This window comes from Platichthys flesus, chromosome 8, assembly GCF_949316205.1.
Source record: "Platichthys flesus chromosome 8, fPlaFle2.1, whole genome shotgun sequence".
NCBI classification, from domain to species: Eukaryota; Metazoa; Chordata; class Actinopteri; order Pleuronectiformes; family Pleuronectidae; genus Platichthys; species Platichthys flesus.
In genome coordinates this window covers 9,813,559-10,101,916 of record NC_084952.1, presented here as the reverse complement: position 1 = coordinate 10,101,916, position 288,358 = coordinate 9,813,559, and the positions used below count along the sequence as shown (strand labels likewise).

At 43.8% G+C, this 288,358-nt stretch overlaps 12 protein-coding genes and 1 long non-coding RNA gene across 24 annotated transcripts in view; 9 read left to right on the top strand and 4 right to left on the bottom strand.

Moving 5' to 3' along the window:
* The window catches only part of mapk9 (mitogen-activated protein kinase 9), a 14,600-nt gene extending 867 nt beyond the window's left edge, over nt 1–13,733 (top strand). The window contains exons 2-13 of one of the 2 annotated variants that reach the window (XM_062393684.1): nt 763–863; nt 4,182–4,328; nt 5,436–5,565; nt 6,034–6,092; nt 6,328–6,466; nt 7,511–7,676; nt 9,177–9,248; nt 9,894–10,076; nt 10,419–10,543; nt 10,656–10,719; nt 11,361–11,432; nt 11,639–13,733. In XM_062393684.1, the coding sequence (XP_062249668.1) occupies nt 4,213–4,328; nt 5,436–5,565; nt 6,034–6,092; nt 6,328–6,466; nt 7,511–7,676; nt 9,177–9,248; nt 9,894–10,076; nt 10,419–10,543; nt 10,656–10,719; nt 11,361–11,432; nt 11,639–11,775 (1,263 nt within the window). In that variant the 5' untranslated portion in view covers nt 763–863; nt 4,182–4,212 and the 3' untranslated portion in view covers nt 11,776–13,733. The remainder of the gene's footprint in view (nt 1–762; nt 864–4,181; nt 4,329–5,435; nt 5,566–6,033; nt 6,093–6,327; nt 6,467–7,510; nt 7,677–9,176; nt 9,249–9,893; nt 10,077–10,418; nt 10,544–10,655; nt 10,720–11,360; nt 11,433–11,638) is intronic. The other variant, XM_062393683.1, reaches the window with a different exon arrangement.
* LOC133958737 (uncharacterized) lies at nt 13,613–16,219 on the bottom strand. Its single transcript, XM_062393685.1, has 2 exons — nt 15,069–16,219; nt 13,613–14,120 (listed from the first exon to the last, which is right to left on the bottom strand). Exons 1-2 carry the CDS (start codon nt 16,025–16,027, stop codon nt 13,883–13,885), a joined length of 1,197 nt encoding a protein of 398 aa, XP_062249669.1. The 5' UTR covers nt 16,028–16,219; the 3' UTR covers nt 13,613–13,882.
* Nucleotides 16,220–51,400: 35,181 nt separating this feature from the next.
* On the top strand, nt 51,401–72,393 carry LOC133958448 (ras-GEF domain-containing family member 1C-like). 2 transcript variants are annotated; one of them, XM_062393239.1, is made up of 14 exons: nt 51,401–51,736; nt 63,754–63,969; nt 64,168–64,290; nt 64,520–64,657; nt 66,330–66,551; nt 67,776–67,850; nt 68,552–68,650; nt 69,217–69,319; nt 69,414–69,493; nt 69,589–69,684; nt 69,797–69,892; nt 69,974–70,097; nt 70,609–70,681; nt 70,762–72,393. In XM_062393239.1, exons 2-14 carry the CDS (start codon nt 63,760–63,762, stop codon nt 70,784–70,786), a joined length of 1,464 nt encoding a protein of 487 aa, XP_062249223.1. In that variant the 5' UTR covers nt 51,401–51,736; nt 63,754–63,759; the 3' UTR covers nt 70,787–72,393. The 2 variants fall into 2 exon arrangements, with proteins under 2 accessions (XP_062249223.1, XP_062249221.1); XM_062393237.1 differs by having other exon boundaries at nt 68,549–68,650.
* Nucleotides 72,394–72,938: 545 nt separating this feature from the next.
* tmem126a (transmembrane protein 126A) lies at nt 72,939–73,847 on the bottom strand. The gene has a single exon (XM_062393240.1). The coding sequence runs from the start codon at nt 73,697–73,699 to the stop codon at nt 73,082–73,084; it is 618 nt and encodes a 205-aa protein (XP_062249224.1). The 5' UTR covers nt 73,700–73,847; the 3' UTR covers nt 72,939–73,081.
* Nucleotides 73,848–74,106: 259 nt separating this feature from the next.
* On the top strand, nt 74,107–81,519 carry clk4b (CDC-like kinase 4b). 2 transcript variants are annotated; one of them, XM_062393236.1, is made up of 13 exons: nt 74,107–74,266; nt 75,333–75,493; nt 77,293–77,563; nt 78,120–78,216; nt 78,537–78,603; nt 78,707–78,823; nt 78,940–79,106; nt 79,198–79,292; nt 79,400–79,529; nt 79,617–79,699; nt 79,796–79,875; nt 79,978–80,068; nt 80,599–81,519. In XM_062393236.1, exons 2-13 carry the CDS (start codon nt 75,333–75,335, stop codon nt 80,782–80,784), a joined length of 1,545 nt encoding a protein of 514 aa, XP_062249220.1. In that variant the 5' UTR covers nt 74,107–74,266; the 3' UTR covers nt 80,785–81,519. The 2 variants fall into 2 exon arrangements, with proteins under 2 accessions (XP_062249220.1, XP_062249219.1); XM_062393235.1 differs by having other exon boundaries at nt 79,617–79,705.
* Nucleotides 81,520–82,150: 631 nt separating this feature from the next.
* Nucleotides 82,151–204,306, top strand: LOC133958774 (collagen alpha-1(XXIII) chain). The gene is given in 31 exon segments (XM_062393745.1): nt 82,151–82,731; nt 83,319–83,388; nt 172,653–172,717; nt 177,138–177,164; nt 182,683–182,709; nt 182,797–182,823; nt 185,214–185,240; nt 186,146–186,172; nt 191,684–191,758; nt 192,915–193,031; nt 195,460–195,486; nt 195,592–195,618; nt 195,728–195,781; nt 195,890–195,949; nt 196,044–196,088; nt 196,203–196,280; nt 196,392–196,415; nt 199,030–199,074; nt 199,334–199,378; nt 199,491–199,562; nt 199,654–199,707; nt 199,880–199,945; nt 200,040–200,066; nt 200,155–200,214; nt 200,305–200,376; nt 200,463–200,489; nt 200,606–200,659; nt 200,990–201,076; nt 201,266–201,364; nt 202,187–202,225; nt 203,018–204,306. Coding segments are annotated over 31 exon segments (1,869 nt in total). The 5' UTR covers nt 82,151–82,437; the 3' UTR covers nt 203,069–204,306.
* On the bottom strand, nt 201,385–207,684 carry LOC133958775 (uncharacterized). The gene is made up of 3 exons (XR_009921723.1): nt 207,280–207,684; nt 201,678–201,804; nt 201,385–201,495 (listed from the first exon to the last, which is right to left on the bottom strand). It is a non-coding gene; the product is annotated as an uncharacterized LOC133958775 (long non-coding RNA).
* On the top strand, nt 207,678–235,840 carry mbnl3 (muscleblind-like splicing regulator 3). 9 transcript variants are annotated; one of them, XM_062393741.1, is made up of 9 exons: nt 207,678–207,772; nt 215,327–216,322; nt 221,832–221,996; nt 222,568–222,771; nt 222,866–223,075; nt 224,378–224,531; nt 226,806–226,916; nt 228,360–228,454; nt 229,472–235,840. In XM_062393741.1, the coding sequence occupies exons 2-9, from the start codon at nt 216,149–216,151 to the stop codon at nt 229,487–229,489; spliced, it is 1,131 nt and encodes a 376-aa protein (XP_062249725.1). In that variant the 5' UTR covers nt 207,678–207,772; nt 215,327–216,148; the 3' UTR covers nt 229,490–235,840. The 9 variants fall into 9 exon arrangements, with proteins under 9 accessions (XP_062249725.1, XP_062249719.1, XP_062249722.1 ...); XM_062393735.1 differs by having other exon boundaries at nt 222,866–223,108; XM_062393738.1 differs by having other exon boundaries at nt 222,866–223,108; nt 229,469–229,603.
* Nucleotides 235,841–238,464: 2,624 nt separating this feature from the next.
* Nucleotides 238,465–242,581, top strand: rap2c (RAP2C, member of RAS oncogene family). Its single transcript, XM_062393672.1, has 3 exons — nt 238,465–239,344; nt 240,135–240,420; nt 241,266–242,581. Exons 1-2 carry the CDS (start codon nt 239,072–239,074, stop codon nt 240,411–240,413), a joined length of 552 nt encoding a protein of 183 aa, XP_062249656.1. The 5' UTR covers nt 238,465–239,071; the 3' UTR covers nt 240,414–240,420; nt 241,266–242,581.
* Nucleotides 242,582–244,566: 1,985 nt separating this feature from the next.
* zgc:92907 (uncharacterized protein LOC436733 homolog) lies at nt 244,567–246,686 on the top strand. The gene is made up of 4 exons (XM_062393673.1): nt 244,567–244,771; nt 245,263–245,425; nt 246,179–246,317; nt 246,424–246,686. Exons 1-4 carry the CDS (start codon nt 244,691–244,693, stop codon nt 246,533–246,535), a joined length of 495 nt encoding a protein of 164 aa, XP_062249657.1. The 5' UTR covers nt 244,567–244,690; the 3' UTR covers nt 246,536–246,686.
* A 5,199-nt stretch (nt 246,687–251,885) lies between these two features.
* sesn4 (sestrin 4) lies at nt 251,886–264,242 on the top strand. The gene is made up of 9 exons (XM_062393896.1): nt 251,886–252,085; nt 258,628–258,825; nt 258,997–259,179; nt 259,327–259,572; nt 260,390–260,504; nt 260,695–260,819; nt 261,679–261,845; nt 261,964–262,108; nt 262,300–264,242. The coding sequence occupies exons 1-9, from the start codon at nt 252,011–252,013 to the stop codon at nt 262,387–262,389; spliced, it is 1,344 nt and encodes a 447-aa protein (XP_062249880.1). The 5' UTR covers nt 251,886–252,010; the 3' UTR covers nt 262,390–264,242.
* A 3,101-nt stretch (nt 264,243–267,343) lies between these two features.
* On the bottom strand, nt 267,344–273,955 carry foxo4 (forkhead box O4). Its single transcript, XM_062393554.1, has 3 exons — nt 272,009–273,955; nt 269,141–270,708; nt 267,344–268,688 (listed from the first exon to the last, which is right to left on the bottom strand). Exons 1-2 carry the CDS (start codon nt 272,450–272,452, stop codon nt 269,167–269,169), a joined length of 1,986 nt encoding a protein of 661 aa, XP_062249538.1. The 5' UTR covers nt 272,453–273,955; the 3' UTR covers nt 267,344–268,688; nt 269,141–269,166.
* Nucleotides 273,956–277,202: 3,247 nt separating this feature from the next.
* Nucleotides 277,203–286,195, top strand: ubl3b (ubiquitin-like 3b). The gene is made up of 6 exons (XM_062393748.1): nt 277,203–277,362; nt 277,911–278,016; nt 281,718–281,826; nt 282,795–282,881; nt 283,976–284,053; nt 284,644–286,195. Exons 2-6 carry the CDS (start codon nt 277,990–277,992, stop codon nt 284,694–284,696), a joined length of 354 nt encoding a protein of 117 aa, XP_062249732.1. The 5' UTR covers nt 277,203–277,362; nt 277,911–277,989; the 3' UTR covers nt 284,697–286,195.
* The last annotated feature ends 2,163 nt before the right edge of the window (nt 286,196–288,358 follow it).

The window sequence follows — 288,358 nt, the reverse complement described above, 5'->3', positions numbered from 1 at the left end:
ATACATTCATAACAAGGATAGCAGGAGGGTTCACAGGGCTACTCGCATTGTTTCCCTTTAAAGGGGTAGTTCACCCAAAGGTTAACTCATTATCCATTCACCACTATGCCGGTGGAAGGATGGGAGAAGTGGTTTGAGTCTACTAAACAGCGTTGCAGCCATATCCAATATTATTGAAGTAAATGGTGACCAATTTTTCAAATGTAAAAAACACAACATGCCTCCAAACTGCTCCTGTGGTGTCATACAAGTGTCCGAGCCCTCAACATTCAAATTCAACTTGAAACAAGGTCATTTATACCATGTCATGAAGCTTCAATGTCCGCTGTGATCCAAGTGGACATTTAGTCTTAAAAACATGGAGTAAACACGGACACTTGGATGACACCACAGGAGCAGTATGGAGGCATTGTATGTTTATTTCTGCTGTCAGCTAAATGATATGTAATGTAATTGGTCACCATTTACTTCAATCACATTGGATTGGCTGCAACCCCAGAGACTCCAACCCTTCACCCATCCCCTCCATCGGCCTAGTGGTGAGTGGACCGTCCCTTTAACACCTCCATCCTCTCGAAAACAGTTGTCATCTTTCAGCTGTTGCTCAGGTCTCTAGTGCAGCAGCCACACACGGTAGAAGTAGTTTTGCCTTTTCCAGCTGTGTGTGCTTTGTAACTCATCGTGCTGAGATGCAGGGTCTTCGGGCCATGCTAATCTGATATCGTAGTCAGCTCACTGACTTCCGTCCTGCTTCCTACTCAGAGCCACGGCCGCGTTGTGACCCCAAGGCTGCGCTGGACTGTACTGGACCGGACAGTCACCATGATGTGCTGGGAGTTGAGGATGGTGAAGTTTGTGCCAAGGTCACTAGTTTTATCAACTCGCCTAAAGAAATAAAATCCTATAAGAACAAAATGATGATGTTCTGGATCCAATTTACGTATAAACTTTCAAATCTAGTTGATATACTGATCTTTATTTGGATCTCAAGTTGCACACTCTCATAAACATCAGTTCCCCAAATATGCCAGATTTCCCCACATTACTTATTCTCTCAGAAGTCGATTAAATGCTGAAAGTCTCACAATGATTGTCACCAAACGTATAAATAAGGGTTCGTCCACGACCCACTCTTCTTCCATCCACCTAGTTTCATGATAATCCATTCGGTGGATTTTGTGTCATGTTGCCTACAAACAAACCAACCAACTAACAATGGACAGGGGTGAAAACATAACCTCCTTGGGGGAGATAATAAAAACTAAATCAAATTATGAAAAACTTCCTGTTCTAATCAAATCTGCAGTGAATCTCTGTAGCTATATATAAATGAGACTGGATCAATAATGTTCCTGAAGAGGAGGCAACTATAGCTCCACATAGAAGACACTGGCAGGTTTGTCTGTGCAGGGGAAATGCTAGCATGAGGCCTTAATGGTGTTTGGGAAGCAGAGACGAGTTAACCACAGCGTACTGAGGAAATGAACAATCAGAGGCTACTGTACCTAATATGGTGGCAGATTACTGGGCAGTTTTCCTGTAAGTTTACTGGGATGTATCAGGTTTAAGTAATTGTTAACGCACACCTCATGATTACACAAATAAAGATTTCTGGGTTTCCTCTTTTCCTGCCGACCTGAGCAATAACACGCGTCAGCTCTTGTGTCTGTTACTCTGAACTCACACACAGTTTGTTCAATCTTTTCCTGTCAGTGTCTGTATAAATGTGCTGAGTCAACTACACATTTAGTCTATATGTTAAGCCCCAATCTTAACAGAAAGTGAAAGATTGTATTACTGCCTGTCAGTTGTTGATGATTAATGAAGCCTCCACAGTGTTTTTTAGATTGATGTGTGTGTTTTGAATCAATGCACTAGACGTTAAGATAAAGATGCAACTGTTATTGTTGGATATTTGTTGGATGAGGTTATTACGAGCTGTGTTGAATCCACGATGCATGTTAAAGGAAACGTTTATCTAATCCACCATGTTTCCTCTGTACCTGCACTTAAATATTTATGTAATGGTATGACGAAACTCTACCTACTAAATATTCATCAAAAATATGGCTGACAGGACATTCAGTCCCTCAGGAAGACAAGAAAAAACTAAAGATAGCAAAGGGCAGAAGAGTGAGGGAATGTCAGGAGCATAAAAGAAAGGAAGACAAAGTCAAGGAAATCGGAAAGAGTGAGATAAGCATGGAGTGAAGGTCTTTGCAGCCCCCCCCCCCCTTTGGGTGTAACCAGTGAGAGTCAGTTGGATGTACATGTGAGAAGGAGAAGAAACCAGGGAGGCACAGGATGAAAGTAGCGAGTGACGAGAAGGATTCATTTTTTCATCTCAGTGATGGTTGAGCTGCAAACACACACCTCCTACATCTGAAGGCATATTTCTCTCCCAGTGTTTGTACATTTACAAAGCCACACAGAAAATATGACACATTCAAAAAAAAAAAAAACCTTGTTATAAAGAAACCAAAAAAAAACTGAAAAACCAACTGAGGAGATACACAAACACCTAAGATGTTGGGCAGAGACTGTGTTGGTTTAGGAAATATTGCATGCAGGAATAAACTGATGGATGATAATAAGATGAAACGCATACAAACATCAAATCTGATTGCACATGCTGAAGGTTTTTGTTTGAATTATATTTTGGGGCCAGTAAAGACAGTGACAGTCCAATCATGTTTATCATGTGGTCAAGTCTGTTATTATTTTCAGTCTACTACTTCATTAATCCCATCTTCATCTTTCACTTTTATAATCACTGTTATATTAACATTTTATTAAAAAGAATGGGAATGAGAAGATTGAAATCTCCAATACAATAAAATGAAGAATTAGATATTGAAGGATCTTTTCACTTTAAAATGTTCAGAGTTTATTGTTTTCCTGTCTGATAACCTGCCATCAAGGAATATAACAAATTATTGAGGTGTTGACAACTGTACTTCTACATTTACAAAAATATTAAACTATTTATATTTTCTTATCAGTGATTTATTAATGACAAGATAATTCATTATCAAATTATGAAAATATTTAACTAAAATTTCAAAATAAAAGTGTTTAATGAGAAATACTTCAATTATTTTCAACAATAATCTTTTCATTTGAAATACATCCCAGAATATGTTACATTAATAAAATACAGGCCATTACAAAGAATGGAATAATAAATTCTAAAACCAATGTTAAAATAAATAAAAGATCTAAGTATCGACCCGACTAGACTTAAGGTTGATATCACTGGAGTCTGTCATCTGACAGCTGCTCACACAGTGCAGGTCTTTTCATCATGTTGTGAAAACCGAGCCTTTTTAACTCTACTCCATCTCAACATATCCCTTGCTGCTTTTTTTTTTTTTTGGCACATTGTCTCCTTGACCATGAAAACCAGTGAGCACTTATCAAACAGAATAAAATATCGGACTCCAGCGTGTGGCTGTTTACTGAGGGAATGACAAACAGCAGTGACTTCTCGCTCTGTTGCTACTTGCATGGCTATACAATTGTGTGTCCTCGCCCACACACTCAAACCCTGGCAAAGGCTCATCCTCCTCCTGCTCCTGAGGAATAATTTCTAACACTGCCATATTTTGTAATAAACACTATTAGCAGAACACATCTAATAACATGTTTCAATTAGCACATGTTCATCCTCTGCAGATGGTAGCTGGTTGCAGATGAAAGAATAAGAACCATGCTCTAGCTAAACGTTGTCTAAATAAGCGTGTATGTGTGCGTTATGTATGAGCGTGTCAGCGGGAGTTTGAAGATGGCGGTGAGAGCCTCAGGAACTCCAAGCTGTCAGCTGCCTCTGTTCTCCACTACACACTCGCCAAGGCATTTACAGCCTCGACTTCAGCTGCAGCGCCGGTACCTCTGTCAGATGAGCAAACTGGGCAGCGGACAAAGGCGGCGGCGGATTGGTCGGCTTTAGACGGTGCTGAAAATGAAGGGAGAGATGCCAGGGACTGACTCACTGAGGCTCATCCGAGTGATTCAGTGGACTGAGAGAGAGGCTCGGGTTTCTTAACAGAGTAATAATGGTGTTATGATGCGGTGTAACTTGTTTACTACTCTGCCGCACATTTTGGGGATATGTTATTTATCTGTGTCTTTTTATTCTTCTTCTCTTTATTAATGTTGTGTGTGTTGCTGACCCCCTGCAGACAGTGCTGGTGGTCGTGAGTGCTCAGCAGGATGAGTGAGGCAGAGGACCAGTTCTACAGCGTTCAGGTGGGGGACTCCACCTTCACCGTACTCAAACGCTTCCAGCAGCTCCGCGCAATCGGTTCTGGGGCCCAGGGCATCGTCTGGTGAGAGGCTGTTCTCCCGTTTGTTGTGTTAATAGCCTGGGGGGTTTTGTTAAATCCGACTTCTCCTAATTACATAAATCAAACAGTTTTTGCCTTAGTAAAGTAAGTAAACACTAAGAAGTACAAAGATCTGACCTCTTTTGGAGCAGTGTGTACTCTTCTCCAATTAGGCAGATTTAGGATGTATGGTTATGCAATTGCCTTTCAGCATATCATTTATCGCAGGCCATGTATTCTGTATTTTAGTATATAGCTCCCCTGCAATTCCCACCCATACTTACCTTAAAGTAACTAGCCTGTTAGTAGATTCATGGTTTTGAAATATCACTGTGTTCTAATCTCCACCCTTTTTCAATAAATGTTATAGATATCACATATGCAGTGTATTCTATAACTGTTTTTTTTATAGAAAAAGTCTTCCAATTGAATTTTAATAAAATCATTAAAGAGCTTCTAAGGTGACCATGAGAAGTATTTTCCCAACATTTTCTCAATCCAATTTAAAAGAAAGTTTGTACCAACAGTGGGAGTTTAAAATGGATAATCATAGTCACCAGAGGATTTGTTTGCAATGGTGTGTGGCAAATCGCCAAGCTTTTGAAATGCCCCGCTCTCCTTTCTCCCCAAACACATTAGCTTGATGTTTGTTTTCGATATAATTGCACCAACAATGTTTTGTGTTCCCCACTGATCTCTTCTCTGGCACCAGCATGAAGGCAAGATTTCTGCTTGCTCACAATATCTAATTTTATCTGTAGCACATTCACAATGAGCTCTTTCCATTTTGATCAGCTTTTCCTGAGCTCCACCCTAAGACTAAAATAACAGCATCGGATTAGAAAGCTGGAAAAATTGGGAAATTGCTGCAGAGAAATTTGCTTGTTTGACTTGTATTGCTTTGAAAATTACCCACGCTTTTGTTAGTATTGTCTATTGCAGTGCAATTGAGTGAGGTCTCTTGGCTGTTTCTATTCTTTTAATTAGTATTTTTCTGCATCTGCCCTTATTGTTTAAAGTGATAAGAGAATATCCATCTCTGTAAGATGTATTAACATTCTTCCTTTGTCTTTTCTTCCTCCCTCCTTTGTACATATGATGTGTGTGCAGCTCTGCTCTGGACACGGTCCTTAGTATACCTGTTGCTGTGAAAAAGCTGTGTCGACCCTTCCAGAACCAGACCCATGCCAAGCGGGCCTACAGGGAGTTGGTGCTGCTCAAATGTGTCAACCACAAAAATGTAAGGTTGATTAATTTATAAATTGAATTTATGAGCCTTTTTTCTATGTGCTGGTATGTGTGCTTTATATTTGACATGGATGTTAATAGCTGTAATAAGTCATTAAAGGTGGTTTTTATAAAATAAATTACACAGCATGGTTAAAAGATGGAAAGTTTCATGGTCACATCTACTCCAAAGCCAAAAATAGGATCCTTTTTATGTGATTTGAAGTTGGGCAGGGGGGAATGACTGGCAGCCCACGCCTACAGCTTTGTGTGTTAAATTAAGAAAAACAAAAACCAAATTCAGTCAACAGAACAAAGAGAGTTAGCTCTCTGCAGTGGCGATAAAGTTTCCTGCTCTGAGTGAGGGGATCCAGGCAAACCCTCTTAGTGCTCTGCCCTCTGTTGTCGAGCTCTCCACAGTGAAGTGGATGAAGCTGGGAGAGTAACAGAGTGGACTAATGGCCTGTCTTCCTGCTCGCAGATCATCCGTCTGATCAATGTGTTCACGCCTCAGAAGTCCCTGGAGGAATTCCAGGATCTGTGAGTGGCACTGGAGTTTTTCACATTCTGAGATTTTAACAAGTGAATCCTTTTATTTACCCTTCAGTGTCAGTATTGGCTCTCTATAGTAGCTGTTTATATTATCTGTCACTGTTCTGTTAAGTGCTTCTTTACTGCTTGTTCATTCTCCTGTTGTTAGTGTCTACTTCTCCTGTTGTCTACCTTATATTATAATAAATACGTGACTGTTTTTCATTCCTTCCTCCACTGTCAGGTATCTGGTGATGGAGCTGATGGATGCCAGCCTGTGCCAGGTGATCCACATGGACCTGGACCATGAGAGGATGTCCTACCTGCTCTACCAGATCCTCTGTGGCATCAGACACTTGCACTCTGCTGGCATCATCCATAGGGTAAGGACAAGGAATAATTGTTCTGGGTGGGAAATAGTTAATAACAATAATTTTTTTCTGTTTTTTGTTGAACACTGCTGAAATACAGCTACTTAATATCAGGCTCACAATCTGAGTTTGGTCAGAAGCATGTTCTGTTTGCACCTGTAACCACAACAAACAATGAATTAGTTTCCTCATTAGTTACAGGAATTAAAGTTTTCCATCGTTGTGATACATTTCCATCCTTTGGATTCCAGAGAGGCCGTCAATGTGATCAGTCTGAAAGCGGGAAGGAAATTGAGGGGTGTCACACTGAGCGAGTCAAGTGCTGGCTGACGAACAGCAGATTACTCATTTAGGAAAATGAATAGTTTTAATGAGTAGTTAATTAAAATCCATTTTTAGCTTTCCATAACAATTTGCAATTGGCTCTGCGTGTACATTCACTGTCCTAGGGCGATGCTTTGAAAACAACAGGGGAATAATGATAGAGAAACTTTTCTTTGTGCCCGTAACCATCATGTCCCCACATGCTCTTCATGAATGGGTTTTGGCTTTTACAGCTAAATGTTTTCACCTTTTCTTCCATCATGCATCACAGCCACTGAGCTGGTAAAAGTTCCAGGACATTTCTCACATACAGCCCCTCTGGAAAAGACCTTGTTCCATATCTGAAAGCAGCTAGAGCTAGTTTATTTGCTTCAACACACTCTGAACTACTGCAAAAGTTAAATGTAGCAGTGTGATGCATGTAATCCACCGAAGATTCAACATTCTATACTTAATTGCAAAATCAATAAGGTTGATTGGGATTTTTCTAATATCCAGGGACTGAAAAATAATACGTAGTTTTCAAATTTTTTCGCTGCAAAACAGAACATACGATGTCAGTCCTCCTCCATGTTTGTTCATTCTTCTGGAGTCATGTTTAATCACACAAGTGCTCAACACAGTTCAGGAGATGGTCGTATCATCTCCCGTCTGTGTACAAATACACACGTCAGCGACAATGTCTTTGTTTGTGTGTGTTTCTATAGATTAATAGAGTTTCTCTCCTCTCAGGATCTGAAGCCCAGCAACATTGTGGTGAAATCAGATTGCACTCTGAAGATCTTGGACTTTGGCCTGGCACGGACGGCTTGCACTAACTTCATGATGACCCCGTATGTGGTGACCAGATACTACCGCGCCCCAGAGGTCATTCTAGGCATGAAGTACAAGGAGAATGGTGAGCAGTCTCAGAACAGCAGGATTATTTATTTTTCTCAAAGATGCTCTCTGAGATTTTATATAGTGTGATGTATGTTCATATTTTCCTGGTTTGGTTATTTGATGCTATAAATCAGGGTGAAGAGTTATGATTGACACCCCAGATCGCTACTGCACAGACGTGGGCTCTTAAAGCACAAGATGGCAGCATTCATATCCGTGGTGTTTTGGCTTCATTTCTGGATCTTGAGAGGAATTGGAGACGTCTCCATATTTGTATACAGTCAATAGTTGGTACTGGATCCTTATACATGAATTTAATTCTTAAATATTTATCAGATTGTTTACAAAAATATATCGCAGAGCATAGAGCAGAGGAAACATGATGTGCTTTAGAAACAGATTTATGACAACATGTTTGTCCAGTAGATTCGATTGTTTGCTTGTCACAACAGCCTTTGAGTAAGAAGCTTATCAGAGTATAACAGATGGAACAGGCTGTCAAGGAGGATGAGTTGGTTTATTGTTCTCTTATAATTCACAGTGTGAAATCTTTGATCCAGTTGTGCTCTAGTTGGTCGTCCAATGTTTTTTTTATGAGTGATGCCTGCATTATGCTACTACTCTGCATACAGTGGACCTAGGTCTGTCGACTGCATAATGGCCGAAATGATCTCTCCTCCCCTGAAAGGACCACATCCTGTCTGGTTTGTCAAGTAGAGACAGAAGACACTCAACACATAGTTGCAGGGTTTTTAAATCAGGAATAATTTAGTTCTTCAATCAGCCAATTTCTGCACATAACGAAAGAGAAGCCTAAATCTCTTGAACTGTTTTTGGTCAGACTTGTCATTTGTCTTTTTCTTTGTGTGGGATTTCAAACATGAACCACTAATCAGGCTTCATCGTGACCTAATCTGAGAGGGCAGTATTTTGCCTACAATACAAACATACTGCAATGATCAGTGTAACCTGTCCAAAGTTTCCAGTTAAGACTTGTGCATCAAAGACTGAATCGTAAGTCCTCTGTAATGATGCAGATCACAGAGAGCTTTCTGCCTCAGTGGTAAAATGGAGGGAAGAGAGGAGTGGATGGCGATTCGCCACATATTAATGCTCTGAAGCAAACAGTCGACTCGGGCTACGCCGCTGAGTGCACACACTCACACACAGGGAAGTGTGAGGCAGGGAGCAACAGCTGTGTAAACTGATAAGCAGAGAGCCGAGGAGAAAGGCCTGGAAGCCTGTGTCTCTCTCTGCAGCCAGAGAGAGAACAGAAATTCAGCCGGAAGAGGAATATGATCAAAATGTCCAGCCGTGGAGAAGCCAGAGGATAGAACCAAATATCAAGAGCTGCCTTTCTGCATTTCAATGTTTGTTTGTCGTTCAAATTTAAACCACAGGGCAGGTTGCTTCTGTGATGTTTTACTGTGCCCTTAATGAGAATTAACTGTGTGGTTTTTATGTGATCAGTTTTTTTAATACCTTCTGTGCGTGTGTGTTTGTTCTCTGTTTCCAGTGGACATCTGGTCAGTGGGGTGTATCATGGGAGAAATGGTAAAGGGCGGCGTGATCTTCCAGGGCACTGACCGTATCCTTCACAGCTCGATGTCCCACATCGTTCACCCTCCATCAAACCCCCCTTTGGCATAAAGATCTCTTTCATCTTGATCATTTTCTTTTATTATAGTTACCCCTGCACACTTTGTCTGTCGAGACTTTTCCCTCATCATGTCCTCTGAGCTTTATCTGTCGAATGGGATGACGCAAGTTTTCCAGCAGACCCCATTTTATACAGAGAGCTCTCTTTGTTTCTTGTTTATTCTTCTGTCCAGATATCTGCAATCACCTTTAATTGAAACACGGAATCAATCTTAAGCTCTTGAGATGATTTGCATTTATATTAGCGCTGTCTAATGAGTTTGATCACATCTTCGCTAACCATCTCTTTTTCAGTGTTACTGTCCATTCGCACCTGAGTGGCAGAGAAGGGATGCTTAGCACAATCTGGTTCTGGGGCAGATTGGTTTTCATCTGTGGAAGTAATAACATTTTTACTGCAGTGGTAAATCCGCAGGCTTCCTGACTGTTGGTACATCTGTATTTTTATTGCTTTTTTTTTCTCACTGACACAAGACTCTCTCCCTTTTCACATGTTCTTCACATAAACTCAAATGTGTATATATCCATAATGCAGTACTGCAGCAGGGTATTTCCATAACAACACACTGTCCAGACATCGACCAGTGGAATAAGGTGATAGAGGTTCTGGGCACGCCCAGTCTGGAGTTTATGAACCGGCTGATGGAGACTGTGAGGAACTATGTCCTGAACAAGCCACAGTATCCTGGCGTGAGCTTTGCAGATCTTTTCCCCGACTGGGCCTTCCCTTCTGACTCAGAGCACGACAAGCTGAAGAGTAAGAATTTTGGATATTAAGACTCTCGCTGTATGTGTAGATGTTTGTTTTTAGTAATTTTTTATATAACAATTATAAAACGTAAAGTGATAGAGGCTGAAAACTGGACCTTTTTCAATAGTTCAGAGAATGATGACTCAGGTCAGACGTTTTTCTGCCGTAATCTGTGACATTAAGATCAAGAAATCACGTCACTGAAACAAGATGAAATCTCGACATTCCCAGAAATGTTTCCCAACACCACCAGGGGAAGTAATCAGTTCTCATGAAGGCCGCTCAAATGAAGTGATGTCATGGTTCTGTTCCCATAGTAACACTGCCCTCCCTCTGTTGCCATAACAGCAGGTCAAGCACGGGACCTGCTGTCCAAAATGCTGGTTATTGATCCCGAGTCCCGCATCGACGTGGAAGAAGCTCTGAACCACCCCTACATCCACGTGTGGTACGACCCTGGGGAAGCGGACGCGGTGAGGCGATCTTTCGATTCGAGACACTTCCGAGGTTTAACCCTCTATGAGTGTCAGTGGGTGTGTGTGTGTGACCTTGGTGTGACACATTTGTTTTCTCTCTGTTTCACAGCCTCCACCCCAGATTTCAGACAAGCAGCTGGAAGAGCGAGAGCACTCCATTGAGCATTGGAAAGGTAGGATGCACTGCCCTCTAGGGAAGCATATCAGCAGTGCAGTTTAACTTCCTTTACATTTTAACTAAATGGACAGGAATCTTTAGAATCATGTTTCTATTTTTTCTGTAGGTAGATTTTCATTTTCCCATTGCATGAGAAGTTTCAGCTAAAGGTCAGCTTGGTTGTTTATGACTTTTCTCATGAAAACCCATATGCCAGAAAGACATTGGCTTTTCAGTTCAGCTGTTCAGACATTCATGTAAGATCACAAATGTCAGAGTCAGTGGCTCTGGACATTTTCCTTAACTTCCCACGCTAGTCCCTTAGTGGAATATCTGTAAAATATATGAATGAGCCCATATGAGAATACAGCATGTAAGTGATGAAGTTTCTAACAGAACCAAGAAAAACAAACAAAAAAGACTAAAGACTATCTCATTATGAAAGAGAGGTGCCATGTGCATAGACGATGCTGATGACGATGTCAACTTGGAAAGGCAAGCTTGATTCGAGAGCTTTTGGTGATAAGGGACGATGCCGGTGTCTTTAGCTGCTTCCTGCCCGCTCTATCCAGACTCCACCTTTTTCCTGTTGTTGTGAAAGTGTCTTTCAACTCCAATCCAATGCATGATGTCACAACATGACGTCTTTCTCCACAGAACTTATTTATGAAGAGGTGATCGACTGGGAAGAGAGGAACAAGAACGGTCTAATGAAAGAAGATTGCTCTGGTGAGTACATGCAGCTTCTTCACGTGTCATCAGCTACCCTCCATATAAAGGAATGTAGCTTCAGCTCAAGACACAAGTTTCCTAAAATAGGTCATGATGGACCGAGAATCCACTTAATTAACTTTTGTTATTATTTGTAATTTCACCACATTGTACTTGTCCTCTCCATTATGTGTGTGTGTGTGTGTGTGTGTGTCATGTCTTAGATGTTGTGTCAGGTTCCGCCTCCCAGTCCTCCTCAGCCAACGACATCTCGTCCATGTCCACGGAGCACACCTTGGCCTCGGACACAGACAGCAGCAGCATCGACACACTGACGGGACCGCTGGACGAGAGTCAGTGATCACTGTCTGCCACCTCTGTCTGCCTGCCTCAGGCCCCCACCTCCCATATACGATATCTAAATATCAATCGGTCATCACCTTCCTTTCCTCTGTTTTCTTTTCCCCTCTAACCTCAATGAAAGGTTTATTTTTCTATTTTCTTTTCCCCGTACGATCTGGTGTCTCATCCTCTTCGTCTTCACACTCTGTTTTGGACTGCTAGCCGGAGGTCAAAGCAATCTATGCTGTTTTTTGGGACGGAAAAGGTTGCTCTTTCTCTTCTTCGTGGATATTGTTTAACTCGATCAAGTATATTGATGTATGCACCTGTAATGGTTTTCAGGTGACCAGGAGGAGGCAGTGGTGGATTTGTTTTGTATGCCTGTATTTTTAATAGTTTTATTTTTTTAGCAAATGTTAAGTTGAGACCAGAGGTCATTGTCATCTAATCAGTGCAGACAAGTGCTGACCCCAGCTGCTCTCATGCATGTTACGCCAATAAGAACAAGAGCTTGCCATAAGTCGATCGCACTAACCGTCCGACGTCCATCAGATGATCAAACACTAATCCGAACTTTGATCGACCCTTTCGCTAGCTCGCAGGATTGCATATCTCCACAGTGGTGTGTTCTTTCTTCTATGAATTGGTCTGAGTGATGTGGATTTTGAGCTTTTACTCCTGTCAGCTAGGGGAAGTTGTGGTTGCAGTGTTACTGTTTTATTTCCTGATATAATGTACTGTCTGTAAAGATGTCAAGATCTGACACGCATAGTGACTGTAGACCCTTTCGTTACCAGTACAGTAGATACGGCGTGCTTGTTTTGTTAAGAAATTCAACATATCTTTAGAGGGTTATATTGCAATCATCCCGATTTGAACATAAGGTACTTATTATCAATGTGTATATCAAAAGACTGTCGTAGTCCTATTCGTTTGGGGAAGGCTCAAAGCCACACGTAGTATTTATTTTTGTGTTCTAGCAAAATGTTACACATGATCACATCGAGGCCCATGGGAATCAAGCCTCTTGTCAAAAAATGTCATTGATGGATAAATGCATGGGCCGCACCTTTTTCTAAACCATTCCATTAGTGCCGAGATAATAACCCATGAGTCAGACGTCATGTATGACACACGCCACGGCAGTGAAACACAAACAATAAGGGTGTTTAAATTGCATGAAGGCAGTCGCGATGCCTCTAAGATACTGTAGTTCTTGTTTTAAAAAGACAAATAAGTTCAGATCACTTTTACTTTACTTACAGTACCTTGATGTTCGTGGTTCTGAAATACTATTCAAACGATTTTTTATTTTTTGCCTTGTAAGCCTATATATATATGTGTGTGTGTGTGTGTGTGTGTGTGTTAAAGTGCGTTACCAAATGTACAGTGCAACACTCTCCCTCTTTATCTCCCTGGAGTCGTCCCTGAAGGCAGCAGTCGCCCCGTCTGTAAAGGCAGTGTCTGTGGGGGAGGTTGGCCCAGCAACAGAGAAATGAGGATGTGAGTCCTGAATCCAAATCTGGACCTGGCAACTCGAGATTGACACTTTAAAGACTATCGTTGGAAATGGACTGCAGAGCTGCTCCTCTTTTTTCGTTTCAAACTGATTGCACAGTGTGATGGACATGCAGAAATATGACACTGCAGAGCCACTGAGGACTTGGGCACCATGTTTTCCTTTCAAAGACCATGACCTTATTCTTTCAGTCATGCCTTAAATGACCTGAGGAGTGGCCAACTCGCTCACTCGCATCATGTTCTCCAACATGGACTGAGCTTCACAGCGATCAGAGAGTCTCCTGTGTTTACCAGGATTTCAAAAGAAAGCGCCATTGAGCAATGCACATTTCACATTTTCGTTCAGTTTGTTTCTCCTTTTATTTTCAGAGATGTCCTGTGCGATTGCATCGACCACAACGTTATTATCACTTGGCCCTTACGCAACTAATAAAGTGGACATCAGTGATTCATTTTCTTCCAGTGAACAAATAGCTGTACATCACTTAAATCCCTCCCAACGAGAGAGCAACATGTTCTGCCTAGAGACAAACCTCAGCACCAGGTCTTTCTTGCCTTTCCCCCTGCACCTTGCACACACCATTCATGTCAACACACATTCCTCCTCAGAAGCTCTTGACGATATACTCTGTCTTCTTGGCCTCGTTGTTGAGTTCTCCGAAGGTGTCGAAGAACTGATCCATCTCTCTCTGCAGCGTTGCGTTGCGATCTTCTGCGGCGTCCCGGGCTCTCTCCGACTCCACGATCTTCGTCTGGATGACCTGGTACCAGTGGCGCTGCTGCACCAGGTTGGTTTTCAGCCGCACAACCTCGTCCTGCAGCTCCTCATTTCTCTGCTCTAGGCTGATGAGGGGAGACAAGACAGGAAAGGTTACTGGTTCTTATGTCGGTGGGTTACTTGGCATTTAAATCGGCTGAACGGGTGACTCTAAAGTTTGGGTTCGAATGTACAACTACATTTATTTGACCAGAGTGACTCAGGAGTGCATAGTTCCATTATCGAGATTTCACAAACAAATCCACAAGTTGTTCCCTGGAAAAAGGTGAAAGAGTTTCTTCATATCGCTTTTTTAAAAGAAACTGATCACCCCCTAAATTAATATTTAATGGACTCTTCCCTGACCCAAACAACTTCCTTAGGCCGAGTGTCATGGTGATCCAGACAAATAAACAGACGGGTGAAAACATAACCTCCTTGATGGAGGTAGGTGTAAGGTAAAAATATCCTGAGTGAGTTGCGTGTGTGGTCCAGGGAAACAACCTTAAATTAGCTCTCTTTCCGAGGCCTTGACCTGTTTCTATTTGTTCGGTTAGATTGTTAAAACCAATCATCTCCAGCTATTTACCAACGCACTTTGTTTATCTTGGAAAATACACAGAAATACATGCATACATACACGAGTAGCAAATACAGCACATCTGAGTGCTTGATAAAAAAAAGCTCGGTGTAAATATGGGAGATTTTAGGAGACGTAAAGAAAGCAGCTGTTGGCGCCGTGGGAACCGAACAGGACACGGGGTGAAGCTCGGGGTCGAGTCAGTGACCGGAGCAGCACAGCTGAGTGGACACTCGCTCTCTGGGCCTGGGAACATTGTGTTGCCCTTCACTGGAAACACACCACAAGCAAGACTCTCTGTCAACTCAGTGAACTGAAAGTGTCAAACTGAAGCCAGCAGCAACAGCCTGTTAAATTCTGTCTTTTACAGGGTTTTATCTAAACCCTGTAAAATGATTATAATAATCTGTGAATGTCGAAAGGGAAATGTGAAACCAATAGAATTGAGCATTACCTGATTATTCTCTCCTCATACTGCTCCCTCTGTCGGCCGATCTGCTGTTGGAGGCTGGTGAGGAGGCTGCGGAGGGCGCTGGCACACGGGTCAGCCTGCGGTATGGGAGGGGGCACCCTGGGAGACCAGGCCGGCTGCTCGGGGGGCCACAGGCCCTGGCACTCAGTGGGACACAGCTGAGGGGAGCTGCCTGTCAGGACGTGAGGTGACGATGGGAGCTGGAGGTCGGCCTGCTGATATCCACAGGATCCTGAGTCCAGCTCTGGCTCCTGCTCACGCTCCTTGTCCTGGTCTGGATTCTGGTCCTGGTTGATTGAGCCGCTCTCGGGGAGGCTGATCTCACAGGAGGACCAGGGGCTCTTGTCTTGACTCACTCCCTCAGCCTCCATCAGGCCCTGCATGTGCTCAGGGGCCCATGCCTGATACATCTGCTCCTGGAAACTTGTCTCTGTCTCAAAGACCTCCTGGAGGCTTTCAGGGGTGACAGCGTCAGGCAGGTTATCATACAGAGACAGAGCACTCCTGTGCTGCTCACTCTGGGATGGATTGGGGCTCTGGTGGAGATGGGCTCTGTCCTCCCCACAGCCTCCCTGTTCTCCCCTTCTCTCTCCCCCTCCTCTTCCTCTGTTTATGCCCTGATCCAGCTCTGCTTCCCAGCCCCGTCTCCCCCGGCCCCCTCCCCAGCTGCAGTAGCTATGATCTGGCCAGCCGCCAGGCGCTCTTCCCCCACAGTCCAGTGTGGGAACCAAAGCCACAGCTGGGGTCAGTCCGGCCAGAGGGCTGCAAGAGCTGCAAGGGCCTGGGAGTCTGGTTACACCCGGGCACACAACCCTACTCTCCATTTCCCTCACCCTGGCCCTCCCTCGCTGGGCGAAAGGTGGGCAGTTGTCGTACAGGGGATCCATGGAGCAGGAGCTGGCTGCTGTGGGGGACTCTGTAGGAAGACAGGGCAGCTCCATGATCTAGCAAAGCCTATGGGTGTGCGGAGTGCCCCAGATAACTGCCCTCCCCTCCTCGGGCTGCTGGGACTGGGACTGAAGGCGTGGTGTGGAGCCTCCTTGGGTCAAGTGCTGATGTGTCGTGGTAAGAGGAAGGTGTAGGAGCCCCCTCCCCCTTTGGCTGGCTCCCTACTGTGCCCTCGACCTTACTGTCTAATGGAAGACAGGTTGTAGTGTGGGCGTAGCCAACAGGAACTCTGTATGTCAGTGTGTGTGTGTCAGTGTGTGTGTCTTTAAGCAGCACTGACCTCAGCTGTTACTTTAGCACAGTGTCTGAGGGAGGGACCAGGGTGTAATATGGTCTGGCACATTCCTAAAGACAGTCACACATAACTGCAACCACAGAAATAGACAGTGACCATAACCACAAAGTGTGAAACACTCACAAGGAACCACATCATCCTCCCAATAAACAATCTTGCAGTAAATTGCATTGAGGCCACACACCTGAATATATGATACTAAGTAACCCACGTCTGATGAGGGTGACTCTACCCGGTTTGAACCAAGGTGAACTGGTTTCTGGGTTGGTTCAACTGGCAATCCTCTGAGAACCAGTTTGTTTTTCCACGTGGTCGAGTCACATCATTACGTCAGTGTTCACGTCACTCTGTAAGTCCTTCACCTCCCATGAGCTCCAACACAGTCTTTGTCAGTGAGCCTCCCTCTGAAGTGTTACAGCTGACCACCATAGAACAAGGAGATGGTTTGTCTCCTCCACGGACCACTGCTGCTTCACATTGGCATCGAGAGTTCCAAATATTCTTTGCAGACCTCACATGACACAACAGGTTTATTTTTTTTGTTGTGGTCAAAAAAAGAATTGTGGTCACAATGTTTAGATTGCTCTTATTGGTCTTGATCAGTTGAGAGATCACACACCGGTCTTTTAACAACTTCGACTGAAAAGAAGACGTTGATGTTAACGCACAGTACAAGAAGCCCGTATTCAGCATCACACTTGATGGCATTGGGCCTAACAAGGTGTGACATCCTCCTCTAACCTTCAACAAAAGTGAGGAAAACCTTCCCCGGAAAGACAGAAGTGCCACGAAGCCGCCTGCAGCAGCAAGTCAACAAGATTTTAATATTTACAACAATCATGAGAAATTCATTCCTAACATAAATGGAAAGGTGGATCAATGTTTAAAGGATTTATACAAAAGAAAGAGTCCGGCCCTCCCCTCTGTAGGTTATGTCAGTAAGAATATTGTTTATCGATCTAATTATAATAATAATTCACTATCAGCTGCCACCACATAACAACAAACAAGGCTCCAGACACTCCAGGCAGTTCCACGAACACAATTTTCATGTCCATTGTGTGTTTGTACCACAAGGTGGCGCTGCAGACAACGTTATGAAACGCCTCTTAAAGTGGGTGGGTTGAAATGAAGGGAATTTGAAGACAAGGATGCTGCTTCAGAGCTTTGATGCTCAGATTATCATAATTATATTTGGAAGTTCACTTAATTCAATAGAGACATTTGCCTCTCTTGCTTTTTTTCCTCCAATGTTTTTCCTCCCTTCAGGTTTGAGGTTTAGTGTCACATTGACCGGATGAGGCCTGTTGATCAGCTGATGATCTAACAGCTCAGTGAAGAGCTCATTAGAGAGCTCTCATGGAGGAATCACCTCCTCTTCAACTCAATCCATTTCTCCATCTCGTCCTCATCACCTCCAGTCAAACGGCGACAGGAAGTGACGTCTTTATTAACCACGAGCCACCTTTTGGTTTGAGAACGACGGGTTCCAGGAGCCATGCCTGACGATCCAAGGACGCCCCGCGGAACTTCATCTCTGCACGGGCACGTCTAACGGCCAACACTGATAAAAACTCCTCTCTTATCCACCTCGTGTGAATCACTGCTTCCTTTCAAGGCCGCACAGACAGAGAAGCAGGATTCAAATGCGGTTTTCCCTGACGCACTCGTCTGCTCCCTGAACCTCTGAAATTCTCCCGATGGTTTCCTGAAGGGGCCGACGCCGGTTGGATGTACCGAATGTGTTTCAGCTCTCAAGGTGAGACCAGGAAATGCTTTGAAATCTGCAAACGACTGAGGCACCGGAGAGAAAACCACCATCTGCAATGCCACACATCTGCTGTAATCTCCCTGACATCCCTCTGAGGGGTTTGCTCCTGACCTTCATCTGTCTTCCACTGAATCATGAACAACCTCGCCGTCTACAAATCCCCCCCCCCCCACACACACACACACACACAGACACACACACCCTGAGAGCTATCACAGCTGGATCTCCACAAGAGGTCAAGCCCTTCCCTCCGAGACTCCTTATCACCGCCGCCCCCCCCCCCCCCCCTTCTCCTCCGTGCGTCTACGTTCACTTCCCGCACATTAGCGTAGTTGTTTGTAGCCATAACGACAGGATCCATGGTAACGCAGATCCCAGCGGTTCTAAATAATAAAGGTGGAAGGATGAAGAGGAGGAGGAGGAGGAGGGGAAGTGTGGCTATTTTAGCAAGCATCTTGATGGGGAGTAATTGATGAGGACCCTTATTAACTAGAATCAAATCTTCCAAGGGCAACGGGGAGCCGGCTTCTCTCTGAATCACTGTGCAGCTGCATAGAGAGACATCACACGTATAGAAAATTACATTTATATATATAGTCCAGGATACACATTGAAATTTCTCACTGGCTCTGAAACTAAAGAAACCCGAGAAGGTGTAGCTGTGGGGGCAGCGGTTTGGACTGTGAAAGAGCGAGAGGAGAGAGAGAGAGAGAAAACGAATCAGCTAAGGTCTGTCTGTCCTGTGAAGTTGTTGTTCCAGCTCGCAGGTGTGTTTCTGAGAGATTAACATCCCTGCCTCTGTTCTCTCTGATCCCCGACCTCTCCCCGTGTGTGCGCTTCAAAGCTGCAGACATTACACCGTCCCTCTGCTGTTTAGTCATGTTTTATTAAGACAACTCTGCTTCCACTCTCAGCCGTCGCCTCAGCAGAGGAACAGCGGCTGCTAACAGACCTGTTCCTGCTTCTGTCGTGAGTTACTGAGATTTAGCATATAGACTATTTTTAGGCTTATTTGTTTTTCTACCTCAGCGCTCATGCACATCCGCGATATAATAGAAAATACAATATTATATTGAGTAAAAATATGCACTGTTTTGTTCCTCCTACACTCAGTTATTTTGGTGAGACTGTTTAGTAATTTTGGGGTCTTTTTATATTCATACCTTAAATACAGTGAGAACGCTGTGAGACTGAAACTCACATAATCCGTCCCTCAGCATGTCTATGATGTGTGAACCAAATTGTTGGTTGAAGCACCAGAAATGATGGAGTTATGGCATCAGAGGTAATAGTGCTGCAGATTTCTGAAGAACATTACAAAGCCTGGAAAAAAGAAAATGGCCCATAATGTGTTCTCCGCACATTGTAAAATAACTAAAATGTGATGATGCCCATGAAAGCTTTTAGAATAACTGATACTATTTTGCAAGTTGGTGTCATCATCATATTATCATTCAATCATGTCGCCTTTATCAGCGTAGTGGGTTCTGTAATGCAGCTGACTACCTCTGATAACAGCAGCTGTTCACTACACAGGCTTGAATCCAGTTTCAAATCCAACATGGACCAAGTGTAATGATGCATTTGTGCACTAAATCACGGGTGAAATGGAGACGCCGATTGGTTTATTTTGCTCCTCGGTTCCAGAGCCAACCAAAGATTAGATCATAGACGGCATAAAAAGATGGACGATGCTTCTCCTCTTTCTGCCTTTATCCATGAATGAAGCCTAAATATCGAACACGGAGCCAGAAAGGATACATGTGCTCTGTTCAAAAACAAACAGATCCGGTTAGTCCTGATGAAAACAACAGAGTAATGTTGTTACCGATTGGAAATCTACTCAATAGTCAGTGATTCACATAATGCAACAAATTCAATATATATGATTAATGAGTCTCTGATGTATTTTTCTCACATGAAATTAGTTGATTATCAGATATTTGGTCCAGTCATAAAATGGTGCTGGGCCTCCATGAGCTGCCAGAACACCAGAGTATTAAACTGTCTTAAAGTTTCTAATGTAGAAATGTTTTCACCTGATTTATAGGCCTTTTAAAACTTTTAAATTGATTGTACTGGGTCTTTAATGCTTGTCCTTCATTTAACACACCTTCCATCATGTGACAAATGTTGTGATGACACACATAGATTGTAAAACTCCTATATCTCTTCATGTCTGTCATTCTGGACTTCATCAATGTCTTAAATGTCAATACTTGTAATTTTAAAAGTGTTAAATTTAAACCTGCAGAATCTCTGGATCCGCCTCAGAGCTCCTCGGGGAAGCTTCTCCAAACTCCTTGACGTCATTGGGAGAGAACAGCGCTGATGTTATATTATTTGATTTTCCCTCAGTTGTGGTTTGATGACCGTTGCAGTGAGCAACACGTCGCTGCAAAATCTCACACGGGTGCTCGACTGGTTTGTGATTCACCTCATCATCACTCTCATCCTTCACTGAGCCTGGATGCCCTGATGAATGCACCCATCACTCTGGCTGATCAGGTTTTCTTATCTCCTTATCTCTGTTATTGTTCAGGGTTCAACTTTATTTCCTCTCTAATTATGAATTGAATCCGCGTCCCTTTGAGCCGAGGCATTTCGTCTTCGTGTTGTTTGGCGTCTCTGCCTCGCTCTCATCCATTTTAAACATGTGGCTGTCTCCTGCAAGGCCTCATTCAACACAGCGGATTATTCGAGAGGCGCGAACAAGGTGTCCTCGAGCAACACTCACACACTGCACTGGAGATGTGCGTCACTGGTATCCATGTGTGGGTAGGTTATGTTGCTGCCATGATGAATTGGCTTATATAGCTTCTTCAGCACCATCCCTCCTCTGTGTGCATTCTCAATTAAAAACCCCTCCGACACATTTCCACTTCTGACGCCTGCGTGTGTGCGTCCACAGGCTCTATAGTTTGATTATAGCTCATTTCATTAACATTACTTCCTACACATCCTACAGGCAGCTCTGCAATGCGATTATCCGCCCTGAAATATGACGAGAGACATTTCAGGATTTATTTTTTCTCATCGTGAAGCATCACACATTTTGACAATTAGCAGCCTCGGTACAGTAACCATGGGAACGACTTCTTTAGTATGACGGGACCGGCAACACCTTCAACAACCGACCTGTCTTCATAGCTCACTGCAGCTCCGTGCAACTGATGCACGAGTTGTACTGTATGTACAGTCACGGAGTGAAGTGAGACAGATGTTGGTTTTAGGCAGAGGGAGCATTTCAGCGTCAATCTCTCCTCTGAGGCAGGAAGTGTGATTCGAGTCCTGCTGTCAGCTTCACGGGCCGCGGGAGAAAATCTGCGAGAGAAGAAACTGAATAAAACTGTTATTTAAGATAGCTCAGAATGATGGATGAGAGAGGGAGAGGAGGAAAGCAAGAGACGAAAAATAAAGTAAAGAGAATAAAAGATAAACGTGGATAAACTCGGGGCAAAGAGGCCTGGCAGACGTATAAGAGGGATGAACATGTGTTTGCGAGTGGAGAGAAAACCAGAGCAGCAGCCGGGCCAAGGTGAAAAAAGAAGACCGCCACTGATTTGATTCAAGGGTTCTCTGGAGCGCTCTACCAAGGCTCTCTTTGAGAGGGAGCGTTTTTTGTAGAGTCTGCATATGTGATAGTGCATCTGTCAGTGGGGGGGCGGATCAGGGGGCGGCAGAACAGAGCGAAAGACGGATATGGAGTGTGAGGAGGAGGAGAGACAGCGAGGGAGGAAGAAGGAGGACTGCTGGAAATAGAGTGAGGAAGGCAGCGTATCCACTCTCCTCTGCTCCGTGGACGCCACAGCAGGTGTTGGTGAGGTTAGAGACCAGACATGAGTCAATAAAGGAGCTGATACACAACCCTGGTGCTTGACCAGTGCAGAAAGGAAATACTAAACCATGGTGGGATAGAGAAAATTCCTAAATGGGAACCAAAATGTTGAGGGAAGCACTGGAACGAGGAGAAAAATGGCAAAAGATGCATCAGTGGATTATATAGGAAATAAATAATGAGCAAATCAATATAGGATAAACAGTGAGAAGGATAAAGCAGCATGAAAAATGGTGATCCATAAATGCCAGGAACTGATGTGATTGCGCCTCAGGAGCTGCAGGGCCGCTTGCTTCTCCGTGTCCTTGTGAGGAGTAAGGACATGGCCGACCTTCCAGCCGGCTGCTAATGGGCAAACAGGGGATCGGCCGTTTCTCAGTTTCAACAGGACAATGTGGGCTCACAGTGTTGGCTCCCAGGCCCAATGTGTGTGGGTGGGTTGGTGGGTGTGGCTGAGCACACATTTGAAACTCATCCAGTTTGCACAGAGCAAAGAAAGCTCAGCTCATTGGCCAGGCCCGCGGTAGCTGTGGGAGACGTTCCCAGGTTGGCTGATTGGGTCTGGGAGAGTAAACATAGGATGGGAATGACCAGAATGAGGGTCAGAGGTCAGCAGGGGGGGGGTTACGTGTAAAAGATGTCACCTACTGAAGTATCCCTGAACATTTATATCCAGACACACACACACACACACATCATATTCTTTACTGTAAATGCATGCATTAGTCTTTTATGAGCACATTGTTCCATTGTTCTGTGTGTGTGTGTGTTTGTGTGTATGTGTCTGTGTGTATGTGTGTGTCCAGGTTAGCTGGACTTAATGCAGCATGTGTTACACACCAGCTTTATCGTGCTGCACCAGCTCATATTTATTAATACAACAGATGCACGTGATAGACTGAACTGAGGCCTGTTGTTCTGCAGATAAACAGCCGATGTGTGTATTTATCGGTGTGTGTTTATCTCGGTGTTATTAAGAGACTGCAGCGTCTGATCGCTCCGCTTTTGCATTCAACCAGGCAAGTGGGAAACGATCACAATGCCTCCGCAGGTGATGGTTTTGTTTGTAGTGATATTGTGTGGCATTGTGTGTGTGTGTGTGTGTGTACTGTAGATGTGTGTCTGTTGCCAGAGCTGCCAGGCTCCCATCCCCCTCTGAGAACAGTGGAAGACGGCCGTTCCTCTGCTGTTTACACTGTAAACGGACCGGAGCTGTGCCCAGCTTTTGTTATTGCAGCAGACACACAGAACCACCGCAGCTCCGTCTCACGCATTAACATCAACGAGCTGTGTCTCAAAGCTTTAAAGTTTGCAGACACTTGTGGTTTCTTTTGTCATCCTGGTTTGCAGTGATCTGGGAACAAGCCAACAGTTTGTCTTGATTACCTGAACCGGTGTATTTCAAAGTAAAAGCTTAGACGGACGTTCCCTGGTTGTTGGTTATAATAGTCCTCTAAGACTCCATGCAAGCAGGTGCCCCTGTTTGATTCTGGCTTAGCTTTCAGTCTGTTGGGCTTCTGGTAGTGTTTATCGGTCGTATGGTTGTGTGACTTTCACATGTGCTGATTGTCCAGGTCAGACAACTGGAAACAACTGGAAACGTGCAGAACGTCAAGCGGTGGTGCCGTACAGCATCCAAAGGGCCGGACAAGACGTGTACTGCGGAAATCACTTGTTTTCATTTACCGCACATCAACACCGGTAATGGTCCTGATTTGAGAAAGATAGATAGATAGATAGATAGATAGATAGATGAAATACAGGCAAGTACAATGTAAGTAAAAATTCACCTTCATTTTCTCTTTCCATATCTCAGCACTTTACCTAATATAAATATTTGGAATAAAAAAAGAAATATTATGTGAAACTGGAATTTCCATTCAACATTACCAAGAGAAAATGCCAAAACAACATTTAGAAAAAGGAAGTTGCTAAAAGGAGGAAGCTGTGCTGCGTAATGTAGAAAAGATAGATGATGCTATTTATGGACAATTTACTTAACTTTAATCTGATATATTTGTTTATGATCATTTGTGGTTTCTATGGTTGTTTATACCAGCCATAGAGATGGCGTCTTTAGAAACCACCAAAGACGCCATCTCTGTTTAGTTTAATCTGTGTTCGCAGCCGAGTCCTTTAGTGAAGCTGAGCTGAATATTAATGATTTAACAGGAAACCTAGCAGGGAAGTTCCCGGCTGGTAACTATGAAATCACTTCCCTTCGTTGAAAAAAAAAATGATCTGTGTCCTGTTCAAAAGCTGCTGTGGCGATAGAGATGGCGGCAGTAGCAGGTGTCACTGAAGCTCCAGGAAAGCAGAGGGCTGGTTGTGGTTTTTCTAGGTTTCTGTCGGTTTCTGCCGCGCTGCTGCTGAACAGTGTAGTTGATGTGTGTGGGTGGGTGTGGGGGGGGGGGGGGCTGAAAAGTGAATGTGAAGCTCGGTGAGAAGAAACACTAAGAAGAGCCAGAGGCAGGGGCTGAGTGTGTCTATTGCACAACGCTGTCTCCAAAGCAGTGGGGGGGGGGGGGATGATCACACACTCAACTGTCTACTTCTGTGTGTGAGTCTGCACGCCGACCTCTTCAGGCCCCGCGGGCACAGACGATCTCTATCTATAGCAAGCGACTGCTCTCTCTTCACGTCAGGTTCACTGGATGCTTAAAAATGACTAATAAAGGACTCACAGAGCAGTTGTTTTGCCTCCTCCTCTGGGTAGTCACTTACAGTCCCGGGGAGGAAGTAGCACGAGGGTCTTTACTGTGCACAGCGTGAAAAAGCAACACTCCTCATCTGTCACATGGGATTCTCAAACTTTTATCAACCCTTCCCTCGACTGACTTACAGGTACAAATAGAAAGGATCTTCAGCAGGATGTGGTGATGAGGGAGAGGGGAGGCCATAAAGGAGAGATTTAATAGACATGGCACAATGTGCTTTTAATGTACCTGCTGCCGCCGAGGCCCTCATTCATCAGGCGCTCTTTAAATTCTCTCGCACAATGACGGGGAATGGGCTCATCCAAGCTTAGAGGATCCACAGCAGATCAAATTATGGGATGTAATGTTCTCATTCTCCTCACGCTCCGTCCTTATCGCTCCGTCGTTCTCACTGCCGGCTCGCTCCTCCCTAACTCCGCTCTCTCTCTCTCTTCTTCATCTCTTTTTTCTTGGAAGACTTTCCAATTTGGCTCCAGTCGGGAAATGTGTCACGCTGAACAATTGAAATATTCCTTCCACTGTAATTGCAAACGCGATTTAAAAGGGAATATATAGGAGGGCCTGTTCTTTGCACCTGCATATGAAGGGGAGGATGGTTCAAGCATCTTTTTGATTGAGTCGCACATTTGGAGAATGAGACGGGATGACAAAAGAGAGCCAGACGTCTTTCATCTATTTTTAGAAAGCAGAGGATTGTTCGGGGGAAAGCGCACAACGGCATGAGGCCACTCACGTTTTAATGTCCGCTCCCATCCGATCCACGACACTCAGCCGCTCCGTGCTGAGGGTTATTGGACTAGTGTTAGCACAAGCTCTACGGATACAAAGCCCCATCACTCACTGCCTCACCTGTGAATTATCCTTATCACAGCCGTTACAGCCTCGTTACGCGGCAGTCGAGAGGCTCCGGTGTTACAATTACAATCGTCTCGTATGTTCTCCCTACGCTCCTCTATCCAGAACTGCCCCGTGTAGGAAAATCCCAGGTGTTACTTACAATATTAACAATGGGTCCATTTAATCCAAGTGACCCAGCGAGCCCTGCACGCACAACACCAGAGCCACTGAGCGAGAGCAACTAAATGGACTCAAGCCAACGTTCATTTATTATTTACACCTACAGTCTTATCAAGGTGTGAAAATAGAATTACGATATAGACGCGCCCCCCGCTATTAATACAGGACATCGTTTTATATTCTGCCATTAGTGCAGTTTACATGAAAGAGGAAGAAGAGAGTTTCCTGGTTTCTGTACGAGTTTAAATGTCCTTCCTGTGTCTGCAGGGTCTCCCCCACAGTTGGGATTCGGTTAACTGGAAACTCTAAATGGGTGAATGGTGGTTTGTCCCTGAGATACACTGGCGAGCAATGACCCTTATGGAAACTAGATGAAGAAGAAAAAGTACAACGCTTCTTTTAATTTCTAAGGGAAACTAGATTGACACAGAGGGCCCACACTTCCTCAAAGGGCCGACAGTTGCATATAATTCAATCTAGCTCATAAATATCAGTTCCCTTAAAGGTCCAGGGGAAAGGGATCTATTAGCAAAGAATTTGAATATACAAATAATACTAGTGAAGTTTTCACTAGTGGGTTTCAACTAAATTCTACGAATTACAGTTTTCTTTACCCTTGTATGGGTCTTTTATATTTAGTAGCCCAGACTGGACAAACTAAAAACCTTTTGATTGGTTTTTATGACGAGTGAAGGTTACCTCAGGTTCTTTGTCATGTTTGGAAGGAAGGGTGAGGTGAGGGGTGTTCAGCTGCAACATGCAACTTCGCCACTAGATGTCACTAGATTTTCTACACACTGAACCTTTAAACTGTCTGTTTTCCATTATTTACTCTCTGAGAAATCAGTGAAAATGTTGGAGAAACTCGTCGTGGAATGTGAAAGAAAGAGAAACAACAGCAATTTGCAGGAATGTCTTTTTTACTGTGGAAATAAAGAATCAGAATTGTCATTAGTAAATCAAAAACCTTTTGTGGAATTGTATTTCAAAGCTGAAACATAAAGTCTGTCCGCAAAATCTAGGGCATAATCAAATTTTTATAAACAACAAGCTTCTTTATTTTAACATTTTAACATTTTAACATACAGTCTTGCAAATTAGGAATGTCAGAAGGAGTATTTGTGGTTTGTTGATCTGTGTCCTCTCATTTTTTCTTACACTCTGCACTAATGACGGATTTCAGTTTGAGCTTCCTGCTCCATGCCACACATATTGTTTTGGAGGATTCAATACAAAACTAATTTTGTAGGTCTTGTTTGTTTATTTTGTTTTGTTTAGTTTAATCTCAATTTGCTCCGTTGGTGCACTGACGACACAGCAAGTCTACATTTAATTTACACTTAGCTGACACATCATTGGTCACATTAACATAAAACCTGAAGTATTTAGACATTTCCTGTATTACGGATACATAAATTATGCTATAATAACAATGTTTATCATATTGGTCCCCATCATTTAGTACCAAGATATCTTTATTTGCAAAATGTTTTTAAAAAATGCAGCTGGAGGTATTATTTATCCTTGTATTCCACATTCTTTCATTCCGCTATAGCTCGGCTTGTTTCATCCAACTCGCATTGACGTACCCTCTTACCTTGGTTTGCGTAATTGCTGTGTGTGTGTTTCTTAAGAGGCCTCATTACAGCGGAGGCAACACCCAGTCTCACACAACCGTAATGACTATTCCCCTGGATCTTATTAGGCCTCGCATTCAGGAATTCAATTAGGACCCAGAGAAAGATTACAGAGACGTCTTACCCTGATCAGACAGCAGTTTAAGATGAGTTGTGTAGTCATTATTTAACCATTAGATCCACAATGAGACAGGCAAGGAGCCGTGGAGGCAAGGAGCCAGCTCCAAGAGCCGCGGAGAGAGTGGGAGTGATGGTGGCAGAGAGGAAGAGGAGGAAGAGGAGAGGGAGGAGCGGGGCACTGGTTGCTGTCAGGAGGAGAGAACTCTGCATTGGCCTCGTTGTGGAGATCTGGAGGGAGGAGGCGGAAGAAGGGATGAGGAAGGGCAGAGAGAGAAAAGCAGCGAGTATGTGGGCCAGCTCCTTTTAAAGGTTCCTGTCACATTAAAGGCTCCGCTGCCGTCCACAGGGCCTCCTCTCCGAAGGTAAACCTCATCGGAGTGAGCTATACCGCTTCAGACAGTTTGACTTCTTAGACCAAGATTCATAGCTTCCATCTCCCACAAACAGAATCCAATAGAGCGCCGCATGTGCATTATGAGAATGTGTGCAGAGCTTATTTTTTTTATAAAGGGCTGTGATGTGATTTGGCCTGTCTCCTATCCATTGCATTATGCCCCCCTCCTCCTCCTCCTACTCCTCCAGTGCCGGTAGTCATTTCTCAACTATCCATTAACTGCACCATAGAGAAGCCTGGAGGAGCGGAGGGAAAGGTCCTTGCACTGTTAAGAGGGGGGGGCTTTCCAGGAGATGGAGAGAGGCAGAGTGAGGTAACAATGAAAGGGTGAGGGAGAGAAAGAGAGAGGGTGGCAGGAGGAGGGGAGGGCTTTTAAAACGATAGATTGGATGGAGAATCGGGAGGAGGAGGAGGAAAACACGATGCAGAAAATATCCTGTGACCTACTTTTGCCCCATCAGTCATCGTGTTCCTCTCGTGGCCATTTCCCTGTCGCTGGTCACTCATTAACTCACTGTACAGGCTCTCACTCACTATGCATGAGATGGATCCATCAGTCGGGGCGCTGAGCGTTCGAGGGGGGGGGAATAAGCTCCTTCTATTCCTCAACAGGAGAACACAGAAGTTTATTATAATGGAGATGAGGTCCTGCCCTCTGTTCCAGTGGCCTCAGTCAGACAGGGACTTTTTTCAGACTTGACCTGCGGAGGAGAGTTTGGTCCGGGCTCCCTAACGTATAAATTCCATGGCAGAAATCACGTGCTGTTGTTTTTTTAAAGCACATTGCCAGCGTTGTCTCTTATCACCAAAAACTGTCTCGACATCTTCTGTGTCTTCTACATGTATGGCTCCGGGGTTTTAATGTTGAAATATTGATTTAGTTTTTTTGGTTTGTTATTTGCCAAAAAAAGTACTTTTTACCAAAATAAAGCAACAGTTGTCATTAAGCACGACACTATTTTGCAAATAAAGCATGAGAAACATTGCTCTCAGCAAAACGAGATATAGAGTCAACCTGAAGCAATGTCGATCTTGTGCCCCACCCATTTAATAAATGAAGTATTGCTGAAGAGAGGAGAACCTGGTGAGTTTCATTGCTTGGTTCAGAAGCTCAAACTTTACCACAGCTGCTTTCACTTTGAGTTTATTATTCCTGATTTATTTTGTCTTCTCAGTTGTCTCTTGTGTCAGAGCCCCTCACTTCCGTCCTCCCACCCTTTTTTAATCACCTGCCCCGCCTTCAATTAGTTACACCCATGTTCGATCTCTGTTGTTCTCTGCCAGCTCGTCTCCTGTATTCTGTATCAGTATTTCTCCCAGTGTCCTTATGAGTGTATGTCTGAGTCCTCCCTCTCACCTCTGTTTCCCCTGCCTGATCTCCGGAGTCTTAAGGCATGAACAAACTACTGGGCGAGGAATTTGAAGGGAGGCCTTTGTGCTGGTGGGCAGCCCGAGCCAGACGGCTGGAAATGGCCTGGTCCTAGATGTGGATCTGGGTCCAGACACGGTCAGTCTGTCTGCCTCCGTGGCCTCCAGGGCTTTCAGCCTCCTCTGACCTCCCAGACTGTGGTTAATGCTTTTAGCCTTTTCTTACTTTTTGTCTCTTTCCCCTTCAGTGAGCTTAAAAACATGTCCTAGAGTTACCGTTGTCTTACCATCGTTCCACACACACACACACACACACTGATTATGCAGAAGTTCAAAGCCTTCAAATGGCCAATTAAGTCTGTGCATGTGTAATGAGTATAGCAGCAGCGTCTATTAACCCCAAACTATCGCTTCAAGCTTGGTCTCCAAGCAGACAAGGTTGCTATGACGACATGTTAAATGCTGAGGACCCGTTAAGGCAAAAAAGTCATCGTCCCTAAATGAAGGATGACACACAATCAAAAAGATTAAGACCTTAGAGCAGTTAAATGAGCTGATGCAGAGAAGATGAGCTCAAAGTCATGTGTTGATCGAAAAAACACATCTTGTTTTCCTGTCCAGGTCGGACGAGGATTTACGGGATATGACAGCACAGGTGGTGGTGGGGGGGGGTAAAACGAGAGATACGGGCTTTGTAAACCACCATGGGATGAGGAAAGAAGATTTCACATTAAGCGGTAATGCTGGGGCATGGGGGGGGGGGGTATACAGAAAACAAATGATGTACCTTGTACCTTGAAATGAATTGGCCTTTGGTTATTCTCAGTGGGACAACTGGCAAACAGCCATGATTGTATTTCGTTCCCTCGTGTGTGTATGTGTGGTATGTCTGCAGCTCACAGTGTGTTTGAAGGGAACATGTATCCCCACACAATCAAAATTTTATATAAATATATATATATGTATGGAGGATAAGCTGAGGGATATCGACCTGCTCTGTAGAACCTCGTTGAGACAGGAAAAGATCTTCTGTGTGCCTCACATGCCTTCCCCCCCGACTCTCACTCTCACACATCCAGCCTCGTCTTCGTCTACAAACATATCTGCTTTTCCACGAACACATGTCCGTCCTGCACACCCACATTTCATCATTCTTCCTCCTCTTTCCTCCCCAGAGAACTTCAACCCCCACGTTGCATCTCTGCCAGAGCAACATTCATTTCAGCTATAACTTTCCAGATGAACACAGATCTGCAGCACTGAGCCTTTGACTTCTTATCCCTGGTCCTGCTTCGGTTTGCAATTATAATGAAATTCATGTTCAGCAGAATGGAAGGCAATGAGGAGAGGTGTTGAGAACAGGTGTTAGAGGGCAGGGTGGTGTGTTGTTTGACAAATCTGGCTTTTGACTTCAACACCTTCGGTCTGGCCTGGTGTCCTCCACCAGCAGGTTATGTCCCCTGTCCGTTTCTTTGTTGGTTTGTTTTAATGTGAAACATGGTGGTTGGATGCAGTTTGGTTCAGGGAAGAATACCTTAAATTTCGCTGTGGGGGTAGAGCCAAGGTTCTTTTAGTATCTTTTCATTGTGAGCTATCAGTCTTGTGTCGCCCATGGAATAATTTATGGATGTTGTTGAAAATAGCCAGGCACGTTTAGAGGACTAGTTCATTCGAGTTCGAAGGGGATTTCCCACCTACCTTGTTTGGTTTGGACTTTCTGACTCTTCAGTCCAAACCAAAACAAGGTGTGACAGGTGCCCGTCACCCGGACCTCGTCCCAGATTGAGTCATGAGACAGTGTGTGGACCTTCGGACCAATTGCAGGAAGCTGAGTATGTTTATTTAGCTGGTAGTAAAACCATTATGATGTTACAATGGTAACAAGATTAAGGAAGTGAGCCAGTTCGTTCATTCTCTCTATTCAGAGACGAATTTTTTCTTACTCAAAAATGTAACCAATACAATAGACATGTTGATAACACACCTGACACGATGTCGGACACACGGCCGTCTACAAACCGATCAATTTATCAAGTATAGATCATAGATACCTCTGATGATGTTGGGAAAACAGAAAAGCATTTCATGGATATAAAGTCTTGGCAGCGTTTCCTCTCCTTCAGAATGAATTAACATGAAACAGCTTGAAGGTCAGTTTGTATTCACTTCCCTGGATTTTAGTTGGATGCTGCTTTCCACAGTCGCTTTGCACTAAGCAGCCTCACTGATAAATGTTTGTTGCCTTTCAGTAAATTGGATTTCTTTCATTGGATCCACCTGACTGGAGGATAATAGAATATCTTCATGAGTTGATGTCTTTTGGGCGTCGTTGAGGTAGTCACACTTCACACTGCTCCTCTCTAGTCCTCCACCCTTCACTTCACGCCACACCAGCCGTTTTCACTGTCGGAAAATCGAACAAGTATTTAGTCTGTTTGTAAATTGTCCTGCGACACAGTGCGTAATGACTTGGGGCTATTTACACGTACATGTCAGCTTTAGCATGTGGGCTAATTCATCAGCTGTCACACTGGCATTCCCGTGGACTGCCACCCCCCTGCAGTTAGCCATTATAATGCTAATGTGACTGAGATTGGATTTCTGTTTTATTTTGGTCAGCTCAAACATTCTTGTATTAATGCCATGCCAGACATGAACAGTGTAATGCAGTAGCAGCTCAACTTCAAATCCAAAACACCACGGAATGAAGATAAATGATCCAAGCTGCCTTTCAAGTGTGCGACAAGACTAAAGACACTAATCCCCTCAGACAAAGCAGTTTCAGCATCTGCAGGCTAAGTGGTTAATTGACCTTTAGTCACCTCCGATGTCTCTTTCCCATCAAGTGTGACTCCATCAAACTACGTCAAGCTGATGTTGAGAGATACTCCAGCGATTCATTTTATACCTATCGTGGCTTAAAGACACAACTTTATTCACTGTGACATTTTATTTTGGTCGCTTTTTAATTCTCTCCTATCTGCTTTACCCATGGGGCTTTGCTCTGCCTAACTTCAGGTGCAAAGGACGTATGGTGAAGAAGAATCCCACAGTTAGCAGGTCGGCTGTTTCTTCTTCCTTCCACTGTTTGTATTGGTCACTTGTAACGGATCACGATTATTCGTTCTAAATCTTTACTTTACCCTAAAAGGGAACATGATTTGTGCCTGAGTCATGATCAGATAGATTCCCATAATCCCATGCTGCTTAACTACGTCACCAAACTAGGTAATTTGTTATTATTTATTAGGAGAGAACCCTTGTGGCTGTTAGAATTAAACGTTAAAGCTCAAGTAACAACTGTTGATGCTATCACCAGTTATTATTTTATTAAATATAGCTCCTCCAATTCCATTAGACACCTTATAGTGCAAATCAAACTGGCTGAGCAGTTCTCCACGTAACGGATAACCTGACCTCCGTGTTGAAAACAATTGGAGTTTCCCTAAAAGTGACATTTGTTAGGTCATACTGTTTGAACTACAATTCATATATAAAATATTTTATAGAAATGATATAAAGAGAATAGATATAAAAGTTGAGAGTGATCAGTTTTATTTATCATTGCTCAAGGCCCCTCTAATGAAGGCTGCCATCTTCTGAGCTACTTTCTGTGGATGTTATCTTTAAAGAATGTTCTTTATTAAGCTGTGTGAAATGAAAGAAGAGTAAAATGTGGAAGAACAGCGTTAGAACCTCGATGATGCAAACAACGGGATGGTCTGAAATTAATAATTATGAGTAAAAATAGAACAAAGGACTTGTAAGACCCTTAGAAGCCACAGTTGATTAAATAAAAGTGTATATAATTTGATTCATTTCATTTCACTACAGTGGTCACGTTCTCATGATTACGTCATTTACAGTAGAGCTTCTTGGGCCTTAAGGTCTGGGAAGAGGAATCGCATTATGCCAGTGAGGGTCCTCACGAGCACAGTTAGTGAGAGCACACACCGGAAATATCAACATAATGAACTGAGGTCTGATGATGATGGATTATAGAGAGCAGAAATACACTCCACTGCAAAATTAGATTAGTGAGGCATTAGAGGTGATGTCATATTTAAAGGGTCAGTGCAGGTATTGAGGAAGTCGTTGTGGTAATTCAGAGATGATAATATCCACTTAACATTATAAATATATATATATTCCTAGAGGCTATATATTATATATACAAAAACTGGCATATTGTCACTTGAAATAATGTAACATGTACTTGTAAGAAACTCTTTTATTTCATTACTGCTAATCTTTACTCCCTGGATCCCGGCAGAACAGATACTGTATCCTAATGGGACCTTACTGGTTAAGTAAAAGTTAAATAAAATAGAAGTAACCCTAAACCTAATTGCGACCCTATAAAAAACATGCTTAATTTTCATGCAAGACACATGGACATTATCTTTAGCAGTTATTAGTGGTTTCGTGATTAAATTGGCCTCATTGGATAATTTAAGCAACGTTCTTGAGTAATGTTCAACGCTACTAACAATGATTATTATGTATTATTATATATATTGTGTGTATGTTTCAAACACATTAATCCTCTTTGTAAATGCAAAGTAATTTGGTTGAGGAATTATGAGTCTGATTGTGTCGGTGCTCTTTTACAAGCACGAGGCCCCAGCAAAGATTCCCAAAGGCCGTCTGTGTACATGTGAGGTGCAGCTGATGCCGAAAGAAAAAAGCAAAACTCATTTACTTTTTATGGCTGGTTCACAACAGCAAAGGTTAAATAACAGAAAACGGAAAATGATTGCTTTTGTTTGCAGAGTAACCCAGGAACTGTTTTTCCCCCTGTTCTCCTTGTGTATCAATGAGGCAGTGACAGATTAGCCGCCTCCCCCTCGTCACTGGGGTGTACTTCCCCTCAGGAGGACATGGATGACACGGAACAGGAGGTCAGACCGTTATGCAATAAATGGAACGTTGAACGAGGATCTGCCCGTTTCAAGTGCTCCCTGCTCTCTTTGCACCCGAGGGACATGTCAGAGGCCTGGATTTGCTGACTCATTAATGCAAAAACGAGAATACTGCTCCGGTCAAACTCTGCGGGATTCTGCGGTCATGCGTGCACACACTCTCACTCACGCACTCACGCACACGCACATTTTCTGCTCGTAATCCCTGAGCTCTGTCGCTCCTCAGCCTCAAATCAAATCTGAGCAGCCCCCACAGGGAACTCCTAAAAAACCATTTTGCTCCCAGTTAGCTTTGGAAGTGGTGGACAATCATCAGACGACTAAGAGATGTAGTGAAGACAAAAGCATGAGACAGGAATGGACAGAGGTGCACAAACAAGCGCATGCTCACGTCCACACAATCACTCACACACATTCGTGCATGCACACATATTCTGTAGCAACTTATGATTGCATTCAGAGACACACAAGCAGGGATTCGGTGAAGACGCAGCCCCACACACACAGAAGATGAACCTCGCTCTTATCATCCCATCCACTGATAACACAGCTCCCACATGCCAGCTTGAGTGGGTCTGAAGAGTGGGTTGGATAAGCTGCCCTGACTGATTGCTGTGGGTGTGTGTGGGTAAAGGGGGCACAACATCTTCAAAGAGCCATTGTTTGGTGACGGAGTCGGCACGACGGCAAATCCCCGTGACCAGGAGTCCCTTTGTGCCTCGTGCACGTACATGTATATTCTTTCTATAGATCCCTGACAGCTATGTGCTGTTATGTAATCAGCCGTCTATTGAATGTGTCAGAGTCTTCAGCTGGATGCAAAGAGACACGCTCTGTAGATCCGCTTTCTGTTCCTCCGGCACCAGCCTCACACATTCTGACTCACTGACACGCCGAAAGCCCCCCCCCCCCCCCCCACCCCACGCACAGTCTCCAAAACTCAAGATACAATAGTGTGTTGGCCTTGAGGAAGGCTGCATCCTCTAATTCATGACTTTTGAAATATTTGAATATTAAAGGCAGCCAGCTGGTCCCAGCACAATGGGAGAGTAGATGGAAACGTCTGAGAACATTGGAAGGTTTGGGTCCTGCAGCCCGTCAGCACAGAGAGCGCTCCGGTCCCAGCAGGAAGGTTGGCCGTCGCTGGAGGCTGGAGAGGAAATGACAAACAAATCGTGGATGTTTAGTGGAATTTTCTTTTCTTGCCTTGTGCACATTTACGTTTCAAACTATGCCCTTGGGAATTTGAGTCGTAAGCATGTGTGTTACATAAGAAATTATGGTTGGAGTACAGAGTGTATCCAGGGTTGGATTTACAGTACTATGTGCATGTACCACAGCCCTGTGCACGAGCACGGTCCAGCAACACTCAGCACATGATCCAGCTTATTAAATGACAAGATTATTTAAAAAAAAAGAATTACAGTTATTATATTGAGGGAATAGTTGAAGCACTTGTTCCAGTGTGTGTAACATCTTCACCCACACAATGTCCAAGCCCACATCACAAATTTAAAAATATAGTTTTTCCATTGGGATGTCTTAGTATCGGGCAAAATACCTTTTTTTTCCTCCTCCTCAGCTCCTCCTCATCGTCGTCCATCTCGATCGACTCAACATCTTCCTCCGTCTTTCCCACTCAGCTCGTTTTTCTCTTCTCTTTGTTTGCCTCCATTCTTTAGCTTTTAACCCCATGCCGTCACATCCTGACCCAATCGATAACATTAATAATAACAATCGATAGCGAACTCCACGTGTGGTGAACGACTTGATGTAGGTAATACAGTTAGGCAAATTGTTTGAAATATGATGGAAAACTCACTTTAGATCCTCCAGGATAATTAGTAAAATATTATGTACTTAATGTTACTGTCGACCACTAGAGCCTCAGGTATTTTACTGTTTAACGGTATTTGACAAAGAAAGAAAAGAAAAAGGCACTGTAAGTGGCTCCTGCAGCTCTGAGTCAGAGGTGGATAAAGAGAGAAGATGGCTAATGGGAGATTTCTCAGCTGCCGATGTAAAGCTGTCCAGGTAAAGACTTTGTGTTGTTGGGAGGTGAATACCCAGAGAGCCCAGCATCCATTAAAGTAATAAGAGGGTAATCAGGATGGGGACACAGCTACCCCCCCCCCCCCCCCCCCCCCCCCCCCCTCCTCATGCTTGCCCTCACGCAGACCTGTTGCTAGGAAACCCAACAGAGGGTCTGTGGAAGGACCATCAGAAACAAACCAGCCTCGTGCCGGAGAACAGATTCCCCCCCCCCCCCCCCCCCCCTCCACCGGTACCAAATAGGTTCTGTCGACTGTAACATGACAAAAAACTAATCTTACATATAGTTTTTCTTGAGGAAAATCCGAGAGGCAGAGGCAGCTATGAATAGGCTCTGACGCACGCTGTGCTTTGTGTGTGTCTCCACAGGAGTGTTCTATACGATGCCCAGTGTGTATCTGCCCCGGTAACGATGGAGCAGTGTGTTAGTTATTATGGAGAAGAGCAGAGGACATGGGTTAATTATCACACATAATGAGATGAGAGGTTTCTCCCCCATACATCTTTTTAAAATCTCCACCGTGCTCCCTCCCTCCCTCCCACCCGCTCTCCTTTCACAAGCACATGGTCTCACTACCTTTCTCTCTCTATTTATCCTTGCCTCCCTCTTGATCTGCTCTCTCGCTCCATCTATCTATCTATCTATCTATCTATCTATCTATCTATCTATCTATCTATCTATCTATCTATCTATCTATCTATCTATCTATCTATCTATCTATCTATCTATCTCTCTCTCTCTCTCTCTCTCTCTCTCTCTCTCTCTCTCTCTGTCTCTCGCGCTCTCAGACTCACACTAATTGTTTAACCTTTGCTTTCCTAATTGCTCTTTGTGAATTCATCCGCGGATGTGGAGTGAAAATTCCTGCAGGCCTGGACAGCAACACGCTGCATCTGGGTAAAGGCTGTGTGCAGAGCAAGAACAGGAAAGATTACACCTCTAAACACAGAACCATTAGTGGGTGTACATGGGCTTTTCGAACATGGGTGACCATGCTTTAAAAAAACGATTGAGTCCTTTCCCATTTCCAGGAGAGGAGTTTGCCGTTCTGTGTTTTTTTCTCCCAGTGCTTCATGTCCTCTTCAAGAACTCACCGAAAGCTGAGGCCGTCTTCCCCGTCTTGCCAAATTAGCATGTTCACTCAGGTGCCAGAGCCGATTAAACCCTTGTCTACTGCAGAGTCATTTGATCCAGGACCAGGAGTAAATCCAATCTGTATCCATTGCCATTGCAGACAAAAGCCAGATTTTACTGGGTGTTAGTGGGTTTTCTGACCAGCGGAAAAGAGGCAGTAGAGAGTGGGAGGTGAGACAGAACAGAGAATACGATGAAGAAGGGAAAGGAATGGTCTCCTGGGGGGAAATGGAAAGTGATGTTTTTGTCGGCGTTTGATTTATCTACTAACGAAAGCTCTCAAGTGAGAACCTGAGGTCGTTTTTTAAAAGGTTGTTTGGTCGTCTTGTTAAAAAGTCTTTCTTAGAAAATCCTTATCGAGGATAACTAGCCACCTGACAGTGGCTAAAACAATAACAGGGTTATCAGCACGTGTTGGGGCACGATGAAGGTGACACACACACACACACAGACACACGCTACAGACATTCACTAAGTAATCCTTAGACAGACAGACACCATGAGTCACACTGTCGCAGGACTCTTATAGCTCCCACAGCACAACTTGTTTCTACAGAGCTGGAGCCGTGGCCTTATCGAGAGAACCACTGTGCTCTCCACTGTGTAATCAAGAATGTGTAATAGTCCAGCTCAACTTTTTATTAACTCGAGTCTCAGGCCAATCCATGCTATCTGTTTTTAAAAACGTGGCTGCATTGTAGTCTAGACTTCAAATGTCATTTGGAGAGAATTGTGCTACGTTTACCTCCTGGTTGGTTCTCATCAGTCACAGATCAAGTAGCAGTGTACAAGGCAAAACGTTGTTTGAGTTGATTCAGTTGATTTTTTGTGTTACTTTCTAGGTTTTTCCTGAAACTCATTGGATGAGTAAATTCTTACCAAGCATCACCGAACACTCAACCATTGCTTTCTTCATCCTCTTTTTCCAGCCGGTAGAATATGACATGCCCACTGATGGTGTCAAGGTTTTACGCTTCAGGTCAAACAAAACCTTCTATCTTTTGTTCCCAGCTGGGAACCAACTTTCTAAAATGTATGTTTGGTCAAAATGCTCCAAACGGTCCAAAGTTATGAGCACCAGCTGGAACGGAACCCATTCCATGTTGGAGGAGGAGGGACATTAGTGGCCCTGAAGAGTTCTCTGCAGCGGCTCATGACTTGCAGCTCTGCTTCAGCGCTCTTCACGCTCCAGAAGGCAGCTTTATTTAATAAACTGTGGACCATGGATCCTCTGGAAATGTAAAGACACAGATGCCATGGATGACAAACTATATCCAACAGAAGTGAGCCTCTATAGCTTTCGCTGATGTAATTGCTGTAATGGAATTTTTTCTTTCTAGTGTGGACATGCACATTGCCTGTATATCATGAGTCTATAGATGCTTTTGAATTTCTGCTGACAGTACACGTGTCCTTTCCCCTTTCCTGTGTGTGTGTGTCTGTGTCTGTGTGCAGGAAGGATCAGTATGAATGTCTCTGTAAAGTGACACTAACACTGAGGTACTTTCACTGCAGAGAGCACAGTTTCTCTTATTTTTCCTCTCCTACTGATAGTGGGCTGTCAGAATTTAATATACTGCTGACTAACAGCTCCCAGGAGAGTCACCAGGATATGTGCTTAGTTTGGTAAATTCTATGATCAAAATATTACCCACAATCCCTCATCTTTGACAACATGTTTTATTCTTGTGTGCTTCAAACTTGACGACAATCCACAGTGTGCTGCTGGAATGTTCCTGGAGTGTTGGTTCCTTTTATTTAATCTCATATTGTCTTGTCTTCTTTTTTACTGTCACATATGATCAAAGCAAACTGTTATAAATTTGCACAAATCATTTCAACTCTCAGTAATTCAGATTGAGATATTTTAATTTTAGATAACAACAGATGTTTGACTCAACTGGGTCACATTATGATCATGTTTCATTTGATCTTCTCTGTATCTGTGTTCATGTTCTCCACCTGTTTGTATTTTTTTTTTTGCGGCCACCCGAGCCTCTTCCCACAGTTCCTAAAACACGCAGATTGACGTTAGGTTAATTGGAGACTCTAAATGGCCTGTAGATGTCAATGTGAAAGTGAACGGTTGTTAGACTCATAATGTTGGCTCTGTGACAGACTGGCAACCTGACCAGGGTAAACTCCATCCCAATGCCAGCTGGGATGGGCTCCAATTCCCCCAGGGACCAGATGAGCCGTACAGATAGTGGATGGATGAATCAGTATATTTAATGATTCATATTCAACACTCATAAAGTCTACAATGGTGTTTTTGTGCATGTGTTTCAACTGATATAGACACTTGAGCAAATTGAAATAGAAAAGTTCCTTTTTAAGTCTCATAATCATTTCCAATTAATAACTGGCCCCTGATAGTGTGTGTGAGCGCGCATGTGTGTATTCATGTCCAGCTCAAGCTCCATCAAAATGTTGATTGATCATCTGACTGCAGCTATAACCAGTGAATCATCCACCTCCCGCTGTAACACACCATTCACACTGTCTGTGCATATGATGGTTCATTATCCAGCCCTAATTAAACATGTCACAAACCTGCTGAACAAAACGGGTGTTGAATCTGACAAGGTGCAGCTTTGCATGCATATTAATGTATGTGCATGTGCATACCATACACGTGTGTGTGTGTGCGTGTGTGTGTATCGAAGGGAGTCTGTGTGCGTGTATCGAGTTCCTCATGACGAATACAACAGTCACACTTCTCCACCTGGTTCTTCCTTCGTTATCGCTGCACAGCTCAGCGTCTCACATGTCTGACTCCTACCTGGGTGATAAACTCACCTCAAAATACTGACAGAGAAAATAGAGCTTGTACATTCTGTGCAAATATGTTCCAGGAATGTTTATGCGTAAAATATAATCCTTAGTCTTTCGGCTGCCTGTCGGGACTCGCCTCGTTCTGTAGGGAAACCTTCCTCCGAGTCTGTTTCAAAGGCAGAGATAAATAATCTACAGTAAACGTGTCATAGGGCTCCACCACTGCTGCTGCTGCACAGATCTAACAGAAGACCAGGCTTAAAAGGAGGATGCATTATTAATCCTCTGCTTAGTTAGACTCAGCAGGGAAGACGGTGTACACACACATATATACACATAACTGAATACACTGTGACTTAATGTGTGTATTTAATGAATACTGGAATTTGCCCAAAACCAAATAGTACAGGTTTGTGTGTGTGTATTTGTTTCTGAGCTCCTGATGGGTAGAGGTAAGATGTGAATTGTGGTTAGTTTAAGGATTGGCAATGAGTTGGTCGTGGTAGAGGAGTGTGTACATGTGTATGTGTGTGTGTGGAGATGTCAGGATGGACTGCAGGCCGGTGTTAACAGAGCATGGGAGACTCAGCGTTGTTTAGGAGATGACTGAAATAGAGGGAGGAGCGAAGGCAGGGAGGAAGTATAAGTTGAGCCTGAGGTCATGTCTTTTTCTAAAGGTCTCTGTCATATTGAGAAACATCCTCCTGCAGAGCTGGAGAGCCCCTGATCCGGCCCCTGACCCGGCCCCTATTCCGGCTCCTGACCCCCACTGTCTTAGATCTCTGCGAGCCGTGCGAGCCACCGTTTCAGAGTTCGAGACCCACTAAGAGAAGGAAACTGTGTTTTCGTATTAACATCATCTAGGCTGAAAAACACATAAATACACTGGTTGCATAATAGTAAAACAGCAACCTTGATAGAGCAGATTCTTTTTCCTCAAAAGTGTGTGTTAAACTGGTGTCGTCTGCTTTGGTCTCAAACCGTGGTTCAATGACTCATGTGTGCGTATGTAACGGTGGCTGGGGGGGGGGGGGGGGGGGCAGGGACAGGGGCTCTGCAGGTCAATGATCATATTAGAGAGGCTCCACTGTCTTCTTTCCCTGTGCAGTCAATTATTGTCTTTGGATCTTAAAAACCAAGACTCCTACCTAACAACAGTGAGATCATTGTCTACTCTGCAGGTGAATTAACTAGAAATATGACTTTTTCAAAACCAGTGTCTGATACTAATTGTCATGTCTGTGTAAGATATGTACTCACATGATACTGAGTCAGATAGTGAACGTGTTACTCAAACCGAGGAAACGCCACAAATAGCTTACGACAGCGACAGCGTTCACATGTTCATACGTGCATGTATGACTGATTGAATGCATCATGGTTGTTGTTTTCTTTGGAGCCGCACACAGACACAGTCTAAATATGAGTCATTCTTCACAGCTGGTTCAGTATGAGAAATACCCAGACTGCACCTGTAATCATTACAATTTAAGACGCTAAAGCAGATTATTGAACACCAGAGATTCTCATAAGAGACTCACGCTGGATGATGTCACTGCCTCTGTAGTGAAACTGGCTGTAGGATGATGTCATGGGCTCGATGCTAATCATGTCCAAGGCTCCACAACAGAGTCTGGGAGCCTGAGTGGATTGGCGACAACCACAAAGTATGATGTCATCCATCTCATTTGGCACTGGCCCAATTGTGCCATGGGCACCGCTTGTATGAATGATTAAGTGCTGCTAATAGCGACACTGTTGGAGCTGATCCCCGTTGACAAAGAGACGGCAGAGCCGAAGGGAGAGAGGAACCAAATGAGAGTTGCTTCAGCTGGAGGAGCTGCTGCCTCCACACGGTTTTCAACCTTTTCTTTTTGCCAAGGAGGTTATGGTTTCATCTCTGTTTATTTGTTTGTGACGTATTACCAAAACAAGAATATGGTTTGGGTCGGGAAAGAACCTATTACGTTAAGATGCAGCTCTGGATCAGGGGCAGATCCAGTAATTTCTATTTCTATTTTCACCGTCTTAAAAATGTTGACACATTGTTTTTCCACATTTTCCTTGATTTCTCTGAGAATAATTCATGATTCTTAAAAAATCCAAATAAAAGCTCCAAATAAAAACCTGAATATATGGTCAATTTAAATGTTCTTTAAAAGTTTACTGTTTGATGTTGTTGAGGATATGTGCTTATTACCGGCACTGAGTTTGTTTGTCTGTTGGAGGGGGGGGGGGGGGGGGGGGGTAGGATTACTCAAAAACTACTGGATGACTTATCACAAAACATGATTGAAGGATGTGATATGGGTCAAGTTTAAATTTAAGTGTGAATTTGGATCAGGGAGCGGACCTGGAATTTGTAAAGAAAGTATTGAGAGATCAGTTTGATTGAATTTAAGGGGACTGTTGGGCCTTGGTGGAGGCATGCCCTCTATACTGAGTACCATTCTAGTTTGTTTTGAGTCTCCTGAAGCAGGTATCCAGAACTCTATGCTTGACCTTCCTCTAAGATCGAGCGGAGGGATATTACGATTGTGAATCACAGACCGGCCTTCACATGCTTTTTATGTCATCTAAAGCTCCAGCCGGAGAATAGTGTGTGAGATTGGTGTTGAGCAGAGTGTGATCGACTACGAGAGGCTGCCACAGTTAGCTTGGAAACATAAACCAACACTCACTGTACACTGTTGCTCTGCGGCAGTGTCATTTGTCAGGGGATGTGTTGGATTGACTGAGTCTCACTTACCCCTCCTCCCCGCCGCTCACTCACCAATCTGAGGTGACGGAGACGGAGACGGAGTGTTTCGGCAGAGAAAGCTCATCTGTCACCCTGGCAACGGGAGATGTGTGTGTATGTGTGTGTGTGGGTTGGGGGGGGGGGGGGTATCATCCAGCTGAGAGAGAATGCAAGCCTGTCAATCATGCCGCCTCCTGGAGCCTCAGGTTGTGAAAGAATGGAGGATCAATAAGAACATAAGGCCAGAAAGGAGGTAGGAATATGAAGATAACATGTGAAGACAGGAAAGATTAAATAGTAAAAAAACAAACAATGGGGTTAAATATGGTCTTTATTTAATGGTGATGCACTGGGAGTGTTGATGAAGACTTATTAAGGTTAATTACTCTGTGCTGCCTATGAGATCTCATTCAGTTGACCTGTTTTGAGCACTTGGACAGTAGTAGTAATACATTCTCTTGGGTTTTGAGAAAGAATGTATAAGTAAAATCGAATGCTTCATAGCAGTAGACCCGAGAAACAGAAAATGAAAGAGAGGAAGATGAATAGATGTGAACAAGCCAAGATGTTTTATGAGGTAATTCAGTGTGCTCAAGAAATAAGAAGAGAGCCAGAGGCGATCAATTATAGCCATTTAAAATGAATATACTGAGTTAAGCACTTGAAATGCACTGTGTAGCCTCCTGGCCATCCTTTAAGCCCTCACCCTCACAATATTTATTTGCAGAATGAGTTCAAGATGAAAAATGGAAGAAAGAATGAAATCCTCATTGATATACTGCTGAGATCTCTGATGGCATTTAGAATGCAGTCTGTGTGTTATAGACTTTTATTAAAATACCTCCAAGATCTCAGCATCTATAAGAGATTAATCAACAACACAATGAATCATTACCAATGAAAACACTACACTAAACCCTATGATCCACTTGTACAATATGTAGATTTTTTTTTCAATTGCTATATCCTGCAGTGATAAATTATACATTGAATATTGACATACATGTTCTGTACTAGCATTTAGGTAATGTTCAAATACAGTTTTACTAGATAAATAGTATCATAAATCTAAATACTTACTAATACACTAGCACTATTACAACTTGCAGTGGTACTTTGGTGTATTTTGTACTTCAGTCTGAAATATGTCATCGATTGGATGGATTGCCATGAACCTTGGTAAGGACTTTTTGTCATGACCCCTGGTGGATAAGTCATATTGACTGTGACGCTCTCCCGATGTTTCCTCTTCATGCCGCTGTGAAGGGATTAGTGGTTTTGAGTCAAAAGTCTGAACCGCTGTTGAACTGCTGAATAATTGGACACAGACTCAAACTGTAAGTTGGATTTTTAGATACTAACTTGTCCTCTTTTGCCACCATCGGGTCAGACTCTCAATTTGTCTAATGACTTTGGTGCATGGCACGATAACCATCAAGCTAACGACGTCCCCATCAGCCTCAGCTGATTAGCATGGGTCATTTAGCTTGCATCTTCACACTTAATGAAGATGTTGAACATGGTATAAATGATAGGCTACATGCTTAACATTGGTGTGCTAGCGCTGTCTTTCTGAGCATGTTTCGATGCTAGAGGTAGCATTTAGCTCAAAGCACTTCTATGTTTAAGAACAACCTCATACAGCCACTAGCTGTAGATTCTTAACCTGGTTTGTTTTAGGCATAATCAGCAAAGTAAATGTTTGGTGTCAGGGTACCACCACCACGCTTTATGTTCCCGTGTCTTCGATCTGTTCAAACTGTAGAGGTGACATTGAGACACGCAGCCTGTACAGTGCGTGCTCTGAAGCCGTGGGAGATACATGATGTCGGGACTAAAGCTGTCAACATGAATTCCTGGAGCTTCCCAGTGACCTTGCGTGAACCAATCAGTCCCATATCCTCTCTCTCCATCTCAGTGTCAACATAAGACACGGCACATGTCAGAAACTGTCAGTCCCCGCCATGTCAGGGCGGCTCAGATGAAACACACTCAGGCCCTGGATTGAATGCACCAGCAAACAATGGAAAAGAATCATGCAGCTATTTGTCTCCCCTTAGTCTCGCTAAACCTTGCAGCTGACACGGATCTGGATCGGTGCTGTTTGCGTGTCAGCGTCTTTGATGAGAAGCACAGATGTCAACTGAAATACTACTTGTCTGAAGACTGAGGAATATTTAGAAGATTCCTCAACCAATTGACTTAATGGACCAGAATGCCTGCAATTTTCTTTGCATTTTAATAATATTTTATCATACAAATTACCACGATCTTAAACCTAATGTCGGGCAGCCCATGTGGCGATGTAATCCTCTGGACCCTGCTGATCCCAGCACTGCGGGTCGAGTAGCAAAGGCCTGTGTCCGCTTTGAGGAGCTTTCTCCTGGGCAGGTAGACAGACTCTTGCACGGCGGGAGCAAACAAGAAGGATTCCCATCTCTGCTGGAAAACTCGCATGCGATTGACATTCGGGCGAGCACTATACATGACAATAGCGTCAGTGATTACATCTTCCACTTTGATGTAATAGCGGGGGGTAAGTGCTGTGTGGGAGGACGAGGCTGTGAATAGACGCTTGTCATCGCAGTTTCCTCTGGTTGTTAGTGGCAGGTGGCAGCGAGCGCAGGTGAGGAGAGAAAAAATCAAGATGCTGAGCTCTCTCACTCGCCCCCTCAGAGACACATTCTGTGGAAGGTTAAGGACGCCGCACTGAATCTCCAGGCTCCTCCGACACGGACGTTTCAAAAACTAGCTTCAGTCGCTTTTTCTCTCCTCGTTGTGATTCTGCTTTCTGTGCATTCCTCAGTGCGAGCAACACACATCTTTAGTGACTGGGTTATTGTGCATCACTTATACAATGTCTGCTTAATTACTGTCAATCCATCAACCTGTGTACATAAGCTGATGGAAGGAAGGAGAAAGGCTAAAAATACCAGAGTTTGCCCTAAAGGCCTGGAACTAAGTTTGACAGATTTGTGATGTTCTATTTGAACAACAAACATGGGACAGTTCTCTTTGAGCTTTCACACATATAAAGGTACCGGCAGCTTGTATCTCAGAAGTCCTCACTGACATTCAGAGCGTCAGCCTGACTTGGGATGGGTTCTAAGACCCACACAAAAAAAACGAAGAAGTGATGACCCAGAAACCAAATATAACCTTGGTTTAGAAGATATCACTTGATGGGGGGGGGGGGGGGGGGGGTAAAAGTTTGTCAAGATATTACAAGTTAGAAACTTTCTTTGCTCAAACTATTAACTTTACTTTTAATATATTTACACCAATCGGATTGATCTGATTTGCATATAGACACAGTGCCTGGTTCTAAGATTTCTGCTTGAGCGTTCCGTTCATTTCAAAAACAAGTTTCCAAATGAGGATGTATGAAACTTGTTTTCGGTTATCCTTCTTGTCTGAAGTTCCCCTTGTATATCAGTATGATACAGCAAACAGTGAGGAAACAGCTCATGGTGCACTGAATACTGAATTATCTGTTTGCCAAACCTCTCATCCAAAGAGCGTCTGTCTAGTCATAGCTGAATAAATGTAATTCTAGTGGGTCAGGCAAGCTTGGGATGCCCACCCACACAACAGGCTTAATTTCTGATATAAGTTGAACTGATATGTCTCTGTAATACTACACCTAACTAGAACAAATAGTCCTCCTTTATTTTCAAATTCAATGACTGGATAATCAGCTGGTAGGAATCATCATTTTCTGCCTAGGATTTACAGTTTTTGGTCTTTTGGATGTGTTGTATCAAGTGCATATTTAAGTGCCTTATTTTCCAATTCCAATATCAAAACAAGTCAGCATGACAGAGACAAAGACAAAGACATTTAAACCAACTTCTAGTTGTCATTATTATTATGTAGCATGACGATACATTAATGAACTTACAACAGTGAATATCATGCATTTTTCTACCATCAGGTGAAATTGAAAAATTACTAAAGTAAAACTTTCCACTTTTATATGAAGTAGCTTTACAGTTGCACTGATAGTATGTAAGGCAGGCGGGCACAGCAAATGATCTGTTGTAATTAGCAAACTGGATTGCTTGTTTCATTCAGAATAGGTGCTGATGCTATCAGAATCTAAAAAGACTGCTCCAGGTGTTTGGAGTTGGTTTAAGCAGTAAACACTAGCAGCTCATAGTACACCTGTGTCATCAACTTTGAACACAGTAGTCTCATTCTTGTTGTGGGTCTCTCGGGTCTCAGTCCCAAATACTTTCCAGATTTTTCTGCTGGGGGGACAACAGACAGCCCTCCTCCCGTCCTCTTCAACCACCCCAAAAGAGCACTCGTTTTTGTCACCTCATTCTGTTTATCCCCTCTTCTGAAAGGGGGACATGGGATGGGTGGTGTACAGACCGAGCCACTCGTCCAAGGAGACAGAGAGGCGCCTTAGCAAATGAGGGCTGATTGGCGGAGACGGCAGATTAGACTGGGATCTGGCACTAACAGCACTTTGGCCAGCTTGCGCTCTTCACAAGTTGAATTGGACCAACAAATGACAGACAGCTAAGGTCGCTCAGCTCTAATGCAAAGCCTCCAGGAGTCTGTCCTGTGAAGTCTCTGAGCTGCCTATTCATGCTTTTCAATAGCTATCTGCCTCCTGGATGCCTCTTCTCTTTTCTTTCTTTCATCCCACTAATACTATGGCAACTAGTGGTCTTTCCGACCTATCATCCAAGAAGGCCAGCATTGCTAAAGAGTGTTGTCCAGAACGTCTTCCTTGAGTGTTAATTGCAAATTTTTCCATATACAGCAGGATTAACAGGGTCGAACTAAAAAACCAACCCTACTTTAAGTAGAACATGGTCGTAGACCCATTTAGAGGTGATTTGCATGTATAACAAATGCAAAAGTAATATCAAGTTGTTTCAGTGGCATTTATAATGAAACTGCTCCTGCCAAAGCATGTTTGCCCCTGAAGGAGAGTTAAGGAAACATGGTTGAGAGGGAGAAAGGGAAAGAGGTGGAAAGAGACAGAATGAGAAAAGCTAAATATGGCAAGAGAGAAAGCAGAGGAAAACTGGGAATAGGTCATAAAATATAGACTTTGCTCTGTCAAGGAAGATTTTGTGGATTTAAGTCACTATATATATATATATATATATATATGGAAGAATCCACCTGTGGTAGCCTTCATTTCTTGGGCCCCTATAAATATATATATATATATATATATATAGGGGCTCAAACTATCCAAGGATTCATTGCGCTTCAGCAACGAGCCATTTTTATAAAGGTCATGGTGCTTGCAAGCAATGATATGTCCCTTGGTTGAGTATCACGCTTCAACTCAATCGAACAGTTGAGCGTACAAATATAAAAAAACAAAACAAGGGGCATTAAAACTTTATCGGTGTGATCAATGTTAGTTCTGTTGCTTGGCAATAAGGGCGGAACAAGATGATGACCCGATGACGGTAATCCTCTGTAGACCGGCCCTGCTCATTTCAGTTTGGCCTTCGTGGTCTTTGCATCGCAGGAAGAAAGTGGTCTTCCCCAGCGGGAAGGACCATATCTCACCACTGTTCATCACTTTTTAGTGTCCCCTGGAAACATTACGTTGAGTTGCAAGTATTTAGTTGTGTACCGTAAGTACAACGTCAGTACTACAGAGCAACTTACCTTTTTTGCAAGGTCATCCCTATTTCTAACAACAGCCTCACACTATATACTATATGTGGCCTAATGCAGAACCATGTTTCTAAAATCCTGCAGCTACTGTGAAGACTGTATTCACGAAAGCAGCCTTCTCACTGCTGCTGGCTGTTAGTGCTTAAATGATCTGTGACTGTCGAGTTTATTAACAACACCTCTCTGGGATGTTGCTTCCTCCTGCCAGCACCAAACAACAGCTTTTGATAAAGGCGCAATGCGGGTGTTACATACTGAATGCAAATGATTTTGAGAAAAAAATTAAAGAGGTGGGTGGGGGGGGGGGGAAGCAAACAAACTTCGAGACATTGTGAGCGTGACAGCTGAAATCAGCCTCCATCACTAATACTGCAGCAACAGCCTCAGTGTATAATGTGAGCCTGCGAGGGGAGAGTGAGGAGCAGAGGCAATGGGAAACATTTCAATGTGCCTCCGTCTACTTCCTCTGCTGTTCCAGAAAAGCTGCGCGGAAACTGTAACGTGTGTCTTTCTCACATGTGCAGCGCAACACAACACAGCTCTGTTGTGTAATCAGTAGCTGAGGCCTCTGTTCCAGTGACTACAAACATGCACACAGTCAAACAAGAGGAAATAACCTATAGAAAGAGCTACGGTTACTGAGGAGGAGTGAGCGAGGGAAAATCTGAGACACTGCCAAACATCCTCATAAACAAAATAACCACATGTGATTCCTTTTGAGCGAAATGACTCATTTCTTTGTGTCACGCTGTATGTGTGCGTGTCTGTGTGTTTATTTATGTCAACAACGTACGTTAAGGCAGTCACACTGAGGGGAATCACCTGTTCATGTGGGGAAAAAACACTTGATCTGTACACACATTCAATTTAGCATCAACGCACACATATTTAGATGTTGCGTGGCAGAAGATACCAGGCTGGTTTCTGGCCCCATCTGACGTTGTGTGTTAGTGATGAGGCTGTTTTCTGAATCCCAGCACATACTTTATGATAGCCAATAGTAATACAGTAATGGTCAAAACCAATTTCCTAAGTTGTAATAAATTCAAATTATTATATTAGAGAGACTCTGGGGAACTAATGTAGGTCGATATTATCCGTGTGTAAGTGACTAATTCTTAATTGTACACAGTTAATGCCATTTTATATTAGTGAAACAGCTACATGTTGCTCGATTCTTATCTTTCTGCTTCTGTGCCTGTGTGTGTTTGTTTGTGTGTTTGAGTGTGTGTGTGTGTGTGTGTACAAGGAACAGCTGTTTTCAGACATGACATTGGAAGATGTCTGGACCCAGTTGTCACATAGAACGCAGCAGGAGATTATCCGAGTCAGACGCGTTCATCAGATCAGGAACATTTCTGAAGCACTCGGGCTGGGGGGGGGGGGGGGGGGGGGGGGGCGTCAGGTTAAAAAATACAGGGGTGAAGACATAACATATGAATTCCGCTGCAGAGAGCACATGTTTTTGTTTACATTACATGTCATTTAGCTGACGCTTTTATCCAAAGCGACTTACATTTTTAGAATACTCATCATTTTTTATGAGGGGCCATCTAGGGGTTCAGTATCTTGCCAAGGACACTTAGGCATGCAGATGGGATAGAGTGGGATTCGAACCGGCAACCTTCTTGTTGCAGAGCACCCGCTCTACCCCCTAGGCCACGCTCTCCCCCTAGGCCACGCTCTCCACTGCACAACGACACCCACGGTGAACCTTATTGCCAAAAGCTCTCGAATCTCATTGTCTTTCCAAGGTGACATCTTCATCCTTGTCCTCTATGTGTATGGCAGTCTTTATCATCCTGAAATATCTTTATTCTTTTTATCGGTTTGTCTGTTCTTTTAGAGTTTTACTGGGGCTGAGTGGAAAAACTCCGGAGAATGTCCAGTGCAACTCACTGGGATATTTGCCCTCTCACGTTCAGCCCCTCTGGATAATTTCAGGAGATTATGCAGAGTTCGCTGCATGTCTGAAAGCAGCTGTATTTTTTATAGTTTTATCTCGGTCCTCTGCTGCAGTGTGTGTCTGCAGCTCATCCTTTCCCTCATCTACGGCCTCACTGTTGTTTTTAAATTGGGTTGATGGATTTAATTAACTCTGGTTTTAATGAAGGTACAGCTCTGATGTCAGACTCTCATTTCCATATGTAGGGATGGCTCTTTTACATTCAGGGTCAGGTTGGCGAGTGTTCATTGCAGAAGGGTTGCCTGGGGATTACAAATTAAAAGAGTGCTCACTGCTAATTGTAACCTCCTATGAAATGGGATGGCCTCATTAACCACCGACAAACGATTTGAATATTAAATAAACAAATATCGTTCTTATATTTGTTTATAATACAAATGGCACAATCCCCATAGCACAGCTGCCTCTGTTTTCACAACGATTGACATCCAGGTAAGTGTTAGAAGTATAGAACACAGAACGATAGACCAGTGGGGTCCACATGTCCCACACCACTTTACTGTAGTTCTGTCATGTTAAACATGAATAAAACGTGTTGTGTATGTATGTTAATAAACCACTTACAACAAAAACAATAAATTAAATGGATTCTCTGCCCCTGTTGAATAAGTATTAGACATTTGGCACAGGATCAGTAAACTGGATGGGATGTATTGGTATTCAAGCTTTTCCTCTATTGTGTGTTTACGTGTATGTGTGTGTTGGTTCGTGTTTTGAGTGTGTGTTTGTGAGTGTGTTAGTTACTCTGCCTACTTAAGCGTAAAATTTACTACCGGAAATCAATCAATTTCCCCTTCAAAATAACGCAAAAGTTAGAACACAACCCATGGCACAGTATCGCGTTTATTCTGGGGGTGTTTTATTTTGAAAAGCGCGAACAGAAGCCTGGTCGTGTGCGCTCGCGCGACAGGAGTGTGAGTAGCTCCCTGTCTCCTCTCCTCCTCCTCCGGCTCACTCGGTCCGTGGCGCTGTGTGGATGTGCTGCGCGCTCCGCCGTGTCTCCGTGGCGCAGGACAGGACGCTCGCCACGCCTTCAGGGACGCACTCTGTATCGGCGTCAGCTCCGTGCGTGTGTCCGCTGCTCACCGCTGGAAGAACCGGGGGAACCTGTCCGGAGCGAGGACCACTCAACAACCGGGACACTGCGCCTGTGGAGCCCGGCTGGTTCCAGCTGAACGGGCTCGTGCGTGAACGGTCATTTGAATTCTTTTTTTGGGGGGGAAATATCAGGAGCGGCTTTTTATTGATTCGTCACCGGATACAGGTCGGAGGATCGGAGATGGGGATTAAAGTGTAGTGTCTGGTAAGTAGCGCGTGAAAAGCATCTGTACTATATTAGAATATTGAGATTGCGCTCACGCCCACAGTCACTAGCTGCGTGCCCGTGTCTGTGTGATTGCTTGCGTGCGTGTGCGTGTGTGTGCGTGTGTGTGGGTTACCCCTCACACGTTATACATACTATGCCTAGAACCCCGAGTCGTCATAGTAGTAACTTTTACCAGCACCAGTGACGACATGATAATGTGTGTGTTAAGCCTGAAACATGCTTCTGCGACTGCGTCTGCGTCTTTTCACGCCGCTGTGGCGCAAGACTCGTTTTCATTCATGCTTCCCCAACCGTTGCGCGTCTTACAAAGCAATTCCGCGCCAGAACACTAGGCGGTGTAATGCTTTTTGTCGAGACGACCTTAGAGACGCCTTCTTTCTTCTTCGTCGATTGTTTATTTACATAGCCACTGCGGCTCCTCGTAGCCTTTTTCTGGCGGACAAATCCGCCAGTCAGTGACAGGTTATACAAGTGATCATACTATCGGATATCTTCTGCCAAGTGCTCTTCTATTTGGTCCATATTCGTTCTTCTAAATCTTCCGTGATTTCTGCCGGTATTATGGGGCATGAAACCGGAAATTCAGCTCCAGAAGGGATGTAGAGCAGACCAATCACAGCCTTGCGGGCTGAGTGAGCTTGCGGAGCTTTGCCGTAAATTTTAGAAAAGGGGGTCGACACCCGTCAGCACGTAAGGAGGGATACATAAGCACGTAAGGGACCCGGAAGGGCTCTTGCGCTTACGGGCCCGTGAAAACGCAGAAGCATGTTTCAGGCTTTAGGTGTAACATATGGTGCAGCTCCACAGAGAGAGAGAGAGAGAGAGAGAGAGAGAGAGAGAGAGAGAGAGGGGGAGAGAGAGAGCATCCCAGTGTGTGTCCGTGAGTCAGCGGCGTGCAGGTCGCTTTAAAGGGCGCGTGAGAGGAGCCTGGACTCACTGCGTCTTCTGCCCCCGACACGTTCAGAGCCCAGGGGGACCCGCACGAAGACAAGCAGCGCGTCTCACGTTCTGCTGTCGCTGACCCGGTTCTGGCTCGGAGCTTCGTCCCGGTCTGTGTGATCACTGACGCGGGGAGCAGAGCCTCAGACGCCGCCTGGCTCTTTATCACGCTCCCATCTCTCTGCAGCATGTTGCCTCACACGCCGGGCGGAACGAACAGGTGTGGCACTGTTGACAATGTGCTCCTCGTTTGAGCTTGGAATGAGAAAAATCTGCATCATCCACTGCAAGCAGCCAAGAGGCGGTGAGTGCAGCCCCCCCCCCCCCCCCTCCAAGGGCGCTGTAGCAATACAAACCAGAAAGGGTTTGTTATCTGTCTCTTGCAGCAGGTGCACAGAAGTATCAGGAACCAGTTGTGTGTGTGTGTGGGGGGGGGGGGAATATTCTTGCTGCAGGTTGTTGTAATGACCAGTTAAAGGCATCTTATCTCCAGCCCTCACTGCCCATCAACCAGCCTCCCCCTCCAGTGGTGAAGCACCACAGTGGGAGGGGGGGCATCACGTTTCATGACTGTGCTCCCTCAGCGTGGAGCCCAGATTCGATTTTCCTTTACTCCCCCCCTCCCTCCCCCTGTTTGGGAGGCAGCCCTGGGAAATGTGTGTTTGCTCACTCTCACCTTCACTGGCAGTGTGTGCTGCTGTGTGCCCAGAGGGGTGAAACACAAACATCATTTGTTCTGTGTCATGCCTGCTGTGTTTGAGGTTCCCCTGTAAAGGGACAAAAACTGCTGTAAATCAATTCTTTGATTCAGTTGAGTCTTGCCAATCGCTCAATCTGACTTGTTGTGAACCTGTGTCATCATTAGCACCTTTTGACCTCGGCCTCCAGTGGTCGAGACCCTGTGCATCCTCCGGGTTCCCCTCTGAAGTGGAGCTTGTCGGTGCAGAGCCCTGGAAACCCGGCTGTCCGTTGGTGGTATAATGGTTTTGAATTGAAATGACAGCTTGGTGGAGCAGCGCAGTCGGTACAGGTTGAACTGACATGAGTCACAGGGACCTGTCAGAAGTGTCTGGTAACAAGTCTGCAGGTACAGACTGAGGCCGCGGCACACGTTCCCTCCAATTCAGGCCGAGTCTGCAGAGAATAACAGGTGTGCTGTTAATGAGGGCATCGTTCGGCTTGATGTGAGGCTGAGAGGCATGTGTGTGTGTGTGCAGTGTGTGTATGTGTGTATGTGTTTGTGGAGAGATAGACAGTGAGAGAGAGGGCAGGGTCGGTATGGTGCAGGTCAACACTGAGGTAAACACTAACTTTATGGCTGTGTGCATTCGCAAAGGGGTGTGTGTCTGATTGTGTGTGTGTTCTTAAGTGTTTGTGTGTGCATGTGCGTTCGCAGGAATCATAGATCACATGCTACTCTACTCTACAGATACAAATCCACTATTGCCTTGTGGCGCAGCAGTCACGACTGCAATCCACAACATCCCACTGGTAAACACAACGAGCACAATGAATTCCAGTTTAAACAGATTAGCTTTTATTGAATGATCCATTCCTGTCCGTACTGGAATAGACTTGAGACTCATCCCCCGGCTTCCTTTGTTGGTTTGATGAATGAACGATCAGTTGGCGGAGAATGAAATTGTTTTGTTTCCTCTTTTTTGCAGAAGCTGTTACATTTGTCAATTCAGAGAAAGCCTCTTAAGGAAATTACATAGCAATAAAATTAGTCTTTTTTCAAATTTTCTTTTTTAGCCAGACTTTTATTTGTGTGGAATTTCCCCATTACCATTGCCACAAAAAAATCTCCACCTATATCACTAGATAGTGAATTTGATTTTTGATCCTATCATGGCTCCTCAGCTCAGTAGGGCTTTGATTTTGAAAAGGACAGAACATTGTGATGGCATGACTTGTCTTTTAGCTGAAGTGATGATGAGAGTGATCTCTCTGCCGGGCAGGGGCGGACGTGGTTCACGAGTGGAAGTGCTCGGTCACAGCCGGCTGCTCTGTCTATGGAGCACAAGTCAGAGAAAGAAAGAGAGAGTGAGGGGGGGGGGGGGGGGGGGGGTGTGACAAGGAATTCTGATGGAAGACAGGAGCTGCTTGAGCTGCTCCCCCCGCGACCCGACCCCGGATAAGCGGATGAAAATGAGATGAGAGACAGGAGCGAAAAGGGGGAGTCACAGTGGGGAATCAACAGGCATCTAATTACCTCCCAACAGGAGCTTTGACTCCATGGAAACCTTGTGCGCTCTCCAGTCGGACTGAGCTGCCTCCACATGGCCTGCATGCTGTCACACGGGCAGCTATTGACAGCCTGTGAGTATGGATTGGCTACCTGCAAAAAATTATGGAATATGATTAGATCCCTGGTGTGTTCAATAAACCACTGGAGTAAACATATAGATTATATATATCCTCAGGCTCCATGTAATTAAATTAACCTTATGAGGTGAACAGCATGTTGAATGAGAAACATATTTGTTTTTCAGGATGCAGAGCTTCAGCAGACCTGAGTAATGATGTGACAGATGTGTCTCCAGCTCCAAACAATCCATATAGAGCTGAGTTATTGAAGGAATTTCATTAGGAACAGCCTTGTGGTATTTGGTCCTGATATTAAACCTCAAGCTGTTGTTTGGTATTGAACTACCTGCGTCTGAACAGGGGAAAGGATTGAGTTCCTGCTCCGATCACAATCGTCCGTCATTGATAGTTTCTGATTTAAATCTGAATTCAAATTAGCTGCGCGAGTTCAGACAAGATTTGGCATTTCAGAAGTTTGTCAAAAACACTGTTTTTATAGGTCATGAATCCCGCCTCCTCCATGTTAGTCGCTTGGACATGGACCAAGCGTAGAAAATACACGTAGAGGGTTCCCGTCATTAACGGTAGTTTTAATGAAAGTGAGTACACGCCCTCAGTCTGTTTCATAGTATCTGAAATTACCATGTAACATCGTGTTATGAAATGTTAATCCTGAAAAAAATGATTTATAGATTTGAAAATACTTGGGGACCACTAGCTGCAACCCTTAACACAAAGGTTTTCTGACCCGTGTCTGTCTCTGATCATATCAAACTACATAAGACATTAGTGGTGAGCGGAGCAGATCATGCAATCCCCCTCGACTCATTAGTACTTTGACATCATACATCAGCAGGGACACGGTGTGTGGCCTTTGACCGCGCTGGTTGTAATGAGCAGATAGATGTACTTCAGCAGTAAAGGAGACAGCCCTGATGAAATTAGCAACATCTGGTTATTAGATTTGCATCTTTAACCGTCTTGCTCATTAGTTAGTGTTGGGTATTGTGCAGGTTTAACTGAGAGGAAGACAATGCATTCTTTTTTCATTCAGCCCTCTCGTATCAATCACTCCGCTCTGTCGTTCTTTTCCATATTCGTCCATTCCCTTGCTTGAGCATGGTAATTCCTCATAAGTGACACTTGAGATAAAATGATGCGTGCTTAGGACGAGACAGAAACCTCTCGAGTCCGATTCTCTTCCACCGAGTGTTGCATCAAGATTCGGTTATAAACTGGAAGCTGATAAATAAAACGTGACTTGTTTTTAAAGCATTATAACCATTGTGAATGACAGATTTAGGGCGCTCAAGGCTCAGACGCGCTACATGCTCACTCAGAGCCAATCCCTGCTCAGCTTCAATCATCTCCAAGCAACATGTTAGATTGCCCAGACCCATCGCATGTCGGAGACCCTCAGATCATTTTAGTGCAACATCTTCCTCCCGGGGGGGGGGGGGGGGGGGTAGATTCAGTAGTGTATTCTTCACACACACGTGGAGAGTTTTGAAAGTGGACTCGGTGGGTTAGGCCAGTCAACCTTCAGAGTTGGCCTCTACAGCAGAGACGTTCACTCAGGCTGACGGTTTTGTGTAACACTGATCTTTCTTCCATCTAAATGTAAATTTTCTGCAAGGTAATACTGTTATGTGAGGGATTAAATGCGTGCACACTCTCTCCTGTAACATTACAACATTTCGTTGAGATGCATGGAACTGGCTGAGAGGCTAAAGACCAGCCGCACCTCTTGAAGAACAGTAGGACAGATGGTTGTTTTCATTGTGAAGGAATGACTTCATTTGGACTCACTTACAACCTGACTTCCTCAGCCCCCTTTATTTTTTCAAGCACGTTCACAAACCCATGCTTGCGCACAGCTGTTTCCAAACTTGCTCAGGAATGGGTCCATCTACACACATGCACAGGGGTGTGTTCATGGAGGAGGACTCCCTATGAGCGTTACGTTGGGACTGATGGAGCTGGTGCGTGCCGAACAGGTGCCAGGATGTTGGCGTGACCCTGCTCAGACAGTATAAAAGGGATTAACGGAGTGTGTCCCTGTTGAGGCCAGCGTGTGACTCCCAGCCTCCGGCGGGCTCGTCCCACAGAGCGAGGCTGGGGAATGGGTGGGGGGGGGCCGGAATGCCTCGACTGTAACTCAATCCTGTGTTTGGCTGTTGTGTGGGTGCAAGTGTGTGTGCATGTGTTTTTTTCAGGACACAATGAACCCATTTGTCTTCATCCCCACTGCTCTCCAAAAACACACACACCATTAACCAACAATAGTACGCCGGTTTGAATTTGTCGCGACGTCTGTGTGTGGTGACATATGTGTGGTATTTTGCGCTCTCTCTGTTGTCAGCGGTGCCAAGCAGTCACCGTGCAGCTAAGCAGGCAGTTCGGCTTGGCCCCCCCTGTATCTCGGCATTCAGTCTGGGCGCCAGTACACTTTTGGGCTCCTGTAGAGACTGGGGATGATGGTAGGGGCAGAGGGCCAAATTGCTCCCATGCCAGCAGCTCCCGTTGGGACAGCAGCCTGCTGCAGGGCCATCTGTGCCGGCGTCCTGACTGGGCTCATTGGGAAAGTAGGGCGTCGATGGCACATAAAGGAGGAGGGAGGAATTGAGGGGACATGTGGAAGGGGAAGGGCAGTGTGAGGCTGGATGACAAAGAGGCGTTTACTTTCTCTTAAGCCCATGGCATCCTGAGAATACTTCATTGTTTCTGTGGTTGCATCATTTCAGCTTTCAAAGAATGCTGTGGAAAAATTCAGGCCATAGCTGCAATACTCTGAGGCGCGCAAAACAGTGTCAGGACCAAAAATACACAAGGATCCGCTTTTTTAGAGCACAGCCCCAAAATAGATGAAGAGCTGGAATTGTGAGGCGTTGAAGGAGCGAACATGTGGGTCCTAAATTAGACAGGAAGTGTTAGAGTATGTAAATTAGTAAGCAAGGTTGGGAGCTTGTGAGTGTGCACAGGAAAAGAGGAGTTTAGTGAGTGTGGCGTTCAGAGAGCTTCAACTGCCTTCACGCTGCCGGGGGGTGAGTATCACCTGCTCCTCCTCCTCCACAGCTCCACCTTTCCTTCTTTATATCTTTGCCATCTTATTCTTATATTCATCACACCCCCAAAGAAGTCAAGGGATGTAGCTCTTTACCTCTTTGTCTTTGTATCTCCTTTTAACTGATCTTTTAAAGCAGGAAGCAACTAAAACAACAAATCAAAATGTTGCCGCAATACCCACGCCAGATATTTGTTGTGGTCACTTGCAATGATGTGCGTCTCCTCGAAGAACAGCTTCGCACCACATCTTGAAGTTGTTCTGCACCGATATATATCATTTCTGTAAAAACAAGTGTATTAAACCAATAAAAAAAAATATACAGATTTAAATTCCCTAGATCCAGATTTTTGCTTGGAACTGCTCCATATTGCACGCATGCATAAATAACAGTCCCTTAAAGTCAAGAGCCACGAATTATTCTTAGAGAAATCAATGAAAATGTTGAAAAAAGCCCTGAGGACAATGAAAGATTAGAACAAATAGATCACAATAAATCAAATTGTTTTATATTGTGACATTTCCTGGGGAGCAATAGGGCAGCAGGTTACAAGCCTCCACTCTATTTATTTGATCACCCAACAGCACACCTGATTAAGCTTGATATAAGAATAACAATCCCCTTCTCCGCTGGATAAGGTTTGCCGGTGCAGGAATGGATTGAATTGGCCTTTGTGTGTCAGCTCTGTGCTGAAGGACACGAAAACAACTTTGAAAACGACTGTGTGGGACTTTCTTTCAAGCTGGAGGGAGAATACTGCTGTGCAAAGATGCAAAAAAATACTGATTATATACCATCAGTATTTCAAACTTAGCATCAGTATTTCAAACTGAGAAACCATATCCTATATTGTCCCCTTGAAAGGATCCAGGCTATTAGTGCCATGAAGTGTGTGTAGACCTGCGATATAAAGAGGGAGGCAGCTATGTTGTCCTCAACGTTTATTTGTGGAAATGCTGAATAGACTTGGCCAGCGGTGTACGTGAATCTAACTGATACGGTTTTAATGGTTTGTTAAAGTCTTTTTCTTGAGGACCTTCTTTGAAGATGTCTGGAGAGTGATAATGGCCGATGCAGCAGAATTTACAAGTTGTGTCTTGCCTCCTGAATGCTCTATAGACCCCAGCTCTCTCCGCTAGGAAAGCATCTGACCTGGACCATCTGTTGCATTCTTCAGAGGTGAAAGTCCTGAAAAAGTACGCAACTGATTCTCTTGGTATTTTCTGGTGTTCATGTCAGAATACGACTGTAGTCTTGAAACAACCGCGACCCTAGTGACTTTGGAGGCCAACAAAGCTGTTACTGTGCATCTGCCCCTATCCAGCCAGGACCAGTGACACCTTTGACCCTTGACTCAGGTCAGACAGTGCTTTGATTTGTTGTGAGAAAGCCTCTTCAGTCTTAAAGGATAGCTGTCTCTAATGCTGATTGTCCTCATCCGTCAACTAAGTGGCAGAACTGCTTTGACTGCAGCTGGGTCACCACTCTCCTCAAAACACAAACACACACACACATACACACACACACACACACACACACACACACACACACACACACACTCACACACACACACACAGGTAGATTTTTATAAAAATGTTGTGGTGAAACAGGTTACACTGGAATGGCTATAGAAAACCGAGCGGGAAGCTTCTTGACAGCTTCAAGCTGCTCAGCTGTGTCGGAAATTCCATTGTTGCTTCAACACACACACACTCCACACACACACATGCAAGCACACAGGCCGTAAGCTGAGCAGTCAAGGGTGTTGATAAAGATTGTGTATCTCTCAACAGTGCCATTCTGTTAATCATCGTAGAACAAAGCAGGCGGATCCCTGATGGCAACGATAACAGCCTGACAGAATTACAAGACAACACACACACACACACACACACACACAAGTACTCATGCTGCAAGGTCCATGAACAATGACACTCCCCCAGTTGTCTAGACGGAGTGCAGGGCTGCCGTTGGCTGACTGCTGGGGATCTCAGAGGGGATTAGAGCTCACAACACTACACTCACCTGTTCTCAGCTGCTGGATTCGCACTGTGTGTTTTCACGCAGCGTTGATGCAACTTGCCAGGCACGTAGGGAGCTGTCTGTACCGTGAGGTGTGGAAACAAGATATACACAGAGTAGAGCTGTGGACAGTTGTAAAAAAATACAAAATAATAAACATTCACAACCTTCTGACATCACAATTTCCACTTAAGAGGGAAATGATCAAATCTTCTACCCAAAGGAAACTTGTAATCATAAGCAATAACACTAACAGCTATTATCTGTTCACCTCACTCAGTGGTTTTGCTCATGCAAACATTAGTTGGTGTGGTGTGATCAATACCTAGATGTTGACCACACTGTCTTTGTTCTGAGACGCTGAGATTTGTGTAATACAGTCAGCATGGTAACAAAGGATTGGCTGCATGTGGACGTTTGCATTGGGGTCCCTGCGTACTCTAGCGGACACAGGCCAAAGACTTGTCCACTTTGACTGATGTGATACATACGTACACAGCGTCCTGGTCCATAATTCAAGGTACACATTTGTGGAGGCGTTACCTGAGTGACCCCTTGTTTGCAGACTGTGCGACATTGACTGGCAAAGACTCAAATCCATAGTGAAATGATTTATCAGAGGCTGAGAAACGCTGATGGGAGGAGAGGAGAGCTGCAGGGGAAGCAACAGAGCAATAAGGAGAGTGCAGATTATCACAAGCGATACAGGAAACCATCTCAGTCACTCCCGCACATATATGAATATCAGCACAGAGATGAAGGAGTGTGTGTGTGTGTGTGTATGCAGGAGATGACTTGCAGAGCTGAGCAGACTTTGTCGTCCTGATGGTCTGAACATAAAATGAAATTCCTTCCAGTTACCACAAAGCTTGTGAAGGTTTTTCCATTTCGGTCTTTATCAGTTCTCTCTGTGGCAAGGACACCTCGGGCCTCCCCCCTCATGGAATTTAATCTAGACTGAGACAATGGGAGGAAAACAGCTGACACAAAACGTTAAGGACATTTTACAGCTGCACGTTGAACTGTGGTGGAAATAATCTTCCATCTAAGGTTCTTTGGTTTTGTCATACACTGCAAAATAGACCATGTACAGTGGTATATAGCGATTCAATTGTATTTGATTTGGTTGCAATGCTGTTTACTCCGAAAGTGTTTTGTGGACTGAGACACTTCGCCCACCTCTCCATGGTTATAGCTTTGAGGAACAGACAAGAAGATGTCGGCCCCTGTTCAGCACAACGTACACTGTGAGAGACCTGGCCGGGGGGGGGGCGGTGTAGTGTAAGTCGGAAGGAAGGCAGTAAAATGCCTCACAGTAAGACAGAATGCCCACCCCCCCCCCCTCAGCCTTTTGTGTGGCTGTCTGCATGCGTCCGTTTCTAGGTGTGTACAAGTGCACGAACAAGAGCTCATGTGTGGGGGAACAAAGGGAAACTGAACCTCTCACACAGGAAACTTGAGACATGAGCTGCTCCTCTGCATGCCAGTGTGTGCTTGACCTTTCACCCCAGGGACACTGTTCCATTGAGGTGGCTCATAGGCAGGTGGTTGTGCGTGTGTGTGTGTGTGGGGGATCAGCAGACGATGAAATGATGCAGCAAACCCTGTTTCCTCCTTGATGAGAGCTAATGTGGTCATATCAGCACTGCGGTTTGTAAATTCCGTTTTAAGTGTCACCGCTCTGAAGTGGTGTCATTATCTGCACCAGGGAGGTTGTGTTTCTCATCTGCGTGTGTTTGTTGTCATTCAGAAAGATTATGTAAAAACTACCAGAAAGATTACTAACAAACTTAGTGGAAGAATGCAGAATTAAGAGTTTATTCAGATAGGCCTTTATCTAGTTTTTATCTTCACTGATTCGCCAGGGAATAGTTCATGGATCTTGATGAATATATCAGACATATTTATGGGACTGCTACCTATGAGTGTTGTGCAGCTTGAGTGATCTTAAGAGGAGCCTTGGGCCGTGGCGTCGCTCTTCACTGAGGGGTATTCTAATTTTTTGCGGTGTTACAGTCTGTTGAGGTAATTCTAGTAAAACCCAAAGCAAAGGAAAGGCTTCTCTTTCACCTCTCCTCTCAGTTTCTGCTATCTTTCTGTTCATTATCATCATCAGTGTGTATATTTGCGTGAGTGCACATTGTGGCCGAGCCCTGCCTGTCATCTGAGCTAAAAAAGAAAGGAAGAATACTCGTGTGTTTACATCATATAAAGCTTCCTGGGTGTGGCTGAGGGTCTCGTTGTCAGCATGTGGGGTTTGCTGTCCTTCTCGTGACCCCTGCAGGCAGAGAGGCTTTGCACCGCTGATCTCGCCCGAGGGGCAGCCAGAGACTGCAACCGGCCTCGGAGATGAGGATGACTGATTTAGGTAGTCACCAGGTTTAGTCAGCGAGCGCAGGAGCACAGCATACTTAACTTCAAATTCAGATATAAGAGACCAAATATACACAATTTCATTCTGCTCGACCAATATATCTCTACATTCCCATGTAAAACTAGTACATGAAGGAGGGGGCTGTATTTTTATCGGCTGGCATCAAGGAGATGATGAGTGATGGGGATAGTCGTTCCCTGAGGATCACGGTACTCGTTCGCGTAGTATGCCCACTCTAGCGTGCGCAGTAAGTGCTCCTCTCCACTACAGCTGCAGTGTCAGTCCATCGAGGGAAGGAACATGTTGAATTTTTAAAATGTGCAACCCGAAGCATTCTTAAAGGGAAAGACAAACGGCACCCGGCAAAGAGAGAGGCCACGGGCTGCACCAGTGTCTCCACGGCGACTGAGTGACCCACATTTACATTCTCTCCTCTGTCTTGTCGAGATGTGGGAGACGGGGGGGGGGCAGCTGTTTTAGGGTGTTGTGTGTCCCTCGACGACGGCAGCGGGTCATCTGCTGGAGAGGATGAGTGTGTGGCTCTGAAGAAAGAGGAGATATTACTCCAGGATGGTGAACAGAAGATTCGAAAAAAGAGGGAGAGGAGTGGGCCAATTTAATAGAATATTTAGAGACCAAATCACAACATAAATGATCTCAAGACAGTTTACACAGAACCAGACAGTGTGGGCGTCCATTGGCCTTGAGATGGGGTGAGAGGAGAAATTTGGGGGAAAGAGAGAGAGAGAGAGAGAGAGAGAGCGAGAGAGAGAGAGAGAGAGAGAGAGAGAGAGAGAGAAGACCAGGCACAGGTGTGTGACCTTCAAAAGTTCCTGCATAAACAGGGAGGGAGGGGAGGATGTGTTAGTTAGTTATTTAGTTATCACATCCACCATGAAGGTTAACTGCTTTATGGGTCAGAATTTTGTTGAGGATCCAGTTTAGGTGAATTCTTTGAGGACTGATATCTATTTGGATTGGTGCAGATCCAAATACAAAATTACCTTTTTTCATGGCTAACAAAATAAAAATATAAGATCAAATCTGACTGATTACTGCAACACTACCATATCATTATTTCCACCAATCGCAAGAAATGGATTAGTTGTGCCAGAGACAGTGTGATATGCACAATATGCATTGGTTTATTCCCTGTCAGCAAGTAAGATGAACTAGCACCACAAAATGTTCTTGAGTTTCTATTTCTTAAAACTCATTCTCATACCTCTTCCTCATTCTGTCAATAAACTGCTGATGTTTCGTTCTGTCTATTTGTGTTTCAGACAGGAATGCCCCAGACTGTGTGCTCAGGCATCATGTTCACCAGTCCCAGTGGCTTCAGCCCTCATCTGGCCTGTGCTGAGCCTGGGGAGGCGGAGGAGGCCCCACAGGGGGGACCGGAGCCCGGGGCTTGCCCGGCCGACGGGCCCCCGATCACATCTGCCTCTCTGGACACCCTGATCCAGAATCTGGTGCCCACTGCCGATTACTACCCAGAGGTAAACAGAGCTGTAGCACAGTCCATTACAAATTCCATTTAATTATATAAAGGTAATGACAGTGTTGCCAATTACATTATGATCCCCATGTCTCTGTTCAAAGTCCAATGCTGCTCCCTGTCATTACTGTAAGCAGCAGTGTTTGTTATTGATGTAGCGACAGTGTCTGAGTGAATGTCTCCCTCTGTCCTCTGACAGAAAGCCTATGTGTTTACCTTCTTGCTGAGCGCTCGTCTATTCATCCCTTCTCCGGAGCTGCTGGCCAGGGTGTGTGAGCTGTGCATCAAACAGCAGCAGCTGGATCAAAGCCCACTCGATACGGTCAGCACTGCACCACACACCAATGCATAACACCCGTGTGCACATGCATGAGCTGATAAACGGAAACACATGCAGGAGCAGAGGAAGCATGCAGACATACTCATCTTCCTCATGTAAACATAACCACCTATTTTTGGCCAAATTGCTGACTTCAGGATAATGTTTTGATTTGCTGATAAAGTTGTAAATCCAGACTGTGGTTAAAACTCTTTCACTTCTTCAACAACAGGCAAAAGTGAGGAAGTTTGGCCCGAAGATCCTGCAGCTGCTGACAGAGTGGACAGAGACGTTCCCGACCGACTTCAGGGACGAGAAGATGGTGGGACTCCTCAAAGACATCGTCCACAGGATAGCTCCATGTGATGAGGTACAGTGATGACATGGAACTCTGATTACTAATAGAATGTTTTTTCCTTTTAAAAATAAAATTCATCTCTGTCCACACAAGCATTTTAACTCCACATCAGTAATAATCCTCATCCATACAACCTAAAATTGGCAATCATGGAACCATTCATGTACACCTCATAAGGAACACCTCTGCTGCTCATAACAAGATCATAATTTGTGATTTTGAGCCACATTATCGCTGTGGCAATAACAGCTTTTCCAAACTGGAGCTGCAGTGAGAAATGCCCTGATGGGGAACCAAATTTAATTATCATCACTGCCGCTGTGGTGGAAGGAGTCAGAGTGTCAGTGTCTGGTGAGCAGCCGCAGCTCCGCGTTACACAATCTAACAACACAGGAGAGGACAGAGAGGAAGGAAGGATGCTACAGGAGTGGATCTATCTGCAGCCTCGGCGGGGAACATAGAGGGAGGGAGATGGATGGAGAAAATGGGGGGGAAGGGAAACAGGGACATGAAGGTGGAGGAGGGTGATGGAGTCAGGGAGGAGGACGAGAAGACAAAAAAAAGGAGGGAGGGGAAGAGAGGACAGAAGGAAGGGAAGGGCAGGTGGTGATGAATGTGCTGCTATGTCTACGGTGCGGGGGTGTGTGTGCATACGTGTGGCTCGTTGGTGCGACAGGCTGACCTGTAACAGCCTCGGTGACCAGTCATCTGCAGGGAGGGCCAGGGAAACACACATTCCTGGACACAGAGCACATCGCAGCTGCTTAGTGAAACCCTGGATGAAATGTGTTTTAATTCAACTGAAAGATTACATTGTGCTCTGGATTGTTGAGCTCCTTCAATCCTCTCAGAAATGCGTCGCCTTTGTGCTAAAAAGTAAAGCGTTTATTTCTAAATTGTAATGGAGGACCGGAGGTTGAAGGTTTTCATCAACCAGCCACACAGCGATACGGTTAATGAGGTACAAATGTACACACTCCGACAGAGTGGATGATACAGATACATTAATCTGGACATTAATCACACAAATATATATGGAGGTAAACTGGTTAAGGCCAAACCAAAAAGTCCCTTTTCCACTGGTCAAGAAATCCAGTAACTCCCAATAACATATGTCTTTCGTCGTCAGTGGGAGTAGATACAATCATCATTCACTCCCGGGTCACATGACTCTGCAGCAGATACAGGTTTTCGTTGGCTCCAGCTCTGACCAGTGTGTGACTGTAAATGTTTGTGAGCTTATTGTTGTTTACATCTTGGGAACATGCAACAGCGATTTGGACACTCCCTTACTGGTAATCTCAAAACCTTTTAGAAAGGTTTTGTCTGCTTTTTAAAAAAATCAGATTATACAGGTCAGCAACAGTGGTGGGGAAATATACTTTAATACTTTATATTAAATACTCATCGGTGATGTTAGTTTGTTTTATACGGCTGAATATCATTTCACCAATAAACACTTAATATTGACCAACTCTGAACTATGAATGGAGAGCACAAATATGAGTCACAACCTGGAAACACAGATTATTTTGATTCATTCCTATTATTGATCTATGAGGCTTTAATAAATTATTCAGGAAGTTGTTTATTGACAGCCCCTCTCCTCTCCTCTCCTCTCCTCTCCTCTCCTCTCCTCTCCTCTCCTCTCCTCTCCTCTCCTCTCCTCTCCTCTCCTCTGCAGGCGTACTGGAAAACCCTGAACCAGGTGCTGCAGAAGCTGAGCCAGAAGCTGGCCCGGATGAGCCAGGGGGAGGAGAGCATTGTCAAGGTCTCCCTCAACGCCTCCTCCATCTCTGACAAGCTGGTGGCCTTCAAGACCAAGCCTCCACCCATCCAGAAGGACATGCTCTCCATCTGCAACGACCCATACACGCTGGCCCAGCAGCTCACCCACGTGGAGCTGGTGAGGAGACGAGAGGGGGGAGGTTAGAAAGAGGTCATGACACGGAGTGGAGAGGGTGTTTATTTGGGAGGGGTCTATGAATGGTGAAGCACGTGTGGAGATTAGGTCTGTGTCAAGGACATAAACACAGGATAAAAGACAATGAAAGGAGGAGATGGAGGGAATAGAAACGGATATGAGCGTGTTGGAGAATGAGTCTGAAAGAACAAAGGGAAGGCGGTGGGAGGTTACAGTCGTGAAGTGAAACTGGCAGACACACTTAACACTGTGATCCTGTACTTGCATTTTTGAAGATGGCTGCAGATAATTGGTCTTCACCCAATTTAACCGAGACAAGACCAAAGGGAATAATGCAATGAAACATACATGAACAAAGGGATCTCTGCAGTGTCCCTCACATTGCATGCATGGTGCCTTCAGTCTATTCATGTGTGTCTTGATGTGAGCACGTGTATGTGAGGGTGGGAGTGTTTCTGTGTGTGTGTGTGTGTGTGTGTGCCTGACTAAGCTTGTTCGCTGACTGAGCGGTGACATCACCCCAGAAGTCAGTGATGGGCCTGGGGCGTCAAACAAAGGGGATAAAACCAGTGTGGATATATGTGACCTGACAGCTTCACACTCTGTCACACACACACACACAAACACACACACACACACACACACACACACACACACACACACACACACACACACACAGAGACAAAGAGAGAGAAAGGCAGACAGACACATACAGTGCACCTACAGTATATTGCACTTTCATTAATGTATTTCAGGTTTCAGCAACATGCTAATTCTGATCAAAAAGATTTTGATAATCTGTTATTAGATAATTATATTAGAATATTGAGATTGTGCTCAGGACCACAACCGCTGAGTGTGTGCTTGCATGTGTGTGTGTGTACATGTGTCACGTGTTTAGAAGAAGGGTCTAATGTGTAATGGGGATTTTTGATTTGCAAATGTATGTTACTATATAGTTTTAGTCTTCTTTTGATAGACGTGAATATTGTCTCAAGTGTCACTTCGAGGAAATATGATTCCAATGAGTCACGTCGATGAGTCATTACTTCCCTTTATTGATTGCCTTCCATTACTGAAATGAAAGAGTTATTAATGGTGCTACCCTGGTCTGTGTGTGTGGTGTCTTTGTTGGCTTGTGTGTCTGTGTGTGTGGTGTCTTTGTGTGCTTGTGTGTCTATGTGTGTCTATGTGTATGTTTTCCAGGAACATTTGAGCCATATTGGACCAGAGGAGTTTGTCCAAGCCTTTGTTCAGAAGGACCCACTAGATGTAACAAAGGTATAACTTTCATTTCTTTAAATAACCATTTTGTTTGTCATTATTATTTTCAGGAGAAATTCTTATATGTAAATTCTCAAAAAATTGTCTGTATTGTTTCGCCATTTTAGTAGAAACCCATAGTTCCTCCTCAGGCTTAAACACTGCATGTTTTTTTTCATATTTTCACTTTTGTTTTGTTGGGGAATCTTTGAAGAATAATATGTCACAGTAAAAAAAAAGTTCCTGGTGTAAAAATCCTTCTATCTTTGCTTCTCAAGGGGCTAAACAGAGGTCAGATAGTCAAAAGGTCACAAACAGCACATTGTTACAAGCTGTGACAAGCACGGGAACGAGTTCTTCATCTGCCCTCAGCAAAACCGTTCAATGCTTTCAGTCTCTGTTCTTCCACTGTTGCTCGTCCACTCTTTTTTTCCCCTTCATATTCAGTTCCGCTCTCTTTCACTCATCTTCTCTCCATCCTTCTCTTCTCCTGTGGGGATTTTTCACCTGCTCTCCATCGATTGTGTTATTTCCGCTCCCAGTTTGCTGCCTCTGTCATTTACGCTCGCATGGGGGGGGGGGGGGGGAGGTCATCTTGTCGATGGGAAGCTAATTAGTATCAGAGGTACTCCCTGTGGCAAAGCCTCCTTTACTCATTGTGTATGTGTGTGTGTGTGTGTGGTTGTATGTGCACGTGTGTTTGTGTGTATCATCAGCAGCCGTGCTTCAGTGACCAGAAGAAGAAAACCTCCAACCTGGAGGCTTATGTCCGGTGGTTCAACAGACTGTGTTACCTGGTGGCTACAGAGATCTGCATGGTGAGTGAAACATACAGATATACCAGCTACTCTTTATTCATTCTGACATTAAATGTCAGAGGAAAATGGCATAAAAATATTCTCCTCTTTTCAAAACGTTAGGTGTGTAAAAAGGCATGAATCACAAAATAGGATTCGTCAAAATATGAAACACTCAATCATGCAGTAAACATGAAAATGAATGAAATAATTTCATTGAGTCGTAGAATTTCATTCTTTGGACCCAGGAATTATTCCCTGGGAACTAAGTGAAAATCTAAGAAAAAGCAGATCTTTTCTCAAGATCTGCCCCTAACTGTAATGGATTCTTCCATAGCCCATTCCCCACACTTACACAACATTTCAAAGCAATCAGTGGAGTAGTTTTTGCATAATCCTGCTGAGAAACAGCACTGGAAACGTGAACTCCTTGGACTAATGAGAAACAGCTAGTTGAATAAGAACACTACTGCCATCTAATGGTATCTTTCTGTTACTACACTCTCACTGAGAAGGCTTTTTGAATGATATGTCTCTGTATTGTTGAGAAAATCAGTAAAAGACCAAACTGCCTCACCTTTTTGCAGCCGGCGAAGAAAAAGCAAAGAGCCCAGGTGATCGAGTTCTTCATCGACGTTGCCAGGGAGTGTTTCAACATCGGAAACTTCAACTCCCTCATGGCCATCATCTGTGAGTCGAGTTTTGCCATAGCTGAGAGTATTTTCATTGAGATTTCTTCTGCCTGACCCTGGGACTAATAGTTGATATTCATTCTCTCCTGTAGCCGGTATGAACATGAGTCCTGTGTCGCGGCTGAAGAAGACTTGGGGCAAAGCCAAAACCGCCAAGTTCTTCATTCTGGAGGTAAGCACAATGCAGCCGATCACTGGGCGAGAGGCACATGACAGGTGAGAACTTGTAGCTGACATTGTTTTGCTTGTTTCTATTTGCTTTGACAGCATCAGATGGATCCTACAGGAAATTTTTACAACTACAGGACGGCCTTGAGGGGGGCCGCCCACCGCTCTCGGACTGCCAACAGCAACAGAGAAAGAGTAAAGGCTTTACAACATGTCACTCGGAGAGCATGATGGCATTGATTTTCTGTGTTTTTTCCCACCTTCATGCCAATATCTCTCTATCTTTCTGTCCATGTTTCCTCCTCAGATTGTTATTCCCTTCTTCAGTCTGCTGATCAAAGATATTTACTTCCTGAATGAAGGATGTGCCAATCGGCTGCCCAATGGCCACGTCAACTTTGAGGTAGGCATTCGCTTTTCTCCAGAAGCCTGTTGCGTTTTAACCTTCCTGCAAACTTGTGCTTAGTGTAATTTTGTGTTTTAGAAATTTGTGGAGCTGGCACGTCAGGTTGGGGAATTTATGACATGGAAGCAGGTGGAGTGTCCGTTTGAGGAGGACCGGGCCATCCTGCACTACCTCCACACCGCTCCCATCTTCAGCGAGGACGGTGAGAACCCGCCTTGTTGTTTTAAGAACATTTCGGAACAAGCTTATTATCCAGGTTTTTCGTAACAGAGTGTGAAGGATCGAACATGTTTTTTCCCTATCTTTGTTGAAGAGCGTGGTGGGCAGGATTTTTAGATTTTATACTCTGATGTTGTGATGCTTTGACTCAAAACATCTGCTTAGACCTGCTGTGCTTGGTTGGGGAATTTTTAACACCCAAAAATCCAAGCGTAGAAGAATAAATCAGAGAGCACTCATTTCATGTGAGCGCGAGGAGAGTCGCTGAAGCTGGAGCCCAGGAGATCCATCCAAGCAGTAATATCTGAGTGCAACTACACAGCTGGAGCACAAGCAGAGCAAATCTAAGCACAGGCAGCGGCTATTTGAGTGCAAGTGCAAGGTTTTGGGGGAAAGCATCAAAAACTCTGAACATGAAATCAATAAGTCATGGCTCTCTAACTGAAAGAAGACAAGAATCAGTACATAATCAGTCTCTTCTCAAAACTCCCCAGGTCTCTACCTTGCGTCCTATGAGAGCGAGAGTCCAGAGAACCAGGTAGAGAAGGACAGGTGGAAAGCACTCAGGTGAGACTCAGGATGAAAGATGCTCTACAATGTTAAAAAAGACGCTCTGTCCCTCATCAGCATCTATTTCCTCCCCTCAGGTCTAACGTTCTGGGAAAGACATGAGGCGCTGACGGCTGCTTAAACCCCTCCCACCAGCGAGGGAGCGTGTGTTCTCACTGCACTAAAACGAACTGTGAAGGAACCAAGCTGGTACTTAGGTGATTTTCTATGAAGAAGTTAAAAAAAGAAGCCCGATGAACAGGATTCATCAAGGAGACTGTAAACATAAAAGAATAATAATAAACAAGCCAGGAAAAAAATATGTGATTTGAAAATGTTAAGCTAAAGAAACTGGAATGCCTTCGGAGCATATCAGTGATGAGGTACAGTTATGTAGGAGAGCGAATACAGCTTCTCCTCCCCCCCGTCCCCTCCATGTGTGTTTACTCTGTGAAGATATGTTTACTACTATAGAGAGAACAGTTACAGGGAAAACCACTTTATAAAATGTAATTCCTACTGATGCTTTAGTTGTTTTTGTATTTGCTCCTCTCCCTGTTTCTCTTCCCCTTTGGTCCAATGCCCAGGTGTTTAATTTAAATTTGTTTTTTCCTCAACTTGTAATGTACTGTAATCAAACTTACCATGATGTGAAGGGCGCTGGCTAGCCTGTATCAGATTTTATAGGTCTACTGAAGGAACGACGACCGTGGTGTCTATCTGAGACGACAGAAGATGACGCGTTACAAGTATTTTACCAGTTCATCTCACGTGTACTGTTTGCATGAGAGAAACCTGTTTATTGGTCATCTCCTCATGTCATTTTATTTATTATGTCTTATTTTGGGGAAAGTGTTGGAAAGGGGGGGAATGGAATATGAACTGTTAAGTGTTTACTCCTTTTTAAATGAATTGTGCCATTAATGCAAGAAACCCACAGTATCGCTTCTGGCTGGTCACAGCAGGAGGTGAAGATCGTGTACAGGTGACAAGTGAACCCATCATCTTTCTGCTCTTCGGGAAGTTTTCTCTCTGACTGACGTTCAGTTGTCCGATATATTTATGGAGATTTCTGTGCTGACAGATGTATAGTTTTTATCGTGTCGTTCCTTTACTGAATATGAAGTCCGATGGCATGCTACACGACGAGGCGATTTAAGGGGGCATTGAGTGTATCCACCTTGTAATGTTTAACACAACCCATGTAGTGACGATGCCTTGCTGCATTCTGTAGAAGGTCTATGATGAACTGGAGTTTTTTTTCTCCGTGTGAAAATGTAAAAAGAGGGAAACTTGTGCCATATGAGTCCCTGGTTGTCTTGATAATTCAGATTCCTCTGACTTGAAATGTGTTTGTTTATTGTTTTGTGGGATCGTCGCTGAGCTTTTTTTTATTTGGTGGTTCTGTTGTGATTTGGGATACACATTTTCGAGGGTGTGGGGTGGGAGGACATAGGTAAAGGGAGCGGGGAACTGTATTATTATACAAGCTTTTTAAAAAGTCTTATTCAGTTTGCTCTAATTGATTGATGTCAGTGTTTTCTCTTAAGAAGCACCTTTCCCTCTCGATAACAGACTGTAATTCTCCTTCCTCGTGTTTGACCAACCAACTGGCTTTTCTTGTGACATGTTCCCCGGACGAGTGAAGACTAACGAGAGCCAGAGATGTGATGTTAAACCTGCAAATCGAGGTGATGACGTGTTTAAATAAAACATTGCCTGCAGTTGAACATGTGTTTTTTTTTTTTTGTTCATTGGTTTGATTAATTGTATTTATACTCTTACGCCTATTCAAGGTTTCTCAATACACACATTCAGGGTTTTCAAAATAATGCACTAGCAATGACAGGTTATTGATTTAAAACCATTTTATCTCATTTGGATATGGACATACTACTTGATTGGATTCGAAAAAGCCTAAATGTTAGCACATACAGTTGAATGAATAAGTGCATTATGATATCTGCAAAACTTGAAACAGAGTCACCAAGGTTTAAATAATTCAGGCAGTCAGCACAGCACTCGGTTGATCGCATACCTCTGGTTCCCACCGTCTCCACTTGTTAGAGCTGCATTAAATTTCACATAGTCAGGAATAAGTTGCCTAAAAAGGATTTAAACACTTTATTTAAATAACTAGTTGATTCTTGTTCTATAGACGGGTCATATATGTATTGTTTCAGCTCTTACTTTGAAAAGCATACACAGTAAGATGAAGCCAAATACTGATTAAGATCTTTTTTAAACATATAATCTTTAGGTGCAGGAGAAGGAGTGAGTTTGAACAGTTAATTTATTGTTTTTACATACAAGCAGCACTAGAAAGTCCACACTTGATTTGATTCCTGGCAGAACAACTGTCAGTGAGTGAATCAATGGAGAGGCTCATGTATCTCTGGAGGTTGAGCTCAGTAAGTCTCAGTCTTTAAGTTCCTCTCCACCTGAACCAAATGTGATCTGGGCCAGTTTGGTGTACGTGTCAAAATGCCTGGAGCTCAGGTACGTGCCGAAGAAGACCTGCAGCACCAGCACCGCCCTCATCCTCCTCAGGATCGGCCGGGACAGGTCCACCACGTACCGGAGCATATTGCCCTTTTCCGGCATGGGCGCCGTGTTGTACCTGGTGGCGAGGCCGAAGTTGACGGGTACGGCCAGGAGGATGGGGTACACGCCGGCACCGACCAGGCCGACCAGGGCTCCCCGGATCAGGGCGCAGCTGGGACAGTTGAGGTCGCCGGACAGGAGGGGACCAGACACCGCCGCGTTGTACAGGGCCACCGTTGTCATGAAGGGCAGCACCGCCATCGGTAGGCCGGAGGTGACCGGCGCCTGTGCGACGTGCAGGGCTCTGCGGTAAAGGCTGTTGGCGACCAGCCCTGCGAGAGCCCCGTTCCCCCCCAGGTACAGGGGTCCGTACAGGAAGAGCTTCTTGTCGGAGTCCGGCAGCCTCTCGAAATTCTTCGCCAGCATCTCCGCGACCACTGATCTGCTGCGCGTGTTTCCCGCCACGCGCTCTTGCTGCGTGTTTTCCGACATCTTCGCAAAATGAGAATGTCCAGAGTTCAGAAGCAGGAGATCCGGGTTTACGGTTCGAAACCAGCGGTTATCTCATTGAGGTAAGGTTGTGCTCCGGATGGGGACAGGGCGCTGACATGTCTAATCTTACCCAGAATTCAGAGCGCGACATGAGGTTTTCCTGCCCTGAGTCAAGACTTCCAGGCGAGAATGAAACATGTTTACACCTCTTTTTGTACACAGTCTTAACGTATTGGAAGATGGTGGAGTCCGATGTGGCAGAACGTGGAATCATAGTCATGTCGTTTTTTAAAAGAGTTGCATGCAAACAGATACTGGACTTTGTCGTTACCTGACAGACTGAACTCAGGACAAACAGCCTTACAGCCTGTGCTTCAGAGGCTGATCCTAGTGGGCGGAGCCGTAGCCGTGACGCCTTGCTACGTGTGTCGAACGTGCTGTTCTGTATCCGCTCCAGCACCCAGCAGCCGTCGCCATCTTGGAAGAGGAATAGTTGGAGTCACTTCCCAGTTTCTTTGTTCATATTTCACAACCTCACAAACTACTGTTTATCATTGTTCACGTGGGGTAAGGACATTTTGTTGTGTTCATTTTCAATCGCCGTGATATTGTGTTTCCATAACGTTGAATGTATTGTGTGAGTCAAGCTAACGTTAGCCTGTTAGCTTCTCGGATATTCGACGTTTCGTCGAAAGGACATATGCTCTACTGCCGAGGAAATATGCTTCATCGGTTGTTGTTGGTTCACGGTTCTTATTTTCTTTCACTAAAACGATCTCCAGTTGCTTAATTGCAAAAAGATCACAATAAAGGTTATTTAACGTTATGGATCAGGCTAATGGAGTTAGCATGAAGGTTGTTACATGGGTGGATAGCTAATGTGCTCAGTGCTCATCGGGCCTGTGGATGGAGACCAAACTGCAGCTCGACAACAGCGTCTATTTATCTACTCGCATGCACTCAGTTAAATACGTGTATTTACAGAATACTCACACAACCTCACTGTCTATTGTTACAGAAGCAATTAACACGGTAATGGTGTAAAGTGGGCAGTTTGTGGGTCAACAGGCTCCAACAGGCCTATCTCATATTATGAAAACGTCGAGCATACGTTAGCTGCAAGTTCCGATTTAGTTGAGTTTCATGTTTTCTAAGCATTTTGCCAAGTGATTGTAAAAGTATGACTTGCAGCGAGCGGATCTGATCGATCTCTGTGCGTGTTTCTGGTTTATTTGCGGCAGTTTGTTGTTGCGGGAGTCACATTTCACTTTAATGGCGCAAGAGCTGCACGTAAACAAGATCGCTTAGCGGAATATAGCGGCATGTTCTGACTTATAATATCAACTTTGCTTATACACCTTGATTAATATCCTGAATTTAACGAAGCCATATAGATTAAATCTTTCAATTAGTTTACATATAGTTTATCTACATATTCTCTTATCAGCTCTACAGCTCGAATGTAACTGATTACAGACGCACTTGAAGCGGCATGAGGGCCTCCTTGCAATGGGGAGCGTTCTCGGCAGAAACGTCCTGTTGTGGATTGACCATGTCTGTAGCTAAATGAAATGTCGTTGATTGCGTGGGATTCCATGTGGCCATTTACGAATGGTTTTCTTTCGTCTTCCAGATGCGCCAGTCAAAACGAATGCGCTCCCCAGGTGTCTGGCTGGACGAGCACAGCTGGGAGGAGAGAATGGAGGGTCGCAAGAGAAGGAAACAAGATTCGCACAGCAGCGAACGAGAGAACAAGTCCAGCAGAAATCGCCCCCACCTCAACGCACATGAGGGGTAATTATCAATTGCTTTTTTCATGTGTTTGTCAAGTACTTCCTCACTAAAGTTATAACAACATCATAACCACGACACATATCACTATATAAATCAAATCACTATTTTGCTACAAACCCAATTTTTTTTTCCCATTACATTTTGGCACTTTATTTGGTGCCATTTTATTTGAATTAAACTAAAGGCTTCAGATATGTTTTACTTGTCTATTCCACATTGATGATTGTATATGCACTGTAGAACACAAAGCTTATGTGTTAATAATTTGTAAGGTTTGTTATCTTAGTTGCATATAATTTGTGTAAGAATTGATCCCTTTGTTATTCAATTATAGTTAATGCATGTACAGTATTTAAGTTTAGCAATTCTAGCTTCTTGGGCAGTGATGAGAGCCAGTGGGGTTACATAAGATGTTTCCATATCTACTCTAATTTTAATCCTGTAGAGAGGCAGACCTCTTCTTAGATGACAACTGACACCATCGAGGTGCTAAGGCCTGTGGTGTTTTTTGGTCTTATTTGGATGCTTAGATGGTAACATTACCTCCTGGCTAGGGTTGCTGGAAGTGATTGGAAACTTTGGTGGTGGGTTTTTGACAGTGGATAAGTAGCCTTCACTTTATAGCATTAGGCTATGTAAAAGGAGGCACTGCAGGTTTGACTGCATGGAACAAAAGCTAAGCGTTGACCACACAGGAAAAAGGCTTGTATATAAACACTTGCGCACAGGGCACACCACTTGCTCTTTATTTCAGGGCCTATATTAACAGATTAGAGCTAGAACATCGGCTGTGTTCAGCTGCGAGTCACGCTGCTCTTTTAGAGATTCATGGTGTTGAATTTTGGGCTCTGTGCGCGGTTCTCGTTAAAACATTACAGTTTTTTACTCTATAAATAAAAAAAAAAACACTAGAGCGTTTCTGTTGCCTGAATTTATTAATTTGTTTTCAAAGGGTTTTTATTGTGAAATATTTGCAGAAGCGGAAAATGCATGGTTTCATACGGCAGAGTACTGGTATTTTATTGAGTGCATAGGACTGCTTTTAAATTAGGAAATACTGTAGTTATACAAGAAGCTTCAGGGAGGCTGTAGTTATATAAACAACTTCAGGTGAACGGAGCCTGTTCAGCAGCAGGTCTAAACAACTGACAACAGCAACGCTAAGCCATTCGCAGCACATATATTCTGCTGCCATTCCTCGTTCCTCCTTGTTGTGACCCGGACATCATTCATAAACTACTGATACAAATAAAATTAGTCTATGTAATGTTTCAACGGCTTGGTATCACAATAACTAAGTATCAATATACCGTGCAATACTAGTAGGTATTAATATTTGGTGTAAAACCACATGTGGTTTTATGCTCCATCTGGTTGTGCTGAACAGCTTAAAGGGACTTGCCAGTGTAAGCTCTCTGTCAATGTGCTTGAGTTGTAAGGAAGCCATGTTTTGGGTTGTATAGGAGAAGTCGTATGAATGTTAAAATAGCCGGAATGTTTGGCACTTGCTTACTCTCTAAAGAGCTATTTGGACATTGACACCCAGCCAATAAAATGTTTTCAGAACTGTACCCTCTCATTGAACAAATGCTTGGGTATGGGAGCTATAAATCAGTATGTTGCTAATTACAAATGTTGCATAAAAGGCTCGGGGTAGAGTGTCAAGGAATAGGCGGACCATTCTGACCAGTCAAATACAGTTCACACTTAGGAGCCTGATCACAGACATGAAACAAGGCTTTTCTTGATCTGACCTTTGCTTTTTAGTTCTTATTTTACACCTTTTTCTTTGTCTGCAGGCATTACCTGGAGTCCCGCAACTTGAACCAGAGGCTAGACTCTCGCGAAGGACGCACCCGGGACCCCAGTTTGGTCATGGCTTGTGAGGAGGACAGTCGAGAAGCCACCTGCAAGAACAGAGACCTTGACTGGCACCACTACAGCAAGTCATCGGGGCGTAGTGGACGGAGTGGACGTAGTGGAAGGAGTGGACGGAGTGGTCGCAGCAGGCGAAGCAGGCACAGAGACCGAAACTGCAGACGTAGTCGCTCTCGCCACAGGTCCTCCACGGTATGAACACTTATCTGCCCTCTACCCCCTTCCCTGTCTATACCACCAAATGAGAAAAGTAATTATTACAGGTTCTAAGCCAATGCTTAACACCTATTTAGTCATTTATCTGTATCTCTGTGTGTATTCTGCACCAGTGTTTTGTATAGATTTGCAAGACAAAACAGGACCATGTATTTGTGCTGAAATTTTAGTGGGAAGTAATGGGACCTGATTTTACAAAGAACTACATGTAGAAAGACTGTTATCACTAAAGTTCAGTTTTTTTCTGTAATACTCTGAGAAAGTTTCTCATCTGAAAATCTTGTTGCCATGTTTTTCTTCTGTAACACACACTATGTGGTGGCTGGCGCCCAATTTCTCTGACGGGGCTGAATTTGAATTTGCTGCCGCGTCCATTCGCCTGGCGGTGTTACTGAACGGGCCGAATCTATCCACCCCTACACCTCCCCCCCTTGGCCTGGTTGAATGAATGACGGTGTCCAATTGTGGTGGCCTGGTGCTGGCTGACTGATGGGTTATTGATGTGATGGCGGATTGGGCGGTGCCGGTGCAGAGGAGGAGCCATCCCCGCAGGAAAAGATCCAGGAGTGTTGAGGATGATGGCGAGGGTCACCTCATCTATCACATTGGAGACATGCTAAGAGCGAGATGTATAGAACATATACCTTTTTTTTCTTCTGTTCACACATTGTGCCTCTCACTCTCTTTTTGTCTGGTTTTTTATTTCTAAACAGTAATTTATTGGATGAAGTATTTGGGCCATAGAAGAGACTAGAAAAGATTTAATCTATTTGGTTTGATATCGCTAGTCAGTGTAACTTATTTAGCATAGTTGTATGCCAATGTTGAGAAGCCTGTTATTGTAGTGTACCTAAACAGCAATGTAACATCAGGCAGTGAACCAGCCAAAGGACAGTGTTTCCCTTTTGTCACTGCTGTGTTTCTAACTTGACTTCTCTGTTCTCTATAGATGAGATTGTGTGTACTCTAGGAGAGGGTGCCTTTGGAAAGGTCGTTGAATGCATAGATCACTCTAAGTAAGTTAAATCCTCATTAATATTTCTACACAGTTTTTCTTTTCCAACTCTCTCTCTCTCTCTCTCATTTGATATTGAATGTATTTATGTTTTATGTTTACAGTAATGGAGCTCGACTGGCTCTGAAGATCATTAAAAACATAGACCGCTACCATGAGGCAGCGATGTCTGAGATAGAAGTGCTTCAAACGTTGAAGTCGCTTGACCCTGACAAGAGATAGTAAGTTATCCACAGTAGCTTCATACCACTCCAGTTAGATAAGTTTAAGAATATTGTGTTCAGAACTTTTCAAATAGGAAATTTACTTAACATCTGTTGTATCTTACCTCTTCTAGTGGGTGTGTGCAAATGCTGGACTGGTTTGACTACCACGGCCATGTTTGTATCGCCTTTGAGCTGCTTGGCCTCAGCACGTATGATTTTCTCAAGGAGAACAACTTCCAGCCTTTTCCCATTGAACACATCAGACGCATGGCATACCAGACCATCCGAGCTATTCGATGTGAGTAGTACACACGTTCGTACACAGACAATACATTTTTTTTTTTTCGAAAATGGCCTGATTAAGATTTGTGTGTGGTGTTGTCTTTCAGTTATGCATAAGAACCAGCTGACTCACACAGATCTGAAGCCTGAGAATATTCTCTTCATCAACTCAGACTACGATATGGAGTACAACCCTGTCAAAGTAAGTGTCCTAAATATTTAACCAAAAGAATCATACGTGCAAAAGCCCAATACTCATGGTTTGTTCCCGCAGCTGTTTGAGGATGTGATTGTGTTTTTGTCCTTTAGAGACGTGATGAGCGAACATTGAAGAACCCAGATGTGAATGTTGTGGACTTTGGTAATGCCACATATGACCACGAGCACCACACGTCTGTGGTGTCAACGCGTCACTACCGTGCTCCTGAGGTTATTTTAGGTAAGTGGCTGTTTTCAAGCGCTGCACTAACACTTCAGTAGGCTCACTGTTGGTACCTTGTGATTGAGTTAACATTGTTTCTTTCAGATCTGGGTTGGGACCATTCCTGCGACGTCTGGAGTTTGGGGTGTATATTCCTCGAGTACTACCTTGGATCCACTGTCTTTCAGGTAGGTGTAAGTAGAGAGCATCCTGAATTCATAAATACTTGTGACATTTACCATTGTTTTTTTTATTAATATGCCTCGTATTGTTCTCTTTATCAGACCCATGACAGCAAAGAGCACCTTGCTATGATGGAGAGAGTCCTGGGCCCTATCCCTGCAAACCTCCTGCAGAAAACCAAGTAAGAACTCTTTAACAGACCTACTCATGTACAGGTCTTGATCGCTGTGTAAAATTGATTATTGGAAGGAATTCTGCTAAATAATTACTGTGTGTTGTGTAGGAAACGGAGGTATGTTCACCGGGGCCGACTCGACGTGGACATGTACGGCGCCTCTGGGAGATATGTCAGAAAACACTGCAGACCGCTCAAGGTAAGAGGAACAGATCTGGAGAGGATCACAGACAAGTGGTGTGGGAGTTCTGATGCTACACCTGCTTTGAGTAAATGTGATTTTTAAACAGCTCCAAAACTCTGATTTATGTGTTGCATTATGTTAAGTATCACTAATTGGCTTTGCTTAGTGACTTCATACATAGCTCATTACTGTCACAATAAGGACATGGAGATGTAAGAGAACCTTCCACCACCAAGGCCCAGCAGACCCCATATGAAACCACATTTAAATTCACAGGATCTGGATGTTAATCTGGATCTACACCAAATAGCACTTCAAATATCAGTCTCCTAAAGATGCCTGATTTTTAATTTGTAATACTCTAGATCAAAGTATTCTGAGAAATCAATCCTGTCTCATATTGTTAAGATGTAAGAGAGGAAACGTCCTCAAAATCAGTTGAATTTACATCCTATGAACATGTGATGTAGACTTTTATGCCGAGCACTAGATTAATTATGACCTTTCAAAGACACAAATTAACAGTTGTTCTTCTTTCCCATCAGCATTACATGTGGTCTAAGGGTGAGCACCACCAGCAGATGTTTGACCTGCTTGAGAAGATGTTGGAGTACGACCCAGCCAAGCGCCTCAGCCTTGAACAGGCCCTCCGACACCCCTTCTTCTCCTCTTTCTACAGCAAAAAAAGTTGTAGCAAGGACAGTAGCAGCAAAAGCAGCAAAAAAGACTGAACTCCGGAACCCGTAAACTTTGACCTGTAACCTCGGACACAAGGCCACGCTGTCCCTGTGGTTCATGGTGCCCAGTGCCAGCCTCTAGCTCCTGACTCTCCAGGAGAAGTGGACCTTTACTGACTGTATCAGTCCTCTGCCCTGCTCTCCTGTGTCCTGTCTCGAAACCAGTGTGTCTTAAAGTCACGCATCCACATGCGTTTTCATCCGTGGCATATTTCTGATGTAATGAATTCTCCTGAATAATTTATATTTATTTGCCATTGTAATTTAAATTGTAGCTTCAGTATATTTACTTGTAAGCCCCTCTTTTTTTTTTAAAGTCCTTTCTACTCTGGTTTTGTCTGTGCATTGACAAGCAGTGATGGGTTATGCAACAGACAGAAATGCTTCACGACTGGGTCACACACACGTAAATGTGAAGCTAATATCAAGTTGAACTGCAGATTGGCTTTGCTACACAAAGTGAACGTTCCAGACGCCTCCTCGCCAGCACAGAGTGGAAGTGAACAGGAGGTCAAAGTCTGCGACTGCTACATTTGCGTGTGTGTGACAGTGCCCGTACTCTGTTTATATGGCCGCACAAATAATTTATTCAGCATTGTAGGTGTTTAAAAAAGCTACTGCAGGCAGAGACACCTTTTGTAAATAGCTCTTTCAGATATTTTTTTTTCCACTGAATTATGTAACTTTTGCATCCTGTGCATTTTCTCAATAAACATGAATAGACTACAAGAGTGTGTCTGTGTTACAGTCTTTGTGTAACGTCGCAGTGAATGAAACGTGTTGATAAATATATGGTGGTGTGGATGTATCAAACCACAAGGGGGCAGTAAAGCGCTTTGGCAACACTGCGTAAAAGTGAAGTGACCGAGGAGCACCGCGGAGGAGCCACCTGAGCTTAGTCTAGTTTTAATGATGTAGCTGTGGTTGTGTTGGTTAACAAAAACAAAGAACCTTTTAATGAGTGTAAAAGCTGTTTCAAGTTTCTATATTGGAGGTGAAAGCACCAGTTCACACGGTAGCTGAACTGTCCCCTGCTTTATGAAAACTGCTCTTTGTTGGGGAGAACCGACGTCTGCAGGATGTTTTGCGCACTTTGCAAAATATACATCAACTTAACTTGACTCCGTAATTGTCCGGTTACGTATTTAATCAACGACTTTTCACAATGCATGGCTTTCAGGTGAGTGGACTGTACCATCTCACCCTTAAGTTCCCTGACGGTCTTTAGAAGTTGCCTGATACAAACCCTCTCAGTCTCGCAGCTGTCAATCTGCAGCCTCCCACGTGGTCCGCAGGGCGGGCGCATCTCCACCAGACTAACGTGCGACTTTTAGGGAGGCAAACATTTGGACCCATTTGTAGTTGCGCTCGCACACGCACGCCTGCTCCTCCCCAACAGGAAAAACAACGACCCGCGAGTCAGCAGGCGCTTCATCTGTCATTAGTGCCCAGATCGCTCCCATCTGTGCGCAACGCCTCCTGTTCCAAGACTCATTTCGAACCCCGCGCCTGGTGAACTGGAGCTGGGTGTTGTGAATGTGTTAACGGCGCTGCTTAGTGAGTCCACAGAGGCTTATTGCAATTATTTTGCAGAGCAGCACAGAGAAAAGACCAAGTTGTTTTACCAACTTTAAACCCTGAAGCAGGATGGATACAGCCAGCGAGTCAGCCGGGGAGAGCAAGCCGGTGTGCCAGTGTGCCCCCAAGTCTGCGGTCCAGCGGTGGTTGCCCGGTTTGCCCGTCGCTCTCTGCCTGCTGATGTCCTTGAGCTCCATCACCGTGTGTCTCCTCATGAGCCTCAAGACCTTCCAGCTGGAGGACCGCCTGCAGATGGAGATGGACAAGGCGTCCGTCTTCAGCCCGCCGCACAGGGCTTTTCTGAACGAGGACGGGACCCTGGTTGCAGAGCTGAGCGCCCCGATAGGGAAGCTCGTGGAAGAGGTATAGATCTCGTCTGTTGCGGATTTAATTAAAACCACTTGTTCTTTAATAGATAGACACATGTGGCTCACGGGAACCTCCGAGAGACGCGCTGCTCGGCTGTGCGTAAAGTGCGCGTAATGACAGGGAATCCAGTGAAGCTCTGCAGACGCGCAGACTTGGCACTGTTTGGGAGCTGTACTCTAACAATGCCTCGTAAAATCGGGCCCTTTTTTTACACATGACCTTAGGGATGAGCCGTGCATGCAGCTGGCCAATTAGTTTACTGCTAAAGCTCTTTACGGGGCAACATAACCACTGATGATAGACGCTGACATTAATTTGATTTAAACACGTGGGAAAGAAACCCTTCTTTCTAGAGCTGCATGTAATGAGAGAAGCGTAATTATCTCGTAATTGTCAGTGAAAGCTAACGGGTTGGTTTTCATCTCATTACAGTTTTCAGTGTAATGAAACGATTCTGTGGCGCGCACATCTTGCTCAAACCAAATCAAATGAAATATTTAACTTACAGTGTTGTGCATTGAGAGTTTGCATGCAGTGTGAAGTGGGACTTTGGTCTTACGCGTGAATGTGTGTGTCTGCAGAAAGTGGTGGTGCTGATGCCGAAAGTGCGAACAGCAAGGGATGCTGGTCAAGAGTGCTCCTGTCCTCCAGGTACGTAAGTGTGTATGTGTGTGTTATTTGCAGCACTGGTGCAACTGGTAAGCAATACACTGAGATACAGTTCGTATCTTTGGGAGAGGTTGAGTCTAAGACTGTTTGTGGTGCTGTTTAAAATCCTAAACTTTCCAAATGCATGTTTGCATATACTTGTGACTTTTTTGTGGGGGGGGATTACGACCCCCTAATCCTGTGTTGGGCCTTTTATATGCAGCGGGTGGCTGAGCACTCTGCAGGTCAGTGGGGTTGGGTCGACCACCTTGGGCCCTGCAGCCCTGTGTCAGTGGGGGGAGCTTTATCACTTTTAATACACGGAGCAGCCGTTTGCCAAGACTGGCTCCGTTTGGCTTGTGGTGTTCATTACAGGGCTTGTGATAGTTTCCTGGAGCGGAGAACGGTGTGTGATCCGCATCATGTTACACGCAGACACTCCTGTCCCACCTGTGAAGCGAGGGAAAAATGCAATCTCTTCTATTTTGGGAAAAGTTGCATATTTGATGGTGTGTGCTCCATTGGTGTTGCTGCATATGTGGGATGGGTGTGACCCACTGATCAGCAGTGCGTTTAATGGTTAACATGGGCGATTGTAACCCCTCACCCGTGGAAAGGAAAGTTTCTGAGTAATGAAAAGACAAATCGTGTGTGTGTGTGTGTGTGTGTCACATTACGTGGACCTTTCCTCCTTATGGGGCCAAAAAGCCTTAATGTAAATCATTATATATTTAAAGTTGATGACATGTTTTAGGAAAGCGATGTAAGTCAATGTGCATGTGTTTTTTTTTTTTGTGGGTTCCCTCAACTGGAGTGCCGGATCGAGAAGATTTCAAAACGTACAGGTCAAGTTTCAAAGATGCTTATCTGCAGATTCGGGAGAATTTTCCTTCCCTGGCTCCTCTCATTTCTCTCTCTCTCCCTCCTGCTCTGTCTGCGGGTGTGAATAGCGCCGCAACAATAAGAGCAGGTGAAAACGTTCACTCGTGGAATTTCTGGCCCGCCATCAACACATTCTGTTTTCCAGTCTGAAGTGTGTGTGGTGCCAAGTTCGCTTGCCTGCTCTGTCTGAGTGGTCGGAGGAGTGTTACTGGTGGAGAGAAGCTGCAGGTCTTCGCTACAGTTGCACTTCTTGGGTTTGTTCCGTTCCTACTAAGTATGACTCAGGAGAAATATAATCAGGCGTATGCATGATTAAATCAGCCTGCACTGTCCTACTTGAACATTTTAGTTTAATTGCTCCATTAGACGTTGTTATTATTATTGATATGATTTGTTATTGTTATATTCTCAGATGTTGCCTCCCATTTTCTGTCCGCTTCACTGCCCTGCTGTGTAGTCACACGGCTCTGGCACTGAGATACAATCCCTCCACAACTATTTCGGGTTCTTTCATTTCAGTTTCTGGTCTTTTTAAATGTGGACGTTTGATTTTGCAGAAACAAAAGGCTATTTTCTGTGTTGAGGCTTTGATGTAACCAAATGCCTGTGGACATGTGGTTTATTCATGTTCAATTAGATTGCGAAATACAGACTTTTCTTTTTAACTACTACAGAGGGTTTCTCAGCCGATAAACCTTTTTCTTGGTGCTTTGAGCGTAAGAAGGCACGTGAGCCGGGCACTATCAGGGGCGTGCACGTGTTTGGGCCAAGTGCTGCTCATGTGACGGATGTAAAATGTTACTTTGTGCATTTATCCGAGCCTCGTTGTGTGCGTGGATCTGCGTCTTTGTGCGAGAGCGTACAAGCTGTATCCTGGTCCCATGCGTGTGGGTGAGTTTTGCCAGTGAGCCTTTGAGGGGCCGACAGAGGTATCTCTCTCAACACGACACTGTAAGAAGAGACTCTTCTCTCCCTTTAGCACCAGCGCTCGCCACCTGAAACTTGAATCTCTCACCACCAGGATCACAGGCCAAGGTACCACACAGCATGAGCCGCATTGCTGCCATTGAAGCTTTGCCCTCCGCATCAGGGAGCTCATCATTCAGCGTGCATGAAGTCTGGGGCCCAACAGGGGGCAGCACTTCAGCTGCATTAGTGGAAATGATGATGTTGAATTTCTTTATTGACCCTTGAAGTGAAGAACTTCCTTTGGGCAGAAATAAGTAGTTGTTCTGTCCGAAGCGGAGCCTCTGTCAGTAAATAAACTTCAAGCACAGACTCAGACTCTGGACATTTATGTGTGGAAGCAGCTTTGTGACACCTCTGTGCTCACGGACACATCCAGCCGTCGTTAAAGAAAAACAATGTCACAGAGTCCAACTCTGCTTACAAGCTGCAGGTGTTTGCAATTAGCACCCGCCTGTTCCCTCTACAGACACACAACGCATAGTCGCAGACAAACGTACGCACACATTCATTACGTACACATGAACATACCACCTTTATGGTGCCTTGGATAACTAGAACCATGTGGGGGCTGTATTTGTCCGTGTAGAGGGAGTGTATTGTCATCTCTGCAATTTGCATTTAAAGGCTCTTTAACAGGTCTGATGCTGACTAGGGGGCACAACGTCTGCCCAGGATTGGGCACAGGCCCAGAACTAAATGCCAGAGCATCGCCATCCAGCAGCAGCCTCAGACGGTGCAGCAGGAGAAGGTGCTAAAACAAAACAGTTCACACTCATATGCTGCTTTTCTTTGACGTTTATGACTCTAGAGTAATGGTACTTGGAGTTAGAGCCGTCGGTCGCTCAAAACAAGCAAATGGAAGATGTCTTTAGGAAGCTCTGGCTTTTCTCCACTTCCCTCATTTATTTAATGACTAAATAAATTATGAATCCAATATATTTGGCAAAATTAAACACAGTTGCATGTCCTGAAGTGTCCTGAGTCCCAGTGAGGACTGAGGCTGCCTTCAGATGGAACTCCTGAGCTTGTGGTTACGATGTGGGAAGGCGTGTACGTGCTGTGCTTGCCGTTCAGGTGAGAACACTGCTGCTTAGCAATATCAACATGGACGCTAATATTGACATTACCTTTGGTGTCTAGAAGCCACAAAGACGAACGGTTTAGAAAACTAACAGGCCTGTAACGTAAATTCGTGAAATGCCAAGACATTGTGATGGAGGGAAAAGATGAGACTGTCGGGAATATCCACATTTTCCTCAGAGATTTTCTAAGATGTTTATTGTCACACCGGTTATTTCAGTAGCAGTTTGAAAAAGAAGAAAATGGACCATAATACTCAGTATAAAGACTTAAGAGCACATGAATATAGAAAAGGGTGAAAGGTTGAATACTTGTAATTACACTTACATGTTTAATACAGGCCTGACATTTTTAAGGCAAAACCCGATATGACTAAATTAAAAAAAAATGTAGCTTCATAGTCAAATAAATATACATCTTGGACTTTTCTATTGGTTTTTGCAACTTTTGTGCAAATATGTAAAACTTTTGTGCAAATTAATGAAAAACTTCTTCTGCAAAGTCCAAGCTCTGAGGTGATGAAAACCTCGAGGGGGGGTTCCTATGGACTCGGCGCAGGGTAACTGACTGTTTGGTTTTATTGGATATCAGGGCAGCAGGTCAGACCTCTGTCTGTGCTGTCGGATCCATTTCCATCAGATAAGGGCTCATTAATGCTCTGGACCGGAGCACAGAACCTCATACATGTGTTATGTGTGTTTTTATATAATTGAGAGCGCCGGCTCACAGCGGGGTGTCCTGAAGCATTTCACATTTACACATAACAACAATCGTTTGTTAACAGAAATTCTCAGCTCCTTTCTGTGTTTTTACTGTGCCCCGAAATTCCTGCATACGTGGAGGATTATGATTATATCCCACTGTCTGCACCAGACCGATGTTTAATAGTCTGAGAAATCCAGTGCAGAGTCCTGTGCGGAGCCCATCAGCGGTTTGGCGGGTGTTATCCGCCCTGTCTGGGGATCAGCTTCTCGCCCAGGAGGCAGAGGGGAGGCTCTCCCGTCCCAGCTTCCTGCCCCCCCCACCTGGAGGAGGAGACGGGGGAAAGTTTGCTTTAAGGAGACGGAGACCCACAATGAAGCCAACACCCCCCCAGGGCAGCGTTTTATTTAAAAAGCCATAATAAATCAGACAGGAAACCTGCAGCTACCTGTGCAATCTATCGCCACGGAGAGCACGAATAGGCCATGTACGATCCATTAACCACCATTTTAAAACAATAAGTCCAGGAAGTTTGTTTTCATAAGAGGTCCCATTTTAGATTTGTTCCACTGCAATGGGCTGTAGGCACTTTCTTTAAGTATTAATATGCGGGAGAGCCGCACATAACTAACTCTGCATGTGGACGTGTGCGAGTCTCAAGTTCCTTATACGCTGGGTGTGTGTGTGTGTGTGTGTGTGTGTGTGTGTGTGTGTGTGTGTGTGTGTGTGTGTTCAGAGTCTATGAAGTAAGTTATGAACAGAGTATCCTGTGGCTGAAAATCCAGGTGGCTTATTATATTCATGCTGCAGGGGAAAGGAGAATTTAAACCAAAGAAAATAGTTAGGTATAATTTTAATAGACAAAATGCTTTGTGTCCTGCTGCTTCACATCGTCAGGTGGAGTCGAGATGAAGTCGTCAGCCCAGTTGTTATTTGCAGAGTGGAGCTGTCACAGCTATTGGACCATGATGTTTGCATTATCTTCAATCTGAGCTCTTCAAGTCATCGGTGGAGATCATATGGTGGATTCTGTCGGAAAGGAAGTGGCCTCAGACACTTCTTCCTTGTGTTCTCTCACCCAGCCTTTCATTCCCCCGTCATGCGGACAGCAGCTCTGGTGCCCAGCTGTGAGCTTTGTGTCCTCAGCTGACTTGTGTCCTTCAGCCGAGGTGTCTGTTAGTCCCCCGTGGTCACTGTTAGAGGGGAATAAGAAATGAGCGACTCTTCCTGATATCTTGTTCTTATTTGAAAGCTGGAGTGGGCTGCGTTTATTTGTAGAAGGAGAGGGGGAATGCTGCCTCACGGCCAGTTGGAGATATTTGGTTTGGAGATGGTTGAGTCTCTCAAAGGTTGAGTCACTTGGTCATAGACTTTGGGTTCAAGAGGTCGTTCTCCATGGATGGGCTGCATTCTCCAGGACTGACTGACCAGCTATTTGGAAGTCTAAGCTTGAGTGTACACGTCCTCTTTCTCAGGAACTGGTGATTTAAATAATCATAATAAAACAAGTCTGATGTAGAGTTTGAGAGAAGTGAGCTCACCTAACATCTGACGCCTGTTCCTCATCTCTGCTTTATGCTCGGTAGAATTCTCAGGCAACGTTGTCTTCTAAGGAATCATTTGTTAAATAATATTGACAGTAGCTGTGTCCCGGTTCAGGAGACTGTGGCGGTCCCATTTCAAAGGCTCCTTCAAAGGCCTCCTTCCTTTTGTTCAGGATGCTTTTCATAGAGATAATGGCGACGGCAAGTGGCCAGACTGAAACCTCTGATGTTTACACTTTAAAATGGAAGAGCCAGGCTTCAACTCAGGTGGACATCTAAGGGTACACATGTTAAACAAACAAGGGGCATCAAGACTTACTCTGTGGCTGCCCTCTTCGTTTGTCCTCTGAATCAGGACACATCCTAAGGGTCCTCACCAGTTACTGTTGTACTAGTGTGTGAATTGGCTGTTAGGAAGCCTTTGCCGGGCTGTCCAATAAAGTGTAAATGCTGCAAACAGGAAGTCAGTGAACAATCATGAAGTATGAAAATAGCAGTAGTTAAATAATACAAATTAAACTTAACTGCAGATATCTTTTAGAAATGTAGTTTTCACTGTTTTATTAAAATCTGCAGTCACAGAGAACTTCTTGAAGTTAAGAATGATGGGAAATATCTAGTAAAACCAAAGTTATTTTCATTAACAGAAGTGGTTAATGTGGTGTTTCGACTCAGTAATGTGTAAATTTCCACCTCGTAACCCCACCTGCAGGATGCACACACACACACACACACACACACCTGTAAACTACATCCATACCCCCCCCCCTCCCGTCTCTCATCAGCCGTCTTATTAAACTTGGCTTTGAGAAGTCAGTGTTTAACAGCGGCGCAGACATTTGGAAAATCAGCAGCTGGACACAGGCTGGTCAGTCGGCAGCAGGAACACACACAGGAGCAGAGGGTCTGATGCCAACCAGTGAACCTCGGGATGAGTCGAGTCAAAGTGTTAAACAGAGACGTTTCCACTCGGGTCCGTCTCTGCAGTAAAACATCGCAGAGCAGATGCAACAACAAACCAAGAAGAACGTTTGGAAGAAGACTGAACCAGTCGGTTACACCGCTGAAACTAATTGCTGACATTGAGCCACATCCACTGTGAGAGTTGCCTGATCAGTGGGAGCAGGGAATGCTGTGGAGCGGCTGTCGGAGGAAGCACAAATTATAAGTTATTTAAAGGGTTTCGCCTGCACGTGTTCGTACTTAAAGTGTCGTCACCACTTGGCAAAGAGCTACTTCCAAAAAGAGGCTGCGATTGAGAAACAGCCGATATGTACGGCCTGTTTATTTTTACATAAATGAAGGAGTACAGTTTTCTCATGACCTGCACGGCTCCTATACTGGTGCTAGGATACAAAACAAGGATTATTCTCTTACACACCCGCAGCTTAGACACGGACCAGATGATTCCCTATCACCATAGCTTCACAGACATGAGGTCAGATTCTTCACTTGAGAACTATTGTACAGTTTATCCTAAATAAATTGTTATTTTTGCACTTTCAAAACAATGTTGGATCTGATAAAGTATTAATATGTTTACAGCTCCTGACATTTGAGGCGAATGTGAGAAACACTCAGATGTGACTCAGATGAATTCAAAACACTGATTGTTTTCAGTGGAGCAGTGCGCATCGAAAGCATCAAGCAAAACCGCACGGGCGTAATCTACGTCCTCGGTCTTGAGTAGATTTGCGAGCACCGCCGCAGAAACACATTCACGGTGAGTGTGGAGCCGCAGAATCTGTTGACTCGGCAGAAGTCCATATTCTGTATGTTGCACTCAAAGACATCTCTGTACTGAGGGAGGCTACAAACCAGAAATGTTGTCGGAGCAACGTGCAGCTTTGCAATAAATGAGCGACTGAAGTAACAGTAAAAAAGACAGTTCACATTCAATTCGTCCCTTTTGAAAAAGGGAAATGTGAAAATATTTGTTGTCGTCTTTTGCGACAGCATTGTGAGAGGTTTGTGGAATCAATTAGACAAATTGTAGGTTCTCTTTCCATTTGCCGTCCAACTTCTTCCTGATATCACACAAGTTGACTGTGTCTTCGCACAAAACACAAACAGTGCTACCTCTTGTGGTTCCAGACCAGATTTTGTCTTATCTCTCTTATCTCTCTTTTAATTCATCTACATTCTCTATATGAATGTAGATGGATTAAAAAGCAGATGGCCGATGCCTTTCCATCAATGTGTTCCGACTCCTTTTGTCTCCACACGGACTGTTTACCTTGCGGGCAGCCAAATCCAAACGTGATTGGTCAAACTAGAAACAGAAACCAGGAGCTTCTTCTCTGTTGCGGAGAGAAGGGAGAGCGTGGCCTAGGGGATAGAGCGGGTGTTCTGCAACAAGAGGGTTGCTGGTTCGAATCCCACTCTTTACCATCTGCATGCCTAAGTGTCTTTGGCAAGATACTGAACCCCTAAATGGCCCCTCATAAATGTTGAGTGTACTAAAAATGTAAGTCGCTTTGGACAAATGCGTCAGCTAAATGACATGTAATGTAATGTTGCCTTCAGATTCTCCATGTTCCCACGTGGAATCTGTTTTTGCAGAGATTAGCTACAATAACCTGGAAGTTGGCTCTAAGTTTAAGGAAATGCATCTGAACCCATTACCGCACACGAGTGGTTTGGCTGTTTGGACAAACCCCTTCCCATCTCAAAAACAACTGTGCTAAGCTTATTTTCGGCCACGAAGAAAATATGACGAGGCCATAATAGATTTCTTGAATATCGCAAACAATCAGTCGGGGTCAAAATATTTTGACAGCATGTATATTCACACAGGGACTCCGTATTTTCAGCAAGAACCAATACAGTCGTGAGAGCAGAGCGGGAGAGGCGGTAGCGGAGCGAGCTCCTGGTGCTGAGCAGACACGCTGCTCAATGTGGAAACTATTATGATGTTTTCTTTAATTATCACAAGTGGCAGGTGACAAGGTGAATAGCCTTTTAACACGCGAGCAGAAAACTCTTTAACACCACCAGCGTCTGGCTGACGGCAGCGTGAGGTCAGACGATCGCTCGCTGGAACACGGCAGATCCATGTCCAGACCTGTTTATGCTTTATCTGCATTTACAGGACAGGAAGACTCGGGACTAATCGTATAAGAAAGATAACGCTGTCACTTGCGAACCTACGAAGCATGCAAACAGGCTTTAGTTGAATCCCAGCATCTGTTGAGATGCCCCAAATGGATGAAGATCCGCAGTGTCGGCCTCTTCCTTGGCATTTACAGCCCACTTGATCCATCAGGAATGTAGCGAGGCTCAATCCAGCTGCAGCACCGGACTCACACGAACACACCTGGATTTATTGGACAGATAGCATCTCTGACCGTGAACCCGGACAGACGGGGAGGCAGAGTTGGAGCAGAGGTTATCGTGCCTCCCTGCAAACCGTCCAGACGCAGGGAGGAATGAGCGATCTAGGTATCTCTCCCCAGGAGCCGGGGGGGGGGGGGGGGGGGGGGAGGATGGGGGCTGCAGGGTCCACGCTGACACCCGGCATATGGTCCACTCCTCGCTGAGCCCAACGCGCTCCTGCTCAGCGGTAAAAGGCCCTCAACAGGCTCGTCACTCTCCCGGCACCTCTTTAATGAGAGCCCGGCTCGTAAAAACTGGGCCCCCAACGTTTGAACAAGCCCTGAGCCTCACTGGTCCATGTTATTCTGTCAGGAGAGGGAGGCGAGGGCGCGTTGGAGCGGAGCGCAGGAGAGCAGCTCTCAACAACTTAACACCAGCACTCGGGCAGCGGGGCGTATTGACATGTGTCAGGCCTGCTTTGTTTCTCCGTTTGGCCTTTTCCAAACCAGTCTTTGTCCCTTTTTTTTTTTTATCCCTGATTTAAAATGTCCCTCCACTGTCTCGACTTCTGACTGTGTTTACAGTGATGTATCTCGCTCTTTCCCCGTCTGTGTTTATGGTTGGACGAGTGTGTATTTAATGCAGGGATCTGGATGCCCCGAGGCTGCTGTGCCTCCACAGTGTATCAGCCCGTTGGCCCCGTATGTATACATAAACCCAAAGTTCAGCCAGAAGTGAGGGGGGGGGGGGGGGGGGGGGATGGTTATCACTGTAAACACAATGGAGAGAGGAAGGGGGGGTTTAACTAAGTACATCTTCAGGTGTGTCCACATGCTCATTTTCCTGCTTCTATAACTGGCAGCTGTATTTCACTGACATTATGAGAGGATAATTTGATAGTCATAAATTTGCATTTTCAATAAAACAAAAGATGAATCATTGGGGGGGGGGGGGGGGGGGTTGGCCAGCCAATCTGTTTAAAACCTCAAAATACAAAACCAAGTGTTATCCACCGAGACGTACAGCTGTTCTTTTCTCTTCTTTCCAGCCGCGTGTGGCACATCTACGAAATTCTGTGAGGGGCTGTATGTAAGAAACAAATTTACGAGTGAGCAGCTCCTGGTAGTTTGCTCCTTCCAGTCCACTTTATAAAAATGTTGCAGACGTCGGTGTCGGTGTTCTGAAAACGTGCAGTTCCTCCAGTAGCATTGACATCACGTTCCCCGGGCTGCTCCACCACCTCGTCCGCATGTCAAGGAGATCATCGTGTTTCTGTGAACGCCTCGACAATCTCCCCCCCCGACATTCTTCGTACGTGAAATGCAAACTCTGGAAAAAATGCCTGTAAGCGATTTTCCAGACGTTTTCCAGAGACTTATGGATTTTACATTGCCGTGTCATGAACCTAATCACCATAATGTCCACATGCCTTGTCTTTACTTGGCCAGGTGCGTGTGTCGGCGTGTAAGTTCACGCGTGCAGCCTATCACCGATTACATTCGTGTGCGTGTTTGCCAGCAGATTGTCAGGCCGCTGGTGCGGTGACAGTTCGATAAGTGGTGTTAAATATGTGTTAATGACAGCACAGTGGTGGTCGCACACAATGGCTTGCCACCATTAAATGGAAACACTCGGTGACTGTCGAGAACGCCGTCGCTGCTGCCGCGGCATGCTGTTTAGCGGCCTCGGCCAGATGGAGGCACAGATGTGTGTGTGTGTGTGTGTGTGTGTGTGTGTGGGGGGGGGGGGGTAATGTAGAAACTGAGTGCAGAGAAACATAACTGCCGATGTTGAAAACTTTAAAAAAAATCTGCTTTCCATCAGTTTTTTTGTTCATAGTGGGCAAACACTGCATCCATCTGCATTCCTTATTGCGTCTGTATGTGTTCGGCCTGCGTGTTCGGCCCACCTCACGTGTGGTGGTGCACTTCTCATGTATGAACGTGTGTGTGTCTATATCTGTCTGTCTGTGTGTGCGTTCTCACATTTCTGCGTATACCAGCCAACAGCCCATCTCCATTGCCAGCCTCCATTGGGACCTCTTATCTGGGTATTGGCTGTTCCACTCAAGAATCATAATAAAATGAGTCCTGGGTGCCTTTTGGGAGCCAGGAGAGTCTATCACAGATGTCCAGTCAGGTCGGGTTACACATGGAATATCTGGATTGAACATGTGGACAATCTATCAGGTCCACCATCTCTCTTTCCTCCCCTTCACTCGATCTCACTCTGACTGCATTCAAACTTCCTTTCCCCCCCATTTTTAGTTTTTGGCCTACTTTCTTTCTAAACTTCGCAAAAGCCACAGAATTCATTCAATCTATGGCGGTAGTCAGGGTGCACGTGCATTCATGAAACACTGGTTTAGATGGACTGGATCTCGAATTTGCTGCAACATCAGATGTGCGTTCCAATGACCGGCACACTTTAACATGTGTTTGCAGGTGTCACACTTCGGACGCTGCAGCCTGGACACACACACACGCGCGCACACACACACACACACACACACACACACACACACGAAGGAGATGAAGTTGTGTAGAGCTGCTGCGGTTTTACAAGGCAACAGAGACAACAAATGCTTTCACACATTTCCAAAACACACACTGCAACGCACATCAACACCCGGAGGCACATGCACATTTTTATGGCGCTGCCGTTGTTTTACTTGCTGTGAATACTTCTGAAAGAGCTTTTGGAACTGAACAGGTCCTTTTTTGGAATGGGGGGGGGGGGCGAGTCTTGTTTATTCACTCTGTGTGTTTTCTCACGTCAATGTGGTTCTGATTGTGTGAAGTGGAACTGGGGCAGAGACGGGGACGAGCAGGGAGAGCAGGGCCCCGGCAGGAGGAGGAAGAGGAGGGAGTGTCAGAGAGTCTCGTGTTGTTCTGATCAACAGAGAGGAAAGAGTTTAAGAAGAAGCGTACATATGGAATGGAACTGCAACTTGTTTCCAGTGTCAGTTTGATTATCACTGTCCTGTCTGTTTAATCAAATATGCTACTATACTATTGCAACACTCTCTTGGCCCGTGGTGCTGACTGCTCTGCCCCAGACCACAGATGATTGCGTTTAAACTTTAACAAAGAGTTTTGGCTGTTTAAAAGCAACGACTAAATCATGAAGAGTGTGTAAAACCGGCTATCACTACCCAAATTGGCCTTTAAAGGGCGAAATCAAAGGAGGCTCGACTTAAATCAAGCTGCTTATGATAAAACATATTGAGATGCAAGAGCCAAACCACCAGTGCTTCTCTAACGCACTTTTAACTGGCCTGACTCACAATGTTGTCATCTACAAAGAAACAAGTCTGCACACATGCAGGAGAAACGTACAGCAGATCAAATTAGCGAGGATTATTACGATTTTATTTGTCAGAGGCAGAGAGACGGGGGGGGGGGCGGGTTTTTTGGCAGGGTTATTATTTCTTTTGCAGGATTTATGTATTTTCTTTCACAAAGCCGAGGACTCGTTACATGTTTTCATGCGAGGCCCTGATTGATCAGAGCTTATGTGCAGATCGGCAGCAGAGATGCTTCCACTGCTCTGAAATGCCAAATCCTACATTCTTCTCAGATTATAAGTTATGGTTAGTATTACCCCGCTGCTGCTTTGCGCGTTAGCTGGACATCTGCGTTGTAGTTTTGAGCGCTGTGGGTCTGTAAACTTATCCTAATCCATTTCTCTCTGCTGGTGGAGAACATCGGTACCAGCACACAGCCAAACACAATGTTTGTGCAGTGTTTTTTTTTTTAGTAGCACAGAGACAGTTTGCCATGGATTTTTGGGATTTTTTAAAACTGAAAAGCATCCTCTGTCAGATTGACGTGCAGATGGATTTTCACTGCATATTTATTATCACCGCTCGTCTTTCCGTGCCAGCGTCCACCCCTGAGGAGCCCAACTGCTCTAATTCACTGAAGCCCCTCCGTCTTGCTCTCCTGGTTTTATTTTCTCAAAAGCACAGAGCGGACGGTTGGGAGGCATTTGTTACCTGGCAGGAATCCCACCGGGCCTTTCAAACAAGCAGATGTCAAGTGGATGTGTTGATTTACCTGAGACCGATACTATGATCATCAGGTACAACAATGAATCCTTCTGCGGATCAGCTGACAGCTCTTATTAAGTCTTTCCTCTTTCATTCGCTCTGTCCGTCTGTTTCCTCCCTTATCGGAAAGACAGACAACTGTAAATGGAGCGTGAGTAGCCAGATGCTTATCTTTCCTCTCCCGGGGGTTCGGCTCCAAACGCACATGAATTCCTGTGTGTCTTTGCGAGGTCATGTATACTGCGTGGTGCGTGCCGTGCGTTTTATAGGCAAAGCAGGTGAAACACAAGACACTCTGGGCTACTGGAGGGACAGTGGACAGAGGGGGGGGGCCTGCTGGAGATCGCAGCGAGGAAGGAGGGGCTCTGTCTGTGTGTGTGTGTGTGTGTGTGTGTGTGTGTGTGTGTGTGTGTGTGTGTGTGTGTGTGTGTGTGTGTGTGTGTGTGTGTGTGTGTGTGTGTGTTTGTACCCCAAGCAAACAGGCCGGATAAGATCAGAGTGGAGGGAGCACAGCTGGAAGCCTTCCTGAGCTGACCCCTTTCCCTGCCTCGCTCGCATTCCTCCAAACCCCTCGATCCCCTTCTGCCTCGGTGTCCTCTCCGTCCCCCTCGGTTCCACCTCCCAACATCTCCTTCCTGCTTCGGCTCATCCTTTCTCTCCCCACCTCCTCCGAGTCCATCGCTCCATCCATTAGCCTCCATTTTTCAAACAACCTCCTCACGGTTGTGGTTTCCTCAGATCATTTTTCTCCTCCTGTGTGGCGTCTTCCCCCCTGCTCTTGACTTTACTGCCTCCTCTACATCTCCCCCGTTACCCCTCATCCTCCTCCCCCCCGCCTCAGCAGGACCTCAGTAAAGTGGGGTCAGGCTTTACCATGTAATGCTATGTCTTTCCTCTGTTTCTCGCTTGCTCTTTGACCACATTCATTAATACTAGCCCTTCTAAACTGAGCGATCGTCTTTCATGTGTTCCCCAGGGTCGTGTCCCAGACATGACAGTAGACCTAACATTTCAAAGCTGGGTCTCTCCGCTGGGGCGGCGATGCTTTTCATGTGAATTTACATGTGTGTGTGTGTCTGTGTGTTTAACACGATCAAGACAAAGCAAAAACAGTGCAAAGCAGCTGTGCTTGTTGTTTTTTTCGTGACCTAAGGACCTCGGGAGTGAAAGTTAACAAGATTTATTTTTCCATAGAGTAATAATCCGCATTAAAAGCAGAATGGCACTAAGGGAGCACATTCCTCTGCCAAGGCCCAACAGGCCCTGCAAGAAAACCACATTGAAATTTATTAGTATTCTATTTGGGTCCGCACCGAATTGTACACACTTATAAATATCAGTCCCTTAAACTTGCCTGATTATTTTAAATTAAGATTCCACAAATTATTCCTTGTTGAAAATTTTGAAAAATTCCAAATCTGTCAATTAAAAAAAAAATGTAAATCCTGGTCCCCCCTAAAAGACAAATTAAAACACATGCTTGTCGTGGATAATAATAACATGGCTCATGATGAAGATGATGGGGAGGAGAGTGAGGAAGTGGGGCAGAAATATGAAACATCAGTTTTCGATGTCTTGGAACGATTGTCGAGTATTTTTAGCTCCGTGTAGACGGCCACACAAAGACAGCTGTTGTTGCAAGCTTGTGTCTATTTCTGCCTCGTGTTGGTCCCTCCTGTTACTTTAACCAGACCCATGTCTGTAAATAGTCCGCTCCGCTGACAGACCGTTGAGAAAGATCACACAACGGTTTGGGCGAAGTAATGGCTCAAGTTCACTCCGCTCGGTTTTAGATGTTTTCTGGAGATCAGCGTCTCTGCTGTGGTTTGTCCAGCCTCTGGTGTCCAGTAATAATCCTCAGCCAGTTACCCTACGACCTCTCGACCTTTTAGCAAGAGTGGGGCCTCATAATGTCCCCTGCATGAAACTTTAAACCCCAAACAAGTCCTGTTCAGTGTGTCCAGAATAGGATGACAGAGCAGCTACACCCACACCTCCTCCCCTGGACCTGCAGCTCCTCTTCTCATCCCATAAGCACAAAATGAAACCTAGATCAAGACATAAGAAGATCAATATAATCATAAAAACATAAAACCAGCTGCTCAAAGAAGTCTTTAAACAGTTTTTTCAGTCACCTGCACCAGTTTATATTATTATTTATATGATTATTATTTATATTATAATTATATTCCAAAATAGGGGACGTCCCCTCTTTTACATTACACATGATTTCGAGTGGGCACAGTAAATGGTCGTCTGTTCCATTAAGCTTAGTACTTTTAATTATTTATGTATATTTAAAAGCAAATAGTTACTGTGATTCTTTTTGTCTATTTATTTGTAGTTTTACTGAAGTAAAATATATGAATACTTCCTAGACCAGTGCAAACATAAGGGGCAGGATGTAACAGGGGGCAGCAACAGAACTGATGGGGTGATGAGGGTTCTGTGATCGGCCTGATCCGTCCTCTTAAGGGGTCAAATGGCCCTTCACAAAAAAAGGATCAGATGACCTGAAGTTGTCCATCTGTCTCCTTGTCAGTCTGTCACTCTTGTGTTTTGTTTACAGGACTCCCAACTGTCAATCATCAGTCACTTAGCCGCTACACACACACACACACACACTCACACACACACACACACACACACACACACACACACACACACACACACACACACACACACACACACACACACACACACACACACACACACACGCTGCCTTGGCCCCTCGGACCAATATCTGACTTCAGGCATTGACACTGGCCTAGGCTTCGGTTGAAGTTGGAGCCTAATCGAGTTAGTCCAACTGTTCTTGGATCCAAAAAGCATGAAACAAAAAAGGCCCCGAGGAAGACGAGTAACCTGGTTATGAAGAGCAAACAAATGTTTTTCAACACAGGGGCCCGTATAAACAGGTACATGAATATGTACACAAAGGAAAAGTTTGCCTGCTGACACACACACACACACACACACACACACACAGAGCAATACCTACATGCACAGCCCTGGTCATATGTGTGCTGATAAAAACAACATACAGAATTTGGATGCACCCCAACAAACACATGAAGGTTTTGGGATACACACACACACACACACACACACACACACACACACACACACACACACACACACATACACACACACACACACACCTCTCTATGACATTACAATGATTTTCTGTCATTTCTTAAAATGAAATGATTTACATTATGGGAACTTGCTTTTTGTCCGCATAAGGAAGACAAGTCTCCAAATGACTGTAGACCCCCCCCCCCCCCGCCCCTAACCCACACCACAGAACGTCTCATGTACAGGAGGTGTAGAAAGGAGCAGGATAAAGAGGAAACTGATTGTCTTCTATCCTTATCCTTAGGCCACAGAATGAGCCTATTGTTGTCTGTCCTCTCTCGCCTCGATCCAGCCACCAGTCATCCCTCGTTCTTTTCATCCTATAGTTTGGTTACCCTATACGAGGCAGAAAACGTCTGCTGCCGGCAGAGGAGATCTGCACCACAGCCTTCTCTCCTGCTGGTTGTGATTGTACGTGTGGTAGCAGGCTCTTTAGTGTTGTGTGCTGCAGTACCACATTTGTGCTATGTGGTGTGGTATTGTGGTAACACTGAGGGGGGCGGGGGGGGGCAGACGAGCCAAACACGGTTCTTCTTTAAGTGAATTTAAAAAAACTAGATTTTTCAGTGCTGCTTTTCATTCACGTTTCTCTCGCAGACTGACACACACAGACATGTGTGCACACTTAAGGTGCTCTCGTGCTCCTGTCTCTGATTAGATGTGATCTGGTAGTGCAGCCCATGTGTGCAGGGTCGTGGAAGTGAGCTCACACACTGCAGACGGCTCCGGAAAGCACCAGGAACCCTGACCAATTTAACCTGCATCTGGCTCACGTAAAGAAACAGAGGGACTCCTCCTTTAGCAGGAACATATTTAAATGTTCCGTCTGATAAAACTACTGTACACAAAAATGTTTACTTCTTTTGACATAGTCTGAGAGTAAAGGCAAAGAAAAGCCAAAACATTTGGCTTTGTGACGGGACCAGCATTGTTAATTTCTTAATTTGTAGTGGTTGATTACCACTACTAGGAAACGAGTTATCTTCAGACATTCATTGTCCCCAGTGGATTAATCCTTAAGTGGAAGAGACTTTCATAAATTTGGTACAGATCTGTTGTTCTGATCCACAGACCTTCTGGCTACAGGATGAGCCTCCCTATCTCCTGTGCTCAGATAAGATGCATCTCAATCCTAAACATCCCATTGGACTTCTCCTGGTCTTTTTGAGCATAAACATATACAGTAACCAGCCACTTGAAGTCATAATCAGACCCTGTAACATGTAAACAGGAATATGAAAGGAATATTCTACCAGCAACTCATGTAAACATCTATTCGAAATAGTGTCTTCTTCAGAATAAGGTCAAAAGTGAGAATATTACTGTCCTTTTAAATGTAAACATATGAGCATGTTATCATGCTAACACTCAAATCACCAGTCTGTGTAGAGCAGTTAGCATGGCAGGAGACTCCATCTTGTTCTTAATGATGATAATGATTTTCACATGGCGGGACCTTTCTCGAATATTTAAAGTAAAATCAAATGTTAAAATCTGACGAGACACAAACAACTATCAACGTATATGACACAGGAATTAGGTAGTTAATAGTAAAACCAGGTTAGAGTCCGGTTGAGAGGCTTAGACACCAAACAGTGCATCAGATCTGAACAAGAGGGATTAAAAGTAAAAGCAGAAGTTAAAACAATACAACTATCAAGATCAGCCACCAACTGTAAAATCTGCTTAACACATAAAGCCGGACATCAAGCTCTCCATATGCTCCCTCTGCCGTGTTCCCTTCACAGTTTCTCAAACGGCTTTAGCCACATCCAATCAGAAACTCATGCCTCTGACAGGTTTTTGCTTTGCTATATTGATGCTTAAATTGATCTCAAGCTTCGGCCCAGCTCGAGAGCCAGGACTCTGCTTCAGCCCGACTTCTTATATCCTTTGTTTGACTGGGTTAGGCAGAGCAGGGCTCAGCCAAAACCACCAGTGTCACTTTCAATCAACAGGCTCTCACTTGTCGTTTGACTGGAGCGCTGGTCCTTTCAGGCTGTGATTCAGTCAAGATGTTTCCACTGCGGACGACTGTAACAGCACAGAGTCATGACGAGGGGGGCAGTATGTTGTTAGACACACCTGCAGAGCAGCAAGCAGACTGTTCACTATGTGAATTAGACCACTTCACACTTAATGTTCATCTGTGTCTTTACTTTGTTGTTTTTCATTTCCCATCTATCTCTTCTCTTCTCATAACATTTTGAACAAAATAAGAATTTATTCACAATATCTTTTTTTTGCATTAATTGGTGTTGTATTTTTGTCTTCTGTTAACAGGAGTATTAGAAATAAAGGTTTGATTTAAAACTTTTCTCTTCTCATCTCCTCTTTCCATTTCCTGTCTTCTCTCTTAAGTAGGAATACAGATGTCAGGGCCATTTGCAAAAGGCCATTAAAGGGGACAGTAAAAATCTTCAACCACTGTAGAACACGATCTTCAATGCCTTTGTTAACCATCAGCTGAGCTGAACCCATCTTCTCTTCCCCTTTTCATCTTTTCTCCTTCTTTCTTCTTCTTCCTTTCTCAAACTCTCACTCTTGTCGTCCAATGTATAATCACCTCAAATGATCAGTCTCTCTACAGACCCTGGTACTCTGAGGTAATTTTGATGATTATTATTATTGGTCCTTATTCTTTTGATCACATCCTGCCAACGGAAATACCAGAAAGTGATAATCACTCTCGAGAATATGTGTCCTATGTCGTTTAATATTTATGGCTAAGGGGGATAAAACTGTATTTGTTGAAAAACCACACAGTAAATACCTTAAGTGAATTCAAACCAAACCCCACGAATGATTTGTAGATAATTTAATCCAGTCCTGCTGTTTGCAGAGCGGGGCCCGTGCTTTTCCACTCACTTACCCGTCAGCTGACCCGGGCTGACCCTTACAGCTCAGGAAACATTTCTTTTCCCACTCAGTTCCTCCACAGCTCTCGTTCCGCTGCACCCCGGAGTATTTATGTCCGTAAATCCCCAGAACGTGGGCTGTTTCATCCCTCGCGTGTCACCGCAGACACGCACGATAGCCTATTAGCACGCTAAGTAGCCATCTCCAAATTCCTCTGATAGTTTTCAATGAAGCCACTTGTCTGTGCAGGATCAGAGCAGCAGTGTTAAATATAGGCTTTCATTAACCTCTCAGCGTCTCATTTCTCAGTTATTGCCGGAGAGCGGGCAGCAGCCGGAGCTTTAGGGATATTTGCGTGTGGGTGTGAAGTCAGTGCCCTGATGATCAAGTCCAGAGACCGGAGATGAGCAGGGGGATCATCACTTCAAACTGAGAGACAGATAGCAGGTAATAGATGCGTGGATAGATGGAGCAGCAGATGGACAGGGTGATAGACGGGTAGAGGTGTGAAATGAAAGCACCTGGTACAGAGAGTGAAGGGGGGGGGGGGGGGGGGGGGCAATCGTGAGCAGGATCAGGGGGTCGTGCCCCCTGACAGGTGTGGAGGATTGATGCCTCCTCTGCAGCGCTCGTGTGGGTCGGATGAAGACAGCAGAGACGGGAAGGAGTTGCCCACTGCTGGGGCAGATAACACATCAACACTTTACCAGTCCTGCTTCCTGCTGTGTGTATGTGTGTGTTCCTGTACTAATATCCTTGTGAGGACCATGTAAAGGCCTATACAGAGTGAGGACATTTTTGGAAAGTGAGGACATTTAGACTTTGGGATTTTTGAGGGGTTAAGACTTGGTTTTAGGTTTACAATTAGGCATTTGGTTGGATGGTTAAGTTTATGGTAAGGGGCTATGGAGTCCATTATGTCACTGAGTGTCTCCACTCAGTTAGAAGTACAAATGGGGTTGTGTGCCCTCGTCACACTGACACAAGGATCCTATATTAATACCCACTTGTAGGCAAAGTGCTTTTTAAAGACCTCTTGGTCAAATTTAAAAGTATCCCCCTGTTTCCTTGTCAAGGAATATTTCTTTTTCCCCGGGAAGCCCAACAGATCACTCGACAAATCTAATATATCCAGTGTTTGTTCAGGTCTTTATCCAGAATATGGTATATTTGAGTTATGTTAATCAGAGTTTCTCTTGCCAGACCAGCAGAAGATAAACAGACTTTATAGTTGAGCGGAGGGGAATCACTTTCCTGTCAGTCTAAAAGTGCTGCTTGTGGATTTTATACTGAACTGTTTGAACAGCTCCTGAGCCAAATTCAGCAGAGAACTGTGTGTTTAGTTGCTGGCTGAATTATTAATTAGCAAAGAAACCTACCAAAATGATTTGTTTAAGGAAAATGTGTTTTCCGTCATAAATAAGACTGTTTCAGACTATTTGGCAGCAACATACTGGGCTTTAAGAAATTGGAATGGACACTCTACAGACCAAATAAATTATTGATTAATGGAGAAATTGTTACTTAGTAGCAGCCCCAGTAAAAGCACAGACATCGACAGAGAGAGATGGCTGAGGTTGGGCACCCCCGACCTTTGACACTTCACGCTGGTACTTCTCAGGACCTGCCAAGACCGAATCTGTTTGAAACTTCTCACTCCACCTTCTGCATTTACTTATTTTTACACGGAGGCAAAACAGGTCAGGAAGTTCATCCATCCTGTTGAGTTTGCGGCGATTACGGGATTTACAGCGAAGTGCTACATGAAAACAGTGACACTACTGGAAGCATACAGGGATCCTGTGCAGCCTCCAGCTAATTATAATGAACGAGAGGGAGTGAGGGGAAGAGAGAAGAGGTCAAACTGGGTGATGTTTGACTGGTGACTTAAGGCTTTGAGTGAGGCTTCGGCTCATGTTTGCAGTTTGGTTCGTGGCCGTTCATTTGAGGTTGTGGGTAATTTTATGTGTGGGTGTGTGGGTGTTGGTGTCTGTGTGTGTGCAGAAGATCTGGCAAATCTTCACTGACGAAGGCAAGGATGCCAGGCACCACTGGGAATGTTGGGAATGCTGGATGCCCTTTCACAATGACCTGGGTCTGTCGTGCACGAGCGTCTATGTGTGTGTGTGCATGTGCGAGTGAGAGATAACTATGAAACGTAAGGGAGTGAGCGAGTGGCCATGAACAGTGTATAAGGTCCCCTGTATAAACACAGTGACCCTGTAGCGATGCTCCTTCCTAAATGGACTAATACATTTTCCGTGCCTGCTGTTGCAAATAGACTCTCATTAAATGGAGCTTCTTTCATTTAAAAGGCATGCAACCTCTTATGCTTGGGGTTTAACACAGAACTATTTCCAGTTTTCATTAAAATTCTCACTCTATATTTGGCTGTTTTTGTCTGTGCGTCGTCTAATTAACTAAAGGAAATCAAGATGAGCTTTGGACCCAGAATCTGTTGTGGTGACGAACGCAGAACAGATGTTTTTGGGATAATTAAGACAAATAATGATTTCTCTGACGTTTTGGTCTCTTTTGTTGTGTTTTACCGACCTCGCAGTTTACTAGATAGGAATAAAAGAACCCTTCAAAGCAGCCAGTTTGTGGAAGTAGACAGGAACAATGTTTCCCTCTTCTCTGCGAATTGTGAGGGAGCGGTCCTGTGATAATTTGTCTCCATGATAAGTCTATCTGCCCCTCGAATGCAGAATCCAGGTCTGTGTTTAGCATCTGTCATGCTCTTATCAGAACTGTCGGGGGTTAAGGCTTCCTGATCGATCGGCTGCTCCTGCTAAGTGGACGCCCCCAATTTGTTAAACGGACAACCAGAGAAAAAAAAGCGATTTTTCTTCTGTGAACTGTTGGGGGGGGCGCAGGGTTAGGGTTAGGATAACTGTTTGCTGTGACACATGGATCACTTTTGGGAACACCAAAGCTCAGGGGTGTCTTGCGGCACAGGAGTGAAGGCCATTTTGGGAGGAGTGTGGAATGCTTTGGCCCGTTGTCGTCCCGCTGGTCTGATGATGGTGGTGTCAGGTTGACTCTGCTCCCAAGTTACTTGCATTCCCGTCGTCCCCTCCCTAAAAGACATAACACCGACCGGGCCAGTACTGGGACGGCATCGTGGCATCAACCCACCGGCACCGGCTGTTATTGCCCACCATCTTCTCTTCTATCGCATAACGACAGGTATGCAAATCCTTCTGTCCACATGAGCACCTATCAAATGCCAGAGGGTTGCAGATGGGAAGGACACAGTCACCTTAGTATATGGGACCTGGTGTTTTCAGACAAGCGGATAAACAGTCAGACAGTCAGGCAGCCGGCCAGACAAAGGACTGAGGCTAAGCCAAAGACCCCTGAGGCGAATCCCACCGGAAGAAGCTTGTCATATTTTAGGCTCACTATCATGGTCCTCCTACACAAAAGCATATTTGAATGGGACCATGCATATGTATGCGCACACACACACACACACACACACACACACACACACTCTAACACACACACACACACACTCACACTTACACTTAAACCAAAGCTATTCTTGTCTAACGTCTCATCTGAAAAAGTGCCAAGCCGGTTATGTTACACCGCGAGGGCCTGTGGAGGATTAGGAGGGCAGATTTCAGAGCTGGATAACCTCTCAGGCAGTTTAATGTCACTGTCATTGTTGTTGGCGCTCTGCTTTGCTGCTAATTGCACAACAAATAAACCGAAAACTTGCACATTATGGGAATAATTCTTCTGGTTTGGTGGAATGTGGGCTCCATCTGTGTGTGGCCGGGCATTGCCTCCCTGTAATGTGGCTCTTAAATGCTGAGCATCCCCCGGGGAGGTTTGCATTGCCATGCTTCACTCTGCAGTCCACATACACACACACACACACACACACACACACACACACACACACACACACACACATGCTCGCGGCTGCCTGCTTTGGGCAGTTTCAGAGTCCCAGGATGGCTTTGGTCGAGTGTTCAGTTTCGATGACTTTTCAAAATGGAACAATAATGTGAAAGTAATTACAGAGAAGGACACTTATTAACAAAATGTGACTCGAGAAAAGCTTGAGGACAGTTTAATTTTGTCACTTAAATTGATGGTTATCATGCAGAATACCCAATTCTGCAAATAACTGCCATGCTGACAGGACCGTGTCTCCGCTGTCATTGTTAAGACGCACAGCCGATGGAAAAACCATTGAATTACCAGCCCAGTGTGGTTTGTCCGCTCAAACTTTATAAAGTCCTGTGTCAACACTACCCCCTTTTCCCGAATTCCCCTCAGAAGCCTCAGGAATCCTCCTCACTGTATCGCCTATCGCCTTTGACAGGATTGTCTTGTTGTTAAAATCCCGTAAAGGCTCAACTTTCTGCAGTGAACAATTGTGGTCCGTCAGATAAATAGAATCAGAAGCGGACGAGAAGTTTTAGTGTCGAATAAATTAGATCAGAAGATCAAGTCAGATCTCTTTTCTGTTGCCACATCAGATGAGTACTATTCTACATAAATGCAACTGTTTCAGAGGCCTTTTGTACAAATGAAAATCTGAAAACCGAATGGCAGGGAAGTCAGAAAGTAAGGAGTGATGGGGCTGCACTTTTTTTTCCTGTGGAATTGGCTTGTTAATGGGATAATACCAGGCTCATCCTTCATTTGTTTTTGCAGTCTCAACAAAACGATAACACAAGACCTTGTTTGATGATGTTGTGAAGCAGCATGGGATCATGGGAGTTGTTGTCTTACCGGCGGAAATCATGTTCACAGAGAGGTCATGTTTTAAATGTTCGTTATGTACTGGCAATGAATTATCGTGACCAATACAAGGAACAAACCGACAGGCCGACAGTCTAGCAGTGTGTTTTTATTTCATCATACGTAATTTGCCCCAGAAGTTATAGCAGGGACGGGGGCGAAAACACAGCTAAAGCAGATATGACTCAACTAAAAGTCGACCGAAGTCAAAGTTCCCGTCACCTTGAATCAATAAGTGGATTTCTCTGGGTCTGAACATTGTTGGAAACCTTTTGGATAATTCAAGTGCACAAGTCAACAAAATCTGTAACAGAGATCTCAGTGTTTTAAGACGTTTCGCTGAAGAATTGTTCCAAATTATATCTTTCACCGACCTTTGACTTCGGGGGACTGCTTGGTGGGTTGCAGTGCAGAACCTTGCAGACCCTTCTTTCTGAGGAAATCCCAAATCATTAACATCATGTGTCCTGGCATGTTGCAGCAAAGTGTGTGCAGAGTGTGTTTGGCATGCAGTCGCTCTCTGATGCTTATCACTGTGATTAGAAGTGTCATTAGTTCCAGCTCTGCCAGCTCCAGCAGAGCCTGAAAAAACATATTTATCTATGGTCAAAGTATAAGAACATGTGCACACACATACACACACACACACGCACACACACACTCCAGATTCCTTTCAGAATAATAAAAATCTATGCACCCCATGCAAAGAGACTCTTGTGAACCCTTCCACTTTCACTCTTTGTATTTGTTGTTGTGTCTCTGTTTGTGTGTGTGTTTAACATGGTGTATTTGCGTGTTTGTGCGTGTTTGTCTTTCGGGGCCATATGTTTATAATTTGTGAGGATTTAAAACCCATTAATGTAATGTCGACTCAACCCTCTGAGCGTCGCTTCCTATAGGACACACAGTTTACATTTGTCAGTATTAATGAACATAAGTGCTGTGAACTGGGTGGCACAAGTCAGTTGTGTGTACTTTCTTTTCTCTTGGATAAGCAGATGTTTGTGTGTAAACACTCCTCCGCCAGATGGGACTTCAAATGGATCTCTTAGTGGCCGAGAAGGAGAACGTGTCCTTGAGTGCTTTCAATAGATGATTTATGGACACTGAGTGTGTACCACATCTCATTTGGCTCAGAGGAGCTTCCCACGCATTGGCCTGTCGACTCTTGCATCAGTGTACCTTGTGTCAAGTATGAAATGGATTATTATTGCTTCATGTGTATCCATTCTGCTAATACCCTCCACTTGTTGTTTCCGACTCACTCACACAGCACTCTTATCCTCTCTGAGGTCGTGTTTTACCCTCTTCAGGATTGTTTTCAGTCATGTTTGCAGGAGTGTCCATGTTCTCAGACTGTAATGTCTCTATATGAACTGGAATGTGTTTGAAGAGTTGGCAGGAGTACGCTGCCCTCTGCCTCCTTCACGCCGTCTGAAGTGTTTTGCCGTTTCCCTTCCCGTGCCGCGCCTCCACCAAACCTCCCTTACGTGCCCTGTGCTCCCTGGACGTCTGCGCCCTCAACCCTCACCCCTGCTTTTACTCCCCTCTGTGCCTCCTTTGTGCGAGTACCCATTTTTCTACCCCCACACTGACCCTTCCCCACCTTCCACCTACCCTCCAATTCCAGCTTCACCTGGCGTGCACGCTGCCCTCCTGTCTCTCTCTATCTCCGTCAGTGCGGTAGATGTCCTATTATTGGCTGGTGTCCCCAGAGGTTTAAAGAACCTTGATCCCTCGCTGTGACCATTCAAGTTGCACTACCTGGAGTTTGATGCTGGGGGGAGAGGAATGTGTCCACATACAAACCTTGCAATTCTTGATGGAAGGAAACTGCAATATTCTGGTGTGAAGACAGATGGCTGCCACTTCTCATCATCTTCTCATTGACTTGACCTCACATCTGGTCTGAGGGCAAGGTGCGTGTGTGTGTGTTTCTAGTCATGAGGGCCAATTTTGTATCAAAACATCAATGTGAGGACATTTTGGTTTGTCCTCACATATCCAAAGGTTTGGTTGACGGTTAAGACTTGGTTTTAGGGTCATAAATAGGTTTGGGTAATGGTTAGGGTTAGGCATGTAGTTGTCATGGTTAGGGTAAGGGGCTAGGGACCTCTCATATTAGATTAGTGGAATATAAATGAAGACCTTTTGGTGTAATTGCTGAATTATTCTGGATTATGTTCCTTTTATGATCAAGTAAATCCTCAATGTGCGTTTCTTTTTTTACACCTGAAAGGATCCCAACATTTGATCCAGTTAGATTTTTTCTTACATCAACACAATTAACTTTGACGTTGCAGCAGAGCATTTGCCGCAGTTGAGGAAAAGACTACAAGTAATTCTCCACTTCCTGCAATAGGTCCGAAAGTCAAACTGTCTCCAAACGAACCGAACTGTGGTTCAGTTGATCTGAACCAAAACCAGCTTATAGTCGGATTGAATTATGTTCAGGGTAATAGCTGGAGGCACCTTCCCCAGCTGTTCACTCGGACTAAACCGTAAAGTCTGAAGGTTCAGACCAAACAAGGTAGGTGTTAAAGGCCAATAAATCTTCATGTGGTCTTTTTACAAGACTACTCCTTCCCTGTCCTCATCCATGTGTCTGCCTTGTGCAGAGTTATCAATGGTCTGTGACGTTGAGCTGGTAAATCTCCTGACCTTCTGGCCCTGGTCCCTGAATGGAAACATCCCTCTCCAGCCAGCAGGCAGCGCCGCCTGAAACAACGAGACATGGTGCTCTGAATAATTCGAGTGAGAAATTGAAGCGGAAAGTCGCAACACCCCTCTTCTCCAGGCAACCAGCGCTGAAGTAATCTACAGAGATCACTCAACATCAGGTGACAGAATGAGACGTTCCCCCTCATTGGACCAGATGTCCCTCTTATGAGACACTCTTCAATTGAGCGTGAGAGCAAGAATGGGCAACACCCAGGTTGTTCTGCACTGACACAGTGAAATGTAGATGCTTGTAATCTCTCTTACATATGGAGGAGAAGCTCATGTGTTGGTAGTCCACACTGAAGGCATAGTTGTGCTCTGGTTGACAGCTGTTGAGGGGGAAGCCATTTTAGTAATTTCTTATTTTAAGTGACCACTCCTCTCTCAACTTGAGTCGAGTCACTCTACCAGAGCGTTTTCACAATCTAAAAGCTTGAAATAAAACAAAAGCTTAATGTTTTTTTTAGTATTTTCCTCTGAAGATACTCAACTCCCACTCTCTGGCCTTGCCCCCGGCAGACAGCAAGACGACAACCCCCCAGCGCTGACGGAGGAATCTCACACAGAGCAGAAGTTGCGATATCATCCTCTCCTTTTCCAGCCCTTCACTCCATCTTCATTTTCCCAGGAGAGAAGCCGGGCCGGGCCTGGCCTGGCCGGGACAGACTGGGCTTCCCGGAGGGTGATAAGTGATGGAGCATTGGGGCCTAAGTAGTCAGGGTCCACGGGGATCAACGAAGGAGAGGCACTGAGGGGGTCAGAGGGCATGTCAGGGGTCATGTGTGGGCAAGATGAAGAGAGACTGGGTCGAGCTCCTTGAGGTACCACAACACAGATGGCGATGAGGGGTAATAAGAGAGTTGAGCTGCTGTTGGGGTGCAGGCCGATCGAGGCATGGGAACTACCACTGCAAAAATATTCTGAAGCCCTAATGAAGCACCCTGAGCTCTACCACCCCTCTCAAAGCATAATAATCAAAGAGGAGAGCCGTACGACCAGGGCTGTTACGAGGTTTGTTTTCTGAATGTCTGTTGACACGCTGCCCATTAATCTTCCGCGGAGCTCGAGGCAGAAAATCCACATTGTGTTACAGATAGGTGCACATATTTGGGCAAGCTGTTTATATACCATGAAATTCAAAGTACAAGGTCGTTAGCTCGTATTATAATTTGTGTCAGATACGCTTCTCGGCTCGGCTCCGAGCTGCGTTTAAAGTCGTCTCAGTTTGGGGTGGCAGGTGTGACTAATTAGGATTTGTGTTTATAATTTGAATCCGTGTGTGTGTGAGAGTAGAGTGAGTGCGCGACAGGAGAAAGTGAGGAAATAAGCCTGTGTGGGTTTGCAGCAGATCACAGGGCCGTACCTCGGCTGTGCGTGACCCCTGGCTGAGGTCCTGCAGGCCCACGGCTGCCTGCGCTCTCTCAGTGGGTACCCTCCGTTACAGCGTCCTGTTAGCTCACATTAACTCTCTTAGGCCAAGTAATGAGATTTTTAAAGGCTATTATAAAAGTGTTATTTTCGAGGAGACGCAATCTGAGTCGAGTTAAACTCAGGAAGCGGCAAAAAACAAGGGAACATAAATACTTTCACAGTCCGTTAGTCCCATCATCAGACTTGTGTGTGTGTGTGTGTCTCTCTTTCTCTTTCAGCATGTTTGACTAATTACCTCCCGTCCAGCCTTCCTCCTCTGCAAAATAAAAATCAAATCTCTCTGCAGACGAGCATTTCCTGTTTGGGAGGAAACAGACTGAGATAAGGTCTATTTGCATAAAGATGGCAAAAGGGAGGAGCCTAGTGGGTAATTATTTGCAGGGAGATGGAGAAGTCAAGTCAGAGCTTGTTTCTACTTGAGGGTAAAGTCCTTGTCCTCCGTGGTTCAGCTATCTCTTCAGCAATCCTTAGATTTGGATTTTTTTATATCACAGATGTCAGCCTCGGGACAGATCCGTTTCACTTTGAATAGCATGAGAGTCATGATGCAACCCAAATGTGCTGATTTATTGAGACGCTATCAAGTGTCCAATCAAGTTTTTATAGAAGCAGGAAATTAACCACAAAAGAGAGTTTGAGACAATGTTGTTGGAGATTTGAAGCTAAGATAGAGAAACTGGATTTTTGGGGAAATACAATCAAAGCTACACTCTGAACCTATAGCCAACAGGTGGTTAGCTTAGCTTGTCATACAGAATATAAAATATAGACAGTTCTTATCACAATGATGTTTGTTCAAGTGTTCAGCTTTGAAACATGCTGAGACCAGGGACTGACTGGAACTAAAATTGAGCACCCCCCCCCCCGTGCTGGCATGTAACATATCATTTATCTTCACACATGTTGCGGCATCAGCTTGAAGTGACTTTTCACATCTCCTACCGCAAGTGAAGCAACGGCCCCACAATTCAGTTTCACATAACATCGGCCCAGAGTGAAAGCACTGCGACTCTCTCTACGTAGGGGCATGGGCTGGTGCATAATCAAAGGTTGTTTATCAGCAGGACCTCGATGCTGCGGCTCTTTCTTCTGATCGCTACTGTGCAGAGTCGGGCTCCATATGCACAAAATGGCAGCTTTTGTATTCGGGATATATTGCATTTATTTCTTCTTCTGGATAGCGAGAGGAAGTGGAGACGCATCATCCATCTTGATAGATAGATAGATTACTTTATTCATCCTCGAAGGGAAATTAAGTCGTCATAGCAGCCGGTACATTTGAATACAATAAAATTCAATACAATAGAATAAAATAAAAAAAATTGAGGTAGAAAGAAAAATAAACAGAAACACAAGATAAATAGGTAGATGAGGTGCAGTGGCAGATGATGGTAATAGTACTGATGATATGATGGTAATGTTATTGTTAGACAGTATATAAAAAATAGTACAGTATATATAGTATATAATATAACATAATATATATTTATATATGATAGTAATTATACCAATATAATAGCAGTATATAATAATAATGGCAGCAACAGTATATATAATAATAATAGTAAATATAATAATAATAATAATAATAAAATGTACACATGTATAAATATGTGTATATAGACTTATATATACAAAGAATATGATATAATATATGATATATAGTACGGGTTTAAATATAAGTATTTGAAGATACAATAGATAATATAATATACTATGAGTGTAAGAATATGTAGACAGAGTGTGCAAAAGACAGTATTATTGTATAAAATGATATATAGTATCAATATGGTTTATATTAACGCATATCACATATGATGTGGAGTAAGTGTTCCAGTATATGGAGCGGAGTGTTGTACAGGGTACACAGTGCAAGGAGACAGGTATATTTAGTGTATCGTTCCTTAGAGCAGCGGGGTTGAATGAGTCTGTGGCTGAAGCTGCTCCTTAGCTTCTCCAGTGTTTTGTGGAGGGGGTGAGAGGGATTGTCCATGATTGCCAGCAGTTTTGCCAGCATCCTGTCCTCCACCACCTCCTCCAGGGTGACAAGCTTAGAGCCAACCACAGACTCTGCCTTCCTAATGAGTTTTTTCAGTTTGATGGCGTCCTTAGCCTTGATGCCCGCACCCCAGGACACCACAGCAAAGAAGATGGTGCTCACCACAACAGACTTATAGAACATCTGCAGCATCTTGTTGCAGACGTTGAAGGACCTGAGCCTCCTCAGGAAGTAAAGCCGGCTCAGGCCCTTCTTGTAGACGGCCTCTGTGTTGGTGGACCAGTCCAGTTTATTGTCCAGTGTGACACCCAGGTACTTGTATGCAGGGACCAGGGGCGGACTGGGGGAAAAAAGTGGCCCGGGAGTTTCTGTCAGACCGGCCCACTCAATACACGGCGCGCGGCCCACTAAGTAGCCGCGTTGCCCACTCAATGGATCGCGCGTATCGAACAGTCAGTGGCCTTCTGGGAAAAATACCCATACACTTAACATTATTTTGGATGATTACAAAGAAATTACATCATATATGTATGTTTGTTTTTTAATAACATTTGGATCCACCAATTTGCCTGGATGGACACATGGAATAAAATGATTATTGGCTATTGTAACACTCCAAGGTAGGTATAGTTTGCTAGATGAATATGCTTAACTCTTTGCTAGTATCAGATGGTTATACAAGTATAACTACCAAGCCTTAAGGAATGAATGTCAGCAGAGAAAGACCACACAATAAAGAAACTGGAATCAGTGGGTAGAATTTGTATGAACAATATATTAGAAATGAATAGAACAGAACATACGATGGGGTGTGAACATCAGTGGTATCAGTAGTGTTGCATGCTGGGTGTGTGATTGTTTGTGTGTGTAGGGGTGCTGAAGGTGCATAACAAAACAGTAAGTTACATAACAGAACCTAAACTAGCAGCCCAGGTTCTTTAAGGTCATAAATAAATAAATATATATATATGGTTATAAATAAATATATATATATATATATATATAGATATAAAAAACAATATCAGTATACTCCATACTATAACAGTTTTATTATAAGCCCACTACATGAGTAGTTTTTGCAGCAGCTCACTCTTTTCTGCAACACCGTCAATGATTTTCTCACTGTCCAGCATCTGCAAAACATCTGTTTGAGTAGCCATCAACATAAAAGCCTCCAGGTGCTGTTGAGAGAGTGAGCTCCTGAGCCTGTTTTTTATGTATTTCAGGGTTGAAAAGCTTCGCTCACATGCTACCTGTGTGACAGAGAGGGTAAGCAGGAACCTGTATGCAAGGCCTATGATGTGGTATGCATCTGTCAGGAGGTTGTACTGCTTCAGAACTCGGTAGCAACAGATTGGACAGTCCTTGCAAGATGAGCACTTTTTGTACACTATCTCTGCCTCATCTTCAGCATCCTCTGGCCCGGGTTCTGTTGTCTTTGTTGTGTATTCATCAAATACTGATGACTTCAGCCTATCCCATTGTCGTGCCAGACTTTTGAGTTCGCTCTGTAACTCTGCCTCTGTTGCTCTGTCATCAAATGGCAGCAAACATTTGCTTAGCTCTTGAAGTGCTGCCTCTGGGAAACTTTCGCCGTAGGATATAACCTGGCTGAAGTTTTTTGGGTCCAGAAGTGCCAGATCAGCATACAAAGTGCCATTCTTGAGGAAACGTTGGTGCATGCTTCCTGCGACTGTGTCCATTATTCGATTGTGAACCTCAATCTTGTATGATGCTTCGGCATCTGTCACAGCCTCATCTCGGGACCTCTCTCCAGGCATCGATTTTTTCTTTCTTCCCCGTTTCTGTGGCAGAGTGGTCTCCACCTCCAGCTCAGTCTCCTCACTCTCCTCCCCAATTTTATAGTTGGCCCACTGGATTAATTTGTCGGCTGCTGTCTTGATGCTCTGAAAATCTCTGGTCATTTCTTTCAGCTCTGCTTCTGCAGTCGCAACCATCCGATGAGCTGTCAGGATGTCCATTCCACTGGTTTGAAGATATTTTGAAACTGGTGAAGTGACCTGGAAAATTCGCAGGAAGATCTGAGCTGTTAGTATAGTTTCATACTTTAGAAGCTGGCCGATGTATCCCTGGGCATTTACTCTCGCCGTGGCATTGATGGTCTCTCCATCTTGAATGGCTGAGAGGGTGTGAAGGACATCAAAATACAGGGCCCCGTCTGGCTTTCCAAAAGAGCCAAACACCTTCGTCAGAGCAGCATCTTTGGACCACCAGCGCGTTTCTCCTATAGAGGTGAGACGTCTGCGTCTTGGGTCTTTGCTCTCCTTTTCCCAGATGTTCATCCTCTGGTAGGACTCTCTGAAGAAGACAGCGATGTGGTTCATAAGAGAAAAAAGAGAGCCACTTGCCAGCACACACTGTGTTGTGTCTGTCAGCACAAGATTTAATATGTGTGAATAGCACCACACATGGATTTGTGTTGGGCACTTTTCAGAGAGCAATGCAGAGAAGCCTTTATATTGGCCTTGCATATTGGAGGCCCCATCGGTGGAATTCCCAATACACTGCTTCACATCCAGATCCATGGCCACCAGCACGCCATTCACAAGTTGGGCAAAGTACTGCCCAGTGGAAGCCTCACATCTGGTCACAGCAACTAGTCGCTCATGAACAGTGTCTGTCACATACCGTATGACAACAGAGCACTGATCATGGGCTGTGATGTCCTGTGTGGTGTCGATCTGGACCGAGTACATTCCAGATTTCCGGACTTCAGCAGCGATGGCACTTTTCATGAGGCGTTGAATGGTGGTGATGATGTAGTCGATGGTCGTTTTGGATAGGAGAGTGACAAGGGCACCTCTACCTTTTGTTGAACCAGACTGGTGAATCTGCTTGCTCTTTTCGATGCAGAGAGTGAGGTGTTCCTTGAGACAAACATCATATTTTCCCAGTAAAACTGTTATTTCCAAAAAGTTACCATGGTCAATAGTGTCGTCATCCAGTGTGTATGCTGCCTCTTTCTGCCTGCCTCTGTAGCTCAAACCTCTTTTGCCGATGAGCTTTATTACATCTATAATGCGCTCCAACACTTGTCGCCTTCTGCGGACTTGCTCTCTGTGAAGTGACATCTGAGGTCCCATGAGAAGGTCCTGGATCGTGCTTCTTGAAGATCTGAGAAAATATGCCTCAGCGCAACCTCTGTGTAGTTGGCTCTTCTCATGCTCTTCAACTCTCTGGTGTATGTGTGTGAGGTTGGACATGCCAGTGATGAACGTGCTGCTTTCTGTGTGATTAGCAAAGGCGAGACAAAGGGAACAGAAGAGGGCTTCTTTTTCTTGACTGTATGAAAGCCATTTTCTGTTTGTGCCGTCTTTACAAAAAAAAGCTCTCTGCACTACAGCCTTGTCTGCCTTCTGCTGTGGGTGAAAACGGAAGAAGTGGTCAAATGTGTCTGACTTCGGCCTGGTGAAATAATCAAAATCTTTGCCTTCACTTTCTGTGTCTTCTTGCCCTTGATCATCCCTGTCATCTTGGCCTCGACTTTCTCTATCATCATGGCTGCTATCCCTGTCCTCTTGGCCTTGACTTTCTCTGTCATCCTGGCTGCTATCCCTATCCTCTTGGCCTTGACTTTCTCTGTCATCCTGGCTGATATCCCTATCACTGTCATCTTCAGCCTACGTGAGTGGTAAATAAGGTTTATCATGTTAGTATGTTAAACCATTGACACAACACTATCAGCAAACTACACTTAATAAACATTACATTTAAGTGTACTAAGAATACTTTTTTATAATTAAGTTTCCACTATTGGTTAGTACACTCAATGTGTATTAGATAAATATACTTGAAATGAGTCAAACTATTAAAATATTTAAACACAATTAATCGCAATTTTTGAATGTCCCTATTATTGTAATGCTCTTATCAACATGGAAAAGTGGATTGGCTTGCTTTATGCAAATGTTTTATTTTATTGAAAAACAACATTGCCAAACAGGGCGCTACAAAATATAATTATAAAGTGCACATTTCACAAAGACTCAGCCTATAGTGCAGTCAAACCATGGCTTAATAATTCATTTTTTCAAGTTTGCTGTGAACATCGCCAGGCCTCTTATTTAAGAAACAATGAACCTTAACAGTTAGGTTACCAATAGAAAGTAGACAAGCCTGTTGACCAAAAGGAACGTTAATCTCGCGAGAAAAACATTGACGTCGTTAAAATGGGTTTGCAGCGTCGTTAATAACTCGTTAATCTGACTTTATCTTAATACATCTGCTCAATTGAAATACACTATTTTTGTACTTGGTATATTAAAGTGTTACTTACGGTGTACGTTGTACCCTGGCTCTTATCTTGGCTCTCATGCCCCTGGCTGCTGCTTCCAGCAGCTGAATCATCAATCTAGATAACATATTAACATTTTGTTTAATATGTTGTGAAATGCATGCTATACTTGGCCAAGTCAACGCCTCTACATAACATATTAACAATCTAGATAACATATAAACATTATTTATAATTTTAGATTTTAGCATAACAAACTAGCTGGTTAACTTATTTGTCACAGGTTAATAGAAATTATAAGATTGTCCTATTTACAACTACCACCATGGATAGCTTGCTCATCAATTGTAAGCCAGTGACTACGGCTAACATGTTAAAATAGATAATCTAGATGTTGACAACAACACCAGCTTGCTTATTTTACCAGATCATAACGGTCTATGGGGTTAGGGTTATCTTACCTTTTCACTGTCACCAGTCGGTGGTTTTCCAAAGAAATTTGATATTTTTAAATGTTTTGAGGCACCTTTCTCCAGACATTTTTTCTTTTTATCTCTTAGCTTTTCAGCTCCACCTTTTCGTTTTGGTGCCGACGGCATGCTCTCGCACTCTCCAAAACAACGAAGGCAACGAAGAGCTGGGCCTCATGGGTTGTGCGCATGCGTATAACTGGGTGCCGCGTTGCGTGTATGTATGCAAATCCAAATTCTCTACACTTCGGCTGTGTAAGAACCAATTTAGAGGTGTTTATTAATAAGGTGGAGATCTTTTCTTACTTTGGACTTCCGAAGTCTGTAAAACACATATTAAAAGACACTTAAAAAAAAATCGAAAAATAGTCACCATGAGTGTGAAGACCGATTGCGAGTAGCAGTATAAAAGCAGTCAGTGCGAATAGATAGGTATAGCTCTTGGAGAAAATTACGCTTGTGCCGCTGTTTCAACCATTGTAGGGCTGATGCGATGATGGGCGTGGGCCGGTACATCATAGTGATGGGCCGTTGGATTTATATTTTCGGCCATCGGCCCACCGGGGATGTCCCCGGTATTCCCGATGGCCAGTCCGCCCCTGGCAGGGACCACCTCCACAGCCGTCCCACCGATGCAGACAGGAGAGGGCAGGGGCTTGTTCCTCCTGAAATCCACCACCATTGATAGACTGTCAATGAAACAGACTTGTAACCGAGGGAAACGGCAAGCTTTTGTAAGAAAACAAAAACAAAGCCCAGTAGCACCTCTTTAAATCTCAGTAATTAATGTTGATATCTTGTTTGTTTAATCTGATTTAATCTCTACAAAAGCAAAAAGGACAGTGAGTGATTATACTGGAGGTTATGGACTTTATCTTGGCCGGGTGCAGTGACTTCCAACCTAAAATCCTGCACATAATTTCCTATGGCCATTAAACCACATCTGGATATTTTAACACTTCAGTTTTGGTTCGGTTTAAATATATGTGAGATATCAAATATTATTAGTGACTTTGCTGGAGGTGCTGTTTCCCCCGTTTCCAGCCTCTTGGTTAAAAATGACACAGACAGAGGGATATCAATCTTTTTATCTAATACTCTGCAAGAAAACAAACACCTTCCAAATAGCCCAACACTTTTTAAAAAGACGAATAAGCCATTCAGCACTTTGAGTCAGTTAGCCAGTAGCCTCCTGACCTTTTATGAGCGGTTATCACCTACCCCTGTAGAAGCGTTCATGCAGACCATTTGTTACCCCTGATTGAGTCCACACCACGACCCACCGCAGCACCGGCCGGGCCGCATTCCAGCCATCCATGCATTAGCACAGGCTCACCTTCTGAGGACCGGCTGATTTTCAAAGACGGTCTTTGCTTGCGTATGATAATGCGTAGCTGCGGTTATTGTGTCAGATGAGATGTGTTTTTGGGAACCGTGGAGATGTCTGTGTGCGATAGGGTTTGTTGGGAACACACTGCTTTCTGTTTCAGAGCGAGGTCGTCTGTAATGAGCTGCGGGGGGGAGGGGGGCTGTGTGTGTCACTTCAATCAGTTTATGCTGTTATTAGAAACGTGTGTCTCAGTTACATTTTTAGCATTCTTCCTTCCAGTGTTTTATATTTTCTCTGCTTCGCTAAAAGCCCAGATGCCAGAAGTTCCCTGTTTATATCGGTGATTTATTTTTCTCAATATGTCTACGGCCAATTTAAATATAAAAAAAGAAAGTGCTGCCCTGTCATCCAGTGGCACTGCTGAAGTGGAAACACATTGAGCGTTAACTCGGTTTTGAGGTCAGAGAGTGACTCTGGCTTTCTTCAACCAGCCTTTGAAACACAGGAGCTCGAATGTGTTGAGATCATCTGAGCTCATGTGAAACTTATGGTTTTGAACAGTTAAGAGTTTAGGTATGTGCAGGTTTCTTCAATATGCATTTATCCTTCATCAATCCCCAACATCGCGCCAGTTTGAAACGTGAGTCAGGGAATAAATCATTACAAGTGCTGGCCAGATGAGCACAACATTTAGTACTGATAGTTATAATCCTTAAAATACATATTCCTGAGTTATTACATGAAACCATTTTTTCCCCCAGGCCATTTGAAATAAACATTGTCCCTCAACTTAAGTTTACATTTTCCCATAAATTAATTTATTATTTTCGTTCAACTTATCTTGACATATTCTCTCAAGTAGAATTTCCCCAACTTTGTTTGCTCCCCACACCCCAATGGGAAAAAGTAACATCATTCTTTAACTTTAAATTTACATTTTTCACTCAACTTAAATTCTCCCAGTTGGGCATGTATGTACTAGATACTGGTAGGTCAAAGGTTACTGGGGTTATCAATTAATCCCATCATGCCAGGCTCCACCCTGATAGCTTCCTCTCGCATAATTAATCATAAAGCCTGAAAGGTGCCCACCTTCATCACAGTGTGACTCTCTACCCGACCACACAATGAAGGATCAGGAGGGACTTGATTGGCCGAGACTTCTGGCAGAACTTGCACTTCCTCTGCGGTCTTCGTAGCTTACACTGCCATGGTGGGAATGATGCTGAGACTGGAATGAGTTTTTAAACTGTGTACAGACCCTGTTCATCCTAATTCAAACACATTGGATATTATAAATGTTTGGGCCCTCTCTGTTTTTAGTGGCAGATTTGACTTCTACAGTCTTACCTAACAAACACACATACGGGTAATAGTGTTCACACGTATACAAACACTCCATCTCTCACACTCCTAGAGTCAGCTGTTATTACTGTTGGTGCGTGGGTACATACCTGCCCCAGTTTGTGGAAATAAAGTACAGGTGAGGAGCGGGAAGACATGTTGCCTCTCTGTGTGGGCTGGTCCATTAAACCTCTTAAGAGATGTTCTTAGCTGAAGTTTATAGAATTTAAATGAATCCACTATGGGTCGTGAACAACAAACAATGCACAGTTTCAATTTGGATAATTTTTTAAAGCACACCACAGAGAATCAGGTGTTTATCATTGATATCCCACCCCAACCACCCTGAAGTATTTTTGCAATGAGTATAAATATTTATTACAGTATGAATATGAAGTTGCATTGAAAGATAAATACTTTTAATAGTGTAAGTAAGTAATCCTTCACAGTGCTCACTTAATTGGAGCAATACTATAATGTGGTAATTCAGCTATAAGAAGGAAGTCTTCTTGTATTCAGGCAAATGTCAGATTAAGAGCTTTCGGATTATCTGCAGACTCTCTCTGCCTGTCCCCCCTTGTCAGCAGAAAGTCGGTAGAATCCGATGTGAGCGCACAGCAGGAGATCCCCCTCTGGATTCACCGCAAGCCGGGATGAGGGGGTAAACTTAAGGAACACAAATATCTCCGGGGGGAAAATCAGTGACGCACACGTAGAAGACACGGATGAAGACCTCAAAAGAGTTTGTGGTTATAGGAGCCGACAGCGATGTAAACAATGTCGCGTGACCTCTTATCTTCCCATCCTATCCGGCTTATCTCCAGTTGATCACCACCCATCAATCACATTCATCGCCTGGATCAAAAAAGGCCGACAGACTATTTCCTTTGCTGATATGGACGCTCACAGCCTGGTCACAGTTAGCACTTGTGAATACTCCACATGTAATCTCAAACCTCTCTGCACAGCCACTTCGTTAAAGGTCAGCTCATGTCAAACGGCTCCTAACAGCACAAGCAGCACATGGTTCCTGTTTTAGAAAAGCATCTCTCTCTGTTTTTCCAAACCAGCAGACGGACTGACAGATACGGTGAATATCGTGCTACAGGGGAGGTTGGCTCCATATTTTTGTGCGACTGTTGACAATGGATTCGTCTTCATGTTACCTGAGAGGAGATCAGATACCCTTAGTGGGGTAATGTAATGTCATGCTGGTTAAAAAGCAGGCGGAGGAAAATCTCTTCCCTCGCTGTCTCCTCACAAACGTCAGTTATACCTTCACGTAGTTTTTGTGTGGTTTGTTCTTTGCATTTGTTTTTTCTTTACTTTACAATGTATCTTACTTCAGTTTTGGATTCTCTCATTTTATGCCTCAGCACTTTTTTTAATTAGTTTTTTTAATCTGACTTTTCCCTTTCCCCCCGGTACTGGGTCTTTGTTATTCTTTCTCCATCTGTTCCCTCCTTTGCTGTCATTTTCATATCTTTCTCTCTGTTTTACTGTAAGTGAATCCCTCGCCGGGAGTTAATTTGTGAAATTTACAGAGTTTATGAACCATGGCCAATGCATCACTGTAAAATCGAAAGCAGATATAACCATGAAATGAGATCTGCCTCTAAGTGATAATCCTGCAGTGCCGAGCAGATCTGTGGCTGTAACGTGTCCGTGCCTCACAGCTGACAGAGATCTGCTCGGTGGCCGAGCCGATGAGGTCCAGTCAGGATGTCTGTTCATAAAACTGTAGCACCAGCTCCCACTGTGAACCCCGGCATTCGTCTGGGATAAAAGCCAAATGTTCCATTGTTTTCCTTCACTCTGGTTCTGTGACCCTATCATTAAAGTGTGTGTGTGTGTGTGTGTGTCTGGCTCCGTGCATGCGTACTTGCACAACATGTGAGAGTGTAAATCTTTCTAGGGAGACTCAGTGTCTCAAGCTGAAATGGTATGTAAATTTATGAATTATTTGGGCTGAGGAACTGGCAGCATGACGCTCAGAGGAGTGACTTTTCTGTTTTAGTTGGAGCGTCGCTCTGACCCTCACCGTGATCCCGCAGCCCCCCCCCCCCCCTTCCTTCTCTGGTGTCTGTTGTTATCCATGATAATTGAAGATAACCTATTTGAGTCAGTGGTGTTTTCCTTTTCAGAACCAGAGCCTCTACGCAGGACTTCCTCAACAAACACTCCAAATCTTAAAGGACTTTAGAAAATAATTCCTTCATTTCTTTTCAATCTGGAGTGAAGTCACACAGCTGCCTGCGTCCCATTCTCAGCCAGTCTAAAAAGCTGCGATGGCCTGTGGAGGTTGTTAATGTCTCCGGTGCTTTACTGTGATGACTTCATTACAGAACAAAAGGAGGCTGAGCCTGGGGGTCTGCCGGGTGTTTGAAGGCTCTCAGGGGGTTAAGCTGTGCTTTTAAGGAGCATCTATTTGTTTGGAAACCAGGGTCTTACAGTCTTCCTGCCCCCTGCCAACTCATTCACGTCCAGTTGATCTGACATCATCATTCCTACACGCTCACACACACACACACACTTAGATTTAACTCACGCTGTCTTGCTCAATAGATATGAATCCAGGCTTATTCTTATCTGGATGCTCATTTCCTGCTTCTCACACCTCACTTCCCTGCCCTAACACACACACACACACACTTGTATCAGGCTCAGGGGTCGGAGAGGGGGGGATTAAGAAGCTCGTCATGGAGCTTGCAGGCTGCTAAGTTCCTACCATCCAATGCTTCGGGGTCAGTGTGGTATTTGTACTGTTGCACATGTCTGCTCAAGGTGGACAAAGCTGGGCTTGTGTGCACAAGCGTGCAGCTGCGAGGGCAGTGTGTTGATGAGGTCTTAATCAGAGCGCTTACAGCCAGGGTCAAGAGGTCTGTGGGTGACGCTGGGTTTTGATTGGGCCCCTGGGAACCTGACGGAGCCCGAGGGCACGAAGGCAGCGCAGCAGCAGAGAGCCACAGCACGGTGACACGGCTGATTTGTCTCGGTCACTGCACCCCGCATGCCTTTTTTTTTTTTGCTGCACATAGGCACACACCCAAATACACACACATATTTGATTGTCCACCACACACAGACAATAGAGCGAGGTCTGTTATTATTAGGCAGGAAGAGCCCACTGCGAGGCTAAACCAGCTCTTGTTCTCCAGCCGTCACTTCTCCTACCTCTAATAGCTCTACCTCTCCCAGCCTCGTACAGCCTAAGGTCACTTTGAGCAGAATGAAGGATATCGAACTTTCCATGCGTTGTTAGAAATGAAAGAATAAAGACAGACAGGCTTTATCGGTCTTTTATAGGGAGTCTCTCTCCAGCCTGTGCTTGATCTCATGCCAGGCGTCTGGAGTCATGGATGACTCACATGGTTGAGGAGAGTTTAGAGGACTGTTTGGAAGGGAGTGGGAGGTAAGTGTCCAAGTTTTGAGTATTTGCCAGGGTTCAAACTCTTTAAGAGTTGCAATGAAAATGACCATTTCAGTAAATGTACACATTTTCAAATTGGTCTACAACTGCTACTTGAAATTTTGAGCACAGCTTTGCCATTTGCATTTATTTGCTTTAGCAATCAAAAGTGAAAGAACTTTCCCATGCAGGCCACCGAAGGTGATTTGTGACTGCCTCCCCTTTCCAGTGTGTTCTTGGAAAGAAAAACGAGGTGGATTTTGACCAGACTACTGTTTGCACGCCGCCTGAAGCAGTACAAAAGTTGGCAACATGCCACACACCAATTCATCACCTGAATAAAAAGAAACCAGTCTGGCAGGAAGCAGCATCCAGGGACCAGAGCGTGGACCGCTTGGTGTCAGAAAGAGAATTATGGCAACATTCAGAGAAATCAGTCAAAAGATGCATTGACTGTTCATTTGCTTGTGTGCACATTTCCTGATTAAGTCATTTGCATCTGAAAAAGACCAAAAGGCAGAAGTGACCTCCATGATTTGTTGCCATTAGTCATGGCTCTGTCTCCGTAGAGAAATTAATCCACTTACCAGAGGGTCAGGGGTTCGATCCCCAGCTCCTCCAGCCGACAGAAACCATGTACTGTATATGTACAGTCTGTATGAACGTACACGTGAATGCGCGGCTTGTACTATAAAGGGCTTTGAGTGGTCGGTTGGAGAAGCGCTATATAAATACAGACCGTTTACCACATCATGGTGTCCCGCTGTGAATACCTCAGTGATGGGCTAACAGTCTCACCAGGCTTCAAAGCAGAACCCCCCCCCCCCCCGCCCCTTTCCACTAAGCTCTTAAATGTTAGAAAAGATAACTATAAATTGAAAAAGGAAAGATGGAAGGTGAAGCAGAGGTTACTTCAAAATGGTTCCTCTGCTGTTCATCTGCTTTTCCTCCATCCGACCCACTTTCATGTGAGGGTCAGCGGCAGTCAAAGCCAATCACCTTCCCCAAGACCCAGCACTTCTAACACTTATGTTGTGATTAGATATCTGCCCTTATACCTTTCATATGTCAAGTTCTAAAATCTTGTCATATATATCATGTAAACCCTTTAATAGAGTTCTGCACATGTGTCTTGTTTCAGGAGGCAGATGCACTGCAGCTCTGTGAACCTTCTTTTTAACTCTTTCTGTATAAGGTGCTAAGTGTTATATATTTACATGCTTCGTTTTGCATCTTGTGTTTAGCTGCAGGATGCAAAAATGCTCTTTTGCCTTAATAGACTCAGCAGTTGGAACAAAGAGTCTCCCAAAACTTTACACTGGTTTGCTCTTGCATTTGCTGCGTCAGTGATTAAGTCTCTTTTGAATTTCAGTTCTGATGCATCTAAAGACCATGCAGTGCCTTGGTTTCCTGCCACAAGAGTGCACACCAATCCCTTCTAATTTAAGTATCAGTCCACAAGAGAGAAAGCAGCGGTTCAGCTGCTCCCTCGTGCCGTCCAGGATTTCTGCTTCAGCGGATGAATCCAGGGTCAAATGAAATGCTAATTTCCCTCAGTGTCATCCGATCTCAGCTTGTCAGCTGCCATTGTTTGGTTGTTTTCATATTTTTCTCTCTTTGGCATTGTTCAGATTTTCTGATGTAAACTTCATCAAGAGCATGTTCACTTTTAGTCATCCAGTTGTACTGTATGCAGGAATGCTGCTGTCGTCCCACTGGTGGACGCACACACACATACACACACGCACAAGAACATATACACACACGTACACAAATTCCAAAAGACCGTAATCAAAGCCACATTGGTTTATTTCATACTTGCATGATCTGCTTCTCTCTGGAGAATGGGTTGAAGAAATCACATGCCGTGTGAGATGCCACATTGTGAACCTTGTTGTCTTTGCAACATGGTAACATACTGACTGTAATGTGGAGTGGCACACAATAATGAAAATGATGAATAGAGTTAGAATATATGTCAGTCACACAGCTGTGTTCGATCAGTCACCCAAGTTAGATCCATAAATCAGCATCTAAAACCATTACCGTGACCATGTATTACAAACCAGCTCGTACAGACTGGCCTGCAGTGGGTTTGTGTTGCAGTATGTGATGCTCGGGGCTTCCACTCTGCTGCTCTGCACTGCAGGGTGTATCTATAGGGAGATTAGTCCCCTTCCGCTCGCTCAATGGGCCCCGTTAGTTTTAGGACTTAACATTGTCACGCCAGGCGGGCGGACTGCTCTCCAAACAGCTCTACCATTCAGCCCCAGTAACTGGGTGACCCACAAACTGTGCTGGGAAGAGAGGAAAAGAAAAGCATGTGGGAAAAGTGGAAACTGTAATGACATAACCATGCTGGTGAGTCATTTAATAAAGGAAAAAACCATTAGCTTGCGACAGATGATCAGAGATTACGGGGCAGATCAGTTTTTTGTATCACTGATTAATTGACAACTGTTAAATTGCTTTATTACAGTATAGTGCTGAAAAGCCCTTGAGCACGAGCATGTGTAACCTCTGCTCGGCTCCGAGATGAAAGACAGACCTCCCCTCAGTGTTTTGGTTCTTTATTGGTTTTGTTTTTTCAGGAGGCGAAAAAAAGCCAATGAAAGATCTTGATCCAGTCAGCTCTATAAAGCAGGTGGGGGTTGTGGGGGAGGGAGAGGAGGGGGGGGCGGGCAGGGGACACCCCTGCCAGGGGTGGCCAGATGTGTGACCCGGCCCATCACTCTGCGATAAGAGCGACAGCTGACTCTCAGCTGGGAGCATGTGGGGAAGCCGCAGCGATGCGTCCAGCCTTCCCGGGGAGACTGGGAAAGTGATGAGAGGGCGATGGTATGAGAAAGAGGAGATGGGAAACGATGACTTATGGACAAACTTCAGAAATGAAAGCTTCTGTTTCTCATCTGCAGTTCACATGTGCAGACCACTGTAGCAGCAGTGTGGGTCCTAAAGGCATCCATAACCAGCCGCTCACTCAGCACCAGTTTCATCCCTCTCCATCACCAACGGGCTGTGTAATTACATCGATGTGTTCTGTGCAGAGACGCCTTCTTTCAATCCCTCTTTCTCATTTAGCTCCAACACATCGCGCTCTCTGTCTAATTATCCCACTGACGCTGAGTCAGACTGTGCACGTCCACCAATTAGTACAGGACAGGAGAAAGGGCGATAGCGATTTATTGGCAAAGTTTGTATTTTAATAGACTGCAGACGCTGCATGACATGGACTCACATTGGCAGACTTTTTCCCAGGCTCTGATTGGCCGCTCCGGAGATGCCATCACCGGGCTAATGGCGTGGTATCTCTGTGATCTGCTCAGCATTAGACCCCCCGCTGCATAGAGCCTGAACGCTGCAGAGTATAACTGAGCCACATGTTGATCTGTGTTGTTTTAGCCCTCTGGGGAGAAGGAAGAGAGGTGATAAGAATCTCTGTGGAGTTAAGGCCAAGCCCTATTGTTCAGTAGACCTGCGTGTGTGTGTGTGTGTGTGTGTGTGTGTGTGTGTGTGTGTGTGTGTGTGTGTGTGTGTGTGTGTGTGTGTGTGTGTGTGTGTGTGTGTGTGTGTGTGTGTGTGTGTGTGTGTGTGTGTGTGTGTCTCTCGTCCTGGAGGGAGGGGGAGGAATCAATCCCTCCATCATTTGCCTCATAAAGTCTGTGCAGCTCAGTTGTGATGAGGTCAGCATATTTATGGGGCAATGCAGAAAAAGAATTCCAAACAGTGCACGAGTCGATTCATCTAAGTTGCATCGCTGAAAATGTACAGAAAGCCTAAAGTATCAGGTGTGACAGTGAAGAAGACCAGCAGAAAGTTTTCATTCACTTTATTAGATTTCATCATCACTATGACTTATACAGGAGGTAACTCATAGTGTTATGAGTTCCCGCCTGTATATCACAGATCTCTCTGGGCAGCAGTCCCCACAGGACAACCACACGGCTCATGTACACAGCATTTCGTTTCTCCTCAGTCATCCATTACTCCGACTAAATGATTCATCCAATGACACCGAACCGATCATTTAAAACTCACATTCAAACACAACTTTAAACCCACTTAATGCTCGCCTGAGGTGCATGACAGAAAGCAGGGGAGGCTGCGGACGAACAGGCATCTTCAGTTACAGCTCTGATGGATGGAGAGGGTTCTGTGAGTGTGTGAGTGTGTGTGTGTGTAGTCGAACACTCAAGAGCCTCTCCGTAAAGTAGCTGTAATGAGAACAGCATGGTTTGGACAGCAGACAGCAGAAGACGATGATGGGGGGCGGAAACAAAAATCGAAACACTGAACTGACTCGCTGGTTATCAGCTGGAATTTAACTGAATGTGTCCTCACCAGACCAAACAATCAGTCAATAACTGATTATAAAATCGTATAATTTATTAAGTAGGAATACCAAACATTTACAGATAGTGTTTTATTCACCTTTCTCTGATTTACGCTAAATTTACGCTAAATAATTAATTATAATTATAATAATTATAATTAGGCGCATAAAGACATATTAAACAAATCATATCAAAACCTTCGTCCCTTCAGACTTGCATAAGGCATCTTGGGATTATACTTATAATTGACTTTTTATGCTCACGATTAAACAAACATGTAATAATGCACCAATACCCAGATCCACTGATGATCTTTTTGTGTCTCATGTCCTCAAAGTATTCATTCAGGCTATATTTGTTCTTGTCCGTTTCCTGTTCATTACATTCATCCCAGTCTCTTTCTGGTTTTCACCCATGTGAGAGCTCTGGAGCTTGTGGAAATAACAGCAGACTTGGACTTTGAAAATAAAAACCTCAAAACAAAAAGCAGAAGCTGAGATGACGGATAAGGGGGAGCAAGGGGGAAACAGATAAAGGTGTGTACATTCAGCCCATTCTCCAGCACGTTATCTCAAGCATGTCTTGAATGAATTTTTCAAATTTGACATGTTGTTGTGAACGTGATATATCATCATAGATTTTCCCAACATCTGTTGCAAGCGTTCAGTTAGAAATACGGAGGTCAAAGGTCAAGGTCCAGGTGACCTCACAAACCCCGTTTATGCCTTGTGAACACATTACATTCAGATCACCTCGAGAGGAGACGTTCAGATTCGGCACAAATGTTCACTTAGTCTCACTGGTGGTCCAAGGTCAAAGTCACGGTGGCCTCACAAACGGGTTGTTTTCTTCCTTTTCAACATGGTATGCTCGTCGTCACCTGTCGTCATGTCTTTACCATGTGCTGTGCTTAGTTACACGCAACAGCTAATGCGCTCGTGATCGTCCTAGGAGAGGATCCTTCACTTTATCTGAGATTTCTGCGTTTGGTTTTTGCTGTTAAAAGTTTTTTTTGGGTTGCACCAGATTGTTAAGCCCTGCGATGCAAAACACACGCTATACAATTGAAATTGATTGATTGAGTAATGGATGTTTGGTCCTCGCTCGTCCTCAGCTGCACACAAGGTGTGATCATTGCGTGCCAGTGTGTTGTTCTGGCTGGGTTTGAAGACACATCTGCTCATGGATGATCTCGTCACTCCAGGGATATCTCTTCCTTTTTCTGCACTCCCTCAGGAGCTACTTAAACGCCTCTTACCCCGTCCACTTGCATTGCCGAGTCAATACTTGAGGCTTTGGGTTCTCCTTGACTTTTTGAAGTTAAAGTGGACGAGCAGATCTCGGTTGATCCTCGCTGATCCAGAGTCTCAACTGTAAAGACTCTGACTTTGAGGAGCTGCGCTGAAATAATCTGACTTTCATTAAGTCCACTTTGGCAATTTTAACTTTAATGACTGTCAGAGGCTCTCTGGCAATGTTGCTCTTGTTCATTAAGTCCGACCGGAACAATGGAAGGAAGACGGAGAGAGCTGCCAGTCACCGAAGGGTAAAGGTGCAAGGGGGTGAGCCAAAGTGAAAGCGAGGGATGAAAGAGAGGGTTGATTTGGAGCATGGAGGCGGGGATGGATGGGGAAAGACGGGGAGGAGAGGAAGAGGGAGAGAGCTTGCAAAGCAGCATGAGAGCAGTCTGTGCCAAGCTTCTCAGGCTGTTTAGAAACATACAGTCATGTTTACGGCCATGTTGTTATTATTTGCAGGTGGAGACGTTGAGATCACTGTGTTGCCTTCTCTGCGTCGTCTGTCAATAAATTCCACTCTAACCGACTCCGTCACTGTGAGAAAGTGCCTCTTCACCGGGGACTAACCTTCTTCTCCTGCTGCTTGTAAATCAGTCGGTTGGACTTTGGGTTGGAGTCGGTGCCAGTGTCCCTGATGAGGGGATGATCTGTTCTAGAGCCTTATTTATGAGCCGGTGGGAGTTTCACCGAAACAACAGAAGGAGAAGGATTTTCCTTCTGTCGCTGTCACGGGATGAAAGATTCATGTTTGATGCAGCTCCTCACCTGCTCGGCTGCCAAAAGGCTCCCCCTTGTGTTCAGAGACGTTTCCATACATGTTGAACAGTGTGATATGTGCATGTGTTTGAGAGTTTGTGGGTCAGAATAGCAAGAAAGTGGCATCTTACATGAGTGCTTGAAGTCCCTGTAGGTGAATCTTTGCTAACAGGCACAGGTAAAGAAAAACATTATTAAATAGGATATTTGCAACATTTTCATTTATTAAAAAATCATTTGTGGATATTGGTAGAAAAAAATCTGGTAAGTTTAAGGGACTGATATTATGAGGAGTTCAGTGCAGTTCCACGTAAAAATCCGTTGAATTTAAATGTGGTTTCATCAGGGGACTGTTGGGCCTTGGTGGAGGTATTCACTCTACTTATTGACATTTAAGTTATATTAAGAAATGCATAACAGAAACATCATCTTCAGTCACTCTGAGGTATAGATCTTTAGGATCCGTGGGTTATTTCTGTGCATGTGGTCTCTGTGATGCCTCACAAAGAACTAGTCAGAGTTTTAGACCTTGAGAGTGAAGACGCTTTGTCGAGATTTCACTTTTTCACAGAGCTGTTTGAGGGGTTTAGACTTGGTTTCAAGTTTAAGGGAACAATTAGGCATAGTTCAAGGTTAGGTTAAGGGTTGGGGTTAGTTATGTGGCTGCCATGGTTAAGGTCAGGTTTGGTGGTTGAAGGGTGCATGAAGTGTGTGTGTGTGTGTGTGTGTGTGTGTGTGTGTGTGTGTGTGTGTGTGTGTGTGCGTGTGCGTGTGCGTGTGCGTGTGTGTGTGAGATTGGTGGTTTGCGCGAGGTTTATTTTGATTGTAGAGCTGAGACAGCTGGGTATGTCAGTGATGGCTTGCTGAGGCCTCAGGATCACACACACAGACACACACACACACACGCACACACACACACACTTCCACATGCTCCTGTCCTTATGCATCATTTGCAGAAGTAGATTTATTCATGCTCACACTGCTGAATAAAATATTTTATATTTATATATATTATTATCCTTTACATTTAACCCTTCTAAATTTTTTCTTCTCTCCCTCCCTCATGTCTTCATGATGACGCCTCCCTTTGGTCCACCTTCCTTCTTCATGTCAGGTATGTGGTCTTGAGTTTTCCCTCCTCCTCCTCCCCCTCTTCCTCCCTCCATATCTTTCCTTTTATCACACTACCACATATTCCCAATTGTCCAAATGGTGCCTCTCTGCTCCTCACCGATATGTTAAACCCCTGTCATAATCAGCACATGAGAGCTCCATGTGTCGAGCCAGCGTTGGTATGAATTGGGGCAAACACTGTACGGCTGCGCTGCATATACATTGTGCGCTCTTTGACAACGTGCCAGCAAATATCATTAATCACAGCCTTGTTTTGGCTCCTCTGACTCAGCCATGTGGAAGTGATTTCTGGAGCTGAAACACTGTTTAACTCTCGGGTCCTGCGATGCATTTAACGTCTTCAGCTCTCTCCTGTATGTTTTCTATTTTCTGTTCTACTCAGAATTGCTCACGCAGTGACTCGGCACTTATTCACTCTGTCTAAAAATACATCCTGTTCCTTCTCAGCCCCTCCTCCCTCCGAGGAAACAGAGGTATAAGTCAAATATTTGTTTTTGTCCGTGTGCACAAAAAGTGTGACAACAACAACTTTTGATCACAACTAATGTTATGTACATGTGTCCGTACATTCTTTTCAATCAGAGTTCATGCTAATACCTCCTTAAGCCCATTCTGTTGCGTGCTTGGTGCTTGACAGTGACTCCTTCAAACTGCTCTGCCGACTTGCAGGATAGAGGGTCCTGTGCTGTGGCTGAGGCTGGTTCCGGTCAATAGTTCAGGGTGTCTGCTGGTGGGCTTCAGGGTTGTGTGCAGTGAGAGGAGCGGCGAAGCATCTCGCCTCTCTATCAGTCGATCTTCTGTCTGCCCTGCGGTGACTCATCCATGACAGAGCGCTCTCATATCTCCTGTCCACCGACACGCACATCGGCACAGTCGCGTGGTGCAGAGATAATTGTGCCATTACCGGTTTCAGCAACTGTTTCGATCTGAAGCTGTTGACAAGTGTAATCATGTACGTCTGGCTTCTTGTTCAGTCACATTGTCTGGGTATGAAAAGCAGATGAAAACGCCTCAGTGAGTCACAGTGTGTATCTGACCGACCGACATCCACCACTTCCACCAGGCCTTTTTACCACTGATTGACAAAACAGTGAGAAAAGGCAGTTGAGATTTGGAGGCAAGGGGTGTCATACATCCCATCTAAAGACATAGAGGAGGTGGGGCTTATGACCCATACTGCGGCCTGCCACTAGTGGTGACCAAGGTGCTTCGGCCTCACCATGTTGAGCTGTCATGTCGTCCATTATGGATAAGGGTTGGGCTGGTCATTTGTTTCTCTCACTGTGAATGACCTGCAAAGTCTTTACCAGCCGAGGAGGTGGAGACGCAAACAATTATTCACAATTATTTACCCCAGCTTTAACTTCCCTGCAATTCAAATGGAATTTACAGCAGCTATGACAAAGGGCTGAGTTTTCAAAATTGACACTTAACCACCACAGAGCCGAGTGTCCAGGTGAGAGCCGCCATCGCTGCTGCGGTGATGCCGATGTAGCAAAAAGTCTGATGACGCTGTTTCTTCGTGGACCTTCTCCTGGTTTCCCGGCACTTCAAACGATCATGCATACAGTACAACAACAAACTCGCAGCTCTGCACTTGCAGCCGCTATTGGATACCGACTGTAGAATACAAACAAATGTGATAAAGCAAATAGGACCCCCTCCACTGGCCCAACGGATGCTTACGGGGGCGAGGGGGGTGCACAGCCTGGCCTGCTGGGGTGGCTCTTTAATGTGCCGAGGAAACGTCACGCTGGAATGCTCTGCACAAACAAGCCTCAGCACACATGTTGACTGCCTGTGTGTGTGTGCGTGTGTGTGTGTGTGTATGTGGTAAAGGGGGTAGGAGTAGAAATGTGAATATGAAAGGCAGGACCATGGTGTGTGTATCTGTGCGATGTTCCTGCCAAACATAGTCCAGGTCTCGTATGGACCTGGTAACGACCACAAACCCACATTGTGGTTGTCAGTGAAAACACGCCTGCAGCAGCTCTAAACAATGAGGATTTAGTTTGAGTTTTTCCAGGTTCTCTGAAATCACAGGCTCTGCCAGGGATCTTTATCTCCTTACAGTAGTCTCCGGACAGACAGCGGAGTTACCCAACCGTAATTCCACAAAATTCCTCAAAAGGACTTTAAAAAAAGGGTCGCTGAGAAGTGAGTGTAGCAGGAGCTTTCTGTCCTCAATGTTTCTTAAGTCTTTTATTTACATTAATGAAACTAGAAAGACACTTGGAGAGCGGCTATCTCTGCCATGGCCCAACAGTCCCCTTCAATTCCGTCAGGCTGCACTAAATGATACTTACAGATATCAGTTCACTTAATATGCCCCTGATCACGATCCACAGCTAAATGAAATGGGTTCTTAATAGAGCCACCTCACATCCCTCCACCAAGTCCCATGGTAATCCATCCAGCTGTCTCCCATGGTCCCTGCTGGGATTCAGATGTAATGTTGGTTCTGATGTGTTGAACGTGCTTGTAGAAGTGATTAAAGTGCGATTGTTGTCTGAAGTGTAAACACCTGGATGAGGTGATGAAGTCATACATATACAGTAACAGGTAGCTGCTGCATATAGTACCTGAACCCTTAGAATCACCAGTGTGAGTCTTTGTTGATCATGAAATGAGTAAGATTCTTATGTGCTGTAAATCATCTACATTCTCTTTAAAGGATGTTTACGAGCTTATCTTGTTTGCGACTTTGGAAATCTCGAGGAAATCCAATCCCAGCTCCGTAAACAAGCTTTCTGCAGTGATTTATGTGTGTGCGTGTTTTGTGTTGCTGTTTTCGTGTTGCTGCGAGCGCTGCCATTTGTTGGTGTTGGAAATTGCCTTTTTCAGTTAAAACCCACTACCATCTTCAACAGCCTTGTTTATATCGCGGAGTAAACATTTCTGAAGAGCGGAAAATTGAGCCACAATAAAAAAAAAGGAGGGAAAAAAGGAAAACATCTGACAAAATAATTTTTTATTAGAAAATCGGAGATAGAGCCTCTCTCCTTTTAGTGCTTGATGGTAGCCATGGGTTTGCATTAGTACATTTTGCCAAGCACCTTCAGGCTAAAGCCACAGAGTCTGAAGGGTTAACCTTCAACCAAAGGGATAAAACAAGCTTTTAATTAGAAATCTGCCCTTTATAAATGTCCACATTTTATTTACAAACATAAATTATGCTGCCTGATCATTTAATGAACTCATGACAGGGGTAGTAAACACTGCCACAGGGTGTAAGAGAAAAAGAGAAACTCATCATCTCATTTCTTTATCCTTCAAATGCTTTTCCGCAAAAAATTAATCATTGTCAGACCGACTTCAGTAGCTTTAAAGCAGCGCTTTAAGTAAAGTAATGTGCATGGCTAAATGAATTACGTATTTTCTTCTATACTATTAATGGATTCAAGTCTGGTGAATTTCAATATTTTACTTACTTTTAACAAATCCCATGAGAAGACCGAAACCTCTGATCCTACCAACAAACGTCTCCACTTCCCCCCACTATCCAGAAAGTGTGCCAAAATGTAAATGAATAAAATATATATGAGCGCTGCCATCTTATACATTTGAAGCCAGAGTCTGTAAAGTGGCAACTGAGGCGATGCACGGTAGTGAGGTGTCGCCGATGCACACGCTTGACCAATCATGAGTCAGTCTCAGCTGCCATTCATGACTTTTCCCCTATTTTATAGCCCTTGAACAAACTTCAGTGGAAAAGAACAACTTAAAAAGACACAAACCATCTTTGACATGTGATTAGTTTGGTCCCTGTCCCATCCACTAACATGGAGAGAGCTGGACTTCTCGATGATTCAGTCCTATGCGCTGTCCTGCTGCTTTGAATCTTGTGCAAGAAGAGTACATGAAAATAATCCCAGTGTTTTACCTTCATGCAATAATATTTGCAGAGAAGAACACAGTATTTAAAACAAGGCCTTAAAACATGATGAGTCACACAGCTGCATGTCTGTGCTTTTATTTTGGAATAAATAACATACACATGAAACACATATCCAAATATTACACAAACAAAAAAAAAAGAAAACCCACAAAGTTTACTCTTATATTGGTCAGGGCCATGCAGAAATAAAAAAGTATAATTAGATTAAGGATATAACACAAAACATGGAGTTATGCATAAGATATTTTCCATGTTAGGTTTATTCACATTGTTGCATTTAAAGTCAACACTCAGGTGAATACTCCCAGTAGGGATAAATGCAGCCAGCATCCTAACCGCGTGCTGTATCTGCACGTGCACATGTGAAAGTTACAGGAATCTGTTTCGTGCCAAACTGCGCTTACATTGAGACGAGGCGCAGCTTCTCCATCTGTGCGTAATTGCTCGCTCCGTCGGCCAGCGCTCCTCATAAAACGCAATTTACAGCAGTTAGTATGAGATGTGTCTCAGACGGTGGTTCGCCACATTACATATCAAAACTTATGCACTGATTGATATTTGACTGCAGCTTTTTGGCGGTAAATCAAGCAGATGTGGACTTCTCTGGATCCTTTAAACACGATGTGGCCCTCGCATGAATCTGTTGTAGTTTTCATTAGCTTTACACTGAATTCAGAAAGGTCCTTAAAAGTTATTGTGTATTCATGCTGAAACAGTCAAACTGTCCTGATCTAATAGAGTGCAGAGACATATGACAGCGAGTGTGACAGAGTAATTACCTGTGTGTTTTTACAACGCGTCGGAGAGAACAATTAACCTCCGTGACTTCGTACTGATGCATTGGCTCAGCAGCTGTTCATAACCATGTGCTCTTTCAATCACTGAGTGTGAGGAGCCCTGAGCTTTCATCAAATAGCTCCAAGACGCCCTCCTCCGCCGCATCTGCTCACGATGTTGAGTCAGAAACGATCGGCTCCCGGCCGAGACGCGGGTGAAAAGGTTAAACTTGATCTGACCCTCTGCTCATTATCCTTAACCTGTGGGAAGAAGTGGAGTAGACGGAGTATCAGCACGGAGAGAAAGTGAGATTCTATGTTTTACCCTATTACAACAGGAAAAAGAAAAAAAGAAAAATAACACAAACCTCCTTTAGGTTAATTAACCTTTAGATTTAAGCTTATTAACCATTAACCTTCATTAACATACAACAAGTTAGCCAAATTAATAACTTTTAGTCATGCTATCACGTCTGTACTTTGCACAGTACCATGATATCTCCAGAATGCCTCCAGGAGATTTGTAATTATTTGGTACAAATGGTCACTTGCACTCAAAGTTGAACTGCTTTCATTTGGTCAAAGGTCGGTCGAGGTCTTTTTGGCCTTGTGAATGCTTTAATCTTAACGCTTCTAGAGTCTAACAGGATCACCGATAAGCTGATGAGATTTGGGTGGTCAAAGGTCAAGGTCAAGGTCATGGTGGTCTCATAATATTGTGAGTGCAACTTGTCAGAAACATCTGCACAGGTTGGCTGAGGGACACAACAGCAGGGTGGTAATTCCTGTTAGCATGCCATTATTAGCATCTAGCTCAAAGCTGGGTCCAGAGTACAGCCTCACAGACCACACCTGCTGGATGTTGAAGTAAATTCTCCTCTGAATATTTGAGTATTGAGTTATAATACCTGATATATAATCTAGCACTTTATCCAACCATATCAATTTGAAAATTCTTAAAAAGTAAGAAAGTTAATATAAAGTCAGGTGTTTGGTCCACATCTGCGTTTCTCTGGCCCAGAGTCCGACCTCAAACTGATGGATGTGGTGCAAACCTCATGCACTGTGTATCTGCAGGGTGGAGCCGCAACCGCTGTCCGATGGACTCGTTCCACAGTTTGAATTTCCATCTACACACCAGGGCTCCGTAAATCACGGCCCACCGTCCAAATGAGTAACCCCAGGGTCTCGCTGTGGGACCTGCAGAGCTCAGTACGGCCTCATGTCATCAGGTTCCTCACTGTCACATTTATTCACATGATATCCTGTCCTGGTTTCCTCTCTCATCTGCATCAGATCATCTCATATTAGATGTCGTCCAGTGTCAGTAGTAAGGTGAACGTGGAGCAGTCTGATGCTGTATCAGATGATACGCTGGAGCAGTAACTGATTTCTGTTCTGTTGAGAGACTTTGGCTCCTCGGGCGATGGGAATGTTTCACATAAATATGAAAATAATCCCAGCTGGTCAGTCATACAAGGATATGAAGACAATATAATATGTCCGTGCAAGTATGAATGTGTATTTACTTAACGGACTGCAGATGAATGCACACGATTCGGCCGCAGCGTTTACAATTATATCTGAAAGAAATTTGTCATTGCCAAATGTAAATCCAAATAATTTTCAGATCACTATAAACTGGATTTTAAAGCACAGTTGCCAAACGTTTGACAATATTTGAATTTTTTTTTGTTGAGAAAATCCAAGTTCTGAATGGATGACATTGCGTGTGAATTGAACACAGCTGTAGTGTAGCTCAACCCTGCATGTGTACAACTCCTCAGTGAGCGCCAATAAACAGTCCAACACAAGCGAGCGCTCATTCATCCCTGATTAGGAGTCCGAGAGCAGAGGTGCACTTGATGACATATTACTACTTAGGAACTACAAAGAGAGCAGGGGGGGGTGGGGGGGGGAGATGGATCATTACTGCTTATTAAAGGTTGTTCCCTCCACTTAGAGCACAATTTGTTTCATTTATACTGTAGCTCAGGCTTTCCTCAAACCCAGATACTGGCACAGGTACACACACCCCCACTCCATCTTCTTTTGCTTGTTGTGTCAGAGAGAGCGCCTCCAAGGCCATACAAGAGGCCCCCTTCTCCACTCTAATGTACGGCTGCAGCCTACAAAAATGTGCATGACATGTTGGATGTTGCCGTCTGATTGAATAACTCTTCTAACTTGTGCGTATCGAGTTTAAAGAGTTTTTGTGTGCGTGCGTGTTGTTTGTTACTGAGGGATGTGATGCTAATGTGCAGAGCAGCTGTGCACATTGCCGTTCGCCACGACCCCGAGAGATATGAAGTGCTGCAGGAGAAATGATGCCGGGGATCAGATGCAGACGCTGCAGCGAATGAAAGAGAACAAGCAGGAGAGGATGACGACAGAAGATGGAAAGAGCAGATTCAAAAAGTTAAAAAAATGTAGTTTGCAGAGGGGATCAGACGAGAGAATCCGAAAGGTTAGGAGGGAGCGTGGCAAAGAACGCGAAGCGGAGGAGGCAGAATAAGAAACTTTGGTCAGTGTAACCGAAAACTGAGCCAGATCCACTTTAATGAGCCGCTCGCTGTCGGCCAAAGACAACTGAGCCAGGGCTGCTGATGTCACCGCCTGCTCCGCGCTCTCGCTCCTCACATCACTTCTTCACTTTATGTGGAATCTGACTGTGAGAATGATGTTTCACAAGTTGCTTTAATGTGTCAGAGCGGCTTTGCATATTCAACCCAATGCTGCTTTGTTCATATTCTAAACATAGGGCTATGTAATCCTAAAGGGATAGTTCACACCAAAAATGAAAATTCACTCTGTCTTCTCACCAATGAGGCGATGGAGGGGTGGGTGAAGATTTTGAGTCCACAAAACACTTCTTTGGAAGAACTATGGCTTTAATGTCCAATGTGAAAACGAACATGTGTGTCTTTGGGGGCTTTCACGCTGACCGTTGGTTCGGACCTTTCAGTTTAGTCCCAACTAAAATGGCAGGTGTAGAAGGTGCCTCGACCACAGTCATGGTTTGACTGATTGCAGTTCTCCTAGTTTGCTCCCTAAATTATAACGTGAAACCAAAAGTAGCACTGGATCAAATGGAACAAAGACATGAACCTTGCTGCAGACTTTCAGGGAGTGAAACTGCCTTTTTTAAAAGTATTAAAAACTCCTCGTAATCCCCATGACAAAAGTTATCAGGCTCTGGTATTACTCAGTATTGTGAAACATTTAAAAACTGCAGGCAGTGCGGGAGATGAGGTAACATCATCTTTGTCCAGATGTCCGTGAGCCGAGCATCTGTCTTTCTCCCTCACCACATTCTAATTTTTTTCAGTTTGAGTAAAAGCTTAAATCCTGATGAATTGGATCAAACTGAATCTGGCCAAGGCCTGAAGCTGCAATCAATGACTTCCTTCCAGTAATAATACGAAGTGTCTTCGGACAGATACAGATCTGGTCTAATGAATGCAGGCGGTGGAGACAGTGAGCAGAGGTGAGTGACGGCCATGTGAAAATCTGAGCATTTCCTCTATCGTTAAAGCCTCATGACATGTGACATGTGCTGTGAAAAAGAGGAAAGCTGAACTTCATGAATGTGATGAGATATCAAGACCCTGCAAGTTGATTTCCAAATAGTTTCCATCAACAACAATTGAAGAAAGGTCCTGTCAATTTAGGATTCTTTGGTTTGTTGGTACAACTTCTGAAAAACCGTCTCTCCAGTCCTTTCAAACTGGCTCCCGAGCTGCCTTCTGGTGTCAGAGATGGATGCGTTTCCTCCTCCCTGCGGACTGGGGGGGTGATGTGGGAGCATACGCCAACAGTTTGATCCCAGTGTCAGGCGACTCCTGTTCAGGCTACAGGTCACCTCGGTCCTGCCTCCTCCCCGCAGGGAGAGGGGGACACCTGATCTGAGGTCCTGTCAAGCCTGGTTAACTAACTCCTCACCCGAGGGGCTGCATGGAGGGAGGGGGGGAGGGAGGGTGAGTAAATGTTGAGCCTCCTTGTGGTGTGTAAGAAAACAGATGAACTTGCAAAGTACAAACCTCTTTGTGTTCCTTGTGTGCAGGAGCTTAAGTCAAAAGTGAAGTCGGTGTCACACTGATCCATCTTGTTCCCGCCACTGTCCTCCTCTGAGGGGGGGGGGGGGGGGGGGTCATGCATCTCCACAGAAAATTATGAATTTACCTGAATGAGTCCGATCGCTCAGCTTGTCCCTCACTGGGAGTCATTTCTCGGTTCACTGGCTTTGATGGGTTAGCGCCGCCCTGCTCTGTGCCGTGATTGGCTGCAGACCTCGGAGAGAAGGGGAAGAAAAAGCACGTTTGATGAATGAAGTATTTGTTTATTTGTTTCTTTGTTTCTTTGTGTTTGTCATGATCCAAGATGAGCAAGCGCTGGTCACAAACTGTTAAATCGTGTTCAGCTTGACTGACATGTCGCCTGTTTTAGTTTAATTCACTTATAAACAGGTGATGGGTCCCAGTCGGCCTCCTCCCTGAGCACTTCTCACCGCTCTCAGTCCGTCATTAAACAAGACACAGGGACAGGTAATGGTTAGCACATGATAAACACTCTGCAACTCTTTCTGACTTCATTTCTCGGATCCCCGTCAGGAAGATGCAGGTTAAAAAGCGATGGGCGGGTTTAGACGGGGGCGGATGTGTCCGTGTTGCTCAGCAGGACAGGAGGCCGAGGCGTTTTATAGTTCACACTTCAGATAATCCACCTCGTTTATGTCATTTCTTTGCCTCCTAACACGTTTTCACCGCTTTGCTTTTTAGAGATTTCCTCGCTCGTATTCTTCGGCCTCTGTAACCGAATGCCTCGTGTTCCTCCGGCTCTGGTGCCCCCGTCCCTCTCTGGCAATCCCTCAGAGGAATTCCACAGTAAATTATTCATCGTTCTCCTCTCTCGTTGTTTTTCGAAGCCACATAAAGAGCTTTGTTGGCAAAGGCTGAAGACGTTTTTTTTCTCTGTCATTGTGGATAGGAAATTAAAACTAGCTGTCAAATTGCACAAGACACAAATGTATGAATCACAAATTGGACAATGTTGCATGCACTTCTGATCAAGTACTATCCATATTTTTATTATTTTTGCCTTGTCCATCGTGAATGCCTGCACAGCACATATTTCAGTAATCTCTCTGTGTTTCCAGTGCAGTTCCAATCGTGTCTCTCTGTGTTAACCAGGGTTTAATCACTAAACACAACAGTGCTCCATGATCCCTCCAGGACCCGTCACTTCATAAACTCCTCTCGCCGCCTCAATAAGACTCCTCTAAGTGGAAAAACAATAAATGTTCACAGCAGAGCTTCTGTGAGCCGTAAAGAGACGGTTCGAGATGAGAAGTCGTAACCTCAGCTTTCATAAGCCTGTCAGCTTCAACCGCGGCGAGGACGAGATAAAGGGAGAGAGCTGTCGGCCACTGGAGCGCCCCGTCGCACAGAAAGGGAGGCGTGTCCACAATTTAGTAAATTATCCATCAATAACTATCAACTCGGTGCTTTAATCTTAACTCTCTCTCTCTCTCTTTGTTTGAAATGAGAAGCACAGTTTCTGTCTTCCTCAGTCGTATCTGTGTTTTTCTTTTCCTGCTCCGTCTCCCTCGAGAGCATGTCCTCCGCAGTCGTGATGAAAGGCATCTGCTGCCGGCTGCAGTTTGATTGTCTGGTTGACAGCTGGCCGGCTTGTTTATTTTTCTATTTATCGCCGGCGCTCCGAACTGACGCAGGCACGGGTCGGTGGGAACGAGCAGAGATCAGAGGGGAGAGATGGACGCTTGTGTGAGCTGTAAGGATTTCACTTCTTGGGAGTTGTTGGATCTGATGCATCTGGACTTGATGGACTCATCAGTCAGTCGCAAATTTACACTTCACATACACACAGGTTGCACACAGAGGGATCGCTCCGGTCATGTTTACACCAGGAAACATTTGATCGCCTAATCCAAGACGGGCTTCTGCAGCTCTGATGAAACACCAGCTCATCCTCTCACACCACTGGAGCTTCATTCTGTTACCTCTGCGACGGAGGTTACACAAAAAACTAAACCACACCGATTTCCATGAAGCTTGGTCGAAGCATGTGGTACTTGTCAGGAACATTGTGAGAATTTTCTAAATGTCTATCATTGTCCCGGTGAATACTCAATTTCGTGAACTGCATCCTTCGTAGGACGCGGTCTACGAGAGCTGAACCGCAATGAAACGACCTGAAGCACAGTGAATACTGGGATAGACAGCCCAGTCGCAACCGCAGTGACGCAATCAGGTTTCAAACGCAACCTTCATTTGCGGCCCCTGAATTGAGACGCAGCCGTGGAGACTTTTCAGTCTGGACCAGATAATTGCGATCGCCTTCCCCAGGAACCATGCTTCTACAACGGCTGAAAATGTTTACACAATTAGATGTATTTCTAACCAGAAGCATATGCACACAAACACACCGCTCTCTGATTTCACCCCCCCCCCCCCCCCCCCCCAGGCTACCAAACCCACAAAAACAACGTAGAAGTGTTGTCTCTCTTGCACTGGTGCACAGATGCAGCCTGACAGGCAGCTTCTCCCAGCCGAGCGTGGCATGTTTCACGTCCAACCGTCCCCAGGCGTTGGAGCAGGTTTGTTCCACTGGCTGGAATTGAAGAGAAGGGCAGGTGAGGTTACGTGGACCTCTGACCTCTCGGCCCTTGCTGTGTTAACCTCTGCCACCGGCTGTATCTCCTTCAGCCGCTAACAGGATGCAGCGTTTTTTGCCCCGAGAGGCGGCAGCCAGCCCCGTCCATCTGTGCCGACACTTTGACCCTGAGTGGACATTCCCAGACCCATTCCCTCACCTCTGACCCCGTTGGAATCGTTCTTTTATCTGTTGCTCATCCTTCCTCGCCTCTCCGCTCACCGGACCTCGCTGTCGGCTGCTTTCTGCTTAACTAAATTACATCATTGCTCCGGGGGGGGGGGGGGTGCACAATCACTGGCAGACGAGGCATCAAACACAGGGGAACTCGGCGTCCTCTTGCTGTTTGTTGTTAACATGGTGTTCTCGAGCGCTGATGATGTCGGCGGTGGGAATGATGATAACAAATTTGTGGGAGCAGGAAGGAGCCCTGTTCATTAACTCTGTCCTGATGGTGAAGCCACAACTGGGCTCCAGTCAAATGGTCTGTTGACTGATTTGACAACACGATTTAACAGATCTCTTTGTACGTTTCTTCGTTGCGTTGTGTGTCTTTGTGCGTGCACACGTCTTTTATGCGATCGCCATGAAAGCTGAACCATACGTCGAACGTCTCTGGTGTCGAGACAAGATCCGTGTTGTTGACTCTCTCCGGGGACGGCTGAGGGGGACAAAGCCTCTTCCAGTAGTGCTGGCAGTTGGCTCTCCGAAGACTCTCCGTCCTTTCCATTTTGAACTCTGATTCGATCCACTCAGCAGTTGTTTGTGCTGTTCTTTCACACAACACAAGCCTCCAAGGCCACCACAGGACGGTTCACTGTTCGACAGGGGAGCCATGGGGCCATTAAACACGTCAGATCAAAGCCACTCAGCTCTGGGAATACAGCGACAGTTTCTTTATTATTTCACTCTTGTTTTGCTGAAATACAAATGGTTATGTTTATCTCATGCTCGGATAATTTATCTTTGCGTCTGGAGAACTTTGAGTGGGCCCGGTAGCCTCAAATATTCGGAGGGATTGTCAGTTTGCCATGTTTGCTTTGTGTCAACTGTCTTTCTGTCGCTGTTGGACATTTGTCTTTTAGCACGTTAATTCGGCCTCTTTTCATTACTGCGTTGACCTCACTCTGCAGCAGTGTGACGCACAGACACTGGCTTGCCTGGCAGCCGGAGTCAGTGCTGCAGCGCCACAAAAAAAACACCACAACAGCTTTTACTCTTTTAAATATGCATTTCTGTATGTTCTCATTCAGATAATTTTGAGTAGTCCTGGTTTTAAATTTGACTTACAGCACTGGAGTATCATCCAACTGAAGTCTTAAAAGTAAAAGTACTAATTAATCTGCAGATTTTTTTGAATATGTAATAAGTAACAATTATTATAATAATGTGTAAAAACAACTAGACTCTGTTTTCTACTTGTGTGTTTACATGATCTAAAATGTGAAAAACAACGCCTTTTAATTAGGGTATTTCCCGTCTCCTCTATAACTTCAGCCCATCAGCTGTTTTCTCCTTCCACTGGTTGTATTGGTTGCTCGTAATGGATCATGATTTGCTGTTAGCTGCATGTTCTGTGCCGAAGCGCTGCCTGTAAAGTGCAAACACACGGCGGAAGCAAGCGCCCGCAAAGCAGATTATGGGAGACAAAACTATAGTGGAAATGACAAATCCCATGATTCCAAACTGTTTCATGACGTCAACAAACCTCGGTCTTTTGTTGTTGTTGTGATTGGGGGAGCCTTGGCGACCAAAGATATATATTTTATGTTCAATCAGCCCATAAAATGAGTAAGTAATGGTATAAAAAGACCACTAAACTTTTCCAGAACCCAAGATGAAGAGAAAAGCCGCAATTTCTCCGATTCGAGAAGCTGGAAAGTGACATTGTTTGGCATTTTGTGCTCAATACATAAATCAAACAATAGATTGATTACTAAAATTATGAATTATTTCCTGTCTGTTAAACTAATCATTTTTGCAGAAGTCTCTGCCTCAGTGCTCCCACTCCTCCTTCGCTCCTCTCTCTTCTTGCATTTTTTCTCTCGCTGATGTGCAACCTCCATTTGCATGATAGATTCTGATCAGTCCCACATTGAACAGATGTTTAAATAACGAGATCCGCAGCATTAATCATCCCTGTTCACACTTGTTCCCCTTGATAACGTCTTCGTGAGTATTGTTTGTTTTCCATGTGCCCTTCGCTTTCATGGAGGACAGAGGAGGAAACAAATTGCATCTTGCATTGCACAGTCCAAAAACAACAGAACTGTTACTGGAAACGCTCCTCCACACTGGCCTGGCCTCTGCACATGGCTTAAAGATGAGGAAACCCTGCATGTGATATATATGTATATATTTAGTCTTTTCTAAGAGGGAAATCAGTGATGAACTGCTGCTGCACTCACTCACTTTAATGGGGGTCAGTTAAAACATGTGTCCACACACTGCCCAAGGAAAAATGCATTATCTAAAATCGCTGCCTTGAAGAGGAAACATTTCTCTTTTTCTTTCTTGTATGTTTTTTTCTTCCCACTTTATGAAAGTAGAAGAGTTTGACGACAGCAGTAAGGACTTAATGGTCATGTTTAGTGTCCACAGAAGCCAATAGATGCAAGTGATGCACCAAAGATAATGTAGCACTTGTGACTTTGGCAGCAGGCCTGCACTAAAGATCGTCTGAGATATGAGGAGTCGCCTCATGAGTCCCCCCCATCAGCCTGCACCAGGCCTGTGTGCACAATTAAAACCGATGTTCCCCTTGAAAGGGACAATATTTCTCCCTGCAGGCAGCAAGCAGCCACTACTTCTTCACTCTCTTCATCTTAGTCCAAGTTAGTCTGTGGGACTGAAGCTCACTGTGACAAGATACAGGGCCAGTAACAATTGTTTCAGCCAAGTAACAGCAGAGAGGAGTGAACGAGAGAAAGTGCCAGGGTGACAAAGAGGGGACCGGGGAAATTAAAGCTGAGGTTTTTTTCTCCTCAAAGTTTTCTGGAAGCAGATGTCCAACCTCTTTCCAATGAGGAACACAGTTTGATTTAAAATATCGAACTCAGAGTCATGATTCAGTCCAAAATACACACAAGCAAAGCATTTTTCGGGGATTTACTTTTACTTATTTCTTTCCGATGAGAAATAGAAGCATCTACAAATAACCAGGAAATCATGGAAATGAAGATAAATTTATATTTTTTGCCAGAAATTCTTCATTTTTTAAATTTTTCACAAAGCTACTTCCTGTTACATCGATCACAGGTTAAAATCAGGAATAACTAGACTCCATACCTGTATCCCTTATGAATACACATTTACGAGAGCCAGATTTTTTTTTGCATCTGCACTAAATTTAAATTTTTCTCCTAATTATCTATTTTTTAAAATCCAGAGAAATCTGCGAAATTTTAAAATTAAACTTAAACACGGGCAATATCCTACTGTTACAGACAGCAATAAAAAGCTCTTGGATCTGTCCCCTGATCCAGATCCACACCAACATTTTATGGGTTCTTTCTTGGGTCATGTCTCACCTCTCCACAAAATTCCATTGAGATCTGTTTTGTGGTTTTTGCACAATAATGATAAACAAATGTCGACAAAACTCCTGCAAATATACGTAAAGTCTTGCTAATTTATGTTGAGACTTTGATGAAATGCCTTTGAATAAAGACGGAAACACAAAACTGTAACCCAAAGTAGGGGACTTCACATCCCATTATTCTTATTGGAGAACACTTTTCTTTACTTGATTTTTTTTTTATCATGTTGCATTTCTAGAACAAACATGGACAAGTCGTGTTTTAATCCTCCACCAAAGTACCGGAGGCCCCTTCGAGATCTTGCGTGCCGCGATCGTCTGTTTACCCAGTTCTCCAGACCTCTGTTCTCCAAACACATCTGATGGTGCTTTGAATCGTCAAAACTGTCGATTTCCTTAAACACTCTCATCATTTGATTCTTCTCCGTCCAACCACATGTGGCCCTCACCGCTCCGTCGGAGGGCTTTGCTGCAGCATCTGCCACTCGTGCAGTCCCGAAGGACCTGTATCCTCGCAGGTTAACTCCTAAAGGTTTAAAAGTCACTAAAAATCCTTAAATGAGCCGCGTAATCGCCGATTATTACGGTTATTTGGGGTTAAGTTTAAATCATTTGGATGACGTACTACATTCTTCTTCACGTCATGACTGATACTGACCCCAATGATTAAGTCTTCAGTGTCAGTGCTTGTTATAATGATGACCAAACGCCATTTCCTCAATGAAATCTGAGCCTCACTCCTACCTTCTTCTTTGTTTTTGGGAGAAAGATGGAGGGTTTACCTGCCGGTCAGTGAGGACACGGTAAAATGGCCCTTGAGATCTATAACCCATATTTATGAAGTCTTTAGGAGGGCGTGTAACTAGGGGAATGATCAGCCAGCTGCTGGAGACATCAGACGGGTCAAGGTAAGGAATTGGGACTGGGAACGAGAGGCCACCATCGCGGTCTCCAATAATCATGTCCACATTCTGGAGGTTTATGCATGTGGAAAGAGTCTGCCTCTATAGGCTGTGGGTAAACACTGATAGGCTGCGTATGTATAGGGAAACCCTTTCCAAATATACAGAGCAAGTCATTTTCAGCTCCCTGCTCACTGGGCGTGGGGCGCTGCGGACCAGAGTGGCCCGTCGAGCACGTTAGCTGCAGGTCAGAGGCCGGCTTCCACTCACGCCATCGCAAAGACTCTGCAAATAAACACAGGGGGGGGGGGGAGGGGGGGGGGACGACACAGGAAAAAGGAGAAAATAATTCATAATACCCACAAACAACGGCATCTGGGGCCGGGCCTGAGACTGATTACGAACAGAGTTTCTCTTGTTTGTTGATAACCTGAAGAGCAGCACGCAGTTTACCGGTCCCACCACATGGCACCGCCTGTTACGCATTGGCATTTGCTAAAAAATGTGCTGGCAGGGGAACTTTCACTCAGAACAAAGGGTGGAGGAAAGGTCAAGCTATTGGCGTTGTGTTGGTTTAGCATCTGGCTAACAGAGGATTAGCATTCCGCTGTGCGTTTTCGCTGTTTTTGTAGCATTTCGCTGGGCTTGAACTCACGGTGGCGGCGCAGCGTGAATGCCCCAGTGTTCACCCTGTTGCTGTAGATCTGTGAGACCCTTCAAGAGGAGATGTAAAATCAGCCTTATCTCCATCTTAATTTGCTCCCGGGCTTTGAACAGCGCTGGGATCTGTGGGGGCTTTTGACGTCTGCATGTGCAGGAGCTCCAGAAGACTCCAGTGACATCATAACATCTTTATCAGTGTTTCCCCCTCCGGAGGTCGAGGCCCGGGCAGCCGAACAGAGGCTGTTCTCCACGCCTGCAGACTCAATATCAGCGTAAGACCTCCCTCAGAGTGAGAGTCTGTGTGTCTCTTTAACTTTACTTTGTCTCCTTCACGTCTTTAGCCATGTTCGCTCTGCAACACACACACACACACACACACACACACACACACACACACACACACACACACACCCAGCCGCTCGTTCCAGGTACAATAATATTATCTCAGTCGAGTGTCCGACGTTCATTCCGATCTTCAGCTCGGGACTGTAGTTAACCATGTCCAGACTGTGCTGCTGCTCAAGAGGCTCGCTCGCTCTCTCTCACTCTCTCTCTCTCTCTCGCTCAGACTGTACCGCGGGTCATAATTAACCTGGGACAAAGCTCTGACCTGTGACAGATAGTCTGAAACACTACACCCCCCCCCCCCCCCCCCCCCCCCCCAACGCCTCCCTGCAAGCAGCAGAACACAGCCCTCCCTGGCACGCCATGGCCCACTACAGCGTGATGGAGACGGAGGGGTCCTGCAGAACGTGGCTGGCCCCGGAGGCAGAGAGCGAGCGTAACGGGGAAATATGTGGACATTACAACATCGGAAAAAGTTTGGGAAAAAGAGTCTGGAACTGCAACTTCTGAGTTACATTAAGTGCTGTCCCCCACAGCCACTCTGAAGTGGATGACTTCGCATGCTGGTTATTTATAAAGCAGCTGCAGTCAGGATTGTTTGGAGTGGACTGAGAGTGAAATGAATGTGAGAGCACCCAAAGGACAAATCTGATCCTCCACTTGTGATAACGTTCAGTCCACGAAGCAGAAATCGGATTCTTCATTTAGCCTGATGAAAATGTTGAAGGCTCCAGTGTGTGACTGCGTTGGGTTGGACATCTTTATAGTTGTGATCGTTTTCAAATATGCTTTTGTCTCCGGGTGTTATATTTTAACAAAGCTGGAGCTAAATAATTGAAAGACTTATAACATAAAATTGTCCTTATGTTAAAACATATAAACCATGTCTCTAGTCTTGTAATTTAATTTCACAAAGTTGATTTTCCACTGATTTATGTAATGCATTACACAATTTAATTCAATTTATAGCATTTTCCATCAAATCACAACATACAATATCTTAGGGCATTTTAAATAGGAAGTTAAAGGCCTTTAAATATTACAGAGAAACATAACAGTTCCACAAAAAAAACAAACACAACGTGACTGTGAGTAGAGAGCAGCTTCCGAGCGCAGTTTTCTGTCCGAACCCAAGAGAAAAATAAAAACAACTGTGTTACCGCACAACTCGTTTTGTTTTCTCCCGCGGTACTTTGGCTTTACTTCGCAATATTTTGTGTGAACTCACCATCCATGTTTTACCTGTCAATACTTCTCTCCCTGTGACTCATTTGTAGAAGAGTGAGGTCGAGACACTAAGCCGGACGTGTTGTGAGATGTAATCCGTCACTCATACACCTCTCCGTGTTGTCAGGACGGATCAGTAATGATGTCGATGAGGGTTTTATCTCACACAGTAAAATGATGTGTAAAGTGAAGTGCATCAGGTGCTGAGAGGAACACATGTCCGTTAGTAACAGCAGAATGAACGACAGCTGTTTGCCAGCAGCTTTTCTTTAAGCTGCTGTTTCATATTCCTGCTTGTCTTGTTCCTGCCATTCTTCCCTGGTGATGTCTTTTAGTCGGTTAAGCGAACGCCCTAATGATTATTCAAACTCTTCCTGACAAATATACACATTGATTCAGTTTCTTCAGACATGCACCTGCTGTTTGGACACAGTTTCTGAGCTGTTGGTCACTCCCACGGGAAAGAGCTGATTTCCAGATGACTCTTATTGTTTCAATCCAGCGCTCCTATTTACATTAAATCGTGCATGACCCACATTTGAAGCGAATTATAGCGATTATGATTGTGTTACATTTAAAAGTCCTTTTTGTGAGTATAACTTACAAAGTCTCTTAATCTGGGAATGTTGGAGATTTATTAGTATTTGTCCTAACAAACAGAAACGGCGGTTCTCAGTACGAAAGCAATAACGATCCCTTTTAGTTGATCCGCTGTGTCCTTAAAGTCTCTCCACCATAATCCTGTCATCCCTTATTCCAACCCTCAGCTAATTGCAACAGAAAACACACGCAGACGCTCCCCACAGCTTTTAAACACGCAGTCACCACAGGTATGTTTACTGGGCCTGGCTTTGGTCTCAATGCATTAGCTGCACATTCCGGTGGTGCGGATAATGGGAAGTTCTATTAAGAGCCATTTGTGGCCGTGCTGTGGTGTGTTTTACCAGATTCCAACATTAGTCGGGGTTTTAACCTCGTCGGGTGACGGATACGAAGGGAGTCGGGGGGGGCCGATGCTTTGTCTCCGTCTGTCTTCCCTCTTTCCTCGTCCGCCCTGACTGTGATTTGCTCCGTGTCCCTGCCATGGGAACGGCTGTTTTGTTTACCGTCCGCTTGCGTGTGGTGCACTTCGCCAGCGTGTCTTTTCCTGCATGTCGGCGTCTCCAACATGCATTTGACACCTGTCCCTCTGCAGCTCTGTGCATGCACGTATGCCCCGTGACTTTACGTGTGCGTGTGACTGTTGGAGACCTCGTGGCTGGGGCAGCGAGGGGCGGCCTGTTGACACTGAGCCTCCGCAGCAGGGGAGCTTCCTTCTCCCCGGCTCATAGAAAGCAAACAACCTAATCAGAGCCAGCTCCGCAGCCCCCTTTCAACTCTGCAGCCCGCTCAGTCAACCGGACAGAGGACGACGGCTGTCCCGGCCGCGGACGAGTTACAGTTACAGTGTAAAGTGTGTGTGGGTGGTGGAGGGGGGGGAAAAATACAGATGTGCCCTTAACAACCTCTTGGAAACGTGGGTAGTCTGAACTCAACGCTTCACTTCACTCGACCTGATTAACAGCCCTTATTAGCCCTATTCAACGATGTGCACTTAATTATAACCCGATTTTCTTTTTTTTATGAGAATGCCACAGCTTGAACTGGTGTTTCACCTCCTGGCAAAGTGATCTCACCTTAAGGTGCCTTCGATCCTGCTGCATGAGTTTCATCAGCGGTGAGAGTTTTCAGGTTATCATGGGATTCTTGTGGTGAGGTGACACATCTTGGCTCATTCTTTACTAAAATAAGCTGTTTCTCCAAATGATTTCAGACCTGCTCTAAACTTCGGTAAGAGGTTGTATGGGAGAATGCAAACGTCCGAGTCGGTTGAGTGAGGACACGTGAGAAAACTGCAGTAAACGCTGAGCAAGCAGGAGTGTTAATGACGCTTCTAACACATGCCGATGCAAAGGTTGAAAAAAAAATTGTTTCACACGACTTGGAAGTCAATTTGGAGAGACGAGATTTGAGAGCTTTTGATGGTAAGAGTCCACGCTGGTGTTAATGTGCTGTAAATAAAAAAGGCATTCCACAGTGGAACCTTTACATCAGGTCCTGCCTCATTCAAGCTCCACGCCTCCGCTCCCTGGAAAGTTCCAGTCACTTTCACCGATGTTGTGGACGCACCTGACCAGGACTGTCTCCTGCTGCGTTCTTCTTATGTCAAAGGAAAACTCAGAACATTTCCCGGACCAAATGTTTCTCAATAGTTTTCTGTGTTTCTTGTCTGAAAGCAGCTTAATATCGGAAACGTCTTTGTGGTCGTCATGTTTTAGACACGCAACATATACAGTTTTGGTTGGAGGCCGTGCCCCCCCCCCCCCTCTCCTTATGTGTTAGGCCTTCTCCACCGCAGTTTATTCAGGTGTGTTGATTTTGTCTGAATAACGTCTACCAACCTGTCTTTTTATAGAGCTCAAGTTGTGTACTAGGTGCAGTCCGAGTTTTACAGTAACATTGTGTATTCAAATGAGTTTTTCAGTGGAAACACTTCTATCCTCACCTACTCAAGGCCTCTCTCCAGATGCTTGGTGCGTGTTTGTGTGTGTGTGTGTTTGCGACATCAGGTGCAAGTTTAGACTCTCCCATAAACCTCTATAAACACACACGCACACACACACACACACACATACACCTCCCTCCATCGAATACCACAAACAAATAAATCTCACACTTCAGATTAGCCTCAGTCTAAACTTCACAGCATGCACCCCCTGACACCAGATGACCGTCATCTCACCTGACCACCCCCCCGCAGAGTAGTAAAGAAGCTGCTTTTAGACAGTTTGGTGTTTAACCCCTGCTCCTCCTCGGCCATCCTTGACCCGCTGAAGGCTAGCGGGAGAGAGCGAGGCGTGATTTATGTGGACCCCGTTCTCCACCCCTGAACCCTCTCCCCTCTGTCAAGTTGTGTGCATGGGTTTTGGTCTTGCGTGGCCATATCTCCTTCTGTCAACACTCTCACGCTCCACATCCTGACCGGCCTCCAGCAGGGGAGAGGGCTGAGAGAGACGAGTGGCGCGAGGGAGGGATGTTCTCAGCAGCGTTCCTCCGTCTCACTGCGTCATGACAGAGGCCATTTGGCAGCTTTGTTATCAGTCTCTGCTCTTCTTCACTCCAGCTCTGGCCCCCACCCAAGACCAGGCATCATATGCATGAGTACATGAGAACACGTTTCATCCAGACAGCATTCAAATCACTGGAGTGGACTGATAAGGAAACACACAGTTTGATTTGAATAAATCAAAGCCAAGAAATCAGTTTTTCATATTTTTGAAAATAATGTTGTTCTGTCTGTGTGCAAAGCAAAACATTAGGAACATCTGAAGAAAATCCATTTCTTCATACTATTCTTAATATACTGTGGTTTCCATCTGTTTTCATACTTAATGTGAAATCATGAAGCCTCTGAGTTTTCTTTTACTTGTCTTTAGTGTGGGTCCCAAGTGCAGAAAGAAGGAGGAATAAACACAGAGTTCACACATACATAGTGCTGTAACAGAGATGCCTATCGAACGCAGTCCTAAGTGGAAAAAGGTGACGTTCCCTGTCATGTAAATGGTATTTCTTCACTACCGTGAAAGAGAAAGTCTTCACAGATGTCCACGTACAGCAAACACGCTCGTTATCAAATCAACGGCTGCCTCTGTTCCGCCCGGCGTTTATGGCACCGGTAACCTAAGAAGGCTTTTGAATAAAGGGGTGTAGGCGCTCCTCGTGGTCGTGCAGCGTGTTGGTGTCACATGAATTACTGAAGCATGTAAAAAAACACATCACAACACACACATGGTCCCTTAACTCTCTTCAGATACAGTGGCCCAATCCGCAGCTTCACTCTAACAAAACATCAAAGCAACTGAAAGTTTAGACAACTTGATCGTCTGTGTACCGCATCCAGACCCCGACCTCTAATTCTGTTAACCTGACACATGCACTTCAGAGCTGCTCCCATTTGCTTTCACATGCACACGCTCCTCTCTCCTCCTGCCACTGACACGTCGCAGGACTCACGCAGCTCAGTCGGTTTAGTGCGGTGTGGCGTGAGTCCGTCCAAACTGCGTGACTGCACCTATGTGGTGTGTGTTATAGCGAGCATGTGGAATATGTCTTTATCCGTACATCCCATGGGAAAGTTTGTGCGTGTGAAAACAAGCGCAGCCCCCTACACTCGCAGCAGGTACTCGTGTCATTGTGGTGAGTCATAGCGCACGGACCCGCAGGAAGCTGGAAGCTCTTCAAAGAAAGTTTGTTTCTGCTGGGGTGAAATGAGCTGAGAGGGATCTGGACTCGGCAGATTAAAGGAGCGGGGAGTGTGTTGGGACTGGCACACAGCGCGGATCTGGGTGCAGGAGATCTGTGCCACAAGGACCAGCTACATTTGTGGGGTTGTTTAAGAGGATAAGCAGGCAGGGTAGATCCAGGGTAAACTGACGGTACATCTGGCTGATGTGAGGTGCAGGACCCGCAAAGGGGGAAGAGAAAGTAACTGAGACAAAGACAGAAACTGCTTCAGTAGAGCACATAACAACTATGTTACCAACATAGTTCCAACAGTTTTTTTTCCATCAAGATCTATTAATTGTGAAAATCAACAAAAAAGTTGAATAATGCCCTTTCGTGTTTAGTTAGTTGTTAGACAGTGACAAAATGATTCCTACACAAAGCCCCTTATCATGATCTGAACCAAAATTCAATGAGTTCTTGTTTAGTCTATATCGCATCCTTCCACCAAGTTCAATGGTAATATGCTCAGTAGCTTTTGAGCTCAGCTTACAAACAAACAACAAACAAACAGACTGGTGAAACATAACCTCTTTGAAGAAGGTAAATATCCAGAAAATCTAGTTAGCGCTGAAAATTACAACTGAGAACACGACCTCATGATGTTCATGATAAAAAAACTCCCACAATTTGACTCAGCTGAGTAAAAGACCAAAGATTAAATACATTTTTACAATTTATTTATTATGCTATATTTAGTTCCAGCAGCAGGAAGTACGTCATACGATGTTATTTGCAGCTACACTCAGGAAATAACACTAAAGATTGAAGAGAGATTTGTGTATTTATATTCATTTTATTAACACCACTAGGAAGTCTCTCTCCATGGGAACCATATCGATGCGGCAACAGGAAAACACAACAGTCTCCAGTGTATATGTGCCACAATAATGACGTATACACATGTATGTACAAACAGCAGTAAACAGGATACATATTCGATTGAACTTGTATCATGCAGTGTTTACTGCACATTAAGATACTGACATCCTGAATGCTACAGCCGCCACCTGGCTGACCGTGCAGCTGCGACACTGGCCTCGAGTGCAACTGCGTGACTGAGAAGCCCGCAGAGCCGTAATGAGGGAATCCATCAACAAGGGGCAAAGAGTCAGTGCGGGGAGAAGCAGGTGGGACTGTAAACTGTGCCATAAAAAGGACGGTTATAGAGAATCTGGAAACTTTTGCTTGAGAGCAAAATGGAAAATGGAACAATTGCAGCAACTTAAAATGATTCTTCAGGGCAAACGTTTCTGCTGGAAAATCTTTGAAACGTAAAGAAAATGACCAGTTGACAAATGAGCCGGCTGCATGATGAATAGAAAGACCTCCGGCAGAAAGACTAATTCATTTCCTTACTTTTGCACTCCGAATTTCCTGGCACATTCTTTTCAGGGACAAGAATGAAAGTGAAAAATGATGGAGTCTCCCCCCTTTTTTTTCCTTACATGGATTCCCTCTATAGTCAGTTAGTCTCATATAAACTGTGTGTGTGTGTGTGTGTGTGTGTGTGTGTGTTTGTGTGTGTCTTTGCTAACAGTTGGGCTGGCCTCACTGAACCAAAGCACCACGGATGGCTGCTAATAACCCACCCTAATAATCCCTACATTACTTAATGCCTTTCTGCGCTCAGTGCCATTAAATACCCATTCATTATAATGCCAACAGTTAGTGCTATTGTGACCATGGTCCCAGAGGGGGGACCTAATGCTAGACGATGGCTGCTGGACTCTGTGGTGGTGCAGTGAGCAGGCTCGAGCCCTTGGGTCGCGATGCTCGGTGATTACCCAGGTTCCCATAGAGGTGAAGCCCAGAACAGAGCTCCCTTAGCAGGGCATCTGGTTAATGAGTGCGGGGCGTGTTGCTGGAGATCCAGACTGCCACGATATACACACAAGTGTATAATACACACACAAGCTGGATACTGTAAGGGAAGAAAACCACAAACACACACACACACACACACACAATGTTCACTTTCTCTGTGCTTCATTTCCTCCACACAGTGCAGTACAGGATAATTCTGCTGAGCGGACTCGAAAGGACAAGTAGCTGAACATTAAACACACATCTGATGGCTTTCATAGAATCACATTTTTTGGAAACTGGCAAATTTGACTCTAACAGTCTTCATATGTAGATGCAGGGATGTAATGAAGTAATGCAGGGAGTTCTGCGCTGCGGCAAACCCGCTTAAACTGTGGTTACACAAGTGTTTAATCCCAGATCAGGTCTGAGTTTCAGGATAGCATGAGGTTTAGCAGGACATGACTTGATTACACCGCTCTGAAAGCAGCGCCTAATTGGCCGCACGAACGCTCCTCTGGAGGATGGTTGTATATTCACTGGGGACTCTGGGAACTTTACTGGAAACCATTAAGGGAAACAAGACATTTCCGACCGCAGGGAACTAGAGAAACGACTAAAAAATGAAGAGAAAGGGGGGAAAAACGAGACGCCTCTGGGCCGAAATTTTAAGAACACGATTGTGAGTGGAGTGTGTGAGTTGGATCTGTGCTTGTGTGTGTGCGTGTGTGGCCGCGTGCGTGTGCATGCACATGAGAGGCCTCTTTGTCCAGGTCGCGTGCCAAATTACAGGTTGGAATGGTAACAGCTTGACACTGAACTGTCTCAGCTCATGTCAGTTTCTTGCACTTCAGAGACACTAACTACAGAAAAATAGATGCATACACATACGCTAACCTCCTGCTGTTAGCTAATCACCTGGCCATTCAGGTCCCATGTAAATATTGTCAGCCATCAATCATTTAGTGTCATCAGGTTTCAATTTTGAACGTCAACTTGTTTGCCCCCTGTGGCGGCGCCGGGCCTCCATCTTCAAAAGCTCTGTGTTTTCTACCTGCAAGGGGGTGCACGGTGCTGGAGCTGCAGAGTGTGCACAGTCGTAGTCTTCAGAGGAAACCCAGAGTACAGTTTAAAATGAAACCCTCAGTCTGCGTGTCACTTTCAACTCGTGTTGGAGAAACTGACGGAAACTCTTCATTATAATGGAAGTGTTGCGTGAAGCGTGGGGTCGGGGATAGTTAGCAACAGCACAGCTGAGTGACGGGGGAATCTGTAATGACACCTGGAAGTAATCGTGTTTCCCTCCCTGGAATATTTATGTATTGATGAATTATTCTAAGCATGTTCTCAGTGTTTATTTCTACAATGATGTCTGGATGGATGTCAAAGCAACTATGCAGCCAATCTGTCTACTCTGGAATTGGAGACATTTTTAAATGTGTGTGTGAACTGTGCATATGTAGACAAAGCAGCAGCAAACTCAGTCCAACTGTATCCATTGAAGTAAAATCAGCCCCTTAGGCCTTTTTTTAATGTGCACCACATGCAAACACTGCTAACGACTCATAAATGCAAAGCATAATATTTTTGATATGAATCATCTCATGCTGTTAAAAAGGAGAGGAAGTTGCCTTCTTTTTTTATATCGATTCCCATCATAACACACAAGCTCCAGTTTCCCAGGCTTGTGTTTGTTGTGATGTCTTGTGGCACCACCACAAACAGACACAGTCTGCACAAGGCTTAAGGCCTGGTGGATTTGTTTAGTCTTGGTGGGCAGGACACAAGGAGAGAATTTTTCTTTGGATGTATTGTTTCCTCAAAGCAAACATGCAGGGGGTCACAAAGTTCCAAAATATATGCAGTGATTTGCCTCCTCAGCTGCCACGTCACTCTACTGGATTGTTTATGATTTTCTGACAACCAGAAGTCTGCAAGGACAATTCTGGCTCATAACCTGAGTCATTTATAGCCCTACTAGTCATGTGATCTGTTAATTCAGTGGTTTCCAATCTAGAAAGAGTATAGTAATAGTGTATTTAATCAAAAATATTACAAAGGAGAAACAGAAAGATACCATTTTTAATAAAACCCTAAAAAAGACAAATTATTGATAGTGTGTTTTAGTCTTGATCGACGATTTAAAATATAAAAACTAAAAATGATCCTTTAGCCTATGTCCTCTCAGTGTGTTTCCATATTAAGTCGAGGGATGAGATTTTCTCAGTATTCAGGAGGGGAGCCTGTTTGTGTGTCAGGGGCTGAGATGGTATGTACTGTATGTTGAGGGGTGAGGACGGTGCTGGAGGGATGGGGGCTGGTGGTGGTGATTGAAAGGTGACACCCTGACAAGTGGTGTTTACAAGAGTAGAGAATACCAAAGGACAACTGTGGGCCGCCTTAAATATGAGACACCAGGAGAGAGAGAGAGAGAGAGAGAGAGAGAGAGAGAGAGAGAGAGAGAGAGGAGGAGGGCGACTTGGACAGAGACGTGTGGGAGTGAAAGTGAGAGGACGATGGAAGCAGAGATCCAGGCAGGGAGACGTGAGAGCAACATGAGGAGCCCTCTCTATCCCGGAGGCCCAGGAGAGAGAGATGTGTGGAGAGAGAGAGAGAGAGAGTGAGAGAGAGAGAGAGTGAGAGAGAGAAGATATTGTATGACACAACTTCAGGGGGAAACATGGCAAACACCCACAACACGTGTTTGCACGTCGACTTCACTTTCAGCCCATCACTTTCCTGGCTTTTAATGGCTGAGTCTGTGCTGCGCTGCTTCGCCTGCAGAGAAAATGTGAGGGTCAAAGGTGAGCTGTGTTGGAGTATAGTGGCAGATTTATGGGCTCCACCAACTGGGAGGCTGGAGGTCACATGTTGAGTGTGTTACACGCCTTAACTATCACACACGTATACACCCACAAACACACACAGCCACACAGTGAAAGCTGTGGTACACACACAACACCAGCCTGCCGATGCCAGGTCATGAATGTTGAGCTCTGGATCAGATGATGTCTGATTAAGATGGAGGACCAAGGGGCATTGATCAATATGAAACAAGCTCTGGACCCGGGGATGGAAGAACAAAGTCAGATCATGTTGCTCTCTATCATTAATATCTATCAGGAGCAACATGGAGATGGAAACAGCCAGACGCGGATGGATGAGAGGATGAGAGAAAGGAAAAAAGAGGGAGATGTTTTCTCAGGGTCGTGCTATTGACCCTCAGTTTTTTACTATATTCATTATCTCCCTCCCTTCTGTTGTCACTGTGGTGCTTTTATCTCCTGTGGGGGGGACTGGTTAGGAAATCCAAACCTGCGGGAAGAGTCAATCAATCAAGGATTCTGATATTCAATCTGTAACGCACTTTATCCTCTTCTGTCTCGTCTGATCTATCTGTTTAGCTCAATTTATATCTGATGGGCTAATATTTTTAAAGGTGGAATTTACAGATTTGTCCGAAAATTGTTTTATATCTTGGGACACCCGTTATATATTTTCTTTACTAAGAGTTGAATAAGAAGATTGATGCCACACTCAGCATGAACCAGGACACAGTTCACTTTCAGCGGTTAAGCCGTTTTCATGCACAACACAGCGGGAGGTTTTCTGCACAGACGCGTTCACAACAGCAACAGATCCTCCACATTATTCAGGCGACAGGTGGGACAGCCGGGCAGGAAGCGACGCATTAACTCCGCTGTGGAGATCAAGTGATTTTCCTGCCAACGCACAGACACACCGATGTCGGGAATTATCACCACAAACATCTTCCTCAGTGTCTTCTACGTGTATGAAACCACTTCTGCCCCGTCTTTGTTGAGTCTGGCTTCAGTTTGCAGCAGTTTCCCGATGATGACAGTATTTATGCTAGGCTATCAAAGACATCAATCTAAAATCTTGATTAGAAGGTGAACAAGCATTGTCCCCGATGCAAAGAACTGCTGTGGCTAAATCAGTTCACTGAATGAGTGGAGATGAAAGTTGGATGATTCGTAGATGTAGCTGGCGTGCACGTGACTTTAGATGTCTGGCATGCATCTGCAATCCTCTGTCATAAACAGGTGCTTTAAGTGGGACCTGCTTCTTCTCCAGTGTGATTGCTGACAGACGAGACGGGTAATTAGATCCTTCAGGCGCTCCCCGCCAAAATCAGACTCCTGCTCCTGCGTTTATTAACACAAGCTGAGTGAGTTTGAATTTGGAGTCAGACACTTCAATTGTTTGCACTTTTGAAAATGGCTTTAACAGAAGGTTGATTGGGGGGGAGGGGGGGGTGGGGGACTGTCAGAGCCATTTGACCATATTAGGTTTTTTCTTCGAGGCCTCAATTTGCCGCACCACTGTGAGGTGCATACAGACAAAGCCTCCATTGTTGGAAATATCTGGGAAGTTTATAATGTAAACCTCCTCTGAAAGAATTACAAGTTAGGCCCCATCCTGGGAATACAAAATATGAACCTATGGGAAAGCAGCACCACTTTGAATGGATGGTAAGGGCCCTAAATCACTTTCCAAATGATCACCGAATTTATTTATTCTGCTGATGTATCATTTTACCCACAGTCTCCGTTTATCTGGGACTCCAGCTCGGCCCAAGAACCTTTCTGTCGGTCAGAGCGGGTGTTACAACCACATGCGGTTTTCTTCCACTTGACCTGGCAGGCGAATGCTGGATAAATCAGGGTGACTCCAGTTCTTGATTAGTGTTTGGACAGGGGCTGGGAGGGTGCACCACTCCTTGGCTTGGAAGGGTCGTTGAAAGATGTTCCTTGCGTTACTTTATCCGAATGACTGCTTCTATCACTTTCACTGCTTTCCACTCCCGGCTTATTTGTTGGCGAGCTTGGAAATGTGGGAGTTTCCAGCAGCAGCTGAAGAAGCTTCACGAGAGCCGGAGACAGCAGGAGAGCCAAGGGTTGGTCAGTGTTCACGCTGGGTGTAAAAAAAAAAACCCAGCCCTTATGCAAGGTCACTACGTGATGAATGCTGACACAGGGACGTGATTGGTCGACAGCATTGAATGGCACATACCGCCGTCATGTGCTCCCAGCTGTGTTTAACTTTCATTACTGTACATGAAGGCTATCAGACGTATCAGCTGCGTCAACCATCTATCATAGTCGCAGCTGTCGGCCACACAAACTAACCAAGCTTGAGATACACACACACACACACCCTCTACACTCTGGTTTATTAGGACTTTGCATTGACTTCTATTCATTGTGGACACATTAATCTCACAAATCTTACATGAATGCTTAATTGTAAACTCACAACAGGCTGAAATATCACACTGATACCAGTCAATCACCCAGCGTGCTCAAGCCCTCCATGCTCCGACCCCGGGAACATGAGCAGCTGATTGGACCAAATATGGAAGCCCTCAATCGGATAAGGTGACGCATGACCCCCACCCATAAAGTTCACACTGGGGCAAGTCTGCACCTGCCATAAGAACAGCAACAACACAACATACAAGCACAGACACACTACACTGTTGCACGCAGTAGTAAAAGGGGACGTGGTTCATGTTACACCGGTAACATCACAGCGCAGAGAACGAGAGACATCCAGAAACCCTGCAGTGGCGGCATCCTATCGAGAGGCACAATGAAATGATATCCCCCTTACACAAATATGTGTGTTGTAAGTCTTTAAAATAAACAGGTGATCATCTTTAAAAGAGGCAGTTGATAACCCTCATATTGAAATCCCAAAGAGTTTGAGTGATCACACAGAACGCTTTGAGGTGACGGATAGGGTTCACGTCCCGACAGGCTGCAGCAGCTTCTCGGGTGACATTACACCAGTGTGTGGAGTGTGACTGTCAAAGTGACTTTTCTGGATTTAACTTTAGATAATTCTGAATCCAGTCTAATTTTAGATATCGACAGACAATTTTAAAGTCTTCTCTACACTTCTGCTTTATATATTTTTTAATAGATATCTCTATCCACACAAAAGTGACCACGAATGCTAAAATAAGAATGCTGGGCCATTAGGTCGCGATAGACTCTACATCAGTGGTCCATGAAATCCCTCAGAAGAGTGCGGTGGTCCAATAAATTTTGGGCGAGGCAGATGCCTGTGAATACTGGTCATGTGGTGCAGTGATGCTAAATTTAGCCACAATCTTGTAGTTAGGCCGAGCAGTGCTGAACACACATAGAGAAACTGGAACATAGCTTCCATTGTTAAAACACTGTTCACAAGAGGACGAGAGGCAGAGGAAAACCATTTTTTACTTTTTGTCCTTTTTGTATTATAATTCACCCAGAAAATATTTATTCTATTATCTAATATTAATATTAAATTCCAGAAGCCCGGCATCACAGTGGAGGAAGTAGACATTGATCCCTCAGGCAGCCAATGAGCTCAGGTCCTGAGATCTACGCTGACATCTTGGAGATCTATTGTGCACAGATTTGTTCTGTGCATGTACACGTGGGAGATGCGTATCTACATATGTATCTGCATTGTTGTCAATGGGCCAAGACCCCCACAGAGTCGATGCACTCACTCATCATTTGTATTCATCATTTCAATATGCTTACATTCAGGAGCCTGTTTTTTTCTGACATTGACATTTTCTTGCCCGAAATCCCTGTAGAGGATTCTCTTTTTTCCCAATCCTCTATCTGAGATATCCAAAAGATATAAACACAACATGTGTTCCACAAAATAACATGACGTCCGCCGCTCTGTTTTACTACATGCTCCTCTCGTGTGGTGTTGCTATGTATGTTTCCATGACGGGCTTGGGACAACTGATTCCACATGAATGTTGATTCGCGGCCATCGATCCTTGATCCACATGTATCAGATGGCGTCGGGGGTAATTTGCTTGAGTGCAATGGCGGACCAGAGGTCTCTGCACTGGGGTTTAATCACTGCCCGACCAGAAACAAATAAGGATTGGCACATGATAGATAGATTAAGCCAGGTTTGTTGGAATGATAGAGGTAACGAAAACAGTGGAAAAGTTCGGCAAATGTAGCTTTGAACGGTAAAGTTGTGAATGTTCTGGGACATTGTGTTCATAAGTAGGAAGAGAGGGGGGCTCCCTCATCTGTGTACTTCCATCTTACTACATTGTGGTTGAACACATCTCATTCTGCCTCCATTATGTCTGCAAGCATAATGCAAGCAGCAGTGTTTGTAAGTCAGCTTACTGTGGCTCTGCTCGTCTTATTCATGTCACAAAAAGTCCTGACTGCGTAATCGGCCTATGGACCACCTGTACCATGTTCCCCATTACCCACCAACCACAGCTTGGAGGCTGCTTGATCTCACCTTGGCTTCCACGTAGGCGGCAGTTAGCCTGTCGGATTCAAGTGTGAGAGAAGCGGAGAAAGAAACCAGAACAAGACGCTTTAGTGTAAGATAAGAGCTAAGGGCATGAGAAGCGAGACACCTTTTTTGGGGGGGAAGCAATCATTTTGAAGATTTGAATTTGATTTCAATTGGAGGAGTAAAGCAAGAGGTGGAATTTGAAAATAACCGAGAAAAAGGCAGCAGATGGAATTCTTTCCAGAAAAGCTGTCAGGATTAAAGGCGGAGGCTGGAGGAAAGCTGCCTTTTGAACATTCACACTATGTTTCCTCGACCTCGGCCCGCACAGTGCCCTACACAATGTCTTCTGTTACAGCCACACACACAAATACTCACGTTTTTATTTAAAAGTCATGGTGATTAGTGCACTTTCCCCTTTACTCCTTTACAGTTGGAGAACCACCCCCACTCCCTCCTCTACCGGCTCTCCGGTTCTGCCCTAACGTGTTCCAGAGCGTCAAACCAGAACCACATTTTATGAATGAAAGGATTCAAGGATAAAAGTGCATTTTATCCTGTTAGAGCCCACCATTCGACACAGGCCGGACCGAACCAACGCTTCAAACTATCCTTGTCAAGTTACCACAGCCCAGAGATGCTGCTGACAGTCTTCACAGTAAAGCATCTCATACTTCTGTCTTGTGTCGGCTTTAAAAAACGTCATCCAAATCCCCTTCAAGGAAATTTGGCACTTTGGCGGTCCAGGACAGCATCGTGTCATGTTCAGATCCAATGCTCCTTCGGGTGACCCGTGTGTTTTCTTTTATCTGCACCCTACATCTGTGCCAGTGTGTGCTAAACCTCGTGTTTATTCTCCCTGAGGACAGAATTTCACACCTTCAGACTTCCTGGAAGTCCTTGCGGCAGTGGTGGCCCCAGTCTGATCCGATCTACAAACATTACCCTCATTTTCACCACGGCATTGCACCAATGGATGCTCTCGCCTGCCTTCAGCCAAATCTCCCGTTTTCTATGGGACTCACTGGTTCCCACAGCTGATGGTGGCAATGCGACTCATTGTTCTGCAAGCGTTTCTACTTCTAATCTGCAGCCATGGAGGTTCAGTATGTGTTGAGGTTTCAGGATTACTCATTTGCGTGCAACTGTGTTTGTACACTTAATTTTCTCCTGAGTGCCCAAATTCCACCGTCTGTGGTCAGAGTCACTGCTAATGGAAGTACCACCCAGAATAACCCTGAAAAACCAAGCCTCTCCCCTGCACGCTAACATGCCCTGCATCAACAAACGCACATCTGAGTGTAAGTGTGTGTGTGTGTATGTGTGTGCACCCGTGTGTGTTTTTTACCTGCAGCCCGAGTAGGGTTTGTTTATCTGGGGTCAACTTATGTAAGGCTTTGTCACGCAAGGAACCCCCCCACCCCCCCCACCCCCCCACACACACACCCCCCCGAAAGAAGGACACAGATTCACAGACACACTTGTATTCACACAAAGTCCAAACATCCAAGCTCTCGACATTTCCCAGGCTTTCCCGTAATGTTAGTGGTTCTCTAAAAATGTCTAGAGTTTTATATAGCGACATCAGGGAAATGGCCCAATGGTCAAAGTGGGAGTGAGAACACTTGAAGACACTTAACATTGTCATTCACAAGAAATGAAACATGCACTTCAAAACAAAGAGGGAGTTTGCTGCTCCAGTATTACTTGGTGAGGTTCGACAAGTAGCTTATAGCGGCTCACGTTTTATCCATAATACTATATTTAATTTAGAGTCTCCAATCATCTTAAACTCCAATCTACATGTCTTTAGACTATGGGAGGAAGGTACCCAGCGAAAACCCAAGTGGACACGTGGAGAACATGCAGTCTCTACACAGAAAGATCATGGCTGATCCAGTATTCAAACCGGGACCCAGTGCTAATCCATGCTGCCAAATAATTTGAGGATATTTCAGAATTTGGGTCTGTACCAAACTGTACACAGTCATAGATATCCACTGGCTAAATATGCCATTAATCATAATTGCATCAAAACTGAATGGGTTCTCCTCAAGTCCTCCCATCCCTCCAAATGGGCTCAACAGTATATTTCATAATGCTGCTCACCAACTAGAACAGCACTCAGTAGAGCGCATACCACCACCAGGCCCCACAGTCCCCTTAAATTCATTTAAACTCTATCAAATTGCACAAACTCAAAGATATACATCTCCTAAATGTGAATACAATTTCCTCAAGATTCATGAATTACTACTGAAGAAATAACAAAAAGGTCTATCTTGCAACGAATAGATAAAAAAGTCCTGCATTAAACAAATCCCCTCCGAAACCTAATGAGTTCCTTCCTGACCCCTATCTCTGCTAAATGGTTTGCTGAGGGAAGCCCTGTTTTCAACTCTCAGACATCCTTGTCTGTCCTGGTTTGAGTCTGAAACCTCAGCTTGTGCTGCCTGAAGTCAAAGCCTTTGTTTCTGGCAGCTCGACGTTGGGTCCTCGGGTCCGTTTTGTTGTGATCTGCTCTTATTTGCCGTGCTCGGCTGGTGCTGGCTGTGTTTTGCTTGGGCACTCTGTGTTTGGACTGTGTCTGTCTCTCTGTGTGGGGGGGCGGGCCCGTCTCCGACTTAGCCTCTCATTAGCTGTGACACCCGATGACTTCCTATGTGCAGCTTTTCAGCGCCAGCCCGCCACTCAACGCAAACCACCTGCGGTACCTCACAGGAGCAAGCGCACAGGAGGTGGCCAACCCCCAACCTGTGCACACCCGCACCAGGAATATAAACACACGATCAAAGTTTCCCTAAAGTGAAAGGTCGTCAATCGAAACACCCGAAAAGGACTGTCAGAGATTATAAGAAAACCTGAATAAATGAAGGCTTTTCATAGATAGCGCTCATTGGGACAAAATGAATAATGCAACAGACATAAACACCTAAACAACCCTGCAGCTGTGAGAGCCCTTTCTCGCACACACAGGTTTACAGCAGCATCACTCGGCCTTGACGGAGCATGACAAGAAATCTACATGTTGATCACAGCGGCGTGGGCGTGAAATAGGCGTCCGTTTCCTCGGTGAAAAACACCCTCTCAGATGAGCTCTCACACAGACGCCCTCTGACACCCTGCTCAGAGTAATCCACTCCTCTGTCACGGAACACTTGAGGCTGAAAGCAAAACAGGAAGGTCGACCTGGTGCCGTTGTGTTTCTCGGCTTCTTATTTCCTGATCACACACGACCTGTGCACGAATATACGAGTGACGGTTACTGTATAGCATGTCTCTCAAATCACATTTCAACAGTCAAAGAGCTAAAGTACAGGCCGCAGGCAGACGGGCTGTAACACAATCTGGATATTATTTGTGAGTCATGGGTGTAGACACATAGTAAAAATAGAAGAAGGAAATATTGCACCGGTAGAGTGTAGCGCACAAGGCCCTGTCCTCTTATGAAACCACATTTCAATTGACTATTACCGATTTCTAATTTGGATCTGCACCAAATGATACAAAGTGGACGTCTGATTTTTTTTCCTCAAGATTGATTAATTATTCTCTGTGAAATCAAGAAAATGTTTAAAACCTCCCTATCTTGGAATCTGAAAGAAAGTAGAAATGAAATCAATTGGTTTTCCTTACATCATGCTGCACCCCTCAACAAAATGCCATTCAAATCATGAGACAAATTATATTGGGAATAAAGCATTGGACAAAAATCTCCTTGACCGAGGTACCAAAACTTTTTTTCAGCATCTCATCACTGGTTATGTTTTATTGCTGTTTGTCTATAAACAGGATTACCAAAAATAAGAATAAGAAATAATTGCAAGACCTCTATGGGAAAAGAATCCTGCATCTGAGTGGTCTCAACTTGTTTACTATATGGGGATAAAATGGCCAGAGGGTTCTCCTAGTGCCCTTTCCACTTTCTCTCTGCTCAGCTATACCCCATAATATGCCGATGAGGGGAAGTTGAGAAAAACATTATTATCCAATACTGAAAGAATTGAATGTGCACAACTCTCTAAGGTGATAATGTGTTTATGTGGAAGCAGATCATTGCCTCCACCAAGGAGGTTACATTTTGTGTGGTGGGGTTGTTTGTTTACGACTTTCGCAAAACTACTGGCAGATCATCATGAAACTTGTGGTGGAAGTAAACAATCGGGTTCAGGGAAGAGCTTGCATTCTTCAACAATTATCAGACCTCATAAATACTTTCACCAAGGACATTATGTATCTGTGTTTGTTTTTTCGTTTGTAGGGAGCATCACACTGAAACTATTTTGTGAAGAGGTTCTTTTTTTTAACATCTTGACGGATTTTCTTGGGAATAATTCATTGATCTTGATCTGACAAATTTAGGGAACTGATAAATGTGAGTGGGTGGCTTGATTGAAATAAAGTGGACTGTTGGGCCTTGATGGAGGAATGTGCACGGCTAAGTTGTAGATGCAAGATGAAGAACATTTTCATAATTGGTGTATTCAACATATTATGTTTGCGTGTGGAGCACAAAGTGACAAAAAGTAACAATCAATGATGTGTGTGCACGTGCTGCACAAAACCTGAATAGACACAAAGCCCGTCTGAGCCATTAAACCCCGTCTGACCCGGGGCAGGAGAGATGCACGGCAGCTGGAGAATGAATCACCAGCATGTGAATCACATCCGTTTACTTTTTACTCTTTCTGTTGGTGTTTACATCCACAGCATGTGTCCTGCATCTCATTGAAACGAAAGTTGAACAAACACTGGGAAACGATGACAGACCAGGAGACGGCTGAGGATGGAGGGAAGTTTCAGACAGAGAAGATTCACAGCTGTCGCGGGAATCCTCCCGTTCAGTAAACAGTTTCAATGATAGCAGTTGGCTTAGATATACAGATAACGTCTTTCAGATATAGTGCAACAGCTCGCTCTTTAATCTGAAACAAATGATTAACTGTATGTTTACGATAAATCGTTTGAGTCCAAATTTCTTGAATTAGGTTTGTCAACATCTCCACAGATACAAAACCACACACAGTTTGTCTCAAGAGAATCAATTTTGAAAATCTCTGTCACTTCAACTGTGATATACAGACATCATAGAGACTAAAGGGAAATCTACATTTTAAAATAAGGAAAAAACAAAGAAATGAGAGGAGGCACCGTAGAGACACTTTGCCTCCAGCTAACATGGAATCAAGAAGTTGACCTTCGCACTCTTCCTCTCTACGCCCCCTGACCCACTTTTCTCTTCCTCTAAGGTTAAATTGAATTTTCCCCTTTTGCATGAGGAGTATCCAACCGTTGAGGAGAGTGGGGGGGTTAGATGGATGGATGGGTGTATGCGAGACCTGTGGTTGTACATATAGAGTATCACGTTTGGGTATATTTTCATTTGGCTCTTTATTGCTCCCAGTTGTTGGGTTAAACAAAATGGGACCTTTTAAAAAGTGGTGGTGGTGGTGGTGGTGGTGTGGGGTATGGGGAGGTGCTTTGTTCCATAGAAGCACTTTGTTTGCAAGAAATGTCACAGTAGCTAAATCAACCCAAGCCACGGCTATGAGAAGCAGACTGTGTGTGTGTGTGTGTGTGTGTGTGTGTGTTTGTGTGCGTGTGTGTGTCTGGTGTGTGTGTGTGTGCGTGTTGCACTGTTGAGGACGTATTGAGAAGAAACCTTCAACAGGCGTATTCAAGATGGATGTTAACTCTGGCCCCATGTAAATGAAGCCAATGCGGAAGTGCCTGAAACATGTATTCTCTCGAATGACCAGCAGAGGGCAACTCCACTGGTTGCAAAGATAAGTCAGTTTCCATAGAAGTCTATTAGAAAATTACCTTATACTTCCCACTTGATTTATAACATCAGTAAATATATTCACTTTGAGTTCATGATAATAAACAATAGAGCGTCATTTAAGGCATGGATGGCCTGTGATTGACAGCTACTACTGTCCAATGGGTGCAGGTCGCAGGGGCTCAACCCCTCGCTCCTCTAAATAGTTACGTCCAGTTTACAAAACCAAGATGGTGCTGGACAAAATGCCAAATTTGAGGTTTCAGAACAGCATTGGGTGATGTCACGGCGGGTTGGAAGAAACCTTAAAAAGCATTAATGGAGAAACTACTCCCAACTCATCTCAGGTTGATTTGCTCCTGTCAGCAGAAGCGTATGTGTTTGTCTTTCTGTTCATGTGTGTGTGTGTGTGTGTGTGTGTGTGTGTGTGTGTGTGTGTGTTAAGCATTATGGGTGCCATGTCAAGACTCTAACAAAGGCTGCTGGATCTGGGCTGCTATCCATGTGTTTGTTTCTCTCAGTGTCAGGTTTTGACAATCTCTCTCTACACACACACATAAACACACACACATAAACATACACACAGTCCTCTTGGGAGAATTGGCCTGGTAGCTGGCTTTTCGTCAAAATTCGGACCGCATGTGTTCTAGCCTCACATGTACAGACAGTGTGCATCATGGGATCATGTAAGCAGAGTTAGCCACAGTTCAAAGGCAGTTCAGCGTGTGTGTGTGTGTGTGTGTGTGTGTCTGTGCGTCACGATAGCTGATGCTGAGTGAGGTTGCATGTGTACAGCATTGTCTGTGTGTCTCACACAGAGATCTACGCTCAGGATGTAGTCTTCTTTCCTGTCTGACGTTTTCTGGAGCTCCATCTGTCTTTCTTTGGAGGGATTTTCAACACCTATCACAGTGAAGGACATGGACTTTCCTTAGTCCCTTGGGTCTGCTTCTTTGGCATCCTCCCATCTGCTTTACATTGTACAAACTGAACAATGATTTGTCGGTATGTCGTGGTTTATCTTTTAAGTTGTGTAACCGTTTGACATCGATAACATTTGATATATCTTGAAAGAAAGAAGGGGAGAGACAAATTATAATACAGTCCATAACTTTGTTGGTACACACCATAGAATGTTATTCCCTAGCACCAAGATGCGTTTAACAGTTTTTTGACGACAATAGAAATATAAATGATGTACGAGAGGTTGAAGGATTCTTGGGAGTGTGCCGGAGCACGGGGGAATGATAGACCCAAATGTGCAGAAAACCAGAATGAAAGACGAGGAGAGGGTAAGGACGGTATTTACAGATGATGAGTGGTTGAGGTGTGTTCCTGCTCCTGAAATTCTTCTCGGAAAATCTCCCTCAACAAAAGATTTAAGATGTGTCTCCTCCTTCTCCCACTTAATAAAAAAAATTAAGCCTAAATATCGAGGTAACGAAAGCCACCATCTCACCTGGTGCGAATCAGGAGTCAGTTTGTTTTGATAGCATCGAATAACTAATTAAAACCAAACTTATCAAAAAAATTAGCACATGTACATCAGTGTAACAGCTACCTAGAAGGACAAAAGCCAATTTTTGAAACGTATATTTTATTTTGGTCCATTTCCCATCCACTAACATGGAGGAGATAGTATTTATTTAACCAATATTGCAGCCAGCCCCCAGGGGGCGATCAAGACACTTTGGCCTCATTGTTGGGGAGCAGTCATGTCGTATATCTTTTATTTACAGTCTGTGGTATATGAAGTAAAACAATCCAGACCCTAACAAACACACTTTTCTATTTTGGAGATGCAGTGTGACATTTTCTGACCCTGGCATGTCAGAGCGACACAGGAAGTCACGACTGACACCTCCAGTCACTTCATGTGTTTGTGCGTCTGTTTGTCAGTCGGCATCTCAGCAGGTTTGTGTTCACTGCCCTTTCCTGAAATAGAAATCTGAACCACTTCAACCCTTGCATGCACTCCTCTCTCCTGTGCAGCTGTTTTCCCCATCAATTCCTCCAGTCAATCCTGTCCTACATCAGGTTGTCATCTCCCACCTCCATCCTCCCGCGACCCTGCCGCTCAGGACCAATCACACGCCCACGTTTCAGTCTGTGCGCCGCCTGCTCTTACTGCAGTTGGTGACTGAGGCACTAGAGGAGGCACTTCAAAACGTCCAGTTTTTATGGGTTTGTGAAGCAATGCATCCTTCCCTTCATCCCTACTGGCTCCCGGTGAGCCTCTGCCATTGTTCCTCCTGGACCCTCCTGTCATTTTAATGGCAGTACATCCTCTTTCTGTCTCTCTCAATACATGTTTCTGCCCTGGCCCATTTTCTCCTTATCCCGCCATTCAGACATTTCATTCTCCCCATCTACCTCCCTGTCCAGCCTGAAATCTCTGGCCCTCTCTCGCTCTTTGCAGCAGAGGCCTTTGCCCCAGCAGAACAGCTCCGTGCTGCTGTTTATGGCTGTGAGGGCAGAGAACACTATAGAATATGGAGACTATTAATATAAATTCTGTGGAGAGAGTGTGTGTGTGTGTGTGTGTATGTTGATGGCATATGTGTCTGAGGTTTGAAGGTGTAGAGGTGTTTAATGATTAAAACTGTAGAAACATAAAATTGAAATAGGAGTCAGTCGGTGCACAGCTGTGCACGGCCTCCATTGTTCCATGATAAATGGTTTATTTTGTTTGCCAAGAAAGTCGATTGAAGCTAAAAAAAAATGGTAAATTGAATCTATTATAAGAGCAATAATAGACTCTGGTTCAGTTACACCGAGCAAAAATACAGCCGAGCTTCAACGAAAGCAATGGCAACAATTATCGTCTTTTTATACTTTTTCTTTTATCCTTCAATTCCAGAGGCATTAATGGGTTATTGCTGTTGCACAAAGAAGGGCCGAGCCGGATGAAAGTGGGAGAGGTAGCTGTGAGCAGGAGGTGGAGCAGCTCGATTTGAGCGCTCTTTGAAAAGGCTGGCACAGTCAGGAAGTGATTAGGCCCCTACAATAACTCCAATAATGACAATAGGGAAAACATGTCTGCAGCCACAACCACTTAGAATCAGAGCAGTGCCCGGTATGGTTCCCATTTGGCTACAGGAGCAGGACGGCGGGTGGGAGGATGGGCACATGGAAAGAAAGAGTAAGGTGTTGGAGGCAATGGAGGAGCTGAAGGTTTAGTTACTGCTGCTGTAGCTGTCAGGGTGAGTTTCCAAAGATGGGACTTTACATTGAGATATATTGTTAAACTCCATCCACTCATTAGATGTTGAAACAATTGGTCTTTGAATGGACAAAAGCAGGTTTTCTCAAGTTCGGCTGTTGCAAATTAAAGCAGCCTGAGAGCTAAATAAAATGTCAGCAGCTTCTTTCTATTTGCAGATAAAACCAAAATCCTTCACAGAGTTTGTGCAGTTGTCAAGTTAAATTCAAGACTTTTCAAAACCATAATGGATGAACAAAGTTTCAGACCTATATCATGTACAACAGATATTTAGGAATATCGGAGAACAAGAATTTCTTGGAGATAAGGTGAAGCAGCCAATCGAATAACCCTCAAAATCGTGCATTATCTTAAAAACTACAGACAGAGACAGTATCTTCATTTTTTCCCACAGCCAAGCTAAAATTACTGACTTACATTTGTTATCAGCTCATGTTAATATCTAATATTATTGAGACAGAACTACAATTTTTCTGAGACTGAGCAAAAATCTCATCTCGTTGAACAGTACATCTATAAAATAATGAGGGAGACACTAATGTAAACCAATGGCTTTCTATGGGTCGGCCCTCTCACTGCAGGCTGCATCATCCCCAGGTTCATGCACAGCGCTCCTGTTGTTTTTCACTAGTCTACGAGACGTCTCCATCAACAGCTTTTCACCGGAATGGTGGCGGCAACAGCTTCAACTGTGCAGGCTGAATGGAGGCGAGGCAGTGATGACGGGTTCTGATGAACCCGATATTCAGCCAGAGTGGGAATCCATCTTAAACATGACTCAAGACCCAGCGTGTTCTGTCTGAAATCAAATCATACATCACATTTAGGCTGTGACAGGATCTTATATTCTTATTTTTGTCTCCTGCTTCTGAATCCGTGCTCACGTCACTCATGGACAGCTAAGTCAGTCCTGTGCCAGCTCACACAGACGTGCTGTCAGGCAACACACACGACCACCGGCCTTTTCCGGTGGTTCTCCGCTCGCCCCTGCAGTGCTGATTCCTGCTATTTATTGCTTTGTCTGTGTGTTTTCTCAGGGCCTCCAGGAAAGCGTGGAAGAATGGGAAGACGAGGGGAAGCTGGTAAGTGACGACCGCCACCTGCTTTGTTTGTTTATTTCTCCTTTCTCTCTTTTTCCTGGAAGACACACTCTCTCTTCTTCTCTCTCTCTCTCTCTTTCTCTCTCTCTCTCTCTCTCTCTCTCTCTCCCTCACGCTCTCCCTCACTCTGTTGACTGGGTTCGATCGAGGGCTGGTAAAAGCAGTGACCCGTGAGAGAGTGGGGCTGGCAGATGACGGGCTGCAGTTGGCCCTTCTCCCTGTCCCTCCTCATTTGCGGCAACACAGCGCTCACTCCGGCCATGTGGTTGCACTAACTTTGCCCAGATGTCGGTCGTTCTCCCTGAGCAGTAGCAGCTGCGATAGTTTCGAGGCCTAATGATATTCTCCCTCGCCAACATCACTAATCGCCCCGTTGTAGCGTTGCTGTGTCTTTCCGTCCAGACCGCAACACACTCATCAAGGAACCAACACAAGTCAGGGACATAATTCTTGTAACACAAAAGCTTGTCATGACGGATAGAGTGAGTGTTCTTCAACTGTGAGTCACGTTGAGCTCGTTTTCATCGCGGGGGCTCCACGTGCAGGATATGTGTCAGAAGATGAACTTTCCAGTCTGGCTGTGATTCATTGTTGTGGAGCTTTAATTAGATGCAGTCTGCTCCTGTGAAACTGTTGAGTAAAGCTGGGCTCACACTGCTGGAATTAAATTGATTAAATCCTGATTCGGGCCTAAAAGAATGAGTCTGGTTCTAGAGCCTAGGTTGGTTCTGATGTTCAGCTCAGACTGAGCTGAAGATCAGGTTGTGTAAGGGGATCACAGAACCATTCTTTAACTTCCCAAACTGCCCACATGTAAACATCCCATTTATTTTCTGAATACAAATTTTTATTTTAATACTTGTCCTAATCCATATCAGACATTTCATCTGGAATATCGGCTCTGGACACCAGTGTTGTCCGTTATCGTCTAAATCTCTTGAATCTTGTTGGTATCCTCGTCCGTGTCTTCTTCGTGCACCGCTCCTCTTTTTCCTCTTGAGATATGTGTGTTCTTTTTGTTTGTCTCATGTTGTTTGTCCAAAATTTCCTTATAACCCTTCACACGGACATTTTCCTGCTGTATTAACAAAGGAGACATTTCACTATAAGAGGCTGGAAGGGGAAATTCCTGGAAAATGTCTCGAGTTAATTGTTTGTCCGAAGCAGCTTTATTGTCGACAGAAAAGCAAACAGTCCTTTAGCCTCTTGAAACTTTCTGACTTCCCAGATTGTTTGCAGCGCTCCCTCCCAGGCCCATTGGTTCCCGTGGAACATGGGAATCTCTAAACACAGGTCACAAATATATAGTTCTATTGTCAGAAAGGCTCAGTAATTAAACCGAGTGGGAACTGTAGCTTTTAGCAGACGTTGCTCAACCTGGGGTCAGCGTTGGGTTCGTCAGGGACTATTTACAGCAGAGTGACAGCGTTTGTGGGATCGCCTCCTCGCAACGTTGCGGCTCGCTGGTGTTTGTAAAAGCTTTTGGACGACGCTGCTGGATAATTAAGTTTTTTATTTAGTATGCGCTGACGATAAGAAAAGGATCGAGTCTGGCCACACTATTCCTGTAAAGGGCCACATCCTCTACCTCTTGCACAACAAGGATTCAGGTTCTCCATCAGGTGATCATTGCATAACTACTACCACAGCAGTGTTTTTCCTGCTGGTGGTGTTTAGCAGGGGGAATTCTCATAAAATGGGAAGCTGCTTGTTTAGGTTTCAGTGGAGATCAGACACTCAGGAGGCTCTGTAGCGATCTGGTGCTGTTTAGGTTCTCTTACTCTGTGGTCAGTTTTGTGTTTGCAGCCTTGGTTATGGCACTGGGTGGGGGGGGGGGGGGGGGGGGTAGATGACAGCTGCGCCATCCTCTCGGCAGTTGACGGCTCTGGGACAACTTTTTACTAGACCAGAAGAGATTTTCCCCGTTCTCTCTGTCTCTCAGCAAAAAAATAAAACAAGAGTGTAGATGAGTAACAGAACAAGACCAACAGGAAAGAGGGCAGACAAAGAATTTAAGCATCTTAAAATCTGCTCTGAATGTCGCCTTGTCTCGCTATTTGATTCTGTTTGCTCTTTAACTTGCTTTCCTCTCCTCTTTCTGTTAATTCTATCTCTCCCTCTGTCTCCACACACACACACCTGTCGCAAGTTCAGCGCTCGTAGCTGCTCTTACTGCCGGCTTGCGTTTGTTTGCCTGCAGTCTCGCCCAGGAAGTTCTTGTCTCAGTGTCTAGACGCAGCTAACCTTGATTGACTAGGTCTTCATGCCTCATAACCCCCCCCCCAGCACCTCTGCTCTCACCTCTTCCTCACAGAGCACCGTCATGTTTTTTTTCCTCCCTCTTGTCCCGACAATGCCCTCTCCCTCGGATTATACGGTGAACTTTTAGGCTCGGAAGATTTTCTGTGTGTTTGAATCATAACAAACCTTCGCAGATATCCCACATTCCCCCTGAAGGGAGTCTGTTTCCAATCTCGGCTCGTTTATGTAGATGCTGTGACCATGCTGATGAGCTTAGCTGTACCAGAGCTGTGACGGCGGCGGTGGTGGCGTCATTCTGCACCGTGCCATATATGTAATTGTCACATCAGCATCATGATCGGAAGGGATATAACCCAATTACTCATATAAGATATTTTATTGCAAGATAAAATCTTCACTTTGTAGAGGTTTGGGTGGTTTATCAGCGCCCTCAGCGCTGCATATTTAAGAGGATGTTTTTTTGTTTTTAATAAGAATATTCCATTGAAACCACGACCACTGAGAACGAGTGGAGCCTTTGATCATTGCTGTTGTTTTTGGTTAGGGAAAGAATGAGAAGCAGAATGTACTTTCTGCTGCTGAGGCTCAACATCAGAAGATTTCAATCAGATTTGAAAGACTGCCTCGGAGAAAAGGGGGGCACACCGTTTGCCAGCACACCCGTCCTTCTCCCTCCCTGCCTGCCCTCCATCTAATACACCCGTACCTTCTCATAGGAGACAAAGTCTTGACGTGACTTTACATCCTCATGCAGAACATGACCCCGTGATCCAGAAGTCTGTTTATCATAACATGTTCGCCACAAACTCCAATGGCAGCGGCTCTAATGAGCTTGTTCTGTACCATATTTAGGTGGTTAATTACGGTCATCATCTAACAAACCGCATTGCATGTGCAGGGCTTTTTTTTTTATTGCATACCACTGTTCCGAGGAATTGATTGCTGTACAAACCAGAGGTTACCAGAACTGGGGAATGCTTTGTATCATGTGTCAGTAGAGATGCATAGAATTTATTCTCTAATGTTTCTCTTTTTCTCTGTTGCAGGAGCTCCAGTAAGTACAAATTCATCTCATCCAGGTAGTATCACCATTAACCTGCCATTAGTGGACACAAAACAGTTACTGTCACTTTACCTTTGACATGAAGCATGCACACACGCTCATGTGCACACACACAAACAAACACACACACACGCACACACACTGTATATCATCCCCTGCGGTGCGCCGGACAGATCGACAAACTACAGTTCAAGCCAAAGTGATCTCGTTTCCCACAGCAGTAAAACACAGAAACACCAAATGTCACAGACTCACTCAAACATGTGCATCCACACAGCACGGCAATAAATGGACCACCTCGGGGAAGTGTGTGTGTTTGTGTGTGTTTCACGGTGATGTTTAGGGAGGTAAGGTATTAGCAGCAAGTTATTCTCCTCTGTGGGACTATAACTTCTGCTGACACGCCTTCAAATACACACATTTTGTGGAAGCAGTTGTGGCCTTCAGGTTTGTTAGTTTACATCAATTTATGCAAATGTGAATTGTTGTCACCTGCCTGGGAAGAGTGATATCTGATCGTATGGTTGATGCTCAAAAATATTTGGCCACACATGGCTCAGATCAGATACACTGGGTCGGAAATGAAACACACCGGAACGCTTTTGCGGAAACAACCCGAAAAGGAACCCTAACCCTGTCCGGCTGACGTTTTTAAGATCCAGGGAATTATTTTAGTGCAGGAAAGTGTCAATGCAGCTGTTTTACAGTAAATATGCATGCAATAATGTATCATTTATTTTTCCTGAACACAACCCAAAAGTCCTGCAGCTCATAAAGTATAGATGGGTTGTGGATAGAAGCTGACAGAAACAACCAAAGAACAATGTAAAATGAAGTTTGAAGGCACAACATTCAGATAATGCTCATTTTTTTTATTTATAATGGCTCCAAATAATTTTTTACTTTAGAATTAAAGCTTTTTTTTAAGGGAAAACCATGATACTGTAACATCCTTATAATTTCCTATTAGAATAAAGTGTGTGTGAGGTCACATGATGACCTGGCGACTTGTTGTAAATGCAGCGTTTGTGTGCATCTGTTGGTTTCTGTTCTAACCTTGTGCCAATGCTTCCTGCTGTAATCTCTAACCTCACCAGGGCAAGGCTGGACGGGATGGATACCCGGTAAATTTTGATTTGTTATTTATCCTGTCACTCTTCAGTTCACCCAATCATGGTCCTATTCTCACTTTATTTATATTTTTTTCCTCTTGTTTATTCCGACTTCTCTCACAGCTTCATCAGGCCTTTGTCTGCGTTTGCTTTCTCTCTACTCTTCTGAAAGAAATTACCTTTACTCTAATCGCTGCCTGTTATCTTGCCTCTTCATCTCTTGTTCTTGGTCGGTGATGCATCCTGCCCCATTACTGACATATAGAGCCTCCAGAGTGGTAATATGAGACTAAAGGTTTATATTTCCCGTCGGTAGTTTGAAATATGACAACGCACTGACGCGAGACAGAAAACGGTGAAATGAAACACATGGTGCACTTAAAAACTAGAAAACATGAAAAGCAATAAACATTCAGGTGCAACCCTGTCGAGATATAATCAGCGAGCGTAAACCAGAAGGGTTTAAACCATGAACATGTGAAACATACATCCACGACACACAAATCACAGTTTGAGGTAACTATGCCCGTTGAACTACCGAGTGCAAAAGCAGATCCCTGACTTCCAGTGGCAGCCCTGTTAAAAAAGAGATACAGCGGCCTCTAGTGGCCAGTTACATTTCTGACTCATGGCTCTGCTGCTCATTTTTTTGCTTTCTCATCACCTGAGACAACCTCGTCCACTTCAAGAGTTCAAACAGCCCGACGTGTCACAAACGAATAGTGGCGCACACACACACACACCCCATGCAGCATCAGCGTGTGCAGGTTGTGCGAGAGGCTCCGTCTAGCCCCGCCGCCATCCCGCTGTCTGGTTGCCACGGCAGCCTGATGTAGTCGACCGGTGTTGTGTCCATACGTGCGTTGTCTCGTTGTGACTTTTTCGGGGGGGAAGTGGAATCCCCACGGGGCTCTCATTCCCAGTCAGATTCCCAGTCTGCCTGGCACTGCACAGCCCTCCTGACGGGAAATGCCTGCTGCTAATTACACACAGGTGGAGCGAGCACACACACACACACAAGTGTCTCTATATTTGTGTTTGTTAGTTTTTTTGTCACTGCATTAATTCTTGGCCCCTTTTTAGTGCTGTTGCGTTAAACTGCTAGAAACATCTGTTTGGTGAGGTTATATAACTCCACGTCTTCGCACAACCCAATCTAGATAATCCTTCCTCGTCCAGTTCCAATTAAATCAGTCTTTAGAGCTTGAGAAGTGCAGAGCAGAGACAATATTGAAACTGGAGCAGCTCTGCTTTGTGTAAGTGTTCCGTGTGGGGCTGGTAGCGTCCTGTTATAATGCGTACGTATGGGTACGTCGACTCGGAGAGCTGCATGTATGAAGTTACAGAGAAACAACAGCAGATTAATCACAGTGTCATTTCGCACAGACGGCACATCGGTTCATTTAGCAGCAAACAAGGTGATCAGGTCTGCAGCATTGAAGCCGAAAAGCAGGGGTCGTTCTCAGCAGTGCTCCACATGTGCAGATGTGTGTGAACTCCTTCCAACCGTCCATGGTGCATGTGCGTCTCCGTAACAAAGGCCAGGACTGTGGATTGTGTGTGGTAGGTTTTTTGCACCATCAAGGTCTCTCGCATGGAGAACAGGGCACATCAACACAAACGAGTCGAGTCAGTTTCCGGAGAGCCCTGCGGTAAAGGCCGTGTTGTGCCACTGACTCGTGCCAACAACATTTCTTTCTTTAAACAAACAAGAAAGATTTCCTGCCCTCTCCCCCCTCTCACCCTTATTATGTGTCTGTGATTTAAATAGACCTCGGACCTTTAACCCTCAACAGGCTCAGGTTTTAATTCTGTAACTGGATTCTGTCACTCATTAACACACAGCTCAAGAAATAGCAATTTTCATATAAGCTGTGTGTGTGTGCCAGGTAACCTCAAACACTGATCTATTCAGGACCAGTGGACCTCATGGGGACCAAAGCCTGGTCCCAATGAGATAAAACATCCTTTCTGAGCACAAAACCTAACATTCTGTTAAGATTTGCTTTAGGGTTAGAATTGTGTGTGTGTGTGTGTGTGTGTGTGTTTGTGTGTGTGTTGGCACACATGTATTGCAGACATTAAGTTCATCAGAGTAATAGATGCAGCAACCACAGAAACAACATCAGTAATATGCTAAAAAGCGTTAATGAATGGTGGGTGTGTGTGTGTCTGTGTGTGTGTTTTCTCTCCTTGTGTAACCCCTGCCACTTCTTCCTCTCATAAATCACAGGCGAGGGGTTTCAGTTTCAGTAAAGAGCCTTCCCGCTGTCAAACAATCAGAGTCAGACACACTGACAGAGCCGTGCCGAGGGGTAAACACACTCCCACACACACCAGTTGGTCCTCATCCGTTTGTGTGATCACCGGCTTGCCCAGCCACTGGCCTGTTTACACGAGAGTGCCAGTCTGTGACAGACAGCGGACCTCGCTCAGCAGAAACAGGCCAAGCCCTCCATTGTTCAGCCTTCCAGGCTGCTGAGTGCAGATTAAAGCCAGACAGTCATCCAACAACATGTCAGTAATTTTCTGTCTCAAAGTCTGGTATGCTTTATTCTGCTCCTTAGTTCTGGATGCAGCCATTTTTTTCGAACAGAAAGTCTTATGTATCACAAATTAAGAATAAAAGAGAGGAGGAGGAAACTGAGACATATTTCACATGAGCGTTTATGGATCAGTGCAAGAGAGGAAACAATGATTTTAGAGAATGCAAGAAAATAGAAAGCGGAAAGATTCCTGTATTTTGACATCACGTAATTACAAACAATTCAGCCTAATGTGTGAGACACATTGCCATGTGTGCGTCTAGCTGAGACGTCTGTGCGGATGTGCAGACACTTTGCATCCTCAACAAATACTCCCAACAGGTTAATTACCTGTTAGCACCATAGGGAGTACAATTAAGACCCTCTCCCTTTTTTCATTGAGACCAACACACACAAAAAAACACACACACATGTGCAAGTGTCAGCAGGCAGATACATAAACACAGACAGATACGCATGCCCTCCTGCAGGCCAAGCTATTTTCCAGAAATGTGCCTAATAGCCATGGGACTGCTGATTCCAGTCTTTTTGTTGTTTTTATCTGCTGAGGGACAAGATGGCGGTGAAGAGTAAATACACATAAAAAAACCCACACACAATAAAAATACAGTATTTTGTTTCCCCTCACAATCACTTGGTGGTTTTCATGGTTATCTCAGGGCTATTTACTCAATTTTTCTTAACATGAATCTCCCTCAAAAGTGCTCGATCCAGTACTGTCAGTTTGAGGAACAGAAAAGGTTCAGTTTAGAAATGTGGCTATACAGACAGAAAAGCACAGACTATAAAAGCCCACACATAAAATCCATATTATATTTATATAAAACTTTATTCATCTAAACCCTACTGACCCATTTTGCCCTGGGTTTCCAACAAAAGTTCTCCTCGGATCTCAGCTTTGTGGGCGGCCATGTTGTTGATGTATTGCTCCAGGTATACAGCCTATTTTATTCCCTATTGGATAGCAGTAGGTAAGCAAGGTCATAGAAGTTATTTACCATATACTGCTTCATGCAAACTGCCAGCTGCCAAACACGTGATTTATGGTTTTATTGGTGAGAATAAACCTGCTCTCACTGACAGACACACACATACACATCTTCGGAAAGCAACACACACACACACACACACACACACAGCAGTGGTACCTTCAGATCACAGGCAGCTCTGTGGCTTGTTAGCAGCCGTAGATCAGTCTTTTTTACTCCACTTCAGACTCTGCAGCAGCCGATGACCTCACCATGCACACCTCGCCTACTCATCCCGACGAGTCTTGAAGGAGCCGAGCTCTGATAAACGCTGCCAGATGCAGAGATTTCACACATACACACACATACACACACACACATGCAGAGTTTACCAGTGCATACATCCAGAGACATGGCAGAGAGAACTCACAGGGACGTCCGCAGGCTGATTCAAACCCTTGCATGACAGGATCGACACGGGGTGCTGTGGTTAAATAGGGCGATGAAGGGGTCTGTCTTGTTTATGTCCAGCATCCAGTGAAGGAATGACAGAGCATTACGCCGTTACTCTTTACCCTCCTCTCAACCTCAGACAGTCGGGGTGAAATTATTACCGTTCCGATTGGTCCCAGTCATTTGTTCCACTCCAGTCTCTGCCACCTACTGCGGGTTTCACAAGGGGCCCTGAATCAAGAAGACATCAGGAGCCTCCGAGGCTTTTCTCTGTATTTCTTTTCACAGAACTCGTTTATAGAGACTGGCCACTTAAGTTTGTGATGGGAGTTTATAGCCATGCCGGCCCGTTATGGGACTGAAGAGCCGCAGTAAAGATCACATGAGCACTCAATGAAAGCAGCGCCACATATCACTCCCTCCCCTCTTCCTCTTCTTCCTTTCATCCTCACGCGCCTACCGTCCATCCATCAAGGAGGACAGCGATGACACCGTGGTAGGTTTTCACAACAGGACTTCGGGACAGATATAACCCATGGGCCTGGTAAAGCTGGTAGATGAAGAGAAGAGCCCACGTTGTGTAAGCAAAGCAAGACCAGAGAGGACTGCCTGCGAGTGATGGTTTCCAGTCCGCGGAGCCACCAGGACTGTGAGGGGCCCACAGCTCGGGGGACCCTGTGAAAACTGTTAGCTTAACGTGGAGCACGGCAGTGAAGGAGGAAGTCAACATCGGCCTCTTCCACATACATCACAATGAAGTGTTTTTGGAAGGTTTTATTTTTGAACGGCTCCTTAACGTTGAAGTCAACATCTAAAGGTCCGGGCCTTTGAACTGAGCGTCGCTCTGCTCAGGAAGTTCAATGACCACGCGGCTGTTTTCATTGAGGTAAACACAGCGGACAAGTTAAACTGCTGTTGTCAGCAGTCGGGCGAGGTCGGATAAGGGAGATAATTAACTGCTGGTTGGATAATGTCACCGCCACAAAGATCGTGTGTCAGATTAATACAGCTGGAGGGAATCCACCCACAGCTCATCAAGAAGGACAGATAGACGCCACACACTAAATCTCCAAATAATTACAAAGACACCCACCTGGAAACATTTGAGTATTATAACAGTTTAATGAGGCAGGACGGACTTTCTTCCCTTTTTCTACTTTTCATCTTCAACTCTAATCGGCTCAGCTGCTTCTTCTCTCTTAACAGACTTTTTTACTGCCTCCTCTTCCCAGATTTGTTTTTCAAAAATCGAGTTAAACTAAGATCGTTTAACATTGTGTCCCGAGAGAAACAGAATCCAGACTCGAGACATCGTGAATTACTAATAAATAACAGCTGCTTTGTGACATTTAAGAAGGAAATTATTAAAAGCAGTCAAGTTCCAGTGTCTTAATAATTGCATTTATTCACGTCTGAGACACGGTGACTTTCTTGCTGCGAGTTGGATGAGAGTTAGTCTCCTCAAACAAAAGCTCTCTCTTTAATAATTCTGTGTTGATATTTCTCATTAAAACTTTATGCGTTTGTCTTTTTTATAATGTTGATTTCTCTGCCTTTCGACAGGGTCCACTTGGCATGGATGGCAAACCAGTGAGTATTCCCTTATCTCCTTGCACGCGTCTGAAAAACATGCTTTACTTGAATTCATTTTTAATTCTGTATTTTTCCTCCCCTCAGGGTTTACCGGGTCCTAAAGGAAGCCAGGTACCATGTCAAACCTCACACACGTCTTGTTTTTGGTTTTCTAGCAACGCTGGAGAGGGGGGGGGGGGGGGGGGGGGGGCGTATTTGGCCTTTAAGACAGGTGAAAGTTTGTTATATCTTGTCAATGTTTTTTACTGCTCCGACGGGAGCATCTCAAGTGAGTGAAGCGTCCGTGGAAGCCATCTTGTTTCCTGTTCCACCTCTTAACTCATTCCAGGGCTCAAGGCCACGGGGGAGTCATGGTTCAGCTGAGTCGAGGGCTGGAATCCCCTCCGCTCCTCACCTCGGACTCCCATCCATCAAGTCTCCTCCCGAAACTCCACCCAGACACACCCAGGTGTAGCGTGGAGAGCAGACAGTAGAGTGAATGGGTTACACACCAGTGAGAAAAGAGTTTACAACCCTCAGCAGAGGCTCTTTAAAAAGACGTTATAGTAACCCTCACCCCCTCCTCCGGCCCGATGGGCGGGCGACTCGTCATCTGCTGAAATGTAAACCTCTCGCAGCATAATGAGAGCTGTTTGAATAGCTCCTCTCCAAACACCATTAGGCTGCTGTTTCCTGCTAAAGGAGAACTCAAGCTGGGTTTCTCCTTTAAGAGGATTCTCCCCATCACCAAGGGGCCGCAGTAAAACAACAGCAGGCGTGTCACAGACCTGAGGACGACAGTCGAGTGCTCGTGGCGAGGGAGACGATAACAAGAGGAAAAGTGGAAAAACAGTCAGACTGATTGGTAGATGGCGAGAGAGTGAGAAGACGAGAATGAAACAGTGCGAAGCGAGACTGAAGAGAAACTTAAGTTTAAACACAAGTTATGAATAAACTAATAAAATAAGAGAAGCACTAGGTTATACATGTTTTTGATTAAATCTTGCATCTTGACCTTCTTTAGGGGATTAAAATAGCTGAAAAAGTCATGGACATTATTCAGCTTTCATTTGTTTACACTGTTTCCATGGTCAAAAATGAACTTTCAGGGTAAACAATCTATAATTTTGTTGTTTTTATTACATTATACTTACTGCAACATGTTCTGAAGTTAATTATATAATTATGATATTAATTCATGTTTAAAAAAATACCAATCAAAAATTCCTGGATCCGCCCCTTTGTTTGGATTTGGTCCCAAAATGTAATATTTATTTTCCTCGCCCTTATTCTTCTCTTCCATGGAGCTGAAAAAAACACACACAACCCTGGAGGTGAAATAAAATACCAGAACATTTAGTTTCGTTCTACATCTACTTTGAGCAGTTTTATGGTTTGAAAAATCCTCTTATGTCAGACGCAGATTTATATACAATCGATTTAACTTTATGTATTATATGAGTTGTTCTGGCTTTTAACAAATGTCTGCATTCCACCAATATATCATGTGATCAGTAACATTATCAAACTGCCCTTACTCTCCACTGCTCTTCAGCATTGTTCTCCTGGTACTGTTAGATCTCCGCTGCAGAGAACCGTCTGCTACACAGAGACGAGCAGAGACGAGAGGAGAGGGGGAACGAATCAGAGGCTTCAAGGCAGATTCAGGGTCATATGTAGAGACAGGAACTGATTCAAATCAGGGTGTGTGTGAACTGCGGTGAAGAAACAAACCGTTTAGAGAATAGAGACGTGAAGAAGTTTAATATAAAGGAGCCTATGGGCTGCGAGACGTGAGATCTGACCACTTGTCTCTTTTAAAGGATCTGTGGCTGAGGACATAGTGGCAGGTTTTCACATCGTCTTCCCTCTCTCTGTCTCTCAGTCACAGAGGCCCGTAGTCAAACTGTGGTTTGTGGTGCCGCCACATTTGGCGTTTATTTTTCCACTCGTCAGCAGTGGACAGGCTGAGACGGGCTCACACAGAGAGGGACGAGGGCACAGCTCAGCCAGACTAGCAGGAGTCAGCTCATCTGCAGGCCCGGTGTCCAGAAGACGCCATCAGTACAAAGGGTGACTGTGGCAGTGTCTCACATATAAGCCAGTGCACAGGCCTGTTTTGAGACCACATGGTTTTAGTTAGTGTTCCCGGCATTCCACGTCTGAAACTTCTGCAGACTTCTCCTCAGAGAGAAACTGGAGGACAAACAAAGGAACATTTGGCCCTTTCAGTTGTATCTCGCAGGAAAAATAGTTTTTACATCTAAAAGTGAAATCTTAAAAGTAGTTTTCCGCTCCAGCCATGTGCTCTTATTGTAAATCTTGCTCGGACCAAAGTGACTTCTGATTGAGCAGTCCATGGCACGGCTGCATTGAGTGGTAACACTGCCTTTCCTCGCCGTTTGAACGCCCCCCCCGCTCGAGGCAAGCTGAAGATGTATTGCCCCGTGGTGTATGTTTCTCATGTGATAACTGATGTATCTTGACCAACTGCGTTTGATTTCCCCCCCCCCCCCCCACAGGGACCAGCCGGCCCCAAGGGAGATAAGGTATGTTCATGGAAGGCAATGGTGTGTGTGTGTGTGTATGGATGTGCTCTCACAGAAGGATCCAGACAGACACAAATACAAGCGCTCACAATACACACGCACAACCTCGCAGGTGTTCTGTCCAGCGCCCTCCCACGTTCACCGTTTTCACCGCGGCCCCCGTCCAACCAGCCATAGATTACATGTAGTCGTGTAGGAGCTCGTATGTCTCCGCACATTCTCACGTCACGGCACTAAACAGGTTAACGGGCCTCTCCGCGGGGCTCGATGATAGCCAGATGTTTTCCCGCTCTGTGAACCTCCAGTCCAGCCAAAGGATGCGAGTGAGTCGAAAGGAGCTGCAGGAGCTCGGAGAGGAGCGCACACACTGATAAGTAACTTAATGTGTCTGCGTGCGTAAGTGTGCATTGTTTTCACTCGAGCGAGACCTGTCCCGATAAGCACGACCACAACAGCAACACAACCACAGTGAATGGCATCTGTCGGAGCGGGACTCCGGCTGGTGAGCGGTGGATTGCGAATGACGGACGACGCTGAGGTTTTGGAAAATTGGCCCTCTTCGTGTAATCATGCTGTGGTGCCATGATGAGACCACGAGCTCCAAATCCTCATCAGAGCAGCATCGGTCCCCAGCACGCGCGTCCCACTCTCACTTAACCGATCACATCCCGTCAGAGGATTCCAATTGAGGCCTATCTAATGATTTGCACAGTAAATGTCAACATCCTGAGCTGGTATGGGCACGGTGACCTTTAAAGTGCTCCTTCCTGGACAGAATAGACGGGTTTTGAGCCAATCTGACATGTTACTTCTACATTTACAGTCGTCTCTTGCATGGCTGCTCCAGCGTGCATATACAGTGCTAATATCTGCTGACAAATGTTACTTTCCTGTTTTTCTCCCAGGGTGACCAGGGAGACATTGGGCCAAGGGTAAGTCTCGTTTTTTCTGTCTTTGCCTGAGAAAGATAAGTGAAATTGTTTTGATTGTTGCGTGTTCATTTTAGATGGTAGTTTTTTTTCCACTCCAGCTGACGAGGATGAAGAGCTATTTCCTTTTAATGTTTTAATGTTGTTCCCCCACGAAAGCTTGACAACTTGAAAATGAACTTTGATTCCAGCTTTCCCTCCAGTTTTATCCCCTTCCTCTTGTTTTGTCATTTTTCTGAATATGAAAAATAGTAGTGCAGCTACTAGTGTGTTTCCTTTAAAAAACACTAGTGCCTGTTCTTAACCTGCCTGTTTGGAATGGGCTGGATTCAGCTTTGTCTCCTGCTGCAGGACTCAGTCCACAGGACCCCAAACAGACACACACACACGAAGATCGACAGACAGAGATTTCTGGAATGACGGATATCTCAATTAAGCCGTTAATGACTAATACTATAAAAACTCAACACTTTCTTGTAGGTAGTTGGAGGATTATTGGTTTGTGATCTCCCATCATCTAAAACATGGCATGTAGGCAAATGAGTGTGTCCATGACAGGCGCCTCCTTTTGTCAGCCTTATTATAATTGTATTAGATCGTGAAGGACGGACGGAAATGAGACGGTCTGCTTCACAAAGTATTTCCTATTTGTGTCACCAGCTTATAACCGCTGCGTTGTTTGCTAATTTAAATGGCTGTACCTACTGTAGCTCAGTCACCCAAATAACTAGCTCGTTAGCTTCATCTTCAGCACGCACTGAATCCTGGGTTAGGTTGGCCCGAGAGGGATCAATCTGTTGGGTGCTTCGTCGATCGGGGAAAGGAGGGAATGAGGCATTTGTCGGCTGCGAGTGTTTGACATGTGACAGTCTTGTTGTGCCGCTATGACGCGAGCTGTCCTCAGATGCAGCCTTCGAAGGATGCGGCCCCTGAATTGAGACACAGCTAATGATATGGCAAACACCAACACAGTAGAATAAGGACAGCACAATTGAAATTACGTATATAATGTATCTGCGACAGATCAGTGTAAAAGCAAGGCAGGTTTTTATATTTAGCACCATTCAAACACAGGGTAATCCAGGGAAATATGGCATAAAGCAACATTGACGAGATAATGTTGTGGACAATAACTACAGGGCAAACTAAAATAAAAAACAGTGTGTTTAAAAGACAATAAAAAATAAAACAAGAAAACATGTCTTTAACATTGGACAGCAGTCCCATCTTTAATTGATAAGCTGCTTGTGTTTGAAGGCCCGATTTGAACGAGCTGAAAGTTGTAACAGTCCTCAGTTCTTCAGGAAGCTGCTTGTTCTACAGTTGCTGAGCATATCTACTTGGTTTCAAACTGGGAACACTGAGTTAAACTGTCCCAGCTGACCCCAGGAGACTGGATGCTTTGTAGCATACAAGTAATTCTGAGATCTATTGAGACCAGAGAACGTTTCGCGTTTTATAGGCTGTTGGATTTTAAAGTCTGGTGTCTGACACACAGGAAGCCAGTGCAGTGGTTTAAGGACCCAGTGTAATATGCCCCACTTTCCTGTCGGAGTGAGGACTCCGGCAGCAGACTTCAGGACGAGCTGCAGCTGTCTCTTAGATTTGTTTTTACGAAGATCTGCAAAGATACGGTAACAATAGTCATTAACCCGCTGAAAACACACATGAGCAAGTTTATATATGTCTTGATTAGACAGGAACTCTTTCATTCATCAAGGCGGATCTTGTAATTTGAACAGCCAAAAAAGCACAGGGAGCGTATTCTAATTTCACTGAGAAAATAGAAGGTCAAGAGATTCAGAGACCAAGTAAAAGGCTGTCACAAACTGTAAAACAAAGTCCACTTTGGAGAATTTGTAATATCTGAAAAAATTGCTGTAACAATGTAAGCAGGGAGATCAAAATGATAAAACATCTATCAGAGTTTTGCTGTCTTTTAACAATTTAGAATTATGGGGGGTTTATCCCATGCACCCTCCCCCAGCAACAGCATCAACAGCTTAGTCCGGCTCCTATGATGAGGTCCTTCTTCAAAGCCCGAGATGAGAAATCATGATGTTTCATTACGATGAAAATACTTAAACCTCACAATCAAAACTCAAAGGTTGAGGCAGCGCCAATATCTGCCAGCTCCTCTCGACCAGTGTTTCTATTAAACATCACAGCAGAACTCCGCTCTGCATCTGGTCCATGTTCTTTCTCCGTGTTGTCTTTTGATGTGATATCCTTCCAGCCACCATGAGATCTATGTAATCATCTGCCGCTTCATTCACTGTGGTTTGAAAAAAATCCCCCTGGTCTTTACATGGTAAAAAGACGGCTCGTAGTCTTTGAAGGAGTCACGTTCCCCAGTAATCCTGAATGTTTCTGTCGGTTTGTTATGTTAAGAATAAAATATCAGGTCTGATCATGTTATTTTCACAGTATATGTGATTTTTCTGAATATAATTAATATAATATTAACCCACTATAATATAATATTTTATAGACCCTGTAATAACCAGCAGAGTAAAACTACAATTAAATCAATTTAATTATTCATTTAAGAAATGAATCATTGCATCTCTACATAAATAGTTGTAAATTCACCTTAGATGTATTTTTTGCATTGCTTGGACTGTCAAACAGTTTCAAAATACTAACACGTACCACATTTATTAAAACTACAGACGTATACTCCTTCTGTAGCCACTTAATGCTTGTTTTTTCAGATTTCTCTTATTCTTTAGCCAGTATCCATCAAAAGACAATACTTAGTATAATAATTAGAAATAGATGTGTTGTTATAGATCTTCAGAGAGGCTGACACAAACAGAGTGTGCAAATGTATCGGAATGAGAGGCTATTGTTTTACAGCGGAGCATACATGGGGAGTCAATCTGACAGGGCTCCCCAGCAGAACAATATTAATGGTGCGGTTCAGAAACATTAAAGGGAATTCCTGATTCCCATCAAGGCCTGAGCCAGATTATTTCTGTGCCTCGATTTTAATAGGTTTCGAGAATCAAATCTTTTTGGCTTCCTGCATTACATAGTTCCTCTAAACGGTAAATATTGTACTTGGTCGAGGCCTCCGCAGCTTTGATCTCTTTGAGGTCTGCAGCCCAAACTTTGTTCAAGTGTTAAGAAAAACTCTGTGTAACTACTAAGTGTATCACTTAGAGACACAGATTTGGTTCAAAACAAACTTTGCAAACTACTGTTGCCATGAATAACGTTCAGGGTAGACTGGTAAATTATATTTTAAGCAAATGAAAAACGGCTGGTCTCTGAGTATGACATTAGAAGCTCAAGGTCCACTGAGGTTGAGCAGAGGGAAGGTGGTGCAGGGGGGGGGGGGGGGGTTGGAGGTATCGTCCCTTTATGTAAGCTCAGTCGTCACCTCGCCTTGAACGTCGTACACTGTGTCACCTCTGAACTCCACATGAGACATAACGGAATACATGTGAAAACAGGAAGTGGCCATGCATCTCTGTCAACCTGTGACTTCCTGTCAATCCATCATTTCCAGGACCTTTGTCTGGCTGAGTCATGGTTCCAGAGCAGATTGGACAACAGGGGCATTAAAACGCAATCAGATGTTATGGAACCACCTGAGACAAAAGCTCATGTGTAGTGTTGTATCTTTCTCTCAATCAACTTTGATTACAAGCCATAAAGCTGGCAGCCATTTTCCCCCCAACCTCCATACTGTCTAATGCATACGGAGGAGACTGTGTGTTTAGGTTGGCCTGGGAGCCGTGTTGAAAGACAAGTCATGATGGGAGTTTCATCCCAAGCCAAGTCTCCCTTTGCCCCCCCTAGGGCAGCTACAAGTAGACCATGGTTAGACAGGGCTCTGAGGTTGAATGGCTGTTTGTCTTAGTATCAGCCTAAGGTCTGTTGAGTACGAGGTAAAGCGGAAGCCCACAGTGAAGCGGCCTATTCTCCTTCGACATGTTTAAGGAGCATATGTGTATGTGGTCTCCATGGTGCAAACAGTGCGAATGAGTGAATGTGACAGTAGGGAGAGAAGAGTGTATAGGCAAGGAGAGGAGGAGGAGGAGGAGAGGCATTTGCGGCGTTGGAAAAACCCTCAGCTATCCAGCGTTCACCGCAGCCTGTTAACGGAAACCAGCGTCTCTTCTCCATTCTGTCCCTACTGTGTCAAACCCCCCCACACACATCCACACCCACACACCCATGCCTCCTCTTCAGATCTTCTCTCCATCCTGTCTCTCCATCTCCATCCTTCCATGTGTTTTCGGAGGGAACTCAACCAGAGAGGCAGCACAGCGCTCCGGGCTCTCTGGTGGCAAACAATCTCTGCTCCTTTCAGCTTGACAGACAAACATCACACCCGCCGTCAGTCGGCTGGAAAGAGCCGAGCCATTCGGTCGCGAGGGGAAGGGAGGGAAGACGGGAAGACATAAGAATGAACACACACACACAGGATACAAAGGGGGTTTCACTTTTTTAGTTTTTTTATAAACTTGTGTCTCACTATTTGCAGATGATGTGTCTTTGTTCTGTACATTTATTCTGCAGAACTTGTTAATGCCTTTTTCCAATATTAAGCTGCCTTCAGGCGTGCACTGAACTCCACTGATCCTACGGCCTCTCTCCACGGGGGCTGTATGTGTGAACTCAAATGTCCGAGTAAGAGCCTCCAGACTCTTTCCATCTTAAGTCGGCTGAGGAGCACATATGAGTGAACACAGCAGGAGATCCCCCGCAGGATTCACTGCGAGCAAGTGGGCGTGTAGCGTGATATTTCAAACGCGCAACAGAAAAATACAAAATGAAAACATATATCTAAGGATGGAAAAAGCGGTGACATACATGAAGAAGACACCAACAAAGACGTCAAGAGTGTGATCTCTGCAGCGGAGTTAATACGATACATCAATACAGCCTGCCTCAGCCTGCTGCACCTCCACCCCACATCTGAATCCGGATTTGTTGCAGTTGTGAATGCGTCCGAGTGGAGAATCTCCTACTGTGTTGTGCATGCCTGAAAGGAAACCTCTGGAGAAAGTCCAGACCCAATTCTCCGGATTTCCTCCAAAGGTTGTGTCTGAAAACGGCCCTGGTTTGCTAAGTTGCTGAAATGTCCCTTTGTCGCTCCTCTTTTCAGAACTATGGCACATACGCAGGTCTGCACAGTAATCAGATTCTCACCGTCAAGGTTTGTCCCTTCCAGCAAACGTCCCCTTATCCTCCCAGCAGCCACCGCTCTCTGTCAGGCTGCTGAACTGTCGCTCTCCCTTCTGACCGAGGAGCAAAACCTTCCTTCTCACTCTTCTTCTTTTAGCTTACAGCTTCTGGGGCTCCTAACACACTTCTGTTTTTTCCCACAGTAGTTGTTGTTGTTTCCCTTCTCTTCTGGACGCTCTCAGTTAAAACTGGACTTCAGATTTTCTTATTCATTCATGTCCTTCTCCTTTCCCTTTTTATTTCCACCCTTTCTTTCTGCCCGTGCTCTTTCCATCTACTCTGTCTTTCTCTTCGTCTTTACTGCTCCATCCTCAGATGGCCTTTCCCCGCTATGACCACGGCTTTCTCTCTGGAGAGCAGTCCGGCAGCTTTCAGAGACGTTTCCTGAAGGTAGACCACCACTAAGGCATGTGTGCGTTTTTTAACACTTTAATCAACCTTTCTCGCTCAGCCGTGCATCCCCTCCCTTCCTCACTCCCTTTCACCTTTCTCAGTCAAACCACATTTGACCTTTGTTTCTTAATTTCCCTGTGTGTGCCTGCTTTCTAACTGTATGAACACATATGGTGAGGTCAAACTGTTTGTACAGAATTTGTAGAGCAGGAAAACTTCTTGGATGACGAACCACACACATCTCAGACAGACTCAAAGTGTGCTTCCTATTAGAAGGAGAATAGAAGACGTTTGTGCGTGACATTTTGGTTGAGGACGGACCTTACAATGTAATTATCTGTTAGGAAATCATGTGTTGGTCTGCTGTAAGTGCTTAACACCATTTTCATGAGAGTGCCAGCATTAAAATGTTCCCTGCAGTAAAACAAAAACCATAATGCTCCACATGTCAGTCAGAGATGAGTGGGTGCAGAGAGAGTATCCCCATGTGACTGTAACACTGGTCCTCCGTTGACTTCAGTGGTGAGAAAGATTTTGAGGATCTGATGGTTTCTGTTTGGTATAAACACGAGGGTGGAAGTCGTCAGAAAGTGACGTGTCCCCAATTATATGTAAACTCAGTGATGAATGGTTCTTTAATATGAGGAAACAGTTCGGTTTCTCTGGCTGTTTTCTGGCCCCTAAACTGAAGCCAAAGTGTCTTGATCGCCACCTGGTGGCTGGCTGCAGTTTAATTTATGAATCCTTCCTCCTCCATGTTAATGGTCATGATATGGAGCAAACCAACAAGTCAAGTAAGGACATTTTTTGTCCATTCAGGAAGTTCATATCACACTGATGTTGGTTAATTATTATATCTGTGTTGTGTGTATGGCTAGTTTATGCTGCCACCAAGTGGTCAAAAAATTAATTATTGCTGGCATAAGGAAAATACAAAATGAAAAAATATATAAATAAATCTTAGGATGTCCTTGACGATTGAAATTAATCTAAGAAGCTACAAGATTTTTCACCCATTGCATGATGGTGAGAGTTGTGATGACAGAAATAAACATGAACTGTAGGCAAGGAAACACTAATAACTGAGAGTAGTCTTCTTCCTTGTTTTTTTCTACTACAAATTTGTCTTGTGTTTTGTTTTATTTTTCATTAGGGTGACCAGGGCCAGGCAGGACCCGCTGGTCCTCCAGGTCCCCCAGGTCCTCCAGGTCCCAGAGGCCCCCCTGGGAACACAGGCAAAGACGGGCCCCGTGGCCCTGCTGGAGAACCGGTAAGAGCTTCTCCTCATGTATCAAAGTGCCAAATGTAAACTCAAAACTATACAAAACAATGCACCATATACACACACTTCAGTCAGTTGCAATTATTCTCCTCCTTCTTCACTCACCCCCCTTACCTCAGCCTCTAACTAGTGTTTCACCACAAAGAATGCAGTCACTTAAAACATCTCAGTCATCAGGGGCTGGGTTGCTCCAAATGTGTTGACCTGGTATGGTTCAACCGCAGTGTGGGACATATCGCAAATTGTGTTACTCTGTGTGCATATGCTGTGTGTGCACTTGCATCTAAACACATGTATTAAAGGGGGAACAGGGTCCATGCCGTAAATCGCAGTGAACCCATATTCTCATTTTTCCGGGATCGCTAGTGAGCTGTGGTTTACCTAAAAACTCCCAGAATAGCCACTTTACTCCTGCCCTCATCTGTTTTGTGTAAGACAGCGGCCACAGAGTTCTCCAACACGCCCCCATTCTCCCACCCTCCCACAAGGACCGTGTCGCTGTGGCCCCCTGAAAACAGATATGGCACTGTGGCGAGTTCATGGGCAGCTTGCCCGCCTCACCAAACAATAGCTGTGTCCTAGCCTGGGGCGATTTATGTTTCTCAAAATTACGTTTTCTTCCCAGAGGTTAGTTCATATGCAATCTCAGTTTTAAGCTGTGGTTCTAAGTAGGAGCAGAGGGAAGGAGACTATGAAGGTAATTTCTGTTTATCCAAGGGGAGGAATGAATGTTCTTACCCTCAACTGTCACAGGACAGCAAAGACATTCATGTGAAAAATGTTGGTTTGAGCGTTGGTGAGTTATGAACCTAGAGTTGGAAAGCGAGAACGCCAGCGCAGCTCAGAAAATTACTAAAAGCCGAACAAGAAAAAAAAGGGGGGGGGGGGCTGTTCTGTGACCTCGTCAATTTCGAATGTGTTCTCCAAGTTGATTAAAGACATTGCAAAACCCCAAACAGCTAAACAAGGCAGTGTGGTGCTAAGAGCTGCTCCATGTTGTGGGCAGATGTCTTAATGGAGGAAAGGCTGAGCAGCAGAAACTGAGCAATCCTTCCAGTATGGATGTCCGTGAACGCTTATCATTTATGTCAGTGAAGTGGAGACAAGTAAAAGAATGGTGGATAATTTCCCTCTGATGTGTGGCTTCAAGAATTTGCTTCGGTGGATGTTTGATATTTTGGAAAATGTATCTGACATGTGAACACAGATGGGTCACAAATGAAAGAGAAATCCTATTGTTGAGCTTTTGAACTCTACTCAAGGGATGGGCACCATTCTTCCTTAAGATCTTTCCTCAATTGGTGTTTTGATGATGTTGAGAGAACCAGTCCATGCATGAAATGTAACGACTCTTTAGGGGTAATGGCTCGTTTTATGTACAGATCTAAATGAACATTGATGGGTGTGATCTTTTTGTCCTATGGCAGATGTTGTCTAAACGCAATTAACGTTTGCGCAGGCTGTTGTCGCATCTAATGAACACATGCGTTGGAGCTCAGTGCAACTCAAGGATTAAGGTTGTACCTTTATCCAACGTGACTGATCAAACTGATCCAGGAAATGGAGAGACAGAAACAGAGACAGCTGTTTCGGGTTGTGATGTGCTCTGGCTGCAGCGGTCTGCAAACTGAGAAAACGTTTCGCTGCTATAGGAGTAAAACGAGTCCAATGAAATAACTTGTTACTTTGCTATCGCTAATACAAGCTAACTTTTAAAAGTGCAACCTCAATGCAACTTGTGAACCATCAACTACAGTTACAGACTAGATATTAAAATAATGAGTCTAATGAAACCTCATCACTGGAGAGAAGACGGCTCGATGCAGGAAGGCCACGGAAGTTCTTAGAGAAGAAAGCGAGGGGTAATCTGTTGATTGCAATACACAACTTTACCACTAGATGGCACTAAATCCTACAAACTGAGCCTTTAAGGAGAGTAAAACTAAATAAACAAATAACATACAATGACTGATTAACAATAATACAACAAACTCTTTTCCCACAACTTTTTTATTTGTTTATCCCCCAAGTGCTATTTTAACACAAACAACTGCAGAGGATTAACACTTTGTGCATATGGAGCGTAATCCAACACATCACTCATAGTTATTCAACTGGGGTGACATGTGGTGAGTGTAACCGGCTGAAGCGTATGAGTCACATCATTTTCGCAGTCATTAACTCATTCAGTAAGCCCTTGTGTTTTGTACACTACAGATGTATCCAGTTTATCCACTTGTTTATTGTAGTTTCATCCTTTAATTATCATTTGCGTGTATGAATGAGCCCTTCACAAACCAAAAGTCCATGGACTGGCCATTCCTCATCAAACACTGACATCTAGTGGCCATTTGTTTAACTCTTTGATGGGCACTGACTTCACACCTACTAACTATGTCTCCTCTGTCGTCCTCAGGGTTTTCCAGGTCGTGATGGCGCTGAGGTGAGTGTAGTTCAAATCCAATTTTTATTACTACGTTTTTTTTCTTGAAGAATTACTCTAAATCTGTGACCTGTCTTCCTCTCTTTGAATATGTTTCTGCAACAGGGACCACCGGGGTTGTCTGGAAAGCCGGTAAGATCATGTGTGGAAAATGTCTTCCTTTCGGTTTACCTCAAATTTCTCACTTCTCTTGTCAAAATGTGACCAAAAGTTTGAACTTTTCACATTTGTGATCTGACAGGGAGAGGCCGGTGAGCCCGGCTATCAAGGGGCACAGGGTCCTCCAGGGATGAAGGTACAGAAAATCTTTTACTCATCAGTAATCACTTCTCAGACACAGTTTTAAATGTGGCCTTGTCTTTTCATGCATTTGACCTTGAATGTTCATTGTGTTTTGTAAAAGGGCGAGCCAGGTATGGCAGCAAAGGGAGAGAGAGGTATGGATGGACTCCCAGGATTAAAGGTATGGGACAATTTTCAAATTGCAAATACACATTAAAATAAAAAAATAACATCTGAAAGAATTTGACCATAAAAATGCATTTTGCGTCACACAGGGTGACAAAGGGGAGATAGGAGAGCAAGGACCAGAGGGAGCCATGGTATGTATTTCACTCATTCAGTTAGCCCTCTGTTAGTACAATTCTATTAAACACATTCTGAATATTTTATCATGTTTATGTTGAGCTCATTTATTTATTCCCTCTCTGTCTCAGGGTTATCCTGGAGAAAAAGGCAGCACAGGTTCTTCAGACATCATTGACTTCAATGGGAAGCTCCTAGATGCTTTCCAGGTGAGAGTCTTCCACCTTCGTTTGGGTGGTTATTAGTTTATATCAACTTTGATAAAAACTGTGTTGCCGCAAAACTCAATATGTCAACATGTCGCCATTTCTCCTTGACAGGCCATCGACACCATCAGCATTTCGGTAAACGGCTGTTGTTTCTGCACGGTTTTGGTTGTGTGATCAGTAACTAACGCACATAATAATGCATAGACCCACACAGGGAGTTGAATACACGCACAGAACTCATTTCGTTCTCTATCAGTGCAGTGCATCCGTGTGTTTTTGTAGATCAGTTATCCACCAGTACAGACTTCAGATGTATTGGATGTCCCTCTAGAGGTCACCATATCGAGAGTACTGCTGAAAGTGCCTGGTTTACTAGTCCAGAGATTCTGAAAGTTTTCAGCCCTCAGGCTCCAAAGTAAAGATGTCAGAGATTTGGGACCCCTGTTATCCAGAGGAATATTGATTTAAGCACATTCAAAAAAGTAAACAAAGAAATCTATGTGCACATGTTGCAGTGTTTCTTGTGATGCTGTAAATTGATCTGGTGCAACTAATGTGATCGATAATCTGATTCTGTCATACTCACCTCAGTGGTAGGACAAAGAAAATCAGAGAGCTTGTGAAATATTTTGTTATTTTCATCCTTTGTAACAGTTACGGCTAAAAAAGGCTGTTTTAACTGATTGTTTTTATTTTGATTTGCTCATCACTGTTCCCTTCTGCCAAACTCACTGTTGTACTCACAAGGGATAAAAACTTACAGCCCCAGCAAATATAGAGCAGCTGCTGTATTCGGTTAGATAACACGGAGCCTAAAGGAGCATGCTTAATCATGCAGAAGAGTCAACTGCCTTTGTTACACTGTTCTGAGTGTGTTTTCATGCTATGTGCCCTGTGTGCCTCACAATACACATGGCTGTGACTTGCTATAGTCAGCATGGTGTATTTGTGCTGTTCCACATTACTCAGGTGTTGCACAAGGGGAATGCATTGGCACGTACCCCTCACAGTCGCCACGGTCTCAGTTTCACATGTCTGTCTTCATACACAAGACCCTTTGATTCGGCCATGTACCATGCTACATGCTGAGAGATGGCTATCTCTGCAGTGGAGTGTGTATTTGATTAACAAACACTATGAACCAGCTCCCCTTGGACCTGCCCGCAACACTGCAGACAGCAGTGTGAGATCGTTACAAAGGAGTTGGTGAAAACGCGAACCTGAGATTTTATCAGAGGTCTCTTGTCGGCGTGGATCGGCTGCGTCCAAATCACACACCAGGTCTCCGTGAGAGTTATATCAATGGAGCCGGGGGTGCTCACCGGCCACCCAGCTGCCATTTTAGGTTCAAAACCCCATGCTGAAATAGTTTGTTTGTTACCATCATTCATTTTACAGCTTTTAGTATAATTATCCGAGTGAGTAGAATTTACTTTCCAATGATGGAATATCTCAGATCAAATAGTTGTTTGTAAACATCTGTTCATTTCTGTGGCTTGAATAGAGAATTTTAAAAAGAAACTGAGAGATTCAGCATGTGCACCTCGGGGGGAGACAACATGTTTCATCACTCCCAGATGGCTCAGGACTTTCAGAGGGTGGAGAAAAGGGACCTGTTAGTCTTTAGGAGACTGTGCTATTCTTCATCCATTCTCAGTGTTACATAAAGTCGCATGAATGTTTAGTTTCTCTGCTTGTTGTCCAAATCATCCTGCATCAACAGAATGGAAAACCATGCCAGGCTTTTATGTGTAGCACAAACCACATATGACGCTGTCTCACAATCTCAATGAGATAAAAATTGCTTCAAGTTGGTTTGTGATCAGCAAACGGAAAAAAAGTCAAACAAAACAAAAGATGTCATCAGCTTTGTTTAGTGTCGGGCCTGTTCTGTGAAATCCTCTCTGTTGCCTCCGGCTCTGGCCTCATGGTATAACTCTGTGAGTTCCCAGTTTCTGTAAACAGCTACATGATGTATACACATTATGTCAATGTGACTCTGCTGACGAGTACAGACCTAATGACTGGTTCAGTTATAGTATTTTATTACCTCCACCAAAGATGTTTGTTTTTCACCCCTGTGTGTTTGTATGTTGGGTGGTTGGTAAACGATGAAGCCTTGTGGAAGGATGTGGTGTAGACCAGGGAAGGATACATAACATTCTGGTATGGATCCATAGTTTTTTTCTCAGGGAATATTTTGATGTGAAAAAATACACACATTTACAGGACTGATAATTTGGTGCAGCACAACTAAATGACCTTGGCTGAGGTACATGCTCCACTGAGTGATCGTATTAAGAATGAATCAAAGCTCTCGCTCAAGGTGATGAAGCCACAGAGAACTGGAAGGACAGTTGGAGACTGCATACCTCCACTGAGGCTAACTCTTAACCTAGACAAAATAAATCCTGGATCTGCTCCAGATATAACTGGCTTCTGCCTTGTGTCATGATCCAGCTTTCCACAAAATGCAAACGTGAATCAGCTCAGTAGTTTTTGAGTAATCCTGCTGTCGGACAAACAAACAGCAAAGAAAACAGAATCATAACTTACTTTACTGATTAAAATAGGAACTTAAGATGATCACTTGCCAGTGCTGGGTCTCTACTGCCCCACAGTGGCCAGGAATCGATCACTGCAGGTTTAAAGATGGATATTCTCCATTCTAATTCCAAGTCAAAAGAGACACATAATAAAGTCTAACTGAGTTTATGTCCAATCCTGTTTTCTGTCTGCTTTTCCCCAGGGCCCGCCTGGACCCCCCGGACCCCAAGGCCCTTCAGGAGAAAAGGTAAATACTTGAATAATATATTTTCAGGACCTTCCATTTTCAAAACGGGCTCATTACTTTTGTTATACATTATTTTAGTTTTGCATCATTGAGCGCCGCCCTGCCATCATCAAGACAGAGTCCAACCTATATGGATGGGGCAATAGGACACAAGAATATTCCATGTTGCACAGCTTTTCAGTGCAAATCACTCATAACATATGTGCAGTGTTAAAGTCGTATTCATCGAGTGAGTGAAACTGTCCTTGTCTTCTTCCAGGGTGACCTCGGATTACCTGGTCTCGCGGGAGTTGATGGGGAGGAGGTAAAGTTGCAGAAATTACCCAAAAAATCATTCAAAATGAAGTATAACAGCATATAAGACATTTTGTGGCCAGATTTGTTGTTGTAGATCATTCTTAATTCTTCATTTCCAGGGACCTAAAGGTGACACAGGACCCGCTGGCGAGAGGGGGGAGAAGGGGGAGATGGGGCTCTCTGGGCCTGCTGTGAGTGGTGACCGCACACATGTCTCTCTGATACACAAACAGTGACACGCACATAAACAGCAGGAGGTTAATTTTGCTCTTTGTGGTTCAGGGTATGGACGGACAGAAAGGAGAGAAGGGCGACTGCAGAATGGACGACAACCTGGTCAGTGAAACACACACATGAAATTTTGTCTAATGAGATTTCATACAAAGTCAATGCCAAGGCACGAATAGACATGAGTATCCACCGTTCAGTTGTGTTTCCGCTCAGTGAGTGTGACTAAGTTTTCAACATCTGCCTCCTGTTTGACTCTTGTGATTTTCATGATACTCAGATTCAGATGATATCCCAACCAGGCCCACCTGGACCCCCTGGCCCCCCCGGGTCCTCTGGATCCATGGTGAGTGCATTACCATCCCACTCCTAGTCTGCTGCTCACATTTGTTATTTGCACCTATAGTCCTCTGGCACTCACGGCACACTATGCATTTCAGGGACTGCACGGGATGCCTGGTCCTAAGGTAAGACTGTACGGCCATGTTTCCAGTAGAATCAGTTTGTGGAGGAGGCTGTGACATGTGTTGACTCAGTCCCTATGCTCTAATGCAGGGTGAGCCTGGAGCTGGTATGAGGGGAGAGAAGGGAGACATTGGTTCACCTGGACCCAGGGTAAGTGCCACTGGCCCTTTATTTTCATATGATAATAAAACACAAGATATGCAAACATGTTGCAGTGGTGATGATGTTCTTTCACTGCAGGGACCAGATGGCCTCCAGGGACTCTCTGGATCTGCAGGGTTAGTGGGTCTTCCAGGTGCCAAGGGAGAAAAAGTAAGAAGACGGTCACCTCTACAAATGTGTTGCTATATTTCAGTGTGCGGGTATTGAATTTAATATTGATATATGTATGTTTGCAGGGCAAAACAGGGGAGCCAGGACTAGATGTAAGTGTTTTCAATGAGAAGATACTTTTCACTGAATTCATTTCATTTTGAACATCATCTTTAAACTGCATCCTGTGACAAGCAAAGTTCTGATGCCCTTGTTCTTCCATGTCCAGGGTTTCCCAGGTATGACGGGAGACAAAGGTGACCGAGGAGAAAGAGGAGAGAAGGTTGGTACACAACTAAGCAATTATGGATTTATATCTACGTTCAATATAAAAACAATAATTGTGGTAATTACAAAGGTCTGTTGAGCAACCGATACACTCTTCAGACCCAAGTTCAGCTTTTCAAAATAAAACAACTATTATTCAACTCAGTATTAAAAAAAAATTATCAATGTAGTTGCCATGATAAGGATCAGTTTATCTGAGGACATAGAATAATTCATATTGTCATGTCATTAACATCAGTGGTATAATAAAGAAATAACACAGTAAACTGTATTGTGTGGCATGTTAATGAGTGTGTCTGTTTGTATCTGTCTTCTCCGTGTCCAGGGCGACAGGGGGACAGTAGGGAAGAGAGGTCTAAAGGGACAGAAGGGGGAGCAGGGTCCTCCGGGCTTGGACCAGCCTTGTCCTGTGGTACGTCTCATACAAACACACATGTTACAAAATGCTGCACATTTAGGTCGATTTCCTTCTCTCCACGTTCCTCTCCACTTTTCAGTATTTCCCTTCTTTCTGCTCTCAGCACTGTTTCTGTTATTTCCTGTGCTTTCCTCTGAGTTTCCTCCTCAATGCTGTGAATGTGTAACTGGCTCTTGCTGACAGGGCTGTGATGCGACTAAAGGTGTGTCTGTGGAGACGGAGCTCTCTTCCCCTCCAGCTCCTCCTCTTCCTCCTTCCGGCCCTCAGGCCCCCTGTCCTGTGGTACAGTACCTCTGCCTCCTCTCTTCTTTCTGATCACTATCATTTCCAGCTGCTCTTTTCCAGGCAAACACTTTTATTTCTCTCGAACTCTGTATGTGTCACCGGTTCATACTTCATGTTGGAACATGGCACTGCAAAGACAAGTATACACAGATATTACACAGTAAGGTGTTTGCCATGTGACCTTTGAAGTAAGAGCACACTTAAGGTATTATCATAGAACTTATGATTTTTAAAGGACCCTCTTCAGACCTGGTGAAAACATCCGTCCAGAGTGATCACAAATGGTCAGAGCTAAGTTTAGTTTACACACCTGAAAGCGTCTGGAGATCCAATCACTCAGACCACATATGGACGTGGACTGGGACGCATGTGGTCACATTCTTTTCGGTGCTTGACGGTGACCATGAATCTTTCCAGGGCCGCCAATGTCCTCTGACCTGCAACAGTTTCACAATGAATCAAATGTACTTTTACACTCTTCTGCGTCCACATGCTGATTTGCGATTTGCACAGCGAGATCTAACACAGCTGTAAACTCAGACCGGGTAAAAACATCAACATTTCGTTTTCACCAACACGAATGACGTACATGACTATTTGCATATGGAGTTGGGAAGTGAGATCCGATGACACATTAAGGATGCATTTTTATTCCGGGTTCGAACCTCCGAACTTAACACTGACCCCTTGTGATCGTGTCTGTCATGGCGGATGTTAGTTCCAGGTCAGAGCGGGGACTAAGTGTTTTTAAAGGATGCATCACTTGACCTGTTCTGGCTTTTTTAAATGTTTTATAATGCTGCTGTTCTTGCTCTGCAGGGACAAGATGGGATGCCAATACCAGGCTGCTGGCACAAGGTGAGCATTCAGATGAGTAACATGTTGTAAAAAAGCATATTGTGAACTAATGAAACAATAAGCTTCTGATGAATAGAAAGCAGTATGCACGGTTAGAGGATAGCTAACCGTCGAGTCATTATTATTACTCATGGCTTGTCAGCATTAAATTAATTGCTTGCCTCTGATTTGTCACAGGGGCATTTTGTAAGTATATAACAATGTGTGAGTTCTGTAACTGTGACGCATGAAGGAGATTTTCTTGCTCACTGCATCACAAATCGCTTATTTGTGCATTTTGGTTTGATCCACTAATAATAACCACTCCCTGTTCTTCCTTTGCAGTGATGACTAACCAGCAGCACTGAATCTGTACATATTGATCTGGTATATATTGCAACTGAATACTACAACAACAACCCACTCCTTTCCCCCACTTTTTTTATAAGAACTTTTATATAATATATTGAGATTTTTTTTTTTAACATGGACATTTTTGGGTCCACAGTATTATGAAAAAAAAAAAAAAATTTTAAAGTAGAGATCCAGTGTGGTTAAGAATGCAGCAGTTCTTTTGAAAACAAGGAGCTGAACTGGCAGTGGGACTCTTACTTTGAAGGACAGTCCAGCTGACCATGTTGGAGAGAAGAGTGCCTTACTAACACAGTCTGCCTTGCTGCCTGATAGTAAACGTTGCTTGGGAATGACGGCGTGTGCACTCGCCCCCGGTGGCGAGGACGGATGGACAGATCTCTCGGCAGATGGGGGAGTGTGGGGTCAGTACTCTCTTCTGCTCTCTTTCTTCTCTGAAAGGAGGACATGTCGAGGCAGAAGCTCAAACGCAAGCGTCTCTCTCAGCCCTAAAGGGGGTGCGGGGCCTGGTGGAGAAAGGACACATTGACAGGCAGAGAGCACGAGGGGCAGACCGGCCTTTACGCAGCAGCGGAGCCACGCAAGGCCTCCGCGTCACACAGAACACTCAGACCCCCCCCCCCCCCCCCCCGTTCTGGAAACCCCTTCAGGAGGGGGGGGCGACAGAGGACACTGCGATTTCCACATCCACTTGGGAGGAGAAGACGCACACTGACTGATGATGTGACGCGATAGCTTGATAACCAGTTTGTTTGGTGGGGGGGGGGGGGGGGGGATGTCACTGGCACATAAGGGAGGAATTTACTGCACAGATACATTGGACACATGGAGGGGATTTCCTGTATGGCTCTTTTGTAAAGCTTTTTGCATGATCATAATCCTGAAAGCCTGTATGATGTGTGGCCCCTCGATGTAACGTCAGGTGAGGGGAGATTCATTTTCATTTTCATTTGCAACGAGCAGTCTTTAACAGTCTTTCCATTTGAACAAGCCACTCAGAGGGGTCGGTAGGTCAACCTTTTTTTTTTATGGCTTACACTCAACAGCAGTGGGGACTCGCGTGTTGTTTTGTTTTATTCCGTTAGACTCTTACCTGATTTTGTCCAGTTACATTTTGCATTCCTGTGCACTGGCATGTTTAATGCGGAATAAATAAATGAGTGAAGCTTCAAGACCGGGTTTGAAGGAACCAGTCACAGTATTCATGTTATTTCAGTGTTTCAACCAGGGAGCCACTCAGCTCCAACATTAGCCTGTTTCTGTTTTAGCTGCCTGAACAAACGGTTGCTGATCAGATTCTTTTCTTAATGATTTCCAGCGTGACTGATCATTATCCTTTAACCATTGACGAGGACATGTTTAATTACTGTTGCCAGTTTTACTGTTGTTACTTCTTGCTGCTGACTTAAATGTGTGTGTTTTTTCTTTTTGATATTTTTTTTGAACCAATATTAGTCATTTGAACTGAAGGACTAACAGACTTTAAGTTTGAAATTTGAAACGGATGTATACAACAACCCTAGTTTTTTATGGTAAATTTTCATTTTATAATCAGCAATAGAGAGTTTTAAACTTTGAAAAGCCTTTTCTCAGCTGGAACAATTTCTTTGTGTTGTTTAAAACTCTGCTTACATGTCCAATCTAGGGTTGTCAAGGTCACACACATGTACACAGACGCGCATAATTTTTCAAATAACCTGTGTAAGACTGCATTAACAATTTTTTTTTTTTTTTTTTTTTTTTTTTTTTTTTTTTTATATTTTTGTTTATTGGAAGTAGTTTCACAAGATACAACAATATAACAGGGAATACTTCCATCTTACATTTTTTCCCATCTTTTTATCCCTCCCACTTTCCCATCCCCAGCACCCATAACAAACCTATAAACACGAAAAAACAACCAAATATAAAAATACATAAATAAATAAATAAAAAACAATTTTTTTTAATATTTTGACTGCATGTATACAGGACAGAGATTACATAAAATCGTTATGTGTAGTAATACATTGAGTTTCAAGGTAAATTGTATTTTCTTAGCGGTCATATATTAAAACTGCATTGGTATTAGTTGCACTTTTTGATACAATATGAATAATATCAAGCAATCCTCTTTTTAAGGCATGATACGTGTTCAGGTTCATCACTAGTCTTACCGACTGGTTATTAGGAAGAAGAACACAAATGTATCGGTGATGTTTGAATAAATGAAAATGGAACTAGTCCAATAAGGTCAATTTGTTAAAAGGGTAATTTAGTAGATGGGGGACTGGTTCAGGGTTGAATCCAGTAGAGACAGTACATTGGTAATCTTGGTCAATAGAAATATTTAGTAGCTGAAGTGTAAGCTGGCTCTTCCCTAAAATGAATATGTGCAACCTCTGTGATTGGCTTTATTTTTCCAAACATCCTTTTTACGTTATAACTGCTAAGTGCCAAAGTTGCAGTACTGACATCACACATAACAAGTTCCATATCGGTGGGATAAACTCAATGTTTTATGTTTTTTTTACTTCAGAAATGTTTTGTGAGAAAGATCTGTGCATCATATATTGAACGTATACAATGCACTGATTGGTGAGAGGTATTCTAGGGATGTTTTCCCTGAAACAAAGATCTGTAAATGAGGTGTATTACCATTAAGCTATCACAGATAGCCGACACACAAACTTCATTTGAGTAACTTTTTGAATGAGGTCTTGGCATTATTTTACTGGAAGCCGATGGTTATCTGTCACATATCTTTTTATTTCTTTTGCAGATTCTATCAGTTGCAGGTTCAAGGCTTAATGACGTCAATAGATGCCAAAAATATCTAACTTTACAGTTTGGTGTTTTAGCAAATCATATATTACAGTATTAGCTTGACTTTTTGAGAATGTTTTTATTTGGTTGTGTATTTGGTTGTAAAAGAATTAAGCTATTTTTGTAATTACTTGTCTAAATATGTATAACTTGAGAACTGGTTAACTAAACATGTAGAATGAAATAAACTGGTTTTATGGTTTCTTGTCCATTAAATCATAAATAATCATATAGAATTATTTTTGTTTAATTCATTTGTATTCATTCAGTCTTTCTTCACTAACTTTGAGATGTCATAACAACCCCACGACAAATTACATATTCACAAATTGCATTGACAGTGGCATGCTTTAACTTATAGATGTAATCATATAGTCTTAGTATCAAATTAAGCATTATAATTCCAAAAAGAAATGAATGTGGTCAAGTGCAAATTAATACCAAATAAAACAATAGAGACAAACCATTAAAAGGAAAAATTACGGTCCAAGGTAAAGGATACCAAGACAAGTTCCCCATCTTTGTTGTGTGTAATAAATCATTAGTATTTATTTAGTTATTTGAGCTTAAAACTAATCACCTGAGGGTGATGTAATGGAGAATTCACTAAATTTATCTCACTTTCCAATGCAAACATATCTTAAGCTTGTGTCAGTGCTTTAGCTGATTATCTCTACGGAGGTTGTATTTGCAAATCTCTAGAACACCAGCAGGGAGCGCTGAAGCACCTTTAATGAAATCCGTCACTTGCTTGATCAAGATGCTGAGGTTATCGTTGACATCAAAGATTATTCTCCACTTTGGTTTGACGATATTTGAACCATTCTCAGTCATGATAGGTAATCCTAAAAATGTAAGAATAATTCTGTAATGTACTGCTCAAAGGAGGTTCTCGTTTGTAGAAGTAGTCATACAAGTACAAAATATGAAAACACAATATTGTTTTTTGAAACTGTTCTCATTAACCCAACAATGAGGAACATATAAAACCATAACGACACCCAAGCCTATCTCAGGTTTTTGATCCTTATATAAAATGGTAAGGGCAACGTATCCCCACTTTCTGTATTTGTCTATTTTTATAATCTATAGTCTCCTGATCCAAGCCAGTCTGAAAGAAGGTTACAGCTGCTTTAATTGTGAAAAGCAGAAGGCCGAATAAGTCTTAAGTCTTAGTATCATGGTACATGAGCAACTTCCTAGCATCCGATGGAATAGTTTAAAATCCATTTTTTACCTACAAATTATGTCTGTCATCTAAATGTAAAAAGCAAAAATACAATAATAAATAACTGACAGTATGTCTTTGTATCTTTAGTTAAGGCAACCGTCAGGTTTTATATTGTGACTGTTCATTACCATTAGCTACACAAATTAGATTTGAAATGGCCATGTTAGCCCAATTGCTTAAACAGTATGCTAAACTAAAATTGTATGTTAAATACAATTAAATCGAGTGAGCATTTAAATTATAACGTTAAAATGTGAGTACGGATTGGAGTAGCTTCATGGCTGATAAAGTTTTGGCTAACAACATGAAATTGGGGCATGGCAATAAAATAATATTAAGGCAAGTCATTTGTATCAATCAACAACAACAGACCTAGATGGATCGATTGATAGATGGATAGATGGATAGATTGATACACATATGTAATATATCTCAGATTTGTGAAATTTTTTCCTCATAAAAAAAGTAGTTTAAAACCTCAACTATTATTAAAAATCAGTCTCTGAACTTCAATGGAAGAAAAATGCAACACAAGTCCTGATAATTATCGAAATATCGACTGCTATCATTAGTATTTATCTTGACCCAGTGTTTGGCCTGTAGCCCTAAATGAAACATAATAAAATCGTCTGTATGAACACAGACACACACATACACACACACCTACCTTGAAGCCCCCACCTGCTGCAGACCTCTCCGTCGTGACTCTGATGTCCCCAAATGTTAACGGTGTTCTCTAATGAACGAAAACACACACACACACACCACTATCTCTCTCTCTCTCTCTCTCTCTCTCTCTCTTTTTTTTTTCTCTCTCTCTCTCTCTCTCCCTCTCTCTCTGTCTATCTCCCAACTCCTCCCTCTGCCCTGCCTCTGATTTTTCTTTTAATCTGATCCTTGTTGTTTCACTCGAGCAAATTTAGTTGCAGGAACATTTGGGGCTGTCTCCCTCTTCCTCGCGCTGTGCGGCGGCGGAGCTAGTACGTTTCTCCTCTTAAAGATAATGGAACATGGTCGGATTTGACTATTTCCAGCTGATTCTTCTTCTTGTGCTTCCACTCACAGGTGATTCTTGGACATCAGAGCAACGAGGCGTCTTTTTGTCGGGAAATAAAACACTTGGAGCGACGTTGTTTCTGGGGAGAAGACGCGACACGCAGGTGAGAGACTGAGCTCGTCTGGCGAAGACATATTAACGCTTCCTGACGCATTTAACCGAATCTGCGAATGCTCTGTTTATTCCATGTTCGTTTGAAACGCGTCCTCCAGTCCGCCTGTTGCGCAGACGCTCAAACCCGCCCCTGTTATTATTCTGGAATACGGGCGTTACTGTGGTGTTGCACAGACACAACAGTGGTAACAGTGGACATGCTGTGAACATGCTGGTGTCTCCTGTGTGGATTCAGAAACATCTGTAAACAGCTGCCGCGTTGTATTCTGGGTCTGCACGTGAGGTTGGATCCTCACAGAGTCAGTGTTTGAACTACAAGTTGTATCATGTTGTAAAATGAATGTATCGTTGAGTCCGAAGCTGTTAAAGGTTCAGTGTGTCAGATTTAGGTGAAAGGGATCTATTGGCAGACATTGCATATAAAATAATCTTAGTGATGGTTTCATTGAAATTGTACAAAAAAAAAAAAAATTAACCCTTTTGCATATACAAATGTTTTATATTCACATTGGGAGCCAGTCCACTTTATGGAGGCCGCCATGTTTTTAACAGTAGCCCAGACTGGACAATATACACACCCTTTGAGTTTTTATGAGAACTGAAGGATTCCACAGGTTCTCAATCATGTTTGAAAGGGGAGGGTGAGGTGAGGGGTGTTCAGCTGCAACATGCATCTTCAACACTAGATGTCACTAAATTCTACAAACTGAACCTCTAAGGGTAAGACATGTTTTAAGGTAAGTTTTATGTTAAGTGAAGGTCAGGTTTAGTTTATGCTCGGTTGGTTAAGTAAAGGTGACTTTAAGGTCAGGTTAAGGTTAAGAATAAGTTTAGGTTAAGTTAAGGTTAGGTTTAGGTTTGGTTAAGGTTTAGGTAAGGTTTAGTTTAAGGTTATGGTGAAGGTTAGGATTAGTCTACAGGAAATTAATGTAAGTCATTGCAATGTCCTTGAAACAAGTGTGTCTTTGAGTGTGTTTGTGTGTGTGTGTGTGTGTGTGTGTGTGCGTGTGTGTGCGTGCGGGCACGTGTGTGCGTGTGCGGGCACTTGTGTGCGTGTGCGGGCACGTGTGTGTTTGTGCACTCATTTGTATTTACCTCTTAAGGACCTTTTCCAATATAAACACCGACCATGTACAAGTAGACCGCATTAGGACCTTAACCTGGTTCCACCAAGCGAAACTTAATTTCTTAGTTTCTGGTTAAGATTCGGAGTAAGTGTAAATTGGGTTTAGATCAAGGTTGTGGTTATGCAGGAGTTGGTCATGGATAAGGTGTTTGTTTGGCTGTCCACAACGAATGGACGTCAATGCAAAGTCTTAATAAGGATAGCTGCACAAATTTGTGTGCGTGTGTACGTCTGCAGCCAACATTCACATATGTGTATGTGTCGTTTCAGTTCAGGAGATTGAGCCTTGTTCTTGTTTACCTTGTTGGTTCAGATGGCTCACACACACACACACACACAAACACACACACACACACACACACACACACACACACACACACACACACACACACACACCAACCACCATGGCAGACCCAGTTGATGACACTAGTTGCCTTCATACACTCTATGTTGTTTCCATGCACATTGTGTCGCCACTACTTTGTTGTTAGTGAAAGATACAGCCAGTCAGGACGAGTTCCCTTTAGACTGTGGACTCTGCACCAGTCGAGCTAAACTGAACCAGACAGCCATGTTGGTCTTTCTGTAGTTGTGAGGACACTTGTTTACATAGTGCTTCACCCCAGTTCACCCCAACGCCAACCTTGACCTTATTCTAACCGTATCGCTAAAAACAAAATATGAGCCTCGAACAGCCATTTGAACTCGTGAGGCCAGACTCACAACAACGGCAAAACAAAGTTTATTCCCTTAAAGTGAAAGAAACACGCACACATGAACGCAGCCACGTAACCTGTTTTCATTTCCCCTCCGACACAGACCAACATTCATTGCTGGTGAGGCTTCATCTTTTTACGGTGCTAATAAAACAGTTTGCCAACAACACGGCAGCAATACACAAATCAAAATGTTATGCGAACAACACAGTATTGGTTCAACTGTAAAATCAGCACTAGTTGTATTGTGTGATGGAATTGTTGTGTGTTTATTTGAATGGGTTAGAGCTGTGGTGCTTTAATGAGCTGAAAGGATTATTGATATTTAACCTAATTACTTTGCCCCCCCCCCCCCCTCCAGGCTGCTTGGTCTCACTCTAATTGTGATTTGCAGTTATCTCACCTTTTACTTTTTAATCAATCATCTGCCCATGGATGTTATCCCGTTTGGCACATGAACGTGTCACTGCTCTCTAAAGAGTAATTGTAGTGTTACTGTGTAACTATCAAAGGCGGTGATGAGCTACTTTAGGATTTGTTGTAAAACTACCTGTGATTTTCATAATTTCAATTCCCCAGGCTGCTGGGAATGATGGGAACTCCAGATAAGCTGAAACTTATCAGAACTAATCAGAAACTTAAATGGACACTTTCAGCTCTTGAGTTTAAGCTGTCATTCAAATATGTATACTTATGTATATATATATATATATTTTATATATATATATATATATATTCATTATCTCAACTATTTCACATATTTCAACTGCAAAACCTTAGAAAAAAGCAAATTCCTTAATTGAAGTTCAATTTATTTGGTTTTATTTGTGTTTTTCTTTTTATATATAGTCTTCATATGTATTCGTAAAAAAGTTTATGGTTAAATTGTGAAATATCCAGCCACAATAAAATGTCTTTGTCATTAAGGTTTAATAACAGCATCTTACATGCTGAATTGTATTTTCAAAATATGTTTAAATATATTCCCTAATCTTGTTTTTGGCATTTTCACTGTAGCTGATATCAGCTTCACTGAGCACTCAATCTTAAACCGACACTTCTCTCCAAAGTTAGAATACAGCTATAATTTATTTTAGTTCTTCAATTTTAACTGTCAATTTGACGGTTTTTGAAGTACTGTGATTTATTTCAATTACCACTTCAACTCCAGTATCATCTCATAACACTTTAAATTCCCTTATACTGTATTTGCCTTGATGCTCCTAATGGAGAGGAACTCAAAATAAATTCAGTTCCATCAACCACTGGCAAAAAATGAAAGCACTAATCATGGCTCTCAGAATACTCCTGGCCACCAGGCTCCTGATACACAAATGAGCAGAGGGGAAAATCTAAGAGTAGAAATTAAAGGTTTCCCCACAAGTGTTAATGTGTCACTCTGACTTCCACTGACTGCATGTGTGACCCGTTCAGGTTTCACAGATATAACTTTCAGCTGATAAGGTGCAGCAGGGCCGTCTGTTCAGGTGGAACCCGGCCTGCACACACCAGCCATGATGCTGACGTCAGCGCTCTGGTGAAGGTTACTCTGTAGGTAGCTCTTTGGTGCACTGTGTTTGATGAGGGACGCAGTGCGCTGGAGTCAACAGCAACCCCCCCCCCCCCCCCCCCAACCGTCCTCCTTACCCCATGTCCTCTTCCACCTACATGTTGACCCCCAACTGCTCTTCTCCCTGCAGACACCTGAAGGTAGCCGCACAGTGACTGTTAAAACCAAGGCAGTTCATATTCAGCTGTCCACATCCCTGTATGACTGTTAATGCTGGCGTAAGCTGTTCAGAAAGCAGAAACTATTTCTGTACACAATGTAGAGTGAGTAGGCGCCTGAATTAAAGCTGAAACAATTGATTCATTGACCGAAAGAAAAAATATTTCATTTATAATTATTTTCTAGTTCCAGCCTCTTCAATCTTAGGATTTGCTACTTTTTTTTATCATCTATGATATTAGATTGAACAGTTTTAGATTTTATAATGACATCTTCTCCCTTTTGGCCTTTCATTTATCGATTAATCAAAAAAACAATGAGCGAATAATTGAAAATAAAAACAGTAATATCAGAGCTATTACGATTGGTCGATATCAAATTAATATGCAACAATTTTGTAGTGGATTAAACTATTTTGTCATCTATCACAGTAAACTGAATATATTTCAGTTTTAAATCTGAATAAATTGCCTTGAGATGTAGGAAATTATAAAAAGCATTTTTCACTAATGTCTGACATTTCATAGACCAGAAAATTAATCGTTTCATCTAAAAAAATAATCAATATATTATTTTTGTAATAAAAGTAATTGTCACTTGCAGTCCCAGAATATCCTATCATGCTTAAAGTTTATTTTCATGCTTTCTTATGAATTCAGTCGAGTATGAATGAATAAAGCCATTCATCAGTCTTTTGAGATATTTGTGGACTGTGGGTGCGAATGCAGCCTTGAGCATGTAGCATCCAGCCCTTTCTGCTCGAGCAGAATTCTTCATAAATATTTAGATGTAAGAACATTTCAAGCCAATTTCTATTCACTCCTATTATTGCATATTAATTAGTTTCTCCTCAGCTGTTTGTTAAGCCTGTGTGTCTCACAGCCTCCTTGTTTTATCGCTGCTGTGGATATAGGGTTGTGCGATGTTTAACCTCCACAGCACTATCTTTAAAAAAAGGACTGCAAAGCATCAAATGATTGCTATTAGACATTTTGGGTTTTACTTAACTGCAGATGATCCATGTCACTGTTTCCGTGCATTTTGAGGAAGTGTGGCTGTTTGTCGGGTTTCTTAAAACTCTGACAACTCTGGTATGTTTTTTTAATTCTTAAACCCGAATGATGGCTAACTGTGGAAATGTTGCATTCTGGTTAAAAAAAATGATGAATTTTACTGTTGGAGGTTATATTTGTCTACTGCTGTTGATGAATTATTAATTGACTAATGTGCAGATCAGTCACAAGCTGAACTTTCATGGGGTAAACCATCACGTGTGTACTGCTTTTCAAACGTACAGATGGCAGTTTCAGGCCGTAGGTCTGTTGCTCGTCTGCTGAAATATCTCAGCCACATTGAAATGGATTGCCATGGCATTTTGCACAGCCATTCATTGTCCTCAGATATTTAATCCTCATGACTTTCAGGACCCTCTGACTTTTCATCAAGCACCACAAATGATGGTGATTGGCACAGAATTCATGACATTCCTGGTTTACAATGTAGATTTCTGACTTTTCCTTCAGTGCTGATATGAAGTTGACATTTAGTCTGTTAGTGGGTTAGAGTTAAGTACCTCAATGAGTGACGGTAAAATTGCTATAACATTTACACACATTGTTGACACCCTTAGAATGTAGTGACCTCTCCTCCATGGTCATCATTTGGTCACAATTCTTGACCAAATAACTGCAAGATCCTATCAGAACACTTTGCCTTTAAGCAACAACTTAAAATGAGTTGTTGAATATGGAATACACTGTACCTTCTAAACGTTAAAGCATTTTGGCATTTTGATGTTCAGCAGTTTTGGCGTATAGTTATTGGTGAGTCATCTGTCCATGATCATGTCCCACGTCCTAAAGTTCTGTGTTTGGAGATAAAGTGGTTGCGCCCACTTATGAGTAACTAATTAATAAAAACCTACTCGCTGTCTGAATATTAAATCCACTGGTTTTCAGACAGCTCTCCCCTGTCGCTCTGTCTGTTCAGGAGCAAACACAACCCCCGGGCTTCTCACTTTAATCCACATGTATATTTTGTCATGGCATGATTTCTCTATTTTTAACTGTGCCCATTGTCTCCCAGTAGCCCCGATGGAGGCCAAAGACAAAGCTAACAAGGAAAGGCTTGGTTAAACAGTTGGTGGATTTTTTTTTGTGGGGGGTTGAAACTCCTGAAAAAAAACATGTGTCGGTGACAGGTCGTCACTGTGCATATTCAAAGGTACAGGGTGGAGCAGAAGCTGGAATGGATTTGGAGGAGAGCCAGTGTTGCTGTGTAGCTTTCCAGGAATGGGTGCAATGGCACATGTGCGCCATTTGGTGTCTGGTGTGGTGAGAGCGAGGGGGGGGGGGGGGGGGGGGGGGGGTGATCAGGGATTGTTGCTGAGAAGCATTTGGATGATGCAGGTTTGCATATTGCTGAGCTGCGTCGTCAGGGAGCGCGCGCAAGCTGATGTGGACGTGAATGCAGGACATGCAGAGCTGCCCCCCCCCCCCCACACACACACACACACACACACCCACACACACACACACACACACAGAAAAGTTTCTATTGATCTGTAGGTAGACGGGGCAGAGGGGGGAGGAACAGCCGAGCAGGATGGTAAAGCCAGCAGAGCAGTAGCTGTACCTGCTCCTGTCTCATCCTGCCTTTCTTTTCTTTTTTTTTAAGATCTTGTGTTTGAAGGTGGGTGTATCAGTCCCTCTCCCCTCATCTCTCCTTCACCCACTCCATTGCGGTGTGTTCCTACTGGGCTATCTATCTGCACGCTCTCACACACACACACACACACACACGCTCGTTCCTAAACAGCCCCCCCTCCCACCGTTCATCCGTCTGTGTCTACCGCCATCAGACACAGAGAGTGATAATATCTGCCCATCTCCTCCTCCTATTTGCTGTGCTCCTCCTCTCCTGCATCTTGCCTATTGATTATTCACTTGGGCGTTCATTTACCACAGCGTCTCATACAAGGTAGCCCTGCTTCCTCTTCAATTTATCTCATGTCTTTAATACAGTTTGGACTTTGCCTTCCTAAATCGTACTTTATTTTTATTGCAGTGATTTATTATCTGTGTTCAGTTACTGTCTGGACACGTCCCTCTGCTCCCTGCCTGCATGCTTCTCCCTTGCATCAAGACTTCCTCCACCTTGTCTGTGTGGAAGACAAAGCTGTTCGGAGTCCGCTCTGCATTGTTGTACAGTTTGAATATTAACATGTGGCTCAGCCATGACTGTGCTGTACCAGTGGAAAAAAAAAAAAAAAAAAACCTGGGAGGAACAAGGGTGGGCTCTGTGGAGGGAGGAGCTGCTGTGGAAACGGCCCTGTCATTGGTCGGTGACGTGTCCTGCCTGCCTGCAAAAGCTCGCCCGGTTGGCTGCTGCTCTGCATTGAGCACAGCAGTTGTGAAGAATTACCCCTTCTCCTTTCTGCCCAGTCTCTCTCTTTCCTGCCTCTTCCCCTCACATTAACGAATGTCTGGGAGTCATCGGTGTCGACCACGTGTGCCAGCCTGTGCCACCTCAAGGACACCACTGTTCCCAGTATACTGCAGCTGGATTCCTATCAAGTTAGTCAGTTACTTTCTGCTCCGCGGAGCTCAGGGGAGTTGAAGTGACGTCTCTGTCCTGCCTGCAATCTCCCTCCATCCTCTCTCTTCCTCCCTCTCCCTCTCTCTGTCTCTCTCTCTTTCCCTCGTATCACTTAATCAAGACGTAGCTTGCCCTTTGCTGTTCATTGCTGCCTCCCTCCCTCCCGTATGCTGCGCTCCCCTATGTGTTTGTCCTTGCTTTTTCTCTTTTGCTCTGACGCGTCCACCCTCCTGCCTCTTGGTCCTCATCACCCTCCGCTTAAACAAGCTCCACACAAGGTTGCGGCTTCACATTCATATCTTTCTCCTCAACAGGCTGCCTGTTTATGTTCATGCCTTGGATTAATGTTTGCCCTTCTGCTTTTGCAATCCACAGCAAGACAACACGCAAGGACATGCAGAAGAGAGGTCAGTGAGGAGGATGACAACGGAGGAATAAAGGACAGCGAAGGAGGGATGAGAAAGAGACTGAAGTAAGAGGAGGAAGTGGAACTCTGAAGGGCCTACTGAGAAGGGGTTGTCTGCTGCCGTCTGACTTTGCTGGATGAGAGCAGGACGGGGCTTAGTGTGTGTTTGGCCTTGAACCGAGGCTATATTTCATCCTGACACCCACAGTCGTCCATCCCATGTTGCTGAGCTGCAGTCCCGACATATCCTGAGCGGAGCCGCCACCTCGTCTCATCAGTGCAGGGAAACCTTCCCTATACGAGGTTCTGCTTTTTCCCTCCCTACAGTCATCTTCCGAAAGATATTAGCCCCACAGAGACTACCACAGCCTCGGCCATGTTGACGTGAATGTAACAGTGACTTACGGCGGGCGTCCTTTGAGTCAGACGAAGGCGCAGATGCTCAGCAACATATCTAAGCATTCCAGAGTGATGTCCTCAGAGTAGTTTCTGTTTCTCCCTCTTTTTTTTTGAGACGGAGCTGGCCTCTGCTCACGGTCACGGCCCTCTATCTCGCCCCAGTGACACTTCAGCTGCCACATTTCCCAGGAAGAACTAATAAACATCCCCCAAAATACATTGAACGCAAGGACTCGCTGCCTATTTGTTCTGAGGACAAAACTGAGAATAGTTTTGCTTCTCTTTCCTCTCTGTTTTGCCGGGGATTCTTTTTTCGTGCATGGACATTAGTCACCCTTGCACTCGTCAGACATCTTTCCGTCCATCTGCTTAGTGCTTTGTGAGCGTCTCCGATGGCCGTCAGCATGAGCATGGGACGGGACACCAAATGGCTGACCCTGGAAGTGTGTCGCGAGTTTCAGAGAGGCACCTGCTCAAGGTCTGATGCCGAGTGCAAGTTCGCCCACCCCGCCCGGAGCTGCCATGTGGAGAACGGCCGAGTCATCGCTTGCTTCGACTCGCTGAAGGTAACGGTGCGACACACACTGCGCTCATCATCGACACCTGCCATTTACATCATGTTTGTTTAGACGTGTGTATTATGGTTAACGTCAGGTCCGTTGATGCCATCTGGTTCTGCAAAGTATTGTATAAATACTGAAGTTAAGCTGGTGCCCGCTTATTCGACACATACACAAACACACCCATAGACACACACAAAGGCTTCCTGTAGTTTCATAGTGGATATGGTATTTATTTCAGGTCAAGTGGCTCAAATCTGAAGAAACAGCAGAGGTGTTGTTTTAAAAGTCAAATACTTCATGAGTCTGTCTCTTGTTTAAGGCGTCATCCGCTAATTGAATTCTTCAATGAAAAAGATGCAGCTCAATCGTTTCAACAATTTACTGAGGGAAATTGTGCAAACTATGTCAGTTGGTGTTAGCTGTTTAAGCAATTCATATTAGCAGTATAGGTTACTGTCAAAATAAAGTGCATCTAAAGGTTATATATATAATATTCATTGCGACGAGATGTTGCAATAGCATCAGGCTCCCGGACCTAAACGAAGGCTTGGTCGGCCACAGCTCCCGAGGTGTTGAGTCCATGGTCGATTGGTGTTGGGACGCTCTCTGTAATCAGCCCCTAAACACACAATCACAAGCTAGCAGCCAGTTAGCACTGCTAGCATCATCAGGATAGTTGTGTCATGCTGTGTGTAGCCCGCCGACTCTATATAAAAGTCGAAGCTTTTTTCGGTTGTGTGACAGATGTGTTTACAGTGTTTCAATGCAGAACGGGTTAAAATCTGTTCGTGACCCTGGGTGACATTTATGCTTCACCACTGATCAGAACTGGAGGCTTTAGATACGTCTGAAGAGAAGAAACGTTTTAATAGGGAGGGATTCACGTGCACTCACATGAACCAGCACCCGGACAAAGAACAGAGAAGCTTGTATCACTTCACACAGATGTGTGACATCATTCTCTACAGAGGACGCCATTACAACACTTTATATCAGAGAGAATTATTGTTTACAGCTCTTTTAAGGCTTACAATCTTCTATATACATACATTAATCCACCAAATTACCTATTATATATTACGTTTTATTTTAAGTGGAATTTGACTTCATTAGATCATATACATAGAAACATGAAGGAGGTGTTGGACGAGAGACCGGCGAATGACATACAGGCCTGTAACACTGTCCTACACCACTAGGTTACTATGGCGCCCAATCAACATACTTCATAACACCGGCTAAAGATCATATAAATCACATACTACCATATTATAGCTATTGATTTAAGCAATGCTTGAAATAATAATAACAATAATAATAATAATACATGCAATACACACAGTTGTTTTTGTATAAATGGTCAAATCAATGGATCATACCCGACAAGTTGTATGTTCTATGATTGTAATGGATTTCATTCCACCCATGATTTAACTTATGTTATTTCTAAAGCCCTCTTATTAGTTTAATGACTCTTGTAATGCAGATATTAAGCTAATCTTTATTCTTTAAATACACCTCCTTGTTGCTGTCATTACATATCATTTAATACTCATCGTATTCATTTAGATATTAAATCAAACACATGCTGATATTTGTCAGAATCCAGGATTCTCAGTGTCCACTGTATATCGTCATATCGCCCAACCCTGATTTAAACCAGGCAAGCTGAAACAGCATTCTCTAGCTCTAAACACGTGTCGGAAACACGTCCACCTTCTCTCTTATCAATATATTAATTATTTCCATTTGGCCGACATGTAATCTCCTGCTCTGCTCCACCTCTGATGTGGGCTAGTCGGTCATCGCTGCAGCTGCTCCCCTGACTCTGATCCTCTCTCTTCCACCACAGAACCACGGTATTATCACGACTCAGACAGATCAGAAAACCTGACGCTCTGACAAGTGATGTGATGCTGTGCTGTATTTTAGAAACGCTTTGACTATAAAAGGACAATTGTGCCGTAATCAAGAATTGGCTGTGTCTGTCTGTGTCAGGGTGTGCGTCTGGATGCACGTGTGTTTTTGCTGGAGGTTTTGTTCGACCGGCTTTCCTGCAGCGAAAAAGTGAGACCAAGACAGGGGGCTCTCTGTCTGAGTGCAGCTGCTGTCTCCTGCTTTATTGAGTTAGAATTTATTATTCAGCCATTTTTCTGTATTATGTCCTCCAGAGCAGGAGGGAGCTATGGAGAGAGAGAGAGAGAGAGAGAAAGGGAGAGAGAGAGGGAGAGAGAGAAAAAGAGGGGGGCCTAGCAACAGCACAGGAGTGCGCACCCATTGGATAGTTTGATCTTCCTGAGTGGCACGGCTGTTTTTAGCACAGAGCAACAGCCTGGCTCTATACTGGTTGTATCGATGGGAGGAAGAGACGAGCTGCTTTGTACCAAAGGCAGAGAGCGATTATGAAAAGGCCATGTTTGGCTGTCGGAAGCCGCAGGGTCATGTTGTAAGCTTGAGAAAGAACTGAAGTTGGTGAGAGTTGAAGGTCAAAGCGGCCTTCTTTATCAGGAGCCGCAGCAGAGCTCTGGTGCCAGCCCAGTGTATCAGCAACCACCTCTTTACACCAGTGTTTCCATCCACATTGTTGTTCAGGGTTAAACTCAGCTGACAGTTGTGTTTGGTCGACTGACTAGAAAAACAAAGAAGCGCCACATGCTGTGCTGTGCGCCGCAGAGCCGCCCGACAGCATCCCTCCTTCCCCCTGCTGCCCACTGAAGGGAGGATGTTTGTTACTTTCATGGATTTATCTGCTAATGGCCTCCCTCCTCCTCATCACCGTCACTCCCATATCTGGTAACTCCGGCTCGGTCCTACCCGACCGCTGTCGTTCCCTGTTGCTCCTCCATTAGCTCTGTGTGGTTGGTCTGAACCTGCTGCAGGGGAGGGGGGGGGGGAGCTCACCTCCCAGTTCTTTTTACCTTGTTATCTGGACTGCTGCTGTCATCTCATGTGATTAGTGTGGACGTCACATCTGCACATTATACTGTAGATTTGTAGAGTGACTTTTGGATGGCTTGGGTGGTTTGGGATGCAAGTTACAATTCATTCTGTTATTGAGTAATCTGCAGCAACTTAAATATTTGGTCTGCAACATGATGTAAAATACAAAAGATGACAAAGTTGTCAGATCCAACGACAACGCCTCGAAAATGCTTCTTTTGTCCAAATAACAAATACCAAATTTCTTTGCAATTTGTCAAGAAAAAAAATACATATTTCACAAATCAAAAAAACAAAATGTCTGAGGGCATCTATGAATATCTGCATGTTTAATATAAGGAGATAATACAAAATACAAAAAAAACGATAATGGTAACGGTTAAGATTTCTGCAGCGATCCTGTTTAACAAAGTCATTTCTCTCTCCTCTCCCTGAGAGCAACAACAACAACCCACTGTATTTACAGGGCTTTCTCTGTGTTGCTTGATGTGTTGCTATGGCTACCAAAAGGAGGATTCCGCACCCAGTTCTCCCATCAACACCACTTCTTGGCCTCTTTCTCTTCCCCAGTTGTTCTAGCTTTTATGAAGCTCTTTCACCCGAATCAGTCTTTGTGTTGCCAGAGCACAACAATTCAGTCTGTCATTTTGTCCAGCTTTTGTGTCTTCGCAGCAAACACCGCGTACGCTTTATCACCCGGCTCATTAAAAGTGCTTTTCTTTCCCTGTGAGCTTTAGCAGCATTGCTGGGCTCATGGGCCTCGCTCCTCGTTACAGACTCATCCCTGAACGCACAGCTCCCTGACGCAAAGCTCGCTCACGTCTCGGCTGTAGGTGAGAGTGCTTGTGTGAGCCCATGTAGCACCCTGGCCATGTTTCAAGCTGCTACATGCTGTATAATTTGTTGTCTGCTGTGTAATATGAGTCTCTCTGGGTTGCCGGTACTGGAGACACTGGATTCACGCAGTTGTCCTTGATGCTAAACCCTTTTTTTTATGCATCTCAGCACGGCATCATCCATCAACGTCATAGTCTCTGCACTGTGACGTCAGTTTGTCTTCAGTTGTGCAGCATGCTCGTGTGGCGCTCACATAATGAGAGATGTCTTGTGTCTCTGTGGTCTGCTGACAGAGGATGCAGCTGACTCTCAGTGGAGGTAGTTTAGCGTGTTAACAGCACATCCGCAGGGGAAGACAGCTGCTGCCGGCCCAGGGGGTTTAATGCAGACTGCAGTTCCTCCTCTGAGCGCGTGTTGACCTGCAGTGTTCCTGCAGCACCATCTTCACCTTCCCCACAGACTCTGGCAGGGATGAAGGACACTGCTTTAACGGCAGCTTGTGACCAAATGAATTGCTTTTAAGTACCCGGCTCAAAATTTGATTGAGAATTTGTCGTGAAGCCAAAAATGACAAGTGAAATGGGGCATGAAGAATTATTTCAGAACAAAATGATGTGTGCCAGTGACTGCTGAGGCAGGAAAGTAAAGTACAGCAATACATCAGTGTATTAAGGTCATTATTAAGTAATTGAAACATTTGCAAGCTTTTATTAACTAAACGATTAATCCAAAAATGCAGATTTTTTTCTGTTCGTGGCATAATCGTTAGTTGCATCCCTAAAACGTTGATTACAGTGTCAGATTAATTTATCATTAGGGAAAATATAAGCGTTATATTCTAATGTTATTTAAAGCCTTGCACACAGGACCGTTTTAGTCCAGTGTGTACAGATACACAAAAGAGTTACACATGATGCGCTTTGTTTATGAATAAGCATGTTTGATAATTATGTGTGCACCTTCTCAGGTTTGGCAATAACGTCTTTTAAAATGATAAAATGTTGCTAATATAATAATCCATCATATTGTTATGAAGGAGATTTACTCATTTGATCTCCTCTCTGAACTAAACAAGTATCATTATATATTTATTTTCACTCTCTCTCTGTAAAGTTGTTGATCTCTCTGTTGCTGTGATGGCTCCCACACAGAGATACAGTGTCAGTCACACAGGACAGTGAGACTGGAGCATATGTTCTCACTCTCCAGTTTTATCTCTTGTCACTGGGGTTTATTTGATGTCTCCCACTGTGGAAAAGCCAAAGCTGACTCAAATACTACACCTGGCATTTCAAAGTGCCTAAGAAAGTGTCAGTGAAAGTTTGAATTTAAATGTACACTTTGATTTTAACTAAATGGCCTTTTTAGGTGTAATTACTGTGTGTATTTGTCAAAACAAAGTGATGATTCTGTTTTGCTCAGTTTATTGGTGAATGCAGTATAACATGCTTTAATGCAATGGACTCTTTCAGAAAGTGTTGCATGAATTATGCAACATAAGATCTTCAGGGACTTCATTAGTGCTTTATTTCTACATAATTTACAAGACAATTCACAGACACGTTTACCGGAAAACACGTCAGACTCTTTTAGTTCAACAAATTGTGCTTGATGATAAGTCCTCAGCTGAACTTAGATGGGTTCATTGATTTAGCCTCAATCATAATATTAATATTTCCCTGACATGTCACCGTAAAGTGTCTGTTCCCACTCTCCTCCTCCTCCTCCTCCTCAGGGACGCTGCACACGTGAGAACTGTAAATACCTGCACCCACCTCCACACCTGAAAACCCAGCTGGAGATTAACGGGAGGAACAACCTGATCCAGCAGAAGGCGGCGGCTGCCATGTTGGCTCAACAGATGCAGTTTATGCTGCCTGGAACCCAGCTGCAGCCCATAGTGAGCAGGCCACAGTAAAACTTTCTTAACAAATGCAAAGGAACACAGACATGCCTGCAGGTGGAACTTGCTGGCAGGATTTTTCACAATTTCTCTCTTTCTACAAAAGAGAGAAGGGGATTTTTCCCAGTTTTTTGCTTTGACTTTCTGGTCATGTACTGTGAGAATTATATTTTAAAATCCTTATAATCCCAGTAATTTATTTACTAGGTATTTTACGAGTGAAATTATTATGCAAATTGCATTTAATCGTATTTAATTTAATGTTTTTGTCTTATGTTTTGATAAAACTTTAGTTCATCTAAATTATTTTGTATGGTTATGGTTTGATTTTGTTCAGCCATCTAAGACTTTTTCAAGAAATATGCCATCATCTTTTTTCATGTTGCTATGCTTCAAAGAGTTATCATGCCACTCACAGTAACTGAATTCTTCTCAGTACTATAAATAAAACCATAGCACTCATTATGTTACCACCAAATCCTCTTTAGCTTCCTGTAGTTTTACTGTGAATTCTGCCTTAACTTGTTGTTTAGCTTCCCTTGGCTCAGCTGCTCTCTCTCTCCCTCAGACCACATTCTCGATGACGCCCTCCATGGCAACGAGTCCCAGTATGGCGTTCAGTCCCTATCTGAGCCACATGGGCCCAGGCATGGGCTTGATGCCTGAGCTGCTGCCCAGTGCCCCCCTCCTCGTCCCTGGGAGTCCCAGCGGCCTGGCAGCCATGGGCAACGGCACCTCTGCACAAAAACATCTGCGCACAGACAAGCTGGAGGTATGTGGCCTGTGTGCAGCTGTTGTGTTTCTATGTTTGGCCAAAGTATGATAAAAAGTAAATGATGAGCCGTGCTCCCTCTGGACCCTGCCAGGTTTGTCGGGAATTTCAGCGCGGTAACTGCACGCGGGGCGAGGGCGACTGCCGCTACGCTCACCCCCTGGAGGCCGGCATGGTGGACTGCAGCGAGAACTCGGTCATAGTCTGCATGGACTACATCAAGGGCCGCTGCAGCCGAGACAAGTGCAAGTACTTCCACCCGCCTGCTCACCTGCAGGCCAGGATCAAGGCTGCACAGCACCAGGCCAGTCAGAACACAATCACCAACACAGGCTTGGTGAGTCCGTCGTGGCACAGTGACACGGACTCACACTGGGAACCTATTCCCTTTGCACCAACAGCAAATGTTCACGAGAGGTTGAACGCTTTATCAACAGTTTTTGATAGATGGCAACCTTCAGCATAAAAAACTCAGGTGTAAATAAATACCGTCTCAAATGGTACAATTCAATATCTGCAGTGAAACACCAGAGGCTTTCCTCCTCTGCACTTGAACATTATTAACTGATGCATTGAAGGATCAGGGTGTTGTAATTTGATAGTGTGTTCTCAGGATTCAGTTCCTCCTGCAGCTGTGCTTGAGTGAAGCAAGCTACGAGATTTAACGTTTGCATTGTGAGCAGCTTTAAGATAATCAGGTCAAGCTGATGCAGGAAAACGCAAGAAGCTAAAATACAACACTAAACTAAAATACAAAGTAGTTAAAGAAATAAAAAAGGATAATTCAAGGTTTGGCTGTTTATGCCGTCAGCTGTTTAAATGCACCATCCCTGTTCGTTCTGTTCTGTGTGGTCTCGAGGGCTGTGGGCAAATGTTCCAAATGTCGTTATATAATTTAATTGCAAAGGAATTGCAGCAAATGTGAACAGTTATATTTTATTCCGAAAAAGAAAAAAATATCATGAGAACTTGGTCTAAAAAGGGTAAATTTGTTAAACCTTATAAGTTGTACAAAAACTAAATTAGTAAGAATTAGTCAATAAGACAATTCAGCACATTCAGGACACACCGCAAAAATATTGTGCATGGAACTAATAAAGAAACAATTTCTATTTAAATTGTTCAATAGTTTTAGAACATTATTTTTACAGCCTGAGGTAAATCAAGTTGTTTAATGAAAAACTTGTTCCTGCATCAGCATGACATTACTTCCTACTATATTATACTGTTTTTTAAAGGAAGTCTTTTCCCCCATATACATTTTGGTTTTATTCATATTTCTTGTGTGTGTCAAAGGCCTGGTCTTGTCCTCCACTGCAGTGTGAAGTCTCAACACTGGGCCCATTAGAGAATGAAAATTGAGAAATCCCATTTCCCCCCCTGGCCTGACCTCTGGGCTGTCCTACATCACTTTACTGCATCTTAGATGCTGCAGTGTCCTCTTGTGGTGGGAAATAGAAATGATCTGTGTCAGCTGGAGCTTGAGTCTAAAGGATACTGCCTGACATCACACCAGATCATTTTACTTTAGGGGAAGTGTTAAATCAGTGTAAGGATCCAGTGCTGATTATTAATTTCTTCTTCTGGTTCTCCTTCCCCTGCCCAGGCTCTGCCGCCGGGGGTCATGCAGCAGCTACCAAAGAGGCAGATTGTAGAGAAGAGCAACGGAACTGCTTCCGCTATCTTCAACCCCAGCATGTTCCACTACCAGCAGGCCCTGGCTAACATGCAGCTGCAGCAACAAGCCTTTATCCCCACTGGTGAGTCTCCACACACTTCAGCATCCATCCAGTGTGAGCGTATGGAGGAGCTAAACCGTTATGGGCTCCTCATACTTGACTCAAACGTGTCATGAACCAATAAACACACAGGATTTTGGTGTTAAACAACTGGGTAGTATTATGGGATGCGGGGCGTTACAGCAGCAGTGGCAACAGTTTCCTTTTTTTTTTTTCTGTGAAAGCTTCTTTATCATGTAACATGCTCAACTTTAACTATTCTATCATAACATGCTTCTCTTCCTGCCTCTGTCTGCTGTGCTGCTGTGCTGCTTGCATCCGATTCACTCGGTTCAGATATGATAAGAGTAGTTGGAGCCATAAACAAAGTTTACTACAAAGAAAATATCTTACAGTAATCACAACAGACTCGGCGGGGACATGCATTGCAAGATGCTGGAGATCCTGTTGAAAGAAGCAGCTAGCTGCAATACCACAGAAGATCACACAGAACATAAGAGCTTAATTTGAAGGAAGACATTATGGCTGCAAATGTTTAGTTTAATACGTTTCATTAAATGAAATTTGGGCTAAAACCATCCATCTACTAACTGATTTGTCATCTGACCGAGAATTCATTGCCAACCGCTTAGTTGTTAAACTTTTTAATCAAGTTGCTGGTTCAGATCCCTCTAATGTTAAAAAGTTGTTTTATTTACTTAAATTGTGACTTGAATATTCAGATTTAGAAGTGTTTTCACAAACTTTGTTTTCACAAAACAAGAGAAAAAATTCTCTATTTTCTGAAATGTTATAGCTTACACATACAATCGGTTAATTTAAAAAACCTGTCATTAGAATAATAATAACAGAATGCCATCCCTAATGATATTTTTCTACACTGGAAGATGTGGCCGTGAAAATAATCTCAGAGATACATAAGCCGTGTTAATAAAATAGTTTTTCAAATTCATTTTGTTATTATATATGCAGGGCTGTAAAGAAACAGTAGTTTCTCAGCGAAAGGCTTGAATCCTGTCAGACATGAATTATTGATATTCCACATACTTAAATTTAACAGCTCCTCAGCCAAAACCCCCACACAGTTTGTGTTGTGTTCTGAAGAAAGAATATACTGAATACACAGGCTTAGTTATTATACAGAAGATTTTGATTATTGTTGCCTGGATATACTTAATACTCACGAGATCCTCTGCATCATTTCTCTGCATCAGCTTCAAGCAGTGGACTTTTGTGCTGTTATCTACAGCTAGTATTTGTGTCTCTGTGTGTGTTGGCGCACACTGTTGCAGCCTCAATGTCACATGTGTTGCCTGCAGTGACCTGAGCCTGTTGACTTGTCTTTACCTGCTGCTGCCAGTTACAACATCTTCTTTGGTGCTGCTCTTCTTTTCTTTTTGTTGACATCTTGCTCTTCTCCTTGTCTGCTCTCATTTATTTATTGTTTTCAGCTCACACTGTTTCTATTCATAATGGAACAAGAGCCGCTGGTATGTCAGGATCAGTTCTGTATGGTTAGTGAACAGAAGCCTTTACTGAAAAAGACGTATTGATCATCTAGTGGCAGCATGTGTTGGATGAGCATGTTTTAGCTGATTGTCTTCAAAACATGTATATTTTGCATATATAAACATGGCATTCCAAGGTTTAATCTCTGCTCACTATATCTTTAAATACGGTCAGGTGTTCCTCAAAGTTTTCTCAAATCCTTCATGTCTGCTGCTCAGCTTTAATTCAAGATTGTCCGAAAAAGTCTTACATTTAATCCTGGATGCAGAGTGAAGGTGAACAAGTGCTTTCCTGATTTATTTCTCTCTAACAAGCACCGGTTATCTGTGCGTTGGTTTGCAGTCCAGCCTGTACAGAGCAGAAACCAGCCGCTAGTCTACAGTTCTGTAACGTTCATGCCATTTTCAGTCATTGATCTCAAACTGCTCTGGTCTTGAGATTTGTCGCTGTTGAGGTACATTCACACCTTTTGTGAAAACATGCAACAGATTATTACTATTATTCAGCTGCTAAAGACCATATGACAGACGTTCAGACTGTTTCATTGCATCGTTTGTCTATCATCATGTCTTCCATTCTGCAGTCACATTATAGAGCCGATAGCAGTTCATAAATTCATTTCAACTCGCTGCATGCATGTGTGACGTGTACGTGTGCCTCCACGCTGTACGTGTGTTTGTGTGTGTGTGACGGTGCGGCCGCCTGCTCAGGTTGTGGCTCAGGGAAGCAGGACGAGGTCCAAGCAGTCGACAGTCTTCCTTTAAGCCTTGCTCCTGTTTCTTGTAGGACTTATGAAAACCCCGGCCCCGCTGGCAGCGGAGAGCCGCTGGGAAAGGAGGGAGTGGAGCAGCTGCAGGCAAATCCCCAGCCGCTTCCTGTCAGTACCTGGACTGAGTGGTGAGGGGACCCCCGATAGGCTCTCCACATTATACCTGTACCAGCCCCCTTTAACGTCCCAGAGACTAAACCAAACAGGTTGTTACTGAGCCGAGTGTAGAGTCGTGTTTCTTAGTTTGATACTTAAATATCAGAATAATAAAACGACTTATTGGGTAATCTATTAAATGTAAATGTTTTGTCAGTAAAATCCTTAATAATTACAGTATGTGTGAACCTGAATGGGTGTTCAGGTGTTGATTACAAATATATTATACTGAAATATTCAAGATCTATTAAAATCAGTTATCTAACCCCCCACACACTCACACACAGAGAGAAGGATATTACAGTGTCATTTGTGGTAGCACTGATTTAGTTACCGTCGCAAAACGTGTAGGTGGTGATTATTCAGAGTTTCCTTAGGACGTGTTGTCACATGTGTGTGTATCTGGGTGTGTGTGACCACTTCCCCTTTGTGCACTTCATGACTTTGTGTTCTGCATCAGTAAAGCATTTACCACTGCTGCATGCGGCGACTGCAACAGCAACACGCAACATTTAGAAAATCATTTCACTGTTAGTAAAAGTAGAAACTCAGGAGATAGAATAAAGAGAAATGTTTTCTGTTTCTGTTATTCACCACCGTAAAATGTTTTTCCAGGATGTGTCACGCCGCTGTCGGGAACACAGAGTAACATTTCCTAGACTTTAAAGGGTTTAGTCTCCAGTGATTTAGCGTCGCTCTTCCATCATGTTGGGTAACTCAGATTAAAAATGAAGCTGTAAAGGCAGAAAATATCCTGACTTTTGCTCCTGTATAGGTTTAACTCCAAAAAAGACTGTACTGCAGCCAGCCACCAGAGGGCGATCGAGACACTCCAGTTTTGGGATCCATTTTTATAAACTGTCTATGATTTGAATGCAAAGTCAAGGTGAAATTTATCTTGCCAAGCCAGTCACTTATTACAAACTATTTTATCTGCAGATTTCAATCAATGTCATGCGAGTGTGAGAAAAGCGCTAAAGAAGAGATAAGCCAGTGTCACATTAGAGCTGAAACAGAAAGAGGTTTTGTTCTCGTCCGGATCGTTGGCTCCCTCCATGCTCATGCTCCGTCCATTCAATACAATGATCAGATCCTCCAGTCTGATTGGATTGTATGACTGTGGATTGCCTTGTTTGTTTAAACACCATTTGTTAGTGAACAGTGTTTTTTTGATTTATTTTGTAACTGGTCGGCTAATTAAATGTGTAATTTTCTTTGTCTCTTATTTTGTTTTGCATGTGTCTTGATACTTCATCCTGGCAATATCACCTGACACTTGTGCCATAACTTTTGATCCGACACATTTTGCCATGGTAACCATATCATTCCTGTCCCCCCCTCCCCCTCCCCCTCCCTCCCTCCCTCCCGCCCACATCCTCGTCCTCTGTCTTTCGTCTGACACGCCTGAATAAAAGTTCCCATGATGCACGGGGCCACCACCTCCAATGTTTCGTCGGCCTCGACCCCAGTCACCAATGTTCCTTTCGCTGAATCCGCCGCCTCAAATCAGGTTTGCTCCTTCATTTCAGTTCTCTGTTCTTTTAGCTCCGCAGGCTCTGGGTCTCTGTTCGTCAGGTTGAAGAAGCTGCTGCGAGTAGAGTCACATGTTTCATCTGTCGTCACCTTTGAGTCTGTTGTGAGCAAATGAAAACAGGATTTCGGAGGAATCCTAACATATAAAACTTTTTTCATCTCAATGTCTTTGTTTGCCATTGAACCATATCATTACTCACTGTCTGTCCCAATATATGGACAAACAGTATATAGTGTGTCACTTGTCAGCACTGCTCTCACTGAAATACAGTACTTGTTGACTTACATAAAAATACATTATAATATTTTCTTCAGTATTTAAAAAAAAAAAAAAAACTATATGCAACTTTTAAATTCTGTTGCCTTTCAGATATCACTTACCTCCAGTGACAGCTGTGCTTTGGACTGTTCATTTAATTGTATTCACTTCATCGCAGCTTAGAAGCAATAATCTGATTTTAGCTCTTTTTTTTTGTGCCACGGTACTAAAGCATTGTGATCGATTATTTGAGGAGCAAAAAGAACATGTGCAGCCTCCAAAACCTAATTCAGGCTAAATTATGTTATGTATTTGCTTAAATACAATGTTAATAGTAGCCTTTAAAAGATGTGTAGTGTAAAGTTTTTATACACTGTAATATACAGTGATAGGTTACTTTGTGCTTATTACATTGTATTTACATTATATCTTTTGCACAGACCATTGTGCTGTTGAAACAATATATTGCGATTAACATTTAAAGTTAAAGTTCATCTTAATCAAAATGTTTTCTAATGGCTTCTTCATTTGCCCAGCGATCCATGAAAACATCCTCGGGGCCGACTTGACCGTTTGCTTTGATATTAATAACGAATATGTTTTGGCTGAACATTTAAATACTGGCTTTACATCATAAATTTGTTCACACTAACTCCAGCGTATAGAATAATCTCCTGACGGTAATGTAAAGATGTTTGTGTCCCTCCCTGCCCTCTCTCTCTCCCTTTCCAGTAGAAAACACAGAGCTTCTGACCTCTGACCCAGTGGAGCTCCAGTGCGTTCCCATGGAAACCCATTTCTGTCCCGTCCCCAAACTGCTGATGGCAGCTCCAGTGGCGCTAAACTCAGTAAGCCTTTCCCGAAACACCAATTAAAGCCCCCGAAACATGCGCAGTACCGGGGCGGCCATCTTTCTGAACACAGCGAACACGTGCCTCCCCCACACTGCACACGACTGAGTGACAATGTGACCCCTCTTATGTTCTGACAGTAGGAGAGCTGCGATGGTTCACCCAACACAAGCCCGGACATACTGCTGCTGCTTGAAAGCAGCCATCTTGATGCATACTGACTTGACCAGGCAGAGCAATAGAGCTCCCTCGTTGTTACAGCCATACATGCCCACACCTTAAACGTGCAGCAGACGTGTGCACACAAACAAACACACACACATACACTTGTACGACTAAAAAGCCCTTTATGGGTTGAAGCCATGACATGTGGCGACCCAACACATTTGACTGTTCCAAAGTGTGAAACTCTGAAAAGTTGATTCTGGGAAAATTCAGACGGTTCGAGGAACTCGTGTGAAACGGCCGCTGGTCTGCAACCAGTACAGTTTGTCATCATAACAAAGGAGTGATTCATGTCATGTCATGTTTACGTTTCAAGATGGCTACAAATGTGACACTGGTGTGAGTCGTTGTTCATTTGTTTGTGCCTTTGGTTTTTAGCAGCTCAGCTGCAGAGTAGCTGAAATACACAAATACTCTGAAAGATGTTATGATGGCTAATCAAATACAAAATATTTCATTCTAAAAAATCTGTATCAACTTATAGTCTATTTCAATTCCTCCAGTAATTACATCGATCACCACTTTGAATTGTTTTATAAATATTAAGCATGATTTGAATCCGCGTTTCATAGTCAGTATCTGGTGCTTACTAGATATTGGCAGCAAATTTTATTTTTCTTAATACTTCCTTTTATTTAATATTCCTTCAAAAAAAAACTATAAATGACCTAACATTGCTGGATCTAAGACACAAACTGCCTTAAAGCAGCTGAGGTGATGTTCGCTATGTTGAAGCCTGTCTCCGTATAACTCTGAAAGTTTCTCATCAGACAGCTCAACTCACTACTACTCTTGAATTTGAGTTAATTCTCTGGACTCGGTCAGTGGTTGGGTCCTGTCAGTAATTGTCTAATGATTGAAATATGGTTTGTTTCTACAAACGCAGTCAAATGTCACCTTCTGTTAAAGCTACGAGCCTTGGACTTGAATCTGGATTCCCTGAAAAAGAAACAAAGTTACATTTATGAGGGTCAGATCTGAGACGTTTTAATTGGTACTCCATAAACTTTTAAACCTGATGTCAGAGGAGGAAGCTGGATCTGTTTCCTGATGTTGTGCCTAGTCTGTGTGCCAAGTGGAGGTATATGCAAGGTGATGCCCCCATTCAATGCAATACCTGAATGACTCCTCCTAATAAACGTCTCCCCTCGCCAGTGCGGATCTGTCTTTTAAACAGGCAGTGTGTCTAATGTACGTGTCTCCTCTCATGGATCGAGTGAGCGGCACAGCATTTTTATGTTTCACGGCTCTTCAGGGAGAAAGCTTAGAACTTGAAAATATCCTGTCTGAATTTAAATTGTGTCGTCTTTTCTACTGATGTGTCCTGTTCGTCTTAAGTCGCCAGACTCTAAATATTACAGTGACAGTTAGTAACCAGGACTGAGTTGTGGGGGAGTAAGAAGATAGAGGAATGAGAAGGAAATCACCCCTTTGAAAAAAGACATTTACGAACCAGTTGGATTTCTGGTTCTCAAATGTCTGTGATGAACTGCTCTGATGGCATGTGAAATTTAACGTAACGGCTTCGGGAACTGGGCTGAAATAACTTTTATCCAAATTCAAACGTGCCTCTTTAAAGTCTCCTCAAACCACTGCTGTCAATACACTGTAGGAACAGACCAGTGCTCAAAGATAGATGTGTTATTTGGTACATTATTATTATTATGGTGAATCATATCTGTACTAGTTTCTTCTCTGAGACAGCTGTGCTGTCTTATTGTTAATGTAACGTAAATAAATCAGTGTATTGTGTGCATTGTAAAGTGTGTTGAGACAATGAATCGCAGAATTGGTTTGTTGTAAATGCTGCAGATAAAACAACATTTTTCACTAAACATCATTAATTTAAAAATAATGTCATTGTGTCGTGAATGTATCTAAAGCAAAAACTCTTCATGCTCCTCTAAAAGACAGGCATGTTGAAATGTAATGATTCACTATATATAGACTATTTCTTAGGTCACAAAGGTACCATGCTGATAGTGTGTAAAGACATATAAAGTATGTGTATTGTTCTATAGATTTATATTTAATGTCTGTGGGTGACGTGACTACTTTTAGAAATATCTTTCACTCTCAGTAAAGGTAGAGCTGAATTGTACTTTTTGAAGTACAAATGTAAACCATACAGGTACATTATAGTCAGTTCTTGTACCCCGACAGTGGAAAGTACCCAAAGTGCCCAAAATGCACCAATTAACAATGATGTAACCGTTGGGCAAATTTGAGACAATTAGCATGTTACTCTTTTTTTCCTGCAGTATTTTTACGTTTTCTCGTGGTTTGGATCGGACAGTTCTCCTCTGTGCTGCGACCCTTGTTTAGGGAATAAGGAAGTGTAGACAGACCGGCCAGTGGGAGATGCTCGTGCAGCAACAGGGACGTAATCATTCACTGGATTCACATCCGTGTCAATTATGTTCAATGAGGCAAGTTGGAACCCTTGATAATATCAATATCCCTTCTGTCTGTCTATGAGGAAATCAATACTGCTCTCCTGTTTATGAGTTATATTTGATTAGCTTTGCACAGACCTGGAGGCAGGGGGAAACAACTAGGCTGAGATCGTTCATTTCGTAGAGTTGTGTTCTTTAACTGTTTCTTGACCCACAACCAGGCAAAGTGCACAATCTGGAATCTCTGGACAACATCAGTACGAATAATTGTGACCGTGTCGGACATTTTATCAGTCACAAAATCAAATACTGAATATATAAAAGTATTTCTAAATGGTTTCAAACCCAGTCTGGCATTTCTGTTTCCCACTTTCTTGTTATTTATTGACCAACATTCTACATCGTTGCAGATCAATGTAAAGTGTAAAAAATCTCTGCAATGAACTAAAGCATTGTTTTCCCTTGTTTCCAGTCTTTATGGTTCTAACTTCAAAATACCAAACAGACATGAGAGTGATATTAATCTACTCATCTAATTCTACGAAAAGAAGGTGAATATGTGTAGTATTTATTTAAACATTTACATTTCATCCACCTGTGGATCACATTCCACTAGACAACAGGTGTCACAGGAGTAGCGATACAACATGATATAAATGTGTTGACAAATTGCATCTCAAATAGATTTTAAATTCCATTATATACCTATTTTTTTAATTATATCATATGCTTATGTGTTATATTTTCTCATTTGAACTAGTGATTGACGGATAAACAGTTCATCCGTAGAATTTTTATATAATAATAAATTGGCTTGCATTCATGAAAATTCATGATTGACCAATTTTTATGGCACGACTGATGTTTTAACTCTTTTTCTGTGACACGTGTTGTCCTCCATATAAAAGCAGTACCTAGCCTGTTATATGTCTGGTAACATACATCTGTAAAATACTTTTTGTCACAGACATATACTGTACTTCTTCTTCCACTCTGTATTCGAGGGATTAGCAGCTAATCTTAGTGAAAAATTGTTCTATCCTGCTCATGAAATTGAGAATTAGAATGTCCCAGAAAGTTATCTCAATCTTGTGGTTTTGAGAGGTTAGATTTGTCCAGCCGAGGAAGCCCCTGCTTCTAGCCTTTATCTCATCCCCCCCCTTCACATAATTTTGCCTTGACTGAAAAAAACAACGAATGCACAAGAGTGTGTTAGTTAGTGGATCTGCAGTGTGGCATGAGCAACATTTTACGTCTTTCCTTTCTCTAAATCTCATGCACATGATTTTCTCAAATGTAAAAGGATCTGATCACTGGGTGCAGTGTCCAGATCCTTTAGCGTGTGTAATTCAGCCTACTTTTGTTTCCTAGGGCACAAACAAAGGGCCTTATTTCTGGATCACTGTATAAAGATATGATAGCTGTGTATCAAAATGACTTGTATTAATGGTAAGTTAAGCTTTTTTTTATCTAACTTAAAACAAAAACACAGCATGAAATTTAAAAAAAAATCATTTATACATAGTTAATGGTTTGTGTAGACCAACACGAAAAAATATTCCATATGTATACAATGATGGAGTCATTGTAAACGGTAATAGATTTGGTTGCTATGGCAACAAAATGACAACATGGCTACCTTTCTATTATCCGAATGTGAATTTTTTCACATTAATTGAAATAACGTACACCACTAACCTATTCAAGAAGGGAATGTCTAATTAGTTTGTCTTGTTATTGCGTCGTGATGAAATATTTTATATGGAAATCTTCGTAATATCCAAAGGTCCTTAGGGGAGATCAGGTGTTTATTTTGTTGTATTAATTTGACCTTAATTGTTTTCTCTTTTTTGTTGTTCTTGAATATGTTCTTTTTGAGAAATAAGAACGGACTTAAACACCTTTCTGTCAGGGAGGTGAAGAGGCTTTTGGACTAAGTGGAAGATCTTCATATTTTTCTGTCAAATCAAACTAATCGGTTCACTTCCTGCCTGCAGCGGGGACGGCTTTCCTCTCTTTGTGGAGGTTTGAGGTTTTATTAGTGAATTCGGTTTCAGTTTCGACCCAGAACGTGGTCCAGAAGTCTCTTACTGCCCAGCTGTGCTGGGGGATGACCATCCTTACTGAGGTGTACCTGAATGTGTCATGTTCACCTTGTTTGCACTTATGTACATAACTATGTCGAAATACTCAAAATTTATTTTGAATAAATATAGAGAAAAGAGTTGACTAAAAAAAATCTAATCAGTGTATTGTTAATGATATGTCTATCATTTTATTACAGTATAAAAAGATCACTTTGAGAGATCTGCCCTTTGTTTGTTTGTTTGCTGGAGCCCTGCTCTAATCCAAGCATGACGTTGCCTCGCTCTAAACCTTGAATGGGCTGCGGTTTTAAAAAAGCTTTTTCAGTTCGTTTCTGGTTCAAACCTGACATCCAACAATAGAGATGGATTAGAAGAAACAGTCCCTCTGGAATAATTACAACCAAATAATACTAACACCTGGTTGTTATATGCTCATCGTGATGACACAAACGCAGGCGCTCTCCTCTAAAGCAGCAAAATAAAGCACAGGGTAGCTCCACCTGAAACCAGCTGGGAAACAAGAGGAGCAGATATGAGCAAGACTCTAGAGAGGGATGAACATGAGATGTGTTTTAAATCCACTTACATTTCTGTCATTTTGTGAAATGGGTTATTGTTTTCCCCCTTGTCGTCATTATCCAAAACAACAATAAATCTGTATTCTCCTGCGGATTTGCGTCACAGTCGCAAACAACCTGTTTTTGCGATGTTATTCTTGGAGCAGCAGCGTCCTTGCGTAACTCTGTTCCTGCAGATTCAGACATTCACTGCTCTCCAATTGCTCTCAAAGCCAGCGATTTTGTTGCCATGGCACTTGTCCTAGCGGTGGACAGACTGAGTCATCCTGGTGAATCGGTTCACAGCCCCTCGGACTGTTGTGGAATATTGACTTTTAAGTGTCTGCTCACAGAGACGGCTCTCTGTACGACGTGTACCCAAACCTCACCAAAGGTTCTCTGCTGTGACTAACCAGCAGCCATCATCACTGCAGTGCCAACGCACAGTATGGGGGAGAAGTACATGAGGAATGGTCATGACATACTGTGTGTTTCCAGTCACCAATAAGGGAATACGATTGTGATTTTATTTCGAAATGTATTTATTGTTATTTCAAAGGTTCAGTTGTGTAAGTGTGCCTTTATTGTGCAAACTGTAGTTTTCCTTTTACGTTTGAATGGACTTGAAACATCACAAGTGTTGACTGTGTGTAGAACACTTTTGTAATCTGTTGGTGAGTCGCAATCACATTGGGTACAGTCGCAGACCGAATGGCAACCCCTGGAAGTTGAAGAGGGCCAAAGACTGTTCAGGACTAAGCCATATGAAAAACTCTCTCTGACACTCTAGGACAGACTTGACGGTGACGGCCGTTTCTCTCGCTTCTCTTTTCTTTTTCTTTTTTTGTTGCCTGTGGTGCTTGTATGTGCTGCTGTGCTACGTGCCAATTTGATTTGCAGTGTATCGCTATTAAGAGTAAGTTACTGTGCCTATGATAAGTTCTGCGATTTCTGTTTGACCTTTAATAAAAACATATTTGTGATCCTCCCTCAGTGTATGTTGTTTATTTTTCATGAACGATGGTTGAATAAACCTGAGTGTCATTGCATTTTCAGTTAAAAGTGTTAAGATTAATCCCACAACACAAACTGAAATTATTTCTCAGTCAATTTTATGTAAATTAAATTAATTGAATATTATAAATTTCAAAGTGGGACTTTTAATAGTAATTGGATTGAAAAAAACCTATCTCTCTGATTCAAAATCTCAAGACGGCTGCAGTTATAACTACACACTGCTCTCATAAGTTTGCATTATTAGCATTATGAATATATTATTCCTGTTGGCTGAATAATTTATTTGAAAGAATACGGTAATCCAAGCTAAGTGTAGGGGCCAGAGCATAATGGCTTTACATTCTTGTTTTAATATGTTGAATGTAAACAAAGCTTAAATACTCTGCATTCTATCACCTTGAGGCGAAAGCGCAAATTCTGTGCGAGCCACTGCCTGACTGTTCACACAGGGAGCCATCCAGGATGTTTTAGATGCTGGCTTGCCTGTCCACGGAGCCACGGGTGGTGACATCAGCAAATGTCCCTACTATGCTGCCAAAATGAGTAGGTTTTTATACATCTCTTTGTATGCATCATGCTGCTATGAGGAACTGTTGTGAAGTGAAATGAAACGCCCTTCTTTTTTTTCTGTTCATGCTGAAATAAAGTGGATTCACTTGGTCTGACGTTTTCGATCATATCTTTTTAAAACACCTCATTAGCTTCACACTACAAACCCTATGGGGGGGGGGGGAATGTTTTTTGAGAGAAGATTCCAGATTCATTCACTAGACTGAAACTCAGTAGAGCTCAACAGAGCCGTATAGGTTCAGCTTTGATCCATGCAGCTTCCTTCTACCAAGTTGTGTGGTTATTGGTCCAGTAGTTTATTACATAAACCTGTTGACTGACAAATCAGAGATGAAAACATGACCTCCTTAGCAGAGGTAATAAAACCTCCACCCATTTATCAAGGAAATGTCAACAACATTAATAATTATTAGAAACACAACAGGAAATTAAAAGTTGAATGAAATGTTTCGAGAATATCTAAATAGTTGACGGGTAATTCTCTGTTGGTCGACTTATCAATTAGTTCAAAAGCTAATTTTCCCCTGCTACTAAGTCTATAAGGTATATTGTGTTTTATTTACATTGTATATATTGGATTATTTTTGTCATGTACTGATTACTGGTTGTTCATCAAATTGCCCTTGAAGGATATTAAATATTTTCTTTTATGGACAACTTTAGTTTAATCACAAGCTGCACAAACCAAGCTAGAGCAGCAGAGGAACCAAGCAGCCAGCAGGGGGCAGCCTCAGGACATCACATGGAAACAAGCAGCAGCAGACTGTGATTCTTGTAGCGTCCTAAAACAAGGTTGAAAAACCCTGGGTTATTCTCTAACAATAGGTTTTTAAAGCATGTTAAATCATCCAGTATCTAAAATCCAACACATTTCTCTGAAGTGTGTATCAGAAGCAGCACAGATTGACACGAACACACACACACACGATAATTTGTCCATCTTCTTATACTGCTTAGTTCGCCTATCGACCAGCAGGCTGTGTGGCCTAGTTGGTAGAGTGATGGTTCGCCAACATTAGTACCCGGGTTCGAATCCCGTTCCTAGCTATCATTGTAGTGAGTTCTTAATACAGCCAGGATTTCTCTTATACATTACAAATTATCTTACTCTATGTAAATTTAAATTAATAAAATGTAAAAATAGGAAAAAATTTATTTAAAAAAAAAAAAAAAAAAAAAGCTGCGCGCGCAATTTCTGCGCAATGGGCTTCTGCGCAGATGTGCGCAGTAGGCTTCTGCGCAGGATGTGCGCAATGGGCTTCTGCGCAGATGTGCGCAATAGGCTTCTGCGCAGGATGTGCGCAATGGCCTTCTGCGCAGATGTGCGCAATGGCCTTCTGCGCAGATGTGCGCAATGGGCTTCTGCGCACATCTGCGCAGTAGGCTTCTGCGCAGGATATGCGCAATGGGCTTCTGCGCAGATGTGCGCAATGGGCTTCTGCGCAGATGTGCGCAATGGCCTTCTGCGCAGATGTGCGCAATGGGCTTCTGCGCACATCTGCGCAGTAGGCTTCTGCGCAGGATGTGCGCAATGGCCTTCTGCGCAGATGTGCGCAATGGCCTTCTGCGCAGATGTGCGCAATGGGCTTCTGCGCACATCTGCGCAGTAGGCTTCTGCGCAGATGTGCGCGCGCAGTTTTTTTTTTTTTATTATTTAATTTAATTTAATTTAATTAGATTTTTTTTTTAAATTATATTTAATTTTATATAAAAAAAATTTTTTTAACATTTTTCAACATCAGCATAATTTCTCCGAGCTGGCTCAGGGGTAAATTATGCCAAAGAATCATTGCTTCAGTAAAAATATCTAAACCAACCATTTCTTATTTCTAACCTATTTTTAAGGTGGTGAAAAGGCTCTTCTTTTTGATTTATATTTGTTGCAACGTTTGTTTAAAGAAAAAATCCACGTTAATATAAGAGGACACCTGCTTGAAGAGCTCTCCCACTGTTTACTCAGAAGTATTTATATAGAATGTATATTATATATAGGGCCTTTTATTCTGAAAAACGGCCTCAGCAGAAGTCTTGTCCTGGTTAGCGGAAGTCAGGCGGTTAGCTTCAGGGAACCCGCTGCGAGAAGAAGAAGAAGAGTCTCTTTCTGCGATCAAAGCCGCTCTGAGTCCAACACTCGCCGGTACAGCAACGAACTCTAGCCGATGGACCCTCGGATCTCCGCACTGAATCTGCGGGTCGTCCGTCGATAACGCGCCCGTGTGCCGAAGAGCCGGGCCGGAACCAGAACCAGGCCTGGGCGGACGTACGGACATAGCCAGCGCCGGTGGGCTGCTCTGCGTGCGGGAGTCGACATGTTGTCTTTCAGGCAAGTGTGATGTGCTTCTTGCTGTCTGTGTCTGGGCAGCAAGTCCCCGGTGGTCGGTGCAGAGGCTTGGGCATGGGACAGCGAGCTAGCTTCACCGCTAGCTAACACCGGACGTCAACTTTTCCTCGCTAACAGAATGAGCGGCGGAGCCCGGGTGTAGCGGTGACCGCGGAGGGCTTATTTCACACCGTGTCGCGTCGGCCACTTCGCTCGTTCGCTTCTCCCGAGGCCTGATCGATGTGTCCGGATCGAGTGCAGCCGTGTCGCTAAGTCGTTAGCTGCTAAGTTAGCCTGCCTCCGCCGACCCAAATGAAAGAGTACAAAGTTGTCGTGCTGGGCAGCGGCGGCGTCGGCAAGTCCGCGCTGACCGTCCAGTTCGTCACCGGCACCTTCATCGAGAAATACGACCCCACCATCGAGGACTTCTACCGCAAGGAGATCGAGGTGGACTCGTCCCCCTCCGTGCTGGAGATCCTGGACACGGCGGGGACCGAGCAGTTCGCCTCCATGAGAGACCTGTACATCAAGAACGGGCAGGGCTTCATCCTGGTCTACAGCCTGGTCAACCAGCAGTCATTCCAGGTACGAGTGTGTGTCTGTGTGTGTGCAGAAACGGTTCACAGATATGTCAATAGGGTACTTGATTAGTAAGTGTTGTTGTTCATTGTCCAGCACAACCCACGTTTAATTCCACTATCCAAAATCATGGTGAAAAAGGCAAAAACCAAAACGTATTGACAGTATAATGATACCAACAATTACAAATTCCAGAAATCTGAAATGGAAATATGAGATTCCCAGGTGTTGTGTTTTATCCACCCAGCCACCCCAGCCCTTTGTATTTTGCTGTCAGTGTAGAGTACTGTGTTTTCACACTTGTGGAACTGGAACAAGCAAATGTTTGAAATTGTTTTAATACACAATCACAGAACCAATTAATCGTCATATTGTTGCAACTCAACAATACAGACAATAGTGCCGCATTGATCCTGGGATAACTCACAGGATGATGTTGTAGTAAACTGTCAATTAAAAACCATTATATAGAAGGTTTTGTTGTACCTGTGTGTGTAACTGTGGAGAAGAAAAAGCCTCTTAACTGGAAAGTAGGTCTAACAGATCAATCAGTGCTTTAATCCTCACAGGTCTGCTAGCAAATAATCGTTGAAGTGCTTCTTTGCAAAGTGTTGAGGGGAAGGGAAATCAATAACTCTGTATTCACCTTTTTACTTATTCTGTGTTCTTCACTTTTACACAGTTTATTTTCTGATTGGAAATGGAATGTTGCGTGATGCTGGGGTCATTGTAATTTATTTTACCTTTATCGATAGCCCAGAGAAACTACACTCTCCCTCTTCATTTTTTTTTTTAGGACATCAGACCGATGCGGGACCAAATAGTGCGAGTGAAGCGCTTCGAGAAGGTGCCGCTGATCCTGGTCGGGAACAAGGTCGACCTGGAGTCTGAGCGCGAGGTCGCCGGGACAGACGGACGGGCCCTGGCTCAGGAGTGGGGCTGCCCCTTCATCGAGACCTCGGCTAAGAGCAAGACCATGGTGGACGAGCTGTTCGCGGAGATCGTGCGACAGATGAATTACTCCACGCTGCCGGAGAAGCAGGAACAGTGCTGCACAGCCTGCGTGGTGCAGTGAGGAAGAGGTACGAGCAGAGCCCTTCACCTCCTCTTTCGTAAAGTCAGATCTGCACTAGAGCTGCTTGATGTTGGACCACACTTACTTTTAAACAGTTAATGTCATCGTTACGAGCAATTCCTCTTCCTCAGTTTTTTCCCGTTTATCGCCCACTTTCAGGCTGCAGTCAACAACTGGGGGGGGGGGGTTGTGGCATGACTCACTGGATTAATTTGACTTACTTGACATTGCATGTTCTTTGATGTGACGACTGCTTCTAACACCGCGCATGTTCATGTCAGGATGACGATGTTGAAACAATATATTCTGCAGCCTCTATTAATATTTGGGCAGCTTCATCTAGGAACTCACAAGCGCAGCCACAGTTGGCCACTCACTAATTTTACAAAATGTGATAAAATGTCCTCGCAGCGGCTGCGTGGAAATGGTTCACGAGCTGAGGAGAAATGTGACGACTGTGTGGCATTTCAGTGCCGTGTGAGGGAGAGGACAGATTCGTTTTGAAAGTGCGAACGACGAGTGGGTGGTGCCGCTCCGTGCAAAACCGTTGCTTTGGTTCGTTATCATTAGATTGCAGAAAGTATGCGGCATGAAGAACACAACTGTCTGACCCGCTCGGGAAAAACAAACCCAGAGAGCAGAGACTAATGAAGCATACGGTCCTGCAAACCGTGCAGAGAGGAAAATGTAGCATCCTGAGAAAGAAATTATGTTCCAAAACAGGAAGTTCACTTGAGATGCTGTGCGAGATGCCGCTTGTTCTAACCACTGCCAACATGTATGCCACTTTCAACCATGTTTAAATCTGCTGAATTATTGACCTGGTTTGTATTTCCTCTTTTTTACTTTTAGAGATTCATCATTTGTCCAGAGCACCACAAACTTTTTGATGAACCGTGGGACGACCTGACTTTGGCCCTTCTGACAAAAACCACAGCCGGTAAAGTTTCCGCTCATGGTGGTTTCTGACCGCCCGTCACAGAGCATCTGACAGGAAAGACGTCAGTCCTATTTTTGATATCACAACAGTTAGAAGACATTTCTGCTGCAACCTTAATGGCCTTTGCAATGACCCAGGATGGAGTCAGACAGACAGACTTGGCCATCTGTGAAGAATTTTCTCTCTTTTCCAACATTTTAGTCAGAAGTATCCCAGAAATAATAAGCAAGGGTGTTTGTGAGGTCGCGGCTTCTTTTTTAAAGCTGCTTTAATCACTATTATATACTTTATTATTACTTGTATTATGTCTCAAGTTTGAAAGTTGACAAAGTATTTCATAATATTGAAACATTTTGACTTTTAAGCACGCATACTCTGAACAGTTTGCTGCCCAGGTGTACTGCTCGCTTTACTTAAATCTTGTCTGGACTAGTTCTTCTAATGTACACAAACGACAGCCGTATGTGTAATGAGTCATTTAACTTTGGGAAGCCTGGACAGGATTTTCAGCTTTGTGGATTAACCGGTCACTTTATCCACCAGTCCACTCTGCTGCCCTGTGGTTTTAAATTCACCATTTTTACTGTCGCCGTGGCCTGAAGCAGCTAAACTCATCCGAAAACGTGCATGCTCAAAATTGAAAATGTTCTACTAAATCAACGTGACGTGATGAGGAAGAGCCATTTAGCTGTTTCTAGCCTGAACTCTGCCCGTCTCTCTACAAGGCATGAATCACGTGGACGCAGGTCTTCCATTCTCAGTTTTCTCGAGGATTCTCTGCAGGAGAATGATTGTGGAAACGACCAAAGTAAGCTCCCATTGCATATTTGTGTTTGACTAAATGACGTGTGTTGCTTTAAATCCAGGAGACGCCGATTTCTTGTCATTAAATAACTCCTACTGCAATGTGGTTTGATAAAAGTTCCGGCACAGTAAATCCGATTTAACTTTGTATTTTTCTTTTTCTTACAGTAACATATTTATTAAAAAGTAATGACATGGGTAGCCAGTTTTAAACTTTAAATTTTTTTTACTAGTTTTTGCTTTTTTGTGACTTTCAACAATTTATGGTATATTTGTTTTTGTCTTTTTTTTTTCATTTTTAAGCTGAGAATTTAACAGAGCCTTAAATAATTTCTGTTGCACCATGGTCTCATGCTTCTTTTTTGTTTCCTCAAAAGATAATTTAACAGCTGTCATTGTTTGTTAATAAACATGCTGGCCTTTCTGCTGTTGTCATGGGAACTGAAATTTATTATTGATTAGTACAACACTAAAAAGAAAAAAAATCATCTTTTGTTAATTGATTCATTTTTTCAGTTATTTCATTTGAGTACAGAATCTGAACACTTGCTGGTTCCTGCTCCTCATGAAAACAGATCTGATGCTTTTCTCTGTCGTATATGATTATGAACTGAACGTCTTTGGGTTACGAGGTCTGAAGGACAAAAAAAGATGTTTAAAGACGTTACCTTGAGTTCTCAGAAACCATGTGAGGAATTTTCCTTTACTTAGACCTTCTATTTACTGTATCAGCAAATCAAGGAAATAATTGGCCAATTATTTCGATAATGTAAGTAGTCCTCCGTGCAGCTGCATCCACATGGCCTTGCATCTATGAAAGATATAAAACCTTGTGGTAAGTTGAAGTGCACGTTCTGGTTTGTTTTGGGGGGTTTTCTTTCAGCGGTCTTAAAACTGTGCTCCCTCCAGCTTTTCCTTTATCTGTTTCCAAGAAAGTGAGAGGGTGAGAAGGCAGATACAAATACAGTTACTACAGTTAAATAATTGCTTCATGTTTTGTTTTAATATTAACCTGAAAAACAGAATTTAACCCCATCATCAACAGGAGATTTGGCATTTTGAACTACTTCTTAGCGTTCAGGAGAACAAATTGAAACAGTTTTTGTCTGATCTAATGTTTCTTCCTATTCACAGTGACTTTAATGTCTAAATTATTTTTTGTCCAAAAAACACTGACATTGCCAGATACAAATATAAACTGGGGAACTGCTGAAGCCTCATATTGGCTTGTCCTAAACTTTAGTATATATCTGTAAGCCAATAGAAGGCTGTGATTTCAACATCGGTCAATCATTAAAATCTCAATTTACAGCTTCCAGTATTGACAGCAGAAACGAGCTGTGATCAGGAACTCTCAGTAAACATAAGGACAAATACTGTCTTAAGACAGGCTTTAAAAATGTGAACTTAAAGCATTTGTACATAAAATGCGTGACGGCTCACTGTTTTATCTCTAATGGAAAATCATTACGAGCCCATTAAACCACATATGAAGTTAAAACATTTTCTCGAGCTGAAAATAGCACCACACGTTTCACTTCCTCTTTGCTCTGTTTGTGTTTCTGTATGCACCGGTGTGGCCGAGCGCTGCTGTCGGTGTCTGTGCACTTTGCAAGTCCCACATGGACTGCTGTCGTTTTCACATCCCGTGGAGCAGACATCTGGTTCTTCTTCCCGTCAGGTGGAGCTGCTTAGTGTTCAATGAGCCTGTGCATCCTTCCCTGAGCTGCAGCAGCCACTGTGTGTGTGTGTGTGTGTGTGTGCGCTCATGTCTTTGTCCACAAAACACCCCAGACTGGTTTGCTCTCAGTTGCCTGTGTACACACTGTGTAGGCCTAAAGGGTTTAATTCATCCACAAATGAAAATTCATTCTTTATCTCCCCACCACTATGCCGATGGAGGGAGATCACTTTTGGATTTTCAAGGTTAAATAGTGTTGCAGCCAAATCCAATACAATTGGATGACACCAGAGGAGCAGTACAGAGGCATTTTCTGGTATATTTTAGATTTTATTTACGTTGAAGAAGTAGCTACCCGGTACATCAATTGTATTGGATTTGGCTGTGACGCTGTTCACCCCTGAAACTAAAAAAGTATCGTGGACTCAAACTCTTCACCCACCCTCCATCGGCACAGTGGCGAGGAGATGAGTGAATTTTTTCAGTCAGGGGTGAATTATTCTTTGATTCTGAGAGTTACAACCAAACTCATCCCACACGAAAGCCCGATCAACAACAAGAAACAAAGTCTTGTGTTAAGGTTGTAGCTCGCGGGGATTTTCTCTCTCTTTCCCAGTGTTTACTGTTCAGCAGCAGGGACAAACTGGTATTTCTCCACGCTGCAGCCCTCAGTGTGTACGAGGGCAGTTACCCCTCCGGGCCTGCGGGTGGCAGCACGATGTCTTCTCACAGCCGGACTGTGGCGTGAAGCGGAAGCGGTTGTCAGCTCAGGAGGATGGTGGAGGATCTGTGACAAGAGGCTGCGACGTGTTTGCATACAGTTTGAAGACGGACAGGTTTCAGCGAGCAGCCATGAAGACCGTGTTTGTTACTGTCGGCACCACGAGCTTCGACGAGCTGATAGAAAACATCACGTCCTCAGAGAGCGTCCAGGTGAGTGACAGTGACAGTCACTTGGGGTGGGGGTGTGTATATCATGGGATGTAAGTAAAGAAACAGCTCTTTTAAAGTAAGTGTATTTTCTTACTTAATGTGGAGTTTGTCCTCCAAACACAGAAGCTGGAAGTTAAAATATGGATCCAAGTATTCGTAAAATATACGTGTCACTGTTCAACCTTTTCATTTGATTATACTTTGTTAACTGACCCTGAATACACCCGTATGATTAGTCTGTGTTGTTGACATTTACTGAGGAAGTACATGTACTCTTCCTCAGTACAAATTTGAGGTACTTGCACTTCAATTTTATGTCTCTGCTATTTCCTTTGTGGTCACATATTACTGTAAAGAGTTTCATTGTATATAGTAACACTTTTTTTTTGAGAAATCGAAAATTTAAAAATACCCAGTCCCACTACCGTGTTTAAGAAATAACTCTTCTCTTATCAAAGGATGAACATGAGGACATTTTCCTCTCCCCACAGGCTTTAAAGGCTCGTGGATATGAGTGTTTGGTTCTTCAGGTTGGAAGAGGATCTCTTCTTCCAGCTGCTGACAGCTGTCCCCACATCCGACTGGAGGCTTTTCGTTTCAAAGACTCAATAGCGGAGGACATGAAGCGGGCTGACCTTGTCATCAGCCACGCAGGTGAGAAAACAAAATCAAAAACCTTGAGCATCTGCTACTTACTGCTCTGAAGACAATGCACTCAGGGTTGAGCCTGTCAGCAGTAAATGGAGAAAACACAAAGAGGTTATGCTATTAAATGATTCAAAATACTCTCTATAGTGTTCGGTTCTAAAATACAAACATAATGGATTATAACAGTGTTGGCCTGAACGGGTCGTTTCCTACTACAGATGCAGATATTTGAGCAGTTCACAAACATTCAACAGAAGAGTGATTTACTGATTATTTGTAGAAGAAAGATACAACATGAAAGAATCGGATTTGGCAGAGAATTTTAAAACAGGTTTATATTCAAGCCTTAACAACAATACAGTTGTTCTGACACAATGTAAGTACTAGGACACAACAATCAGTTTACATAATTCCACAATCAGTTTTCTAGATTTTTATTGATAGATTTGTTCTGACATGGATCTGCAGATGAATGTGTAGCGGGTCTGGCTGTGACCCCCACGCTTCCCTACAGTATAACTACAGCTTTGAAGAAACAAGAAAATGTTCCCTGCCTCTGTCATAGATCAACATTAATACAAACAAGAGACCTTTTTTAAATCCTTTTATAAATGCAAAACATTAAATCTCTTTTGTTGTTGTTGCACATCTCCGTAAGAATCTCAAAGTTAGATATTTCAGTGAAAAACAGTAGAAACCAGCTGCAGCATTAACACAGAATGACATTGTTGTAAATAAAGACTTTGTTCCTCTCCTCAGGGGCAGGAAGTTGTTTGGAGGCGCTCGGTGCAGGGAAACCTTTGCTAGTCGTCGTAAATGACAAACTGATGAACAACCACCAACTGGAGCTGGCCCAGCAGCTGCATTTGGACTCCCACCTGTTGTACTGCACATGCAGGTATGTGAACCACACAGCCCTGCTTCAGTTTATCAGTTTATGCACACAGGGTTTATTCAGCAAAACAAAAGTAACAAACTTTTGTTCTCCTTGATAAATGTTTCAGCACGCTGACAGAAACGCTGACGACCATGGATCTCTCTGTTCTACAGCCCTTCTTACCCGGGCGGACAAAAAACTTTGCAAACTTTCTAGACAAAGCTCTGGGTGTTCAATGACATTTTTATTTTACAGCACCGTTTTTTTTTTGTATGATGATTTTCTGAATATCATGTCGTAGTTAATTGTGACACTTAACTTAAGCATATTTTATATTTCTGAATGTAATAAATAATTATTTCTAATTAAAATCATGTAGTATGTTGTGAATTAGTTCCTTGTATTAAACCTTTTTTAACAGAAAGGAAAAGACATTTACCCACCTGAAGACTTTCAGTGAAATAATTTGGTTCAGAGACTTGAATACAGCACGGAGATGTTACAGAGGCAGCATTGGTTAAAAAACTGGGAAACTTAATCTACAAGCGTCAGGTTTTATCTGTGATTTTCATCCTTAATAGTGCACATGGTTAACTGGTAACTTTTTTTGAGTCAAGCTGTCAAGTCAAACAGCTGGTTTGTAAATCTAGAAATGGGAAATGTATCCTCAATGTCAACCTCTAATTTTAGACAAACAACCTATGGCCTCTATTTTATGAAGCTGGATCCAGCTTTAGTCTTGGGGCATTAAGTAAAGCAGTGTTGTTGTTACTTTACATACTGTACATGCAGCTCAAACCATCAACCCTCTGGTTAGTGGACACCTCTCTACTCCCTTTGGCAGCAGCCAAGCTTGTATTCCTGACAATCCACTAATAAACAGTGAGTAGGTAATAGAGTACAGTTGTAACTGTTTACTTAAGTCTGTGTGATTGTATTGTGTGTGACAGATAGTGATGAGGTCTTAACCTAACAGCTCTCTTCCAAACTTACACGTCCTGTAAGTATGTAATTCTCTAATTCTATGAAATTTCAGTGCTACATGCCATAATTTGACTGCAGAGGGCCAAGAGCTCAAGCTTGAGGAACCCAATACGAACCCAATACGACATACACTACATGTTTGTACTTACAATTATATACTGCACAATATATCAAACTATGATAAATTGCAAAGTTTGTCTAATTTTCACTGTGACGTTCAAGTGGAGTCCTGAAGATGGGGCAAGTGACATATTAAAGGTAAAACCGGGCAAAAAGAAACAAGAAAAACTGATACATGCTATAAATTATACTTTATTTACATTTACCAAAAATATTAAACTGTTCAACTCAAAACAAGCTCCTGAGAAAGCTGAGGCTGAACACAAAACCCTGAAACCATAAATGACACAGTTAATTAAAAGGAACCATCAGCCATCCTCTCAACAAGGAGAAACCTCACAAGTTTCCCATTCAAAGGAGTAGCAGCCCACACGTGCACGCAGCATACCAGCTGCTAAATGGCCAGAGAAGACAGGAAAGAGCCTTTTAGGGCAGACAAACCGCCAGGTTGTTGTAAATAGTGCCGCATCACAGTGAAGCAGGTTATACCAACTCTTGCCACAAGGGTGAGATGATGTCTGAATCCATGACCTTGTAGCTTGATTGACATTTGTCCACCCAGCACATGTGAAGTGTGCAACCAGATCCACCAGGTCCTGTCGGTCACATCCCAAGTAAAATTGTCTTTATTTACCATTTAAGGATTAAATAATGGATTTTAACAGTATTGTCATGTAGTAGTCTGCAGCCATAAGGACATCTAAGAGTAATTAATATGCAGTATGTGTAACTTCTCCTATGAGGATATTCTGCCATCTTCCAGAAGTATAAACAGACATCAGTTCAGTATTAATAAGTGAACACGCATTACTTATTAATATAAATGGAATAAAAACGAATCTGTATAGTGAAACTGAATATATGCGGTCAAATGAAACACAACTACATGCTGATTTTAAATGTTAAACGTGTTCCATGAAATTTGTTTCTACTACTGCAGTCTGTCTGTGTATCTGCAGAACAGCAGGAGAGAAGATGGATCGTAAAATGTTTTCTTCCTCCTGATATTAGGCCGCTCCATCTGCTTCAGTGATCAGCGTATGAGAGGTGTCGTCAATCATCTGTGGTGCAGCGGAGACGTGTCCGCTGTGTTTGTTTAAACAAAACAGAAATTACATGTGAATCTCTGTTATGCTCCACTGGTGTGGAGTCACTATTTTAGGGCCAAGTGTTTAAAATCATTGCGAAACTGCTGCTATGAAGGACCCACTGTTGAAGTTTGGAAAAGTGTGTTTGTTGGTCAAAGGCTGTTGTGTGGTTTCTTCACCAGGACAGTTTGGTTGAAGAGGAAATGTTGAGAGGCAGCACGAAGTCAAGTTCAACTGTATAACATCCGAGAGAGAGTAAAGAGTCATGACAGGAATTAGATTCAGAAGCAGATTCAGCAGCAGCTTCATTTACCATCCAGCTGCTTTTCACTGGCAGGATAAAATCAGGATTTCACCAGCGTTGGTGTGAATCCCCGACCTTTCCTCAAGTATAGTTGACCTGCTACTGAATGAGTCAGATGTCAAATCACTGTTGTAAATCAGGAACCCACCATAAGATTATTAGACTTCCCTCTTTAAGATAGTCGGTGCTGTTGAAGAGTTTCTGTGGAACTGGAGGATTGTGATGTGAAACTAACAGGGACAGAGGTTTCTCTTCAGTTCCCTCCTTCAGCTTTCTAAATGTTTTGCCAGCTCCTTTTGAAGAAGCATAATAGTTTCTGTTTTGCGTGGTGACAGATTAGCAACTGTTTGTATCACCTCGGCTTGATAAGGTAGTCAAAACAACAAAAACTGTTAAAGTATGGAGTTGAGTCGCAAGACAGGGGAGAGATTTTATTAGAGACAAACACACCTTATTGAAATCACGTTACAGTGCTGCCTCTGAATTGTTAAATGCATTTTAAGAAGTTTTGCCCTCTACCTTTTGATCTTCTCTTTAATTCAATCTCTCCATCAGATGTTGTTCGAGTCTGATTCTACATTTAATCCGTTGGTGAAAAACCTCATTGCAGTTATTTTTGACCAAGTCACAAGTTTTTGTTACTTTTCCTTGATTCAATTCCACAGGAGTTATTTGGTCTCGACTGGTTCTGCCTGCTTCTCCATTATGATTCACATGATGTTTGTGCAAACTCCATGTTAATCTAATAGGGAAGGACACTAGTCTACTGTCTCTTGTTTTTCTCCCATACTGAAGAAGCTCCTGCAGGTTTTTATTTACATGCAAAACTCGTGTTGTCTGATACATTGTTATCTGTCTATAACCCATGTTAGTACAGGTAGGTTATGTGCTGCAGTGGCTGTATTTGTTCTTGTGCAGTTTTTAAAGCTGCTGTATTACACATGTATGTTATCAACCAACATGCTAACAACATCTGGTTTAACATAATAAAGAGGATTCCCTTGTAAAAACAGTAAGTCGAGCCACTGTACTATCAGTCAGTTCTCTGTTCAATCATGGTCTTTATTTGTCTTATTTACCTCTTCCTGTGTGTTTTGTTAATATTTTCATTTTTTCTGCTGTGTTTTTCCTGAGATAGAAATTAGGCAGCTCTGAGCTTATTTTTGACCAAGTGCCAGCACAATCTTAACCTAGGGGCTGGTAAGAAAGCAACAAAATCCAAGAAGAGATTCTCGAGAGTTACAAACTCAAATGAGCCTTACGACTCCTGCACTCCCACCGAAAAACAACATGATTCGAACCAACGCAATACCAAGACTTCTGATAAAGAACAAACGTCCCATTCATTAAGACAAGAATAGAGTGAATAAGCTCATAGAAAAAGCAACAAAGCCGAGGGTCAATCAAAACAGCCTGAATGCAGTGGTCAGTCGTGGACATCCCATGGCGAGAGGGACTGTTTAAAATGCTTGTTGTGTGTTAAGATGAAGATGCGTCTTTACTTTATCTCCACGATGTTTGAGCGGTGACAGTGAGTCTCCCTGTTCACTTTTGTTTGGCATTTTATTGGTAGGGGCTATCTACGGTTTTACTCCGGTTAACTGTCTCTCGCAGCTTTGAGACGTCGGCTATCAATACATCTGGAATCCAGCTGTGTTGCTGCTTCAGCCACAATATAGTCCAGTGTGAGAGTTGCATTTCATACTGGGTTGAGGTCAGAGCTCTGTGCAGACAAGTCAGATTCTCCACCACCTAACTGGGAAGAAATTGATTTGCTGCCTGGTTTTCACGTCCAACAAATAGACACAAAGAAAAACTGACTGTGACAAACAACAAACTGAAAACAGAGAGCTAGAACAGGGAATGCAAGTTTGCGCCCAAGTACAAAGGTGCCACTGTATAAATGTACAAATGTACTAGTGGGCTGATATGCAAATGCACAATGAAGTGCTGGGAAAGCATGTGAAGTACGATCTGCCATAAAGCATCTGAATAACTGGAGTGATGAAGGAGACATGAAGCTTCTACGTCCTACAGGCTGAAGTCCAGAAACGCCGACCTGAGGCCAGTTACTCTGGAGACGAATGTCCTGACAAGCACACGATTGTCAAAAAGAAATAACTTGTCATGGGCAGTCGACTCTTGTTTCGTGTCTGTGAAGGGGCTTTGTGTTGTATCAGAAAACAAAAATCCTGAACGTGTCATCAGGGTCATGTCAGCTCGAACATGGAGCCTTGGACTGAAAGGTCAAAAGATGTCGACGTGGATTTTACAAGCTAAAACAAGCTGCAAGCAAAAAAACATGACACTGTGCACAAAAAATACAAACTGTCTACAAACGCAGGCCCACATGACGGAAACAGCCTCTAGTCCATCTTGTACTCATGCAGTGAAAGTTTTCAATTTGATCAAATTATTTAGTTTTTGTTATACAGTGCTTGTTTCTTCAGCAGTTTTAATTTTCCTCCTTTTGCTTTACTCAATGTTTGTGTAACAAAGGAAATTCATTGTCTGTAGAAAACCTACATGTTAATAAATCTGTTAATAAATCTAGTTTCATGAGGATATGTTCACCTTCAGTTTGATGACTCCAGGTTTACACTTTGTAAACTCATCTGTTCTGTTGGTGCATCTGTGTTGTGTCTGTGTTTGTGTCTGTACTGTGTGTGTCTGTACTGTTTGTGTGTCTGTGCTGTTTGCACTATTTGTGTGTCTTTTTTTATTGACCTAGTGTGTCTTTGCTGTGTGCCTGTACTGCTTGGGTTTCTGTGCTGTTTGTACTATTTGAGTGTCTGTGCTGTTTGTGTTTATCTACTGTGTGTGTCTGTGCTGTGTGTCTGTACTGTGATGTCTGTCTCAGCTGTGTGTCCGTACTATATGTCTGTACTGTGTGTATCTGTTTGTGGGTCTGTACTGTGTGTTGGGGTCGGTGTGTGTCTGTGGTGTGTGTGTCTGTTGTTTGCAGATGTTCATTAGCATTTAGACATGGACCCTTCAGTCCTCCCGGCTCCGCCCCCCTGCTCTCTGATTGGCCGCACTGTTACCGGAGCTGTCAGCCCTGCTCGGGAAGCTCCGCTCGGCTCAGTCCGCTCCTCAGCTGCTCACCAACGGACTGACTGCGGCCAGCGGCAGCCTCTCTGCCTTTTGTTAGCCGGGGGCTGGAAGGAGAGGAGAGACCGACAGAGCCGCATCCATGCAATAGCGCACTTTGTAGTAAAATGATCATCTGTACGAGTAAAATGGAGAGAACCCAGTTCCCCCTGAGAAGCCCGTGCCAGCGCGTCCAGAAACAGGTCGGTACGAGCTGACGTTGTTCCCCCAGTTCCACAGCGGAGCTAGCGGCTAACCGAGCAGCCTCCATTCATTTGTCCCAGCGACTCGTTTATACCGAAGAAAGGAGCTGCTCTCGCTAGCGGCTCTTTTTAACAGCAGTTTCTTTGAGTCTGAATTAAAACCCTTCAGCAGTGAACAGTCTGTGTGTGACATTAAAGTCCAGCTCAATAGTTTGGTCAGTGTCTAAACTTTTTTTTTTTATCAGTAACGTTACAGAGTCGACTAGCCAACAAGCAAAGTTCTCCTCTAGCTAGCTCTGCCCGCAGTTTGTCTCCGGCGCTATGAAAACACAACTAAACACCAATGTGTGTATCGGGATTCAATCCGTTGTGGACAGTTTCGCAAATTTTTTCCCCATTCAGGGACATTTTGCACTTTACATTCCCAGCTGGAACAAAAGTCCCGTCGACCTCGTAGCGATCCTCCACTTTCAGCCGCTAACGTTACGAAGCTGCGTTAACTAGTTGTGTAGATGAGAACATTTGTGTGATTGTTCCTCTTTCTCTCTTGTGCACCGTGTGTTTTGTGGGTTTAACGTCTCCGCTGCAGTGACAGCGAAGCGCAGACTCCGCTTTTGTTGTTTCCTCCAGCGCTGATCTGAGAGATTCATCTGACTGTGGCGAAACGATTTGAGTTTTAAAACACAGATTTATTTAAAAATGTTGCGGCCCAGTGATGGAGGAGGTGGCTGCAGCGCGAGGAGAAGTCTGTAGGTGAGGATGACATCATCCGAGGATTTGGGACAGAAATGTCACAAGTACCGCGGTGACGTTTATTCACTTTATTAGATCTAAACCCCCTCCGGGTGACACAGAGGTGGATGTACGGGTTTAATCCCCCGAGGACTGACGCTGGATGGATCCGCGTTCGCCGCTCGCCGTCCCGTTTAATGTTGCCCACTTTTATTGTGCTGTTATTGCTGAACTGGACTGCCAATCAAAGTTGTTTTTCTCATCTGTCGCTGCTCTTTCACTTTGCAGCAGAAGGGGGGCGCTGTGACGCGAGTGCGCTCCAGAAAGACGTGTTTGCTGCAGATTAGGCTCCAGAAATTGAGCAAAACAGGGAGGAATGCAGGCAGCGAGGGATTCAGAGAGAGGAAAAAACCTGCAGCCCGGTTACAGGTCCTCGTTCGTGTGTTCTGTCCCCACCAGCACCTCTGTCCGTCCGTCCCTCTGTCTGCTGCTCATCCTCACTGTCATTCATTTGGCCCTCGCTGCACTGCTGTTGCATTCGACTCCATACTTCCTCTGTAACTGGCGACGAGCATTCAGTAACATTATCGCATGGATAATGTAACGCGTGCAGGGCCACATTCGTGATGTTGAAGAGGTTAACAACCTCTGAGTTTTCCAGGAACTTGCAGCAGTTGCCGAACAGATCCCAGAGCTGTCTGTTCAAAAATAAACAGGGGATACATGTTGTTGCATTTAAGCTCCAGCAGATTTGGTCTCTTTAACATGGTGGTGCGTCCTCCCCGGGCTCTACCTGCCTGTCGTGCTGTTTTCTGACAGGTCCAATCACTCAACGGCTTTGTGTGGATGCAGTGTTTTTATTTGTCTTGGTTGTGTTGTATGTGCTGTCCCACCCAGCAGCCCCACCACCACCCTCCTCCTCCTCTCAGACACCTCTTTGGGCTGCAGCTGGTTTGTTGAGTACTTCTCCCTGAGTTCAGGTTGCAGAGCCAAAATCAGCCCTGGCTGCTTGTGTTTCCTGTGATTTAAAGAGGGGGGCAAGGGGTGGGGGGGGGGGGGGGGGGGGGGGGGTTATGTTGCTTGGACGCTGGTGCATGATAAGGATGGACCCCCTCCAGGCTCAATCGGAATGCAGATTGAATGTCCCTCTCCTGTATCTGCAGCCGCCCCCCTTCTGCAGCCCACCATTACTACCACACACACACACACACACACACACACAGACACACACAGACACTACATGCGCACATGCACGTCTCATCTCGAGCTGACACATTTACCCTTGGAGGGCCGGTGGCGTAATTTTTCCATTTCTTTGTGCCACCGTGGTCCTCTGCTCTCCCTCATGTCGCTGCTCGCACAGGGCTGCTGCTGTTTGGTTTTGTCACCCTGCTATCAAAGCCAGTCTTTGTCTCCATTTACCTTTCTTCCCCTCGCTGACGTCACCTCTGTTTTTTCATTTCATCCCTGCCTCTTGCTCCTCTCTGATCAATAAACAAATGACCTCTTCTGTGTTGGGAGGGGGGAAGGTTCATTTTTTTTTTTTTATGTCGAATGATCTGCACCTGTGAATGTTAGTGACCCCCCCCTCGTGAGGTGTTGTTTAAATCATCTACAGCCGGCCCATAAGTTAGGATTCATCTTGTGATTTTTAATACAGCAGCTTTAATATCAACACAGCCGTCGCCCTCAGGCTTTTGTTTGACTTGAGAAAAATTACTCCCTTTCAAAATAGGCTGCTTCTGGGCATACTGTGAGCAGGATTAATAGCTCCATGTGCAGGAAGCCTTTATGATCCTCTGTGCTTCAGGAGACGTGTTTGCATCTATGCAAAAACCAGACTGTGCTTTGTAATACCACACAGTCACCTATATGATGACGTGTTCCTTTTCTGTTTTATATATCCACCCACACGTGTTTGTTACCAGCCTTTTCTCTTTCATACGGGTGGTGTTTTTTTTTTCTTCATGTGGGTGGACAGTAAGAAGCATATCACCTTATCATAAGTGCTGCTGCTTTGGGGCCTGTTTTCAGACAATAGAGACAAAGAAGTGAGCGAAAGTGTCGGGACTTTTTGGCAAAGGATGTCTGCCTAAACCTAAACCCCCAGTGTACATTAATCACAAGTGCTTAGTTCTAATGATAATGAAATCATGTGGGATGGATCACTGTACTAAATCACTGAAACGAAGATGGCTTCTCTAAATCAGTCTAGCAGCTGTGAAAAGGGGAAACGAGATGTGTTTTTGATGTGGACTCACCTTTTCATAAGTCCTGGGTAGTTTTCATTCCGCGTCGTCAGAAACGCACCATCCATTGTTTTGAACAGGAGGCGACGCAGAGCTTTAATTTTGCTTTTGTTTCAAGGTGTCAGCAGACTCGGTTAAAAGCTGGTTGATGTCTCATTTCCTGCCTCACAGCTCCTCACGCCATCAGTTGTTCCTCTTTCAGTTTGACTTGTCCAGCGTTATTTGTTCAGACATGTTTCGTGGGATTGCACTTTTTCCTCTGTGATTGTGTGATGCCAGAATGGTGCGATCACTTATTTCACTAGTCACAGCTGTAGATTTTTTAAGTTGCTGAAGACTGACAGGACCAGTGAGTAGAATCGTATGTCTGTGGAGATTCGTTGTGTCTCTCTGTTTGGCTTTTCTTTTTGTATTTGTGTTTTTCTCTTGATGACAACTGCAGTGTGTTTGTTAGCTGACAAAGAGCTTCTGCACAGATAAGCTAGAGGAGTCAGAAGTCTGTGCCTTGCTCGGTGACACTTCAGCAGGGAGCACAGTGCTGTGCCCAAGTTCTGTCACCTGATTGTCCATGATGTCGCTCTTTGATAAGGTTTTTTTAATGGGATCATATTCCTCTGGCTTCTCAGGAGTGACTGCTGTCCTCTGCTTGCTCCTTATTTTTTCCTCACACCTTTGATAAATCTGTGGTGCGGGTCTGAAACCTAAAAGTCGAATATGTCTATTGTTCTGAATTCATATCCTTTGATGTGCTGTGATTCTGAAACTTACATTTAGTTTCTATTACAGCTGTAACGGATGAATTAACATAACTAGAAGTGTTCATATTTCAGTTACAGTTTCTTTACTCTTAAGTGGGGCTCTATTTGTAGCAGTAGATTAATCGTGATAACTCATGAAAAAGAATGAGAAATCAATATACTGTTACTTTCATTGCCGATTTCTTTACGCTTATTTATGTACACTGTTGTGATTATACTGTAGTTTGTCCTACTTGAGCCCATCGTCAAATCTGATGCATAATTCATTTATATCTTGGCCTCAATTTCTTGAATAACCAAATGCAAGGAATCCCTATCAAAACATTAACATCTTCTCAATGTGTTAAATATATTGTATTCAGATTTAGTGTCTTTATCTGTGTAAAATTGCCGACACAAACTTAATTCAATTGATCTATTTCATACATTGGAAAATCACAACATACATTCAACAAACTGAAGAGTGAATTTGTTCACAAGGCTCACTCACATTCAGATGTAAAGCATAATCAGCTAATGTCGCAGTCGTAGCTTATTCTACACAGACAGATAGAGAAATAGGACAGGTGGTATTTTAAGCACTCGGAGCATGTTTTCTGTTCGGTGAAGGATTCTGAAACGCTGGATAGTTAAACAGTCTTCCTCTCTTGTTGGAGCAGTAACCTAGATTCTGCAGTGCAACATGCTCATCAGTAGCTCTTGTGTTTGGAGAGAGATACTTTAGCTCTCGTCAATAGCTCTTTTGATTGGCAGGCACCTGTGTGCTCTACGTTCGCCCCACGCCGTGTCCCGTGATCCTCGACAGGCCAGATCGAGGGTCGGGGTCTGTGTCCGAGCCCGTCTCATTTCGTGCCAACTCCTGCTGCAGACACACTGCTTTTTAAACACCTCCTTGTTTGAAAAGAGCCTTTTCTTATTGGCTTTTTATAAACAAAGATTAGGGCCATATAAACATCAGTGTAAGACTCAGGATTTGTTTAATATGCACTATGTTAACATGTCTTTTGAGATCTGAGCATGGGCCCTTATGTAGGTCAAGAGGTGGAGCCTGTTGTAGGATCAGGAGGAAACCCTCATTCGCTGCAGGCAGAAGTGAAATATCTCATGGAGCTACCAGCCAGATAAACATGGTGCCAAAGAGCTGCTTGAAGGCCCAAAAGTCACCGTTTGCTTCGACTGTCCGTCACACACGTTGAAGTCATTCTGATTTGAGCGGAGCGTAATAGTCCTCGACAGCAGCCTGTGCTGTTTGAGGAAATCTTGGTCAACATTCATATGGCTCAACTGGGAGTGAACCATTTGGCTCTGATGGTCACTGTGCTCTCAGGTTTCACGTACAGAGGAGCTGAGTCCTCTCCCGCGGTCGAGCCCTCCAACACGTTTTCCTAGAGGTGAATGTGCGGGAGCGGTGATAAAGGGCCGTTACCGACGAGGGCAAGTCCGCTTCTCTCTCCACACGGGTCTGTTTCTCTTGGCCTCCGGCTCGTCCGCCCAGACGCTTCCATGTTTGTGTGTTTGGACTCATTCATTTCTTTGCTGCTGCAGCGTTTTCCCTCTTGAAGGCCTCCTAAGCCCAACTTTCACATTAGTTCCTTCATCTGTGGTTCCTCCCTGCATGTAAATCCCCCGTTCAAAAGACAACCATGGTTGTTTTGTTTTCCTTGGTCTCAGCTTCGGGCTGTTTTTTTTTTAAGGTTTCTCATTAGTTTCATTTCACCAAAGGGAATTCCTGTCAATGCATGGTACTTCATCTACATTTTATAATAACAATACGGAAGACTTGTATTAAGCACCAGGCCCCGCTGTGGCTAGAGTGAGTTAGTGTGTGTGTGCGCGTGTTGAGCTCCCAGTTGTGCACTGTTGTTTGCTTGTTTTATTCTGAGAAAAAAATAATGTGAGGAATGCATTTACTTGCCAGTGGAGCCGCTATCACAGTGTCATGGCTGCTGCTCTTCCAAGAGTCTCGGGCTGATTTAAAGGCTGGAACATAAGTTCAGACCAAAGCCTGGTCTGTCCTCACACAGTTTGGACACTGAACTCCAACTGTATCTTGAGACCTGCTTTTACTTCAAACTTACTTCCAAGGGACTGTCATCGCCCTGTTAGTCGTATTTAATCCAATCTTATTCAACATAAAACATATTATATGTCTGTCACAGTATCTTGAAGCAATACATTTCTTAATCATTGCTCAAGAATCACAAAACCAGTGGAGACATTAAAACTGTCACTGTGGACTATGACGATCTGGCTGCATGTGTCTATTTTGTTTTTCATTGATTAATCTGCTGATTACTTTTCAATTTCTAATGAATAGTTTTGTTTGTGTGACAACTTCAAACTGCTTGTTTTTTCCAACTAAAATCCCAAAAGACAAAGATATTTGATTTAAAGTGATTTAACAAAGAGAGGCCGAACATTTTCATTCTGGTGCAGCTTGAAAAAATGACTAAAACAAGATAAAGATTACAGAGCTGCAACTAACAATTCCTTTTTTTTAATCAATAAATAATGTTGTAAAAAATCTAAATTTATTCAGTTTATTGATATAGAATGAAGAACACCATCAGATCCACATCTGACTCGTTATAACCAGCCAATATTTATCCTTTTGGGTAAAAACAAACCTGATACGTTATACGAATCCTGAGATAGTTTCACTGATTGGTGAGTTTTCAGCGTCACTGGCGACAGGCTCAGCGTCACTTACATATCTCAGCTTGCACTGCTGTAACAAAGAGCTTAATGTTGCTCCTGTGCCGTCAGATACTGAGCTCCCTCCTCTGTGTCCTGCTCTCTGTAGGTGGTGGTGAACGGTGAGAAGGAGCGCGTGTCACTGCTGTTCATGAAGGCTCTGGTCAGCAGGGGGAGCGTGGACGCGGTTTTCCAGCAGATGGCCTCTCACCCTCAGTACTTGGAGAGCTTCCTGCGCACACAGCACTACATCCTGCACATGGACGGCCCTCTGCCGCTGCCATACCGCCATTACATCGCCATCATGGTCAGTGAATAGTCTGCTATTGTTACTGCAAAACCAGCATCTCACCAGTTGTCATTCTACTGTACAATTTACTCTCCCCATCTGTTATGGCAGCATTCATTATTTGCATTATTCCAAAATAAAGAATAACATCCTCTAATATTTGAGTTGTCTGTCTTTTGTTACCTCCAGGCTGCTGCACGACATCACTGCAACTACCTGGTGTACCTGCACTCAGCTCAGTTCCTGAGGGTGGGCGGGGACCCTCTGTGGCTGCAGGGTTTGGAGGCAGCACCACCTCGCCTTCGCCTCCTTGCCCACATCAACAAGGTGCTGGCCCATCAGCCCTGGCTCATCGCCTGCTCACATATTCAGGTAGCAACGCAAACAACAGGCAAACCGCACACAACAAAATAAACAACAACTTTAACAAGGACAGTATGAAAATATTGTGATTATTATCCTTGAGGTGTTTAGTTGATGCGACCTGTGAGACCCTGAGCTCTGTCTCTGCCCCTCCAGACCCTGCTGAAGTCGGGCGAGCAGTGCTGGTCGCTGGCGGAGCTGGTGCAGGCCGTGGTGATCCTGGCCCACTGCCACGCCCTCTGCAGTTTTGTGTTTGGATGCGACACAGACTCAGACTTTGTCCCTCCCTCCAAATCTCCTAACGGTACCCCCCCGACCTTCTGCCCCTTTGATGCTGCCAACGGCAACACCAACGTGCCTCAGTCCCTCGCCACTCCCTCCGAACACAAAGCACGACGACGGGTGAGAAACCACACTTGTATTTTATAAAGTCAACATCACAGAGAATTACAGAAAGATATACCGGCTGTTTAGTAAACACATTTTTTGAATTTCATTTGTCCTGGTTTCTTTATTGTTGTGTTAATACATCATCATACATGTAAGCTGTGGAAATAGAGATGAGGGTTAATGTTGAAATATTTTAACCATCCCCCCCCCCCCCTTCGTTGAGATAAACTGGCAATTACGATTATAAATAAATTATTAAAATTTGGATTATTCTAACAGTTTCGGTTTTATCATGATTATTTTATCACTAAAGTAAAAAGGAGAAGTACAAGTAAAAAAAAAATATATTACATTTTTTTTTAACACAATGATCGGAAACAGGGGAAATGGAAATCAACCCATTGAGCTGAAACCAGAGGAAGACACGACTCTAACACTTAGAGAGAAAATGAATCAACAGCTATTCTATCGACTCATCAGTTGATTGTCAAATGTTTTCAGCATAGTTGTAGATTATTTTCTAAGAGAATTTTAGTGTCCAGGTTCTTCTCTGCATAGGAACATTAGATTTATGAAGATATATATAGTTAAAACAGTGAAGTTTGAATAAACCAATCTCGTGGAGTGAAATGTGGAGTTGAGCAATCGTTATTTTCTCTCTGTATGAAATCTGATGTAGCTTAGTCTCGTTTAGGTTTTTTTGTAGAACTAATCTATATAAATATGAGATAACAGGAAATAATAAATATATGAAGAGGTTATTTCGTGGCAGAATCCATAAAGGTTGATTTAACTTCATCTGTACTTTATGTGGTGTCTGTGTCGACAGTCTCTTGACTCCAGTTGCGACATGGCCTGTCTAAAAGAGAGGATCCAGAAGTCTCAGGAGGAGCGTGAGAAGAGAGAGGGGCGTCTGCTGCAGACCCAGACGCTCCAGCAAACAGGTACATGATTGGCTGGCGAACTCAGAGCCAAACGAACACTGCTTTGATGTGCCCACTGACTTCGGGAGGGTCATCTCGACTGTTTTAAATTTAGATCACATGGTGTGAAACTTGAGCAATTACCACACATCGGTCACATTTATTGACACATTCTCTCCGCCTCCTTTGCTTTCATCGTTTCTTTTTTTAGACCTGGAAGAGGAGGAGGAGATAATATGCTTTGCAGACCCGTCGCGTTTCATCACAGACCCCAACTTCTGCTACGTGGAGTTCGCTCGGAGAGAGGAGGACCACTTCCAAGTATTCAGAGTTCAGGTGAGGACACTTTGCATGAACATGAACACAGGTGTTGTTGTCAGTAAACTTTGTGTGTGTGTGTGTGTTGAGGCACTTGAGGCTGTAGCCACAGGGAATATTTGCCCCAGATTTGAAGATTAGATTAACACACTTCTAAATCCAAAGTATCGGATTACAACCCGTCACCCGAGCAACCGACCAGATCTTCAACATGATACAGGAATTTAGATTTACTGTCAGTTCATGTACAGTAAACCGACATGTGTAATATAAGCCTCAGTCCCATGTCTGGTAGAATTTACGATGTTTCTATGTTTGAATGGCCGAGTTCCAAACTGCACCAGTGACACAGTCGACAAAGAGTGGACCGCCGCGGCCAGTGGCCAAATTCAGCTGTAAATTAGGTTTCTATATCAGGCCGCCCCAGGCCCAACGGCTCAATCAATATTGATTTTGACGTTTTAATGCACTTGTTTGGCTCCGGATCTCCAATTTATTCCTGGAGGGAAAATTACAGATAATCATCGGAACCACGAGTAGTTTTTTTTTTTATCCCCTCAAATATTTACAGTTCTTTCTTAGATATTAATTAACACAAGGCTGAGTGTTCAGATTTTTTAACTGTATTCTGGTAGCCAGTTGTTTACGATAAGATAATATAATATAAACGTTTATTAGTCCCATAACAGGAACATTTGCAGTGTTACGGCAGTGACAGTTAAGTGCTATTAAAGTCACTGTATATTGTTAAAAACATATATATATATATATTTCCCACTTTACTTGAAAAAACGATTCAAATAACATCAGAAACTAGGTTAAATTGTGTGAACACGTCTCAAACAGTAAACATGTTGTTGTTGTTTTGACTCTGTAGGACTATTCATGGGAGGACCACGGCTTCTCCTTAGTCAACAGATTGTATTCGGACATCGGGCACCTCCTGGACGACAGATTCAGGAGCGTGACCACTCTCCCCTCGTTGCACAGCTCCGACCTGAAGAGGGCGATCTGGAATTACATCCATTGTGTGTTAGGAATACGGTGAGACCCCTTTTATTCACCTGCCAACAATTAAAACACAATTTTCACACTCACAAAACTCCTACTTTTCGATGTAAGTTGAGTCAACAAGCGTTTTTTTTTTATTTTGCGACCACAGCTATGACGACTATGACTACGGAGAAGTGAACCAGCTGCTGGCGCGGGATTTAAAGCTGTACATCAAGGCGGTGGCCTGTTTTCCCGACGCCACCAAAACTCCAGTGTGTCCTCTGAGTTGGGCTCTACTCAAACCTTCAGAAAGGGTAAGGAAGAGGTTATTTTACACTGACTGCATGGGGGTGCAGTGGTCACCTCACAGGAAGGGGGACTTTCTCTGGGGTTCCTCCAGGTTCCTCCAGGTTCCTCCACAGTCTGAGACATGCACATTGGGTTTAGGTTGATCGAAGACTCTATAAACACCACATGTTAACTCTCTGTGTGTTTTCTCCTTCAGATCCATGTGAATTTGCTCATCATGGAGGCGCGGCTGCAGGCGGAGCTGCTCTACGCTCTGAGAGCCATCACTCAGTACATGATTGCCTAAGTGCTCGGAGAGGCACCAAGTCGAAACTCTTCACCGGTACCGAGAGACCCAGAGACGCGAGGACGAAGACGCAACGGGACGAGAGCGCCACTTGGAAGGACACAGCTCCGTTGTTTTGTAGCTGTGCCTCATGAATATGCTTCTCTTTTCCTCAGAGTTAATGTATTTATACCATAGTGTGCCACAGTCCCCTCACCCCCCCCCCCTCCTCTTTCTACCAGACTCCTGTTGTGACGTCCTCCTGTCAAACATCTTGACTCTCAAAGATAATGTGCAATTATTGACTAGCGTTGTTTTAATTTGTTCCTGTTATGTGTTCCAGCTCGGTCTGCGAGAAACCGCTTGGGTGTAGCAGCGTGTTACAGTGGCCAATCTTGTCCTTTTTGAAGTTGGATCAGTCTCCTTTACTTTCCCAGAACATATCTCTCTGTACAAGTTGAATGAATGTCAGCGGGAGACCAGGGCCTTTGTTTTTGTTGTTTCTTTGGACAATCCTCGTCAGTGTTGGACGACAGTAAACAGACTGTGAAGGACGACCGTTTTGCTCTCCCCAAGCATTTTGTATTAATGCTGGTCAAGAACACACACACAACAGTGACACTGCTGGAAGTTATCACATCACTATAGTTTCTTTTAATAAGCACTTTTTAAAACTTTATATATTTATAATGCAAGGTAGCTTGTTAGTAGTGGACATTGAGACACACAGTGTGTGGGTCTGATTCCTTTTCTTTGTCACTGTATGACATGTAACAAACATTTTTAGACTGTTTGTCCGGAAGCTTTCAGACTTTTGTGCTCAGCTGCAGATCTGAGCGAAGTTTCTTCTTGATCCGAGAGATTTCAGTGAATATTCTTACGGGAAGCATTTTGAACAATGAATGATTTGACACAATTTACGCCTGAGGAGAACATTAGTAACTGAACTGAAGCGGCCAGTGAGCTGTTTCTAACAGTTAGAATGAGGCTGAGCCAATTTCAGCATGAGTTGGGTTTTTTTGCACTGAAATGCTTCAGAAATGATCAAATACTGACTTTCAGACCAAGGTCATTAAGAATGAACTTAGTGATGAATTGGCAGGTGAAAATGGAACGGACGTAGATCTGCACTGGTCGTGAGTTGAGGTTACGTTCAGATCTTTGCTTTGTGCTAAAGCTTTTTTGTGAGCTGTATCAAAGCCGAAGTGAGAATCCACGGTACAGTTTGCAGAGAGGAACAATGTGCAAACCAGTTGTTAAAACCATTTTCTTTTCTTTGTCTTTTCTTTTTACAGTTTTTGTAAACGGTAGAGTTCTTTTCCTGTTTAGTTTCTGGGTGTGACGGTAGGACCCGCTTGTTGTGCTGCAGCCTGGGTAGACGTAGAGGTGTGTCGGACGGTTTTAGAGTTAGACATTAGGTTTAGATTAGAAAACAGAAGTGCATATCGACTAAAGCAAAGAGCTGTTAATACAGGTGCCTTCAGGATTAAACTGGAGTGCAGCTGAAGCGGAGGGCTGTGACTCCTGGAGTCTGAATGTGGGCTTCGGTTGCATCTGGGCAACGCCGACACCTGACAAGTGTTGTTTCCCACATGAATGAGAACTGTGTTTTCTTACGGTGGTCGGCGCCATTTCTGATAAATATTACAGCTGTGTATGCCTGTTTTGTTTTTTAAATCAGAAATCATCTACGAGCCCCAGCAACTCAGCGAGAGCCTTTGACACAGATGGATGTTTAAAAAAAAAAGTTCAACTTTAGCCGAATAAAAAATATTGACAATTAACTTTAAAAAAAATAGAACAAATGAAAAACAAAAAAAATGTTTTTGAAAATGTGAAGAAATGTTTTCTATAAAGATGCTTTATGAAAATAACTGCTGCCTCCTGTGGTCTTTTCTACAAGCTGCATGTTTTTACTATTGTAGAAATCACACGATCCTCTTGGTATTGAATCACTTCCCTACTGTTTAGCCTTTGTATTTTCACTCATTTAAAATCCACTCGTGGTTTCTACGGACATCATACATTCTAAAATGAACTAAAGGCCTTTGAAGAAAGCTCTAATCCTAGACTAACACATTGTCTTTCAGCAGATTTGATCAGGGAGTCTGGCTGCTGTGTTTCGACGAGCTGTAGATTGTCGGCTCAGGCCGGTGAAGGAGGAATTGCAATAATGCAAACAAAGGAGATAACGGCATGAATGGAAATCTGGTTCTTCTGGTTAAAAACACGCTGAACTTTTGAGTTTCCCTTATGATTGACTTGTCCTCCAAACACATTGTGGGGACGGAACATGAAATATTTAAAATGTGGAAAAATATTTAGATTATTTACAGCAACTTACATTTTCATTTTAACAGTAACCTCCCCGTCTTGATCTGCAGATAAACTCTGACTTTGAACAAAATACAGAAAAAACGAGTGAACTTAAAACTTTAATCTTATAATCTAACCATATTTGCCAAAATTCAATATAATTTCTAATAAATTTAAATAACAGCAGCTGCTGTAGCTGTGTGGTTACTGCATTCCTGTAAAGCAGCGCCCCCCAGTGGCAGATTACCATATCTGAAGCTTCAAAACTCAATTTGCACCAACAACTCAGACAAAGTGGGTTAAACAGTTTATTGAATTTATTTCTGCTGTTCAGAACTGTTTGTCATCGCTGGCTGACTTTACAAGGAGTAAAGAAAGAAAACGAATGAAGGGGGGGGGGGGGGGAGAAAAGAACAACTATCAACATTTAATCAAAAATCATAAACATAATTGGCTTAACCACAAACTTATCAATCCCTGCCCGCCCCAACCTCCCCTTTGTAAATGGAAATAAAAAAAAACAACCCTCGCCGAATACTAACAATACTGTATCAAATGGGGCAAATTTTTAATTTTCAAAGCAAAAATACAGGAACTAATGGCTACTTTATAAGGAAACGGAGGGAAAATATGTAGTTTTAATTACTTGGAGGGGGAGATACAAGGGGAAGTCATAATACCACATCTGCCTTTTTTTTTTAAGGCGGCAACAGTAAACTAGAGACGTGAAAGCCTGCTGCAGCTGATTCTCATAAACAAACCACGTTCACATGCTGCGGTCCGTCCTATCCACAGTTATTAACATCTCTGACACCTGACCATTAGTGCGGAAAAACACGGGGGGGGGGGTCTGTTGCACATACAACGTCCTAAAATAACATGCTATGTTTTTAAACATAATAAGAAAATCATGCAGATTTAAAAAACTGGCCCTTGGTTTTTAAGTGACCAGGTTGGGGGAAGGTAATTATGTACTGAATATATATTTAAAAAAACATAAATCAAAAGGGAAAGGATCTTGATTGTGTTCTGCAACAAAACCAAATCAAGATCCTTGCGCTGAATACAGAAAATTCAAAGATTCAAAAGGCCCTGACTTGCACCCACTGCACCACATGGCGTACTCCAGGTTATGTCACGGAAATGACGTCTAGCACCAAAAATAAAACACAATACACGTGTGGAAAAACGAGAAAGTGCTTTGTATAAATCAGAGGCTAACATATTCACATAGCTACAGTGAAATGATGAATAGTAGGAGTTTAACTGTTGGGATGTTTTTTCTGATTCACAGGAAACCTGACGGTTATGAACAAAGTCTTTACATACAAATACAAAACACAAACTTTTCAAAGGGGGAGATCACCAGATAAAAGTCCTTAAGGTGAGAGAGACATCCTGCTACACAGTAACATCATGCTATAGTGTTTTAAATGTTGGCAGTCCCAAGAAAAAAAAAAGAACGAGGGACAGGATAGTGCTGATAAATGTGACTGGAGAGCGAGAAGAGGTTTCTCTAGAGAAGGAAGTGAAACGTGAGATCAACCGAAATGTCTCCAGGAAAAACTAAAACAAAGATATTGGTTTCCAGTCTGTTGTAACAGAGTAAAACAAAACTTAACATTTCTTCTTTTTTTTTTCTTTTGCTATCATCACGTTTTCTGATTAGATCTGTGCGGAGTTGTTTGTTTCTTCTGAGCGACCCTGAGAGGTAACGGTTGCATTAGTCTCGTTTTGAGATGAGAAAGTGGCACAGGTGTTTTTTTACATCGTGCCACGCTTCAGCCCAGATTCCTTTCAATCGGATCCACAACTGATGCTATAAAATAATGAGGCAGAGAATCAGGAATTTTTAAATGGTCAAGTATTGATGCGTCAGATTTCTCGTTACAGGCGGCGTCTGTAGCTAAGCGTATGTACACCGAGATACTGTGTCAGGCCCAAGCACCCTAAATGCCATGCGAATGCAAATATTAGTGTTCCTTTGGTTATGTAAAAAAAAATCTACACGCATCTCATCCTTTACAAAAATAAAAGTATAGAAAATTACTGTTAAAAATGATCTAAAAACACTTCCTCCAATGTAAAAAAAATCATGTGTCATTAGTAATATATTCATACGTATTAATATCTCATTTATTACCTCCATCTAAATTGTATATTAAAACTATAATCAAATATATTTTCTTTTTTCGTACATCTCACACACATTGTTTTAATATCTTGAATATTAGAGCTAAATAATTAAAGTGTGAGAGGATTTCCTGACATGAGGCCCCCACATCTCCGTCCCCCTCCCCCTCCCCCTCCCCCCACCCCTAGACAAAATATCAGGAAAATGTTAAATAGCAAAAACCTTCAAGAAGTGATTTTTCAAATTTCCTTCAAGATTTAAGTTTGTTCTCCTGATAAATCTGCATAGCGTGTCATCATGTACATGTGCAATGTGTACATTACATATTGTATTGTTTTTTTTATACAGGATTTAAACTCTTTTATAATGAAATGGTACAACCGTAACGTGTGTTCTCTTAGTTTGGGGTCCCTGTGTCGCAGGAAACCTAAGTGCTTTGAAAATGCACAGGCTCGAGGGGAAGAACATAAAAAAGAAGGAAGAAGGAAAATTAAATCAGGTAGACCATTCGACAGTGGAGGCATATTGCTGTTTAAGACAATGTAATACTTGGCCAACCAATCACTCGCTGGCAAATAAATTTACCCATGAATGCCCTGTGTATGTCACAAATCACATTTCTTCATTTTCTTAGTTTAACTGCACATCAGGAGTTAAAAAATAAAAAATAAAAAACACCCTCTATCTCACGTCTATCTCACCACACTGGATTGAAAAATGGCAAACTGCAAAAACATACCCTCTCAGGTGAATCACCACATTAGGGCTAGGCGATTTAACAATACGAATAATTATCGCGATGCAATGTTCTTCAACAGCAACTTAACAAAAGTTCATTTTTTATCGATGTGATGCTTATGCATTGTGCAGGCCTGTGAGAGGTGGAACACGTCTCATCGTTTTGAATGGTCCGCCTCAGAATTGTGAAATATTTCGCTGTTCGCTGTTTTCTGCCCATGAACAAGAGCCACAGTTTCATTAACTGTCAAACAGGAGTGAGAATCAGTCTCTAAACAATCATTGGCTCTTTATCATGATAATTGTCGATTTCAACTGATATGAAATTCAAAATGTTTTGCTGTATCGCCCAGCCCTACACCAAAACAAATAAACTTGTAACTCTTTCCTCTAAAGTGAGAAAATGATTCGTACGCGTGATCTTAGCCTCAGCACACGATTGGGCCAGACATAAAGCCGATGTTCAATCAAACATTTTTATATCTCCAGTCGTCCGGTCTTTACTTTTCCATCTCTTCAGCATCGCAGTCACGTCATGTCAAGGAGGACGATATGTTTCCTCGGGAGGCGATCGGAGCTGGTGCGGCAGAGTAAGTGCACCTCGCTCAGACAATCAAACAGCATCTGGTCTGGCAAGTCATGCTATGCAAGTGTCGATGGGGAAACTGGCCTTTTCTCCAAAGACGCACAGTCCGTCGAGTCTTCAAAACCAAACCCATCGAGATCGGGGGGGGGGGGGGGGGGTACCGTATCGACCCTAAAGCTATTGTGGTGAAACACAACTGTAATATGAACCCCCGGCACGTGGGGGCTCGTGATCTGTCTTTTCACTCTAACAACATTATTTAACATGTCTTTAAAAAAAAAAAAAAAAAAAACGGTTTGAATTCAAAGGTAAAAATGGCTAGCAGCCAAACTGTTGCAAGTGTTATTATAAAAAAGAAAAGGAGAGATTCTGTGCATAGTAGCCTGCGTCATCTCCTCCCTGTCCTCTGCAAGTGTTGGCACAGGACATGAGTGAGGTCCGGTTTAGTCCGAGGGAAGTGTTGCGGTTGAGAATCAGCCATCGTGAGGGAGGAGGAATGCCCCGGTCGTGTCATATTGTGAGGTCATCTTCATTGGAGATCAGTTCCTGCAAGATAAGACGATGAAGAGAAATCTAACATCATCCTATTAAATAAATAACAATTCATTTCATGTGCTTATCTGTGCACAAATTAATGTCAAACAAATTCTGAAATGTTCAGTTTACGATGATATTAAACAGAGAGAAGCAGCAGGTTTTCACGTTTTAGAAGCAGAACGTTTATGAATTATCAAATTAATATTAATGTTGTTTATTGAGCCCAAATTTACTGATTGACTGTTTTTCTTGTTTTCTAAAGCTGTACATTTTAATATCTTTTAGTACTAAACAGATGAAGAACATCCTGTGGAGTTTTTACCTTGTGCTCTGGGAAATGTTTTTGACATCTTCACTATCCTCTGACATTTATAGAATAAAAAAATCTATAAACAGTAGATGAATCGATAAAAACAAGAATCATTAGTGTGAAGGAGGAAGCTGGGAGCGGATCAGTTTACCTGGCTTTGCGTTGTCAGCCGAGGAATTAGCTGGGGACCCAGTTGTGAGCGGAGCCCTGTGTGGTGGCCGGCCCCGCGTAGCTTTGGCCTCCAGGCATGGGGTCAAAGTTGAAATCAAGTCCGTCTCCGTCCATGAGGTCACTGTTGATGATGTAGTCCACGTCGCAATCCAGGTTTTCCGTGAACATGTCCATGTCCAAGTCTGTGGGCAGTCGGTCCTGACCGGCGGGGAAGCAGGACGGAGCTCCGAACTGACCCATCGCCTGCAGGCTGAGGCCGGGCCCTCCATGAAGAGAGCCCAGCGCTGGCCCTGCGGCGTGCTGGGCTTTGAGAGCGGAGAGCTGTGACGGGTCTTGAGACATACCTGAGAGGATCATCCCCAACCCCATCTGAGAGTGATGCTGGTGTTGCTGCTGCTGATGATGATGCTGCTGCTGCTGCTGCTGCTGCTGCTGCTGCTGATGTTGTTGTTGCTGCTGATGTTGCTGCTGCTGTTGGAGAAGGTGACGCTGCTGAGGCTGCATCTGAGCCTGAAGTGCCATGGGGGCCACGGTGTTCGGCTCCAGCCCCTTACCCAGCAGCAGCTGATTGGGTTTGGGCCTCACACCCACCACAGATGAACCCAAATTCATCAGGCCCACCCCTCCGGGATTAGGCATGAGGGGGTCCACCTGGGTCATCATGACATCACTCGGAGGGGGGGAGTCGGAGGTGAGCAGGGCTTCCAGACTGGAGGGCACGTGGGTGCTGTAGTGGCTGGTACTACGAGAGCTGGAGCTCGACATGGGGTTGAAGAGGGAATTGCTGAAGGTCGTCTGCTCTTTGCTGCTGGTTCCGCACTGAGAGATGGAAGCCTGGGTCCCAGTGTGGGGGGGGGCCTGCGGGAGGCTGGATGGTTGCAGGTGGTGGAAGGAGGAGAAGCTCGAGCCCCGGGGCAGCAGGGTGGAGGCGGAGGGCAGCGGAGTGGGAGGTGCTGGTGGGGCTGTGCTGGGACTGGCCCCTCCCTGCTGCCCGGTCATCAATGTGAGGCCATCAATCAGATCCAACTCCTCCATGAGGGTCTCGGTGAGGGTCGGGGTCAAGCTCCTGGACGCGTATCTTCCCAGCAGTCCGTCCTCAGGCAGGTTGTCGTCGTCCTCTTGTCCAGGAGCGATGGGGGACAGACGTCCGCTGAGGGTGCTGGCATTGGAGCTTGTGCGTGGACGGAAGGTGGTCCACATGTCAGCGTCATCCAGGCTGCCGCGGGAGGAGGGGCTACTGCTGTTGACCCCCCATTTGGGAAACTGCTGGGACGAGTTAGGGCTGTCTGCACCTCCTGACCCCGTGCCGCCGTCACCTTGCAGCGCGCCTCCAGCACCGGCTGCTCCCGCCAGCTTCTTGGTCTGCTTGGCCCTCATCCGACTCTTCAGCAGTTTGCTGCTGTTGTCCATGGAGGCGGCTCGGCGTCGAGGAGCTTTCCCGGTCTTCCCTCCTTCTGGGTTGAGCATCCACCAGGAGCTCTTTCCTGTGGATTCATTGTGTACCCTCAAGAACTTGTTGTGGAGTGATAGGTTGTGGCGGATGGAATTCTGATAAAAGGGGGAAGGAAAAATAAGCAGATTAAAGATAGATAGACACGCTTGGTAATAAACAGTCTTAGCCACGGCCAAAGTGTAAGTGATTTTACAGAAACTAAAACGTAACTCACCTCAATATGATATAGAAAATGGAATTTTCTCATCAAAAGGAAACAGAAAACTCCTCTTACACACTGTTATGTATATATTTCCTTCAGATCATCCTCAAATGTTTAAATTTGTCTTGTTGTGACACACTGATTCATTTAACCTCCTAGATACATTAGAACACATTATTTCTCCTGTAATCGCCTCGCGCACAGACTCATTGTAAAATCCATAATAGAATCTAAAATTCTTCCCATCGTCCAAGTCTTTAATGGTCAGACTCCAGGCACTTACAGACTGACTTATGGTTCCTGTCTGCAAAAGTGTGTGGGGGGGGGGGGCACCCTCACCACGTTAACTTTCCGTTTTGCTGAAGATCATAGTTACGGCTGGCTCAGGTGTGATCGAGACTTCCCACAATGCATCTCTCTCCTCTGCTCCTTCTCCAGCTGTACACATTCATACCCTCTAATGAATGCTATATTTGATATCAGACCACCTCCTGCCGCTATTACAATCCTATTATTATAACTGTTAAAGATTTATTGTTGTTATTATTGGCCTTGTTTAAGTTATTGTCTTAATATTATATATGGAACCCCCACGTCAATGATATTACTAAAAATGAGTTGCCAACATTTAAGACAATCTTTAGAATAGTTTTTTCGGTGAATAACTTACTTTCAATCAAAAATGACACAAAACAAATCTCAATTACTTGTTTGTGAGAAAGTACTTCTCCTTTGCTTTACGTTAAATTAAAGTTTGTCTGACAAATCAAAACATCCATCGTCACCTGTAGAATAACCTTAAACTGCAGATTCATGAACGATGGAAAGTATGCATTGAAACAGAACAATAAATTGTCCTGTCACCATGCAGTAGAAATGAAATAATGATTAAAAGTCATTCAACTATGAGCAGTGAATTCACCAAAAAACAACTATGCAAGAAATAATCATAACGATGAGGATGTTATATATGATGTCATATAGAGATATTGGTTGTTGTGTTTGCTTTGATATTTTCTAATTGAATGTATTTGTGTTTATTTAACAAGACCAAACAGATCAATATAGTTGTATACTTAGTCTTTCACGTGTATTGATAAAATATCTATGACTTATTCAATCATTACATTTCATCTTGTTAAATGATGCATAGACACACTCACACACACACTCACACACAGACACACACTCACCTTCCAGCCTGCTGAGCTGTTGCTGTCCCCTTTGTCCCTGAAGTAAGGCACAGTCTTCACCATCCACTCGTAGATCTGGGCCAGGGTCAGCCTCTTCTCCGGTGAGTTCTCGATGGCCTGGCTGATCAGGTCCGCGTAGCTCTGGTTCCCCCACGCGTTGCGCCGGGACGATCCTTTGCGGGGCGTCGCGCCGGCTCCGCCCACTCCGGCCCCGGCTCCGCCCTCTGCCACCGCCGCCTCCGCCTTCTCGGGTTCTGACGTGATTTGCTGAGGCTCGGGCTTGTCCTCATCGGCGGGCGGGGTGCCGGCGGCGGACTCCGTGCCATCCGCGCCCTCCGGTTTGACAACCGAGAGGTCGGGCCTCGGCAGCGGCCACGTGCAGGAGCGGGGTCTGCTCTGCGGCTCGAAATCTGGGTCAATCGGGGGCACCGAGGACTGCTCCATGGCGGCGCGCTGGGTTTCCACTCGACCTCAAAGACGGAACCCACTCAAAACATTTACCTTCGAAAAGTTTGAAGTGAACTCTGAGGCCGGAAGATGCGAGAAAAAAAATAATAACTTCCCGACACAAAAACAAGATGCTTCACCCACCGAGGGGCCTACAAGAGAGACCTAGTAATCTGGACACACCAATAGCCTCAGTTAATCCTCAGATTGGAGATTAGGGAACCCAAATAATCTCCTTAATAGTAACTATCATAAACCTTCCGATTTATATAGAATGAAGGAGGCTGGGACGATGCCAGTCTCTTTGTTTGAATGAAATAAAAACAAAAGTGGCTGAGTGAGGATGAGCAGCACAACATCTGGATCTATGCAGATTTAGTCCCTGCTGTGGATGAATTAAACAATCAAAGAATTTACATGGATATAAAACAAAGCTATTTCTCTAAATTAAAACTTAAACTATATAATTGTCAATGTAAGAATTTCGAAATAGTATATTTGAACTATGTTTAAATATTTTTTTTAACTAATATTAAAGTTAGTTGCGTACCAGATTCAGCAAATTAAATATAAAATTCCTGATCCAAACCCAGGAGGTTGTTGTATTTTACTATAAAACCATAAAGGTTACAAACAGGGATTAGCAGGCGACTGTCCGTCTGCACTTGTAAACAACGTGATGTCTGCGCTCCACAACACAAAATACCTCGAGTCTCAAGATTTATTTTTCTTTAAATCCTGAAACGACCCGCAGATAGTCAGAGATCGGTCCGGAGGGTGCAGGGGGGGGAAACGGCAGATTAACCGAGCAGCGGTTCTGTGTTCATCGAGTGTAAAAAGAGTAAAAACAGCGCAGTGGCCTGTGGGTTAAAGCGACCGAACACGCGGAGAAGTCGAGCGAGGGAACCCGGGTGAAATCAAACCCACGACGGCGGTGGGTTAACAGAGTTCGGCTGTTTAAAGTGTGAGGAAGTGGATGGAAGAGCAGTGAGAGAAGTCCGTGCTTCAGGTCCGCCACATTGCGGACAGGCGCATGTCACCATCTGCCATGTTTCTCCACACTCCTGCGGCGGCACACGATGCTCGTAGAGGCGCTGTATGAAAAGCCCTCCGTCGACCACGGCCCGCGGCTCGGCCGAGCCTCGTCTCGGTGATCGCGCTCCGGAGCGGATCCCCCCGCGGGCTGGCTGAAGCTGGCTGGCCTCCGGAGGTCTGTCGGCTCCCGACGCCGCACTTTGGAAACGGCACGACAGCCTCCGTAACGTTAGCTGCGCCGAGCTCCTGCTACTCCAGAGTTTACAATCCGGGGAAAAGTCCGCGAAAAGCCGCACGCAACTCCCCCCAAGTCCCCGCGTTTGTCGAGCGGTGGGTCCGGCGGGACTTCCTGTCGTCGTGAGGGTCCAAATATTCACTCCTCCGCCGTCTTTTTCACTTGTTTTGTTTTGTTTTGTTTTGACTCGAGGCGAAGACTCCCTTCTGACGTCTGTTTACCACTGTCAGGCGGCGCGCACTGCGCATGCGCCGAGCGGGATTCTGGGAAAGCGAGTCATTCACGTGACAGCACTCAGGCGTAAACAGCGGCTCCGCGAGGCGTTGTGTACCTGTCGTGGTCCATTATGTAACCGTTTATGAAAGTGTGCTAAGCCGCAGGTAAACTTAGGTTATTTGCAGAAGGCTATCGCGGTCAAACGTGGGACAAGTAGGCCACTTAGATATGGGTTTGTAGTAGAAGTCAACACTTTTTTGTAGTAGAAGTAAAAAAACAACAAGTTAGTAATTTTGCTCAAGTCAAAGTACATACCTGAAGTCAGAAGCTTTAAAGTAATTAAGTACAGACCTTATATCAGAACCTGTTGTGAATTGAATGTCTATTTGTGTTAGTCCACTGAACTACAAATACTGCCTGGAGTCAAATTCCTATGTGTACTAGTACATAGCAAATAAAGCTGAAAGGCAGATCTAATATTAGAACGCTTCACATTTAATTGAAAAAATCCGAATCAGAAAGGATTTATTGGCAAGTAATTTTACACCTACCTGGAATTTTCTTTGGTAAATTCATATCTTGACAGATTCTATTGTTCGTAAATACTATTGTACATACAGGTTCACATTTATTTATAAAAACATTGTATTGCCTTTTATATTAATATTACTGAATAAACACAAACATTGTATAATTGATGAACACTACCCAGTGATGCGATTTAAAAATAACTCTCTGGCTATATAAATGTCTGAGGCCTTTGCCCTGCATTTTGTTAGAGAATTTTTTTATTTTGAATTAGCTGTTGACTGTCTGATTCTCAGAACGTGTGAGGTTTTCTGTATCGTGTTTCCCTGCGATGTCACGATTGCCTTCTCGGCATCTGTAATAGAACTTTAACTGGCCCCCGTGTTGTGTATTAACTTGTGTCAGATTACACTGCAATACACACATCTTGTGTAATTCATAGTTTACTATCACTGCCAAGCATTCATCATCACCCTGCTACTTTCTCACTCATTCACAACTTTTCAAGGCTGATTGTACAGAAGTAAGTTACTCATATTATCAATGAGCCTTTTCTGTAATAATTCCTCCTTTTCACACTGGACATTGAAAGTTTTTTTTTTACTTTATCTTGAAACATTTGCCAATTTGTTATAGGTATAAGTACTGTTTGAGATTTTACAAGATTTCTCTTCACTTCTATGGATTTAGGTGATAACATAAAGATTTACTGCTTTATATGAAACATTTGTCTTGAGAATGACTCAATTAAATAATCATTATTATTTCCTTTTGAGTCTGCCAGATACCAGTGATTCAGAACTGACGTTGTTGTCAGCAGATGTGGTAAATATGAAAACAAAATACTCTCTGAAACTTAAGCTGCTATTGTCAGGTATCTAAAGTTTTTCCATGTTTCACTAAGGGGTTTTCTGAGTAAGTTAAGAAGTAGCAGCTGTATGTTTCTTACAGTGTGTGCTCAATTATATAACAATATGTTATAAACAGTTTTTTAAATGTACTTTTATGGAGCTCATAAAGTTTAAATCTCCAAAGTTAATTCCTGCACTGTTACTCATTATCTGAGTCATTTACTAAGAAGTGGTTGGCTTCCTGTTGAAAACATTGTGGTGGCTCCAGCTGTCTGACAGCCAGGTGTGGCCCCAGATTTCTCTTTTGTGCAGCTATGACTAACGTTATAACTCAGGGTGTGGGATTAAAATCAGGAACCAGAGGGCAGGTAACCATGCAGGAACTAGTCAGGACCCACCACAGATCTGTGATATTTGGTTTGCGGTGGTCTCCTCTATGGTTTCAATGCTGGGCTTTTACACCCATTTCCCTACGGCTGGATCATTGTACTGATACACAAGCTCCGGTGATCTGGGCCTGACTTGATGGAAATTATGTTTTCTTAGCTCAGGTTGAACAGGGAAACACTAAGAGCTGTTGAATTTTATGTTAAAGAAATCCATGCTGTATATTTAAGATGAGGTTGTTTGAAAATCAATTATAATTGAGCTGTACAGACAGAACAAATTATTTTAAAAAGATAATATCAACAATTATGAAGCAGCTGAAAAGCCATGGGCCTGCAGCTTCTTTTAATGGAATCAGGAAAAACTCACCGGTGAGATCTCAGTCTATTCTTACCTCATCCTATCCTCCTGTTTCACCCACTTGGTCCACTGCCACAGCCTGTGCAGTACAGGCCCACATTTGATAACCTCGTCAAGCAGGATTACTAAGCCTTGAAAGATCCACGTGTATTCAACCTTCTGGAGGTTTTGTCTGCCAAAAATCGGTAACAATATATGGACTCCACTGTGTGTATGTATAAGTACCATTAACTCAGGAAATGTACAGGAGTATTCTTGGCAAGATATGAATCAAATATCAAGAATGAATGTACATTTTCTTCAGAGAAGGAGCCTCTGTCAGTGATATATTGTTTTTAAACAAGATATTACATTATTGATGAAGATGCGTGAATGTGTGAGCAGCATTTAACGTTTACTTTATATAGCTACAGTTCGATAATTAAGTCCAGTGGTGCCCAGACTACGGTTCGAGCCCTCCTAATGGAACACAAGAGAAATCTGAGGGGTGTTGACTTGACAAACGTCTGCCACCACGGTTTTCTTCTGTTTTGGGGGGTTTTATCAGTCAGGCCTTGAAATGTCAACTGTAAACTACTGGATTTCACGGGAAATCTCTTTCCAGTGAAACTGCAAGACACTCACAGACATCTGGGGCACAAGCTGAAATGGCTGGGAACAACTTGTTTAATCTTCAACAATATATTGTATTTTACAAGAATACCTCACATTAAAGGTTCAGTGAGTAGAACTTAGTGACAGCTAGTGGTGCAGTTGCATGTAGCAGCTGAAAACCCTCACCTCCCCCTCCTCTTCCAAACATGAAAGAGGACCTATGGTAACCTTTAGTTGTCATAAAAACTCAAAAGGTGTTTAGTTTACTAATATTAAATATTAAGGTCAAGTAGAAGTATTTCAAAATTGTACTTAAGTGCAGTGCTTGAGTAAATGCCCAGTTACTTTCAACCACTGAGCCTCTGCTGCATCCAAACTGTCTAAACACATACAAATAAATTACAACTCGTCTTTTTATAATGGAAGTAGAATTGAATGACACAGAAATGTTTATGTTTTTAGATATCAGCCATGTTGTCGCAGGGTTTGCCGATTCGTTCTGGACTCCAACTCCCAGAGGGCTTTGCGGTCGTTATCTGTGTTTACAACCAGCTGACTTCCGGCGCCTTCCCGTCCATTAGCCACCGATACCAACTTTCAACGATATCCGGCTGCACTCGATATTTTCCCCAGGAAAATCGCTCCCCGCGGATTCGTCAACTCAACTGGAGGCAACATTCCATCGTACTGATCCGATGCAGGTGAGCTCGACGAGACGAACGGCACATTTATTCAGCCAGCGAGCCAGCGACGGCAGAATTGCCATAAGCTAACACAGTGGCTAATGCTAGCGCTAGCCTTCTTATATTAGCCGCAGCTTATTTTCGACGTCTGTCCGCACGAAACCCGGAGCTAGGTGGTGTCTCCCGGGGAGATGCATTATCCTCAGATGCCTCTAAACAAAACAATTTTAATGTTGTAACCAAGCTAACTAGCAGCAGTGGTTGAGTTGAGCTAATATGAGCGGAGTTAGCCCGCTAGCTTCATTAGCCTAACGTCAGTTGTCAACCTGCAGAGACCAGACCTGCAGCGATCGGCTTTATTTTTTTATTTATAGAGGTGAGACCGTTTATTTGCTGTCAGGCGCTTGAGCTCGACGCGTGTTCTGGTGATTTGGTGATAACGCTGCGTCGGGGAGGTGTTGTTGGCGGAGAGATGTCGGATCGCTGGGTCTGCGGTGCTGTGCGGTGCCGCTGCGGTGCCAGGCTCCGGAGGCAGTCTCACAGTGTTTCTGTTGTTTGTGTTTCAGGGCTCTGGCCCCGTCTCCCGCAGCTGAGCCACAACCCGTCCCGTTCTCTGTGATCCACGTCTTTCCTCCCGCCTGAGCCATGACCACCCAGAGGGATCTCGACATGGTGAGTGAGGCTCTGCCCACCTTTCTCAAGATTGTTTTTCCAATGTCAACACATAGCCCACGGAGTCTGCCACACCATCCCTCATACTTATATCACTTGTGTCATTATACTGATTACATTTTCGGAAACGGTTCCCCCAAATTGAAATGATTCAGGGTCTGGGGGTTGGGGGCGATCATGGATTAGCCAATGCCCACAAACACTTAGCTGGGACTGGGACTGCTGTTCATGTGAACACCATCTGTCTAATCTCTGTTAAAACGTTGCCCTACTTTCCTTTCAAGGTTTAGACGCCAATTGATTGTACCCTCCTACTAAGTCGCCCCTCCACCCCACCTTGACCCACACAACCATAGGAATGGACAATATACATTTAGAGTCGCGTCAGAAATAAAGAAAAGCTGCAAAATCCTGCTAACTGTACTTGGCAGCTGAATTTATAACTTGTAAATATTCACTTAATAAAAAAATGTTTTCCATTCTTGAAGCTGTCACTAACCGAACTTTTGCTGTCTTTGTTTCATCGGTTGTACAACAAGGGAAATATATTGCTTTCATTTTAAGAAATGTATCTGCAATTATTCTTCCAACTACTTTTACAATTAATAATTACTATTTCTGTCCAAAATTAAAATTTCTGGTTTGAATATTTCAATGTGAAGATAAACATGAGTACATGAACACATTTTAGAGTATTGGGAGTGTTTATTAGATGGAAAAACGTATTTGAAGATGTCAACTTGAGTTCTTGGAAAAGCCTACGGTTGGAGTTTTATATATATAAATATTTCCCCTGAATTTGTAGTCTCAAACATTTTCAAGAAAACAATCTCCTGATAATTCTCAAATCCTAAAGACCTTTGCATTTGTGGACCACAACCAAAATGTATATATAAACAGCAAAATTATCAAACAAAATATCCAGGAAACCTGCATCAGGTAACAACTAACAGCGAGGCAGAGTGCGATTTACTGGATCCTCTCTCTTGGCAGCTCGCCTGAGGTATTAGCTTGTGTTGGGTTGTTTATAGGAAACCAGACCAGCATTGATTATGTATAAGCCTTTGAAAGCTCTGTTCACCCTTCAAAAAGAAAGTCATAACAGTGTTTAAAGAATTTAATGTCTGGCGTTGGATCGGAGAACCTTGAGCACATTCGTGATACAGGATGTTGCCATGAGCAACCAGGCAGATTTGACTTTGTTTTTATTTTGCCGGGGATGAAAGGGACGGGGACAAAGCTCGTTAATGATGACGTGGTGTGTAACTCCACATTGGGGTTATTCAGTTCAGAAAGGGGGGGAGGGAAGGGCAGAGGGACCACCAAGGGAGGATTGTATTTGTAAACAGATCAGAGAGTGAGGACGTCCCACTCTGACCATCACACCTCGTGGTTAATTCTCTTTGTTCTCTCCTCTGTGATTTGTGAACCAGAGAAAGTTCATTTTCAACCTGTTTTTAGAAGGTCACATGTCGGAGACAATTTATTCCGTCTGCAACTCTTGAATAGAGATGTCCCACTCGGCAGATTTGGTTGATGGGATGTTTTTCTTTAACCCCTAAAGATATTTTTTAAAGCAGTGACATGATTGATTAGAGATGATGGATTAATGGATTAACAAGGAAAAGTACTTTCGTTGGATGAGGTCATACATTGATCAATAATTTACTTCAGAGCGATGGTTTAGCCCAGATAACGAGCTGACCACAAAGAATAACTGGACAAATTAATAGGATATCGTGATCTCAAATCTTTTACTGTTGCTGATCGGTGTATTCAGCTTTGTGTGCCCGCCTTGAAGTCCTATTATTGTTCCTGCGTAAAGGAATCCAAGATTCTGTTGTAGCTAACATACACAGAAATGCTACTACGCATCTGGATGGACATATCGTGTGGGTACTGTATCGGCTGAGACTGGCTGCTTTTGTTTTCCTTTATATGTTCGGAGCTTCTGAAGTTAATTGATAGTGAGAATCTACAGGAAGACTCTCATTATTCTTCTCTCTTTCAATAAAAACCAGAATGGTACTCAGGAGAGCGTACACCTCGGCCAAGGCCCATCAGTCTCCTCATGAAACCACAATTAAATTAACCAGATTGGTACATTTAATTGGATCTGTAACCAATTGCACAAAATATTCAATGAGAAATCAAGGAAAAGTCACTCTATTTTGCAATGTTAAACAAATTGGGGGAAAAATCCTGGATCAGCTCCCTGATCTGGATCCGAAGGGACGTTCAATAGATTCATGCTTGTGTTATTCCCCTTCCCTCTGCAAAATTCTATTGAAATCTGTTTGGGTTGTTTTTGTGTAATCCTGCACACAAACACAAATGAAAACATATCCTCCTTGATGGAGGAGCATAGTAAACAAAGTGGTAACACTGCATATCTTCTCACTGTGATTCCTGATCCACTAAAAAGGATGAGCTTAACACAGTGATTGCACAGCGGCCGTCGGCTGTTCAGTAATGACACACATTGAAATGATTTTATAAGGTACATTTGTGCTTGTCATTTCTGTGTGTACTTCCCTATCTCTCCCTCAAGAATGTTAACAGCAGTATAAAGCTTGATAAGCCCTGATAATGCATCTTGCACCTTGCATCAAGTAAAAATCCCACTTCACAGCTGAAAGTCTGTATTTTAACCTCAGTCGTTGTTTCTTTTCGATGCAAAGCAACTGAACACATTGTTTCCCCGATGCTGTAATGTTATAAATAATAAATGGTTGTACATGTATTGTTTTCAACAATAAAGGTCTTCAACTAATGTTTGTGCAACCATCATCTACCCATCATATAACCTTCCATCTATTTTCTCTTATTATTTTGACTAAAAAATCTCAGAAAACTCCCTCCAAGCTTTTCCAAAATCCAATTTGGATGTTTTCTCAATATCAATTTTTCTGTGAAACGTCCACATGAGACAAATCAGGGAGTCATTTCAATTTAGAAGCTGGAAGTAGGTGTAATGTTTTATCATTTTACCTCGATGCTTGATTTAAATGGAAATGCTTAATTATGTTTAATGATGCTACGAATTTTAAATCTTGTAGTAGGAGTATGAATCGTCCCCCGTGGGTTTCCTGATGTTGGTACAATAATTACGCCTTCAGGAAATCTAGATGAGCCACTCGTCTTTCATTTTTAGTGTATATGTATTTTCTATCTAGATTGATTGGTGTGTAGTTGCCCAGAGGATAACATTTCTAGGGAGCCCCACTGTTAAAGACCCTCCCACACACATAAGCACAGTCCTACTAAGGGCTACGCACTGGCCATGTAAATTTAATAACATGGCCCAGAGCTGTCTGGGACATCTGGGGTTATCGCATTAGGCCGACAGCCCGGAGAGGAGCTTGCGGCACCCTGGAACTAAAGGGCCAGTGTTCTCCCCCTCAGACCCACCCTTATCTGTTCTCGTCCCCGGCAACAGGGGCTCACTTCAGTGTAAGCCCTCGGTGAATGAAGTCGCCCAGTCGAAGGGTGGAGATCTGGTGTGGATAAATCTAATTAGACTGGAATGCCTGTCTCTTCACAGCCTTCTGAAGGTCACCTCATGTCTGAGGAGGTTAGAGGAAGTGGAGGGATTCCTTCAGCACTAATTAAGAAGAATTCTAATGGAGGTTTGGTGTTTGTGTTGGTAGACGACGCTGTTCTATGGACTGAGATTAGGCTGCCTTTGTTTGTTGTTCTAGGTGCACCTCCGCCTCATCCTGGTCAGCGGCAAAACGCAAGACTTCACTTTCTCCCCAAATGACTCTGCCACAGACATCGCCAAACACGTGTTTGACAACTGGCCTGCAGGTATGTGTCCACAGGATTCAGTTAGCTGTGTTTTTATCAGTTAGCACTCACTTTTCAGTTTATTAGGGACACCAAGCTATAACTATATCACCCAGCAGTCTAATGTAGTTTAATACAATAACCTGGCAGTAAATCCTCTTAGCATGAAGCTTGTTTACTTTGTCTGCTGTTTAGTCTATCAACCGGGATTTGAATGAGGTAAAAAAAATAACAGGAACACCTTTCAGCCCATCATACTGCAATTCAATGCACTGTTGACAATAGCCTATACATAATCACACAGTAGAATCAGTACCTCTCAACACAGTTTCAACATAAACTGATAATAACCTTCATAAAAGTTTGGTGCCGAGCTGTTTAATTAGACTGCATTAGTTTCAGCTCGTTGTACCTAATACACTGAAGACTACACATTTCATTGATTTGTATTACTTTGTTGACACACCTTGGACAAACCTTGTATACTCTGTGTATTTTCAAGGTCAAAATCAACACAGGCTAATTATAACACAAATTGAACAGGTTAAATGTGAAATGTAATGATTGTATTGAGGTGATGTAATGAGAGCTAGAATATTAAATAATCCAGATATAAATAATTTAAGATATTAGTTTAGCTGAAACACTGGGGTTTGTGTATTTTTGCTCCTATGAAATGCTCAATTTTAGTTAATTATGAGACGATGTCCATTGCACAGATCAGACCTGATGATATGTTTGTTCTTTTTAACTGTAGATTAGTTATTCTTGCTGGTTTCTTTGCCATTTTACTACATTTTCACACCATCAGACTACAAACCACAGCGTTGATCTTTATGGTTTCCATTCTCTGATTATCTTTTATTTATTTCCAGCATGAGGAACGTGACATTATGTCCTGTTTCAGATCTGAGTGCAGCTATATTCCGTTGAACGGAAACATAGTACCAAACCCATAGTGATGCATTTGTGTCTCTGCTCTGTGATAGGATGGGAGGAGGAGACGGTGAGCAGCCCCAGTATACTGCGCCTCATCTTCCAGGGACGCTTCCTTCATGGCAACGTTACCCTGGGAGGTAAGACACAAACATCCATCTGGCCAACACTCATGTGGAGCGACAATTAATTTTACACACAAATTCCACTTACTGGAAACTTTCTAGAGCTTTCAGCCACCTTGTAAGTGGAGTTTTGTCATGCGCCATATTGTTCAGTTAGATCATTAATCACAAGGTAACACGCAATACAATGTGGCAGCAAGTTGTAGATTTACATTATGTGAACCTTGTGCTAAGACTGATACTGAAACATTCAGTTCTGTAGATTTGTACTTTACAACATATTTACAGTGCTGTTTCCACTCAGCAGATGTCCACCCCTACTTAGAGCCCTGAGTACTGACCATCAATACTGGTAAACAAAAGGAAAACAAATAAGAAATCAAATCTACAATATCTGTAATGCTAAAAGACAAACACCTGTCTCAGAAAGGAAAGAGAAAGATCCATGGCAAAATGAGGAATGAATTATAATAAAAGGTGTTCAGTTTAGTTTAAGAGCCAAATCAAAACATAAAAAGGTCAATGAAATTTAAAGAGACCCAACAGTTCCTACAATGAGTAACTCCTGAGGTAGATGGTATGACTGGTTTATCGTTTTTAACATAAAAGATCTACAGTTACAACAGCAGAACTTTATAATAGTATAATCAATACATTCAGAATTAGAAAAAATATTAGGTAAATAATAGAAGGTAAATATCTTCAAATACAGTATTAATGACCTCATCTAGTATCAAAGATACATGATATGACAAAATTCCTGCGTCTGTTCTGAGTTTTTCTTTCCGTTTACCTGATGTCCTTCCTCAACTGGAGGTGAACTCAGTTTCTCAAATGAGCAGCTGAGTCAAAACACAGCAGGTCTGATTTGATTATTCTAATCCTGTTAGACCTTTGACCTCATGGACTCGCTGCCCCCGTACCTGTATTGCACATATGTCAAAAAGAACTGGGATGTACTGACCACCAATCAGATGTTCTGGTTCTGTGGTTCATCATATAATACTCATAGGATTAGCCACCTTAGGTCCATATATATAAATATCTGTATAATATATATATTAAATGAAATGCAGCTAAACAATGATGACTCATCTCTGTGTCTTAAGCTCTCAAGCTGCCACCTGGCCGAACGACTGTCATGCATTTGGTTGCCCGGGAGACTCTTCCAGAGCCCAACTCTCATGGTGAGCATCTTTCATTTGTCTCATTTATCTTTCTTTTCTTTTATTTAGAGAGTAGACAAGTATTCACTTGTATCAGGAGTCTTACAACTACTCATCATGTTTAGTAAAGACAACCCTGATCATAAGATGAACCCTCTGTTGTTGAGAGTCTGTCACTTAAGCTGCTTTTCGACCTGCTCTGAACTCCGGAGAACCTCCAGCTGGAGCGGAGACTCTCCTGCTGCGCTGTGCGTATGTGAAAATCCAGCTCCAATTCTGCGGACATCCTCCGGAGGTCATCACTGGAAATGTCTTTTATTAATCGTCTTGGTGTGAAAGTTTCCCTGAGAAGAACTCTTAATTTAGTCCTTTTGAGCTCCTCATCTGTGTCGGCTGTAATTCTACATTATGTGTTCTATTTCTCACCCAGGTCTGTTTCTCGTGGTCAATTGTCCTTTTTCGTGACCTTTCATTAACACGATGCAGCGAGCCCTTTACTGCTGCTGCCGCTAACGTCAGCCTCGTCTCGCGTGCCGCGTCTGTTTGTGTTTTCTTCTGGTTTCAGCTGGATGTTTTTTTATCTCACACTGCGTCTCTGCTGTCTTTTGTAGGTCAAAGGAACAGAGAAAAAACCACAGAGAGCAACTGCTGCCTCCTCTTGTAAAGCAACAGAGAACGGCCCCCTCCCTTCTACCCAGGCCTCACATACATAACACACACATATAAACATGCGTACACTCTGCTCTCTCCTACCTGTCATCCAATCAGCCGTGGACTTCGAGTAAATCGCAGGAAGTCTGGTCGGGGGGGGCCATCACCCTCTTTGGTTGAACTCTTGTCCAATCTGAGGCTTGTTTTTGTGCCAATATATATTCACTGTTTCCCCCCCCCACAACTTTTACTTTATCTGCAGAGTTTTGCTGTAGTTTCTCCTTTTTATTTGAAGATCGTTACATAAAACAATACCTTTGCTGCTGGACAAGTTTTAAAGAGCTGTCATACGTTGTGAATAGGACCCAGGAACTCATCACTCTTCATGGACACTGACGTGCTATAAGGATGTGTGGGCTCTAACCCTTCCCTACTAGTCACATGGATGTTTCCCAAGGTCTTTTTCTCGATGGTGTTAACCCTCTCATTGCACTTAACCAGTTTGTTAACTCCGAAGTGTTTACTGTGTCGTCCTCTCCTCCCTCGTGACATTTTCTTCTTTTGATGAACAGACCTCAGTTCCCCAGGTGGTTGAAAACGCGCCATCCTCCTCATAGACTGTCTCTGCGTCTTATTAACTGAACTGTTAGGTCTCTATCAGCACCAGTGGCGTTTGTGCCATCTCCCGCATCCTGTTTGTTCCCGGCAACGGACCAATGGAGAAAAGACTTTCATTAGCAGCGTAAACACCTGAGGGATGTACAGGTCCACGGGGAACAGGAACAGACTCCCAGCGCAGAGGAGGCTGAGGATTTGCTCGTGTGCCATCTGGTGTCCTGTTCGCACTCTTGCCAGTGACTTTTACTGACTAGACCTTCAACGTTCCCCTCGAAGGGCACCGACACGGTGGGCCACGTAAATGCAGAAAGAAGAAGATGGGCGGAGACGGGGGAGGCGTGCGGTCAGTGTGAGACCCTCCTCTACTGGACACTGAAAATAAGGCGGGGGAAAGTTTCTCCCACTCAGGCGAAGAGTAAAAAGGAAATTTTTGGTGGTGTTTCACCTCCTTTCATTTGGATGCTGTCTTTACTTCTTGTTTGCCTTTTATTGTGAAATTCAGTAATATCATTAATATTGAAATTTAAATATATCAATTTTTATCTTGTGTATAGGTATTTGTTGAATTTTAGTGTGGGTGAGTTTGTGCCTGTGTGTGTGAGTGAGTGAGAGTCTGAGGGTGTGTGATGCACGTGGCATACTGTTTGAAGACTAGCGAGGGCATGTGGTCTTAAAGAGGTGGTGCACTGGGAGTTTTGATGGGCTGCGGTTTCTTCAGAAACAGTTGGAAACCTTTTGATTCCTTCCATTGAGTGTCCTTTGGTTTGTGTTTTTGTCAATCAATGTCACTGCTATGAAGTTTAGCGCAGTATGAATAAATGTCAAAACTAAAATGCAATGTGGTCTACATAAAAGCTTGTATTATAAATTAATAAATCTTTAAATACGGCAGCAGCTTTTGATTCCTGTTCTAGTTTCTCAAAATGCTACAAAATAATGAAATTATTCGTGTTTACTTTCTGTCTTTTAGGTCCAAAGTATCATCTTCAAACATGTTTTGTCGAGTCAAAAGTCAGAGACTGAAACGCATTTAAATATCAGACCAAAATAATTCATTGTCCAAACGGTTGTGGCTAGAGTTTACTACATTGTAGTTTTTTGTATAAACTGTTTAATCAATTCAATATGATTTTATTGCATGAAACTTTTAATTCAGCATTATACAAAATCAGAACATGAAGTGCTGTTATGATGCCCTTACTTGTTAAGTATTAATTAACAATCTATTAATATATAATGCATATATTTATGCATACATATATATTATACACATGAGAAGTATTTTCCTTGTTATGCTGTTATTTTCAAAGACCATTATGATCAAACTAGATGTAGTTGTATGTATCTGCCTCTAGATGGCAGTGGTTGTGTGTGAGTCTAAAGAGTGATAGTCCTCGTGTTCAGCTGCAGTGTTTTGGAGGATTGGAATAAGTTTTGTTTATTAGGGCCATAGATTTGTTTGTGCCTGATCTATTGATACAAGTTGTACTAATTCACTTTTTATAAACTGTTTCTATCAATCTGTTCAGGCTAAAAGAAAACCACACAAAGTTACAGACAGATATTTACTGACACTATCTCCTCTGAGTGGTGAGCGAATTCCTCTGTTGTTATGATCAGTTTGGATCTTTGTGCAGAGCTGATGTTCAGCAGCTCTCTCTCCTCAGCGCCCTGAGGACTCGGCTCCAGCCGTGCAGCCGTGACACGTCCAGGTTTCCAGTTGACACTGGCAGCGCACCTTAGGAAAAGTTCAGTCCACCCACATCTTCCTCAACACGCTGTTCTTCCAAAAGACCTGCTATTGTGTTGAAACCACTTGTCATTCTGTCTCTTCACATTTTCCACTCACTCTTATCTGAGCTGTGTTGTGCCACTGCTGCGGTTTGACAGAGTTTAGTGGAGGATGAAAAATAAACACAACTGTGATCAGGAGTCTTTAACTGAGAGTTCTGCTGCTTAAGTCCATCACGTTCAGACCTGCTGCTGCTGCAGGATGAATTGCTGCCGTCTGCGGTCGACATGACTCAAAGCACGCGTGCAGCCAGTCCATTTTTGGAAGGGGTGGGCTCAGGTCCAATCAACATACACTGCTGGTGTGTCTGTCCCGGGAGAGCAGGCTGCACACTCAGCCGCCCGGCCTCCCACTAGTCCCAGTATGAAGGGCCTCACTCCCACTTTGGCAGCTGTGTGTGCCGCTGTTCAGAGAGAGGGAGATTATCCAGCTCAAGCAGAAGTAATGTTAAACCAGTCAAACTGTTCTCAAGTAGAACTGCTTGTGTTGAAAACTGTACAATTATGGGACAGAAGTAGCTCGTAGCAAGACCATGTTTTAACCATTAACTCCAAACCACAGCACTTGACATGAGAGCAAACTAGAGCGGCAACAACCAGATGTGTAATTGATCAATTAGATCAAGGACAGAAAATAAAACTGCAACAATTGATATAATTCATTCATTATTTGAGTTAAAAACCCTTTCTAGTATTCACTTTCCCTATGTGAATATCTGCTCTTTTTTATACTTGTCTGGGACTGATGAATGATGGGGGGGTTTTCAGAGGAAAACATTTCACAACATTTGATCCATAGAATTCTCCACGTATCCACTTCCTCTAACCTGAAATGAAGCACAAACACCCTGGATACAAACGCTGCCATCTTGTGCTGATGACTTCTTTTGGATTCTCTGCACTTTCAATGTCACGCCCATACACATGCTCAACCAATCACGACTACAGGTTCATATCCTGTAAAAGATAGATCGCCACCAAACGTGACTAAACCTGAATATCATTTCAAGTTTTTGTCCGAATCCGACTGGCTCGGGTAGGTTTCATACTCTAACTTGGACAAGTCGGTCAGTGTGATAAGAACTAACTAAAATGACAGAAATCATATCTAAGAACATTTTTATGTATTTAAAAGACTTTTGTCTGTTCCATGTCCCAACCACTAACATGGTGGAGACACTGTTTATGACCTGTACTGCAGCCAGCCACCAGGTGGTGATCGTCCATCTTTATATGCAGACCATGACCTGAACAGAGCAAACAATT

Bases quoted from the DNA above. Each gene is read 5' to 3' on its own strand.
- LOC133958737 (XM_062393685.1), bottom strand. From the start codon at position 16,027: ATGGAGCTGCCCTGTCTTCCTACAGAGTCCCCCACAGCAGCCAGCTCC. The intron at 14,121-15,068 runs GTAATGCTCAAT...TCCCCTCATCAG, and splicing joins TATGAGGAGAGAATAATCAG to CCTAGAGCAGAGAAATGAGG.
- LOC133958448 (XM_062393237.1), top strand. From the start codon at position 63,760: ATGCCCCAGACTGTGTGCTCAGGCATCATGTTCACCAGTCCCAGTGGC. The intron at 66,552-67,775 runs GTGAGGAGACGA...TATGTTTTCCAG, and splicing joins AGCTCACCCACGTGGAGCTG to GAACATTTGAGCCATATTGG. The intron at 69,494-69,588 runs GTAAGCACAATG...TTGCTTTGACAG, and splicing joins CCAAGTTCTTCATTCTGGAG to CATCAGATGGATCCTACAGG.
- tmem126a (XM_062393240.1), bottom strand. From the start codon at position 73,699: ATGTCGGAAAACACGCAGCAAGAGCGCGTGGCGGGAAACACGCGCAGC.
- clk4b (XM_062393235.1), top strand. From the start codon at position 75,333: ATGCGCCAGTCAAAACGAATGCGCTCCCCAGGTGTCTGGCTGGACGAG. The intron at 79,530-79,616 runs GTAAGTGGCTGT...TGTTTCTTTCAG, and splicing joins TGCTCCTGAGGTTATTTTAG to ATCTGGGTTGGGACCATTCC. The intron at 79,706-79,795 runs GTAAGTAGAGAG...TCTCTTTATCAG, and splicing joins CCACTGTCTTTCAGGTAGGT to ACCCATGACAGCAAAGAGCA.
- mbnl3 (XM_062393735.1), top strand. From the start codon at position 216,149: ATGGCCGTCAGCATGAGCATGGGACGGGACACCAAATGGCTGACCCTG. The intron at 224,532-226,805 runs GTGAGTCTCCAC...TGTTTCTTGTAG, and splicing joins ACAAGCCTTTATCCCCACTG to GACTTATGAAAACCCCGGCC. The intron at 226,917-228,359 runs GTGAGGGGACCC...CCTGAATAAAAG, and splicing joins GTCAGTACCTGGACTGAGTG to TTCCCATGATGCACGGGGCC.
- rap2c (XM_062393672.1), top strand. From the start codon at position 239,072: ATGAAAGAGTACAAAGTTGTCGTGCTGGGCAGCGGCGGCGTCGGCAAG. The intron at 239,345-240,134 runs GTACGAGTGTGT...TTTTTTTTTTAG, and splicing joins TCAACCAGCAGTCATTCCAG to GACATCAGACCGATGCGGGA.
- zgc:92907 (XM_062393673.1), top strand. From the start codon at position 244,691: ATGAAGACCGTGTTTGTTACTGTCGGCACCACGAGCTTCGACGAGCTG. The intron at 245,426-246,178 runs GTGAGAAAACAA...TCCTCTCCTCAG, and splicing joins CCTTGTCATCAGCCACGCAG to GGGCAGGAAGTTGTTTGGAG. The intron at 246,318-246,423 runs GTATGTGAACCA...TAAATGTTTCAG, and splicing joins CTGTTGTACTGCACATGCAG to CACGCTGACAGAAACGCTGA.
- sesn4 (XM_062393896.1), top strand. From the start codon at position 252,011: ATGATCATCTGTACGAGTAAAATGGAGAGAACCCAGTTCCCCCTGAGA. The intron at 252,086-258,627 runs GTCGGTACGAGC...TGCTCTCTGTAG, and splicing joins GCCAGCGCGTCCAGAAACAG to GTGGTGGTGAACGGTGAGAA. The intron at 261,846-261,963 runs GTGAGACCCCTT...TTGCGACCACAG, and splicing joins CATTGTGTGTTAGGAATACG to CTATGACGACTATGACTACG.
- foxo4 (XM_062393554.1), bottom strand. From the start codon at position 272,452: ATGGAGCAGTCCTCGGTGCCCCCGATTGACCCAGATTTCGAGCCGCAG. The intron at 270,709-272,008 runs GTGAGTGTGTGT...CCCTTTTATCAG, and splicing joins ACAGCTCAGCAGGCTGGAAG to AATTCCATCCGCCACAACCT.
- ubl3b (XM_062393748.1), top strand. From the start codon at position 277,990: ATGACCACCCAGAGGGATCTCGACATG. The intron at 281,827-282,794 runs GTATGTGTCCAC...GCTCTGTGATAG, and splicing joins GTTTGACAACTGGCCTGCAG to GATGGGAGGAGGAGACGGTG. The intron at 282,882-283,975 runs GTAAGACACAAA...CTGTGTCTTAAG, and splicing joins TGGCAACGTTACCCTGGGAG to CTCTCAAGCTGCCACCTGGC.